We start from the raw sequence: 288358 nt of genomic DNA on the forward strand, positions 1-288358 counted from the left end.
GAAGGCACTCATCACACATAGGGAACTCATCTATCAAACCTCAGAGGAATAAAATAATCTTAGTTAAAGACATTAGGAAGTAATTTAATAATATTAGCAAATGAGCGGTGTAGAGAGAGAGCTAAGATCTGACACTTTCTGATTAGAAATGTCATGAAAGCAAAGAAATTCTCTTGAGACAATTAACCTATGAAGGAAATTCATTTTATAGTTCTTGCAATTGAGATGAATCACTCAACTACTCTGGCCTGCAGCTCTATCTATAAAAGAACAGGGTTGGGAAAGATGGCTACAGCTCTAGAATTATTTGATTTAGGTCACATTTAAAACTTGTCATTAGAATTATTGGATTTAGGTCACATTTAAAACTTGTCATTATTATTCCCCAAAAGGACAAAAGACTTCAGAAGATGAGAACATAGGTATATCATTGCAGAGTTCTTGATAATATAGACTTTCACAAAGTAGATTTCAGTAAGTCATGCGTAGAAACATGTGGGATTCTATTGCTAGAGATCCTAACAATACCCCTAGGAAAGATGGGAGACACTAAAATTTTCAAACAGTCATGGAGGGGAAGAAGAGGAAAATGATTTAAGAAACTATGTTACTGGGAAAAAGACATGAAAACAAAATTTGGAGAGCAAGAGATTTACTGGGGGGAAGGGGTGGTGATGCCCAAGAAAGATAAAAGAAGGAAGCTTATTGGGCCAAGAAAGCCTTAAGTAAGGTGATAGCACAGATCATGCCCTTGGGAGGGGCAGGATGGGGCAGGGGAGTTTGGACCAACTTGGCCAACGCAACAGGAAGTAAAATAGAAGAGTGCTGATTAGACATGTCCTGCCATAATGGCCACATCCTAGAATCCCCTCCATGTTCTGACATGGCTGGGGCCTTTCCAGAAGGTTTGTGGCCCTGGCCCAAAGCCAAGGTGGTGATCTCTCATTGTGGTTTTGATTGGCATTTCCTTGATGATTAGTGATGCTGAGCACCCTTTCATATACCCATTGACCATTTGTTTTTCTTCTTTGGAGAGGGATGGCTATTGTCAAAGAACACAAAAGACAACAAGTGTTGGTGAAGATGTGGCAAAAGAGAACATGTGTGCACTGCTGTTGGGAATGTAAATTGGTACAGCCACTATGGACAACAGTACAGAGGCTCTCCCAAAGATTAAAAGTAGAACTACCATATCTGGCAAAATCCCACTTCTGGGTATTTATCCAAGGGAATTAAAATCAGGATCTTGAAGAGACATTTTCACTCCCATGTTCATCACAGCATTAATCACAACAGCCATGAGAACAGCCTAAATGTGCATCGATGGGCTATTTTTTAATTTAATACAATTTTAGTCTTCCAATTTGCTCTAACTGTTGCACCTGGTAATGTATTGTATTATGTGTGAGGTGCTAGTACATCTTTTCTAGTATCTTATATAATAAGCACATCACTGATCTAGTCTGTGCCAATGGATTAATTCAGTTCAAATTTTTTTTTCTATGCACCAATGCAACATCATAATGTGTTTATTTGAACATCTTAAGAAAACACCACAGGTTACAATCTCTGTAAGCTTAACTGGTAAGTAAATTGAAAAGAGTGCTTTTGCAATGATAGAATTATTAACCTATTTTTCTAGTTGAGCAACATAAGAATGGAAAAAATTTATAATTTAAAATAAAGACATATCAGTAGAGATAATGAAGTATTACGACTGGAGCAGGAAAGTAAAAAGAAGGAATAAGATTTGTCACAAATACATAAAATGGAAACTGAAATTTGGGCAAAACAAAATAAAATAGCTGTTTTATAAAATTTTTAAAAATTAAGATACAACTATGCAGTGCCGATGTTTTTGTGAATGCACTTTTGGATAAGATTAACACTTAAATTGGGGTGCCTGGGTGGCAGAGTTGGTTGAGTGACCAACCTTTGGTTTCAGTTCACCCAGATCTCAAGGTGGTGAGATCGAGCCCCGAGTTGGGCTCCTCTCTCTGAGCAGTCTTGCTTAAAGATTCTCTTCTCCCTCTGCCCCTCCATCCCATACTCTCTTTTCTCTCTCTAAAATAAATGAAAAAATATTTTAAAAATTAACATTTAAATCAATGCACCTGAATAAAGCATATTACCCTTCATAATGCTGGTGGTCCTCATTCAATCGGGTAAAGGCCTGAATAAAACAAAAGACTGACCTCCCCAAGAGGGGAGGAATTTCCCAACATTTGGTTTTTGGACCCGAACCACAACACGGGCTCTCCCCTGGGCCTCTAGCTTGCCAATCCACCCTGCTGATTTTTGACTTGCTGACCGCCATTATCACATGAGCCAATTCCATAAGTAGATCTTTCTACAAGTACACATCTTATTGGTTCTGTTTCTCTGGATAGCCCTGGCTAATGCACACTGCACCTCACACCAGCACCAGTGAGACAAGCCCCTTCGCCCAACTGGCTCTATCATTCTTTCATTCCTAAAGACAGCCAGAGCAGGGAATCTGAGAACTTCCCAGAACTTCCACATTTCCTTCCTTTGGACGTCCCTTCTGAAGGCTCTGTTTCTGAGAAGGACTCATGATAGAAAGTAACATCCTCAGAGATTATGAACCTGGGTCTTCATAGAAAGGAAAGTGTAGGGTCAGCCCTTGGAAAGTACAGAGTCAAATGGGCAGAACATTTCCTGTTACTGTTCCATCTTTGATCCTCTTCCTGAATCTGTGTTGATGCTTTGAGACAAGAAAGAATGAGAGCCTAGGACTTAAGCTTTTCCTAAACATGCTCTCTTCTCTCCCTAAACATGCTGCAGACATTCATTATTCACGAATAATATGCTTTTCTGCATTGAATTAAGACCAGTTTTCCTTCCCCATTATTCATTTTTAAAGTGAATAAAACAATATGCCATTGTTTCTTCTCTGAAAAAAATCAAGTATCCAAGGTTTCCTGCATGAGGTGCTCAGCTGATATTCCCACCAGCAATTTTTTGTAAAAGGGCACAGATCCTCAGATCTTTAGAAACATCTAACTCCATGCAGTAGGACTCTGTTTCCTGAGCACAGATGGGAAAGCATCTGATCAGGGTCTTTGAGAGGCTCAGCATTGCTCTCCAAGTCAGCCCTAACACAAGGGGGAGGATTGTCCCAAAGACATGTGCAATGGAAGATAGCAGGCCAGACACAGCTATGGAACTGTCACGGAGGGCTCATTAAGGATACAGGAGGAGACAAGAGGGAAAATGTGCACCCACTATCCAGGCCACTAGATCCCCCTACCCTTTTCTAGACCTTACCATTTTCCACTCCATCCTTTCATCATGTCATATATATACACACTAGTACAACTTTCTATTTATTCTACATCTAGCCCAGATGCTGGCTGGGTCCTCCTTTTATCCTTGGAGATCTTGGCTTTGAACCTGTCAATTCTATGGCAACTTTGAAAGTCTGAAGTTTATTCTAGAATTTCTGCTAATTCCCTGGAATTTACACTCTTGAAATCTCCTCCATTCTTCATACCAGTCTCTCCACATGATCTATTTTGGCTTTGCATCCATCCAGACACATTCCTTAGCCTCCCCTCCAGGCATCCCCAAAGGAAGCCACTTTCATAAAAAAGTCTCCGTGAGCAAAACAGCCTGTACTAAAGATCCTGCATGGGTAATGATGGGTGGGTAACTCATCCCACCGCAAACAATATATATTCATCTCCTCAAAATTGTTTTCTATCCAAAGTGTTTTCTGGACCTTTATGCCCATCAGGCTCTCAGCTCTCCTCCCTGCACGTGAACAGTGTCCTGCCCTGCTGGGTCTCTCCTCTTTCCCAGGTCCCCACACCATCACCACCATAATATCAAAGTCACTCTTTTTTATATAGAGTTTGTCAGCTCTCTCAACCTCCTACAGAAACTTGGATGGACAGACTCATCCTGATTTGGAGGGTGAGGCTTTCACTTTAGCATATCTATAAGTTAATTTTTTTAAAGAGTATTTCATTTATTTAAATGAGAGACATAGAGAGAGAAATAGGCAGAGACACAAGTAGAGGGAAAAGCAGGCAGAGGGAGAAGCAGGTTCCATGCAGGGAGCCCGATGCGGAACTTGATCCTGGGTTTCCAGGATCACACCCTTGGCTGAAGGCGGCGCTAAACTGCTGAGCCACCTGGGCTGCCCATAAGTTAATTCTTTTATAAAGGTTTTCTTAATTTGTCCCATCTGCTTGCTAACTTTTCGTCTAAATCCCTATTGGTTGTTCAATACTTATTTATTTATTTATTTATTTATTTATTTTTAAAGATTTTATTTATTTATTCATGAGAGACACACAGAGAGAGAAGTAGAGACACAGGCAGAGGGAGAAGCAGGCTCCATGCAGGGAGCCTGATGTGGGACTTGATCCCAGATCCTGGGATCACGCCCTGAGCCAAAGGCAGACGCTCAACCACTGAGCTACCCAGGCATCCCTCAATACTTATTTAAAATAAGTGATGGTGGGGTGCCGGGTGGCTCAGTCTGTTAGGCAGCCGACTCTTGATTTTTGGCTCAGGTCATGATCTCAGTATCCTGAGATCTAGGCCTGTGTCAGCCTCCACATTCAGTGGGGAGTCTGCCTGGGGAGTCTCTCTCTGCCCCTCCCCCACCTCTAAAATAAATAAATATTTTTTGTAACAAGTAAGTGATGGTGGTTACTAAGGGCTGCAGGGTAGGGGCAAATGGGGAGGTGTTCAACAGGTATGATGTTTCAGTTCTGCAAAACGAGTAAGTTCTAGAGCTCTGAGGGACAGCACAGTGCCTACAGTTAATAATCACAAAGTACTCTTAAAGTTTGTTTAGGGGGTAGATCTCCAGTTGTGTTCTTACCACAAACAGCCACCATTACAACAAAAACCAAATGGGCAAGAGGCAACATTGGGAGGGGATAGATGTATTACCTTGATCATGCTGGTGATTTCACAAATATGCATATGTTCAAACCAGTCAAACTGTACACACTAAGTATATGCAGTTATTTGGATGTCAATTACACTTTCATAAAGCTGTTAAAATTAGTGGATATTGTGGTATATATATCTGTGTGTGTCAGTTTTATCTACTCACATGAGCCATCTATTTAAGAGATTTATACTACTTATAGCCTCATTCTTAAGATTTTACACGGTGGAATTGAAGCACTATATGATTTCCTTACTTTGATTTCCTCAATTCTGTTGTTAATGTTTATGAGTCATTTTACCTAGAATTCCCAAACCTCTCCTATCCATGGGATGTGGCCTCATGGGAAGTGGCATTCCTCTCTTTCAGCTTCTTTCTGCATCAGTAGCTTCTCCAGAGTTGCCTTCCCACAAAAGGCTTACATTTTCAAGCTCTGCCCTACCATTCTCTATTCTCCTTCCATAAAAAATAAATTTTGTTCAGAAAAGTCCCTCTGCACATCCTAGTGTCTCTGGCATTGTCATTTGTGGCCTCACTCTATTCCCTGATTGATCTGAAAGGCAAGGACTCCCATATCTGTAAGTACCCTTTCAAGGATGAGCAAAAGGAAGCTCTGAGAAAACTACTTCCAGGTAGAAGAATAGGCTTTAAAAATGGCCATTGGCTGCATTCTTTAAAAATGTCAGTCATAAAAAATCTGGAGAGTTGTTCCAAATGAAAGGAGACTAAAGGATCATGATAAATAACTACAGTATATGATCCTCAACTGGTTCCTGCACTGGAGGAAAAGCATGCTGTAGAGAACATGCTGGGTAAATAAATTGATGAAATTGAAATAGAGATGGTAGCTAATATAAAAATCCAGTGTTCACATGAAATTACACAAGTTGAGAATTATATTGTTAAGATGTAAGGAAAAACTCTTTTTCCTAGGAAATATACACCAAAGTATTTGGGAAGAAAGGGCCACGATATAGGCAACTACATTTCAAAAGTCTGAGACAGGGAGCCCTGGGTGGCTCAGTGGTTAAGCACCTGCCTTCAGCTCAGGGCGTGATCCTAGAATCCCGGGATCAAGTCCCACATCAGGCTTCCTGTTTGGGGGCCTGATCGCTTCTCGGCCTTTTGGCTAAGATCAAGTGCTGTTTGGGGGCCTGCTTCTTCCTCTGCCTGTGTCTCTGCCTCTGTGTGTGTGTGTCTCTCATGAATAAATAAATACGATCTTTAAATAAATAAAAGTCTGAGACAAAGAATAATGTTTATAGAGACAGATAGAGAGCAAGTAGGACAAATTACAAACACTATGTAAATCTGGGAAGCTAAATCTGGGGCATTCTTGCAACTTCTGTGTAAGTTGCAAATTGTTTCCTAATCAACAATGTTAAGAAATGGCCTGTTGATCAGTCCCACGGAGTTTTTTTTTATAAATTTTTTTTTTAATTTTTTATTTATTTATGATAGTTACAGAGAGAGAGAGGCAGAGACATAGGCAGAGGGAGAAGCAGGCTCCATGCACCGGGAGCCCGATGTGGGACTCGATCCCGGGTCTCCAGGATCGCGCCCCGGGCCAAAGGCAGGCGCCAAACCGCTGCGCCACTCAGGGATCCCCAGTCCCACTGAGTTTTAAACCCCCTGGAGATGAACAGACTCGTGTCCACTGCCATCACGATCACACTCAACTCCTGAAACTGAGGAATTTCACCTTCTAAACAGTTTTATCAAGGTTCTCTCTCAGGCAAAAACACTGGGATCATTACAAGTGTGGCTCTAAATGCTGTCAACATGGGTCTTAAAAAATTATTGGGAAAAAAGACAAATGGGATAAGAACACATACTACATATAAAGACACAAAAAGAATCACATTAATATCACAATTTCAAACCCTTGCCCTGTAACATACCAGCTGTTTGGGAAAGGCCATTTTACCTTTTCCTTTTCAGTTTCTTTCTTGGGAAAGCACAGATAAAAATCTGTGATAAATACTAGCTGTGATTAAGAATACTAACAGAATCAATAGGAGATAAGCAGACCTGCTTTATCAGGTCTTTATTCAGAGGATCCCAATTTATCTGAGTGCATCTGGCACACTCCCAGCTCAATGATCCATGGGCCACAGTCCTATAAGCCCATTGGTGGATTTTCCTTGCTAAGATGGAGTGCGCCATTCTCTACTTCTGTGAGTCAATATTGCCTTGGAATGCTGATTGTCGGGGGCCCACTCCAAGCTGAGGGCACCACATTTCAGCCTGACTTTGGGAGTCTTCCAGAGTCCTGTTACCTCAAGCTTCTCTCTTCCTTTAGGCCTACTCCCGGTGTTGGGTTAAGCAGATTTCACTTAAATTCTAATCCTCCTCAAACCTTTTCTACATTGGGATAAACCATGTTTGCTTACCATGCTTCATGTTTTGGTACTTCTTATTTCTCATTTCCTCTCTGAATATCAACTTAATGGTTGTCATTTTCTACTATCTTTTGTTGCCAGCCTCCTACACAGTCAAAACAAATATTCAGGTACAGGTGTCCAATACTCCTTTCTATGTACATCTGTGTCACTATCTAGAAAGAAATCTAGGGCAGCCCAGGTGGCTCAGCGGTTTAGCACCACCTTCAGCACAGGGTGTGATCTGGGAGACCCAGGATCGAGTCCCATGTCAGGCTCCCTGCATGGACCCTCTGCCTATCTCTCTCTCTCTCTCTCTCTCTCATGAATAAATAAATAAAATCTTTTAAAAAAAATAGAAAGAAATCTATGGCTGTAGTGAGAGTATGACCTGCTTTTGGAAATTGCAGACCACCAGATCTGGGGATGAAGTGTGTGCTTCATCAGATTCTTGATTAGGACAATGGAAACCCCCAATTTGAAAGCTTAAGACAATAAAACATGAGGTTTTCTCATGTAGCCAATGCAAAACATTAATTACTGAATGATTTGTATTAATGAGGAAAGAATACAAAAGGTTTTGGCACTTGCTTTATGTAGTTGCAAATTTATACCAAAATTCATAAATGTTTTTTAGAGATGTTTCTTTTGAAGTAAATTTTTTGGTCTCAAATACAATTTTTTCAAGGTGTTGCTTTTACCAAGTCCTATGTAGGCATAGCATTTCAGAGTTTCATATAATAAAATGATATTTGAAAAGCAAGGAAAACTTTTCAAATCATAACTAACTGGAAAATCATATGATGACCAATATTTCTGTGCTCTGCCTTCCTTCCCCAAAAGAGAAAATAGTTATTCACCTTTATTTCCAAGGAGTGAGATAAGAGATTTCAACGACGGAACATAAGGTTGTGAAAATGTAAGGATCTAAGAGGTAAATCCATTTAACTCTCTATTTCATATAATAAGAAACTGAGGCCACGGAAGTTTTGCCCAAAACCTACACAGCTACAGACAGCACATCCAGGTCTTCACTAGCCACCTTGTTCCTACTGCTGGCACATGGCAACCATTCTACGGCCTTGTCTCCAATATCGTTTTCCCTTGTCAAGGCCTCTTCTGGGCTTGCTAGACAGGCTGCTTCAGAATAACATCTTGAAGTACTTACTTCAATTCTAGTTTTCCTTCTGTAATATTAAGATTGAACTCGAATGGAAAAACCCCATTCTTATAGATTGAAGTGCGATTTGATAGCATTTGTATCAAGGAATACTTTCTTATACCTTTTCTTTTACCTCCATTTATCCAATATAATGGAAGTCCTACTGAATGAGGGGAACTATGATAGATGCTGAGGATATAAAGGAGAGTGAGACAAAGCTCCTGACAGAATTCAGAATGTTCCTTGAGTTATTTCTACTGTCATTATTTTTTTTAAGATTTTATGTTTTTATTGATGAGACACACAGAGAGAGGCAAAGACACAGGGAGAGGGAAAAACAGGCTCCCCACAGGGAGCCTGATGCAGAACTCGATCCCAGGACCCCAGGATCATGACCTGAGCCACAGGCAGACACTCAACCATTGAGCCACCCAGGTGCCCCTCTCTGTCATCACTGAGAGTATAACCCATCTGCCAGTTTGCCATTCTCTCAGTTCTCGCTTTTTTTCTGTTTGATAGGACATGGTCTGGCTAATATCAGCTGCAATTTGTCTACATGAATATCATATTGGCTTACCATCTATCTATCCATCGGTCCATTCTTCGTCGGTCCCTCCACCCCTTTACTCCATCAGCTGATGATACCATACCATTCTGTTGCCTAGGACACTGAACTGCCCAATTTATCAGTTGGCCCAACAGAGGCATGTTTCATTGTATCACCTATTTCTCATAATGAATGGTCTTTTGTCCATGGGGCAAATGGTTTTGAGTTATGTAAAATGAAAATCTGGCATGCAGTGGTTTTTATTCTTGTCCCCTTAGGGGCGATCATTTTAAGGTGCTTCCTCACATTTTTTAAAGCTACAAGATGACATTTAAAAATAGTACCCTATAGCCAAATCTCAAAATACCAGGAAAGAATCAGTAAATGTATAGAAACTCGAGTCCTTGTGTTTTTAATGGCTAGTGTCTTAATTAACGGCTTAGAGATCCCATCTGCTATCAAAATAATTGTGCCATCTTTTCACTTAATTTTATATGACCTCAAAAGACCCCCCCCCCCCAGTTTGTTTGTTTGTTTGTTTGTTTTCCGTTTTGGAGATTTACTTTACTTCCCACTTTATGTTTCTCATAAAGTGTTTCCATATACCTTCCAACTCAAGGAAAAACTGAAAAGAAGGACTGTTTTCTTTGTTAAAATACAAGAGCCTTCTTGACAGGGAGGGGCTCTGAAATAAAGGGAGCAGCCTTGTTAAAACTTTGAGCTGTGCTTGAACACATCCTAAAATGATTAAATTGTCTGTTCCGGTTATAAATTATAAGCTGGGTAGTTTAAAGCCAACTCCCATTGACTAATAAAATGGAAAATATTGGGGTAGGCCAGATACTAGTTTTCTGTGAACTACTTCTTTATGAAATGCAATGCAAAATGTTCAGTACAAGTGACAGTAAACAAAAGTTGGATTAAAAAAGTGCCTGGAGGATATGTGATTCACGAGAATTATGGAATCTGTTTCTGCCGCCAGATAAAGTCTACTAATAAATTATAAGCACATCCAATGTAGCTGCTGATACAGTAATAAATATTGATGTAAAACAAAACTGAGAATACCTTCTTTTGCAGCCTGAATCTTGCAGTCCAGTCTGGCAGCTCTACGTTATTCAGACTTAAATGAAGGGAAACTTTCTATTTTTTTAGATCCAACAACAACCATAGAAAACTGTGTTTCTATCTGATACAGAGGCATTACAGGTCACATAAGAGGAATGAATTCTGGGGGAGAATTTTGTATAATGCCAAGTCCCCCTAACGTTTAAATAATCGCTACCTCTAACGAAACTAGCATGTAACAGCAATAAAAGATGAGCTTACATGCTTGCCTTCTTGTATTTCAAGTAAAACCACAAAATTTAAGAGTCTACTTTCACTTTCCTTCAGAAAATAATAATATCTGATATTTTATTTCCGACTGATTAATTGCATTTTTGCCCTTTGCTTTCCTACCCAGAATGCTCCCATTGTGATTACTTTGATGAAAAAAGTTGACTTTTGTGATTGGCTTTGATTTCTGCTATATGCTGAAAATCTGGAAATGGTATAGAATCAAAAGATCCCCAGTTTGGAAACTGGAAAACCTGGACAGTGGTTTAATATCTGCCTTGAGTTAGCTGTGAGACCACAGGGAATTCATTTAGCATCTCTGCACCGCTGTGTTTTCATTTATGGCATGAGAATATTGGCCTGGATGACACATACAGTTCCTCTTAACTGTGGATCATGACTTAATCAGCTCTAGCTTTATACCCCCAAGTCTTATTAAGACTACCCCAAAAACGTAAAAACAAGAGAGCCATATCCAAACCCCATCCCCCGAGATTTTCTGATCTAATCAATCTGGGATGGGACCTGCCATGAGTATCTTTCAAAAGCTCCCTGAAGATTTGAATGTGCAGCCCGGGTTGATGACCACTGCTCCATAAAACCCTCTCAAGGCTTCCCATTTCTCAGTGCTTGTGCACTATCTCTGACACTCCACACCGTAGCCTGAATCATCCAATCTAGCATTTCTTTTTTTTACCGCCAGCTTCAGTTTTCCTCACCAGATTGTAAATGTCTTTTCCTGTGTTGGCCATAGAGTCTACCTCTGCTTATGGCAGGTTCTGAATAAATTTTTGATGATTGAACCATTTTCACTTATTGTATGTATCCTTGAATTGCAAAAACAGTCCCAGCCTTTGATTTTACAAACCCTGAACAAAGTTAAGTTTGCGGTTTCTGCCTGTCTTAAAACCATCCCCTTGTACTGTAGTGAGTCTGTTACCGAGATTTCTGTGCTAGGCCGTAAGCTCCATGAGAGCAGGGTCCATCAGCATTAACCACTGTTCCTACCACCTCGTATCTAGTTAAACACATAGAGAGGCATTGGAGCAATCATTGTTGAATAACTTAATGAAAAAATAAGTACGTGAACAAATACATTTAAAGCCATACCAGTGTATTGTCTTGTTCATGGAAAGTGAGCATACAGTCATCACAACTTGAAGTGGTATGTGTATGTGTGTACGTGTGCATGTGTGACTATCTGCGTGTTGGGGGGTGTGTGTTCCAATGCACAATCACTGTGAGCATCCTAAGAGGATCCAAAAGTTGCTGAGTATTCCGAAGGATCCCTCAGCACCTCTTGGTTCTGCACAGCTGGTAGCTCTGCTCTCCGGAGCTACAGTCCTGGGAAATATGGTATTAATACCGAGCGAACAGATGGTGTAGGGTGTGTTACTTAAGACAGTTTTGCCAGGAGGTAAATTTATGCTTTATAAATGTACTTCAAAACTATGCTATTTGATTTAATCACTTAATGCAAAGACAGCTGCATACTATATTTGCCTTAACTGCAGTTATATGGGTTATCTGCCAATCTGTTAATTATAGTATTTTGAAAGGCTTCGGGAAAAAAACAGTAATTATACAGATTGGGGCGGGGGGAGTGGGAGAGAGGAACATTTTTGAAGCCTAAATTCAGACATTCATTCCCGGCTAACACAAACTTATTGAAGATTTAGAAAACCTGTTAGGAAAATGGGAGTGGATGGGATGGTCTCCCTTTGCAAGGGACCTGTGTGTGTGTATTCAAAGTGGGCCTCAGTTACCATGGGTACCCGCCAGGGACTGGGGATGGGGTACTGTGTGACTGGACAGAGCTCCAGCCCACTCTCCGAGGTCTTGGAGCAATTGCTTGATTCCATAACATTTTTAAAAAGAAGGAGGACGATGAAGAGGAGGAGGTTCCACTTTAATTACAGACACCATTCTGCCCTTGCTTTTCTCATACTCTCCCAGAAGCTACTTGCTTCCTGAGCTCTCTGTACCTGCATTCTCTCTTCTAAGAAGTTGCAGTAATGATTAAGCAGATTTAATTAACACTATATCAGGGAAGAGGAATATTTTAAGCTTAGTCTGACAGTTTCCTTTTCTCTCCAAGGACTAGATGCCACACACTTGTAGAGAAGTCTGGCCCATTTTCCCCTTCCCCTGGGACTTATGTTCAATGAATTTCATTGTCATTTTGAGAACAAGATTTCCTCTCTTGGGGCAACTCTACCACAATGAGAGATTTGAATGGGACCCAGGCTATAAATCAAAGAATTCTGGGAAGGGCATTGCAGATTATCTGGTCCAACTCTCTCTTTTCACAGATAAGGAAACTGGGGACCCAAATCTTTAATTGATTTACCTTCCCATATTAGTTAAGGAAAGATGGGGACTTTGACCAGTGTCAGGGAGGGCAAATTAAAGGAAGGTCATGCATGGGAGGCTAACATTCCAAGACAGGAGAAATTGTTTTCTGGTTTATACTGAGTTGCCTACTGCACAGGGTTGTGGGAGTGTATGTGTGTGCGTGTATATAAAATAGCTTCTAAATAAATAAATATAAAATAAAATAAAATAAAATAAAATAAAATAAAATAAAATAAAATAAATAAAATAAAATAAAATAAAATAAAACAGCTTCCAGGGAAGCTCTGCCACTAGCCCAATTACCCACTTCTGTTATTCCAAAGAAGGCATTGTTCCTAGGAGGTATGTCAGCTTTGGGGAATTCCAGCTGTTTCCAGATTCACAGCCCCACATAGAAAAATCTAGGTGTCTCCTAGCATCCTCACTTAACCAGCAGTATATTGGCAATCCTTTTCTTGGATACTGTGATTTAGAGTAAAAAAAAAAAAAAAAATCTCCTACTGTCATCAAAGTTAAAATCTGTGTCTGCGTATGCCATTATTCTTGTTGCTTGGAATGATTTCTGAAACTAGGGAGCAAAACCAACTTTATTCAATCCTCTACCAAATTCAAATGAATACCCTCTCTTTATAGATCATTTATATTTTACTTATTTTGATTTCATTCTATTTTTAAAATCTAATAAGTGTTACTTTTAAAATAGAGAAAAAACATCAGATCTGCTCAAATACAGTAAACTGGTCTTTGTCCAAAAAAAGGGGGGGGGCAATTAAAAAAAAAGCATAGGTTTCCCAAAAAATGGGAATGGGACAACTGTGCATTCATATGCAAAAATATAAATCTAGACACAGACCTTATATTTCTCACACACACACACACAAAACAACTAAAAATGGATGATAATCCTGAATGTAAAATGCAGAACTATAAGACTCCCAGAAGATAACAAAGGACTTCTAGGGGACCTTTAGCTTGGCAATGAGTTTTTAGATATGACACTAAAACCATGAGAAAATACAAGAAAAAAATTGATATTTGGACTTTATTTAAATTAAAAACTTCTCTGTGGAAGACATTGTTAAAAGAATGAAAGGTAAGGTACAGACTGGGAGAAAATATTTGCAAAACACATATCTGATAAGTGACTTGTATCTAAAATAGACGAAGAACCCTAAAAACTCAACAGTAAGAAAACAAAGAACTCCATTTAAAAATGGGCAAAAGATCTAAACAGACATCTCACCAAAGAAGATATATAGATGGGAAATAAGTGTATGAAAATGTCATATGATATATGTCATGAGGGAAATTGCACTTTAGAACAAGATACCACTACATACTTAACAGAATGGCTAGAATCTAAAATATTGACCCCACCAAATGCTGATGGAGATATAAAGCAACAGGAATTCTCATTCATTGCCAGTGGGAATGCAAAATGGTATAGCCAGTCTAGAAGAAAGTTTGACAATTTCTTACAAAAATTAAACACATGATCCATTTACACCCCAAAGTATTTACTCAATTGAGTTGAAGGCTTCTGTCCACACAGAAACCTGCACATGAGTGTTAGGCAGCTTTATGCATACTTATCAAAATCTGGAAGAAAGCAAGTGCCCTTCAATGGTTGAATGGCTAAACAAACTGTGGTACATTCATATAATGGGATATTAGTCAGTGATAAAAGAACTGAGCTTTCAAGCCACCAAAACCATAGCGGAATCTTAAATCCCTATTGCTAAGTGAAAGAAACCAGTCTAAAAAGACCACGTACTATATAATTCCAACTGCCTGATATCTGGACAAGGTAAAATCATAGAAACAGTAAAAAGATCAGTGGTGGCCAGGGGGAGGAGGGTGATTTTTAGGACAATTAAACTATTCCTTATGATGCTATAGTGGTGGGAAAATAGCATTATGTATTTGTCAAAACCCATAGAACTATCCAACATAAAAAATAAACCTTAATGTAAACTATGGACTTCAGTTACAATAACGTGTCAGTACTGGCTCATTAATTAGTACAAACGTACCACACCACTCAATATAATAAAAGGGACAACTGTATAACGATGGGGCAGAGGGGCCATACACAGAAACTCTATACTATTTACTCAAATAAAAAGTATCTTTCGTGATGCCTGCATGGCTCAGTCAGTTCAGAGTCTGATTCTTGATTTTGGCTCAGGTCATGACCTCAGGTCATGAGATCAAGACCCATGTTGGGCTCTGTACTCAGCATGGAGTCTGCTTGGGATTCTCTCTCTCCTTCTGCCCCTCTTCTCACTTGTGCTCTCTTTCTCTCAAACAATAAATAAAATATTTTTTTTAATAAAAGCATTTTTAAGATATCACATTTAATTTGAGAGGCCAAAGCTTTGGGTGATAATGCTATCAAAATAAAGTCTATGGAAAATTCTTTTTCAGACTACTTTAAAAGGATGTGGTGCATTTTTTAAACATCTTCAATGCTAGCAAGCATTGTTTTTACTGTGAGTTTCTGAAATAATCTAAAGTCCTTAAAAGATAACATAGGTGAAAACTTCTGTTTATTAACCTAGGAAACACATCTGTATTTCAAAGACTAAAATTTAATGTGTTTATGGTAAAGCGTATCTGTGAAAGATGGATTTTTTAAAAGACCGCAAATAATGACCATGTTATTAGTATATTGTAGTTTCCTAAGGTGACTGTTGTGGAAGACTGCGTTCATTCAGATGCTCAAATACTGATTCTTATAAAATCCATCAGAAATATTAACCCATTTTATCATGCAGATACATAAGGAGGAGGAAAGAATGGAAAACAAGAGCAGAGGGGGTCGGGAATCAGGAACTTGACAGAAGAAGGCAGAAAGAAAAAAAATTGTGTGGGATGATGGTGCCAATAACAAAAAGGGAAATAATACCTGTTTACTTAGGAGGCATTTTACTTAGTCTTTTTACTGGTGCAATAAAGAAAAAAGGAATAGGTTAAAATTAAATCTGTATAATATGTATGCCAACATTATTTTCTTCTAGAATATAGAAGATATCCAGCTAATTATGGGAATATAAGTTACATGTAAAGATAGTTTTGGGGTGATCGTCTCTATTGCTTAGTATGGCCTGAGGGACAAGCTTACATATCCTTTGTTCACAAAACTCTTCTTTCTCATTGATTCTGCTCACAAAGAGCCACACCTTCTGTACTTCAAGTTGCCCTAGAGTGTCTCTTAAGTCTTCTTACCAAAAGACTCCAGATACGTGATTTAGAAGTGGATTAACCCAACAAAGGGTATTACCAGTGCATGCCCGTGGCTGTCTGAAGCACAAGCTAGAACAGAGAGTTCAGGATGCAGCTTCTGTCTGAGTAACACAGTCTCTGCCTAGGAACAGTAGAGAGGATACCACTGAGAAGAGCAGTCTTTTTTTGAAGAATGAGAATGGCATTTAGCCATGGTAGATTTTGGGTATCATGATTTGTATTGCTTAGTGTCCCAAGAAAGTGCCTTAATAACTGAATCCCATTTGATTCTTGTGTATCTGATGTATATTAATAATTTTGAGTTCTCTACAAACTACACAGACCAAGGTATACGGTTGACACTATCATTCATTTGGAACTACCTGTCATTTTCTTATCTGTTACTTATTTCTCCAACTATTAGTAAATTTTTTTTAATTGAGAAATACTATGTCTTATTCTTTGGCTCATAAAACCACACTGCCTTGAATACACTATATGCTGAAAAACATTTAATTTAAAACAATTTTTTTAAAGTTTCGCTTAGATTTTATTTAAATGTAAGTAGATATTCAAAAGCATATATGATGCAGGTTGTAAAATTTTTTGTGTTTCTCCTTTTCCTTCTTGAAAGCACTATTCTTTTAAATTTACTTCAAAACCATATCAAAACATAACCTCCTTTCTGTTTTTGTTTTCAGCAAAATTATTACAAATCCTGTCACATTAATGTCATATGCTTACTGTATACATTAGAAAACTGCTCAAGAAATGTGTGAAGATAGCTATTATAACATAATCATGTGGAATTTTTGGAGTTCCTATTTACTCTGTTTGAACACTTAGGTTCATTTTAAATTTCAGCATTGATTCATATATTGACATGTGTGTCAATGTTTTTAGAAATAAAATGTGAAATTTGACAAAGACATAAAACAGACTTTTTATAGGACTGTTGCATTTCTACAGTATAACTTACACATAAATTTTAAAAATTAAATCCCAATTGTAGGCTTTTAATTTATGGCCATGTTTAAATTACTTGTCTGAGACCTATCATTCTGTTATTAAAGAAAAAAACTATAAAACTTAACAAAATATGAGACAGTTATATACAGATAGTGGAAAAAATAATTGGGATCATTCCTACAGTCTCCCTAATGACCATAGCCTTTAGATTTATTTCTGGACCATAGTGCAGGACAGCAGAACTCAAGCATAGCACAGCCGACAAAAATCAAGTTTGGGGAGACTAGAATAACTGAAGTTTTCAGGCAGATTATAAGAGGTAGTAGCTGTGTGAAAAGTATCTCCAGAAGTTTGAACAAGAGTCCTTTTGAATCTTTTGCTGAATATTACATTGCACAGGCACAGGATGAAACTCCATAGGGGATCCACTGAAACCCTATAAAATAAAGTTTCCAGGGCTCACACAGAGATGAGAAACAAATTTGTAGAGCCATTGTTGAAAAACCATGGCATTCAGTACTGACCCTAAAAAAAAGTTACCTTAGTAATAGAGTTAAAGTAGCTATATATTAAAAGCTTCTCTACATGAGCCCTAACAGTGCTTAAAAGCAAATGTGTGGGAAATATCAGAAAGGGAGACAGAACATAAAGACTCCTAACTCTGGGAAACGAACTAGGGGTGGTGGAAGGGGAGGAGGGCAGGGGGTAGGGGGGAATGGGTGATGGGCACTGAGGGGGGCACTTGACGGGATGAGCACTGGGTGTTATTCTGTATGTTGGTAAATTGAACACCAATAAAAAATAAATTTATTTTTTAAAAAAAAGCAAAACTTAAAAAATGAAGCTGGTGTGTAAGTTACGTAACTACCTGTCAGAACCACATCCACCACTGTTTAAATAAGAAAATAAAACCAATTATATGCATAAACAATCTATATGAAACTTCTAGAAATAAAAACCACAATGTTGAGATGTCCAGTATACAATAAAAATTTACTAAACATACATAGAAGCCAAACAATATAGCCATTAATCAGGAAAAAAATCAGTAAATAGAAACATGCAGAAATAAAAATGGTAGTAGAATTAAGACTTTAAGTGAATTATTATAACTCTGCTCAAGATTTAAAAGAAAAATCTAACATCATAAGAAGAAAAGAGATATAAATATTATTTCCAGAACTGAAAAATATCTGAAATTTTAAAATTCACTGGACATGGTTAATGACAGACACTACAGAAGATCACTAAAATTAAAGGCATAGCAGCAGAGAAAGACAAACTGAAGCAGCAAAAGAAAAAAAATTGGGAAAATGAACTGAGACTGAGGAACCTATGGCAAATATTAAGTGTTTTAATATACATATAATTAGAGTCCCAGAAAAAGTATGGGTGACAGAACTATTTCAGTAATAATGACCTTTTTTTTCCCCAAATCTGACGAAATCCATAACTTAACACATTCCAAGCAGATAAACCCAAAGAAAACTACATCAAAACAAACCATAATCAACTTGCAGAAAAACTGTTGCAAAGAGAATTCTTAAATGAAACTAGAGAAAAAATGGACACACTACATATTGGGAAACAAAGAGGAAAACAGTATCAGAATTCATATTTCAGAAAATATGTAAGCCAGATGTTTTAGTTTATTAGAGGTGCCAGGTACCGAGTCTGTGGTACTTGAGTCCTGTGTTGGGCTCCCTGCTCAGTGGGGAGCCTGCTTCTGTCTCTCCTCATTACTTATACTATTTTGATCATTATCTCTGTCTCTGTCTTTCTCTAATAAATAAATAAAATCTTTAAAAGACAAAAGACACAGTCTATACACAGGAAGAAAAATAGAGACAATAGCAGATATTAGAAGCCATGCAAGTGAAAAAAAAAGTGAAGCAACATCTTTAATGAAAGAAAAAAAGCTTCAAACTTAGAATTCTATATCCAGTAAAAATACCTTTCAAAAATGAAAGCAAAACAAACATTTTTTAAGGTTTACAAAAGCTGAAAGAAATACCAACAAATTTTACATTATAAGAAATGCTAAAGAAAATGTTCCTTCAAACATGAAAAATGATATTAGATTGAAATATGGGTTTACAAAAATGAATAAAAGAACAATGGAAAGGATAACTACATATGCAGATATCTGATGTTTATTTTTCATTATTTAAATCTCTTCAAAAGATAATTGACTTCTTAATGATAATAACAATGCAGTGTGGAGTTTATATCTTATATAAAAGTAAAGCATATAGGAAAGTCAGCATAAATTGCAGAAAGGTAGAACTAAAAGCATACCATTGTAGATTTTTATACTAAAAGTAAGTGACAATATATAATTTGAAGATGTGTTGACTTAAAGATGAATACCATAAATCATTAAAATAGAAAAATGTATATTTTTCTATATTAAATATATAGTGTTATAGTTATAACAGGAGATAAAGTGTAATTATAAGAAATATTTAACTAGTGCAAAAGGATACATAAACAAAGAAAAATGGAACAGGGACCAGATGAGGTGAAGAAAAAAACAAGTAGCAAAATGATGGATTTAAAAGTAACCATATGATTGTCATCTTAAATATCAATGGCCTAAATATCCTAATAAAAAAAGAGAGGTTGTCAGATTGGATATAAAAGCAAGACCCAACTGTATGCTGCCTATAAAAAATGTACTTCAAATGAAAAAAAAAATTGGGTCAAAAGTAACAAAGAAAGATACAATGCTAGCACTAATGAAAAGAAATCTGAAGTAGCTATATATTAATATTAGACATAGATTTCAAAGCAAAGAATATTACAGATTAAGAGTTTCATTTAGTAATCACAAAGGGACATTCATCAAGGGAATATAGCAGGGGCATCTGGGTGGCGTGGTCGGTTGAGCATTCAACTCTTGATTTTGGCTCAGGTCATGATCTCAGGGGTTGTGGGATCCATTTTGTGTCAGGCTCTGTGCTCAGCAGAACCCACTGGTATTCTCTCCCTCTCCCATTCTCTCTGACCCTCCCCCTTGCTCATGTACTCTCTCTCTCTCTCTCTCAAATAAATACGTCTTAAAGAAAAATGTTCTTATCTTAAATGTTTTTGCAACTAATAATATGACTTCAAAATACATGAGGCAAAAGCTGATAGACTACAAAGACAAATTCACAGTTTCAGTAAGAGATTGCAATATCCCTATCTGAACATTATCAACGAATTTGACCTATTCATGGACTACTCCACCCCACAAGGGTGGAATACACATTAATTTGTAGTTGAAAGTCTTTCCACAAAGAAAACCTCAGATGGCTTTACTAATAAATTCTACCAAACATTTAAGGAAGAAATAATACCAATTCTACATAAATTCTTCCAGAAAATTGAAGAGAGTATTCCTCAATTTATTTCATGAGGACCAATGTTATAACCATGATAACAAAGTATAAAGACATGTAAGGAAACTATAGACTGATATTCCTTATTAACATATATGCAAAACTTCCAAACAAAATATAGCAAGTTGAATTGAATAATATTTTAAAAATAATACATTATAACTAAAGCTGACTTTATCCTAGGAATTCAAGATTGGCTGAACATTTGAAAATAAATAAATTAAGGTAATCTACCATATTAATAAACTTTTAAAAATTCAACTCAACAGACACAGAAAAATCCCTGGACAAAATTCAAGATACCTGATAAATACTTCCAGTAAATGAGGGAAAAAGGGAACTTCCTAAACCTAATTAAGGGCATAAAAAAAAAAAAAAAAACAACTACATTTAATTTCATGCTTAACAGTAAAAAACTAAACAGAACAAGGATATTAGCTCTCACTACTTCTATTCAATATTACATTGGACCTTCTATCTAATGTAATAAGATATGAAAATAAATTTAAATTGTCCATATTGGAAAGAAAAAAAAACTGCTTTAATTCACAGGTGATGATTTCCTATATAGAAAATGAAGTGAAATCTGCAGAGAAACTACTAGAATAAGTGATTTAGTAAGTTTGCGGAACATAGGATCGATATATAAAATTAATTGCATTGTTATATGCTGGCGAAAAACAACCAGAAACAGAAATTTAGAAAATACTGATTACAATAGCATCAAAAATAGAAAATATTTAGAAGAGATAAACCTAAGAAAAGGTGCAAGACTTATACTCTGGAAACTACAAAAGATTGCTTAGAGACTTAAATAAAAAAGAAATATACTTGTTTCACATGTCTAAAGACTCAATGTTCTGAAAGTGCTACTTCACCTCAAATTGACTCATATACTAATAGTAATCCATTCTAAATCATCAAAGGTTTATTTTGTAGAAATTGAAAATTTGATTCTAAAATTCCTATGGCAACGAAAAGTGCTCGCTATAGCCAAAAGTACTTAGAAAATTAAGAACAAAGCTGGAGGATTAATACTACGATATTTTAAGGCTTCTTTTAAAGCTAGAATAGTGAAAACAGTGTGATATTAATGTAAAGATAGTAAAATAAACAAAAAGAACAGAAATAGACTCACACATATATGAACAACTGATCTTCCCCACCAAAGATCATTCAGTGGAGAAAGGATAGTCTTTTCCATCAATAGTGCTAAAATAACTGATCGTTCATAAGTAAAAAATGAACTTGGATACATACTCACCTAATATATGAAAATTAAATCAAGATGAATCATAGACCTACATATAAAACTTAAAACCATTATACATGTACAAGAAAAGATACAAGAAAAGCATTGTGACTTTGAGGTAGACAAAGTTTTTCAGATGCATGATCCATAGAACAACAACTTAATAATTAGGCTTTGGTCAGCAAGTCTGACCATACCAAGTGTTCGTGAGGATACCAAGAAACCGAAACTCTCATCCTTGGTTGTGGGAATATAAAGTGGTCTAGCTTAGAAGTTCCCTCTAAAGTTTTATTCATACACACACACACACACACACACACACACACACACACACACCCATTCCTCATGACCCAGCAATTCTAGCCATAGGTTTCACCCAAGAAATAAAAATGTTGTATCAACACAAAAACCTTTCCATGAGTCCTCATAGCATCTTTATTTACCATAGTTGAAAACTTGAAACAAATGTCCCAATGACAGACTGTGGACATCTCAATGATGAAATACCACTCAGAAATGTACTAGTGAGACAGAGAATATAGATGGTTGCAAAAACAGTAATAGAAGCCAATATAGAGAGAATGCATACTTTATGTGATTTCATTCATATGAATTTCTAATAAAGAAAAATTCATCTGTAGTGACAGAAACAGGTCAGTGGTTGCCTGTGACTTGATGAGTTCTCTGTGGGGAAAGGAACTTGACTCAAAAGGACACAATGGAACTTTTGGGAATATTGGAAATGATTGGTCTATCAAAATGTATTAAGATCTATAGTTAAACCTGGTACATCTTGCTGAATATACATTTACAGAATGTAAATGTGATTTGGGCTCTAGATTGTCTAACTCCACAAAACATCCTGACCAGAGCACCTGTTCAATGGTGAGACCCACATCATTTTCTCTGCTTACTGTACCTCAATTTGCTCTTTATTTAAAAAAAAAAAAAAGAAGAGGAAGAAGAAGAATTAATGGGTATTAAAGGAAGAAAAAAAAAGCCTTTTAGAGATGTGCTGGCTTGCTTTCAAAACAATCATTTATATAACTGAGATTAAAATGTAACTGGCCTTTTCAGCTGAAGCCGATAAAGATCTGGGTTGCTCAAACTTGTTTTGCTGCTCTATAAAATCACTGCAGTGTTACTGGCACATCCCAGGCGGAGATGTGGGGCAAACTCCCTGTTTAAAGACTTGAGCAGAAGAGTTGCATTCCGAGCCTCACTGATGTGGTTGAGGGTGAGACAGGGGCTGGAGGTGCCCGAAGGCTTGTTGGGGGTCAATGCAACTGTTCCCATTCAGGAACCACCCTTTTGCCTGGCTTATGCTTTCAAATCTCATTTTAGTCCAGTTGATACCATTTTTTCTGCTCCAGGAATGCAGCCACAGCTATGGTTTTGGGCAAACACAAGAGTGAATATGAAGTCAAAAGATGTGGCTTTCCTTCTTACTCTGCTTCTTTTTGGACCATGTGACCTTAGAACAATTATTTACCTAGGTGATCTTGGTTTTCCTCATATGTCATATGGAATCAGTGCTCCCACCACACGAGTAGTTTTATTCAATTTTATAATGTATTTGAGTGAATCGAGTCATCCTAAGCCCTGAATAATGGTTGACCAGGAAATCAGAGTTTCGTGCAAAAAGCTGACATGTTGAGGCCACCCAGAAACAATGCAGCAGACAACAATTCCGCCCACTGAAGACAGGGAATTGACTGTTCCTCTCCAGGCAGGCTGGCCCTCACACTCAACAGAGAGAGTTTTGGCAAAGTGGTACAAAATGGAATGTTAGTTGACCTGGATTAAACATTGGGCTAAGTGAGGTTATCCTCTTTCCAGCTTCATGTTATCAAGCATATCATCTAAGCATAATCAGAACTGTGGGGAGGAAGGGGACTCCTTTGCAGACCTCTTTCCCCCACCAAGAAAACCTTCCTCAGTAAAAGTTGCCAAATAAATATCTCATTCAAATTGGGTAGCATTCATGAGATAAGACAGGAGTTCCGACAGGTTTCCAATTCCAGAAAATTCCAGACCTGTACAAATGCAGGTCTTCATACCTGAAATACCAATGCTCCCTGCCTTAAGGTCTAAGGATTTCTCCTCAGCACTAACGGTAACATATTTGAGGTTAACTTGTATTTTTTAAGAACGAAGCGTCAGAATCCACGGTGGCTGTCTCCTAAGGAATCCCTTTTTAAAATATTGTTACTGGATTGCTTTGATATAAGCACGCTGTCCCTTAAGATCATGTCCCTGTAGTTCCCTAAGAAAGGCTGATGTAAAAAGAACATGGTGTGAGTAATAACAGACTTATACACCAAGGAGAAAGTTAAACTGAGCCAGGAGGATTTGCGTCTAAAAAACTCTTCCTGCAAAGCCTTTCCAGGAAGTTACTTGTCAAGCCCTAGGCCACATCCAGAATTAAATCCTTTGCAAATCTCCAAAGTGAATTTATACAGAAGGGCAAAGAATACCAAAGCTATTTGTGGGAGTTTAAAAGCAAATTTTGGTGATAACATACAGGAAATTTGGAGAAAATTCATCACCTAAGCCAGTAATTGATGGTACTGTCTTTGAGACGCTGTAGTTTACTTTGCAGTAATCTCAACATCTGCTTAAAAGTTCTCCACTAAAATTATTGAGTTCTCTTTACCTGGAAAAATAAATGTGTTGCAAAGCACTTTTGTGTGCAGAGTGGAAACTTTAACATTAGCAAATATGCTGTTAAAATTAATTTGTCTTACACTTATCAATGTCAAGCATTTATTAATCTAGAGACTTTAGTTCTCATAAGGAAGAAATAAGAGTATCTAGCATAGTGTTTAGAATTTAGATACTTAATAATGTGCTAATTTTTGTTGAACAAATGGACTATCTGCTCTATGCCCAGCCCTGCTCTTGGGAATACATAGTTACTCAAAAGTATAGGTAAAGGTCTAACCATGTCTCATAGAGTTTTCTAATGAATCTCATATTGGTTCAAAATGTTTCTCTATAGTGTTCCATTTCTCAAATGGTAAAATTATAATTTCTGTAAGTATATTTGTAGAAAAATTCAATTCTAATTGAATTTTTTTTTTTTGGTTCTAAAACCAAAGATACTAGCTAAGTTTACTTTTTTTTTGCCTGAAGAGGAAATTTTATGTACAAAATGTTGAAGACTGCAATGACAGTCACTTAGCAATGACAGTCACTTAGTACAGAAAGCAGAAATCAGAAAAATGATTTTATTTTTATCAGTGATATATTACAACATAACCTTTAATTATGCAAAAAACAAAATAAGCACTTACAAAAATCTATCTAAATTAAGTCAAAGAAAGTTCCAAACAAATGTTTCCTTTTACTAGAAATGAAAATCTTCCTTTTGTTAGGAGAGAAAGATAAAGAAAACTGAAAACAATGATTTTATAAAGTCATTTTTCACTTTCAAATTCTAGCCATGATATGCAGGATTAGCATCAGTGAGAAGCCTGGCTTCTATGTAGCAAGTATTTCATGTGGCTTTTATTTCAATGTTCTTCATATAGACTTTCTTGTTCAGAATACAAGGAGCTTGGCTTTATCACTTATATTTTCTGACTTTAAGTTAGAGTTTCAGGAATGCAAGATTTTCTTAAGAACTGACTGAACAATCCATTGATTTAGTGCTTGATATTTTTCAATAACCACAGAAAAGCCTGAGGATATACTCTTCTTTTTGCACTAAGCATTTACTTTGAAAAAAGAGCTAATTATAATAGAAACAGAAAGAACATAAACTCTCGAATTTGGGGAAAAGGGTGTATATCACTTTCTACTCTGCTTTGTATCTTGGGTATGTTTCTGAGGAAATATAATGATCCAGTATTTTAGAAATGAGAAACAGTTCCTTTCCTGAAGAATCCATTTAGCCACTCAGAATGAGGATGGGCTGGGGACCAAGGGGGCTCAGGGTCGGGAGTGAAAGACAGAAAGCAAAGGAGTGTGGACTCTACTGCCCTCTAGTGGGGCTGGGCTCCAGAGAACATTACCCTGTTTCACTTGTTTCCTTTATTCTCTAGTGGCTTTATTTTCCCTTTGAGAATTTAAACTAAATGGAAAGGTCTTTAACCAATTGAAAACATTTCCTGGAGTATCAGGAATTGCCACGTTTTCCTGCATTAGTCATAGTTATCATCTGGTCCTTTATTTTTTTAGGTCACTGAGGAAGCATACCAAGCCCAGAACCAGCACTATAAAAACATTCCTGGAAAGTGCCCCCACCTTCTTCTCAAATTCAATAGCCTAGTTTCAGCACTGTATGCATGTTTTCTCCATGTGCCTCCATTTCTAATAAACATCTAACGTCCTTACACTTTGAAGCTTTAAGAAGAATTAAGATAACTCTGGCCCAATGGTGTCACTGTTGCACTGCTCGTACACACCTGAACTGGCATTGCTTGTTGAATGCTAAATGGCGATGCTCCTGAAGTAGGCCTTATATTTTTATGTGGGTGCAAGGTTATTTTGCCTTTTACATTTATTTATCGTGTATCTAAAAATCATAGGCTGATATTTAATTTTTTTATTCCTTAATTTTCCCTTCAAAGAGGACTTGTGCTTTTTAGAAACTTACCCTGAAGCATCTTAATAGCGTTCATTGCTAATCTATATTTATCAATTTCAAATGCATTTCCATTTATTGAATGTGCTTTATAATCACATATAATTGCAAGTGAATCTATATGCACAAATGCTTTTTAAGCTTCACAAAATATTAAATTACCATAAAATGGCTCTGTTTTGTCATCTGATATTGCCATCACTGTTACACCAACAAAGACATTTAATCAAAGTTATGTAGGGAACTTGTGCCAGTAAGAACCACAACAGTAATCAAAATATAATTTTGCCTTGTTTTGCTTTCATGTAACTGTCCCAAGACTTAGTACTGATAGGTGCATTCGCCTTATGTTGCTATGGGTAGGGCAGATGAAGTTTAAATCAACTCCAACTCACAGACACAATTTAGGAAACCAAGGACTTTTTTTCAAAATACTTGCTGAGCAAGTTGCTCATCTGCAGCTTTCTTGTCGGTCAAAGAAAGAGCTGAATTAAATTAAAAAGATCCTCCAAGTAGTTTCCTGCTAGAAATTTCTATATACTGATGACTATGAACTCTAATGGTGTAAAGTCTGAACTTTTGATAGGACAGTTCAATAAGTTAATGATGACAGTCAACTATTATTTATCCATCTTTGCCCCAACTTGAATTGTACAAGGTGAGCCAAAGATCAATTAAGCGGATATGGTAAGACAGTATTGTTATAAGTTATTTCAAGTATTGAATTCTTTTAAAAACATCATTTTGATGTACTTGTGTTAAATTAAAAGAGTTGGTCACTCATCGTCAGAAAATTTTGAGTTTTAGTCCTAGTTTTACCATAGAACTGGTAACTCTGAAGATCACTCAACCATATTAGTGGATTCTTCCCTAATTTAAATTTTTTTATCTCCTTGAAAATCAGGAATTTCCAGGCATGTTACTTAGTATCACCTGTGGAATGATGCCATGCCAGACCATAGGATATGATCAATGCTTTGTTCAAAGTTAACAAGCTAGAGAGGTGGTAGGTAATTGGAATATGAAAATATACCCAAGCATAGGCACGTACCAAATAAAAACAGCCAACTTGGAAACATATTTTACCATTAATGGACTGGCTTGTACTCGACACCACCTAACTGTCCAATATCAACTAACATGTTTCGCTGCAACTTAGTGGGTATGCCAAACACTAACCCAATATTTCCCTCTCTAGCTCCATGCTTCCTGCAGGTTGGACCATACACAGAGGGTTTCCTTTTCACCACTCACAAGTCAGCTAATTCCTCAAAAATAAAAACACAACTCCTGTCCAGTTCCTTTAGGAAAAAAAAAAATCTTTCTCAGAAAGAAAAAAAAATGTATTATAGCCTGTTAAGTTTTGTGGAGTAAAAAAAAAATAATGAGAACCCAATCCTTCTGTCTCAAAGCTCAAAATTTGTTGGGGAAGAGAAAATATAGTTAAAATAGCTTCAACAAATCAAAGTCCAGTGGGGTAGAGGTGTGCTCCCTAAACAGGTATTCATTAGAGCTTGTATCTTACTAGATATTTCTGGTCAAACAGGTTTGGAAAATGGTATTCTACACCCAGTGAAGATTTACAATATACTGCTTGCTGTATTTGACATTCTGATAAATCTGACATAGATCAAATCTTTTTAACTGGATTTAACCAATATTCCAGCAATTTATTTTTGGACCATGATTTGTGAATGCAGAAAATTTGAAAAATACTGTGCCAGAGATAAAATTTTGAGCACAAGAAGAAAGATGAATTCTAATTAATAATAGCTACTGTTTTTTGAGTTTGGATTATGTTCTAGGTATACTTTCTATGAGAAGTATACCTACTTTAACATGTACCAGCTCATTAAATAGAAAACTTTGTGAAAAATAAAGAATTTGGGCTAAGTCTTGAAGAATTAATAACCCAGGAACATATTTGAGGAAAAGGTCATTCCAGAAAAAGGAAAGTATAAATAGAAACATGAAGGCTAGCATACGCCAATCACATTTGGAAAATAATAAAGCAAGCTATAGATTTAGGCTTCATCAGAATAAAACTTGGGAATCAGAAGGGAAAATTTGAAACCAGGTTGTAGATGCCTCAAATCCTACAGAAGGTATGACTTATCTCTCTATAGTAGAAAGCCTGAGACATACCTGAGCAACAAGTGGCATGTTTGAACAACTGGTCCAAGTAATGCCAGTGATACATATAGATCATAAACAATAAAGCCACATATTTGAAAGTAAAAATCAGGGCTCATAAAGAAGCAGTACCATGTTCACTTCTAGAGCTCTTGAACATGTCCAGCAGTTTTCTTCAAATTCTCTACAAGGAAGCCTAGTTTCCCTCAAACATTAGCATCCGAAACATCCCAACACTAGTTTTTCAGGTGGTTTATCTTAAATGTTAACAGAATACTGTATTAGCAGTGTTTATTTTATTTTATTTATTTATTTATTTTTTTTTGATAAAAACTGCAAACATGGGATCCCTGGGTGGCGCAGCGGTTTAGCGCCTGCCTTTGGCCCAGGGTGCGATCCTGGAGACCCGGGATCGAATCCCACGTCGGGCTCCTGGTGCATGGAGCCTGCTTCTCCCTCTGCCTGTGTCTCTGCCTCTCTCTCTCTCTCTCTCTCTCTCTCTCTCTCTGTGACTATCATAAAACAAAACAAAACAAAACAAAAAACAAAAAAAACAAAAAACTGCAAACATTTTAACCCATTTTGTGGGTTAAATATTTGGAGGTAAAGGAACCCATTTTATAAAGCACCAGAGAGGAGTGGCCAGATAAATGGCAGGAGGACCCATTCACTCAGAAAGATGGACACTCTGGCAAGATTTAAGGCAGGTTTCGGTCAGTGGACAAACATATGGCATCATGGCAATCTGCACTCCCAATCCAGATAAAGAGATGGCAAGAAAGGAGAGACACTAAGATAAGCCAGACATGTATTTCATTCAAAGCATGGGTATGTAAAAACAAACAAACAAACAAACAAACAAACAAAAAAACGAAGCATGGGTATGTGGCAATGATGACAAATGGAAGGCAAGCCATGGTGGAAAATGTAAAGCATGTAGTAGGGGATTAGGTGAGATTCGGCAGATTTGGACAGAATTCCGTATGATCCCTGGATAGGGAACTAACAAAGGCAAGCAGATGACTAGAAAAGACAATAAAGGCCAAGGGCAAGGACAAGAACAGGTCCTAGACAAAAGAGATGTGGAACATAAAGGAAGTAGGGTTTCAAATCAAGGTAAGGCTGGTAATCAAGATAACCATGTTGATCTGCAGATTGCAGAATGACAGTAAAATCTTTCCTTTCCTGTCTCTGCTCAGGGCACCCTGTGGGGAACAGGGCTAGACCTCTGCCAGTGACCATATAACATAGCCCAGGAGAAGAGGGCAGTACTGAATTATCTTTGCAGTTCAAGGAAGGAAGATTCTTCCCTTACCAAACCAGTCTGGACATCGAGAGTCTGGCCATTGGCTACAGCATTGGTATAATATGTCCTAAGTCCATCATCAACCAGCACCTTCTTCATTCCTAAATGGCCGCAAGTAAAATTGTGAAACACTAGCCACCTGAGAGTTAGAGCTATCCTCTGTGCATGGAGACTTAAAAGTTTGCATTTTGGGAAATAGAAGTGCCATAAAGCTTGTTGCCCTGCCTCTTAGAGAACTTTCCACCTGGTAATGAAATACACTCACCTCCTTAACCAAAGGGAGGAAGAATTTTTCCCCCTCCATGTCACCAAACTCACCCAAGTCATCCAATGCCTTCTCTATCAGTTGGGGGACTTATGGTGACTAGTTGTGTCACACAGTGGGTTGTCCACAGGTAATAGGGTGGGGAAGGAGGCAGAGTCAGGAGACCACTGGTCAACTGCACGTTAACTGGCAACCAGAGATTGTCACTCAAGGACACCAGGGGACTTGGTCTCTACCTCACAGCTTTCTGTTCCCTATACTGGAAGTTTCTTCTCCACTCCTCCCTCCACTTTAGGTCTCTCATCCCCTTATTCCTTCCCCCTCACCAGCCTTATTCTGATATAACTCAGGGGAGTGAAAATATAATGCATTAGGCACCCAAACATTTTCCTCTAACATTTTTGCCAGCAGGTACTCTGAGACTCTGCTTATATTTCAGTGTGACCTGAGGAAGGGAAAAAAGGCTTTTCGACAAGGAAAGAGAGAAGGGTGGAAAAGGAGGAAGGGGGAGAGAGATACGCAACATATAGAAAACACACATAATTACAGTTCCATGTATAATCCCCTCACAGATCTGAGCATTATGCTATACATACTCACATACCCTGCCTTGCCTTCCCTCAGTCTCCCAAGCATATTTTTTATTTCTGTTTGCTATAACTTATGTATGTCCTGAGACCAGGTAATGGGATTATTTTACCAAGAAAAGTGGTCAGAATTAGAGATTAAATGTATTTCCTAGGAGCTACTCTGTGCTGCCCTCCATGAGTCAAGGAGTGCATGGAATTTGGGGGTTGTCCAGAAGTTCTAGGTCAACCTGGCAGGCCTGGCAGACACAGGTGGCCATTCCAGTTTGAAGGTGGAGGGAAGAAATGGGGTAGCACGTACTGTGAGGGAAGTGCTGGAAAGTAGGGGAGGTGATATAATTTTTTATCCTTTCTTTGAGAGAAGATGATTAGGATAAGATAAAGGTCAATCAAAAGATTTTTAAGAAGGTTTAATGAGCATAACATTTAAGATTTCATAAATGAAATAAATATGTAGACTCCTTTTAGTTTTATTTTTCAGTTCCCAGACTGTGTTTCTTGGAATATTGCTCATTTATATCCGTAATACATATAGCTTGTGGTTTACCTATTGATCATACCTTTATGATATCAGCTTTAGCTTTCAAGTCTATCATAAAATTTGTATCAGAAGTTTGGAGGGGGACCACACAAAAGCCAAAGAGACTGGGGAGCCTGGGTGGCTCACCTGCCCCATCAGCACAGAGTCTGCTTAAGAGTCTCTCTCTCCTCTCCTTCTGCCTCTTCCCCAGCCCATGTGCTTATATGCTCTCTAAAATAAATAAACCTTAAATAAAAAAAAAGAACAAGAGCCCAAGAGATTGGTAAATTGATAACAAAGGTATGGGTAGAAAAGGCTTAGTCAGCAGGGATGTCATGTTTAGCTATGGAACACCAGGGAAAAATAGGACTTCATGAAATGCCCCATTTAACTCACTTAGCTTGCATGAATTTTGTTTGTTTTACATTTGTCAAGAAGGGGTTGCAAGCACCTTTTCTAGATGAAATGTTAGTGAAATTCTGAGAACGAGCTGTGGTCTTGAGCCTTTGTAGTCAGACAACAGATTGGAAATGAAGCCCTCCCTTGACTGTTACAATCAGATTGCCCTTCCCTCTCAGCCCAGCCTTAGGCAATGAGCTCTCAGCCCACACATCTGAACCAGGCTCCTTAATGCTGTGATCCTTCTTAAGGAAAGGTCTGCCATCACTGTCACCTTCCACTTCTACTGATCCAAACCAAACACCACACACCCTTTCATTTCCAGGAATTTAGCTCCTACTGATTTCTGAGAGAGTCAAGGAATCATTCTTCCTATAGTTTTGAACAAGAGCAACAATAATCATATGGACAGAAAGCATGTCAGTATTGCAAGGGAACTGCTCTAACGGGACTTGAAGAATGCAAGAATATTCTTCACTAAAGGGAGGGTTGTTTGGTGTGGGGGGAGAAAGGGAAAGGTGAGGAAGATCCCACAGAGGATGTCTTTATAGTCACTGAGCCTCTACCAATCATCCATTTCTAGGAAACATTCACTGTCTAGAGACTTCATGCAGAATATAGGTACAAAAATATTTATTTCCTGGACCAAAGACTACTCTGGTCATCAACTCTTACCTTATTTATCTAATATACAATCCATAGCCCTATGTGTTCAGTTTGTTATTATTGCTGTAGTTTGATTATACTTCTAGCCAAATCTACTCTAGAAACTATCTGGGGGACTGGGACACTTACTTAGCAATTTAATCCAGAAAATGAATTTCATCTGAAATATCTGGATCTTGGCTTTACTTCATTTCTCCTCTCAACCCATCTGTCATGATGCTTCTCAGAGGACTTCAGGTGGTTCACAGACTAAAGGAGGGAGGAAATACCTTTTCCTTGCATGATATCAAGTACCCTTGGAATGGACTATTCTGATTATAATTAATATTACCTAAGATAAATGTCAAGGCGATTGAGAAGGCTTAAGTGCTAATTTTTATAAAGATTTATTATTTGTCCAGCAGATGGGGCACCCATTTTGATATGTTGTATAAAGTGGGTGTGATTAAATAAGATACACCTTAACACCCTTTTTTTATGATAAAGACTACTTAGTGAGCAACTCCAATCCATTAAGAAGAATTCACAGAAAGATATAAACCATACTGCCAGCTAGATACCATCCATTCCCATGGAAAGCATCCACTGGACCTAAGTTTTGGCAATGTCTACAGAAACAAGCAACAGTTACAACCTGCCTTTCATGCCCTTGAGACTGTGAGCATTTTTTTCTATTTCCTCAAAGAGTGAAAAATATCCATGACTTATCACTGTTCTCTTTTTCTTATCATTAGTCTCATTTTCCCAAAGTTAAAAAGTTTTAAAAGAAGGAAGAGACAGAAGATACAAACCAACAGTGGCCCCCATTGGCATTATTCTTGGTTTTCTTTGATCTGTCCAAATCTGTCCTAAACTGATTATATCATTTATTTATAATCACTAAACACTTATGAAGCTCTTGGTAATTATATGCAATTTGTGAGATTTTTGTAAACTCTGCTTTATGTCCTCAAATTAGAATTGACCGTGTTTCTTTTGTTTTCCATGGACTCTGAGGAAGCCCCTATTTAGCCTTTATATACAGTGGTAGAAATTTTATCAGAATATGCTTGGGGCTAATGATCTTTCCTCTAAACTAACTTTTTCCTTCTAAAAAAAAATAATTTTTTCCTTATTCCTCCCACCCTTCTGCCTCTCCCTCACCTCCGCCCCCCCCCAATTGCTGAGCAGAACTCCTGAGCTAATATTATTTTCAATATAGTAGCAGTCCATAATATAGACAAAATAAAGCAACAAAGTACAATCATTTCCTATAAAATGTGAATGTACAAGACACAGTGAAGATAAGAAGGTGGAAATATCATACTTGGGAATGGATGTGGGTTTGTTTTTAAAAATTATGTACTGCAAGGGCACCTGGGTGACTCAGTTGGTTACGTGTCCTCTACCTATGGTTTTGGCTCAGGTCATAATCTCAGGGGTTGTGAGATCAAGCCTCACATGTGGCTCCTCACTCAGCAAGGAGTCTGCTTGAGAAATTCTCTTCCTCTGCCCCTCCCCCTGTGCTTACTTGCTCACACATCCTCGGTCTCTAAAAATAAATACTCCTTTAAAAAAATTATGTACTGCAAAATATTAAAAAATTATATACCACCTCATACACTGGGAAAAATGGGATACATGTGATTTACTAATAAAGTACTTTATTAGTAAAAATGTTTCACTTCTAGGGCTATATAACAGAAAAATGACAGCATAGATAGACAGCATTGGTCAATTTGGTAACATTTTAATCAAAATATCTATAAATGTATGGTTTACACCTAGTATGTAGCAATGGTCTATGCTTTAAGACTAAAAATGTTCACATGCATTACATAGTTTGACTTTCAAAAACCTCGGTGGAAGATATTATTCTCATGAAGAAATATATTAAGAAAAACTAAGTATCTGGCCCTAGTAAACACTGGATCCTAGTATGGATCCAATTCCTTTTTTCCTCCTTTGAATTTTGGAACATTTTTCACAATCCCATTCAAATTCTTTAGTAACTAAATTTATATTCTCTCCAAGATTCAGAATCCCCATATGGAAAGTTAAGTTACTTTTTTAATATCTTTTTCTTTTTCTCATGTGGAAGGTGAAAAACAGAGAAGCTCGGGTTTTCCAATAACATTATGATAAGTATGTCACACCAAAAAAGTGATGCAGGGTCATAGAGCAAAGCTCACCAAAGCCTTGTATATTTTAGAACTTGCCATCACAACTTCACACGGGTACATCTATCTGCCAATGATCACTTCTGCACAGGTGGTTATAAACACTGTATTCTTTGGGATCTCAATTCCTTAATGTTTAAGGGTGATTCTTGGTGCTTCACAATGTTCAATAATTAGATAACTGAAAATATGGTTTCTTTTATGAGTACTCATAAACTATTTTATTAGCAAGTGGGTATTGAGAATGCTTTATAAACTTACACCATTCAATGTACAAACTTAGGAATGACTAGTCTGCTCTCTGGCTCAGAAAAACACTACTCTTCATCACATCCAAGGAAAAGTGTGCTGTAGAATCCCAAATAGAAGTTTCTATTTTCCCAACCCTCACCTAAATCTTAAATAGTATGAACTTACATATAGCTTGAAGTTTATTTTATTATCACAGGGGATCATCACTTGGGAGAAGTCCTGTCAAAAAGCAAATCTGGCTTTCTCTGACTCCTTAGAAATTTAAACACTAAAAATTTAAAAAGAATTTAACCATTTGTAGTACATACAATTTCTACTTTACATTTCCCCAAATGATTTAGTATCAGTCACTTGAGAAATAAGATCTAATATGGAATAAAGGAGTACCTGACAGACATTCTGATCTCACCAACTTCCTTCTAGAAGACTGGTCTACCAAATTAATTTTTAAAAGATTTTATTTATTTGAGAGAGAGAGAGAGAGAGAGAAACCTACAAGTGGGGGAGGAGAGGAACAAGTAAGATCCCTCACTGAATGCTGAGCCCCCTGTTGGGTACCTGATCTCATGACCCTGAGATCATGACCTGAACTGAAATCAAGAGTTGGATGCTCAACTGACTGAGCTACCCAGGTGCCTTAGTCTACCAAATTAATTTCTGCTTTGTTCTCTTCCTTCTGAAAAGGGATTGCACATAAAAAAGAGGATGAATGTAAAATTTATTTATCCCAATGAACACAGATGACTGAGGGAGATAGATTATGCGAGTGACAGATATTGTATAATTCCCCATTTACTTTTAAAACTAGATACTTGGCTTATTATGCAAGAGATATGGCTAGATTGATAAAACCTCCCGCTGTGTTTAAAACATTCCCATCCCAATATCTTATTTAAAATATTAAGGAGTGGCACATCCACATTACCAACCAATGGGACTATAGTTCAATTCTCTTGGAATTATCTTTGCTTTTGCTTCCCATTCTAGCAGAAATTATGAGACAATTACTAGAATGAGAAAGGGGCACTTTACAAGTTTATTTTTAAAGCCAGAATATATATCAATACTAGTGATAGTGCATTCCAGATGACCCCCCACAATTCCACTATGTGTACCATCACAACCCTGGAGTTCATGGACTTTCTCATTTATCCAGTGCCATCATGTGCAGACCCTTCATTTCATTTGATACTAAAAGAACGAACTGTGAAGACGATGCTATTATTCCCATTTTACAGGAAGGAGGTAGAGGCTCAAAGATGTTAGCTGCCTGCCTGTTGGAAGTCAAGCCAGGGTATGAATCCAGGGCTTGGGAGCCAGAGGCCCAGACTCTTTAATATTTTATTAAATATTTCAGAGAAATATTTCAGAGAAATCTAGGGTTCCTTCAGCATAAGACATTTATCAGCAATGACACTCATGCAAGATAAAGTGGGTGTTGAGACACTGACAACTTCATTATATAAATACCTATAACATACTGAGGTGGAAAACCTTTAGAAAAAAATCAACTACCAAACAGAAGAAATAAGAGCCAGGGACTGATAAATTAAGGTAGGTGAATGGGGTGTAAATGATCCGCATAGTTTGTTATCCAAATGGCAAAAAAACCCTACAAATATAATTTTTAAATGTACAGTTCATTTTTTATTAACTCTGAGCTGAAAAGATATAGAAATTATATGCTCCTCAGCCTAAAAAACCCTCCACTTTTTTTTCTCCCTACCCCCACCACTTAAAAGTGGAGCAGCACCTTTATCATGCAATGAATGCCTGGCACCAGATCTCCTATTTTGGTGGAAACTATGTCTAAAAAAGAATAGTTTATCCTTTTATTTTTAAAATGTGGGTAGCAAATATATATGAGAAATAATAGGTGTGTATAAAAAGTCTCATGAAGGCATTTAAAAAAATCACTCTGATGCTAAAACTAGAAGATGCTGGTTGTCCTTTTAACTGCATATTCAATGGCCACAAAATGAAATTCATGAGAACTCACATTCCTTAAATGAAGATAACTCATAGAAAGTTTTAAAAAATTCACTGACATCTCTGAAATACCTGTAGCAAAACAAACTGTCTCTATACTTCATTATACTGATATATTTGAAGTAGCTACTTCTTAAAATATTGAACAAGAACTGGTCAACCCAGTTTACACCTACAGTGAGACATCAAGTAAAGTTTGTTAGGATTCAATTAGTAAATTCATCTTTCTAATTAATGTGTAGCCAGTGAGATGTAAACTTAAATTTAAGTATTCCCTGACTGCTTTGAGAGCAATCTTTTTCTTATGGGACTGATAGGTATTTTGATATTCACAAAAAGGACAAAAGACCATGACTGCATGACTGCAGTAGTTACTCATTTTTAATATCAGGTAAATATTTAATTATTTCATTTAACTTACATAATTGCATTTTTTCCCTTAAAAAAAGAAGTATGTCAGGCTGTGTTTATGTATTGTGTTGCTGCACTCAAATTTGTCTGGAGCCAGTGAATGAACATATTTTATACTCAGTTGAGAGATTTTTATCAGTACACTTAAAGGCAGCAGGGTGCATAATTAGGTATGCCTGCCATCTGCATAGCCCTCCAGGTGCAAGAGGCATTAGCTTTATTTAATATTACCACAACATTAATTTTACTACATTAATTTATGTCATTTGTCCTTTATTTCAAACTCAGATTGCCAAAACAAAAGCACTGGAGGTGATGACCCAATTCTGGTTTTAGAGAAAGCCTTATAAACAAAATCTTAACCTCATTAGCAAGAATACTCTTAAGAACAGGAATTGACTGGCTTGCTTTCACATTTTTTAAAAAAGAAGCCTACAAACAAAACCTTCCTGACTTTAGTATAACAGAATTTTTCCGAAGACGGAGTATCTGGTGAGATCACTGTTGTAGGTGGCAATGACAGGCATTAGAAAATACTGAATCACATAATGAAAAGGTATTTTCTTTCAGTTCCTTTAAGAAAAAGAGTTACCTGCAGAGTCACCACCATTTTAACATTTGTACATTTGTTATTTCTCCCTTTCTTACAAAGTGAGCAGGCCTTCTGATCCTAGGTAGGCAAGAGTATCCTGATGGATTTAATAACTTGGGTTTTGCTTGTAGTTACCTTATACTTATGGCAAATGAGACTAGTTTTCCATTTTAAGTCCTGAGACACAATTCCTCTTTTAAATACATTTAAGTTAAAAATTGGTCTATATTTAAAGAAAAATATTTAGCAATTATATTGTTAATTACTAAATAGTATAACAAAATACAGAGATATAGAAAACATGGATTGCATGACAACTGAAATTTTGATATAAACTGATTTGCACCCACTTTAGAAGAAAAAAGACAATATTATACAAAAATGAAAAGTGAAGGTCATTAAAGAAAGCCATTGAATTTCTATTACCCTCTATCTACCAGAATAAAACATATATGCACAACTATTGCCATTCCTTGATAGATTACCTTGCATGGTATCAATGCTTTATATACATTGGATTTTCCAAAGCAAGGTAAACCTATACATCTTACTGAATGGAATAAAGTTCCTTTGGGTTAATGAAGTTCAGGGAAGTAGAACTTTGAATATCAAGCATTTCACGGTACACTCAAGTAAAAAAAATAATAATTTCTAGTACATTAATAAGAAAAGATGTGAGAGAAAAAAGTATGTTTTCCAAGGATAAGTGTGCTGTTTCTGAAAATATGTGTGAGTATGAGGAGAAGGAGGGCAGGGAGGGAAGGAGAAAGAACCACAAAGTATACCCAAATGACACCAGCCTCTGAAAAAATGCCCAGTGTTAAATGAACAAGTTGAAGCTCCTCCTCAAAGCCATCTAAAGCAGTCTTTTGATGGTAGTACTTTTAGAAACGTCAAGAAACATTTTTAGTGAAAGAATTCTGAGATCATTACCATGGATTTGCCTCCTTTTTGACAGAATTCTTTTTAAGGGCCTACTATTGAACTTTTAGTACTTCATCAGTAAGTAAAATTCTTAGATAATAGATTTTTCCCTAATTTACACTGAAATGAGCAATATGGACTACCCAGGTATATTTTGAAGGGAATAAGCAGCAGCAATATCAAGTACACAACCATCACTTTTAAAACATTTGCTCTGCCTAGTTTTCATGTTGTTTCATTTAGAAATTTTCTTGCCGCCCACAATTTTTTTTCCCACTTGAGGTAACAGAGGCCAATCCTGTCTTACAAATAACTCTCTTTCAAAAGGGCAAAGTGAAACATTAATTCCTAGTAGACCAAATGAAAGAACATCTTTGCATAAATCAAGTGCGTTCCAGAATACCTGTCACTGACATGAAACAACACACCAGGGCTGCTGGAAGCAGGTGACAATAGTTTTGGCATTCTCACACCTAGAGCAAAAAAAAGGAAGGAAGGAAAGAAAGAAGGGAGGGAGGGAGGGAAGAAAAAGGAAAGGAAAAAGGGAAGGAGAGGAGGGGAGGGGAGGGGAGGGGAGGGGAGGGGAGGGGAGGGGAGAGGGGAGGGGAGGGGAGGGGAGGGAAGGGAAGGGAAGGGAAGGGAAGGGAAGGGAAGGGAAGGGAAGGGAAGGGAAGGGAAGGGAAGGGAAGGGAAGGGAAGGGAAGGGAAGGGAAGGGAGACGCTGTTTAGTCCTGTTTCCCTGCAGGTATCCTTTCAACTGCTCTATTCACTTAGCCTGAGACACGAAGAAAGACCTTAAATCACCGCGCACCATCCTCAGACAAGAAGCTAGCTGACCAGCTCTAAGGCAACTTAGGACAGCTTACCTCAGAGCAAGGAAGAGCTTCCTTTGCTTCACCAGACCTATGAAACTCCGCTTTACCGCTATTCCCCACAACAAAACAAAAACTTGTCCTTTTCCACATTTCGTCTTCCATGAATTTAATGTTTTCATGCTTCCGACTCCCTCACCCTTCTGTTGTATGGAGCCTACTGACTTGCAACACCACATGACGACTCCCACAGCTACATACCAGTTGGTGCTGAAATTAAACACATTATTATTATTGTTATCCTTATTATCATCATCGTCCTTTGGGAGGGATCACAAAGAACACCACAAATGTGTCGTATTCACCAGTGTGGTTTAATCACACAAGCAAATATATGGCACCTATTATGGGCAATCCACTATCTTGAATTGTACATAGCATTTATTATAAGGTTCAAGTCCTCGGACTCTACTCACTTTCTTCCACAGAGAACTCTTATATTTACACAAAATTATAAAAAGGAAGTATTTGTCACGTGTCTCCAATGCTGATGAATTTATATGCTTCTCAGTCTTTCCCTTCCTTCCTGTCTCCCTCCTCCTTCATGTGCTGACTTTGTCAATTAGTAGCAATTCAGGAGGCGAACTTTTCCTCAGTGTCTTTATATCCCTACAGTGGCATGCCCATGGTTTCTTTTTTTCTGCAGTTAGCATGAAGGTTGCAGCTAACCAACTAAAGCAATATTAACACCATGAAATGAATCATGACCTATAGTTTAATCATTTGCACGCTCAACAAACATGTTTAGCACTTCTCTTGTTAGCCAGGTACAATGATAGCAGCTGTGAATATAAAACATTTGAGACACTGTGACTAGTGTCCCGGGGCCTCCATAACAAAGTACCACAAACTGGGTGGATGGTAACAACAGATACTTATTCTTCCACGGATCTGGAGACCAGAAGTCTGAAATCAAGGTGTCAATAGGGCCAGCTGTCCTCTAAAGACCCTAGGGAAAAATCCTTCCTTGCTTCTTCCAGGTTCTGGTAGCCTCCAACGTGGGCTCTGGTGTGATTGTGGTCCCTTCTTCACATGGCCTTCCTCTGCTATGTCTCTGTGTCTCTATCTGGCCTTAGGGATTTGGGGTCCACCGTAATCCAGAATGATCTCATTTTAACTAAGTATATCTGCAAAGACTCTATTTCCAAAAGAGCTCACATTCCACGGTTCCCTGTGGCTGTGAATTTTGGGGAGATGCTACTCAGGCAAGTACAGACACTTAGCTGGGCCTGTTCTTCTGTGGGGAGTACTTCCACATATTGACTCAAACTTTAATTTGGTTCTGTCCATTCTGTATAAGAACCACAGAATTCTTATATTTTAGAACTCGGAGCAAGCTTTGAGATAAGATGACCTACCACTTTACAGGTGAGTGAATCAGACGGAACACACACATTCATTGGCTAATTAGGGGCAGAACGAGCAGAACAAAATGTTCTCCAATTCCTTGCTCAGTGTTCAAATCATACTTTTCTCATCTATTATTTAATTTTTCTATCTGAACTCACTTTAGGTCTTGACTACCCCCAAGAACAATTTACAATATTACTGCATTAATATAGCATCTCAGAAAAACAAATACAGGCAGGGCACTTCAGTATTAGTAAAAATCCTGGATGTAAGAAACAGAGCTTTTCATAATGATGCTGTCCAAAGTTCCTCTGGTTGTAACTATGGACACCATATGTTCAGTTAGACATGATAAAAACCAATTTTAAATTGTAAATCTTGAACAACCTAATGAAGCCTTTTTTCCAATAAAAAGAACAAAAAAAATACGCCCGTTTATTTGTGCACCATGAAACTTGTTATTTATTCACTTCAATTCTGCGTTTACACAAAAGTGCTGTAATAAAATATCTGTACACTACTTCTGTTACAAATATAGATAATATTTAAAGTGACTTTATATATTCTAATGTAGGAGTTTCACGCTCTAAAATGGGAATGAACACATGATAATTCCTCACCAGTTGTCTCAATAAACAGCTCCATCTGTTTCCTTTAGTCTTAAACTATTGTATTATAAGATGTTAATATAAGGCAATGAAATGAAGTTATGTTAATCCCCTTAATTTTTCTATCAATTTACTAATGGCACACAACCAAAATAATTACTAACACATTGCTTTTTTCTCTGTCATTAAGATTAATAGTAATTGAAAACCAATTGCACAGCACGCTAACACATTTTTAGTGTTGCATCGGTTAAAACCAGCATTAAAGATTCTGAGAGACTTCTATGTTCTTCCATGGTTAGCATGCCTGCTTTCTAGAGAAACTATAGTCAATGGTGGGTGGCATCACCATTTTACTTACAGAAACATGAAAATATTTTATAACAGGTCAAAAATAAAAATGAACATCAAGATTCACATCAAATGTGTTCTTTACCAATTTAGGGACACTGCTTCATATAATCACTATTTACTCAGTCTTAGAAACTCATTTTTGGATGAAAATATGTATGTGTATATTAAAGGTGGGGAGATACAATTTTTCTATAATACTCAAATAATTTAGATACTGAGAGTGTTTTTAAAGATTTTCAATAGAAAAAAATGTTTTATTTTCTTTTCTAGTTAGAAATGGGGATAAAATGAAGCATTTAAAAAAAAAACTTGAGATTTTCTTCCTTATTTTCTATTTTCATTCTCACCCTAATTTACTAAAGCCATTTCTCTTAGGTTAGCTTTAGAATTATTTCTCTCGTTCTCTACTAACCAGGTCAGCACCTAATTTCTTCACATGCGACTACAAAATGTCAGACATCTTTACAAAGAAAGACTGGATTCACCTATGCACACAGTCCATCCCTTTGAGTTTAGGTTCACAAGAATCTAAGGAGAAAGGAAAAATGATGCTAGCTTGTAAGAAAATCATTTCCACATGAGAAAAACAAACTTAAATGATACTTTCCCCCTAGAGTTCTGAAGAGCCTGATGAAGATGATGCAGGGAAAGTCATCCACAAGACCAGTTCCATTCTCTTCACAGTGTGGGATGTGAGCAAGGGGTTGTTGAGTTGGCCCCACTCTGCAGTAAATTCAGGAGAGAACCATCAAAGTGACAGTTCCTTTAGTCCGCTTAAGGATGGCAACAGCTTCTTCATGGGTTACCCCTTCCAGACTCTGCCCATTGACAGCAATGATCTGATCACCCCTTTTTAGACGCCCGTCTTCGGAGGCTGCTCCCTGCAATTATAAAGTAGGCTTGTTTGCTTCTCAAAAAATGCTGCCTTGCAGCTACACAACAGAAAAAGATCTAAACAAGAATGTAAATTGCTCTGCATGTACACACACATTGCTCTGGGTGCTCCACGGGTGCTCCACAGCCATTAAGCAATGATGAACAGACACAAAGGAGGTCTTGCTCCTAAATGGTTTCGGCACTAAGATTACAATTTCAGAGAGAATTTAGCAGTCAATAGATTAGTTGGATGGTTCTTGGCTGTTCAGCACAGCAGTTGGTGAGAACTCAAATTAATAAAGAATATTTGGGAATTTGCCTAGCAGGAATGATTTCATAGAATCCAGGATTTTTTATCCTGTAAAGAAGGCCTACAGAAGAAGACAAAGGATTAGACAGGAACAAAAGCAGTTTTACAGGACAAGGGCATCAGGGCATGGAGGCAAAGGTCTGCAGAAGCATAAAGCCCACATGCACATTGACAAGTGCAGGGCAGGGCAGGATGCAAGTGGTGCTAAGTCTAACTGTAATTCTTTCTGTGGCTTTGAATAGGCTGCTTGAGCTGCTTGTTCTTTACTTCCCAAGGGTATTGGGGGGGGGGGTCTTCATATTTCTTATGGGCCTCAAATGATTAAGATTAAACACAGACATTGCTATTTGAAAAAGAATCCCATCTTAAGGCATGCTTATAGTAGGCAATTATGCAATTAAATATAAGATTAAAAATATGGAAAAGTTAATGAGGAATCCATAATGATGAAATTCTTAAAATATGTTCTAACTAGCATGCCTTAAATAAATTGTTCCAAGGCTGAGGAAAAGGACTGCATGACTCTTCTATTCACTGACAAATGCTGTTTGTATTTTTGGACATACCAATGGCTTTTAAAAAATCTCATAAATTAAGCCTTTAACTAGGTTGCTGTAGATACAGCACTTTAAGTTAGTTAAAAATAATAATTCTTTTTCAAAATAATGGAATTAAAACCTCCATAGGTAGGCACTTTAAAGGACTACAGTGCTAATCTAAAGCCCTGTATCAAACTGTTTAATAGGTCGGCCATAAGGTTTGATCCTTTGCACTGTAAAATCTTGAGATTCCAGATTTTCTCCTGTAGGAAATTATGTCCAATTTTGTGGCTCCTGAAAAGTGTCTAAAGAACATATTAATGATAATTATATGGGTTTGAATTATTTTAACAGCTTCACCAATGTTGCAATAAGTTTATTCTTATTCTAAATATCCTTAAAATAGAATACTTATTGTACCATTTCAACGAAACACAATTTTCTTCAAAATTTGAATTCCCTGATTATAAATAGCTGATTTACTGCAGGTGACAGAGCTTCTGGATATTCTGCAATTTTTTCAGTTGTAATATTTTCTATTTTATGCAATAAAATTAAACTGTAAAATAAATGCCCTATTAGTTATTTAACCTGCAGAACTATTTTATGTACTTTTCCACGTCTATTTTATATTCCACAACAGAAGAAACACAAAGAAAAAGAAATGCCAGCACTCTACAGCTTACACATTTAAAATGTCCCGTTTTCAAAAGACATTCAATCATAGGCAACCTGTTTTCCAAGGACAAAAAAATCAGCCCTTACTGTCTAACTAAAGTCCATTACTATTTTTGTTGCGTATTGTCAAGAGTTCCCATGGAATTTCAATTTGAGCCTATTTTCCTTTAAATATAACTAAACCTCAAATTGGACAAAAATATTTAATGACCTGTTCCTGAAGGGAGTTCCAAAAGAAAATGATCAACTGTTAACCATTTGGCATTACCTCAGGCCATAAACTAATAAGCCAGCTGCTGACCACTATTAATGAATGTTTCGGGGGGGAAGGGGGTGGTTAAAATGTGCAAGCTTACCTTCGCAAACACTGTTTTAACGTAAATGGGTAAGTCTCCATGAGGGCTGCCATACCCTCCTACTATACTGAAGCCTAAGCCATCTGGTCCTCGGTCTAGTGTAATAGATTTACACTGAGGAGGTCTAGAGGAAAGGGAAGAAAAAAAGAAGAGGTTTCTGATTTTTAAAGTCAAATCTGTAAATTACGGATTATCTGACATCCACCTAGAACCACTATAAATCTCAATTCTACTGACAGCGAGTATACTATGAGTATTTTGGGGAGCTTGAACTGTCGGTGCAGGCTATGCTCAGTATTTTAAATTTACTTAATCCAACAAAATCCTATTTTAACACCCTAATTCTATTACTCATTTATAGTTCCCCTAAACTAACACGTTCATGACATGTTCTCATTGAATGCTTGCATATTCTTTTTACAGTTTAAAGGAAGAAGACTACGGCACAGAGGACTACCATTAAATAAGTCATACATCAGTACTCCCAAGCTCAGAGAGAAAAATCTATTATCTAGCAATGTAAAGGCTGCCTCAAATTATTTAAAAATTCTAATATTTCCCTCTCTTCCCCTCTCTTTATATCCCAATTCTTGTGTACAACTGGGGAGCTATAAACTTTTTAATCAAAAGGATGATCTATTAAATGAGTTGGCAATGTGAAATTTAAAAAGGATAGGTTTGATCTGTTCCATGTCACACAGGGTAATGAGGTCCAGACTAAAATATTCCCCCAAAAACTCAGAGCCAAAAAACGTGGGAAGGTGAACAGCATGCTATCTAGCTATGTTCAATAAACTAAATCCATCCCATAATTACTTAACAGTTCAGAAACACTTGGTTTTCATATCTTCATACCTCATCCCGTTTTTACACCTTTTTGTTAGTGGTAGGGACACAGAAACCATAATACATGGACTCACCCTAAATCATCCTGAAATATACTGCTTGATGTCAGCGCAGTGAAAGAAAGACTAGAACTGGCAGGCTCTTGCTGATGACCTGTGACCACACTCACATCTCCTCCAGCAACCACCTGTACATGGGAGAAACAGAAAGAGAGAAACACGTTTGTGTGGCTAGAGAGACATCAGTAATTGTTCTTCAAAAATAGCTACAGGATTAAGACATGTACTTTACTGTTCACTTAATCATTTCTGTTAACCTGATATACAACCAAATAGAAATTTCACAAGGTCCAGAGGCCTCTTCCACTGACAGTAAAAATATCTGAATAATTCAGTTCTACAAAGTTTGATGTTTTTCAAACATGGTCTCATATGTAATTATTTTTTAAAGATCTTTAGAATACAGAGCCACTCACACCATTTAACCCTCTAGCAATTAATCATTTACTGCTAAGACCTTGTGGGTTTTTTTTCCTTTAGATATAAAGCATGAAACAATAAACACATCAAGATAAAATGTTTTTTACACACTTTCTTGGAACTCTCAATGTAATCATTTATGTTCAAGGGACTTACTAAATAAAATAACATCAGTAGTAATATTAAGCACTTTTACTTCCTTAATGCTAAAGCTTATGTGTCCTCAAGCTACCCATATTGGGAAGAGTGCTTGAGTGCGACTTTTACCTGCATTTCAATGGAGCCAGGGGCATTTTTCAGTAAGTTAACTGCTTGGGTGTGAGTCATGCCCTCAGTGGAAGTGCCACAGATAGTGACAATCCGATCCCCAACCTGCAAGGGAGACAAGGAATCAGGCATCTGTTAAAGCAGCCACAGAGAGTGAGACCCTGACACCTGAACGAGATTTCCTTCTCTACCTTGCACATCACATACACATTGCTCTCAGCAACTGAAATATAACCAAGGAAGCCAATAATTTCAAGAAGTAGCAATTATAAAAAGAAGCTGTACATAATGTTTGAGTTCAGTAGTCTCTGGGGGCAGGTGGAAAATCACTCTTCCCTTCTCTTCATTTCTCCTGGGTAAGACATTGCTTCCTATTGAAGAATAAAATATCTGCTACCCCTTAAGAACTAGAATGTCTTTGGACACTATAATTATACATGTTATCTGGAACTCTAGGCCAACTTTGGCCCACTGCTTATTTTTGTTGACAGAGTTTGGATGGAAGACAGCTGTCTTATTCATTGCCTTCACAGGGCAGAGCTGAGTCGATATAACAGAGACCCATTTGTCCCACAAAGACCAAAGTATTCCCTATCAATCCTGCACAGAAAAGTTTTTTGGTACATGCAACAATCAATGTTTAAGTGTCAGTCAGTCACAAGTTCAGATATAAAAAGGGACTGAACCATTTTCAGTTTAGGGATGAAACTAAGAGGTGGTTAAGTTTTGAGGCCCTTTGTGACACATGAGGCCATGCAGATTTTACTTCATAGAGACTTTAATGAAATATTCACATGATTTCAGAACTGGGCAGTTAGCAAAAATAGGGCCCTGCATTAGCATAATCCCTCAACTGTGAAGTAAGTTTTGTATATTTTTACAATGAAGGTCACATTGATATTAAACTTCTGCAAAAAATTTTTTAAAGATTTCACTTATTTATTTGAGAGAGAAAGAGAAACTGAGCATAAGCAGGGTTGGGGAGGGGGGAGAGGGAGAGAGAGAAGCAAACTCCCCACTGAGTAGCGAGGTCATCTCAGAGCTCAATCCCAGGACCCCAAGATCATGACCTGAGCTGAAGGCAGATGCTTAACCGACTGAGCCAGCCAGGTGCCCCAATTTTCTGTAAAATTGATGATCAATTGCAACAAAATGATAGTCTTCAATTCAATAAAGTTAAATTGGCATTTAAACCAGTGACACATGTAAGGAAAACATTTCATCTCATTTCAAAGTGTTGTGAAACACTTTAACTTCTCTCACTGAGTTGCACACAAGTAAAAAATACCAAGAAACGACAGATCTTCCATATCATTGACTTGTCAATTCTCCTCTCTTCATTTTCTTTACCTTTACTCAAAGCAAGCTCTGCTGTGGTGGGATTAGCAGATTTAAAAGCAGATATAGATACTCAAACCTCCCTACAACAAGGGACAAGGTTCAAAGGGTTTATGAAAACTTTTGCCAGACTTGCAAGGGCTGCCAGGGTTATTAGCAGAACTTACTCTGAGTTTTTGGGTCTGAGCTGCAACTCCATTTGGGTGCATCATTGCAATAAATATAGGAACATCACCAAGTGGGCTGCCCACTCCTCCAGCAATGCTGATTCCCAGTGAGTCAGCAGGCCCCTGCCATGCAAGAGATTAAAATATTTTGGTCAATGTGGCATTTTAAATTGATGTTTGGTTTCTTTGGCCCAATATCCTATGGCAACTCAGGTCTCTGAGGTGTGAGGAAAATGAGACTCAAGAAAACTACATTACTTCATTTGACACAGGTCCTTACTGTGACTTAGGAAAATAAGCATCTGTCCAGGAAATAAAAGAAATCAAAACACTTTAAGTGAAAATCATGCTGTGAGGTTGATGAAAAGCAGGTATGTGAATGAAGTGAAAGACCCAATTTTGGAATCAGAAAGATCTGTATTAATGCCGGGGACCCACACTTAGAAATAGTGGGACTGACCAAGTTCAGCCCTCTTCCTAGACCTTCAATGACAAAACGGAGATCAGAGCAGCCCCTACCGAAGGCTGCAGAGATTACATGAGCCAATGATAACATGAGGCAGCTACAAGAATGATCAGCAGATAGCAAAGGTGCAATACACCGTAGCTGCTTTTACGTTCTCTCATGTGTACTGCTGTCAGGGGAATGTTTCATGAGAGTAAGAAACATTCATGGAAGGCAGAGGTTTGGTTCTCTGTGTGACAAGTGAGAGGTGGGAGGTGGGACAACATTGTGTGGGGTTGGGTGGATGCCATTTTTGGCAACACAGGATATGCCAACAATGATTTTTCATACAAGGTTCTGTGACCAGGAAATTCAGTGAAGACTGTATTGTGATATTTCCACTGTATACAGTGCATAAGTTTTCTGATGATACAGTAAAATCGTAAGACAGCTAATAGGAAAATATATATGCAGATGCCTCTGAGGTCAACAGAGTTTATATGGTTTTCTCTTCCCCAAGTTACCTTTTTTATTTCAACTGTTCTTAATCCTTGTATTTCAGATGCCACTGTAAAGGGTGAAAAATATGGTTATTAAAGTATTTTCATATTCAATTAAATTTCAGTCAAAGCTGGAATGGGACTAAATGAGATACATTATTATTTTTTTTTTGAAAGAGCGTGCTCAAAGTTGCCAGTACACATGATTAAATCTGTCTCACATAGGGAATCTTTATTTTGGAAAAATGTGCACACCATCCCATTTCTTCCTTCTTATTTCAATCGTTGATTATATAACTACATAATCCACTTTGAATGAGTCAAGAGCAGAATAGGCTTTGGGTTGAAAGATACATGTGCACAGCTGAGAAAAATAGTCATGGACACATTAAAAGGAATTCATGGACTTAAGTAGCTAAATTTCTAGAATATTAGTCACAATGCAAACAGAGATTGCCATATGGTTAGTTCTTCAATTTGAATAACTTTCAACCAAAGCTTCAAGCCAAAAAACACTCTGCATCATGATTTCATGTAATTAAAACACAGGAGAATCATACTGACTTTCTCAATCAAAATTTTTGCATCTTCATGGAAAAAGAAGGCTTCACTTAATGGAATCTTCTGAATTATTGGTGTTAGAATAAACAGAAAAGGAAATAAAAATTAATTACACCAGTCTGCTTAGTAAGAAAAAATTACAGAATCCTGATTCTAATGTTTTGTATATCATGTAGAAAAAACAACAAATGAGAAATCTGCCAGACAACAAAGATGCAGCTTCGTACTGTTCAGAATTTTTGCCAACACATACCTCTGCACCCATATTAGGGTATGAAATAATTTGGGGAAAGAGAGCTCAGAGACAGAGGAAAAAAATCAGTGTTGGTTACTAAAACTCAAACCAGTAATCATGCTTAAAATATCAAACCAATCTTACATGCATTCTTCTTCAGGCTACTTTCTAGTGACTCAGATGTACTGGATCCAGAAAGTGGAAAAGTGAATGATGACAGGCTGCCTTCGCTCATCTAAAATACACAACAATTATTTTAGAACGTTTTGAAGTAATAATATCCCCTAAATACCACTTATTTCAGAATTCAGTTCTTTTAATGTATCTAGAGAGAAATATCTATTAAGTAACAGTGGCATCTGATAATTTGAAGGGCAAATTAAACAGTTTCTATTGACTTTTTTTATGGGAGAATTTGCCTAGGGACATAAATAAATTGAGGCTAAAAGAATGAATGAGATTGATTCCAAAGCACCTAAAATTTTAGTGGATTTTATTTCATTCAAGCTAATCCTAAATTTAAATGGATGTTGTACATAGACTGGGGCTTATGAAAAAACTGTAAAATTAGGGCAAGTCAACAGGAAATGAATGGCAGTGTTGAAGGGGTGAGTAAAGAGTCTTTAAACACTGGCTGATGAAAATGGGCTTCTGTCATCAGAAGACCCAACTAAAGAGAGGGGCTGGCCAGCAATCCTGAACATACATGGAGGTGAGCTTCATACATAGTGGTGAGCTTCTATAGTTCACCTTACATGGGATTTTTTTCAGTTTAAAACTGATAAGTGTTTGTTAAAAAATACTTTAAAAATATATCACCTTGGTAGGCTCTACATATATTAATCAGTTAACTTATATAATTATGGAAAAAGAAAAGAAAAATGGTTGAAATTAAGCTCCTTAGGAAGACTTACAAACTATTCAAGAGCTACACCTTGTTCACTGCCCACACTCACTTGTTGGTCTTCCCCATCCCAGACTCCACACCTCACTCTGCCCTCTGCCAGAGGGCGGGACCTGTGTACACAGTACCAGCAGGGCCATCTCGGAGTTCCTCTGGCATGTGGACTGCATCACCCTGATGAACCGCACAGCTACCCACCTGGCTGCTTTGAGAAGGCCTCCTCTCTGAATGGAATGGACCGGCTTTGATTCTTCCAACTTCCAAGGTCACTGTGCCTAGGGAACACTACGGGAGTGGTTGTTTTATGAAAATGCTTCAATAAGATGCTACAATCATCTTCGGGAGTACATACACTCCTTAAGATTAGATTGTAAAGGCATCCTCCTTTTGGGATTTCCACAGTCAAGGATACCTCCAATTCTTTGTGGAAAGAGGCCTTTCCAGGGACGCCTGGGTAGCTCAGTGGTTTGAGCGTCTGCCTTTGGCTCAGGTCATGATCCTGGGATCTGGGATCGAGTCCTGCATCGGGCTCCCTGCATGGAGCCTGCTTCTCCCTCTGCCTGTGTCTCTACCTCTCTCTCTGTGTCTCTCATGAATAAATAAATAAAATCTTAAAAAAACAGAAAGAGGCTTTTCTAAAACATAAAAAAGAATGACGGCAAGCAGCAGCAGCAGCAATACCTAGTGTCTGTTATGACCTCATGATTTACATGGAGACTGTTTCTACCAAGGAAAAGAGAAATTGGGAATTGAGCAACTATCTCATGAAACATACTGGTTTAGATAGGCCAAATGTACTAAGTAACTCAGGGCTTAAAAAACAAAAGAGAAACAGTAAGACAGCCATGACCACCACAACAGCTTAGATAACTGGGCAAACTCTCTATGGCCACACTGTACCTGAAGAGACCTAAGACACAATATTAAAATAAGCCATATTGCTAGCAACATAAAATTAGGACTGAAGACAACTTCCTTGTGACCTCTAACAAATAAATCACAGGCATGCAAAAAACACTATACAGTCTAAGGTGAAAGCACAATGAGGTATTTTGTGATTCTTGGCTCTTGGAGTTAGACATGCTGGTTTAAATCCTACTGTGTGATTTACTAGCTGTGTGACCTTAATGGATGTCTACCTTGAAAAGTCTTTTATTTGGCATAAAATATTTTATTTCACTAAAATATGGCATCGTACTTAAAAATGTGTCAAAAAAAAATGTGTCTTACTTGAGATAACAGTTTTAAATAAAGAGGATTCAGTGCTTATTTGACCATGGTAGCCCATGTAGTATCTCTTCCTTCTTCCATACTACTATACGAAGTCCTTTCTGGCACTTGATCTTTACCTTTAGCAAAGCAGCCACAGCTTCCTGGGTGGCGTTACGGACATCTTCTCCGTTCACCGTTAATATCTGGTCTCCCTGCACCAGTCTTCCATCAGCATCTGCAATCCCTCCTTTGACAATGTCTGACACAAATACTCCGGTATCATTTCTGTAAACATAGTTTTGAGTTTCAACATCACCATTTTTTCTCCACCATAAGGTAGAGTGTTTATGTATTGGAAAACTTTTTTAAAACTAACATTTTTAACTGAAAACTTGACCTCCATCTTTGTGACTTTAGAAAGTCTGTTTTCAGCAACACAGGGGCAACATTATTAGAATTATTTTCTGTGATAATAATAGCTTATGTCTTATAGAATTTCATGGAGTAAATATCTTTCACAAGCATATTTATTCTTCAACCATTATGTACTGTGAGCTGAAGTGGCTACTACTGTTTACTCACTTTATGGGTCACACAGTTACTACACAGCAAAAATGCGACTTAACCGCCAGTTTTGGGTGCTAAGTCTATTGTCCTTTCTACACCATAACAAAACCCTGAATGAATACTGACCTGAGGCTACATATATATGTTGGTATTATCATTAATGTCATTAAATGTTCTTGAAAATAAATAATACGTACCTCTCACTGAAACTATTTAAGTACCATTCCCATGATGTCTTTTATTTTATTATGGATCTAACTTGTATGCAAGATGGATTTATGAAAAATAAACAAATGGTAATCTTATTCCAATCTTCCTTTCATTCATGAAACTACAGACAACTCAGCATCTTCTTGCTGAGATACAAAGACAACTGTTAAGTAGAAGTGCATAGTGAAAATGCAATTGTGTCACTTCTTGCCAAGGTCAAGACTTCAAGGGCACCATTTCACCATCTGATCCTCTGCTTTCCCATCTTTAGAATAAAGGCGTTGGAACTTACTGGATTATATGTTTGTTAATATTACTTATTTATAAATATTTAAATAAATTAGATACTAAATTTATATATATATATTCACCAATTTACCACCTCGGCCTCTTACTTTCTGTTTTCTTCTGATGGCATGTTTATGTTTGAGCCAATCCTTCTCCCCAGAAAATCCTCTGCTCCCTGCAAATAGACCAACTATCACTAATCATTTTCAGCCTCAGCTTAGGCATCTATTACCTGAGAAGTTTCTCTAATCTCCTTTCTCAAATAGAATCACTGGTCTCCTTTTGCTCTGCTGCCTAGACTCCTCCATAATATGTTTCTGTCACTTATCAACAGAATCCTTTGTTGTAAGAACATATTTAATTCTCGTTGACCAAACCATGAGTTTTTTGAGGTCAGGAACCATGTCTTATTTAACTTTGTTCCCTAGAACTGAAGGTGCTCAAGAAATATCAAATCGTTTTTTGTCTAGTAGCCTCAAGAGCCCCCAAAATACGAACTTGAAAAGTTCAAAAGTGAGGTCTTTTGATGCTCCATTACTGAGTGAGCTAACAAGAGCCATCCACAGAACACCAGCAGCTGATAAAGATACAACAACTGTGATTTTTCTTTAAAAGAACCAAAACTCATCATTTCCTAAAGGTCATGAGGTTTGCCCTCTTCAGTCATACCTTTTCCCAACAATACTTAATCCAAGGCCTTTCCCCGGCTTCTTCTGCAGCTCAATGGTAAGGGTGTCATACACATCTTCCTCTTTGTATGGGGCCTCATCTCTGTAGAGTGTTAGGCGTACTCTTTGTGGGGTCTGTCTCAGGACATTTATTGCTTCATCATGGGTGGCCTTTCTCAAGTCAATTCCGTTCACCTGTACAGAAATGGGGCACTGTGAGGAGCCAGGGGAGTCAAAGAAAGAGCGAGCAAAGAGAGAGTGAAAGAAACAAAGAAACAGAGACCACCCTCCCCAGAGTAACCTTTTCTTTATTAGAAGTATTCTGTTACCTCTAAAATCTGATCTCCAGCCCAGAGTCTTCCATCTTTACATGCCGCTCCTTCTTCATAAACTTCATGGATAATAATGGCACCCTAAGGGCCCAGACAAAACATACTCATACTTTAGCTCATCCTCCCTAGGACTGGTGAGCAGAAATAAAGTTAAAACATACTGTACTTTTAAAGATAATGGTGGGTTATATACTCACTGGATCCATAGTGAGTCACAAAAAAATTAAAGGAAAGTGTAATGCAATTTTTGCTACAAGGCTCAAAGAAGTTTTTTTTTTTTTTTAAGGCTCAAAGAAGTTTATATATCTTTCTAACGAGAGGGAAGTTTAAAGAAAAAATTATGAAACACATAAATCATACACACACACACACAATGGATATACATCACCCTTCCTATATGCAAATGAAATCAATAGATACACATCATTTTCCTATCCACAAATGCAGCAATTAGATTTTAAAAGCCTTTTGACTTTTAGAAAATTTTGTCTATAATTTATCCAGTTTTCAGACTCCTTTCGATATGGATCAACCCCACTATATCCAGTCAGTAAAAGATAAATTAAAACATGGCAAAGACTGGTAAACAAACAGAAATGTTTTGAACCTAAAGGTCACAACCTCAAGTCTAACTATCTTATTGAGTCAATATTCACGGACTCAAAATGAAAGTCTCAGCACTCAATTTTTGGTATTTGCTCTACAGATTAAAATAACAAAGGATGGTGCATTTTTCTAAGCCTTCATGTTTCATTTAATAAAATTGATAGAAATCTCCCTGACAGATCTCTTTCAGGGCCCACTGAAGAGGCTATCTGTGTATCTGAAGCATCTGGGGGTGGTGTCCTCACCAGCAGAGTGTCAGACCCTCCAACAATGCTCAGGCCCAGCCCTGTGCGCCCTTTGGAAATTTCAATTGTTGTTTCACAGCCTGGTATAATGGGGCAGGTCGCAGGATCAGAAGCAAAGATCGCTGGTGTTGATGACCTGCTTGTACCTAAGAATAAATTTAAAATGAAATGAAATACAAATACAAATTGATTAGATGGTATAGACATCAAACTCATCCCACTGGTTGCCTGTGGAGGATGGAGCAGAAAAAGGGTCCAAGATTAGAGACAAAGAAGACTTTGGATTTACTTTAATCTTTTAGTTATATTTTTAAAATATCAAACAAAATGATTAACTAGTCATTAATTTAGGGCGGCAGGTACAAAGTTACCTTTTGCACTATGGCATCTTTTCTAAATTGCTAGAGAGAATACATATAAAGGAATAAAAGCAGAGAGTTGAAGTGAGCCTCTAGTTTCATGCTGAGATTCTACATTTCACTAGAGCCAAAAAACTTCTGATGAAATTATGATTTGTAAAACTTAGAAGTGAAATACGTGGCAGTAATCTCAAAACACATTCTGGGAAGACCACAAAACACAAAGTACATCAGTAATTCCGCTCGTGGCGCCTGCATTTCAAGGTTTTTTATGTTTTGGTTTTGGTTTCCTTTTCTTATCCTAGGGTATCTCCTCTTACGTAATCAAATCTGTGCACATGTACAACTGTATTTAATATCTGAGTTTATAAAACATGAAGTGAGACTCATGTGCAGTTTCTTTCTTTGCATGTCTCGATGTTTTATAAACTCAGATATTAAATTCTGATGCATATATGCTCAGGATTGAAGAGATAAGAATAGATTATGAGAAAACAAGGAGAATATAATTTCACACGTTGTTTTATGATAGTCTTCATATCATATGCTTTATGATATACCAAAGAGCATACAGTACATGTCATGCTTTGAAAAAGCTGAGACACTTGTTGAGTAGCTTTAGGCAAGAGGATCTCTTTTTAGAAAATCAGAGACAGACTAATAATTCTTGCTCCTGAAATGGTAAGAGCAGGTGTAAGATATTTTCTTTTCTGTTACATTTTCATTTAGCATTTCGTATTTTTATAGACAATGCTATTTTGGGAACAACATAAAATTGAAAAAGGAGACAATTTCTGTAAAACCTTTTAACATTTCAGTGAATTACCCAGTCTTTCTAAATAAAGGATTACTTTTATCAGATATGTATTACTTTAAGACTTTTTTGTCTAACTATTACATACGTTTTAAACTGCTATTTCCTTTAAAACCTGTCAAAAGAACTTAGTGTTTCCGTTTGGAGGCCGAAAGAGATATTTTTTCCTCCCATAGCAGAAAAAGTCTATGTGTTTAAGTACTTTTCTCAATGCTACGAAGCTTGAAATTTGCTGTCTTATTAAACACTAGTGTAATTTTTGTCAAAAAGTAGCTTAAAGGAATAATTAGCCTCAATTTACTGGACTGGCATTTTAATGACACACACGTCTCATTCCATGGTCCACATACAACCATTTCATCTATTTTAACAGGATCTATTTCACCTAAATGACAGACCTCAGATCAATTATGCTTATTATAGCAATGACCATTATTTTTAAGAGTTTCTTGTAATGCCAGGCACTATGGACTCTATTGGTAAAGTGGCATCACTGTATCAATTTTACAGATTAGAATACTGAGGCTTGAAAGAAGTTAAATTACTTGCTCAATATAAAAAAAGAATATTCAAAATGATGTTACTTCATTAGTCAAATGCCTGGAATCACAGGAACCTTCAACAAAAGATACTCAGAGAGTAAAGAGTACCGCTCAGAAGAAGCCGAGTCTCAGAGCCGGTGGATGGGTTGCCTAAGGCCCTCTGGGTGATTAACGTGTAGCACACAGGTGCCCTGCCTAACAGTCCAGTGATCTTTCTTCAGGAGCCCCTGTCTTTATACCATATCTTCACCAAAGTGTTCCCTGACTGGGGCCTGTCACACAGTGAGTGACATACAGGCAGCAGGCTCCCGAGGAACCTGCTGTTGGGTTTGGGTGTGCCACACAAGCAGGAATCATGGGAGACTGGCCCTTACTTGGGATGGACTCTGGTTCTGGGGAGCCAGAAGATGGGGCCATCAGAGCCAAGGAGCTGCTCTTCTGTTCTCCGCTGGCTGCACCCGCCGCTGAAGCCACAGCCTGAGGGTCGCGATTCTCAGCACGAATGCTAAGTTTCACTGTTGTCTTTGCTGTTTTCAAAAGGCTAATAAACTGGCAGGGTGTTGGTGTGGTAGGGAAACAAAATTCAGAAGCACATTAGTAAGTCACTGTTATAGCTGGAATCATTTTCCTTATCAGAACTTAAGGTTTCTCAGTTGCCTGATATTGATTAAGGCCACAGTGAATTCCTATTAGAAGTCTAGTAGTGACCATATCCTTTTTTATATAAGCATCAGGTTTTCAATTTTTGACATTTTTAATTAATCTCGCCCATTTGTCTGAATCCCCACAAACTTAGAAGATAGACGGGGTATTTTACCCATTTCTTGATTCTACTAAGAATCTGAAACAGCTTACACAGACACTTTTAATAAAATGGAAACATTTATGTTAAAAGCAGGGTAAGGAAAACTATGCAACAGAACAGTCAAGCCAAATGGAAAGTTAGAACATAGACATATGGGCTAAAGGGTCCAACCCAGACAATTATTAAAGCTGAATTTTAAAAAATGGTTTAACAAAGGGTTGCAGAAGGGGAGACAGGTGGGGGGTGGGGTAACTGAGTGATGGGCATTAGGGAGGGCACATGTTAAGATGAGCACTGGGTATTCTACTACACGTTGGCAAACTGAATTTAAATTAAAAAAGTAAAAATTAAAAAATGATTTAAGCTTCTTGCTGGTCAATGTAGAAATAAAAACATTTGCACACCAAATCTCAAGAGAAACACAGCTTTTTTTTCTAGCACTTGCTATGAAAGGCTGTAAGTGAGACTACTAGTTAAGTATTACCACTTCTGAAGAGAAGGAAACTCATAGGTAACTGTTAATCCCAATGAGAGTAAGGCATTTCATGACTGAGACTCTTTATAAAGCAATATATACAGTGGATATTTATTGGAGCAAATATTCATGAAAATTTCTTTGGTCTTAACACTAAGTTGACCTTTTATATTAGAAGTTTCAAGTTTTTCTAAGGGTAAATAGAAATGATATTTATCAAAAATGCCCACTTGACACTGGATTTACTAGGCAATAGAAAATACTCTAACATCATTTGATTAGAAAATAGAAAAAAGAAACTGAAGAACTTCTGTATACTCTCTTCTTTTCCTTAATGATCTCTGTTTTCTAGAATCTGTCTGGTATAGCTATATGGTTCCAATTCCCTATGATCACACACACAGAGACACACACACACACACACACGCCCTAGCCATGCCCATAGATGGGTTAACAGTGTTATCTGCTTCCTTTTGGAAACTTACCTTTTCAACAGGATAGCCAACAACGACTTCATCATCTACAGCCAAAATCTGATCTCCGACTTTGAGCCGTCCATCCTAAATGGAAACATTTAAGATTTGGGGTGATTTTATGGAAGTAATTCCCTTCTACACCACTTTATGAGAGCAAGAGAGCCTCACCTTGGCTGCTACCCCGTGCTCGGTTAGACTCTTTATGACAACTCCGCTGAGCGTGTCTTCCTCAGTGATAGCAATGCCCAAACCCCCTTGATCCTAGAGAAATAATAACAACTTAGAAAACCTGAAGCAGATTAAATTGATCCAAAGGAAAAGTATGTGGCCATGACTTCTGAATATTATCTTCTATCCAAGGGCTAGAAAACTGATTGAAGCCATTCTGAAAGTTCACTAATAGAAATCTCTTCATAAGCAAACTTTTAAACTTTTTAATGGAAATAAATTCTTTTCTATCAAATATTCAAATGTATTCTTTCCTCCCACATGTTTACTATTTCTAGTATATTTATCATATATATCCAGTTACACATCTCTAGTAACTTCAGCAAAACATCCAGAGAACAAAATGCGTTCAATAACTCATTGAATGTACATCATTTGCCAGTGCAGTTTTGTGTAACTGGCCGATGGAATAAGTCATTTAAAACCAAATCAAAGTATCTTGCTTCCTCTTTTTGGCCTACAGCTAAGAAATAACCACCAAAACGGGCCCCTTCATCCCACCCTTCTTCTCTTAGCAGACAGACTACAATTACTTCTGCATGCTCGTCCTTTCTGGGGCTGAATACCCAGTATTGTTTCCCCAGACACTTGTGTTTTGATTTGGTACAGAGTGAAAATCTCTCAACTCTAGGCCCAAAGACGTGTGCTGAAAGCCTGCCAAGCTTAGAGAGCGATACATATTTTGTCTATATTTTCCACATTTTCTTTTATCAAGACCAAATGTTCCAGAGTATCAGCTTTTACATTTCTGTAATGTTTACATTAATAAAATTAAAATAGGGTTTTGAATATTTTCATTCTGGTTAGAGCTAGCAACCATTTTCATTACAGTTTCTGCACAGGGAAATGTGAAGCCAAAGAGAGGAAAGGAAATTCTACCATGGTTTCTATGAAATGTGCACATGGGGTCCACACCTGCCATCAGGCATCAAGGGTCATGACAATGACATCAAGAGGAGGCCCACATCAGCATTTTAAAGATTATCAGCATTGTGGCTTTTCAGAGGTAGATTATTTGTGTTTGATGATTTTCAGACTGTCACTGTGCATCGCTCTCTACCACAGCTCTCCTATCAGTCACACGTTGGTTAAGGCAGAGAAAACTGCACTTTTAGAGTGAGCAGAGCTCAGTTCTCACTTACTTACTGTCTAGCTGTAGGAATTTGGATATGTCACATGACATGTGTAAATCTCAGTTTTCTTCTCTAAAAAGGGGGAAATAGGCTGACCCTTGAATGATGTGGGGGCTGCAGTCCCCCATGTGCAGCTGAAAATCCATGCAGAACTTCTGACTCCTCAAAAGTTGAACTACAAGGAGCCTGCTGTTGGCTGGGAGTCTTACCGATAACAAACAGGTGATTAACACATGTTGTATGTTATATGTATTATATACCATGTTCTTACAATGAAGGAAGCTACAGAAAAGAAAATGGTACTAAGAAAAATCGCAAGAAAGAGAAAATACATTTGTAGTGCTACACGGTATTTATCAAAAATCCCCACCTATAAGTGGACCTCACAGCCCAACCATGAGACTGCTGTGAGGATCAGGTATAATAAGAAAGGGACTGAAAACTTGATGCACTATATACAGTGTTATTATTACACATGCATTCCTTCTACTTATTGTCCTACAGGATAGAATTACATTAACTTTGGATACATTTTCTAAACTTGCCAGGATTTTGATACCCTGAATCCTGATCCAGTGGGGAAAGAATCAGGTTTAATGAATCCAGAGGTGAATGTGCTACCAAAAAGACAAAATCCCAATGCCAATGCCAAATACACCTGATTTAGTTAAACCCTCTATTTGGGATTTTCTATACCAATGATCTCTCCTGTTACCATAAAGAAACATTTGTTTGAATAAGAAATACTCTACATCTACAATGACTCTATGTATTCAACTCAGATTTGATTCTATTATTGCCTATCTATAGTCAGGAAAGTACATTATTAGTACAGTGGGCACTTGCTAGTTATCTATTTAATACCATTCTCATCTTATTCCTTCATACAAGCTCACAGATTTTTGTCAGAATATCCAGCCCCTTGCCCACCCCTTGCTGCTTCAAACAACATACAGGGGCATGCTCTCTTTCTTGCTCATTCTCTCTCTCTCTCTCTCTCTCTCTCTGCCTATGTTTTGGGTGGTGATTTTAAAATATGCTCACAAACCCTTTAATATTCCTCCCTTCAAGAAGGGGGTCCTGAATGTGCACTAGACTGGGTTACCTGATTGTAAAATACAGAATAAAGCAGAAGGAATGGTGTACAATTTCACAACTATGTTCAAAGGGCATCAAGACTTCTTCCTTGCTCTCTTGGATCACCTGCTCTGAGGGAAGCCTTATGAAGACAAGAAAGCAGCACCACAGAGAGGAAACAGGGTTTCCTGCCAGTAGTCATTCAAGTAAACCATCCTGGATGAGGATCTAGCCCTGCTCAAGCTTTCACATGACTGCAGGCCCAGTTGGCAGTGTGTTGGAAAACTGTACAACAGAGTCTGACCAGACCACTCAGCTGAACTGCTCCCAAATCCTTGACCCACAGAAACCGAGATAATAAATGTCTATTGTTTCAAGTTTCTAAATTCTGTGGTAATTTATGCAACAGTGGAGAAATAACTCCAAGGAATTCTATTCCATGGTCACAGTCCCTAGCTTGGGAGTAGGCACGGGCTGAACTGGCTCACCTAGCATGGATTTGAGGAATTTTACTCAGAATTATGAGACAGCCACTTTCCCTCCAGCCCCCAACTGCACGTGAAAGATGTAGCACGTGACCCCCAACTATGGTTGGCAGCCATTCTAAAACTGAGAGGAAGACCACTCTTGCAATATACCTGACCATTGATGGCTGTGCAGAGAGAGGAAAAGAACTGGCTCTTGATGACACCACTGACTGAGCCACAGATCAACTATCCTGGAATATCACTGCCCAGTAACCTGAGACCATAAACCCCCTTCTTCCACTAAGCCTGTAGGAGGACGTGTTTTTGTTATTAGCAACAGGCAGGGTCCTAAAAGGAACAATAAGCTACACATCTGCATATATAATATGCTCAATGCTATATAATGCTATAAAAATAAACACATATATACACAGCTACAGACGATCTACTGATATCAGAAGAGCAGGATGAAATACGAGTAAGGGTAAGAGGGTGTGAGTGCAGTTTCCTAGCTTACTGTTCAGCTCTCCACCTCACTGCTGCCACAGGACATATTGTCCTGAACAGAAAAGGTCTGAGAAACACTGTTCTGAGCCAGTTACTAAAACGCCATCATATAGAGAAGGTGAAACAAGTTAGGGAAACTTATTTATGGAGTAACAGTTTTATCATTACACAGCTAGAAAAAAGTGAATAAGAATTAAAAGTGGGATGAAGCTAACCCACCATGATTATCAGCAGAGCTGTTCTGAAGTTGGAAGATGCTCCAAAAATACAGAAGAAAAATTCTTAATGCTATCTGAAGACTCTGACCCTATAAAACAGTATGGACATGAAACGTATCTCTGAAAAGTTGTGTAAGGTTGCTTTTGATGACAGGTACTCTCCTAGGGTAAAATGTGCTTTAAAACAAATCTGTAATCAAAAGTATTTTGTCTGATAAATTGAATTAGCATTTTAGTCACTAAGGGTTTAGATTATACACATTATAAACTTTCTGTTTATACTTCTATTCTCACACTTTAAAAAGGGGATTAAAAAGAAAAAGAAGATAACCGGGGCTCGTGGGTGGCTCAGTCAGCTAAGAGTCTGAGTCTTGATTTCAGCTCAGGTCAGGAGATGGAGCCTTATGTCAGCTTCCGTGCTGGGCCTGGAGTCTGCTTAAGATTCTCTTTCTCCCTCTCCCTCTGCACCACTCTACCCCACCTATACCCCAGTTACACTCTTTCCTTTTTTTCCTTCCCCCAGAAAAGATAATTAACCTGTCTGGAGAGCTTCTAAGGAGTGAAAACAGAACTAGAAATGCACTTGTACTACAATTTCTATTTTGAAACAGTTATAAAAATTATCCCATACTTGGATCTTTCCCTTGTGTGCACAGCATGTCAGTGTTCATCCATTCTTCCCTCCTGCATACTTAGTATGAACCATGGCATCCCATACTATGTAAGATAATAGAAGTAGTGTAACAGTTTCTTCTTTTTCAACATGTTTGCAATATAGACATATAGAAAATTTACCCACAGGAGTGTTTTCTGCAAGAGACACGTTTGAGCCAGCCATGGTCAAATGGCAGATAAATGAAGAATTTACTAGTAAACATTATATAGGTCAGAATGTTGAAGGAATATTTCAAAATAAACAGACATGAGATCAAGCTAGATCTTGAGTTATATAGGATTTAGATAGGCTAAAAGAAAGCAGAAGGTACCCCATGTGGTATAAGCGAAGGCAAGAAGGGAAGAATTCTCAAAATAAATCACCATGGACTCTTTTAAGATTTTATTTATTTATTCATGAGAGACACAGGGAGAGAGGCAGAGACTTAGGCAGAGGGAGAAGCAGACTCCCCACAGGGAGCCCAATGTGGGACTTGATCCTGAACCCCAGGATCACACCCTGAGCTGAAGGCAGATGCTCAACCACTGAGCCACCCAGGTGCCCACCATGGACTCTTGATACGAGTCAGTCTGAATGAAGTAGAAGATTCTTATAAGAAATATATAGGTGTTTTAGAAAAGTAAATGGGCCCCAGTCTCAAGCTGAAATAAGGAATGGAAAAAATGGGACTTGGCGGTATAAGACCAGAATGTAAGTTCTAACTCTCTCATTTTAAGTTATGAGAACTATTATAAGTGGGGAAAATTTTTTTAAAAAATCAGAGTTGCTGAGAAGTAAACAACATAACACACGTGACTTTGTCATTAAATTGTTTCAAATAATCATACTTTTTAAAAATACAGAGTATTTTTAAGACTTGCAGATGAGGTATGGATATTAGAAGGCTGAATTAATTCTCCCTTCTTTGCTTTCTTGAGTTTTGTTCCTAGAGTCAGCTAATAATGGGGTTCAGAGTGGACAGGTGTCTTTTAATCTTTCATTTTTAGCATTGGCTGCCTCAAAGAATGTTTTTAAGAACATATTCTGTGAAGCATTCAGAACCTTACAGTTAAATTATTAAGGAAAATAACTTGAACTGTGCTAAGTGTAGGCTGCTTTTAGGCAAACAGGCTTGAGCAATGGAATGCAGAAAAGGCCCCACCATGACTCTCCCCACTCCCCAGCTGAATACAGACTGGCTCATCAGGCCACCTACCTCAAAACATCCACAGGCCCTAACTGACCAATGGGCTCCTTACCACTAGGCACAGTTACCAAAAAAGGAAAAATTTCATACCTCTGCATACCTCCTTACCTTCCCTCTTTTAAAATAGCCCTCACCCGCTGCCTCATGGTAAACAGCCTCTCCTCTGCTGTCCTGCCCACCGCTTCCTGTGTTTCCAATAAACTTCTATTGCCTTTGTTCTGCCTCAGGTGAATTCTTTAACCCCCTGCATCACTGGCTTCCACACAATCATTGCCCCATATCTGGGAGCCCCCATCCAGTTGGGAGAGACACCGTACTAAGTGCTTTATACAGATTCTTTCATTTAATTCTTACAAAAAGATTTCTAATATAAAGGTTTTATTATTTCCCTCTCCTACAGACAAGGAAACAGGTCCAGAAAAGCTGAGGGGCTCCTAAGGCCCACACTTTAAGCCACAGTTGACTGCTTCTAATGTCAGCTGATTTTAAAGGAACAATGGGTAGTGGAAGGGAGGTGGGCGGGGGGGGGGGGGGGGGGGGGGGGGGGGGGATGGGGGACTGGGTGACGGGCACTGAGAGGGGCACTTGATGGGATGAGCACTGGGTGATATGCTATATGTTGAAAATTGAACTCCAATAAAAAAAAAGAATAGAACTTGGGGTAAGAAAATAAATAAAAGATTCTTATTCACTTTGGCTTTCATCAATAAATACACTGTAGTTAGCCAAGCTTTAGATTTGTTTGAAATCTACATATAAATGGAAGCTTTCTGTAGGCAATAAACCTGAAGTTTCTTCAAATTCTTGATTCCCCTACAGCAACTACTTCAGAGAGGTAAGTGCACATAATAGACACCTGCCGCATAAATCAGCAGGAGGCTAAAGACAGAGACTAGCTCTTATACTGACTGCCATAATGAAGGCAGCTTGCTTATTAGCTTAAAGAATCCCAACAGTAAGCCTTGATAAGGGCAGCCCCAGTTACAGAAGAGGAGTGAGGACCAATGAGATCAAGTTTCCAAGTGATTTATCAGAGATCACTCAGAAGGGCCTCTATCCCTGCCCCTTGCCCTCCAGTGCTGAATGCCAAGCCAAGAGACTTGAATTTATCTGTTTGAGAATGAAAGTCCTTGAAAGATTCTGAATAGGGGACTAGGATGATTAAACATCTACAGAACACCTTCTTTAAGTAGCCCAAGGCAGCAGGAGACAGCATCAGAGAAAACTGTTCCCAGGAAGCAGTCAAACGTCTCTCTGCCAGCTTGTTCTTTCCTAATAATTATGACAATAAAAAGAACACAGTAGTTACACAGGTGTGCAAGGTACTGGACTCTTCACACAATATATATTTAATTCTCACTACAACTTTATGAGGTGAGTACTACTATCATCTCCACTTGGTAGAGGGGAAATTGTCCAGATTAAGAACCCTTTCCAAGGTCACAGACAGCAGCCTAGAAGAGGCAAAGGAGGGCTCTGACCTAGGAGGTTTGGCTGTAAGTCTCCATGCCCAACCACTAACTACAGTGTTCTGCTTGTACTTCACCTGTTTAACAGGGTCATTCCTCCAACATTTCCTGGGCACTCATTATATTTTAGGATGTTCTAAACTCTACATAAATAAATTAGATCAATGCAATGAAAGGATATGTGTAAAAAAAGATCTTATTTTGGGCTTTTCTAAAGATAAGCATAAACCTATATTAAAAAAAAAACCCACATTATAATGAATCCAGCACACATATTTAATGCTTCATGATTCAAAAATTGTAGGGAAATGACTACACTGTTCACTGCTAGAAATTCTGATACTTCTGGATTTTTGAGGAAAAGTAAACTCAATCTGAAAACACCAGGGGAAAAAGGAAGGTATCTTCTTTCTTAAATGAGAGCAAGGGATTCCTTCCTGGACTAAAGTGTATGAACTTCTTGGTAGAAAAAGCAAAAGGCTTTACTGACTCCTGCTCTTCTCCTTCTACCTACAACACAAACTGCAGGTAATAATGATTTCTTTTAAATGTACTGTAAGGACGACCAGGGCAATCCATTTTGCACACACTTATTAAAAAAAAGAAACCAAATCAATAGAATAACAGTCAATTTTTCACCCCTAAATGTTTAACAAAGTCTGACTATATGCCAGGTATCATGCCAATGACTTTCAGACGGCTCGTTTAATCATTACAATCAGGTCAAAAGTAATATTATCATCTCCAATTAACTGGCGAGAAAACTGAAGCAAAGGAAGATCACGTAATGGGGTCAGGTACACACACGATGAAGCAAGGACTGAACCCAGATTCTTGGGCCAAGGCTCATGAGCACCATGCTATACTGCCTCGTAGCTGGAGAGGGGCACATGGACCACTTCTCTTTGTCCTGCCTGCAGTGAACATCCCCCTGCTCCATGCCAGCCCCTGGCTGGCCTTCCTCTTCTTCCTGAGCACTTCAAGGCTTTCTCTGCGAATATTCTCCCTCGACCACCCGCAGACTACATTCCAGCATGAGCCTGCTGCACTTTTCTGTTCAGCAAACCACCTCTTTAAAGTGGTCATTTGAACCTAAGATTCAGATCTTTTCAAAAGTAAATATTTCACTGATATCAGGGAAACTTCTAGTTATTTGAGCTTTCAGTTTTATGAAGGACAAAGACTATAATTTGTTTCTTTATTCTTTTTATTTCCTCCATAGCAGATCCTTGGTAAATGAATCAAAGGAGAGACTGCTAAATGCTACACCCTTGGGATAATCATAAACGCAGGAAAAAGCTTAGTCCCTGCTAAAGTATCAATTAACACAGACACTCTCAAACATCTGTGTGCACTGGAATCACCTAGAAGGCTTATAAAAACTCAACATGTGGGTCCACCCCCAGAATTTCTCATTCAATAGGTCTGGGTGGGCCCTAACATCTGCATTTCTAACGAGAGCCCAGGTGATGCTGATGTTGCCGGTCTAGAGACCATGCTTCTGAGAACTAGTGAATTGGGTCACTGGTATAAAAGGTGCTCACATCATTTCAAACCAATTCAAAGCAGATTTACCTTGGGAAGCTCCAGATGTTGCACGTTTTTAAATGAACAGAGGTCCACAGCTGCATCGGAAGTAGTACCAGTTGGCTCGGCCTAACAGAGGGAAAGAAATGCCAAAAAAAGACAAAAATTGTCTGTTTAATAAGGGCCACTTAATCAAAATTATTTCAAGTATTATAATTCATTAACATTTCATTAGGCAGTTTATGAACATTATATTCTCTTTAAAATACTTATAAGATATGATTAGACAAAAATTATTTTAGAGCACAGGGACACAGTGGTTCTCAAGACTACCTGGATTTATTCTATAATGAAGTCGAATAGCAACCCAGTTACCCAACAGTGAAACTCACTGACACACAGGACACTAGCAGAGGCACCAATCTCTATGATTCGTGGTTTTAGTCATCAAGTAAATTTAGCAGCTTTTAAATGTTTTGCTTGAAACTTATTAAAATATTCCATTTTATTAAGGGCTCTATATGTAGTACCATTCATATGAACATAAAATTTTCTCCTTTATAATCTTTAAAAACCACTTGACTCTATTCACCATTATGAATGATTGCTCAGCTCACCAGAATGAGTGACATTCATCATGGACAGATAAGGCCAGTGTTTATATACCCCTTTAGGGGAGAGTTTCCATTTCTATACCTTCTCACATTGCAATCATCATGGCTCCTCTCATTTTAAGCTTTTCATTCTCTAGGTGTTCTTTTATCCATCCTAAACGAGTATCTGAAACTTACACATATCAAAGTCCCACCAAAACACTCTAAAGTCTATATTATCCTCTAATCACTGTCTTCTCTATCCTAATTTTTTTTATCCATCATTTGCTTTCTCAGAAAACACTAGTAATCAGCTAGGCGCCAAGAGCAATGGACTCTATTGACCTCTTCGCAGCGTTCAAGATTGTAGAATATACCCTTCTTCTTGAAATGTGTGCTCCTCCACTGCTGTGCAACATACCCGCCTGGTCCTTCCTCATTACCTCTGACCATTCTTTGTTAGGCTTCCTCCTTGTTGTTATTAAATAATTCTGACCTTGGCCCTCTTCTCTTTTCTAGGTATTCTCTGTACTTAAGAGCCTCAGATCCCACTGCTAACAAATGACCAATATTCATCTATGGGAATTCATCTCTAAACTGTAGACCAAATGTCCTAATGTAAATCTCCACCAGGCTTTTCAATAGGCACTTCTTTCTTAAGGTGCCTCAATTAGAGTGTTTTCCATTTTTACAAATTATCTGCTTTTTAATTTTTTTTCTATTTTGGTAGAAGTCAGCCATTCACCAAGTCAGTCATCTGGAAGCCTTCTACATCTTGTCTGTTCCATTCACCAGCCCATTCCCAGCCCCAAAAGCAGTACCTGATATAAGGCAGATACTCAATAAATACTTGTCATATAAATAGATTCTCAACCACTCACTGCTCCTCACTGAGTACATTTCACTATGGATAATGTACTGCTAAGTTGGATCCTAAATTTCGGAAACTTCTGACATAATCATTTCTTTCTCTCTTTGTCTCTTTCTCTCTTTCCTTTTCTTCTTTCTTTCTTTCTTTTTCTTTTTCCTTTCTTTCTTCTTTCTTTCTTTCTTTCTTTCTTTTTTCTTTCTTTCTTCTTTCTTTTCCTTCCTTCCTTCCTTCCTTCCTTCCTTCCTTCCTTCCTTCCTTCCTTCCTTCCTTTTTTCTTCTTTCTTTCTTTCTTTCTTTCTTTCTTTCTTTCTTTCTTTCTTTCTTCCTTTCTTTCTTTCTTTTCTTTCTTTTTTCTTTCTTTCCTTCCTCCCTCCCTCCCTCCCCCTCCCTCCTTCTCCTTCTCCTTCTCCTTCTTCTTCTTCTTCTTCTTTTTTTTTTTTGCATTAGTTCAGGCCATCATTATCTTTCTCCTGAATTACTCCAATGATTTTCTTACTCCCTTTATCTTGGCTTCTCTTCCTTGAAACCTCTGATTTTTCTCTACATGATTTCCAGAAAAATGCTTAAAAATATAACTCCTATTCTTTGAGTTCCCCAAGGCCTCAAAAAGAAGGCCTCCATCACAATTCCCATGATCTGACGCTATCTCCTCCTTCTCAATGACCCTTTCCCTCACCAGTTCCTCATTCCCCATCTCCCACTATTCAGTGATGCTCTGCAATTTTCATTCCCTGTATCTGCCAGAGCCACCATGCCATTCCTTAGTCCATGCCCTATGCTTGGAATATTTTTGCCCCTCACATCTTCTACTTCCAACATATACTCCATGTGTCGCCTCACCTAGGGAGTCATTGTCACTATCTCTGAAGGAGACCTGACAACTTTTTCTACCTTCATTATTCCCTATGCAGACTCTACTGATGGCCTTCATGTAAGTGGTGTGCTTATTTACATGAGTGTTTCTTATACAAGGCTATCAACTCCTTGGGGGCCATGACCATGAGTCATTTCTCTTTTAGCATTCCTGTAAGGGCTCTATAATTGTTCGCTGAATTAATACATAGTTTATCAATCATATCATCCCAGAGAAACAAACACAAGACACATACCTCCTTATTTTGAGAATTCTCTGAGGCAGAAGGCAAAGGTTCTACTGTATTTCCAGGACATACAGCCATCTGACTTACCGCATCTTTATTTCTAAAAGAAAAAGCATTGACCTATCATAGCATAATGATTCATATTATTTCCATTCTTTTACTTTGAAGACTCAGAAGGATTATTAGAGAAAATTCTGCAACTGGGACTATAACACTCATACATTTATAAATGTTTTATTTTCAATTAAGGAACTCTGAATTGAAGACCAAAAAGTACTTAGTAAACCAGGAAAAGAAAATGCTTACCTGATAAAAATTATTTTCACTTTCGAAGGAGCACATTTAATGATTGAAGAAGCATTCTGATGACTCCTTCCGTATAAAATTTGACCATTGATCTATGAGAAACAAATAGCATTAACTGAACCTGAAATCTTAATTTTGCTAATTCTTTATCTTATCTAGCTAATAAAATGGTCATTTTTTCTTCCTTTAAAATATTACATGTGTTTTCCTTCCCAGAGCATGAGCCTGATTGTGATGGTGAATGAAGACAAGCATTTTTATTTTTTTCAAAGATTTTATTTATTTATTCATGAGAGACACAGAGAGAAAGGCAGAGACGTAGGCAAAGGGAGAAGCAGACTCCATGCAGGAAGCCCGATGTGGGACTCAATCCCAGGACTCCCTCCAGGATCACGCCCTGAGCCAAAGGCAGGTGCCCAACTGCAGAGCCACCAGGTGTCCCTACAAGCCCATGTTTAAAGCCAACTTTAAAATGCAGGTTGGGCAGCCCAGGTGGCTCAGCGGTTTAGCACTGCTTTCAGCCCAGGGCATGATCCTGGAAACCTAGGATCAAGTCCTACTTCGGGCTCCCTGCATGGAGTCTGCCTCTGTCTCTGCCTCTCTCTCTTTCTCTGTGTGTCTCTCATGAATAGATAAATAAAATCTTTAAAAAAAATAAAATAAAATGACATGCAGGTGGTCTGATCCCCACAGATGACAAAGGCATCACTTGGACCCACTATAGGTAAGCAGGGAGTAAACTTCCTAAAGGCACCAGGCTTCCAGTGTGTTCTGTACAAAGCACAGGCTCTCCTGGAAGCACTAACGACCTGCACAGATTACCCTGGAAGTCCCCTGTGATCACAGTTCTGAGTTAATCTCAAAACCCAGGCTTGAGATGAGGCCATGGGGAAAAGCACTCCCAAAGGCAGATTTGGGATTTGGGAAGCAGAAAAGTGCTGAAGCAGAACGGTACCCATTGGGAAGTGCAAGGCATCTGATCATTTAGCCACTCCTGACTAAGTCGTGCCAGCCAGTGGAGAAGCAAGAGTGCAAGAAAGAATATTAAGGCAATCTGAAGACACGTGGATCCCAGCCTCCAGAAGTCAAGGACAAACACAACAAGCAAATGCAATTCGAAACACTATAAAGTATGGTCCAGAAATTTATTTTGTTTGGATGGCTGAGTTACTGTTTTCATTATTTAGCCTTAACCTTGACCCCATGGCACCCCACCCTCATCACTTCTACCATAGGAATTCAACTTCCAGAATGTCCAGTGGGTCAACCTCATTACTGAAGAGGGATTGGTCATTTGGCTTTTCAAAAGCTCCTAATAAAAATGCAGCACACAAAAAAATGTTTTTGAAGTGTGATCTTTATTACTGTCTTGGGGCAAAAACTGTTTCTGGTGCTACCCAGTCACAACCTTTTAATGGAAGTTAATGGGAACATGGACTCTACTTAGCAGAGATCTGGTTTACAGCCAAATTTGCTGCAGTGCATCTATTTTATTAGGCAAGCAATAGTTTTCTCAGTCACCAAATAGGGCCCGAGTGGATTTTCTGGAAACTGATGATTCCAGTACACCAATTCAACAAGAGTAAATTCAGCGTTTTCCACAAGAACTTACCTCTAGAAGCTCATCTGCAATCTGCAGTCGACCATCTTTCCCAGCTGCTCCATTTGGATCAATCCCCACTACAAAGACACTCATCCTGGATCGGTCCTTGTTCCCAGCAAGACTTAGACCCAAACCACTACGACCTTTCTCCAGTTCAATCATATGTAGCTCTCCTGTTAGGGTTCCATACCGCTCTCTGACATTTTCTACACACAACGACAACAACAAAATCACAGGTACTCAGTTAATTTACAGTTGATGTTTACTATGAAAGGTTATTTAGCTTCAAAAGGACATTTACTTGGACCAAAATGTAAATCCCAATTACCAAATTGTAAAAAAAAAAAAAAAAAAAAAAAAAAAAAAAAAAACTAAACTCTGGCCATGCAGGTGTGTCAAGACCAGTTTCCTGGAGTACCAAACTTTGAGGAAATTTCTTTGCATCTGAAGCACAGAGAGTGGAGGGTCTGGACAGATCAGTTCACCTAGGTGGATTCATTAACAAACTCTCAAAAGACTCTGATTAAAATGGAGTGCCACTTTGTCATTTGCAGAGAACAGAACATTTAGAGGATTTATCTTTACTGGTCAGTGGAACCTTTTCTCCCATAGGAAAAAGGGCATGCATGTCGCACCTGGTTGGGCAGCTGCTTGGTACATATATCCAGAATAAGAGGAATATATTTTCTTATTGCACACAGCCATCAGGTAAGACAATCAAGATGCTTGTCTCAGCTTTAGGACACATGTCTTAATTAGAGGAGATCATTCAACTCTCCCATCCCATGTGTTCAAGAGGTAGAATTTATTCTTGAATCTGAGAAGATAAGACTACATGCAGGTGCCCTAGGCCACATAGGCCCAGATGAACAACCACCCAGGAGCCAACACGAAGTTCCAGCCATGTGAGTGAGCCCAGCGCAGCTAAGCCCAGTCAACCTCAACACCATGACACAATAATAAACTGTTTCCTTAAAGCATTAAGTTCTGGGGTGGCTTGTGACATAACATTCTGTCTCATGTTCTCAGAGTACGTTCTGGCCACCTCAATAGATTAGCAATATATCGATTCTATTGAAAATAGACTTAGAATATTGCAAACTTTACAAATTATGTTACTATGCAGCTGATGTCTTGCATTCCATATTGATTCTTAAGTGCATCAACTTCATAAACTGTCACTTCCTGATTCCTTCTAGAATCTAGCAGCACAATTTTTATACACTGTATACTCCCCAAAAGCATATGCCATGGTTTCTTAAAGGAAATAATTCTATTTTTAAAATAAAACTTTTTAAAACACTGATACATTGATAATTTTTCACTAAATTTTTAACATTTCCTTGTAAAAAGGTTTATTTCATTTAAAAAAAGAGACACTGCAATGATCCTAATAACAGCTGCCTTAGAATGCTTCCTGTGCATCAGACATGGTGGTTAGCATTTCTCAGACATTTCAAATTTAATGTTAGCAACCTGGGTAAGGACAGTATTTTCCAAAGAAGAATGGCCACTAGGCAAAAATTTAGAAGCAGTTTTACAACTTGTCAGACATCCCAAATTTTCATCTCCACAATTATTCCACATTACCACGCTAGTACCAAAAATGCCAGAGTTCAAGGCAAAATACCAGCAGCAACCACATTTTACAGTGAGGAATCTGAGGTTGGAGAGGGACAATGACTTGTTCAAGGTCATCCCGTACTTCTGAGAGAGTGCCCTGCCCCCTTTAATTCTCACACAAATGGCAAAATGGGCTTTAGCAGGACGGGTCCTTTAACGGAAAGGAAGAACATGATCTCATGCCTGGAGAATGTGTCCTGTGTTCAGGCAAAACAAACAGTAATTTTTCCACACAAAATTGCGGTATGTGTAACTAAAGCTGAAACATACTTAACCATCCAGGGCATAAGCCTGGAGAAACTCAGCTATTTTTAACGTCTCTTATATATCACAAAAGGCAACTTACTCCAGCTGTAACCAAACTCATCCTCTTTATCCACATCTTCTGAGATTTTGCTTGCAGATGACTGTGTATGATCACTGCTCATCTCTGCAAATGCTGAAGAAGGGGGCGGAGGCACAGTGGACAAGGGAGCCTTTTCTGGCTCTGATTCCGACTGACTGGGTGCCTGTGGGAACAGGAAGAATGAAGTGGGTATGCGCAGTCTAACGAAGAAAAACCCAAAAGAAATAAAAGTATAATGTCAAAAACTGGTGCTAAAACACCTGACACATAGATCATGGGAAAAAAATACACATATGTGTGTGTGTGTGTGTATGTGTATGTATATATATATATATATATAGGCAGACAGGATTCAGGTAAGGTTTAAATATACCAAACAAAGTAGTATGTTCAGAGCATAATTCATTAAACTGCTTTTTGGTATTTTAGGCCAATGAATTATTCAATTTGAAGGCTTCAATGACAAACTCCTCCTTTTGGAAAAAAAACTCTCTTTCAAAAGTTTTCATAAATATGCAGGGGCATGGGCAAGATTCTGTGGATCTAGAAAAGTCTTCCAAGAAACTAGGACAAAGTTAACAAGTAAGTTAATTAAGCAATTAAAGAAGTTCACAGGTTGCTTGTGAGACTATATATATAAAGAATTCCTCATTGCTACCTGAATCCTCTCTCCAAGTGCCTCTCTTAACAGAACCATGAAAATGAGCAGGACACATGCAGGTTCACCTACCAGGGGAGCCAGTTTGTCAGCACAGAGCACACAGACTCAGTTTTAAGGGACAACATCATCATCTCTTTGTCAAGGTAGCTCACAAGGTAAATGAGAAAACGGAAGAGACCACCTCATACAAACCCAAAGTGTGGCATACTTGCCATCACTGAGGGCTATGGGTCCTATTTCAAAAAAGTGACTTGGTATCAGGTTCCTATATTATAGATTATCAAATAGAATACTAGAGTTCGAAAGGCCCGTAAGTCACTGAATTTGTTTTATTCACTTTGCAGATGAAAAACTTGAGGCCATAAGAAGATTTGTTCAAAATCACACTGGTACTATATTTGTTTTGCCTCAATTCTTAATCCAATGCACTTTCCATTATGCCATGCTGTCTCCTCCAATTTCCATAGTGACAGTAACTAATTCAATGGTCAAAGATACCCACTGAAGTTCTAATCGTAGTATGAAGCTGTCCCTGAGGCCCTGAACATACATTTTTCCTCTCTTTCACTGTATCCTTTATCCTTCCAAAAATCCTTCTGATATACCTCATTTTGTTTTATATGTGTGTATTTGGAAAAAGATTGCAATTTATAAAAACTTCCTATAGAACACATCTAATGATAAGCATGCACACATATTTAGGAATTATTCATTGGTGTCAAGAATCAGAATACCACAGAATATTACCTAATACTAAAACTATATAACACTGAATGTGATCTTTCTTTGTTGATTCAGATACCACTTCAGGATTCTAAGCTGCCCCAAAACGAACCCAATAAACATCAAGTACTGTTTTCCTGGCAAAGTAAAGGAGAATTGAATGATAGAAACTTATAGGCAATAGATTTTCAAGTTACAGAATCCACTGTGTTAAAATGTTTGGTTTACACACAACTGGCCACATCAGACCAAAAGTACCAGTGCAAACAATAAACAGTGCTCTGCCATAAAACTCTCAAATCAACAATGTGCAAATGAAAATGACCAAATAAAAAACCTCATTTGATCCAATCCAGGTTCATTTAATATACTAAGGTTGGGGAGGGGGAAAGTATATAATTTACATTTTCTTCTGGTTAAAATAAAAAAATTATAATAACAGAAAATGTTAGCAAGTCTAAATTAAGCCCATCTGATTTCTAAAAAGGGGAACAAAATCTGCTTTAAACTTCCCATAATTTTAATAAATTTATGGATGCAAATGTAAGAGATCTTGCTTCATAACTTTCCTCAGCTGCCATTTACAAAACAACAACAACAACAACAAAAAACAAAATCTGCCAGTCTAAAAAATTGCTCAGGACCTTACTTAGGCACAACGTTTTCATATTGTGGGTAAACTGAAATAGTGTCCTAACATTACTGATTAATCATAAAACAAATACAAGCCTGTATTTACAAAGGGGCAATTAGGTGTTCTATTTTACTACTCCTGAAACCTTCATTCTCAACAAAATCATGTAATTAGCTTGTTGTTGACACTTCTTAAGATTTTTTCGTGAAAATATAACTCTTTAACGAAGATCAGCTAGCCTTCATTGGCAAAAAAGAAAAAAAAAATGCAAAGTGCATTTGAAATCACTCCATGCCATGTATGCACACATGTATAACATACACACATAGCACACTGTAACACACCTACTGATTCACGAAAATTTCACACTGAGACAAACCTTAAATGGTGTGGGAGCAAAAGGGTTAGTTGGGGAACAACGGAAGGTAACTCTACTTGAATTCTGTAATTCCTACAGTAACAGAAAACATATTCCTTCAGATACAGAATCTTTGGTTATCCATATTACAACAACATGAAAATCCAATGAATATTCATAAAATGCTTCTGGAAATTGTTGAAAGCTTTCTTCCTTATCACGATCAAATTATAATATACAAGTTCTTGTAAGTTTCTGTTTCAATTTTGGGCTTGAAATTTCATCAAAATATGAGTCCATCCAAGTATAGGTTTACCAAGCAATGAAACAGTTACATGTTTCCTGATTCAGATATTTACATGGACATTCAATTTATGAATATTCAACACACTCCTGCATATACACAATTATTTGTAGAGAGATTAACACACAGAAGGTCTTTTTTTAGGACCACCTTGTATAAGTCTGAGAAGGACTTAAACGAATACAAGGCTTTAAATCAATCTTGTGTGAAAGTAGTTCACGTATTTGGCAATTAACAAAAATTTACATATCAGAAAATTTAACTCACAACCAAATACAGGAAAGGCACTGGACTCACGATTCTCCCTTACTGTTCAGGAAGGCCATCTAATTTCATAAAAATGAATATGCTCTGGCAAAAAAAAATGTGCTTAAGAAAGGATTTGCATGCCCACTCCAAACACACAGTTGTTTTTTTTTTTTTTCTTTCCTGCCCAAATTTAGTAAACAGTGAACTAGGACAAAGGCATAGTAACAAAGAACGAAACATTTGCAAAAAGCAATGGCAAGACAATGGCATTATCCAACCTTGTCAGCGTTGAATTGTAGAGAATCAGCAAATGGGTTAGTGCTGCTGAAGTTGTACTTAGGGTAAAGGTTGTGCGGCAAGGAAGGCAAAGGGGATTTCTAAAAGGAAACATAAGAGGCGCTGAGCGCAAAAGAAATGTATTTAACACAACTCAGTTTTAAGAACAAAGTACTGATTGAAATAACAGTGTGAAACCAGATCCTGTCAGATCTAGTAACTAATAACAACATCATATTAAACAGTCTAGAACTAAAGGTTTACCTCCAGTGACCTGGATCTACACCTGAATCTCAACCTGGCCATAAACTATGGAGGAAATGAGTTTGTGAAATTGATACCAAATTTCTTTTATTTTCACTATCACAGACATACACACATAAATTTTGCCCACTTTCTATATTAATCTATGTTCCATGCAGAACAATAAACAGTTTCAAAATTAAAACCATAAACGTTTTTTTGTTTATATTTAAAAGCAAATGATGCTTTTTTTTGGTAAAAATAAAAAGATGGTCTATCTGTTCCTGAATGCAAATTAAACATTTGTCTGCTATCACTGGTAACCTTCATGATTCTTTTATCTTGTTTCCCAGGAAAGAAAATTTTCATACTCAGGCTAGAGATTAAGGTTGCTTCAGATCAACAGTTTTTCATTTTTTAAAAAAATGAAATCAACAATTTTAAAGAAATGAACCACTGTTCAGTGGTATTCTCTATTTCTGTCCACTTTCTGTGGAGGTAGAAACACTGATTTATTTTCCTATAAAAGTTCCCATATTAGGGGGAATTATGAGGCTTTGAATATATCTGAGGGTCCTGCCTTAGATTGTTTCTCATAGATTTTGTGGCTTGCTTGAGATATGCCCTGCGCTAGGACTATTGGAGTTGAATATACATATTAAAGGCAGGATGACTGCCAGATAGAATTTAGCATTTTCATAGTTTAAAAAAAATAGGAAAGTAATTTCCTCAGCACAATAAATTCTTCTCCTTCTTTTCATACCCGCTATCTTTTTCTTTTATTGACTACATCTTTCAGGGGAAATTGCAGACATTTAAAATTCATTTTGGCTCCAATTAAATGTTTGTGTTACTTCTGTCTATAAAAAAGTCCTACTGGCAAGCATCAAGAGTAGGGAGAGGTTGTCATGTGACACCACCCTGTCTGGGAGAACACTCTGGAAAGACTCTATCCTCAGTATGCCTGCACTAAAGCTTATGCCACATTACCCTTTCAATCTGCTCTTCTTGCAATGTTTTTCCTACAGAGGGAAGATGGGAAAAAGAAATGGGCACAATGACATTTCTGCTCATCTCAACTTTCTCTCTGCTTTTCAGTTTAAATGTCAACTCCTACTTTACAAAAGAAAAGATCACAAATGCCAAGGAACAGGACCATTTATTAAGGTGGAAAAAATGACTAGGCAGAGATTAAAAACATATTTTAGGCAAAATAACTCAATGCTATGGAAGGTGGAAATTATTTCCAATCCTCATACATGGAATTTTTAGGCTTTACATTTCCTTTGTAATTCTATAGAACGATAAAGAAAATAAAAACCATAATGCCAATGGAATGAATATTGGAAATGGAATATTTAGAGAGAGCTCTAGTTTTTTTATTTTGCTTTTTTTTATTTGTTTCAATGTCCAACTCTTAGAGGATTAGAATTTGGCCCTGATAGCAAAGTATAAAAGTACAGCATGAGCACAGCAAATGAAGTGGTAGATCTATTATTATGAAGAGATTTATAGAAACAGGCCACATTTCTTATTAAAAAATCGATGAAATTCCTGTTTATAATTCGAAGGGCTGATAGGAATGGAAGTATTATTAACTAAGAAGCACAAGGAAGACAAAAACATTCTCTGGCCCACATGAATAGGGCCTACCCTTTGGTATGAAATGTGGTCCAACTGATGGAACTGTCAGGAATAAATCAGTAAGTATGGAATTTACTATTATTATTCTCAGCTCTGGGAAGTTCTGATTCTCAAATAGTTTATGTGCTAAAGGGACTGTCTTTTCAGCCTATATATAAGATTTTTTTGAAGTTTTATTGCACCTACAAATAAAACATTTCCCACTAAGAGACTCTTATGTATTTGTGAGTTTTTTCCTTTAGATTACTCAAGACATGATTCTTTCATAAGGAAGTAAATCACTGAAAATAGAGTACATATATCTCATTTGAAATGCAAAAGTAATTCTGATTTCCCAAAGCTGAATGCATATGTAGAGGAGGAAAAATATCTTTCCTCTATTCATCTTAGGTTCTCAGCTGGATCTCTGTAATAAAAAACAGATTAACATGAGAAAAGTATCTATACTGATTTAATGTTAACTTTTATGTGACACAGAGCCTTCATAAGATAATGAAGACCTGAAGAAATGGTTAAATATGACTATTTTGACACTAGGTTTGCTGAAGAGTGGAAAGACAGGGAAACTCAATAGGACAAAAGAGTATGAGCTAAGTGGGGAAATGGGCAAACTTAGCATTCATTCAGATCCTTACCCAGGCCCCTGCATCTCTGGAGGTAAGGATGTTCTTTTCCTCCAGGTACGGGGAGGGGACCTCTCACATGAGGGTTTTTATGACCTGCTCCAGGGGAGAAGGGGGGGATCTCAGAGTCCTTCCAGCACCTGTCTTTTCCTAAATTATTTCAGTTTAAAATATTCAATATGCCAGGGTGTCCTATCTGGAGGTAGCACATCTCGAATCCTGTCACATGTATCTTGACTAAACATGTCACTCTAGACAAGATTTCTCCCAGAATGATTTCTATAAACTCAAGTGTCATTATACCTCAGAAAGTAAGACAGGAATGTTTTCCAAGTCTATGAGAAAGTCTTCCCAGCTCATTAGAAAGTGACTGGCATTGAAAGAAATGTTGTAGTTTAAGTTTTTAAAAGTACTATGAAGAATCCTATTCAGCAGTTTACAGTATTGTCCTACATGATATAAAAGGTGGAAATTAAAAATAAAACAAAAGGAATAAAACCCACCCACACACACACAAAATAGTTTTAACTGAAACAGCCATTCACCAACACCATAGTGCTGTATCTGTTTGACACATAAATGGAAACAAATGTGGAAGGATTTGTAGTTATTTAAACAAACTGAATATCATTTGAAGAGAATGCAGCATGATGCAGCCCGACCATTTGGCAGATTTTCTCATCTGAATGGATAATTATTACCTAACAATAAACAACTGAATGATTAAAAACGGCAGATGTGAAGATAACTGCTTACATTAAGAACTACTAGATTCATTTCTTACAGTGAACCCAGACCAGAGCTACACCTGTCTTGATAACAAAGGAAGGACCAACAGGATAAATTTGGTCACTTTGAATTCCTTGCATAGCACACTAACAAGTTACTTTTACTGGTCTACAGAGCTGTCCTGCTACTCTCTTTCTATCATTTGAGCACAGATGTCTTATATTCTTAATTTTGAAATGATAAATTATAAAATAATTGTATATATTAAAGTTTTAGATGGTTCTGTTAACTTCCCTCACATATGTTCACATTTTCCTTTTAAAGACAACCAACCCTCAAAGCTAATGAGCAGGTACTTCAAAGACAATCAGTATAACAGCAGTTGTTTTGTTTTGTTTTGACTAAAATCCAGAAGTAGAACCTCTGTAAGTTTCAGGAAATCTAGGAAGCTCCTGAAATGATGCCCAAACTTTTCAGTAAACATGTATGTTTTGGAAAAAGTTTTCAAGAGGTATGTGGCCCAAATATGTTTATGAAGTGTTGCATGTGAAAATAATCTTTTTTTACTGAGATATAAAGAAGGAATAGTAAAAAAAAAAAAAGTTTAATCTTGGAGTAATTTTCATCTTCAGAATCATTAGAGTATATCAAATATACAAAGACTTATTTAGTGTCTTCTCCATCAACATTCCTTAAACGCATTCACTGTACTTTTAAAAATATTTTTAAAGCCATTTGACTTGTCATGACTGATGATAAAATGGGCTAGTAGGTTTCTGTCTCCACCAGGGGCTGTCTAGTGATGAAGAGCTAGACGGCGATCATGATTGGGAAGCAGCAGTTATGAAATCACGCATATTTAAACATACTGCTTAAATTTCCACTATGTACAATGTTCAGTGGGACAAATACATTGAAGATATTCACAGGTGGTCGTGCAATTGCATAAGCTGGGAATTCTATCTAGAGGATATACGTATAAAGAAAATGTAATCTCTGGCTTCTCAGGAACTCAGAGGTCACACACTAGTAAGCTAAGTGATTATATCACATTCCTCCTAACAACTTATATATATATATACAGTGAGTACTAATAATTATCTATCTAGATACCTATGGCCACCAATAAATCCTACTTCTGTGTGCTTTCAATAGACTTGAAGTGTTTATTAAACAGGTAGAAGGGACTTTCAGGACAGCTCAATTTAAAAAAATATATATAAAATTTTAACACGTCTCCTGAGATTTCAAGACTGGATACCTGTTCCTAGAGACAACTTGGCCCTCGATACATTAGATTCCAAGTTGAACATTGTTTGGATTTGCCTACCTTGCCCTTTGTGTTCGCTTACCCTTGGTCTGTTTATAATGCTCTGTACCATAAAGACTACGGGGTTGCCTGCTTTCCGAATGGCTTCCACAGCTTGCTCATGGCTTGCATCTCTGAGGTCCATTCCATCCACCTGCAATGGAAGGCCTCAGCTTAACATTTCAAGAAGCTACAAAACAACAGAACAATTTGTGGATCTGGAGTTTTGAGGATCCTGTGTGAGGCTCCCAGAAAATCTGATCAAAAATAATTGAGACTACTTGTGAGACTCCAGACCTTTCTCATCTGTCTGGCAAACTTGCCGTCTCTTATTCTGAACCCTGATTTCCATCTCCCATAGTCAACTGAAACAATAATCAGTTGAAATGAAGGCTCTGCTTCTACTTTCCTTATACTAGCAACTGTTCCTTTAATAAATCAAAATCATTAAAGAAATAATAGAGGGGAACTGCCTTGCAGCAATGACTTCATCATGAAAGTCACTGTACAAATTTTCTCCTGATTCATTATAGACTAGTCTGGGAAATGAGTGGGCGATGTTTTGTGTGTTTCTCTCTGTTTAGAGAAGCTTCAAGTTAAAAACAAAATTCTGATGTTCAGAAAAATCAGGTTATGGCAAGATTAGTTTTGCAGAAAAATCTTTGTAGTAGACACGACAGGAGCTGGAAGCCAAGAACTTGTGCTTGTTAGTAATTCTTTTATAAATAGCTTGAAAATGAATGTTATTTTGTAACTTTTTATTGACCCTGGATTGCCTGGGTGATGATCAGCTCAGCTTATGTACTATATATGAATAGGAAGGAAAACAGTTTGAAGGCCAAATGCTAATCCTGCCAGAAAACTATAGGATACTATCATCATTTATCATTTCCAATTACCAAAATATGGTATACACAACAGAATAGCAAGATTGGAAATATACACAATTCTGGAAAAGAAAATCATTATCAGATCTCTGCATAGAACATTATCACCTTTGAAAGAATTATACCCATGCAAATGAAAACCTCCCCCGGGCTGATACTTAGATAATGTAATATGCATTTCAGTGCATATTAAAAATGCCTTTCATTTTTTGTAGAATAAAAGTTAGTATTCACATCTACTATATACTCCATTTGTGGAAACATTTAATAGGACATTAAATATCTTTGCTCCAGTCCAAAGAACTGTATCCTTAGAATGGAATACCTTGTAGGTTTCTACTTGTCTAGTATAAATACACTTTCACAAACTTGGCAAAGATAGGTTTCAGAAAACCCAGGATTACAGAGGCCTAAGGCTTTCTTACTTACTCCCATACATAATAGCCTTCAATAAACCACTGCTAAACTTCACACAATACTTTACAACACACACAAAAATACTTTTTTCTTCAATTTGAAAGGAATGCTTTAACTCCCTCAATACATTTAAATAACATTTTGGTAAAAACTATGATCAATCCTTTCTAGAAAGAATTATAAATAGTTCTTACTTTTTCCTCCCTAGGCTAAAGGTATTTAACAGTTAATTATCCATAAAATAAACTGCCCTGTGATAATCTGAAATTGGGAACTTTAGATAGTAGCCGAGTGAAAAAAGAGTTCTTTAAAAAGGGGCTAAGATATCCTCTAATGAGAGACAAGGAAGCAGGAAGAGAGAACAAGCCAAGCCCATCATTCTTCCTTATAAACGGCTGGTGGAAAAAACAAGACCAAACAGACTTGGCCCTTCTGTCCTCCCAAGTCTCAATCCTCTTCCCTCTTCAGCTCTCACAGACAATCAACCATTAAGGACTAAATAAATAAATCCTAAAAATGTTCATTTTACAATTGTGGTTCAGATGTTATAACCTTCTTCTACACAATTAATGCATTTTAATGGTAAGTTATACGGATTTAGAAAATGAGAGACAATCACTTGTATAAACTAAATGTAATGGTCCTTATCGTAATAAAGTGGTTGGTTTCTACTGGGAAGCTGTCTCTTTTACTCTCCTCTATAAATCCTGACAACTTAGTAAAACTGGGTCAGGTACCCTGCCTCTACTCTCTTAACTAAAACTAAATCAAATAATTTACCACACGGTTCTAAAGTGACTTGATTACTTGTTAAGTCTGTCACACTTGACAGGCAGGCATGGTGCCTTGTTTACTGCAAAATGCCCAGAGCCTGTCATAGCATCTGGAATGCAACAGCTGCTCCAGAAATATTTGCTGAGTAAATGAGTAGTGACCCTGGGAGAACAGTCTATTTAAAATATCATACTTTGTTTTGAATTAAGAGATTAGGAACATTTTGACTAAATACTTCTCTTGCACATACCAAAGTTACACATACATGAAGGTGTAAACACACACATACATTCTCTCTCTCTCTCTCTCTCTCTCTCTCTCTCTCTCTCTCTCCTCAGTAATGAATGGGCACAGCACTCAGAAGAAGGAGGAAATACTGAACCTGGACTGTGGGGGTGGGAGCATTTACATAAGAGATAATCAAGCAAATTAGCATAAAAGATTTATCAAAAAGACTAACTTGGAAAACAATTTTATCCAATAAAGTTAATCTACAATGAAATGACAATGTTAATCTACAATGATCATGACAACAAAGAATTTCTTGAAATAAAACCTCGTTAGAGAACTTAGTTATGATATATTTTGTGTATGCATACATAATTTCAAACAGTTCATTTTTTTTCTTCAAGAAATTGGTTTTGTTCTTTCAAACAGAACTTCATTATTTTAACTCAGGGCCAATGTTGGTTATACCTCCAAATATCAGTCTCTGAATCAAGATATATAATGTCACCATGCACTGAAGAAAAAAACTATGGATGAAATGGGACATATAAGAAAGAAATGCTTTAACAACAAACACATTTTACTTTCATATTCGGTCAAGTGACCAATGTAAAGATGATTATTCCCTTATTAAAGAGGATGGAACAGGTGAAGAACTTTGGCACAGAAAGCTCACTAGAGGGTACCTCTACTATTCTATCTCCAGGTTTCAAGGTTCCATTTTTGCCAGCTGGACTATCGTCAAGAACATGTTTGATGAAAATGCCCCTCATCACTTCACCGTTGCTTAGACGACTCCCCATGCCTCTTCCACCAACAATGCTGATGCCCAAGGATTTGCTTGGTTCTCTCCAAAGTTCAACTCTATAAAGAAAAAAAAATAACTCTTATAAGAAAGCTTCTATGGGATAAGCTTAATAACACCAGGTTTTGCAATGATTTTTGGATAGGACACCAAAAACATAGGCAACAAAAGACAATTAGACTTCAACAAAATTAAAAGTTTTTGTTAATAAAAAAATACTATCAATAAAGTGAAAAGGCAACTCACAGGGATTAATATTCAGAATATAAAGATAACACCAAAAATCAATATTAAAAAATAAACAATCTGATTTTAAAATGGGCAGAGGAATTACATAGACATTTCTCCAAAACGTGGAAGCAACCCAAGTGTCCATCTAAAGATGACTGGATAAACAAAATGGCATATATATGTAATATGACTTAGCCTTAGAAAGGGAGAAAATCTGATACATGTTACAACACAGATGAACCTTGAAAATATTAAGTGAAATAAGCCAGTTACATGAAATAAAGGACAAAAACAATACAACTGAACTTAAATACCTAGAATAGTCAAATCCATAGAGACAGAAAGGAGAATGGTACAAAGTTTCTTGAGACAAATGAAAATGGAAACAACATAGTAGAACTTATGGGATGAAACAAAAGCAATTCTGAGAGGGAAATTCATAGCATATATCACAACATTTAGAGACTACAAAGATTCCAAAGAAGCAACCTAAGTCTATCCCTTAAGGAACTAAAAAAAAAAAAAAAAAAAGAAATGACTCCAATTTCAGCAGAAGGAAAGTGAGAGTAAAGATGACAGCAGAAATAAATGGAGAACAGACAAGTAAAAGAAAAGATTAACCAAATCAGGAGTTTATTCCTTGAAAAGATAAGCAAAACTGATAGACCCTTAGCTACACTAACCAAATAAAAAGGGGCCAAATCGAAAAAATTATGAATGAAAAATAAGTTATCACAATTGATATCGCAGAAGTTCAAAGGATAAGAGGCTATTATGAACAACTATACACCAACAAACAGGACAACCTAGAAGAAATGGAGTAATTCTTAGAAACATACAACTTACAGACACTGAAGAGGAAGAAATAGAAAATCTGAATTGATCAATTACTAGTAAGGAGTTGGAATCAGTAACCAACAAAGAAATCAAAGAAAAGTTCAGAACCAGATGCCTTCATTCGTAAATTTTACTAATCTCTTAAATAATAAACACCAATCTTTCTAAAATGCTTCCAAAAATCGAAGATGAAGGAACACCCAAACTCACTGTAGAAGATTATCCTCATACCAAAACCAGAAAAGGTCACTTTTAGAAAAGAAAACTATAGTAGACAATATCGTAATACCGCTGAGTGAATCTGTATGCAAAAATTCTCAATTGAATACTAGCAAATTGATTTCTACGGCTCATTAAAAGGACCACTCACCATGATTAAGCAGGATTTATCCCTGGGATGCAGGAATGGTACAACTTAGGCAAATCAAGCAATGTGATAAATCACATTACCAGAACCAAATAAAAGAATCATATCAGCATTTCAATAAAGAAAGAAAGCATTTGACAAAATCTGACATCAGTTCATGATAAAAACTCTAACAAATTAGGCATAGAAGGAACATATCTCAACATTATAAAGACCATATACCATATATAGCAAGACTACAGCTAACATCATACTCAATAGTGTGAAAGGATGAAAGCTTTTCCTCTAAGATTAAGAAGACAAAGGTGCCCACTTTCACCACACCTATTCAACATAGTACTGGAAAGGCTAGCCAGAGCAATCAGGCAAGAAAAATAAATATAAAAAGTATCAGAACTGGAAAGGAAGAAGTAAAATTGTCTCTATTTGTAGATAACATAATTTCATATATAAAAAAATCCTAAAAACTCAGCTAAAAGACTGTAAGATATAATCAATGAACTCAATAAAGTTGTGGGATAGAAAATTAACATTTAAAAATAAGTAGCATTTCTCTACATAAACGATAAAGTTTCTGGAAAAAAACTGATCTCATTTACAGTAGCATCAAAAATAATAAAATAGTAATACACTTAAGGAAGTGAAATATCTCTCCTATGAAAACAACACACAGATAAAATAAATCAGAGAAGACATAAATAAATGGAAAATATCCTGTGTTCATGGATTGGAAGAATATTGCTAAAACATGAATACTATCAAAAGCCATCTACAGATACAATGCAATTTCCAATCAAGATTCCAAAGGTATTTTTATTTTATTTTATTTTTAAGATTTTATTTATTTATTCATAAGAGACACAGAGAGAGAGCAAGGCAGAGACACAGGCAGAGGGAGAAGCAGTCTCCATGCAGGGAGCCCGATGTGGGACTCGATCCAGGGACTCCAGGATCACGCCCTGCACCGAAGGCAAACGCTAAACCGGGCTGCCCCCAAAGGTATTTTAAAGAAAAAGTATTGCCAAAATTTATACAGGAACACAAAAGATTCTTAATAGTGAAAGAAATCCCAAGGGGAAAAAAAAGAACAAAGCAGGAGTCATCAGTCTTCCTGATTTCAAGCTATTCTACAAAGTTACAGTCATCAAGACAGTATAGTACTGGCATAAAACAGACACATAGACCAATGGACAGAATCAAGAGCTCAGAAATAAACCCAAGAATATAAGTAAATAATATTTGACAAAGAAGACAAGAATACTCAATGGAGAAAAGATAGTCTCTTCAATAAACAGTTTTCAGGTAACTCAATATTTACATGGAAAGGAATGAAGGTGACCCATATTTTACACTACTTACAGAAATTAACTTGGATTAAGGACTTAAATATAAGACCTGAAACCTACTGTGATAATCTTTCTATAATATATGTAAAATCAAAGCAACATGTTATATGCTTTAAACTTTTACAGTGATGTATGTTCAATTATTTCTCAATAAAATGAAAGTAGAATGATGGTCAAAAATTATGCCTAAATTTTTAAAAACTCACTATAATAAAATGTGATAGAAGTTATTTTTTTGCCAATTTTGTCAATTTATTAAGTTTTAATCAGTAGTAAAACAAAACTATTTTAAATAGTTTCCCAATTATGTGTTTTCTAGGGTCTGATCAACACTAATGTATTCCTGAAGTGATTGGTTATGAGTAAATACTGGACTCACACTCCAGGCTAGGACGTGGACCAATATAAAAGCACCATTTTCCAGGAGCTCTATTATGGCAGACATTAAATAATCAAAAAATTCAACTACTCTTGAACATATGGTAATGTCTAAGCTTGGAAATCAAATCAAGGAAAAAACATTCCTGCACACACCATGTCAGAAACTGATCTCTACAGAAGTCTTCTTTGCCAAAGGCAGACCTGGGAACTAATAATGGTCAGGGCATGGAAAGCCGTGGCTGATGATATTCTGCATGATCTGATCCTACCACCATCTCCCTAAACTCATCTCCCATAATTCTCTGCCTTCTTTTTTCCACTCCAACTACCACAGCATCTTCTTTTTTTTTTTTTTTTTTTTTTTTAGCATCTTCTTGTTATTCCTTAAGTTCATCAGGCATGTTCTCCTGGTTTGGGGCCTTGGTGCTTGCTACTGCCTCTGCCTTGAATGCACTTCCTCTACCCAAGTAATACACACGGACACTCATATTTAATAACTTCATATAGCTCTGAAGAGCTATGAATGCATTAAGTTCACGTCTTATGAAAAGACTAGGTTATATGACTAAGGTCATTTGCAGTGAGGCGTCTGGCTGAGAGTAAAAGAGTAGAGACACTTAGCAAAGAGATCCGAGGAAATGAGACTATAATCTGCTCTGTGCTAGAAAGGGAGACAATGTTGGACATTAAACAGAAGAAGAAAGTATAGTCCAAACATGCCTCCATGTGAGGAGCTCCCAGAAGAGAGGAAAAGATTGAAGTAAGGATTACTATGGGGTGAGGGATGTTCCAGTAAGAAAAGGCCAGGGATAAAAGAGTACCAGGGGTGGAGGGAGATGAAAATCCTGGTCAGATGGAGGCACCTGAGTTCAGCATATTTTCCCTTATTAAAAATCTGTAATCCACTCTTATCTGTTTGGTTTGAAAGGATATCACCATGTTCCTGAATCTTAATAATGTTTGCGTGAATAGTCTAAACTAGTTAAAATCATATTCAACATTTTCTCCACTCTGTGAATTCTGTGAAAGACAAGAACCAAAGTCCTTCCTTGTTTCTTAAAGCAGTTCCTAAGATAACATGGCAAAGCAAAGAAGTCAGTAAATTGAGCCATTTGTAGTAAACATTTAAGAATTCAGAATACATACATGGGACTACTTAACCCTCTTAAAAAGGGGAAAAAATAAAAGAATGAAAGAAAATGTCTCCTAGGATTCTTTGCAATTAGGGTGAATTGGAAAGTGGTTCTTATAATTTCTTAAATAATAAATAATAGCAGCAAATACTCCTTAAGAGCTTATCATGTGCTCAGCATTATTCTCTAGGTGAGTTCCACAATCTTTCATTTAATTCTCACACCATTCCTAGGAGATGGATACTCTTATTAGCCCCATTTTACAAAGGGAAGAGGCACAGAGTTTAAACCACCTTTGGATAATAGCTCTGTACACCTACATAGGGTCTGGCCGAGAGCAAAGTGCTTTCAAATACAGTGTACTCTCTAGAAGAAAGGCTGTGACTCCTTAAACACAAAAACAGAGCTGCTAAAGTGACCACAGTGCTGAGGAACCAGACTCACTCACTGAACAAAACATGGTAAACATTCCATGGGCAGAAAAAGGAGACCTATAAAAGAAAAATTCTATAGAACATGTCCAAAGCTAGTTGTATGGCAAAACGGCAGCCTTTCTTGAACCCTATACACAGGCTTATAAGGAATGAAATTCATAAAAGCAAAGTAAAAGAGCTCCGAGGCCAGGCTGCTTGAGCTCTGAACGGAGTCCTTGGGTTCATGTCCTGATTTTTGCTACTTAATAATTGTGTGACCCTCTACAACTTAATTTAGTCTCTCTCTTCCGTTCCTCAGCTATGAAATGGAGCTGGTAAGTCTCTCTCTATTGGAGTTCACTGTGAGGATTAAATTAATGAATGTATGCAAAGTGCAAAATGAAGCTTTGGCATATAGTGAGCAAACAATCTCTTATTACTCTTATTATGATGACTGGGATTATTATTACTGAAGCAATGTAAGCAAGATATAAAATTCAATCCACATGAGATGTGAGAAACTGTGCACCCCACCACCTTAATCCTGCTTTGCGTATACATTGTTTATTAAGACCAGATACCATTTTCTAACTATGAGATTGACAAAAACTTGTTTCAATGATCATATGACATGGTAACAAGGATGTGGGGAAAAAGGGAACTTCCATATTTTGAGAATTGAAGTAGAAATTGGAACAGCCACCTTTAAAAGCAAGTTGACAACTTCTGATAAAGTAAATAATACATTTAAATCTGTGAGCCAACAATTCTTCTTATGGGTACATGCCCAGATAAATTCTCATACACATACATAAGAAAATAAATATATTTACTGCATAAAATCATTACAGCAGTAAGTAAATGTTAAGTACTCAAATATTGGCCTGGGAATAAATGGTGTATATTCATATATTGAAAATCACTGCAACAATTACACTGAATGAAGTATCAACATGATAGATGTTCAAAACACCTGACAGAGAGAAAAGTAACAAGCTAGAAAATGATATATACAGTATTGCTACCAATTCTGTAAATGAAAATCACAGGCAAAATAAGAATAACAGCTTATTTATGATCTTAAAATCTATGCTTTGCTAAAAAATATTCTCTATTTCCACACAAAGTAAACTTCTTTTAACAATATAAATGAGTGTCCCATCATGTTTCCCATGTTGTCAAGCACATTCATAACACTTGCTCATTTACTAACAGTCTGTTTATTTTGGTGAGCTCTTCATACATTTCTGTGAACTTTTCCCAAAGAAGTACCTTTGTTAGTGAGTGCCGGGTATCTTCTTTAAGATTTCTGGAAGTTCCAGACATATTCTCTCTATAAGGTAGTTACCACCTTTAGAGATATCTCAGGCTGATGTAAAAACTAAAATTGAGGCTAAAAGTATAAAAATCTTCCAGTTCAGAAGCTACACCTAGCTTTTTCCTAACAATAAAATTTCAAAATGATTCCTGTGTCCAACATTTTCAAAATATTTGCTTAGTTATTAGTGATGTGGTGATTATCGACCAGGCCAACCACTGACTTGAGAGCTCACTCTGCATTAAGAACCATGCTAAAAGTTTTACATGCATTATCACATTGAGTTTTCCAAATTTAAGATTCTATTATTAATCTCATTTTACAGATGAAGTAACAGACCTAGCAAAGACGAAGAAATTTATTTTAAAAAGCGTCAAAGTTAGAATTCTAATATGGCTCTTCTGGACTCCAACCATTTTGCACATTGTCTTCTAAAATCTACTTTTTCTCCAACAGCATTATTAAAACTGACAAACCTTTTTCTTTGCCTGTGATTACTGTCCTCCAACTAAATTAAACTAAATTAAAGTTTATCACTATGATCATCATCTACAAAATAATTTCATCTAACTTACTTTTTTCTTTATCTTCATATAAATAAGAAACAACATAATCTATTTTCTGCCACAGGTTCAGAATTTATATTCATTCTCAGTACAAGTGATGATGTAGAGAGACCTTGATTTAAGAAGGCTAAATAGCTTTTTAAAGAATTCCAATCAAAAAGTCATTTTATTTTTTTAAAAGATTTTATTTATTTATTCATGAGAGACAGAAAGAGAGAGAGAGAGAGGCAGAGACAGGCAGAGGGAAAAGCAGGCTCCATGCAGCGAGCCTGATGTGGGACTCAATCCCGTCTCCAGGATCACACCCTGGGTCGAAGGTAGGCGCTATAGCACTGAGCCACCCAGGGATGCCCAAAAAGTCATTTTAAATGGCTATAAATGCTTACTGTTTTTTGTGAAAGCAACATAAAATGTTTTCTATACTTTGAATAGGGCTCACCCTAAAAATGTTTAAATGTAAGCAAGGAAAATCATCAAACTCTATTACATCTCTGCAGAGTAGAAATTTTTCTCTCTTGAGTATTTTATGTATTCATTGTAGAATACATATTAAGTGTTTCCTAAGAGCAAGAAACCATTATGATGGTTACCTGTAGATCTGTTTAGAGGGGATATCCATTGATGATTAAGATTCTACACTTAATGCAAAATACCTTATATTTTTTTTAATTATTTTGTGTCTCTCTATATCTTGCCTGTACAAGTATATTATACTTCCTTGAGGGCAGGATTTAGGTCTTATACTTCTCTGTTATTCACAAAACCATCTGCATCCGTAATCAGGACTCAATAAATTCCTATTAAACTGAATTTGATTTTACTCAGCATGAACACAAAAATATGCCTTAGTTGATGCATAGTGATATATCTGAACATATTTAGGAAAGCTATCTTTTATACTATAAATGAAATTGGTTCCAGATAGAGTATGGGTTAAAATAACTGTGGGCTGTGATAACAAGCTGCTTAAACACACACACACACACACACACACACACACACACACATACACACACACGTTTTGAATATATATGCTACAAATGCTAGAGAAAATTTAAATTAACATTTGGTGGTATACCTAAGATTGAACTCTATAGAAAATATTATCCATTCCAAGTACTTATGCATAATTTTCTCTAGTTAATTTTATTTAGTCCCTCCTTTGTGCCAAATTCATATATACATGTTAGTTTAGACCTTGTATAATAACACATTGTCTTCTCCACCGCACACCTGAAGAAATGGAGGGTAGGGATATTAAAACTTAGCTTTGCCCTATGTCACAGTAGCAAGTCATAATCCAGTACATGACACCACACCTCCCTATCTTTAAACACTTACTAGGCAGAAGACAGAAATAGTCCTTACCGCCTGGGCTGGTTCCAATTACTGTATGCTGCATTTTGAAGCTCACTTTCTTCTCCCTCTCCTTCTTCTCGCTCTGGTAGTTCTGGAATGTCTCTGTCAAAAATTTACACAGTGAATACTCCAAAGTCCTAGTAAAACCATGCAAGTTTTTCATATATATATTTTATTACCGATTTGCTAAAAATGCAGAACTACTTTATATTTTCACCATACTTGGCCAATTTCACATTAAGGGGGGAAAGAAAACCTGATCAAATGAAAATAAAAACCTTACATCAGAATCAGTCTAACATAATTTAGTCTGGAGATACAGCTGAATAGTAAGGTTGTTCGGTAGTCTGTTTCCTTCCCAAGGAAACGTGGAAGAATAAGGAAAAGGAACAAGAAGGGGATAAAATGCCCGCATTTTAAGGAAAAATCTTCAACAAGTATTTCTTAAACACAATATATTAAAAGATAGAAGAACCATGTGGGTTATAATTTTGTACAGCCCTGATTGATCCCTGCCTTGAAAGAACTTATCATCAAGTGAGGCAGAAATTTAGCATCTCTGCTTCCTAAGGATGGGCCAATGTCTTCCCTTCAGGAAAGACAGAAAATGCTGAAATTCCAGCTTCAGTCCATCCAGAGGGGACACAAAGAATACTTCTTTCAGGAAGCAGTTAACAATGTCCCTGTATTCAAGGTCACTTTCCAATTTCTGTAGGAATTCAGATTTTGCCAAATGCCAGGCATGTAACAAAATGTGTCCAGTCTGTTAACTAATTGTAAAATAAACTATAAATAACCATATTGCTAAATGTCTTGTTTTTCTGAAGGTATACTCTGCATCAATGAGTGACACTGTAAGGGCAACAGAGGATGCTTAAGTCAATCCTGGTGTGTCCTTGTGCTGTTAGTTAAACTAGGTTTTCTAAAGATGTCTTTTGAAAGTAAAGAAGGCTATAAAATTATCATTTAATAAATGTTTGCAATTGATTTTTATAGGAATTGAATAATCTAAAGAAAGTATACGCTCAAGTTAGGTCCATTCTCCAGTGACAGGAATACTGAACTCTGTCAACCTTTAGAGTGAAGATGGGATGAGAAGTCACAAAATCCAACAATTCATCTGTGTTTGAATATGTTTCACAACATCTTTGGAAAGCAACAAACTGTCCAGGCTCTCTTTGAATGTGTCCTTCTTCCTTTGACCTAAATATTAGACTTTTGCTTTTCAACCATTCAGAGGAAATCTATCTGCTGAGCTATACCACCCACTATTGTATGTTTAAATTCCTCTCCAGTACAAAGTGAGGAACAAGGTTCTGAATGAGGCTGGAACCCAAGAGTTGAAGCATGACCGTGGGACAAGACTTCTGGGAATAGATCCAAAAAAGGGGTTTTATTTTATTTTATTTTTTCCAAAAAAAGGGGATTAAAAAGGATGTTAAGAAGCAGAGTGAGGACGAGATAAATTGAGGGAAGCTGTCCTCCAGAAGAGGAGGGCAGAGAGGTGAACACTAGGACAACCTTCGGGAAACACAGCTGGAGGGAACAGGACAAAAGAAGGTCTGGAATACAGACAGCAATGAGGACTTAGAGTGAGTTCCTAGAATATGCAGTGATAGTCATAGAGAAAGGGCGATTCTCATCTACCAAGTCCAAGCTGAGGGAGCTACTCAGAGAGACTCTCAGATACACTGGATCACAAGTTTCTGTCTTTGTAACTATGAGAAGACTCATATCCTGAATCCTCTGATACAAAAACCGCATTTTCTTCAAATGATTCTAGAACCCATGAATCCTCTCATCAACCCAGATAAGCTCCTGTAAATGTGTTGATCATCCCTTATCCAACTTAGAATGTGGTTTACAGGACTCAAGTGTTGTGTGTTCCAAAGAGCAAAATGGATCAGTTCTCTTCTCCTGAACTCTAACTGCCTAAGAACGAGTGAGACTTCTTTGCACCCATTTGACTGTTGACTACCAATGACATTTCTATCAACTCTAATAACTCACTCTACACATCTGCATTAATATACCAGACATTGGCACAAAGTAACACAGCGAAGTGACAGAGGTAAAATATGAATGGAGGCCTCAGCTTCCATACTATGCTGCCCCATATTTCTATACTGGGCTTGTGCATTTCTTTCTTTGAGTCCAAAGGGTAAGAACATGGAACCTGACTGCTTATATTCTCATATTAGCTCTGCCAATTATTAGCCATGGAACCTGGACAATTTACTTAACCTCTCTGGTATAGATTCCTCTTCTATAAAATGCAGATTGCTTTGTTTTGAGGACCGTTATACTAAAAGCAAATATACTTTCTCTGCAGTGAAGCAGGTGATCACTGCACTGTCCAGTCCAGGCCATTCTCCTTTCTATGCTAGGAGGGAGGCAGTGCTGAAGTAGCTGTTTCTCTAATTACTTTTGAGAGCTTTAGAACTTAATAGGAATACAATGTTACCTTGGCATAGTCTATGCTATTTGAAATATTTTAGGGGGATACTGAAATTACTGCTTTTATCAATTTGACAGGAAGCTACAATCATTTCATACCATTAAGCCTGAGACAGAAATTCCATGCTCAGAGAGGAGCATGGCTAAACTCTGTACTTGGTGAAGTGAATACTCCTTCTCCTGTATAATTCATGAGGACCCAAGGCCTGTAACATCCTTTCCCTTAAATACATAACATATCTTTCCCTTCCCCTAGCACTTTCCATATTACTGTAGTCATCAGCACTTTACAGAGGAAACAGTGATGCCATATCAAGATACCTGTGGAGTCACGGACATCAGGGTGTTCTGGGATGTTCTGACACCCCCTATGGAATGGTGGAATTCTTCTGAGAACACCCCAGGATGTTTGCAGAGCCATCTTTTCTCTAGCATGCTTAAGGAGAAATCTGGTACTCAGTTGCTAATGGAACTGAAAAAAACAGGCCCAGGGCTGAGAGCATAAAATGCTTCATTCTTCATGGAAAAGCAATTTGACAGTATTTCTCTCCTTGTGCTGAACTCTGTTAGCAGTAGCATCAAAATTTAGTTCCTGCCTTTCTTAAGGGGGTAAAAAAAACCTTTATCTGCATTAACTATTCTTAATAAATTCTGCGTCAAAAGCCTTTAAAAAGCCATGCACTGTTTCCTACCATGCATGTATACACAGATGCTCAGCTCTCCAAAAAAGAAATAACCATTAAAAATGTATCTGAATCTACATTTATGTTAATAAAAAAATAAAATTTCTGAATGTTTGAAAACATTTATGAGAGGAAAAACATGATACAGTATCATACAAACTGTAGGCCTCAGTAAATTAATGAAATAATATTGAAATCTGAGGTGAATTTTCAAAACTCAGTATGTTCAAAATACTAAACAGAGTATTACAACTTAAAATGAATTTAATTTCTTGACTTGAATTTTCATGTATCTTCCACACTATATGATAATTTCTTTAAGGTTTTTTAAAATTTATTCATGAGAGACACAGAGAGAGAGGCAGAGACTTAGGCAGAGGAAGAAGCAGGCTCTCTGTGGGGAGCCTGCTGCAGGACTCAATCCCAGAACTCCAGGGTCATGACCTGAGCCAAAGGCAGATGCTCAACCACCGAGCCAACAAGACACCCCTATATGATAATTTCTTAAGTAGTGGAGAGGTTGCAGTAAATATTTTCTTTTTTAATCTTGAAAGAGAGAAAAGGAAATCATTCTTTTTCATTTCTAGTCCTCCTTGACTTTGAATCAAAACTCTTCTTTACAGCTTGCTGCATCATTTGCTCACTGCAGCAGGTTTACTGCTTCACTTACCTGCCAGTATATGAAGACAAAACATCCAATGCCATTACTCCTCCCGGCTGTTGCCCCAAACTGATTTTGAACTCTTCCAAATGTTCTGCAGGCACATAAGTAATTCTGGAACAGAATACAATCCGTGAGGGAAAAAAAAAAAGGAAAGCAAAGTCTTGCCTCACAGGAAAAGATTCCATAGCTCACAAATAAAACTATCTTGTCTCTTCATCCCTGCTTTTTACAAAGCTCATTTAACCAGCTTATTCAGCAGAGAAAGGTTGGAAAGGTTAAAGCATCCCACAGGCAAAAATAACAGACTGAAGTTTAAATTTCTTACTTTAAATTTTAAACAATTAAACTTTAAAATGCTGATAAATTATGTGTTTATCAATAATCACATGGAGGAAAAAAGCAGCCTTATTTCAATTTCCAAATGAGAAGACTAATAGCAATTTTTAGAAAGATCTATTAATCCTGGGGCACTTGAGTGGCTCAGGCAGTAAAGCATCTACCTGGGCTCCGGTCATGGTCTCAGGGTCCTGGGATGGAGACCCCCTCGTGAAGGCTCCCTGCTCAGCAGGGGACCTGCTTCTCCTTCTCTCTCTCCCTCTGCCCCAAACCCTGCTCATGCTCTCTTCTCCCTTTCTCAAATAAATAAATAAATGAAATCTTAAGAAAAAAATATTAATCCTTAGAAAAATAACCATCGGTAATAACATTAATTTCATCCAAAGACTTTTGGGTTCCTTAGCAGGAACAAATTAGACATACAATACCAAAACACTCCCACATTACCTTACATTCTTCCATAATACATAATAAATTATGGGTACTAGCAAGTATATAACAACTATATGTCAGCTCTATCAGGCTATGAACCCAAAAGTCTGAAGTTAAACCATCATAAGTTTATGGGAAGACTCTCTTACAAATTTGTAGCAGCTCTATAATAAGTTATTTTGGTTTTAGAGAAAAGCCTGATGTTTACACTTGAGTGGTCACTTAGTAATTCAACGAGTACTGGCTGAATGCCTGTAATGTGGAAGGCACTAAGCAAGGTGGTGACTACAGCTATAATGTTTAGAAACTGATATTTGAAAGTTCAAGTTTACTGTTGTCCTATAAAAGGCTGCATAACTTGATATACTTGTTAAGTAGGCTCTCCCAAGATCTTCAATTTAAGGAAGAGTTAGGTAAGAGAAACACTGACTTACAAGTTGGTTCAGCACACTGTGCAACCAAAAAAAAAGTATGTATCAAAATTACACAATATAAAAATCATAAAGACTGTTAAACCAGTTATCCAAAACTTACCCACAGAGACAGTGACTACATAAAACCTTAGCAGTGGAGGGCACCGATAAAAGGACTGCCTTTTACGTCATAATAAGATCAGAATTATACCAGTGGCATAATTTACGGAGTGAGGAAAATAAACAATTTCAGATATATTGGTTATTCCATAAAAAACATTCACTCTATGAGGTCCCTTACATTTGGAGTCAGAAGACACAACTCTATTTGCTCATCAAGAGTATAATGGGAAGGTAAATCACCACCACCGAATCTCCATATCCTTAGTCACAAGAAGGATGTCACTTTTCATGAGGCTATTAATAGTAAGCAGAGTAGCATAAAACACACAGAAAGCAGTGCCTTACGAGGGCATCAGCTAGCCTGGTTACACCTGATCCCTCTGGCAGACTCTGTGGACCCCGGGGAGTCTCTTCATGACACTTTTACCTCAACGACCAAAAAATAAAGCAGAAAGCTCAGTTCAGAGGGTTCAGGAGTAAAATGGGAGACAGAGTCGCATTCTAATTCTGGCCCTACTTAATTTATTCATCTATAAAGACACCTTCTCTCCCCTCGCCCCCGGCCCCCACCCCCCAAAAAAAACCACCTTCTCTATGGTGTTAAAATACATTGAATAGTAAATTTGAATTTACCCCTTCCTCTCTTCCCAAAATAAGGAGTAAAAAATGTACAATACATTATGTCAGGAAGATTGATTCCATTTTATACAAAGATAAAGAAAGATAAACCTAAAAGTAAGAAGCCCACTCAAGAAAACTGGTATTGGGGTGCCTGGGGGGCTCAGTGAGTTAAAGATCTGCCTTTGGCTTAGGTCATGATCCCAGGGGTCCTGAGAAGGTGCCCAAGCCTGTTCAGTAGGGAGTCTGCTTTTCCCTCTCCCTCTGCCTCTCCCCCCTGCTTGTGCTGTCTCTCTTGCTCTCTAAAATAAATGAAAAAAATAAAATCTTTAAAAAGATAGAAAACTGGTGTTATTTCTGAAGATTCAGTAAAGGTAAAATCATATAAATTAAAGCCAGGAAGAGGTGAGGGGGAAGCTAGAGTACACAAGCAAAGAGAATAATAATCAGTCCAAAGTATTATATTTTAAAAATGTTTTTAGAAGGAGAAAATGTTTCTATCCCAAACAATACCAAAAATGAAATTTTCCTCCATATTTGCCCCAAATTTTTCCTCCATATTTGCCCCCAATTTTTCCTTTTATCAAGGGTAGGAGACAGGGAGTTTTACAAATATATTTCTGATAGTTTACATAACAGTAAGAAAGAGGAAAGAAAGAAGTTTTCACAAATATAACCCCAATATAGACAGTGAGGACACCAGAACGAGATTCCCACAATGCAACAGCATGTGCAAAGCGAGTCAAATACCCACCTGGTTATAAGGCACACAAAACCTCCGCATCACAGAAAGGACACCAAAAATGAGTTATGAACTGAATAAACACACCCAAACAGCTTATTTGAGAACTGTATTAAATATTCTAAAACGTAAACTAACCTTTGGTTACAAATGGAGTGGAAGGAAGAAAGAATTGCATTAGTGATGTTGAAATGTGATCCGGCTGTTAATCCAGAGACCGCGCCTGCATGTGCAGGCAGGATCATTCCCCACAAAGAAGCCTGAAAGCTTAGTAGTTGGAAAACATGATTTTCAAATGAGTTCACAATCATCAGCGCAATGTGAAAATGTAACAATCTCATAGTTCTGTTGGGATTTACATTCTCATATAAATGAAGAAAAGAAAGCCAAAACGTATACACTGAGTCTATATCTGGATCTTTCCCTGCAATGGGAAGTTACAAAAGCATGAAATGGTTTTCACAGACAAGTTGTAACACACAGCCATAATGAGCTTTTGAATCACCAATACTCACACATAAAAGGGGGCTCGATCATCAGCAGGTGCTGTAGAAAATCTAGAATGTGAAGCATACGCCACGGCATCTTTTTACAATGGTGTTAACAAATGTCAATGTCTTGTGCGGAATGTGAGATGCATACATATGTAGTTAAAAGTGGGTGCTCCTGGTTGTTTTTTTTCCCCTTTCCACCTCCCTCCCCATCTACACCTCCCCCAGAAAAGCATCTGCTCTTCACTAGTGTCTATAGCAGTGATTATTAACAAGCATGGAAAAATGTAACTGCAATCAATCTTTTATTCCTTGATCAGGAATTCATCCCACACTTTAGGTTAAGGCAGGTGAATTCTGATTCAGCTCAGTAATTATCTGGCAGATGTTAGAAGCAGCTGCTGCTAAGCACAAAACCCTGGCTATTATTACAGAAATATAAGAGCTCCTGGCAAGGTGGAGTGAGAAGTGAAACAGAATGCATTCTGGTGAGGCTTCACATCTGGTTTTCCATACAAAATAATGAAACCTGGAACTTAAACTGGCTGTTCTTGAACTCCTGAAACTCAAATTATCTACCCAGGCACGCATGAATTCACACACAAAGTTCCTTGCTATCTGTTGCAAACAGCAAAAAAGAAATTCAGTGCTTTGTCTTCAATAAGCATGCTTTTCTAAAACCAATCAGTTATGTAACTGAACCATTTAGTCTTTTTTTTTAAGCCCCCTTCCCCCCACCCCATACACTCCTCCACTACCATACCACAGTATGCTAGGTTCATAACAAGAGACAAAGAAGAGTTGTGGAGGGAGCCTAGATCCAGGTAAGGACTACAAAGCTTAATTGGCCAGAGGCAATGTTATGGTACCATTCAGAGTAATGGAATGACTTTCGGGAGAATTATTCACAGAGCTTTTAAGGTAATTCTAAACCTTCTGCTTCATAAAAGCTAGTGATAAGAAAAGGACAGGGTCAAAACACTTCATGCAAAATGCATGAACATACTACACAGCCCTGGTCAATCTTAATGGCTATTTGTTTTTAACACTTAACACACTTTTTCTGATAAAGTATTATATGATTTGAATTTCTTTCTACCATTTACCCTGTAAGTCAAACTATAACCATCTGGATCAGTCTTAGTAGGACACTCGAGAAGAAAACAATGTGTTTTGTATGTTTATGAATATGTGTGTTTGTATATGTGTGCCCACACACAGGTGAGAATGTGGCTGATTGGCTAACTGATTTCCAGAGGAGGGAGAGTACAGGATTTTCCTTCTTTTTTTAAATTTAAGATATTACCTTTGACTCCTGGGATCCTAAAGCAGTAATTTATGAAGTTACCACTCTGATATCCTTAACAGTCTAAATAAAGCTACTGTAAGCACGAATGGGTCCATCCTCATGCTGACTCAGAAGGTGGGAAAACAAACAAAGCAAATGACAATAGCAATAGAAAGAATAAAAGGAGATAAAGGGCTTTGGGAGCTTGAAAACGTACCTGACAACTTTCCTAGACTTGACAAGATGCCTAAATTATGCCAAATCAATGTCACAATGTTTTAGTTCGTGACCAAGTTCTAAGTGCTGCAGTACATTAGAACTGAGGGGGACGGCTAGATAACCAAGCACCGTTTCTGGTGCTCAGTGCCAAAAAGTGGGCAGGGAACCTGCATCAGTGCTCATAGCATAAGACATGCATTATCACGCAATAAATCAAATTGATCAGTTACCAGGCCATGTGCGTTTTATACTACATCTAAACTATGTAAGCTTAAAGCCTTGCAATAAAGAGTCCCCATGTGGGTCTGTATCATTCACCTTTGAAGCTAGAGGAATGGGCACTGGCCTGCAAGTGGTGAAGAAAGCTCTTAAAGTTTCTCTTTTTTCTTCGAGGCACTGAAATTTTCAATGTATCTGGACTCCCATTATTAAGTTGATTAAGGAACTGTCACAGGGTGGAATGATATATTCCATTATATAAGTCACAAGGCCATGCAAAATTATGGAATCCCATTAAAGAAATTCTGCCCCTAAATAATGCTACTTTTGTCTAAGATGGCAAAATCCATCCATACATTTTTCTGCTTTTTATTGATGGCAGAACGAAAAACGGATTGTAAATATATTTTTTCTTACCTAAGCCCTAGAAATACATACTTTGCAAAAGAATAAAACAGAATGCAGTCAGTAAAATGACATGAATACAGCAAAGCTTCCCTTAACAGTAATCATTACATCAATTTAAGGTAAATAGTTTTTTCCTGAGCTCTCATTTTACTATTTTATCCCTTAACCATTGAATCTTTGTATTTAATGCATAATGCTAGAGAAAAAAGCCGAGCTATAACATTGATGAGGTGTGACAGAGTCATGAACTGATTTTTATGTTGACTCAAGAAATGTTCAGTGAGTGACTTAAAAAACCAAGCCACATATATAACATGCTTTTTTAGCACATTATGGGATTATGGGATAGTTTAAGCACTTCCTGACAAAATATCTTACATGATCTACAGTCAGACTTTACCAATATACCGGTGAATTCTCTTGGATCATGAGGTAGTTGACCAAAGGGTAAATTATGGGTCATACCAAGGCTATTCTAAATGATCTTTTCCATAACTGGCCATTGAAGAACTAGCTTAGTCCTAGGATTCATATAAGTCAATCAGGTAGTATACAGTTCCTTATAGTGAGGCCAATCCAAGCTTCACTGTCAGATCCAGAGTGGACCCTCCTGCTTTGTGAGAGATGCCTCAGGTTTTGTAGAAGCGCTGGAGTAAAATTAAACACAGGAGGCAAATTGTTTTCAAATATTTCAACATTAAAACATATCTTATTTATTTTTTAAATTTATTCATGAGACGCACAGAGAGAGAGAGAGAGAGAGAGGCAGAGACACAGGCAGAGGGAGAAGCAGGCTCCATGCAGGGAGCCCGACGTGGAACTCGATCCTGAGTCTCCAGGATCAGGCCCTGGACTGAAGGCGGTGTTAACTGCCGGGCCACCAGAGCTGCCCATATAGTCTTTAAGAAACTGTATCTACAATTAAGAACTATTGGGGAATAGTAAATTCCTGAGTGATTTATTTTTAATAGACATGTGATAATTTTTGCATACTAAATAGAAGTAGATGTTGAAAAAAAATTCTGATTCATGTGTTGAAATTCGTGAATTTCCCAAGCCAAACTGGAGTCCAAATGCTACTTACTTTATGTCAGGCCCAATGAGAGAGTGTCTTCTCAACATCGCTCGTGCCTGGGCATTGGTTAAACTGATAGTAGATTCTTCATTAATAGATAAGATGCAGTCCCCAACGGCAATCCGGCCATCTCGACTGATGGAACCTCCATGAATAATGCTTCGAACAATCATCCCCAAGCCATCTTTATTAGCACTTACCGTCATCCCTATGGTAAAGGGAGAGGACAGATATGTATCAAATATATAACTCTCAAATTCATTTTAACTTGAATTTAATAATCGCTATGGATTCACAGAAAAAAGGAGTTAACTTTTTTATCCAATGAAAAACAATCAAAAGGAAAGAAAAAAGTTTCAAACATAAAATTAATTCTAAGTACATTGTATCCAGAAAAAGATACTTTATGTTGAATTCACTGGAGATAAAATAGGTCTACACTGTGGAGTGGATATAACTCAAGCTATGTGATGTATTGTGCCTTAAATATAAAACTCTCCCAAGGAAAATGTCGACAATAACAAATCCATTTTATACCAGTTCATCTCTTATACATATAAGAGAATAAAGAGCAAGATTACAAATGGAAAAGGAGTTGTATAAATGAAGAAACTCTGTACTATTACCTTATTTCTAGATCATTTATTCATTCAGTATATATTCACTACATGCTTAGTCTGCACCAAGTACTATGCTGATATCTTGAGAAAAGAACACCTACCACCAGAAAGCTTGTATTCATGTTTTATCCTCATTGCCTGATGTATAGCGGTCTGTTTAACTGAAGTAACCTTGGCTTGATTCTAATCTCTTCTCATTTTATCTCTAAATCTGAAGTTCTAGGAGCTCTGGATCTGGATACTTATTTGCCCTCCTGACATGTTCCCTAGATGGCTAATAGTAAATGCAACCTTAGTATATATAAAATTGAATTTCCAAGCTTCTACTCCCCTTATTTCACCAGGTTGCTTCTCCTCTTTGGAAATAGCATCATTATACTACTCTCCACTTCTCAAAGCAGAAATGCTGGAGTTGTTCTTGATTCCTACTTCTCTCGCTCACCTTTTGTATCTAAATCCATCATCACATCCTGTCATTTCTAGCTCCAAAATTTAGCTCAAATGCACTCACTTTCTCTGTTTCCCACTAACCCTACATACACCAAGCCAGCACTTCTTGCCTCACTTTTTGAAACGGCTTCCTAATTGGTCTTCCTAATTGGTCTCCTGACAACCACCATAGCATTCTTCTCACAGTAGACACAGTGACCATTCACAAAAGACAGATCACATCACTCTCTGGTTAACAATCCTTTATCAGTGTCCTGTTGTGCTAATATACGGCACATCTAACTGGCATAGTCTATAAGGCACTGATGGCCTAGCCCTCCCGACATGCAGACCTCTTGAGTACTATGCCCTTGGCTCCCTGTCTTCACCCAGGTGGACTGCTTTCAGAAATACACCCAGTCTCTCCCCACTTCAGTCTTTGCCTGACACCTTCCTCTCAAAGCTCTCACACAGCTAATTCCTTCTCACTCTTCAATACCACTTCCCCAAAAAGGGTTTCTCAACAAACACCATCTGAATTTACGTTCCTTTATCACCCTACTCTCACTCTACTTCTTCAAAAATATAAAACCTTTAGAAATTATGTTTAAAACATTATATAAAACATTATATAAAATTAATATAAGTAAATTTGCTTAAAACCAAGTGCTAAAAGTTTCTTCCCAACAGGATAATGTAATTACATCATGTAAGGAAAACTATAAAGCTATGAGGTAGTTTATAAAAACTTGCTTTGAGAGACATCATAAATTCCTTTTTAGGTTTGTATTTTTATATAAAAATAAATTCTTCTAAATACTAATTTTAATAATACCAAATTAGAAATGATATTTCAAATATCTTTTTCCTACTCTAATTTGCCCTGATGGTGCCACCCTTCCCATCAAGACCCACCAAGTAAATGTACTATGGTAAAATTAACAAGCATGCTTATAAAACAAAATTTAACTTGGTGGCCCATACCTGGACTCTAACCCATCATCTTGTTCTCACTAGCACCATGTGCTCTATAATAAAGCAAGTCACAGCACAGAAAGACAAGTCATCATGAGCTATAGTAAACATGGTATGGTATATTTAACTCATGATTCTATCAACTATCAGACATTAAGGCCACCAGGTCACATCAACTACATAAACCAAGACGTTGGTACCAATTTGCTCAGCTTATACTTCCGTTATCACCAAACGATAATTTTGTGGGTTCAACAAATTCAATGTAATAGCCACTAGTTATATTTTGGTTGTAACTTCTAAGATTCCTCAATTTTTTCCCCAGAAGAAGTAGAATAGCCCAAAGCATGTACTGTAGAACTAGAAAACTGGTTCCAAATCTGAGTTCCACCACTTCTAATCAGTATGGTCTTCAGTTGACTGAATGGCACCCTTGGCCTCATTTTACTGTGAGAAAAACATATGGAACAACTTTCAAAGTGCCTGGCACAAAGTGTTCAATAAAATACAAAAGAAAAACAAAAGAAAACTCACAAAATGTATTTTAAAGGCATCTCTATCCTAATCCATTGCTCTCTAAAGGCTAGACATAAATTTTAATTCGGCTTCCAAATGAAGCTTCTTTCAGCACTTTTTTTTAGAGATTTTATTTATTTATATTTTTTTTTGAGAGAGATAAAACACGAGTAGGGGGGAGAGGGAGAACCAGACTCCTGGCTGAGCAGGGAGCCCAATGTAGGACTCGATCCCAGGACCTGGGATCATGATCTGAGCAGAAGATAGCTGCCTAATGGACTGAGCCACCCAGGCACCCATTCCTTCAGCAATCTTGATGTAGCCTTGGGTAACTCAAGCACTGAAATGTATTGCATGATATATGAAAATCAGAGAGAGGCCACAATTTGAGTACCGGTTCCACTCTCTAATGGCTGAGTACTGACAGAAAAATTCTTGAGTTTATGTTTCTGTTCCTAATCAGTGAAAAGAGGATAATACCTTTCTTTCCTTCTTACCTTTTCTTTTTGCCTTCAAAGTCCTAATATAATTAGCAACAGACCACAAACCTATCAAAAATAAAGATTAATTTTTTAAAAAATCACTATATGCCTGTGTGTATATCTGTGTATAACATTCCTCCCTTAAGTAACAAAGTAAAAAAAAAAAAAAAAAAAAGTGACTTAGGATCAAAGCAAACAGAATGTGGCAGCTTTTATGGAAACTGGTCATTTATTAATAATTTCTCTGGTTACTGCTTGAGAAAGGAATAAATAACCCAGAAGGCTAAAACTGAAAACAACCTTACTCAATTGATTAAAGGGAGACTATGAGTTTAAGAAAAAGGTGTTCAGTGATAGACCCTTTCATAACATCCTCTCCTACCAGCACAAAGCCAGCCTTTAGTTAGGTTTTCTAAAATATAAACACGCTTTTTATTACTTTAAGTTTTAAAGACAACACCTTCTTACACTAAAAGCTGAAATGAATCCTTTAATGTTTTACAGATTTTTTAAAGTCATATTTTGTGACCCCTTTTACATTTAGTTACTCTAAGTACTATAAAATCTGAACACTGAACATCTGTCATTTGAGGTCACAGAGATACATTCTCTCTTTGCCACACTGTACGTGAATCCCATAACACAAGAGGATTCTCACTGGCTTCCAGGAAGTCTAACGTTCAGGGACAAAGTCATGTAAACATTTTGCATACAAATTATTTCAAATAATGTCAATGAATCAGAGAGATAACACTAAAAGTCACTTATACTTTTTATACTACAACTTATTTGGTAAACCAATGATGAGGTAATTTCACACTTTCAAGTAAGTGGTTTAGTCTCCCAAAGCAAATGAAAGGGCTTCCTCATGCTTTACTTTACTTGAATTTTAAGTAAAAGCTCCAAATCAGTATGGCTTTATTATATCTTTAATATTGATAAAGAAGTCTGAAAAATCATCTGGCATCTTGTTTCTATAGCTGGATGACTGAGATCTCATTCATCAGCCTGCTGAACTGTTCCTTTTTCAGAAACATAGATACCACCCCAAATTTTCTGATATCCTTGCCTTTAACTGTTGTACCTTGCTGAATCATAGTAGCTGAGATTGATTCAAGTTCACTATCTTTTCCTTCAAGAATTAACTCGTGTTTCTGGGCTTGAGATACTGAACGAGCAATAAATGGCCTCATTTGAACCCTGCAGATGTATTTTTCAACCAAGACACTTTGGATTTCGACAAGAAAACCATTCTCCTGGATACTAACGCTGATGGGGAAATAAGCATACACAGACCTCATCTTGCAATAGAAGCCCAATATAACACCCTTGGTCATGTTCTGTACAGGACAACAGACAGTACGGACAGTAGCCACTTCTTTGTTAGCTCCCCACCATTTGCCAACTCAGAGCCTCTTCTTTTGCTTTCCAAGCAAAGACAGCTCTATATTGATGGACTTATGTCCTTCGCAGGGCTCCTCAGGGGTCCTTCACAATAACAGTGTGTCCCTTCCCTACTGAGAAGTGACATTTTCTGAAATGTAGACAGTCCAAGTCCTGAAAATGGTCTTCATCCTCACAATAGATGTGGCAAGGAGCTCTTATGCTTTAACTTTAAAATCAGGGGTGTCTGGATGGCTTAGTTGTTTAAGTGTCCGACTCTTGATTTCAGTTCAGTCTGTGATCTCAGGGACGTGAGACCAAGCCCCGTGCTGGGCTCCATGCTGCCTGTGGAACCTGCTTAAGATTCTCTTCCCCTCTTCCTCTGCCCCTCCCCCCACTCATGTTCTCTCTAAATAAATAAATTTTTAAAATAAAATAAAATAACATTGAGGTTTAAATGAATTTCCTGAAATCAAGAAAGTAAAGACACTTCACCTTTCACTGACTTTTTTTCCCAAGAGCTTAATTATCTTAGTATATTTTTTATATCAAAACTTAAAAGTTGGGGGGAGGAGCAAGATGGCGGAAGAGTAGGGTCCCCAAATCACCTGTCTCCACCAAATTACCTAGAAAACCTTCCAATCATCCTGAAAATCTATGAATTCGGCCTGAGAATTAAAGAGAGAACAGCTGGAATGCTACAGTGAGAAGAGTTCACGCTTCTATCAAGGTAGGAGGACGGGGAAAAAGAAATAAAGAAACAAAAGGCCTCCAAGGGGGAGGGGCCCCGCGAGGAGCCGGGCTGAGGCCGGGGCGAGGGTCCCCAGGACAGGAGAGCCCCGTCCCGCAGACACAGGAGCTGCACCGACCTTCCCGGGGGAAAGGGGCTCGCGGGGAGTTGGAGCAGGACCCAGGAGGGCGGGGATGCCCTCGGGCTCCCGGGGACAGTAACAGCAACTGCGCGCCCAGGAGAGTGCGCCGAGCTCCCTAAGGGCTGCAGCGCGCACGGCGGGACCCGGAGCAGCTCGGGGGGCTCGGGGGCGGCTCCGCGGAGGGGGCTGCGCGGCCCCGGGAGCAGCTCGGAGGGGCTCGGGCAGAGGAAGAGGCTCCGTGCGGAGGGGGCTGCGCGGTTCCAGGAGCAGCTCGGGGGGCTCCGGCGGCAGCTCCGCGGAGGGGGCTGCGGGGCGGGAGCGCGAATCCACCAGCGCAGGCTCCGGAGCACAGGGCGCCGGGACACAGCCCAGGATCCCGCCTCCCCCCGGGACAGGCAGAGGCCGGGAGGGCCCAGGACAGCAAGGACGCTCCTGCCCCAGCTGAGCAGATCAGCGGCCCCGCCCCGGAGCCTCCAGGCCCTGCAGACGGAGAGCTCAGGAGTTCCTGCAGGGGCTGAATCCAGGTTTCCAGAGCTGGCCCCGCCACTGGGGCTGTTCCTCCTGCGGCCTCACGGGGTAAACAACCCCCACTGAGCCCTGCACCAGGCAGGGGCACAGCAGCTCCCCCAAGTGCTAACACCTGAAAATCAGCACAGCAGGCCCCTCCCCCAGAACACCAGCTAGACGGACAAGTTCCAGGAGAAGCCAAGGGACTTAAAGTACACAGAATCAGAAGATACTCCCCGGTGGTTCTTCTTCTTTTTTTTTTTTTTTTTTTTGTTGTTGTTGTTGTTGTTTGGTTTTGTTTTGTTTTGTTTTGCTTTTTGATTTGTTTCCTTCCCCCACCCCCTTTTTTTTCTCCTTTCTTTTTCTTTCTTTTTCTTCTCTTTTTTTCTTTTCATTTTTTTTTTCTTCCCTTTTTTTTCCTCTTTCTCTTTTCTTTCCTTCTTTCTCTCCTCTCTTTTTCTCTTTTTCCCAATACAACTTGCTTTTGGCCACTCTGCACTGAGCAAAATGACTAGAAGGAAAACCTCACCTCAAAAGAAAGAATCAGAAACAGTCCTCTCTCCCACAGAGTTACAAAATCTGGATTACAATTCAATGTCAGAAAGCCAATTCAGAAGCACTATTATACAGCTACTGGTGGCTCTAGAAAAAAGTATAAAGGACTCAAGAGACTTCATGACTGCAGAATTTAGAGCTAATCAGGCAGAAATTAAAAATCAATTGAATGAGATGCAATCCAAACTAGAAGTCCTAACGACGAGGGTTAACGAGGTGGAAGAACGAGTGAGTGACATAGAAGACAAGTTGATAGCAAAGAGGGAAACTGAGGAAAAAAGAGACAAACAATTAAAAGACCATGAGGATAGATTAAGGGAAATAAACGACAGCCTGAGAAAGAAAAACCTACATTTAATTGGGGTTCCCGAGGGCGCCGAAAGGGACAGAGGGCCAGAATATGTATTTGAACAAATTCTAGCTGAAAACTTTCCTAATCTGGGAAGGGAAACAGGCATTCAGATCCAGGAAATAGAGAGATCCCCCCCTAAAATCAATAAAAACCGTTCAACACCTCGACATTTAATAGTGAAGCTTGCAAATTCCAAAGATAAAGAGATGATCCTTAAAGCAGCAAGAGACAAGAAATCCCTGACTTTTATGGGGAGGAGTATTAGGGTAACAGCAGACCTCTCCACAGAGACCTGGCAGGCCAGAAAGGGCTGGCAGGATATATTCAGGGTCCTAAATGAAAAGAACATGCAACCAAGAATACTTTATCCAGCAAGGCTCTCATTCAAAATGGAAGGAGAGATAAAGAGCTTCCAAGACAGGCAGCAACTAAAAGAATATGTGACCTCCAAACCAGCTCTGCAAGAAATTTTAAGGGGGACTCTTAAAATTCCCCTTTAAGAAGAAGTTCAGTGGAACAGTCCACAAAAACAAGGACTGAATAGATAACATGATGACACTAAACTCATATCTCTCAATAGTAACTCTGAATGTGAACGGGCTTAATGACCCCATCAAAAGGCGCAGGGTTTCAGACTGGATAAAAAAGCAGGACCCATCTCTTTGCTGTCTACAAGAGACTCATTTTAGACAGAAGGACACCTACAGCCTGAAAATAAAAGGTTGGAGAACCATTTACCATTCGAATGGTCCTCAAAAGAAAGCAGGGGTAGCCATCCTTATATCAGATAAACTAAAATTTACCCCAAAGACTGTAGTGAGAGATGAAGAGGGACACTATATCATACTTAAAGGATCTATTCAACAAGAGGACTTAACAATCCTCAATATATATGCCCCGAATGTGGGAGCTGCCAAATATATAAATCAATTATTAACCAAAGTGAAGACATACTTAGATAATAATACACTTATACTTGGTGACTTCAATCTAGCTCTTTCTATACTCGATAGGTCTTCTAAGCACAACATCTCCAAAGAAACGAGAGCTTTAAATGATACACTGGACCAGATGGATTTCACAGATATCTACAGAACTTTACATCCAAAGTCAACTGAATACACATTCTTCTCAAGCGCACATGGAACTTTCTCCAGAATAGACCACAATTGGGTCACAAATTGGGTCTGAACCAATACCAAAAGATTGGGATTGTCCCCTGCATATTCTCAGACCATAATGCCTTGAAATTAGAACTAAATCACAACAAGAAGTTTGGAAGGACCTCAAACACGTGGAGGTTAAGGACCATCCCGCTAAAAGATAAAAGGGTCAACCAGGAAATTAAGGAAGAATTAAAAAGATTCATGGAAACTAATGAGAATGAAGATACAACCGTTCAAAATCTTTGGGATGCAGCAAAAGCAGTCCTAAGGGGGAAATACATCGCAATACAAGCATCCATTCAAAAACTGGAAAGAACTCAAATACAAAAGCTAACCTTACACATAAAGGAGCTAGAGAAAAAACAGCAAATAGATCCTACACCCAAGAGAAGGGAGTTAATAAAGATTCGAGCAGAACTCAACGAAATCGAGACCAGAAGAACTGTGGAACAGATCAACAAAACCAGGAGTTGGTTCTTTGAAAGAATTAACAAGATAGATAAACCATTAGCCAACCTTATTAAAAAGAAGAGAGAGAAGACTCAAATTAATAAAATCATGAATGAGAAAGGAGAGATCACTACCAACACCAAGGAAATACAAACAATTTTAAAAACATATTATGAACAGCTATACGCCAATAAATTAGGCAATCTAGAAGAAATGGACGCATTCCTGGAAAGCCACAAACTACCAAAACTGGAACAGGAAGAAATAGAAAACCTGAACAGGCCAATAACCAGGGAGGAAATTGAAGCAGTCATCAAAAACCTCCCAAGACACAAGAGTCCAGGGCCAGATGGCTTCCCAGGAGAATTTTATCAAACGTTTAAAGAAGAAATCATACCTATTCTCCTAAAGCTGTTTGGAAAGATAGAAAGAGATGGAGTACTTCCAAATTCGTTCTATGAGGCCAGCATCACCTTAATTCCAAAACCAGACAAAGACCCCACCAAAAAGGAGAATTACAGACCAATATCCCTGATGAACATGGATGCAAAAATTCTCAACAAGATACTGGCCAATAGGATCCAACAGTACATTAAAAAAATTATTCACCATGACCAAGTAGGATTTATCCCTGGGACACAAGGCTGGTTCAACACCCGTAAAACAATCAATGTGATTCATCATATCAGCAAGAGAAAAACCAAGAACCATATGATCCTCTCATTAGATGCAGAGAAAGCATTTGACAAAATACAGCATCCATTCCTGATCAAAACTCTTCAGAGTGTAGGGATAGAGGGAACATTCCTCGACATCTTAAAAGCCATCTATGAAAAGCCCACAGCAAATATCATTCTCAATGGGGAAGCACTGGGAGCCTTTCCCCTAAGATCAGGAACAAGACAGGGATGTCCACTCTCACCACTGCTGTTCAACATAGTACTGGAAGTCCTAGCCTCAGCAATCAGACAACAAAAAGACATTAAAGGCATTCAAATTGGCAAAGAAGAAGTCAAACTCTCCCTCTTCGCCGATGACATGATACTCTACATAGAAAACCCAAAAGTCTCCACCCCAAGATTGCTAGAACTCATACAGCAATTCGGTAGCGTGGCAGGATACAAAATCAATGCCCAGAAGTCAGTGGCATTTCTATACACTAACAATGAGACTGAAGAAAGAGAAATTAAGGAGTCAATCCCATTTACAATTGCACCCAAAAGCATAAGATACCTAGGAATAAACCTAACCAAGGAGGTAAAGGATCTATACCCTCAAAACTATAGAACACTTCTGAAAGAAATTGAGGAAGACACAAAGAGATGGAAAAATATTCCATGCTCATGGATTGGCAGAATTAATATTGTGAAAATGTCAATGTTACCCAGGGCAATATACACGTTTAATGCAATCCCTATCAAAATACCATGGACTTTCTTCAGAGAGTTAGAACAAATTATTTTAAGATTTGTGTGGAATCAGAAAAGACCCCGAATAGCCAGGGGAATTTTAAAAAAGAAAACCATATCTGGGGGCATCACAATGCCAGATTTCAGGTTGTACTACAAAGCTGTGGTCATCAAGACAGTGTGGTACTGGCACAAAAACAGACACATAGATCAGTGGAACAGAATAGAGAATCCAGAAGTGGACCCTGAACTTTATGGGCAACTAATATTCGATAAAGGAGGAAAGACTATCCATTGGAAGAAAGACAGTCTCTTCAATAAATGGTGCTGGGAAAATTGGACATCCACATGCAGAAGAATGAAACTAGACCACTCTCTTGCACCATACACAAAGATCAACTCAAAATGGATGAAAGATCTAAATGTGAGACAAGATTCCATCAAAATCCTAGAGAAGAACACAGGCAACACCCTTTTTGAACTCGGCCATAGTAACTTCTTGCAAGATACATCCACGAAGGCAAAAGAAACAAAAGCAAAAATGAACTATTGGGACTTCATCAAGATAAGAAGCTTTTGCACAGCAAAGGATACAGTCAACAAAACTCAAAGACAACCTACAGAATGGGAGAGGATATTTGCAAATGACCTATCAGATAAAGGGCTAGTTTCCAAGATCTATAAAGAACTTCTTAAACTCAACACCAAAGAAACAAACAATCCAATCATGAAATGGGCAAAAGACATGAACAGAAATCTCACAGAGGAAGACATAGACATGGCCAACATGCACATGAGAAAATGCTCTGCATCACTTGCCATCAGGGAAATACAAATCAAAACCACAATGAGATACCACCTCACACCAGTGAGAATGGGGAAAATTAACAAGGCAGGAAACAACAAATGTTGGAGAGGATGCAGAGAAAAGGGAACCTTCATACACTGTTGGTGGGAATGTGAACTGGTGCAGCCACTCTGGAAAACTGTGTGGAGGTTCCTCAAACAGTTAAAAATATACCTGCCCTACGACCCAGCAATTGCACTGCTGGGGATTTACCCCAAAGATACAGATGCAGTGAAACGCCGGGACACCTGCACCCCGATGTTTCTAGCAGCAATGGCCACGATAGCCAAACTGTGGAAGGAGCCTCGGTGTCCAACGAAAGATGAATGGATAAAGAAGATGTGGTTTATGTATACAATGGAATATTACTCAGCTATTAGAAATGACAAATACCCACCATTTGCTTCAACGTGGATGGAACTGGAGGGTATTATGCTGAGTGAAGTAAGCCAGTCGGAGAAGGACAAACATTATATGTTCTCATTCATTTGGGGAATATAAATAATAGTGAAAGGGAATATAAGGGAAGGGGGAAGAAATGTGTGGGAAATATCAGAAAGGGAGACAGAACGTAAAGACTGCTAACTCTGGGAAACGAACTAGGGGTGTTGGAAGGGGAGGAGGGCGGGGGGTGGGAGTGAATGGGTGACGGGCACTGGGGGTTATTCTGTATGTTAGTAAATTGAACACCAATAAAAAAATAAAAAAAAAATAAAAAAAAAAACAAAAAAAAAACTTAAAAGTTAAGGTAGAAGGAACGCAAGTGTCCAACAATAAACAAAAAGAATGTTCAGCCTTAAGGAAGGAAATTTTTTTTTTTAAATAGAAAAAGGAAGGAAATCTTGACATATGCTATGAGTGAATGAGCTGAGCCTTGAAAGCATTATGTTAAGTGAATAAAACAGTCACAAAGGGACAAATTCTGTATTAGTTCACTTACCTGAGGTACTTAGAATAGTCAAGGTTTAGAGAGAGAGAGAGGGAGTAGAATGGTACCTCAAACCATGACTCTCACATGGGTCTCCCAACTGCTTCCAAAATAATTTACCAGCCTATGCCAGAATGATCTTTAAGTCCAATCTGATCCTGCCCCTCTTTGGCCCTTAGCAACAACTGCTGATAGTAACCTATGGCAGGAGGGCGTTAAGACAGAAGTCCTGTGTCCTACACACAAACTTCTCCAGCAACTGTATCCCACCTACCATTCCTTTAGCATCAGTTCTCGCTTTGCCCACTGTCACATCTCACTTCATCCATACCACACAAATACCAGTAATTTGTTTCACATTTCTCTGCCTCAGCTCTAGCAGCTTCCGTTTTTTCCCAATTATGTGATTTAAAAAATCTCCTTCTTGAAATCTTTCTAAACTCCACACTCAAGGTAGGGATCAGCTATTCCCTCCTTTATGCCTTCAATGTTCTTTCTATGAATGTCTAGCATAGCACCTACAATATTTTAAGGTATTTAGAATATGATATGTCAATTTGCTTACTCTCTTAAAGTCATGTTCCTTGAGGAAAGTGATTATATTGTGGTGTCTTCAGGGTGACTAGAATATAGAAAACAATAAATGTTTGATAGTTGAAAAAATAAATACACTAGAATAGGGATTTTCATATGTGCTTTGCAAAATCTCTGCCTTATAACAGGTCAAAAAAATGGGTTCCATACCCAATTAAATGTAAGAAATGCTGCATTCAATAACTTCTTAGAAATCTAAAATGCACATCTGAATACCCAAGATAGGGACACCTGGATGCCTCAGAGACTGAGCCTCTGCCTTTGGCTCAGGTCGTGATCCCAGGGTCCTGGGATCAAGTCCCACATCGAGCTCCCCGCAGGGAGCCTGCTTCTCCCTCTGCATGTGTCTCTGCCTTTCTCTGTGTGTCTCTCATGAATAAATAAAAATATTTTTTAAAAAGTTATTTAAAAATAAATAAAAATGAATACCCAAGATACTTAGAAGTAATGCAACCAAAAACCTGTCCCCTTAAGTGTATCACATTCCCAACTTCTAAACTTGTAGCCCATTTATAACTCCTATTAACATCCAGTAGAACTAGAATTCAAAGTAGCATGCTTTCAGAATCACTGCATTAACAGATCAAATATTTCTAACATGTTTAGATATCTAAAATATCTGTCTCATAATCAACAAATTATAGAAAATTTTACAGCTTAAGTTCTATATTGCTCTATTAAATGTAACATGTTAAGAAATATTAAAGCTAAGTAAAAATTCTCTGCTATAATTCTCCACTTAGCTGCTGTTGGTAGTACCCAGTTGCCACCAAATGGCACAACATTTAGAAGGAGACAGAGACTAGAATTCTACTCACCAAGTAAGTACTGTTAGACTACACTGCCAAGTCTCAAATTTAACAAGGAAACAAGACTCTGCCATAAGATATCAATGCAAAGGGCACTGCTTGGTTACATGATAGAAGGAACAGGATCTCTGATATAGAACTAAACAGTGTCTTGGGCTGCAACTGGGCATCCAGAGGAACTAATTTATGATCCTATTTATCAGTACAAGCACTAGGGACAGAGCAGAGTCATTAAAGTGAAAGAATAAATGTGCTCTGCCTCCATCTAGTTTTAGCTATTGTAATTAGGATTTTGTTTCTACAGGACATCTTCTTTGCCCAAGTCAGTAGGTTTTGTGATTATTAACCAGCCTCAACCCTTTATGGGTAAAAGAAGAAAAAAAAATCCTGCCACCTGGGAAGAAATACTGAATAACTGCATTTATAGTCTGGTGGTGGCACACCTGGCTGTCTTTTTAGTCTTTATTTCAGTGAATGAGAGAAATTAAATACAAACTGACTTACACACAACTGGTAACATTCAAAAAAAACTAATAATTTACTTTTTCAAAGAATTTGAAATTCCAAATTGCTGACTTTTCATTTTCTACGAATTCCTTTTCTGATTTGCTGTTTCATATACAAACAATTCATATATCTTTTACTTGAATGTGAATGAGGCTCATGAATACTTTTAAATAATTAAGAGAGTGAGGATTTAAGCTAGTCTGAAGTCAACAAACCTGTTAACCATTTCAGGAAAAATAAAGAATACATAAAAAGAGAAACCAGAAAAACTACAGGAACACTTACAACATCTATTTTATTGCCTACAGTCAACAATGCTGCAACCACGGTCAGTATTTCATCTCTGGCAAGGGAATTGAGAGGGAGGATATATATGGAAAGGAAGAACTTACCTAGGCTAGAATTGCCTTTTGCTATAGTAATAGTCCTCTCAAACATTTCTTTGGATAGGTTTTGAAGCATGACACACTCACCAGTTGAGGTCAGAGAGCTCTGTTGAATTAAGAACTCGGAGCCCTGACAGAAAAATAAATAAATAAGTCACATGGAAAAGAAAACAAGACTTTGGAGTATGATTTCAACATCACCCATATTCTCTAACTGGTTGTGCCTTCTTCGGCAGGAAACTATAACCAAAGTAAGTTCATAGGTTGGGTTCTGAAAATCTCAGCGTCAAGAGAGTACTTGCTCCAAATGCAGGGGTCAGCCAGAGTACTCCAAGGTGCCACTGATTCCAATCTCATCACAGTACACAATACATATCTTTACAATATTACCTTTCCAGTTGAATCAGGCAGCACAGGAGAAGTAAGTTCTGCACTCGATATAATTTCATTTGGTAGATGAGATTCAGCCCATGTTCTTGTGTTTTCACATTTGTATTGCTGTTCAATAGCATTTGCAGGTGTATAATCATTTACGGTAAAGCCAGAGGCAGGAGCCATGCTCAAGTCTACTGAAGACGGACTCTCATCCTGTCTTTGTAGGAGATTCTGGGTGTACAGTTCCTCCAAGGACATGTGCAGATCAAGTACTGGATCTGAAGAATTTTCAGTGACATCCTGATGATTAAGGAACAAAAATATTTTATTTTATTTTTTAAGATTTTATCTATTTATTCATGAGAGACACAGAGAGAGACAGAGAGAGAGGCAGAGACACAGGCAGAGGGAGAAGCAGGCTCCAAGCAGGGAGCCTGACGCGGGACTCGATCTTGGGTCTCCAGGATCAGGCCCTGGGCTGAAGGTGGCGCTAAACCACTGAGCCACCCAGGCTGCCCTGGAACAAAAATATTTTAAATCACGGCCAGAGTTACATCAATGTATTTTGTAAGACCATTTCTTAATAACTAGTGAAAAACAAAACACAATATAATCATTCATTACTCAAGAAGCATTAGCAAACGTACAAATTCTTCTCTTAGATGACATTCCGTGTATCTTTATTTTTATAAATGCTTTTGAATACATTTCTTGCAGACCACGTAGGTCATGCTCAATAAGTTATGTTGTACTATATACTGCACATGAGCTTATTTATATAAAATATTCTATTCGCAAATAAAATTATAGTTTAATCCACATAGGAAAGTAACTTGTGTTTTCAAATCTTATTTAAGCGGTAGTTCATTTTTAGTCAATATAAAGTTTCTATAGAAGTTCAAGAGCAAAAGGAGAATATTGATTCTGATTTACAAGAATCTCCAAGGAAAAAATATTTTGATAGGCATTTATAGGTATTTATGGAGAAGAACAGAAAGCTATGTCATTCAAATTATTATAGGAAAAATTTTCATAAATATTCTACATGATATACAAAGGGAGTACTAAGAAGATGTGTAACAAGGTGTAGGCTCTAACCTAGGCTCTCTTATTGACAATCTACACATCACAACAGAACCTCTGTTGACCTTATATTTATTTTCTAAAATTCATGAAACTAGGGGATCCCTGGGTGGCTTAGAGGTTTAGTGCCTGCCTTCAGTCCAGGGCCTGATCCTGGAGTCCTGGGATCAAGTCCCGCATCAGGCTCCCTGAATGGAGCCTGCTTATCCAACTCTGCCTGTGTCTCTGCCTCTCTCTTTCTCTCTCTCTCTGTGTCTCTCATGAATAAATAAATAAATCTTTAAAAAGATATTCATGAAACTCTAAAATTCTATAGTTCAACACATATGTATGCATCTATTTGCAACAGATATATTGCATCACTTATGTGCTTTGAGCAAGCAGTTGCCCCATGCAGTGCTATTGAATAAACATATCAATTTTCCCTACAATTCTCTTATTAATATTTTAAAGTATAAAAGTAGTATATGAATATATTATCATTAGAAAAGACTCAAGCCATGTAGATATATATGCGTGTGCATACAGAGCACAGTATGAAAGCCCTCTCTTATGGCTCCTACTTTCATTATTTCCCTGGTAGGAATAGCTGGAATCAGCTAAATGTCTGTCAGAATTGTTTACTCATTTGCGTAATCAATGTGTACAAGTACACAAGCGCACTCACATATACAGGCATTACACATTTTTACAACTAACCCAAACCATTAATTAAGTAGAATGTTTTTACTTTCTTCGTTGAAGTATCTCTATCTCTGGACACAAGAGATTTCTATGCTAGTAAATAAATACCAGCTTCTATCTTCTTATAACCACAAAACTATTCCTAAGTATGAAAGGCACTAGAGTGCAGGTTCAAAGGTGCTCACCCCACCACTAGTTATACTGTGTCTTAGTCCCCTCATCTATTAATTGGGGAACACAAAAGGACCCATCTAGTTCAGGACTATTGGGAGGACAGAGAGAGTTAATACCACACTAATAACATGTCTGACTTAATAGAAAATGCCCAACAGTTAACCATTACTGTTATTTTTATTACATATCTTCGTGCATGTGAGAAAATTTATTTAGTATAAACTAGAACTGTGGGCCAAGTGATATGCACATTTAAAATGTTGGTACATACTGCCACATAGTCTTCCAATATTCTCTCACAAAGATATGAGACTACCTATAAACTCATCTTGCCAACCCTAAAATTAGTTTGGTAATTTGAGCTGAAAGAAACAGATTCTAAATAAATATAAAATTTAGTATTTACCATGCATGTCTCTGACGATTAATGAGAACATCCTATTTGTATATTTCCTGTCAACATTCCCTTTATATATTTTATTCTATCCAACTCCTCATCAGGAGGTTCCCACTTGTTTCTATCATTGAAATACTCTGTGGATAAAGTCTGTGACACATACCACAAGTATTTCTCCAGCCTGTTACCTCTCTCTTCAGTTTATAAATGTTATATAGATATTTATGAGAACGTAAATTCTTTATGTAATTCTTTATTAAATTATTTGTGTAATCAAACTTGTCAAAATTTTTTGTGCTACTTTCAAAAGTAGTTTTCCCCCTGTAAGATGTTCGAAAATAACTCTGTAATTTTCCAGTGCCACTTGGTACCTAAACTGAAGTCCTGTAAAAATCCACATTAATATGTGCCTCTACTTGATATATTCTTGTTCTCAGGAACAAAAACATACAGAGGAAACTAGGGAATCCCTGGGTGGCTCTCAAAGTGAGAGATGAGTTTTTTTGTTTTTTTGGTTTTTTTGCTTAAGAAATCCTTTCACACAAAGTAAGTGAAATGCTTTCTAGTATTTATTTTGTTTTATAAATGCCTTCTTTTTAGATTCATTTCTAACTTCTAGAACTGATTTCACGATGTGGTGTGAGATATGAATCTTATTCTATTTTTTCTAAAACACTAATCAATTTTTCCAACACAGTTAATTACATTCCTTTTATTAGCATACATGGATTCTTTCTGGAATCATCAAATATTCCTGGTAGAAAGAACTGAGGCAAGTGAGAATACTGTACAATCAAGTAACATCTTTAGCCTCTTCAGGAACAATGACAGGAAACCATCACCTCCTCATTGCTGGAACCTAAACAATAACCTGTTGGCCCATTCACCCAACTTTGATGATTTTGTTATAATGAAAAATAATAATGTACTTACTACAGAATTAGCTTCTGTATTACTAAATTAATTATAATATTTAGCAGGGTATCATCTTCCCCAGGCCTCAAATAAAGATAACAATTAAAACTGCTTTTCATCACAAAAAGAGGTCAAGTTGCCCTTGTTAGCTAGGGTTTACTATAAACCGTGTGACAGAAATTTCCATGCATTATTCATAAAGGAGTTAACACAGACACATAGAAAAGAAAGAGCTAATCAACACAGCAGACAACAGACGCCTACTTCAGAAACGTTTCTGGTTGCTGAACAACCAACGGAGTTTTATTTTTAAAAGTCTTATGGATCTAAAAGAAAAGCAGTTCTTCCCCTGTAAGATATTCGAAAATAACTCCATAATTTTCCAGTGCAACTTGGTACCTAAACTGAAGTCCTGTAAAAATCCACATTAATATGTGCCTCTACTTGATATATTCTTGTTCTCAGGAACAAAATGAGAGACAGGTTAAATAAAAATGTCAAATACACTTGAAAAGAGCTGTTTAAGGGTGATGAATAAGTTACGGTCATACCTGGGCACACTATTTACTCAGATAATTAATTTATATAGACTAGCTAAGTTCTGAAACATTCACTGGACACAACCTGATTTTCCTCAATTAGCAGTCTACCACAGAAATCCTTCTGTACTGTGGGAAAATATACCAAAAGCATAGCCACTCAAATTACCATCATTCTCTCACTTTAAGAAAAGGTATGGTGCTTCCTTTATTGTTTGTACACTGACACTACTGAGCAAGAAAGTGACTTCTTTTAAATACTTTGAGAGCTTGCAGTGTTGTCACTAAGACTTTCACAATCACTCTCATCATCTTGACTAGAGTGATTTAATTAGCTTTTGATATTACTCCTTCTCCAAAGAAAGAAAGACAGGAAAAACAAACACTTTAAGCATGGGTGTGAAGACAGCAATACTGATGCTATAAAATGACACTATGTGGTGATCTACAGGAATAGGTAGAATTTTTTTTTTAAGATTTTATTTATTTATTCATGAGAGACACATAGAGAGAGGCAGAGACACAGGCAGAGGGAGAAGCCGGCTCCATGCAGGGAGCCCGACATGGGACTTGATCCAAGGACCCCAGGATCACGCCCTGAGCCAAAGGCAGACACTCAACCACGGAGCCACAGAGGCATCCCTTTTTTAAAAAATCATGGGATCCATTAGCTGTGTTTTGTCTGCAAGGTGCAAAGAGGGGCTTCTAATTTGACCAACACCAAATTCAACCTGTACTGGAATCAATAACATTTCCTAGTGGGACCAATATGAGGAATAAAGGACATGAATCAAACGTATCATTTCATTCCTAGAGCAAGAATAAGTGTGCATGTACAGTGGAGGGTGGGGCATGGGAGTGTGGATAAGGAACAGAAGGGGAGATGCATACATAATTATTTAATCTTTACTGGGTATATTTGAAAATCCAAAACAGGAAAAAATTAGTGAAAGCATCTTTCTCCCCAAAACCATAGTGAGCTTCTAAACGAAAGTCTACAAGCATTTAAGTTTAGAAAACAATTTTTTCTGCATTTTGTTCTGTCCTTAAAGATGACACAGAAAAGGGGATAAAAAGAAGAAAATTTAAACCTCTTACAATGGGAAAACCCACTGGGTTTTTGTCTTTAAAATTCACACCTTAAGGGCTTGTCTCTATTAGTTCAAATGCCATAGAAGTAGCTCTACAGTATTTTTCAGATTCTTGAGTAAGAGTTATTTCCCATAAATGATGATTAATCAAATTAAGTGAACACTACTCCTTTAAAAAATCAGAATAGGCTCCAAGACAGGAGAATTTTGGACAAAGGAGTTCCAACCTATGCCTATGAACCTTTGGTATCTCAGCTGCTGTCAGGCCTCCCTCCTATGATGAGTCCCTACTCTGAGTGATCAGTTCTCACAACTTCTAGTAGCATACCTGACCAAGGTCAAAGACTTCTTGTCAGGGTAAGAAGAAAGGTAAAATTATTTGTGCATTTTTAGCCACCAAGATTTACATATCTAGCAAAGTCATAAGCCTGAGGAATCACTGGAATCTCCACACTCTATTTTACACTTCTTTCAAATCAGTACAGAGCCTTCTCTGTCTTAAATATCATACACTCTAAGATTTTATGATACCTATTAAAGGGTTCTAAAGTGAGCTCATCTTAAGAAAAAATGGCCAGAAAAAAAGAACAGAAAAATGGCCAGTTCTAAATTCCATAGCAAATTGCCATTCTGACTTTTTAAAATAAACTTAGTGCAAAGAAACAGGAAGATGAATACATCATCTAATTTACTTACATACAATTTTCTAGTAAATATCTTGATACTATTTAGAGGCCACAAAATGAAAACAAAAATAAAAAACAGTGTTGCAGAGATTTACCACGATGCAGGAACAGTCCTACTTTCTAAGAAAACTGAAAGCACACAGGAGTTTCACAATGTGTTTTAAAACATCCTCATTAATGTCTTCTTTGTTGTTTTGTAGTTTAAATATTTCAGTTGATAGGCCAGCTTGCCAAAATCTGCTCCAACAAAAGAGTAAACTGCTTACGGAAAAAAAAAAAAAAAAAAAAAAAAGGAGGCAAATAGACTTCAGTAAGCCAATATGCTGTGCTACATACAGCCAGCATTTGCCCTGTAAAATATATGCTTCTCAGTATGCAGATTGTGTAATCCCTTTAAGTAACAATTACTAAGTTAAACAATGCAATCTGTCCCACTGGCAAGAAGTGTGCTATGCTATGGATTAGGAGAGTCCATTAGGAGATGAACTCAGCTTCCAGCCCTGAGGCCAGTAAAGACTGAACACATTCCAGATAGGATGCAGGCACACAGACAGTCTCAGGTGTGGTGAGAGAGAAGCAGCTGCTCCATTCAAGATTATACCTTGCAAACCAATTCAAGGAGATTTCCCAAAATCATTTGCAAGGATAACAGGTGCACCTTGAACATAAAAGAAAATGCTTTGAAAATGTTCTGACCGAAAAATCACTTGTTAATCAGGAAAGAAGGAAAACTGTGCTAGACCTGTAAAAATTCTATTTTCCATCTTATTAAAGATACAAATATACCTCCCACTGAATTTAATTTATATGGAAAATATGTATTTCATATATTTAAGAAAGCTACTGTCCAATCTTTTTATCTTGATTTTTAATGTTCATTTATGGTATGTTTCCAACATGGAAGAATAAGGAAATTATATTCATACAGGAACACTTTGCCCAAGTATAATAGATATTAACATTTCGCCATATTTTCTTCAATCCCTTTTTCCTCTGAAGAGGGCACAATGTATTACACATACAACTGAATTCCTACACTTCCTTCTTTCACAAAGAATACCTTCTTTCCTAAAGTTGAAAAATGTCATTCCTACATATCTTTAGTTTTTTTAATACACATACACACATACTCATAAAATACACTGAACTGTTTTGTGCATTTGTATTTTCATTTCTAGAAAACATAAAAACTCCAACAAATCAATAGGAAGATGGACAACACAATATAAAAATTGTCAAAAGATATGAAGAGGCCATTGACACAAGTGAAAACCAAAGGACTGGTATGTGAAACCGTGTCCAACCCCACTAAAAAGCAGAACTCCAAATGCATTAGTAAGATACCATTTCACGCCCAAAAGATTGGATAGGCTTTAAAATATTACTTATTAAACATTATAAAGTACATCACCAAAAAAATGAAGAAAGTTGGGGCATTTGTGCCAATAACGTATTTCAAAAGTATACATGGCACAGATATGTCAAATAATAACTAAACTCTTCATTCATAACCAGTGACTTAACCATACTTTGCCATTCACTCTGATTTCTATGTATTTTTGGCATCATTTTATATAAAAACATATGGCAGTATTAAATTTAACTTTCTAGTAAATATTAAATTAATGCAAGAAATATTTTACTATCCAACTGCATGAAAATCAATTTTAAAACCATTAAGAAAATAAAGTTCTTGTGATTTCTCTAAAGTAGACACAGCTAAAAACACAATTTGAGAAAAACATTTCATCAAAATTTTTCTATTTTGTAAATCTTACTCAAAGCTTTGAACTTTTTTATCATTCTGTACAAGAGAACCTAGATTTAAATATTACCTACCAGTCTAAAAGATGCTCAATCGACACTACCTAAATGAAATTACACTTTGATCTGATAATGAATCCGTAACTGGAAAAACATAATGCCTTTACCATGCTACTCCCACCATTCCCCATAAACAATGACCTCTAGAAAAATCAAACACAAGGCTTTCCCATAAATCAAATGGCAATTCCTTTGTACCTTGGGAGGAGAAGATGGAAGGGAGGGACCATAGTTCAGGCCATCGCTACAAGCACTGCCGTGAAGAGATAAAATAGATGCTTGAGTGGAGTAGATACTGTCATTATCAGGAGAGTACTGAGACTCAAATGTAGATTCATCTGCTAAGTCAGCCTCATTTGTGTCCACCTAGGAATAAAAACAATATCAGTCGGAAATTCTGGTTACATACATGACAAGTCTCCACTTGAGACTATAAAGCATCCTATTTCTTATAGACATCAGAGATTGACTAAGGCAACAGAATGAGGGCAAACTGGTGCCCACATAGTTATTTATTCTATCAATAAATGGACTAAGGTAACAATTAACAAAGGGCCTGGATTGGTTCTAAGTTTAAGTGGATTATGAATTAAGGAAAATATTTCCTTTTCCCAGTTCACAGTGTTTTTTAATATCACTTGCCCAACTCCTAGAATTTTATAATAAAATGGATGAGGTCAACACTTCTCCTATTCAACTAAAATAAACTATCATTCAACAAGGCTGTTATTTTTTTTTTAATTTTTTTTTTTAAGTAGGCTCCACACCTGCACGGAGCCCAGTGTGGGACTTGACTCATGACCCTGAGATCAAGACGTGAGCTAAGATCAAGAGTCACACTTAATGATTGAGCCAAACAGGCACCCTTATTTTAAGTTATTTTTAACTAGATTTTAAAACCATTCAAGGTACAGATTCTGAACTTGTTGGTGATCTTGAGAAACCAAAAAGATTATCTGTGATTTCATATTGAAATAAAAGCCCTAGTTCTGGTTATGGGGAAGCTATAAAGTTGTAAACTTCTATTGTTGGAAAACTCATTCATACAAAGTAGGAAATCTCACTATATATTATCTAAAACTCCTATTTCTATCTTCTGTGGCAGAACCAAGTGAAAGAATCAACTCATGATCAGCTTAAAGTTCTATTTACAATTCACTCACAGTTATGCCCCAGAATAGATAGAACATTAATACTACCCTTCTCTGCTATTATCAGCATTTTCTATCTTGATGGCAAAATCCCATGTGTTTTTCTTTTTTTGTGGTTTCAACTAACATGTTTTGCCAGGAGAAGAATTATGACCTTATACCAGGTCATATTCTTATATAAACATGGTAAGAATACAGGTATGCCACTTTCAAGTGACTTTCTTTCTCTGATAACATATGTTAATTTTGTGTTCAAATTTACTAGTGAACTACTTTGTAGAGGTTTACCCTTCGCAAATGTTCATCATGTACAACAATCGAGATAGTAAATATTTCACATCACTATCAAGATAGATGGCATTAACTAAGCCATTGTGGATTGTTGATTATATTGTAATGTGATATTACTGTATTTATTATAACATACACCAAAACTTTCTAAAAGGCAATTTCAAGAGCTGGTTAACTGAAAAATAGTAACAAGAACTGTCTCCCAAAAATAAGGATTATCAAAATCAAAAAATAATTCATACTCTGTTCTAAAGCAAAATGTACACAGCTGGTTATAAATATATAATGGAGAATGCCATGGGTTTTAAACCACATTCTATTCTGATACACTGAAACAAATACTTAAAAAGCAGGGCATATTCCTTAAACTGGGCAACATTTGCCCAAAAGGGAAATTAGGTCAGGAACCTGGCTTTAATAGGAGTAATGGAATAGGATGTACAATTTGTTATATTTATGGTGTATAAATGCCACATGTTTATTCCTATCTGGTGTTTAGCTTTATATCTCAATTATTGCTACAGTATTGTCTCCTCTCCCAGACAGGTTCTTAGAAACAAGTTTCACAGAATTATTCATCAAAGTGGCCTCCAGTGGTCCATGAATATATTAATTCCAACAAATGGTTTCATATAGGTCAAGTAAAAATAAAAGTTTAATTTAAAATTTTGTAGTAAATCAGTGATGTTTATTACATTTTGTAATTACAGAAAACATGGGTTTTGACTACTTTGGAGGATTCTGTGTTCTTAATAACTGAATCAATTTATGTGATTTTCAGATTATTTATATCAAATGGAAAAAATATACTTTTTACCTCATTCAAAGGTAGCCAAAACGACCAATTAACTGTAAGAAGTTAAATAATGACTAGAAATGGCCCAAGTATGAAATGAGAGCAAACAAGTGCTTTAACAACTTTTGGTATAATGTAAAGATTAATTCTACTAGTTGGCAGAATGCATTGCTAACTGACTTTCTTCCCTAAATCCAACAAATAGTTTTCACATATGTTGTTTTTCTTCCTATTTTGAACTATGAGAACCATTAGAGTTGAAATGAAAATGTTTGGTTTCCCAAAACAGAATAAGCAAAGAGTACATAGTAAGATTGTAGAGTACTTTGAAAGGCAAAAAAAAAAAAAAAAAAAAAAAAAGACACATAAGATTTCTGAAAGAAGACCTGATACACTGAGGCCACTAACCAGAGCCAAGTCAGCCCTGAAGAGGGCTCTGTCAGCCGGCCCTTCCTCCTCGCAAGAGTGTCGTGGGTGGAGAAAGGAATCCTCCTTAGCAGAAACATACCCTTCTTCTGGTGACAGCTGCAGGGAGAAGGAGGCTCAGTGTTTGAGGATGAGGATGAGAGAGAACAGCAAAAAGGGAAGGAAGGAAAGGTGGGGGGGGGGGGCGGGGGGAGGATGGAAGAGGACAGGGAAGGAGAGGAGACGGAAGAAATGAGAAAGTTTTCAAATGACAACCTGTGACTTAGAATGATGTACATGAAATTTGATAAATATTAATATTTAATGTTTTTATTTAAGATATAACAAGGACATTCTTCTAATACCAATACATCATCTGTTAGATGAGAGCCCCTTCTATTTTTTCATTCTTCTTATAGAATATCATCAAAATCGATAATTTTTTATGTTATTATAATTTTCTGGTCAGTTTTATCTGCCAAATATTCTGGCTAAACAATGACTTCTTAATATAAAAACTAGTAAGGTGCCTTTTAGGTGTTAAGATATAAAAGAAGTTGCAGGAAAAAAATATTAAAAAGGAAGGATCAATTTCTGTCATCCCTTACTAGAATATTATTTTAAAGAATGTGATTTACTTGACAAGGAATGTCAGAGAACCCAACAGTGAAGTCTCTCAATAAAGCATAGCTTAAAAAACATAAAGAAAAAAATAAAAACCCTCTATATGTACAGAATCTAAATTACAGTCCTAATCTATTATATTGCAACCTTGATCGCACTGACAGAAAACCTAACATATTTATTCCAATTTCAAATTAAATCGCCTAAAATAGATTGTCTTCCCTACATCACCCTGTATTAGCAACACATGTAAAAGTTCTCTCCTTTCCTGTTTTCATAAATATATTTTCATAGGTTTCCAAAGATCTTTGTGGAATAGAAGGGCATGAAAAATTTAATTAACATTGCAAATATATTAACAAAGCTTACTATTTGAACAAATTCTTTCATAAAGTCAACAAATTGTTATTGGATGTTTATGCAAATGTACCGATGTGTCTGTGTTTTCTTAAAAAAAGGTGTATTTGCCCTTCAACTTAAAAATATATTTATACCTTGAAAAAGTCCCACAAACATTGAGAATGCCCCTAATATTTACCTGCAATTCAGTGCTATGCTGTAATCAATATACCTAAGAAACAAACTGACATTATGTAGCATGAACTGATTGTTTTAACTACTACACTAGTCAATGACAGGAAGGCTATTCTCTCCCAGGAGAAGAGCCACAAGCTGATGAACCCACTGCAAAAGGTTTATAATTTCTTGCTCTGCAGTCATTAGACAAGAAATGTGTTGAAATCAATAGAATGCAGGATCTTACACCACATTGACAGAGATTCTACTTTATTTTACTCTATTTGAAGATTCTACTGTTAGCTGTTAATGCTATTAATTTCTCTAATACCCCACTATATTTGGTATAGTAAGGCATATTTCCTTCAAAATATTCGATTCAATACTCATCATGATTTTATTATCCAATAAAAAAGATCAAAAGTGTACTACAAATCCATAATATAAAGTTAAATATTTATTTCTGAATTTTGTGTTTTCTCTCCTTTATTCTTTTAAAAAATATTACTCAAAATTACATCTTTACCCACATACAGTCAACAACCATATTGCTGAAAACTGAAGTCATGATTCACTCGTGAAAACCACTTCTGAAACTAAAAGTCAGCCTAAAAGCCTTTTTTTTTTTACAAATTTAAGATCGATAAGATCAGAATTCTTACAGGTAAAGGTTTAGCAACTCCAATTCTCACAGTTCCCGATGGCGCACCCTTCAGTGCCTGCACAGCTTCTTCGAGACTGCTGTTCTCCAGGTTAACATCATTGACAAACATCAGTCTGTCTCCAGGAAGAAGCCTACCGTCCTTTTCAGCAATGCCACCAGGCACCAAAGAACGAATTACAATCACAGTGCTTGTTGGATCAATAGGATCCTGACAGAATGAGAAAGGGGGAAAAAAAAAAAGAAGCTAGCTCCTTTTTATTGAAAATATGTTTTTATAGATTGCCACTGAATTATAATGGATGTGTTAACTGTTTCTAAGGCCTGAAAAAAGAATTTTCATGCAACACTTCTAACGAATTACCTAGATAAAGGCTGTTTCCATTTTGACGAGTTTTGGGAGAGTTTCCCTAAAGGATGGTATCCTAAAGTATGAAGTTGTTTCTGAGAAGACCACTTCAACTGTACAGATCACTATAAAATTATAATTTTAAATTGTCCAATCTTCTGTTTTCTGAGGCTAGACATCAGATACAGGAATTATTAACAGTGTTTGTTAAATAGGATGTTACCGTTGTGGAACATCAGTAGATGTGAGTGTACTAAAGGTCAGGCCTATTTTTTTTGAAATGAAAAGATATAGAAAGAGTCCATACAGCATGCGACGATGCAGTGTTTTCAGATGCACAGCAACCTTAATATTAGAACAGGGGCTCCACAATCAAGCCCTACAAAGAATACAACTCCCGGGAGTCATTGGAGATGGCTCTCTGGTTCAGTATTAATTAATGAGGAGCAACAGCTGGGCTCTTTCACAGAAGCATAAGCATTTCCTCCGTTACTCAGCATAGAACACAATGCAGGGTAAGGATGCCACACTTGACCACTTTAAGCTTCTTCATAAATTTAGTCATTTAGTCAAATGACAAGAATCCATATTCAATTAGAACTCTCATTCACTACAGACAAAAGAAATAAGTATTTGATACTTTAGTCTTACCACTGAAATATGAACTATCAATTATGAGCATGGAAATACAAATAATGTAGACATAGTACCCCCAAAAAATGTGACATACTCCCCCCAAAAAACTGTATTTCTATGATATTCCTACATGTATTTTGTATGTTCTTCAAATTTTCAAGAGCTGAAATCTAGAAGAGCTCTATGAATTCAGTGTTAAAAGAAACCTTTCATGATAAATGAATCATATAAATTATTATTTTAGAAGATTCGCTAGGAACAAGGAAATGTCTTTGATAACTCTAAAATATTAACTGCTTTTTCTCTTATCTACAATATACCTTGAGTATACATTATCTTTTTTAAAAAAAAATTGTTAAAAATAAGATATATTTACCTGGTAATCTAAAATGCTAAAACCAAGTCCTTTGTTCCCTTTCTCCAACTCGATGTGTTGAACATCAACCTCCCACATGGCCAAAGGTCCTTGAACCTCCTCCGCATTCTGACTCACATCAGTCATCGCCAGCACAGGATCCTCAGTCTCTGAGGACCCAATGAACTCGCCTAGATCTACATGAGGCTGAGGAACAGACCAGACAGCTCTTATTTCAGAGGCACTAGATTAGCAGACATATACCAACACCACAAGAAAAAGGGAGAGTCCCAGCATCTGTCCAAACAAGCCACTCACAAATAAGAATAGCAACAGCTTACCATGAAACTTTTACAAATTAAGGTAGTAATTACTGAAGGTTGTTAAAGAGACAGAAATACCTAACATGGAACAGACATTAAAAATGTATGGTTCAAAGATCTATAAAAATACACAATGGTTACATCTCAGCAGCATGACTCTGGGTAGTTTTGATGGTGTCTGAATCACCTCTGTAGTGAGAAAAAAAAATGTAAACCTACTTTGATATTAAAGAAAAAATTCTTATAAATAACAATTCAAGAGGAAATGGCTATCTGTAAAAGTTTGTACTCTCTGCAAACAAAGGTTCTAAAATGTTGTAACCCATGCACATGATTATTTCATTAATAAATTAGCATGCACATTAGCAAGATAAGATTTGAAGTCAGATTGGTCTGGGCTTAAAGACTGTGTCTGTGATTTCTTACCTGTGTTGCCTTGAAAATGGGAGGCCTGGATGTCACAGAATATTATCTGACATGCAGTATAATGAGCTCAAATTTCTCATATTTAAAAAGTATAAAAATATTCAAATAAGACCTAAAGTCACAGTAAGGATGTATGCATATATTATATTATGTTCTTCTTTAAAGAACAGAACAATCTTCTGAAGACAGGCACTGTGATGCAGATTTTACAAAGAAGAAAGTGTGATTCAGAAAGATGAAATGACTTGCCCAAGGTCACAGAACTAGTGTCAAGTCTGATTCAAACGCATGTTTGTCTGATACCAAGGTCTTTCCTACAAGCCACTAATTTTGAGGAAATCGAATGCCAAATCAAAGAAAAAAAAGCTTAGAAATTTTAGATGCCATTTAGACTTTCCATTATTTATTCTGACTATTCTCAATCTGATACCTTTTCTGTCAGTTCAATATCACATAAGTCCAGACTATCCAATCCTGACTGGCTGGTGGGTGGCACAGTTCGTCGACAGCACACCATTGTCACTTCTATTGGCAGTTCTTTTAAAATATTCACCACATCTTGATGATTTTCCCCAAGCAAAGTTATGCCATTCACCTGTGCGAAAAGATAAGTTGCCCAAGGGAGAACATTTCATAACATGAGTACTCTTCTGAAACCAATATTTGATTAAATAAATATGAATTTTACTGTGGTGATTACCATAGTTCTGCTGTGCTCAGAACTAGTTACTTACAGTCGTATCATCTAAAACAACTTCAGAATTGTGTTGGAAATGCGCCTTCTAAGGGCCCACAGAAAAATCACTATCTTTCACCCCTGTTTCAAGTGCCAGCGTAATAGTTTGGAAAGGGAGAAGTAATAAAAAAAAGTACCCAGGGATGAAAGGAAAAGGAACAGAGTATTTTACAAATTGACATTTTATATCATTAAGTAAAAAAAAAATCAAAATGGAAAATGGCACATATTATAAGCCAGTATACTTTTAAAAGTGGGAGGAAACAATGTATCCAAATTTTCTTAGTTCTTCATTAAACATATCTGGAAAACTGCACTGTACCAAATATAATAGTAGTTACCTAATGAAGGGTGATAAGAACTGGCTGGATTAGCACAAGTAAGAGATTGTTCACAGTCTCTCTCTACGTTCTCTGTGATTCTAAAACATGTGAAAGTATTACCTGGTCTAAAAATTTAGTGTTTTAAATTGTTTAAAAGAAAGTTAGTACAGCTTTCTGGACTAAAACAAACAAACAAACAAAACACCCATCATGGAATTAGGTCTGAAGAATCAATCTACAGACAGTTATGAAATTTCTACTTTAGGTAGATTTTTACTTGCATATTTCTCTCAAGTACCCTTTGGAGGGGAAATTTAAAATAAGAACTTACTTATTATGCATATTATTATTACACATTAAGCCTCCTGCAGCCTTTTCAGAATTTTATTTAAGGGTATGGAAGAATGGCATAGCTCCTTACTTCCAACAGTTCATCTCCACTGAAAAGCTTCCCACTGTGTCCAACAGGACCTTCTGGTAGAACAGATCGGATAAAATGATGTCCCACTGTTGCTTCCAGACTTATCCCCAACCCGCTGTTCTCACTGAACTTGCTCACATGGGCAACCTGAAAGGAAAAAAATCATCATGAATCTAGGATTTTTTTCATTTTTTTTCTCATGTGTATATTTTATGTTCACTCTCCAAAAAGTCAACTTTCTCAAAAAAGCTTCAAAAACCTTTTCTGATAGAGCTGCAAAGCTCTGGAGCTTTGCCTCTGAAAAAAAGACTGATGTTCTATCAGTTTCATTAACCAACACAAATCCAGAGGAAGGAGCCAGGTGCCAGCACCCCAGATACCATGCAGTGCCTATAGATGTTAATAACAAATGGAGGGTAATCTAAACTACCACAGATGAAATCAAATGCCTGAGCTTGAACAACAGTATAGAAAAGACACATACTTAGCTCCTAACTTATGCGCTAAAACTTCATTACATAGATTATCGTGTGCTTCTCATAAACAACTCCAATGTCTATCCCTTTTTCCCAAATTAGGAAAATGAAATTTAAAGAGGGTTTCTTACCCAGGGTCACAGAGCTATAAAACAACTTTGACATTAGGAATGTCTGAGCCGAGGGCTCACATTCCTAATCTTATGCTGGTATCAATGGACAACACTGGTCTTCAGCCAAAGCTTAAAACAGGAGAACGAATTTCCATTTTCTACTGCTGCATTAAATAATGAAGGATGTTAGGAAATATCCCATTTTCACAAATAATCCAAAGATTATAATATTAAAATAAGAAGGTATACTAAAGATGATCTACTTCATCCCCTGTATTTTATAGTTCAGGAATCTGAGGGATAGTGTGACTAAGAAAAACAGTGCTTAATTAAAAAAGATCTCTTTAAAATCTTGCTAATATGTGTAGTTATTATCAGAAGCTACATCATTCCATTTTGAAATCTACTGTGGATGAAATCCTCTCATTCCTTAAAACCCAATTTAAATATCACTTCACCTGAGCAGCCCTCCAAATCCTTCCCCAGTAATGTCCATCAATCCTTCTTCTACTATACCACTACTCTTAGGACCACATTTATGCTGTATAACTACATATCAAACAATTTAAAGTCAGATCTATCTTATTTTTGTTTGATGACGGCCAATAAACAGCTTAGTTCTTACTAGAGCACACTTTGCCCTTGACAGATTACTGGGAGTACCACCAAGAAACAGTGTGCACCAAAAGACAGTCAAAAGTTCATGGTCCTGGGTCTTACCTCTATGACAAAGTGATTCATTAAAAAGTGCCCTTCACTATTCAATTATCATCAAAGTAGTACAGTCTCAGGTATACATCCCAGCCATGTTAACCTTCCCCTCTTAGAAGGAATCTCTCAACTTTCTTTTCATGCTAAATTAACCATTGTGAAGCTGGACCTTATTGTATTCTTCCTCAACTTGAATAAAATGGAAATAACAGCTATACCATCCTGAGTATTTAAAAAAGATCATTGTCACAGGAAGATTAAATGCAACACTAAGAATACTGCTTTGCACAAAGTGCTCAATAAATGCTAGTTTTCATTATATGACATGTATTCTTTGATCTCTCCTAGAGTTGTTTGAATATTCTAAGCAATATGAAAAACTCTAGTTAACATAGTATTTTTCCTTTTGAAATAAATCCCTGAAATTTGCTGGTATACATCTAGATTGATCATTTGTGTCACCTTCGTTAACTCTGTTTTTAGGAGAGCAGGTCATAATTACTATATGAGATATGCAAACTGTTAATAAACATAAAATATTCACTATGGCATAAATGGTATGAATAGAGGATATAGAATTAAACTACTTAAGGAAAATAAATATATAAGGACAGAGTGGGAAAAATCTTCTTAGAATTTTATATAGGGACGTGTGAGTGAATCAGGGGTTGAGCATCTGCCTTTGATTCAGATCGTGATCCCGGGGTCCTGGGATTGAGTCTCGCATTGGGCTGCCTGCATAGAGCCTGCTTCTCTTCCCTCTGCCTGTGCCTCTGCCTCTCTCTGTGTCTCTCATGAATAAGTACATAAAATCTTTTTTAAAAAAATTTTTAAAAAGAATTTTATATAGATCATAATGATTTTTATTTTATCTTTAAGTAAATTATGTTACTCTATTCTGGTTCTTTCTATAAATTTCCGATTCAAGAATAAAAAAAACAACACTCCTTTCTTTTGTCTATATAATACACTACTACTGCTCAAAATATTAAAATATTGATGAATTGCAAGTTCTAAAATTTTCATCTCATTTATTTCAGCTGCTTTGTTACCACTCAACTTTCTCCAACCTGAATTTTTTAATCAATGCATTGAATCAACCTGAATCAATGCATTTAGGTCTTCAAAATAGTCCTGGGCATTTGCCACTTCTCTAGTACTCTTTAGGAAGATCATCTTCATTTTTGTCATAAACTTCTTGTTCAAATAGAGTTACAAATTAGGAAGTTAGGGAAGCTCAGCCAACCTACCACTATTTCATAATTAATCCCCATAATCCTTTGCCACTTTGTCAGTAGGGCAGCTTCCTGTTGTTGTGCATCTTCTATGTCTTCTATCTCTGCTGACAATAATGGATACCCTGAAATAGTCAACACAATTAAGTTAGTGACAAACTACAAAAATTTCCATAATTTTACATTCTATTTCAGAGACATTGATCAGAACCTGTCTGTTGTGGCAAGTCTGACTCTTTACCTAGTTTCTCTACACATTTTTATTGAAGTATAACAGACAAACAATATCCTGCTGATTTCAGGTATGTATCATAGTAGTTCAATATTTTCATACATTATGATCCCCACAATAACCCTAGCTACCATTTGTCACCCTATCAGGTTATTAGATTATTATTGACTATAGTCCCCAAGCTATACAATGCATACCCATGACAATAATTTTAACAACCAGAGTTTGTACCTCTTAATCCCCATCACCTATTTTGCCTGTTTCCAAACACCTCCCTACTCTGGTATCCAACAGTTGTTTCCTGTATCTATGAGTCTGTTTAATTTCTTTTGTATGTTGTCTGAGGACCAGCACTAGGGTAGACACATAACAATCATTTAGAAGTTTTTTCTTAGTTTAAGAAAGAATCGGGGACTTCTGATCCTAAGTCTAGAGCCTCTTCCCCTCCTCCTCCCAAATGCATATTCACCAAAGCAAAGACATGATCTGGGTTTTTGAAGTGATCCTCCACACCCATCCCTACTTACTACCTCAAGTTTCAAGCTCTAAAACCTTTTTATTCTTTCCCACTACTCTTAGTTTAAATAATTAGCAATGCAATGGAATTAATACATATGAATCCTACAGATCACTCCTAGGATATTACTGCAAACACAAATATTCCTTTAAAATAATAAAATAAAGGTTTTCAGCAGGGAAAAAAACATTAATAATGAAGTAGATATTTTAAAGAACCACAGAGCTTCAATGTAACTATCTAGTGAAGGGCAGTATACACATGAAGGAAGATCAGTCTTGGACTCTGCTCAATGAATTTAACTTACCAAAGCACATAAATCAATGTGACAGGTAAGGAAAGCACATAGCTCCCAGCCTAAACATGGCAGTATATTCTGACATAATTACATGTTAAAGCAATACTGCTCTAAAAAATGTTTAAATGGCTTGATGGAGCCTAGGTTCATAGTTAAGGAAATCTCAGAAAGGTTTAATAATTTCTCTATACAATTCCTTTCTAAATAAATTCCCATACTAAGATTTAGAATTTTTGAAAAATGGACAAGAAAAAGCCTCCCAAAACTGGCCAGTTTCATTCCCAAGAGCTTACAATTTAAAAAAGATTCTCAGGTTTATTTTAAAAATACTTTATAATCTTATTATTACTTGCTCAATAAGATATGGACATATTAAAAAAAAAAAGATATGGACATATTGACTGTACTGAAGTAAGCAGATTGACATAAAACCTTGTACCTAAGTGATTCCTAAAAGGTTCTGGTTTTAAAAATATGTAAGATAGAAAAACGTACAGCCAGAAAATATGCCAAGTGTAAATGAACTATTTAACTTACCAGAAAAATTAATCTCATCTATAAATAAAGACTGAAAAGTATCTCTCTTTCCTTTTTGATAGATTTCTTTTAAATAATATACTATCCATAGAGGCTTAATCACTTTTACAAAAGACATTCCTCTAAAAAACGAACAAACAATAAAGAACATAATAACCTGGCTCCAGGTGTTTACCTTCTTCTTCAATTGGTAATATGCTGGTGTTTCTACTCAAAGATGAAGAATCTTCATCTTTTTCATAATTTTCTTAAAGATAAGAATATTTTAGTAGTTACATCTATAGTATAATGAAGCACATGAAATTTTTCAAATCCCACTGTATTTATCTGACCCCCCAAGATGAGTGTTTTTGGTAGTTAAACTTTTCAATAACCACTTGTACTTAAAGGAAAGTTCTCCTATTAACATGACAAAGAATATATTTGTCGGGGCACCTGGGTGGCTCAGTCAGTTAAGTGTCTGACTCTTGATTTCCGCTTAGGTCATGATCTCAGGGGTCTTGAGACTGAGCCCCACGTGAGGCTCTGCACCAGCAGGGAGTCTGCTTGAGATTCTCCCTCTCCCTCTCCTTTCCCCCACTCATTCTGTCTCTCACTCTCTCTCTAAAGAAAAGAATAAATTTCTCATGTGATTTGCCTCCCTTTCTCTTAGTATTGTTATAAACAGTATATGGCATAAATAACCGGAATGGTCACTAGTTTAGGAAATGAAACAGCATTTTCAAACCAAAAGCCTAACTTCTACCAACAAACTCTTCACTTACATCAGTCAGCTACTAATTTTCAGAGATATTCACATACTAACAGCTTATGGATGACATTGTTAAACGTGTTATTAAAAGTAGATACCTGCAAGGAAAGGCTGGACATTTAGAAATGGGAGGCTTGCATACACAGTAAAGGCAGAACAGATTCCCCCTAAAGAGGAAACATGGAATGACACCCAAAAGTGAGGCAGTGATGGAAAGGTAAACACACGTTGCCGACTCTGAAATGGTAACTGAATAAACAGGAAAGAAAGATACCTGCTCTTTTCCGAAGCCTATTCTACAGTGAATGGACTCAGCACTAGTTCTGGTTAGTCCAGAACTAGTCATCAAATTTCCTTTTTATTTGGTTCATAATGAATAGTGAAGATTAAATGCTATTCTTTAAATAATTTTAGAATTAGAAAAATAGCTAAGTGATATAAGCATCTAACTGAAAACCAGTTTAGGCTGGCATTACCTTTGTTTCCACTGGCATTCAAAGGAGACAAAACCATGTCCTTTGTGACATCCTCCCTTGACGTGAGCTCAGCCTCCTGCTTCACTCCTCTTCTCATTAGTGTCAGGTGCACAGTTGGTCCTGTGTGTCGCAACACCTCTACTGCTTGCTGATTGGTAAAACCCTGAAGGTTTGTGCCATCCACCTGTGATAAGAGCAAGACACATTAAAAAATGAATGAATATTTGTATTATCAATTCACCAAATGCATGTTTACTGCTTGTTAGTGGGAAAAGAACAGGACTGAGTTCTCCCCTAATTGGAGAATGAACTAACACCTGTTTCAGGACCAGTAATAACTTAGACACACTAGAATTACCCAGAGAGTTTTGTTTTATTTATTACAGATCATGCTGTCTCACTTCTGGGTATTATGAGCCAACAGTTCCAAGGTGGGAATACTCTTTTATATTCCTCAGGTGATCCTGCCTGATACACAGTCAAGTTTGGAAACCAGCAATATTCAGGATATAAAAGTGTATAAGACAGTGACAAAAGTGGCCTCTAAGAGTGCTGATGTATTTCATATCATACTTATCCCAGCTTTAAAAAAAGAAAACTGACAAAACTACCTTCCTTTTTATGTCTTTGCCTCTTCAGAAAATACGTGATTTTCCCTCTTTCTAGTTCACAAAAGATAAAACATTTAAAGATGCCCCATGATCTTTCCAAACTACAGATAGGATCATATTGTCCCAAGCCTGCCTTCCACAGAACACTCTTTAGGCCACCTTTCCATACTGTGAACATAACTGTGTCAACTGTCCCCAATTCCACCACCAGTATCATCCAGCATGGTGCTGCCTATCACTATCTCCTCCAGCCCCCGAGGGCTCATTTCCATTCCCGTCCTGCAATATTCCCCCCAGCCAGGAGGCCTCTGCAGCTTCTGTTCCCCCAGTCTAGACCCTTTGGCCTCCCTCCAGCCCATGCTCTTGCTCATCTGTCCACCCAGAAAATATCTGTACTTGCTTCAGATCTCAGTGCAATAGTTACTTTCATAATTGAACTATCCTAAGGTTGACTATAGTCAAAGTCCCTTTACAATTTCTCCTTCCCAGCATTTACCAGAATTTTCATTTTACATTTTCTGTCATTATTAGTTTGTGACTGCATGCTCCAAGAAGACAGGCTCTTCTGTCACTAAAACGTAGTCCTGTCTGCTCAGTAGATATTCACCCCAAATGGGAATACAGAGCCATTGATCCATATGTAAGGATTTCTTTGTAAAGCAAATTACCTTTTGGAATAGATAAATGCAGATTATAGTATCTTATTTTTAAAAATTTCATTGAAAATTACAAAATTTCAAAACTACATTGAAAACAGTTTGGAAAAGTGGAACAATAAATTTAACATTGAAATTCAAAGTCATTGATATTTCTTTTGAATTGTGAAATGGGTATAAAATGGCTGTGTAAGAGGCATGCTTTTCTAAGTACAGCACTGGCCACATTAAGCGCTGAATTATTTACTAAATGAATGAGAATTGGGATGCCTGGGTGGCTCAACCAGTTAAGCATCTGCCTTCAGCTCAGGTCAGGATTTTGGGATCTGATCAAGCCCTGATTTGGGCTCCGTGATCAGTGGGGAGCCTGCTTCTCCCTCTGACCCTTGCCCTGCTCATGCTTTCTCTCAAATAAATAAATAAATAAGAATTACTAAATCAGAGGTCTCTAAGATAAAGTATCTTATTTCAGAGGTTTCTGAAAGAATATAATAAAACTTCTAATTAAACATATTTTAAAATTCCATTTGTTTTATATACAGATACACATAATGTATAAATGATGTATATAAAACACTATATATGTAAATAACACAATAAATATATATAGTAAATGTAAATAAACTATATATAAAATATATATCATATATAAACGTATAAAGAGGAGAGAGAAAGGAGTGGTTGATTTTTTTATTGATGGATATATTCAAAAATCTAGAGACCTCTGATTTAGATTTTTCTAAGTTTCTCTAGATAATAATCTTACACTTTATAAGGTGTTTAGTAAGTAACTCCTCATACATTCACCCTGTTGATTCCCTTTCAGAATAACTAATAAAAATGTAACAAGAGAAAACACTCCCAACAAAACTGGAAACCATGGAAAAATAAAAGTCCTTCTGCCAGTAACTTGGAGGAAATTTCTATTAGGAGTGCTCTGGACAAGATCAGATCCAAGGCAGGCCAGCTGAATCTTTCTATGTGAGAGAATAGCTTGTTTGGCCTAGAAGAAGAAATTCCAGTAAAATTCAACAAGTCTTTTATTAAAAGTCAGGGAACTCCTGGGTGGCTCAGTGATGAGCATCTGCCTTTGGCTCAGGGCATGATTCTGGAGTCCAGGGATCCAGTCCCACATCGTGCTCCCCCCGAGGAGCCTGCTTCTCCCTCTGCCTGTGTCTCTGCCTCTCTCCCTGTGTTTCTCATGAATGAATACATAAATTCTTTTAAAAAGAAAAAAAGGAGGCAGTCAGATGGTACATGTGGATAACCAGTGATTCCAAAAAATCACACCAAGTGCTAAAGCCCACACCATGCTGGGAGCATGCAGCAGCATGGAATTATGCAATGAAATCACACTATGCACACATGCATGCATGCACAACCCCAACTCCTGTTCCACAACAAACACAGAAAGCAATCTCTCAATACACAGAGGCAAAAAAATCCCCCACTGTGATGCTTCAGCACTGGTTTCGGCTTTATTAATCTACAAGCAAAACCTGAATAAATTTAAATGTTCCTTTTCCTTCTTGCTTTGTTAATTCCTAAATCATGTGGACAAAACCAACTTAATCTTCAGCAGATCTTATTTCAAATCCCATTTGTACAAGCGTAATTCTTACTATGAATGACCAAGGATAACAGGATATGAAATAAGATATCACAGTCCAAAAGACAGTGCTTGCACTGAGGCATCATTACAAACATCTTCCAATGAAATAGTTGCAGCAGTGAACAGGAGGAAAGATATCTTTTGAAATTTTCCTTCAAAGGATTCATATTTCATTGCATTTATGGAAGTACAGATTATAGTTGCAAAGAAAAAATAATATCTACCAGAAAAGAAAAGGAAAATAGTTACAATGAGGGCAGTCAACAGGATTTTAAATACTCCAAAAACAAAGCCAGGAAATGGAAGGCAGGAATATAAAATTTTCCCATATTTCAGAGGAAAAGAATAAACAGATGATAAGAGAAATAAGACTAAAGGCATATAGGCTGCCCTACGAAATTAACAGAACTGAAAAGAATTATAAGGAAAAGCGAACAAATGAGAAAAAAATAAGCAAAGACATGATTAGGAGTTTAGGGAAATTCATCTTAGTCTACAAATCAAAGAAGTACATGAAACACCAGAAAACAGATTTAAAAAACAAAACACTAACACTTAGAACCCGGTAAAATTCATGGATTTCAAAGACCAAAAGAAAAAAAAAAAAAAGAAATCTACCAACATCTAGGTAATAGAGTGAGAAGATTATCCAAAGAATTTGTGGTAAAGAAATTACGAACCAAGAGTTTTTGTTTCTTGTTTTTTAATAGGCTCTACACCCAGCACAGAGTCAAATGTAGGGCTTGAACTCATGAACCTGAGCTGAGGTCAAGAGTCGGATGCTTAACTGACTGAGCCATCCAGGCACAACTGAACCAAGAGTTTTATACTTAATAGTATACATGTAAAAATGGAAATTATAGTTGAGATGCTACGATAATTTATATCCTATACCATGGTGAGCTATGAGAGCCCACCAGGCAGAAATTTAAACCAAGTAGGAAGGAATGAAAATTTGTACACATTTAGGGTATAAAAGGACTGGATTGTCAAAGATTAGGAAAAATTTAACAGGAGTTTGTCTTATTTTCCTTTAAAGAGACAAGATTCTTGTAAGTCCTCATGCCACCCACTTAAATATTTTACCTTTGGCCTCAGGTCTTAAGAGTTCTGTGACCTGTAGTAGAGAGGATGTGGTGGGTTGTGTCTAACTCCATAAGGAGGATAAGAAGAGGCTGTTCAGTTGCTCTGACAATGGAGCAAGAGAAAATTGCTATTATATTGAGAACTGCCTAACTTTGGGCAGAGTCCTGAGGAGGACATGAGAAAGTCAGGTTCAAGTCATTTTGAAACCTACCCAAGAGTACCCCCGAGGAATAATGGTACCCCCAAAAGAATCTATAGAGTAGACCGCCTAGATCCCAGGGGCCAAAGGTAAGAAGAATCAGATGAAAAATCCACCATCTGTCTTGGGAAGTTGATACAAACATCTGAACTAGGATCTCCCAAGAATCCAAGAAGGAGCCTTAAGACACAGATTTAAACATCTGCCAGGCTCAAAACTATCTTACAGCAGAGTCAGCCAAGGACAAAATGTCTACTCATCCTCCTTTCTCTTCCTTCTCTCACCTTTTACAGTGGTAGGGCCAGAAACTATCATAAGAAGGTGAGGAGAAAAAGAATAGCAAGGTAGATAAAGATAAAGTGGATCATATACTCTCTATCCCGATGTAAGCTAGAGCTGGCTTCCCCTACACCAGGAGTATAGTTTGAAATTCGATTATTACTTAGAGTGAGAAATTTTCAATTACAAAATTGGGACCATGTTTGGTGACTGGCCATAAGACATGTTGTTCTGTTGTTCTCTGAGAATAGTGTAAGCCATGATACTTGTCTAAGATTTCTTCCAGGGGAAAGGGAAGATCCTTCTCTATTGAAAATTAAAAGGGACAACTGATGACAAAATTTTCAAAGTTGTTTAAGATTATCTTCCCCTGGGGATCCCTGAGTGGCTCAGTGGTTTAGCACCTGCCTTCGGCCCAGGGCAGTGGTCCTGGAGTTCCGGGATCGAGTCCCACATTGGGCTCCCTGCATGGAGCCTGCTTCTCCTTCTGCCTGTGTCTCTGTCTCTCTCTCTCTCTGTGTTTCTTATGAATAAATAAAATCTTTAAAAAAACAAAGCAAAAAGATTATCTCCCCTGAGTTCCACTTGTGCAGTTTCTGTTATCCCCAAATTGTCAAAGTGTGCAAAGGCAACAGAAGAGATTCTCAGACAAGATTCGGTAAGTCCACCAATACATTCTCTTCCTGTAAAATTTATTCAAAATACTCTAACTGCCTGGGAGGTTAACCAGATTTAAAATCCAAAGTAAAAAAATAGTGGCATATAAGGTCCCATGCTGAGTAACAAGAAAAATGCAAATCTAAAAAAACATAAACATTCTTAAAATTCACAGAATTTAGGTTAAGTTTTCATTTGCAATAGATTTTTATTACTCGACTTTTTAAAAATTCAGTTTCATTTTAAAAAATCAAATGCATATGATTTTGTCAACTTAGCAGCAATAAAGTTCAAATATATTTTTAAAAACTGCAGTCTTCCTTTATTTTCAAAATTTGATGGCCTAAATATAAAAACATATTCCTTACGCAAACATCAGATATGGTACCGGCAGAGAAGAAATTGATATGTTACAACTATGGACTTTTAAAACTAGATTTCAATTCAAATTTCTCAGTATCTTCATCTGTAATATGTGAATAATGGTATCTATCTTCCCAAATTTCGGCACCTAGCACTTTACACTGGGAAGAAATTCTGGAGCTGGTATTATTAACAGACTGAAGAAGTGATTGATAAACATAAATCTCAAGCCTTCTTGAGAGCAGTTTCTGTTCAATATCATTACACTTACCCATATGAGCTGAGATCGCCAAAGCCCAAATCAGCACCCTGGGCAGCTCAAGTCTGTTATCAAAGACAGAGTCAAGACATGGCTTCAGACCCAATGGTACCACAGACAAGAGTGTTCTGGGACTAGATGCAATGTCAGCGGACTGCCTATGTGCTCCCTCAAGAAAAGCTCCAATAACCTCGTAACATACAGTGCAGACACTACAATTAGCAGGAACAATTATATAGGTGAGAATTATTGGTTAAAACAAATGGCGTTCAAACCCCAGCTCCTGAGAACACTCAGTCAAGCCAGCCAGCCCTCCTTCAAAAAGGCTTACAAAAATATGTATTAAGAAAGAACTTGAGCCTATTAACAAAGTCAGAATATCAAAGGCAACATTTGACACCTTTCCTTACTTATGAAATTGTTTAATAATTTCTCTAAAAATTTTATTTATTTATTTATTTATTTATTTATTTATTTATTTATTTATTTATTTATTATTTGTTTGTTTATTTATGGGGGAGAGGGGGAAGAGAGTGTGCACGCTAGTGGGCAGAGGGAGGGCAGAAGGAGACTCCACACCCAGCATGGAAGGAGTCCGATGTGGAGCTAGATCTCATGACCCTGAGGTCATGACCTGAGATGAAATCAAGAGTCAGACATTGAATCCACTGAGCCTCAATACTTTTTTTATTCTATCATAATTCCATACTGCTTTTAGCAAGGCTCTATATACATCATTCTAAAATGAATGAGCATATGATTTCATCTGATGGTCCATCTGGTCAACTTTTTAAAATATAATAGAATCCCTTGATCAAATACTTCTTATATGAAATACCAGTGGAATAAAATGGAATCATTCATTCTATTCCCTCCCCTCCAATGTCTACAATGAAAACCAAAACCCAGAAGCATGAGGGGCCTGGGTGGCTCAATGGTGGAGTGTGCGCCTTTGGCTCAGGTCGTAGCTCAGCGGTTTAGCGCCGCCTTTGGCCCAGGGCATGATCCTGGAGTCCCAGGATCAAGTCCTGCATCAGTCTTCCCACAGGGAGCCTGCTTCACCCTCTGCCTGTGTCTCTGCCTCTCTCTCTGTGTCTTTCATGAATAAATAAATAAAATCTTAAAAAAAAAAGAAGAAGGAAAGAAAAGAAAACCCAGGGGTCAACAGAGCACAATTTGTAAAACAGGAATCTTGTAACAAAGTAAGTTTAATATTATAAAACAGTACTTCCTCAAAATAGCAAGAAATAGTTTCTTCATCTTCTCAAGGCTTGGACAGCTACAAAATAAAAACAAAGTATAGCTCTGAACAGCTGCTGACAAAACAAAATCAGAAAAAACAAAGACTGTGGTTGTGAAAATGCAACTAGTGTGAAGAACTTTACCGCTAGTATCTGAAAAGTCCACAAGATGGTGATATTTCACAAAACTTAACAAATGGCCAGATGGGAGAGCCTGAGGTACTTCTAACTTTGAAGTAAAAATATATGGCTAAAGATTAAAACTCAGAACACTGATAACAGTGAAGACAAGTGATTTTATTGACAGCAAGAAAACACTTCAGAAGAAGAGGGGGCTTCTCCTTTCTAGTCAATGATTTCCTTTATTACTGACCTTACCTAAGTAATATCCTATGTGAGGTTCAACTTACATAAGAATGAAATTAATGACAAGTTTGGAGAGAAGCTACGGAGAGACTCTTTCAAATGTGCAATTATTCCAGGCCTTCAGTAAAGATTTGCTTTGTTAATTAAACTGTATATGTGCCAAGAATTACACCAGGTATTTTTATTAAATTACTCATTTGGTCTTCCTGAAAATTATAAAGGGAAGTTTCCTTCTCCCAATTTTGTAGGTGAAAAAAGTTCACTAAATAGTTATCATAGGATCCAGCAATTCTATTCCTAAGTATATACCCAAGATAAATGAAAACATACATCCACACAAAAACTTGCACATAAATGTTCATGGCAACGTTATCCTTAACAACCAAAGAGTAGAAACAACCCAAATGTCCACTGACCGATGAATGGGTAAATAAAATGTGGTATATCCATAAAGTGAAATATTTTCAGCTATAAAAAGAAATGAAGAATTTCACATGGTACAACATGGATGAACCTTGAAAACATGCTTGGAGAAATAAACCAATTACAAAAGACCACATATTGTATAAGTCCAATTACAAGAAATGTACAGAGTAGACTATAGAGACAGAAAAAAGATTGGTGTCTGTCTGTGCTGGGAGGATGAAAGAATTAGGGACAGACTGATACTGGGTATGGGGTTTCCTTTTAAGGTAATGAAGATTTTTTAAAATTGACTGTAAAAATGGATTCACAATTGTGAATATACTAAAAGTTATCCATTAAGTGGGTGAATTATAGGTTATATGAATTATATCTCAATAAAGGTGATTTTTAAAAGGTTTTCTAATGGATTAAAATACATATCTTAGGGGAAAAAGAGTACATTGACTATGTTTTCAATTTTTAATTCAGTATTGGAAATGGATTTAAAGTCTGTATCTATGTACTCTCTTTCCACTCCTTTTCTTCAAATTTAAAAAAAAAAAACAGTAGTTAATTTTCATGGTATGACAAATGAAGATGCAGTGCTTAAAACTCATTCCCAGGTTATAACCAACTTAAGTGACAAGTGCAACATGATCTTCAAAGTAGGTTTCCTAAGGTGAACAGGTGTACTTAGCTTTATAGACCTAAGCCCAGAAAGACTCAGGAAATTGTAGAAGCAAGGGCAGAGATAAGGACACCTCTTTTTTTAATTGTGGTAGAAAACATGTAACAAGAAATTTAGCATCTTAACCATTTTTACATGTGAAGTTCAATATGCTGTATTTATTCACTGTCATACAACAGATCTCCGGAATGTTTTCTACCTGACTAAACTAAAACTCTGTACCTATTAAACAACAGCTCCCGTGTCCCCTCCACTCAGATTCTCGCAATCATCACTCTTTCTATTTCTAGGAGTTTGACTACTCTAGGTACCTCATGTAAATGGAAACATTTTGTGACTGACTTCACTTAGAATAATGTCCTTAAGGTTCAACCATGTTGTAGGGTGTGACAAAATTTCCTTCTTTATAAGAGTAAATAATACTCCATTGTCTGTATACACCACAGTTTATCCATTCATCCATCGATGAACAGTCGGTTTACTTTCTTGTCTCCGCTATTATGAGTAATGCCACTAATAAGCAAGGAATCTTATGTGAACATTCTACTTTCTTACAATAAGATTCCAAGGAAACAACAGAGACTTATCTAAACATAAACAAATACATATTAAGATAAATCAGTATCCTTCGAAGTATCTTCCAAGAATATTAATACATGTTTGAGGGAGGAAAGAACCCATGGTTACAAAAGTTAAGGAGAATCTAAAGTAAAAAAGCTGAATTTTCTCTATTGCAGAATTTCTCACTGTCTTAGATTTTTCAACATGTATTATGAATCCCTAAAAGACCTTATCACATGCAGTTTTTCCTAAACTTATCTGACCAGGAAGCCCCTGAGATAGGGTCTCTCAGACTTGTGCTTTAAGGTGTAGGTAGCGTAGCCAAGTTTACATGGAACACTGAGCTGAAGTTGTATTCTTTTGTACCCTGCCTTGAACAGGCATTTGCTCAAAATATACTAAGGTTACTAAATAGCAATAATGGACTTCATCTGATTAAGAGCGACTAGATCTGTTTCTTTAATTCCTGTATATTCTTAGAGCTAAAAGGAGCCCTGGACACAGCCAACAATAGTGTTATTCTGCTGATAATAAAAAAAAATGCACACACCCCAAATTTCAGATTCAAATACACTAAAGATTAAGATATCTGGTCTTTACTTTTAGAGTGTCTGCAACTAAAGTAGAAGTATATCAACGTAACAAATTCATTATAAGCAGAAATCAGATATATCAGAAATTATTCTATTATTTAGAATTGAGATCAGTGAAGCTTGTATCCAATGCTCTTCCACAAAATAACAAAACGGGTAATTGTAATGATAGCCTCAAATCACCAAAAAGCTTAAATTAGTATGGAGCCAACTGTAGTTCTCAAAACTAGAAGAATGCATTTCTCAACCATGAAAATTAACAAAGCTCTTATTAAATGTGTTACTTACTGCTATAATTTGGTCTCCAATTTGGATTCTTCCATCATGTTCAACAGCACTGCTCTTTGTAATGCTCTTTACAAAGATTCCTGAAGGTTCTAAGATTAGAAATAGGGTTTTGGATTTTTTTGTTACTATTTGCAAAAGCACACTCAGAAACTATCCATCCTTCATTCTCCAAATATAAAGTCCTAAATTTGAATAAAAATAAATCAACAAGCCACAGGAACAAAACCAATAGGAACTAAGGCTAAAACATAAGACAATGATTTTGTCTATCAAATACAATATCAGAGTTTCCCCTATTGAATTACCCAAGGAAGTTTCTGATCAGTCTAACCAAAAATCTGAAAATACATAACACTGTTTCAATATTTCAGAAGACAAAGATATTAGAAGCATTTTTCAAGTTAAAAAAAAGTATATAAAGCTACCTAATTTTTTATCTCCAATGTAACCAGCAATGGTAATTCCTAATCCTTGGACATTTTTAGTGAGTTCTACATCAAAAGTCTCACTTTCTTCACTTTTCTGAGTAGAAGCATCAACCTAAAATAAAATCGATATATAAACAGAACAATAAACATGTAAGCAAGCAAGGCAAATTCAAAAGGCAATAACCTATATTTAGGAAAAATATGGTATCATTAGGTGGCAAAGAACTTTGCTGGAGAACTGCAGTAGAGACTAGTCTTTCAATCTTGACAACAGGGACTGAGCATTACGTTGTCACTCAAAGGTAATATGAAGAGTAATGCTGAATACCCCCTTTTCAGAGAAATGCATGATTATCTGTGCATATAAAATTTTATGAATGAAACAGTCTTTTATTAATAAATTATATTTTCAAAGATGGCTTAGCTTCATTTCTACAATTGAAAGAACTCATGTTTTGAATTCAGGTCAACAAGTTCAAATTTACCTTTGCCACTGAATTTTTCTAAGCATTGCTCTGCTCAACTGTCTATCAGGAAAGACGAATCCAGTTAACATTTATTGAGCAGTTTCTATGTAATAGACACTTGACATGTCTTAATTAATTTACTCCTTAGAACAAGCTTATGAGGTAGGTACAATTACTATCAATTTTTCTCTGGAGAAACTGAGGAACATAAACCTTCCCAAGGACAAACAGTAAGCACCCTACAGATTTCCGAGATTAAGTTGGTTGCAGAACCCCTGCTCTTAAAAGGCTTTGGAGTGGGTAAAATCCCTAGTAGGGAGTGACAGTGTCCACCAACTTGCTATTACTACCATCTTAAGTGAATAGATGATTCTAACACCATGAATAGGAGTTAACCTATCATACAGATATTTTATTAAAACACTGACGATGACTTTGAAAACCAGTGAAATGCAACAAAGAGCTATTTAAAATTGTTACTGTATTTGTTTTGTAAACTCAGAATTTAACATAAAAGACTCTTTATAAAGAAAACATGCCTTATGCATTGATCTTTATTCCTGAAATGATAGCTAAAAGCTAGAAGTTACATGTTCTGTAACATGTAACACTGTTATTAATTATACATTGGGCTGAAGGAAAAAGTTCTCTGTATTAGTGGACCAGGGTAGGAAGTCATCAGTAAGCTACTGGCATTATGTACTTGTGTACTACCAGCAGACTCCCCAGGAAATCCTACAAAGACCATGAAAGAGTGGAAGGTTCAAATGGACATACAGGTTGGGGCTAGCAGGTTGGTTGTGTGTGTGTGTGTGTGTGTGTGTGTGTGTGTGTGTGGCTTTTTTTTTTTTTTAATTTTCTTTAAGCAAACCCTGACTGCATCTCACTGATAGTCCATCTAAGTGAGATGTAATTTTATAGTAAAGTTTGATTTATTTTTTTCATTGCATATAATTATCTGTGCAAACTTAGCAAAAGTTTAAAGTTTAGATAATTACAAGAAAATGACAGGATGAAATCTGCTTCAATTGAAACAAATGTGTTTTCTATTTTTAATAAGACTTATGCGAGTGCTATTTTAGAGGGTGGCAATTTGACTATCGAATGGTTTTAAAAGGGGCACAAGCTTCAGAAATGATGATATGCACAGAATAGATATTTTTCTAAGCTTTCAATTATATCAAGTGGTTTTCGGTATTGCATTCATTTATATATTGCTGAATAAAATGTTTTGTTTACCACAAAAGAATGTGATTTAAATACTTTCATACACAAGCTTTCTTTCTTTACTTTTTTTTCCTCTGCAAAAAATAGCAACTAACTCAATCCTAAAAACAACAGAATCATGGAAATTTCAAGTGTTCTAATAAAGTTTTTAAAGGGCTTGTGGAGGAGGTTAGGCTATTAAAAAAGAATCTGTAGCAACTAATTAGAAAAAACTAACAGAAAAATATAGATGTTTTTAGATGTATGAGAAAGGAATGTAGGCCTTCCATTTGCTATAATGCTTATGCAGAAATTGGATGCAATCCTTTTCTTAATTTTTTAAGAGATTACCGGATAAAATTATTTTGTTGGTACCCCCAGCTGCCCTCCCCCCTCAAAAAGAAGACACTAAAAAGGAAAGTTATTGAAGGAGAATGACTGGAACTCACAGCCCACCTAATGGAGAGCCTTCTAGTTAAGACAAAAATAAAATTAAACATTTCAGTTATTAGTAGCAAACAATTCTTTAAAATGTTATCATCTTTCAAAAAATTATCTTCATAAACATGAGATTTAGAGAAAAATGTAGAACACTAATCTAGAATTTAAAAAAAAACGATTTTTCATGTTATGCTTGACTCTTAATATTATTAGTGTTGAAACACATCTACCCTTGAATTTTCATTTGTTAGCACTAACATGTGACTATCATTAAGTCTAGTTTCTAAACATGACTATCATCTAAATGTTATTGTCTAAGACTTTCCTAGTCACTATTTACCTACTTACCTGCATTTCTGGTATAGAAGATGGGGATGAGGAAAGGGTGATGCCCAAAGAATTGGGTGCTGCTGGTTCTTCTATGGCACCTCTTGCGATCATCAGTTTAACTCTATTTCCACACTGCCTGAGCACCTGTGCTACTTGCTCACTGCTCATTCCTGCTAGATCCGTGTCACCTATCTTTAGAATGTGGTCTCCACTGCATAATCGCCCATGCTGAATAAAGAGATCAGTTAATCAAGCCATTAATATTTTAATTTCATCAGAGAAAAACTAAGTGAAGGAAAGAGAATAATCTAAAAACAGCAGTAATGTGAATTACCAGTCAGGGAACATTAAAAATGTGGTTGTTATTTTAACTATCTTTTGAAGAGTATCTTAACATGATTCAATGTGATACAAGTAACTGAAATTCACAAACATTCCTAATTTGATAGTTGATAAGAGCTTTTCAATTTAATTTCTCCCCATTACATACAGGAAAATATTAAGCCTTTTAGAAATTTTTTGAGGAACAGGAATAAAAGAAAATGCCACTAAGCAAAGATGAAGCATAAATCACTATGCAAATACACATGACTCAAAAAATACAGTACAGACCACAAGAAAGCAGTGAATACATTTATATCTTGCGTTTTCAATTAAAAATATCACTAAAAATAATTTGCAGATCAAATAGATGAAAATTTAGATGCATAAAGGGAATGAAAATCAGTCTTATTATCCTCCATACCTAGAGCTTTCAGCAATGACAGAAATGTTCTGCATCATCCAATATGGCATGTGGTTACGGAGCACCTGAAATATGTCTAGTCCAACTAAGGAACTGAATTTGTTATTTTTTTTTAATTTTCTCTATTTATTTTAGAGAGAGAGCTCAAGCAGGGTAAGGGGGTAGGCAGAGGGACAGGAAGAGAGATTCCTAAGTAGACTCCATGCTGAGCACAGAGCCCAATGTGGGACTCGATCTCACAATCCATGAGATCATGACCTAGGCTGAAGCCAAGAGTCCAACATGACCAAGTGCGCCATCCAGGCACCTCAGGGATTCATTTTATTTAATTTTATTTTTTTATTTTTTTTATTTTTATTTATTTATGATAGTCACACAGAGAGAGAGAGAGGCAGAGACACATGAGGAGGGAGAAGCAGGCTCCATGCACCGGGAGCCCGACGTGGGATTCGATCCCGGGTCTCCAGGATCGTGCCCTGGGCCAAAGGCAGGCGCTAAACCGCTGCGCCACCCAGGGATCCCCATTTTATTTAATTTTAATTATTTTAAATTTGAATTCTAGAAGTAGCAGGTAGCTACAAGTAGCGATAGTACTACACAATGCAGTTCTATACTGAAGATAAAGCTTAATTTATTGAAAGTCAGTCAACTAGGGGAATTTCATTAAATACTGGTAGATGCAGGCTAACTTTTAAAAGGAAGAAAATACGCTTATTATTGTGCTACTGTCAATACCTCTACTGATAAAGCTGCCATTAAACAGGCCTTTCATTTATGAACATGAGAAATATTTGATGAACTAACTTCCTAGTTTAAGTTCAAACACGCAAAACAAACAACTTTATAAACAAACAACATAACCAAAGTAAAAGTTACTTAACATTAGAACATCTCAAATTAAAATATGAATCATAACTAATAACTTTACAATTTTTCTCACATATATTCCAACAATGTCACATAACATAAATGGCAACACTTTAATGAACTATTCCCAGTGCTAAAAATAAGCTATACTTCATTTTCAAAGATAACACAAATGACCTATCACCAAAGCGACGGTTGAATCCTGTTTTTTCTCACAATAATAAAGTACTCTCCATTCCATAATACACTGTGGCTATAAAACAGCTAAGTTTATAAATATGATTTATGATTAAAAAATAAAGGGTAGCTGCCTCTATGATGACCAAAACCATTACCTGGGCTTTAGTGTGTGGCTCTACAAGACTCTTAAGATCACTGTCTAAAACTGTGACTCAAGGGGCTCCTGGGTGGCTCAGTTGGCCAAGCACCGAACTTGATTTTGGCTAAGGCAGTAATCCCAGAGATGTGGGATCAAGCTCTGCATTAGGCTCTATACTCAGCAGGGAGTCTGCTTGAGATTCTTTCCTCTCCCTGCTTCTCTGCCTGGCACATACATATTCTCTTCTCTCTCTCTCTCTCTCTAATAAATAAGTTAAAATAAATAAATAAATAAATAAATAAATAAATAAATAAATAAACAAACAAACAAACAACAAACTGTAACTTAAATTAAGATCAATGTCCTTTTCAAAGATCCTTCTCCCAGGGCTAAGAAAATACTTTAGGAAAAGCCCAGCAAAACATAAGCTTCCAACCTAGCTTCTTTGACATTACATAAGGCCAAAGTTTCTTCTTTCTAACAGATAATATAGAAGATGAAGGCATATAATTTAATAAAACACCATAAAAGATCTGTTGGAGTAGCTTACCTGGTCAGCCACTCCTCCAGGCAAAATGGTTTTTACTATCACACCAGTTGCTTTTCCTCCAACGATGCCAAATCCCAGTCCAGATCCATCATTCACCAGTTCAATAGTCTCCACATGCTGCCAGTGAATCTGAAAACAAAACTCCTATATGAGTTTGAAAAAATTTGGGAAAACTGAAACTTTACTATAGTTGAGATTTCTGTGAATATTATCTTGTGATTTGTATTAAATAATGGAGGTCATTGAAAAAAAAATAATGGAGGTCAGACATAATAATAAGCCTTAACAATGTCCCTTTTATTTAGTATACTTTACTTTCAGCAGATTGTTACTGCTATTGATAAAATCATTCTTGAAATTATCAATACATCATTATAGTGACCATATTTAACCAGTTGAAGATAGGCACTGATTTTCAAGATCCTTCGTAGAACTTCTTAAAAAAAAAAAAAAAAAAAAAAAAGAACAAGGAGAAATCATCACCTGTTAAGATTATCTTCTATAAAATCTTGCCTCAGAGGATTTCAAATCGGAGGACTCCTGAAAGTCACTGACAGCTAACTCTAACAGTTATAATTCTGTAATTCATAAAGCAAAATCAAGACTATTATCTGCTTACAGAAAGAGTCAGGTTTGTTGAAGAACTGAATTTGTTTTCCGAGGAACGTGGTCAACTAGCAGAATTACACGAAGAAAGGTAAAAGCTGATTTAGAAGGTAGAAACTTAATCCTAATTAAACAACTAATATTCCAAGCTAGGGAGAGATAAAAAAATAAAAATGGGAAAAACTCAAAAATACCAAGGACCTATAGGAAATGAAAATCTGTAGAAAACCAAAAAGAGCTAGAAAAATAATATCTATCCCTTCTACAAATCTTATGTACTCACCGGGTTAGAGTGAGCTGAAATTGTACTGGCTGCAGATGGAGAACGGGAAACTATGGGGCTGATGAGTTGAGGCAATGAGCCTCTGGCAATAACTAGCTGAACGTTATCCTTGGCTTTCTGCAGGATGCTGATAGCCTGCTGATGTGTGATTGTCTGATCAAGTGCCTGTCCATTGATAGCAAGGATCTGATCAGTTTCCTTCAATCTTCCATCTCTATCAAGAAAGAAAAAAGGAGTAAAAGGTAATCAGATAGCTCCCAAAAAAATGACAGCCTCTTTGGCATATATTTTTCAGGTTATTTTAAGCCAGTTTTCTAATGTCCGAGTTTTTAAGCTTTTCCCTGCAATTACTTTAAAAAATATGTTTGGGGGACACCTAGGTGGCTCAGCAGTTGAGCGTCTGCCTTCGGCTCAGGACATAATCCTGGAGTCCCGGTATGGAGTCCCACATCGGGCTCCCTGCATGGAGCCTGCTTCTCCCTCTGCCTATGTCTCTGCCTCTCTCCCTGTGTCTCTCATGAATAAATAAATAAATCTTTTTAAAAAAATTTTTTAATAAAAATAAAAATATGTTTGGGCTCGAGTTATCCACCCCTAATCAATCCCTCCAATTTAGAAGCCACCTTCTTTATAGCAATACACTCAACCTATGTGGTTTATATTAGATTCTGTTTCTATTTACTACAAATAAAAGCAAAGGTATAAATGTTTAGTTGTTTAGAATATATTGCTCAAGTTATCATGGGTCATTTGTATACTTTTCTAGAACAACTTTTATTTATTTATTTTTAAAGATTTTATTTATTTATTCATGAGAGACACACACAGATAGAGAAAGAGAGAGAGAGGCAAAGGCACAGGCAGGCTCTATGCACAGAGCCTGACATGGGACTTGATCCTGGGTCTCCAGGATCACACCCTGGGCCAAAGGCAACGCTAAACCGCTGAGCCACCCAGGCTGCCCTATAACAACTTTTAAATCTAATCGAAGAGCCCCTTTAAAAAGAATAATGTCCTACTCGAATTTTCCTTTCCTTCCTTCCTAAAAAATAATTATGACTGTATTTAAAAGATACTCTCCCTTCAAAGGACTTGCTTTTTATCACAGCAATGTTAAAGATCTCTAAAAACTGATTAATAACAGATATATATTAAGTTTCTGTTTTTATTCATTTATTCTAAATTCCCCCAAGGTCATCAACCCCTTCTGAATACAATATCAAATACAAAGAAGATGTACTGAGAGTCTCACCTGTGAGCCACACTGCCCTCTTGGATCTCTTGCACAAATATTCCCAGTTCTCCCCGGTTTTCACTCCTTAGTCCCACAACACTAAACCCAAGGCCTCCACATGGAGGTTTAAGGAGCTCAAAAACTTCCACATGGCGACCCTTTTTGGGAAACAAAGCAAGAAATAAAATTAAAAATTAACCACTCCATTCACAGTTATTTTATTAGTGGCATTACTTAGTTTTAAAAAATAAAGGAACTTTCTCAGATAACCTTTATCACTCATCACTTGGAATGAGGTATTTTATTATTGATCCTAAAGAAAAAAAAAAGAAAAATGATATAGAAAAATTTCTGAACCATCCAAACTCACATAAAATCTACTTTTTTTCCATTTCAATTCCTTCAGATGTTATAAATGTCTTCCTAAATATATTTAACAATATATACATCTATATATTGTAATATAAATATATATATTTTTCCAATTATTCAGGCTTGTTTATACTGTTCTATCATAACTAATAGGAATAAATGTTCTTACCTGGGCCATATTTTTGATTAGTTGATCAAATTCATCACAAGCAGGTTTCCCATTGATATGTAGAGTACCAGATCCTGTAAATGCTTCCAGATTCCCATTATTTGAGGATAAGAATAATTCATTTTGCAGGGTAGGAATTACAGCAGGGCTGGTATGTGGAATGTGGGCATATTCAACATTTGAAATCACTGATGTTGTAGTGTTTACCTAGGAGCAATATAGAGATTATAACAATTTGACATTCCATAAACTATTTCATAGAAAACATCTCAAGAGGGGTAGAAATGAAGTACATATGAAATTTCAAAATTTCCATACCCTTTAATTCAGCAACTCTATTTCAAGAAATTAATTTCATGGAGAAAAATGAGAATAATATACAAAGATGTGTGTATAAGGATGCTCAATGAAACACTGTTTATTAGGTGGAAAAAATTTTAAAACCTACCTTCAGTGTTCAACTTCAAGGTCATTAAAACACATACATTCACATTCATATACCACTCAGGTGAAAAGGCTAGTTATCAAACAAAGTGTATAGTACGACATAATGTACATTAAAAAAGATGTTCAATTTTTTTAATTTTTTAAAAAGATTTTACTTATTTATTTGACAGAGAGAGGAAGAGAGCACAAGCAGGGGGAGCAGCAGGCAAAGGGAGAGGGAGAAGCTGACTCCCCGCTGAGCAAGAAGGAGTCCAAAGCAGAACTCAATCCCAGGACCTTGGGATCATGTACTGAGCCAAAGGCAGACACTTAACCAACTGAGCCACCTAGATGCCCCCAAAAAAGATGTTTTCATTTATATTAAGCATCTGGGAGAATATATCAATATAACACTAGTTGTTCCTAAGAGACAGGAGGCCATTTAATCTATATTCTTGAAGTTTTAGAACAATGTATGTAGTAAAAAATTTGGTCTTTCCCAGAGAGAGAGAGGTCTGATCTTTACTCCCAGTTGCTAGAAGTAACCTCTATACCCTTGAATTTTACTGGATAATAGGAGTGTCTTTACTATTCATGGTGGGCTCCATGTCCACAAGATACCAGCCCAAACTGACACTAAGTTAAATCATATACGCAGTCATTCATGCCTATGAAATGATACCCTAATAAAATTTCGGAAGACCAAATTCAGGTGAGCTTCCTGGGTTGGCAATACTCCCCACATATTGTCACACATCAATTCTGAAAAGGAAACACTTTGTAAGGAAAACAGAAGCTTCATATCTGAAATCCTCTCAGGCTGTACTATGTGTCACTTCCTTTGGCTGATTTTTTACCTATATCCTTTCTTTATAATGGACCATAAGCATGAGTGTAACAGCTTCCAGTAAGTTCTATAGGTCCTTATATGAAATTATTGAACCTGAGGGTGGTGTGGGGAACATCCAGAACTTGCAGTTTACCTCAGAAGTGAGGGTGATCCTTTGTGGATTCTTGGCCCTAACTTGATAATTAGAACTTAACTCTTTGCTGTTGGTGTCAAAAGTCTAGAACAGAGTTGGAAGTCTGGAGGGTTGTGCCCTCAAAACTTGCAGTTTGGCTAAATCCAGGTACAATGACATAAGTAACCACAATTACAAAAAAGATAACTCCATTCTGGAAAAGCATTCTATAATTACTTATATGTGCCTGTTACAAAGAGCACCAAGTTAAAGCTAAATAATTTCCATTTCTGTAGGGTGTCTATAATGTAAATTTTTACCCACAATTATTTATTTGAAAGAGTACATCAATAGTGCTTCTGAATCACTCTCTGAATTCATCTCCTGCACTGTGTCCCTCACCCAGCAGGCTCCAGCTATACAGTTCCTCAAACCAAACTGCTCCTTCTATCAGCCACATGCATCCTTCCCCAACATCTATATACTTATTGCTTCATTTCATTCAGGTGTGCTCAACTTCAACCCAGAGAAGCCCTCCCTGACAGCCCTACCCAAGACAGCACCCCACCATTATTCTCCATGAGCTTACCCTGTCCTGTTTTTCTTCTTGGAACTTAATACCACCTGCCATGTACCCTGTTACCATGGAGCTTCCATCCCAATCTGTGTGGACAAACTATATAGAGTTTTCCAGTGGAGGAATTGGACTATTTTATTCTCTATTATATCCTTCATCTCTCTAAGAGTGCTTTACAGAAAGTTGACATTCAATATTCATTTACAGAATATTCATCTTTTTTTAATTTATTTATTTATGATAGTTACAGAGAGAGAGAGAGAGAGAGAGGCAGAGACATAGACAGAGGGAGAAGCAGGCTCCATGCACCAGGAGCCTGATGTGGGATCGCGCCCTGGGCCAAAGGCAGGCCCCAAACCGCTGCGCCACCCAGGGATCCCCAGAATATTCATCTTTCTAGGGACCTACTCTGATCTCATCTCCCTCATCCCTCCAACTATCACTATTTCCATTTTTCAGATGGCAAATTATACACATTCACATAACCTACATAAGTAGATTTCAACTTGGATTTTTTTCATCTCTATATTACTATTTGTACTATACACATAACAGAGTCATTTGAGATATCACTTCTGGAAATAAGACATTGGGTGAAGTTTACACTGATTGACAAAGCAATCAAAATATTTTATAACCCATCACCAATCCATGCCTAAGAGTTTGTTACCTGTCCTTAAAGTTAAAGAGAAGACTCAGTAAGTTAATTAAGTCACCAATAATCTAACTTACATTGGCTTATATTATATTGGCTATCTACAATCACAAATACAAGAGAGAGATCACTGTGTTTAAAAGAGGCTTTTGGGAATCTTTTTGGTTATTTTTAAATCTATAGCAGGCATGACCAATTATTATTTTTCAAAAGCAAACTCCTTATGCCAAACTTGATTTTTTTTTTATCCTAAGCCATGGCAACTTCAATTAAGTCTGCCAACAGAAGATACACCGCTCAGGTTGAAGCAGATGGCATAATGAAATCTGTGACAGGTTGAGGATCCCACACACCAAGACCTAATGCCTATAGTATGTCTGCATAGGAGAAAAATATTTGGACTTCTACTGTGGTAAACCAGAATGAACAAATCACATTCCAAGAATAGAGACTTTATCTCTATGAAGTTAACTGGTGAAACAGAAGCTCTGATTTTATGGAAGATTAGGTGGGAAAACACTAAAAGTAAAGTTATAGGACCAGAACAAGTACAATACTATGAGAATCACATAAAAGTATTGTTTATAAATGTTTTTTTTCCAAATTTGCCAGTCTTAGTGTCAATGACTCTTCCTATCTCCTCCTGGCCCTTGAGGTCTATGCAAATATAAGAGTAGAGGTTAAAGAGATCATATATTTAAAAACTATAATTATATCATTATACAAAATGGTTGTTTTAATGTGCACATTCACACTCACAGAAAAAGCACAAAGACACCTTTGACTCTGCTGTAACTGTTTAATAAAATGGTTTTCTGAACTATAATCTCCTTGAGAAACAGGAATGGATCTTATTTGTCTTGATAGATCTGTTCATAGCAGACATGGAATAAATGTTTAATAAAAAAAGTTTGACTCCCATCTTGGCTTATAAATGTAAAATAAACAGAAGAAAACACAACTATCTGGTGATTTTTATATACAGATAAACAATCTGTATAATTTATGGAAGTTGCTAATAACTGAACAAGAGTCACCAAATAATTATCTGTTCTCTGTTTAAGTTCTGGCTGAGTATCTCAAACTAAAAAGGCCTTTTATGTTCTTAGTAAATAAACATATAATATAATTATATTATTATGGATTTGAATTAGTGCTAATACCTAAAACAACTTAAAATGAAGGTCATATAATTATTTAATTAAAAAGTCAAATTCTTTGTAAAAAGACAGGATGAACCACCCTTCAGTATTTACAAGTATAGGTGAAGTCCTCTTATAAAATGCAGCCAGACAAAGCCCAGGTGGTTCAGCCAGCTAAGTGTGTGACCAGCTCAGGTCATCATCTCTGGGTCCAGGGATACTCAGGTTGGGCTCCCAGCTCAACGGTGAGTCTCCTTGTCCCTCTGCCTCTCCTCCTACTTGTGTTTTCTCCTCTCAAATAAATAAATAAAATCTTGAAAACAGAATAAGATGCAGTCAGAACAGGAATTGGTTCCGTTATTTCAAAAAGTCAGATAAAGCAGAAATCATAATACGGGGCAAATACATAATTTAAGTACTTTAACTTAAAGCATGAATGTATTCATTCACAAATATCTTGATACACGAGAGGTCCCCACCTCCTCTCCTGCATGAATTGTACTGTTTAACATGGCATTATTTTCAACTAGTCTCTTGAAGATGCAACCAGAATTTGGACACCTGAGAAATAATTTCATTAAGGAAACCTGGGTTTTTATGAGATCTCTCTTCAGTGTTTTATAGTGTGATTACACACAATTTGTCAACAACTGTTTTGTTAATTCATTTACGTAGTCTTTCAAAAGAAATTTAAGTTTTCATGAAAAAATCTTTTGCCATAAAATTTTATATTAGATAATAAAGTCATATAATTTTAAAAATAATTATGACTGGCAAACAGCTCTAAAAATGACTTTGATAAATGTACATTTACCTGATGACAGCTGGAGAATCACACACAAGAAAATATCTGAACGTGTTTTGTGCTGTGAGCATCAGTCGTTTGCCTTATAGGACAGCATCCTTTCACCTAGCAGGTCACTTATTTAGAGGTGTGCTAAGAGAGTTGCTTCTTTTAGGACAGCATTCCAAGAAAACAAAAAAATCCTCTTTAGTTCTATATACAATTAAGCTCACCCTGTAGAACCAGCTAGATCAGAATAACCCACTGATACCAGAAAATTTTTATAAAGATGATATCAACCAGAAAATTTATATAAAGAGCTGTTAAAAATATGTAAAAGTATCAAAAAGAAACAACCCCTCCTGCCATATTCTATTCATCAGAAGCAAATCAATAAATTCACCCTATACCCAAGAAGAGATCACACAAGAGTACCAATGCCAGAAGGCAGGGATTACCAGTGTCCATCCCAGAGGCTGACTACCACCACAGCAAAGCATAATAAAACTGCTGAAAGCCAAGACAGAAGGAAGATCTTAAAAGCCACTAGAACAAAAAGGCACCTTACCTTCAAAGAAGAATAAAACTGATGGCTAACCTTTCAAGTTAATCAATGAAAAACAGAAGACAACAGAATAAAAAAGAAAAATGAAAACAAAAAACTGTCAACTTAGCATTTTCAGAATACCTTCCCTACACACGCAAACACACAGTGTTGTTTCAGAATTGGACTACAGAAATACACAAATAAATTCTTAGAAATAAAAAAGATTCCTGAAGGAATTTCCTAATGCAGGAAAGATTGAATAGCACAAAAAAGGGGTTAAAAATTTTGAGAAAATCAGGGCACGCCTGGGTGGTGCAATCTATTAAGCATCTGACTCAGTTTTGGCTGGGGGGGGTTATGATCTTGGGGTTGTGAGATGGAGCTCTGCACAGGGCTCCAAGCTCAGCAGGGAATCTGCTTAAGGTTCCCTCTCTTCCCCCACCCCTCCCCCTGCTCACTCTTACATTCTCTTTCTAAAATAAAAAAATAATTTAAAAAACAGAGTAAATCAATGATAATTTCTTAAAACAGTAAAGACAATTGTGGAGTTTTAAATATTGGTAGAAATTAAAGTACACAATAATTACACAGAAGATATGACTAGAGTACATGAGGTTGAACTGCATGAAGTTCCTTCCATTTTCCAGAAAGTAGCAAAAGTTCCAATCAAAGTAAAATCAAAATAATTTAAGGGTAATATATATGACAAGACTCCTGTCTGGCCTAAAAGAAGAAAACTCAAATCTCAATGTTAAAAAAGATCCAATTAGAAAATGAACAAAGACATTTCACCAGAACGGATATGTGGATGGCAAGTAAGAACACAAAAGGCATTCAGTATTATTATCCATTAGAGAAATGCAAATTAAAAGCACAAAGAATATCACTATATTTAGTCATTCTGACTAAATAAAAAAACAGTGACAACACCAAATGCTGGTAAGAATGTGGAGACCATGCACTGCTGGTGCACTGCTGGCAGTAATCTAACATGGAAGAGCCCCTCTGACAAAGAGTTTGGCAATTTCTAAAAGAAACCAAACATGCATTTACCACACAACATGGAAATTACACTCTTAGGCATTTGTCATACAGAAATTAAAATTATGTACACACAAAACCACACAGCACCTTTACCTACAGAGTGAAAATCTGGAAAGAAACAAAGGGTCTCTCAGGAAGTGTGTCCATACTATGGAATAAAGCTAACCAATAAAAAGGAACAAAATAACAAAATATCAATATACACAACCACTTGGATGATTCATAAGAGCATTACATGGAATGGAAAAAAAGACAATTTCAAAAGGTCATGTATACTATGACTATGTTTTTATAAAATTCTTGAAATGATTAAATTATAAAGATGGAAAAGTTGCCAGTGGATGGGGTGGTGGCAGGGAGGGAGCAAGGTATAGGGATTAATGAGTAGCACAGAGAGGTCACTGTAGTGATGGAATAGTACCTAGACTGTGAAGTTATTACACAAATCTATGCAAGAGAAAGAATGACACAGACTGAAAAAAATTGATACATATTCAACCATTATCAGTTTCCTTGGTTTTAATAATTTTACTATAATTACCAACATGTCACCATTGGAGGTAACCTGGAGAAGTACATATAGGACCTCTCTAAATAATACCAAAAGTTACTGTGAATCTATAATTATTACAAAATAAGTTTTTTTTTATGATGACTCAAATAAGCCAAGGATACTTACTATAATCTTTAGGATAACCACTAAAAGAATATTAATTATAAGTTTTTTTTTAAGATGACTCAAATAAGCCAAGGATACTTACTATAATCTTTAGGATAACCACTAAAAGAATATTAAAATTAAGTATAAATAGCATGCTAATGGAAGAAGAGATGAAATAAAAAGTGAACTAATAAAAAAAAAGAAAATATAAGACAAAAAGAAAATAAAAATAGGAAAATAAAATTTATTATTATATTTAGTAACTACAATTTTCAGATTGTATAATACAATAAAACACAAATACATCTGTTTACAAAAGATATGAGTTAATAATTAAAAAGATAAAATTGAAAGTAGAAAGATCTACCATCTCTACAGTAACCAGAAGAAGTCTGGTCCATCTACCCTACTATCAGACAAGTGGACTCTAAGTCAAGAAGCATTACTCGAGACAAAGAGGAACAATTCACAGAGATAAAGGGTTAATTCAGTAGAAAGTCTTAGTCATCTAAAAATGTAACCTCAAAACATGGAGGACAAAAGGACTCAGAAATCAAATGAGAAACAGATAAATTCACAATCAAAAGTAGAAATTATAGCTTATCTCTTTCAGTAACTAATAGAATATGGGGGACAAGTCAATAAGGATATGAAAGATCTGAACAACATTCTAAATACAGTTGATACAGTCAATTAAAAAAGCAGCTCTATTTCCTAGGGGGAAAAAAAAACTAGAAACTAAAACATATGACCACATGATTTACCATGCCAACGTAAGGGAGAAAAGAATGATCTTTTCAGAAAAAAAAAAAAAAAAAGAATGATCTTTTCAATAAATGGTTCTGGTTCAAATGGATATTCAAATGGAAAATTAACATACATACTTCACCTCACATCACAGTGCAATTTAGAAGCTAAAACAAGCTTCTGAGATAAAGTCTCTATATCCTTGGAATAATCAATGATTTAAGTAGGACAAAAAAGGCAATACACATAGAGGAAAAGTTTTAAAAATTAGACTTTATTAAAATTTAAGAAAACCCTCTGGTCATCAAAACTTGTAACTAAGAGAGTCAAAAAGCAACACACAAAGCAGAAAAAGCTGCAATACAAATGTCAAAAAAGATGGTATGCCTGGGTGGCTCAGCAGTTGAGCGTCTGCCTTCAGCTCAGGTCCTGATCCTGGGGTCCTGGGATTGAGTTCTGTATCAGGCTCCCTGCACGGAGCCTGCTTCTCACTCCACCTGTGTCTTTGCCTCTCTCTGTGTGTGTGTCTCATCAATAAATAAATAAAATCTTTAAAACAAACAAATGTCCAAAAAGAAGTTATACTCAGAAAATATTTTTTAAAACTCTCATAAGTCAGTAAGACTGACAAACCAATAGAAAAATTGGCAAAAGACTTTTAAAACAGGAACTCCAAAAAATAAAAAAATAAAAAAATAAAGCAGGAGCTCCACCAAGGAGGATATCCAAATGACCAATAAGCGTATGAAAAGGTGCTCAGTATCATTAATCATTATATGGTACTACAACATATACCCAGAGTGGCTAGGATTGGAAAATGAGAAATTTAAAGCTGAATGTACCAAATGTAAGTAATGATGTGGAGCAATGAGAATTTTCTTATAGTGAGAGAGCACAGACCTACAACTACTTTGACAAAAAATTTGGCAGAATCTACAAATGCTGAATATGTACCTTAAGACCCAGAAATTTCACTCTTAAGTAAACATCCAAGAGAAATGCATGCTTATGAACATCAAAGGACATGTGTTAGAATGTTTATGGCAGTTTATTACAATCAGCAAAAGTAGAGATATATTCTAGTACTATTCATACAATGAAAAATTAAAAGAACTACAGCTACATCTAATAACACGGAGGAATATCACAGACACAAAGTGAAGACAAAGCCAGGAATGAAGCATGCATACTCAGATTGTGTTTATATAAGATTCAAATACTTATTTATAGGATAAAAGTCAAAACAGTGTATGATCTGACTTCTACAAGGAATCTAAAAAAGCCAAACTCATATAAACAGAAAGTAAACTGGCGGTTGCTAGGTGCTAGGGGAAATCGGGAGATGTTGATCAAAGGATACAACCTTCCAGTTATAAGTAAGTGCTGGGGATCTAGTATACAGTGTGGTCACTGCAGTTAACAATACTCTGGTTTAAATATACCATAAAGTAAACCAAGCTAAATGAGCAAAGTTAAGTGAGTAGATCTTAAATGTTTAAACCACACACAAACATAAAAACGTTATTACTGAGATGACAGATATGTTAACTAATCTCATTGTGGTAATAATTCCACAATATCAAATATGTGCATATCAAATATCACTTTGTAGATTTTAAACTTACACAGTTAAATGTCAATTTTATCTCACATAGGCTGGAAAAAAAATAGTGATTCTTTTGGGGTAATGGATAAGGACTGCCTGAGGGGATACCGAGCATTGTGGAGTGTTAGCAACTTTCTATACTTTGATTTAGGTGAATGTATACATTCCATTTATTTAAAAAAAAAAAAAAAAAAAACCTTGACCTATATAGTTTTCCTCTTTACTGTATATTAATTCTCATTTCTTTCTAAGTATGCAAGGTAAGTGATAAAATCAGAGCACAGAACGTAGGACACTCCAATGATTGATAAAACACACACAACTAACATGGAAGTGGTTTAAACAGCCTCCATATTATCAGGCTAAATTTTCTGACAGAAACTCAGAATTTAAAGCTCAATTGCCAGGCATATAGAGTGAGAATACAGAAACTGAGTATCTAAAGATAAAGCCAAGTCTATTGCTGTGAGGGCTGTAGACTTGATATGGATTCAAATGGCTAATTCCCATTAACAGAGTAAATCCTTCAATGAGTACTCTAGATGAATCCTCAGCAAGTGCGTTTTAAACCCTGTAGCACATGTAGATTTTTCTTTTTTAAAAAAGATTTTATTTATTTATTCATGAGAGATACAGATAGAGAGGCAGAGACACAGGCAGAGGGAGAAGCAGGCTCCCTACAAGGAGCCTATGGGGGACTCGATCCCAGACCCTGGGATCATGCCCCAAGCCAAAGGCAGGTGCTCAACCGCTGAGCCACCCAGGAGTTCCTCATGTAGATTTTTCTTGCTCAAAGGTTATGAACTTTTAGAACTTGTAATCATTTAATTGCACACCAACATACAAGAAGAAAAAATAATCATTATGCTATCTAATACTTTTATACTGAAGTATTTTGACCGACCCTGGTACAAGGTTGATATTATCTGCATGAGATTTCAAAATAACAAATTTTCTCAATAAAAATACCTACTTTATAAAATTCATTTCATTCCAAAATTACTCAAAAAGATCAATGTCTTAAATATTTTGATCATATAAATATGATCTATACATTTAAGTTTAACCAAATACAATTCCCTCAAATATGCAGATCTGCTTAACTAAATCTGCTAAAAATATTGAAATACTGACTTCTTATGTTTCATCTATCCCTTCTGGGTTAACTGAAAAGGAAATTAATATTATTAGTTTTACTTTAATGGCTAACATCAATCTTTCCAGAAGTACTTGTATAATTGTCTAGAAAAAAAATATTGCTTCGGATCAAACTGAATTTCCTAAAGTATTTTTATATAGGTTATCAAAACCTGTTTTCTGGTTCTTTTATTTTGACCTATTTTGAATACACAGAATAGCAATGAGAATAAAGGGCCCCAAATGCTTATATAATTTGAGGGATAGTTCTATCCTTTAAAAGCTAACGTATGGGATCCCTGGGTGGCGCAGCGGTTTGGCGCCTGCCTTTGGCCCAGGGCGCGATCCTGGAGACCCGGGATCGGATCCCACGTCGGGCTTCCGGTGCATGGAGCCTGCTTCTCTCTCTGCCTGTGTCTCTGCCCGCCCCCCGCCTCTCTCTCTCTGACTATCATGAATAAATAAATAAAAAATCTTTAAAAAAAATAAAATAAAAGCTAACGTATATATTATCTTGAATTAAGAAAGAAAAATGACCACTGTTTTTACAACCTTAGTTTTAGTAGACTTCAAACAAATTTATAAACATATATTGCTAGTTCAATTTCCCAATTTTTTGTTTGTTTGTTACTCCTTAACGTAATGAGAAATAAGAAATAAGGCACTCTCTCGGGAATTTGCCATAACAGGTGCACCTCATAGAAATGCAGACTGTTTTTTTCTTAATCTGCACCTTGTCTTTTCTTCTTGCAAAACAAGAAAAGTGCTTATTTTCTTGTGAATTTACAAAAATGCTGTAAAACACTCTCTGGAACTGATCCCAAATATGAAATTCAAAGATAGATAGGATACCAACAGTACTTAATGAAATACAGTACGTAAAATGGTAGCAATCACAGGGAAAAAAACTGTTTATACATAATAGAACTGCATTTCAAGTTTGGAAGCAAGGGAGGCCTCCTTTTCCATAAATCTTTCAGTGAAATACTGATTAGAGCACAACTCTGATGCATTATTGAACAGGCAAACTCTTGCACAGTAATTGATGGTGGCACTCTGATTTAATGATCCTTATTTTTAAAGCTAATTAAAGAAATTGAGTTGCATGTTCAAAGGGGATTAGCTTAATGTGATGAGACTATTTTGGACATAAAGTACCTCCATAGTTCCTGAACTAAACATGATACAAAATGGAGCAGCAAATTATAAGGTGGTGGGAGGGGGGCATTTTCTGATGGAATAGGCATAATTTCACATTTTCTATGTGAACTTCTTTTCATTCATTCAAATACTTACTGCACACCTCAAATGTCCAAGACATTGGGCTCTAGGGGATGGGACAGTACTTAAAGAGATAAAATGCTTTGCATAACCACTAATACGTTAGATATTCTATAAAATTGCTTCACCAGGCACCGTTCACCCACCAGGCACCGTTCACCCACCTACTAAGATAGAATACCTTTCTCTTCATAGCTGCGAATTGTTGAATAGCAGAGCAGATAGTAGATGAGAATTTGTAGATAATCTAAAAGTAGCCACTGAAGATCTTTGGCTGATAAATTTAAAATACAAGGTCACTGAATTTAGAAAATAATTCCTTAACCCAAGAACGTTTAAGCAGTCATTCTGAGTAACCAAAATATAAATTTTCTTCATCTGCCTCTGTAAAGTTTCAGTGGTATATTTGTCCTTAAATTCCCACATGCTAATTGAAAAGGATAAATGATCAACCAAGAAACTCAAGATGAAAGGCAAAGAAAAAAATGAATTAAAGAGTACCTAAGACTCTTCTGGTTTTCTCTCGTTTGATATTTAGAAAGGCATAAATAATTGATCAATCATCTTCCTAAAGCAATGAAAGTAATGCGTATTGTTACAGGCTATTAAATGACAAGATCACGACCAAAACCGTAAACTCTATACAACATAAGTGATGTTGTCAAGTTAAATAAATGGCCACATGGCAGGTTATGCTATTTTATTTAGGATGTTCTAGTCTTCAGTCAGAGCTGCCTCTATGAAAACTTTATTCTTAAAATTACATCATAATTAAAATTAATACACAATGCATTCTGCACTAAAATGTCAGTATCAGGGATCCCTGAGTGGCTCAGTGGTTTGGCACCTGCCTTCGGCCCAGGGCATGATCCCGGATCGAGTCCCATGTCCGACTCCCTGCATGGAGCCTGCTTCTCCCTCTGCCTGTGTCTCTGCCTCTCTCTCTCTGTCTCTCATGAATAAATAAATAAAATCTTTAAAAGAAAATAAAATGTCAGTATCAGACAGCATAATGCAGAGTATTCCATGAGTATTTTATAAACTAATTTTTTTAAGGTATAAATTTCACTAAGATCTTTAAAAATAGGGACGCCTGGGTGGCTCAGCAGTTTAGCGCCTGCCTTCTGCCCAGGGCATGATCCTGGAGTCCCCGGACTGAGTCCCACATTGAGCTCCCTTCATGGAGCCTGCTTCTTCCTCTGCCTATGTCTCTCTCTCTCTCTCTCTCTCTCTCTCTCTCTCTCTCCGTGTGCCTCTCATGAATAAATAAAATCTTTAAAATAAATCTTTAAAAATACTCAGTTGAAAAGATTCAAATTGCCCCCAATATCCTAAGATACATATGAATACTTTTTTTAAAAGATAGATTTATTTATTTATTTATTTATTTATTTATTTATTTATTTATTTATTTATGAGAATGAGAGAGAGCAGGAAAGAGCACATGAAGATGTGGGGCAGAGGAAGAAGCAGACTCTTCACTGAGCAGGGAGCCAGATGTGGGGCTCCATCGTGGGACTCCTGGATCATGACCTGTCAGAAGGCAGACATTTAAACAACTGAGCCACGCAAGTGCCCCTACATACAAATACTTGAGTAACGTTGCAAAATAAAACTTAACTTATACAAATAAAACTTGAAATTAACCACAGTTTTGCTTTAAACTTTTTTTTGTTATTGTTATAAAAAGTTTTAAGTTTACCATTCAAAAAAAAGTTATTTTCTATAATGAAGTATGATACTATAGAATTCTTTAACCTATACGAAGTTCCCACTGAAACTCCAATTAAAGACCACTAATTTCAAAAGCAATGGTTTCTTTCTCACACTTGTTTGGTCTTTTTTCATAGTACTTTACTTTTTATCGTTATTAGGGAAGAGGTGTCTGTGATATGTGGGGGGGGAGGGAGTCATATTCCTATCAGCTCCCCTCATGAAGAGCAATAATCTATTACCCTTCTTAAGTCACTTTAAAAAGTTCTTGATGAAGGGGGCACCTGGGGTGAGAACCTGAGATCCTGGTCCTAGTACCAAGCCATGGCTTGTCCCTCTGCCCATCCTTCCTAGGCCCCGTCCCTTCCCTGACCATGCCCCCTGCCTTAGCCACGCCCCTCCCCTGCCACCTTGTGCTCTCTCTGCTCCTGCTCTCTTGCTCTCAAATAAATATCTTTTTTTTTTAAAGTTCTTGATAAAGTACTTAAAATTATTAGTTTTATTCAATCTTTACTCTTATGTGTATATGTTTTCAATAATCTGTGATTCAAAATGGGAAGTGAACATAATGCAGTTCTGCTGTATAAAAAAATACAACTCTTGTCTACAGGAAAAGCATTATTATTTCAGTTGCAAGCTGAACTAGCTACTTTTCTCAAGAGCACCATATTACTTGAAAAAACAACTGAAAGTAAACAAAAATGATTGTACAAACCTGGTATATGGCAAACAATTTCTCAAAAATAAAGTAAGCCTGTCACTTCAAGGAAAACAACTGACAGTAATTGTTGCAATAGTAAAATGTGAGGCTTCAAGTGAAAATAAGAATTCTGGAAAACTTGTTATCTGTCACCCTGAGCTTAATAACTTTCCATAATTTAAAGACTATTGATAATACCAGAAGCAATGATAGTATAAACTTTTGATATTATATAATGAAATGTGAAACATAATTTTCCTGTTTTCAAATTTTCCAGAAAACCAATGTATTACACAATTATGCATGGTTAAAAAAATTCAAAGCACAGGATAGATTTTACTGTAAGAGTACAGAATGTTCACTGGTTTGGTTTCTGATAGCACCTTATAACTAAACTTTAAGAAACTACCAACAGGGGCACCTGGGTGGCTCAGTCAGTTAAGCATCAACTCTTGGTTTGGGCTCAGTTCACATCTCAGGGTTGGGAGACCAAGCCTGGCACTGAGCCCTTCACTGAACACCGTGATGAACCCTGCGCTCAGTGGAGAACCTGCTTGGGATTCTCTCTCTCTCTCTCTTTCTCTGCCCCATCCCTACCCTTGCTAGACCCTCACATGTGCGTGCTTTCCCTCTCAGATAAATACATATATTTTTTAAGACTTTATTTATTTATTCATGAGAGAGACACACAGAGAGGCAGAGACATAGGCAGAGGGATAAGCAGGCTCCATGCAGGGAGTCTAACTCAATCCTGGGACCCTGGGGATCACGCCCTGAGCCAAAGGCAGATGCTCAGCCATTGAGCCACCCAGGCATCCCAATAAATAAATCTTAAAAAAATAAAACAATCCCTACCAATAGTTTTGGTGTACTATCAAAGGATATTCACAAAAAGGCTATCCTCCTCCCTTTGCCAGCTAAATATATACATCAACTGAAACAACAAATCCAAACAGATCAAATGCAGAAGCAGATATGAGAATCCAGTCTTCTTCTGTTAAACATTAGAGAGATGTACAAAAATGTAAAACAATGTCACTCTTTTAATTTTTAAAGCAATAGGTTTATTACTGCTATTCTCAAATGAATTAATAAATATTTAAAATACTTCTCAATTTTAATTTCTAACCTGATAAATATTGATGCATAAAACCACATAAATTAAAGCTCTTTGAGGTCCTTAGTAATTTTTAAGGGTGTAATGGGGTCTTGAAACCACAGTATCTGAGATCCACTGCCTTAGAATATTAAATTTCAGTGAGAGAAGAAAGCACCAAGAAGAGAATCAATAGTTACTGAGTGCTTGGTAAAAACCCAGCTTATGCCTTAGAGGTTTACCTCCATGCTATATATCATTGCCATATCACAACTAATGGAGGAGAAAAAAGAGGTTCAGCGAAGAAAATACATATATGTATATATTCATTTTAAGAAATAAACTCCTGTAAGGTCATCTCCTAATATATATAAATGTCAAAATACAAATCTGGGTTGTGTCTGTCTCCAGATCCTATTAGACTGCCAGGATCCAAGATCAGATAATCATAACGATGGCCTCAAATCACCAGGAGATCCTTAAATTATGTTCACCACACGGTTTACAAGGACAGTGAAACAAAAACAACATAGCCCTATGATTAAGACCTGGGGTCTGGAGTCAGCCAGCCTGCATTTAAATGCTAGCTCCACCATTTAAACTCCCTGTGCCTCCATTTCCCCATCCATGAAATAAGGAAAATAACATTATCTATTACATCTACCTACTACTATCAACCACATTAGAATTGTTGCAGTGATGAAACAGGTACTTAAAATAGTTCCTGGCACACAGTAAGAATTTCATACACGTTCATCACTCTGACGATGATAATGGTGTGAATAGTGTATCTTTCCAATATGGTTACTAAGAAAACACTAGTTCTTCAAAGTAACTTCAGTTATTTGGCTAATATATTTATCCTAAAAATTAGTTCTCTGGCAAGGAAAGATAATTACTGATGCACAACAGTTCGAATTTTCATGAATATTTACATGTCTCTTAATTAAGCAATCATTTACTGAACTTAAATAAAATATCCTATTAGGTACAGAGTAGTCAGAGATGAATGTGGCATGGTTTTATCCCAAAACTAGTAAACGGTCTTCAAATCTGAAATGCACTTAATTCTAAAACTGCTTTTTTGCTTGGTAAGAACAAATGGCAAATGGAATGCCGCACATACACCACAGTCTAGGCATGTGTGTTGACGTGTATTTGCAGAATGTCTTTTCTTTATTTAAATCTCAACACTTCTGTGCTTTCTTAGCAAAACTTCCAAGGCAAAAAATTTAGAGAATGTAGATTGACCAAAAGTAATATTCTTATCAAAGTATGCTGAAATAGTCTGCATCAAAGGGTGAAGTTCAAATTAAGTAAATTAATATGCCTTAAATGCCAAGACAAATCGAAATTTAGAAACTGAAAACTTAGGGGTTGCTGAGTGGCTCTGTTGGTTAAGTGTCTTACTTGGGTTCAGGTCATCATGTCAGGGTCCTAGATCAGAACCCTGCATCAGGCTCCGTACTCAGCGGGGAGCCTGCTTGTCCCCTCTCCCTCTGCCCCTTCCCCTGCTCGTGCTTTCCCTCTCTCTCAAATAAATAAATAAAATCTTAAAAAAAAAAAAAAAGAAATTGGAAACTTAGATGAACAACATGTTAGAATGTTTGTAGTGTTTTTTCTACCAGTTCCACATTTCCAGAAGACAAAACTGATTCACAGTTCACAGTCTGCTTAGAGAAAAATAAAACAAAACCTCACAGACAAGCTTAAATATGTGGAAATGGGCATATGAAGACTGATGGTACTTTGTCACACTGCCTCTCCATTCTACTATTATCCTACCCAGATCACCTAATCTCTAACAAGTAGCGTAATTATTTAAGAAGCACAATGAAAGTTCTGGTTTATATTAAAAGATTCTGATTAAATCTGGGTAAGGATTTAAGGGAAATGGCAAATCTTAATGAACCTGAATTTTCTAAACATTAAGTGCATTTCTCTTTAATAATGCTAATAACTGCTTTTCCAACCTATTTATTCCTTTTTTTTTTAAGATTTATTTATTTATTTATTCAGAGAGAGCAAAAGAGAGGTAGAGACACAGGCAGAGAGAGAAGCAGGCTGCACGCAGGGAGCCCAACGTGGGACTCCATCCCGGGTCTCCAGGATCACACCCCGGGCTGCAGGCGGCGCTAAACCGCTGCACCACCGGGGCTGCCCCCAACCTATTTATTCCTTTATAGAAGAGGACTAAGAGTTTAGGAACAGTGTAAATTAAAAGTAAAAAAAGCACTGGCTTTGGGATCAGACAGGTTTACATTCTTCTTCTAAACCTACCATTGAATAATTGCGTGGTCCAGGATTAAGCTATACGACATCTCTCAGCCCCAATTTCTTCATGGATAAAATGGGGATAACATACACCTCATATAACTGATGGACTAGTCAAATGAGACAGTCCACAATACATGAGAGCTTCCTAAAGGTGAGGGTGGCTATTTTTGTTATATAGCTTCAGATGTAAATTAACCTGTTTCGTTCTTAAATTCTTAACTCATTTAGGTTATACCCAGTAAATTTCACATTTTTCCTCTCTTCTCCAAAGACCATTTAACTTTGTCACAAAAACACCATACAATTAGCACCATTTGCTGTTTTAGACACACATGCATACCCAATAGCAAGATGGTGTTGCATTTTAATCCAGCACTGTATAAAAAGCTTGAACACTGCCTTCTTGCCCAGGATAAAACAAGAATTTTAGTCCCTCAAAGGCTCTATATTTACAAACTTTTGGTTAAAGGAACAAACATTTAAAAGCTGTTATTGTACCAAAAATAAAGTATTTGAAATTCCTACAGTAAATAAACTCTATGGTAAATGTAAAAACATAAGAATCACTCCTTCTCTTTTAACTTCTCCTAGATAATGTATGTTAAAGTCTCAAGAAACAGATACTTTCCTGTTAGGCAGCTGCAATGCCCTATCATAAAAGTCAAACCATTTTGGGAGTAAGAAAAATATTTTTTTCATTTTCACAAGCAACAACTTGGAAGAATTCCGTTCCATTTTTTGATAATTCCTGTTAACAGGGTTAAGGCATGTTTTCTTTCTCTCTGTACTTCTTCCCCCCAACACCAAGTCGTAACTTAACCTAGACACTCTTGGGAGACAGCAGTTGTTATTCCTCCTTTACTGATTGCATGGCTAGAGATGAATCTTCTCCATTTCAGTTTTAAATTAGAAACCATAGAGAAAAGGGTGATTTTTTTTTTTTGCCATTTATATAAGTACTAAAGCTGAGTAAACACAGACATTGCCACTCTGTAAAACAAATCCTACAAAATCGTATCCTTCTGATTACCAAAGTCAGAACAGAGGAACAAAAATGCCCAGCTATGAAAATTTTCATCTTTCCATCAACCCAAAAAATATAACAGTCAAAAGTTAACAGTTCTGCTGATGCCACTGCTTAAAAGCAACATACCTCAACAGTTTGGCCATGAACCTGATTTAGCAGTTTTATAAATGAGTACCCACAGAATAGTAGTTACTCCTCAGGCATGCCCCTAGATAGTGGTGCTCTAGCCAACACCCCCTGCTTACATCATGTATTTGAAAGTGACCCTATGAAATATACGTTAACTACTTATTTCTCTGGGCTCTCTGAAAGTTGTTCCTGTTTTAAGACAGAGCATTGGAAAAAAATACACAGGTACAGTACACTTTAGCAGAAAAGCCATCATCACTAAATTAGTATGTGATGCTGTATTCTTAGTGTATACTCTTAGTATACCTCATTCTTAGAAAGATGAAAGAAGCATTTCTCTGAAGAATAATTCTTGTATTTTATGATTATAATTAAAAGTCTTATCTATCAGAATATCAATAATACCTTTACCATAATTTTGTTGAGGGTTTTCACTATAATTTTTTAAATGTGGAGAAACAAGATGATTGTTAAATATTGTTTTTAATAAAAGAGCTAGAAGATAAAGTTGATACAATTTTTAACTTGATAACAATAAAGTTTGATACTGAATGCAAAAGAAGAAACATGAAAAACACACCTGCAACCTCCAGCCCTCCCCAAAAAAACTCTACCTAAATAAATCCTTCACAAGTGTCCTCCCTTTCCAAGAACTCACACATAGGCTATTGCCCTGGTAACAGAGATCTACAGGTGACTCTATATCAGGGGTTCTCAATCTCAGCACAACACACATTATAAACCCAATTAATTCCTTGTTTTAGGAGGCTGGGCTAGGCATTGAGGATGCTTAGCAACATCCCTGGTGTCTACTCATTTACACATTAGTAGCATGGCCCCTACACCCCCACACAAGTTACAACCAACAAAAATGTCTCCATATATTGCTATATGCCCCCTGGAGGGAGAGAATGTAAAATCATCCTCACCTGAGAACAGGTCCTCTATACCCTTGTAAACACTGTGTCCATTACCCAAAATAAATTCTATCACTGCAGAAAAGTCCTACTCATTTCTCAAGACCCATCTTATATGTTGTCTCCAATGTAGTTTTCTTGTAGTCAAGGTTATTTGACTTTTTATTTATTTTATTTTATTTTATTTATTTATTTATTTATTTATTTATTTATTTATTTATTTATTTTATTTATGATAGTCACACACAGAGAGAGAGAGAGAGGCAGAGACATAGGCAGAGGGAGAAGCAGGCTCCATGCACCGGGAGCCCAACGTGGGATTCGATCCCGGGTCTGCAGGATTGCGCCCTGGGCCAAAGGCAGGTGCTAAACTGCTGTGCCACCCAGGGATCCCTTTTTTTTAAGATTTTATTCATTTATTCATGAGAGAGGCAGAGACACAGGCAGGCTCCTCTGTGGGGAGCCCAATACAGGTCTCGATCCCAGGACCCCAGGATCATGACCTGAGACAAAGGCAGATGTTCAACCACTGAGCCACCCAGGTGCCCCCCAATGTAGTTTTCTTGTAGTCAAAGTTAATAATTCCTTCCTCTTCTCCCAATCATTTTCTTATTTAGTTACATAAAACATGTATATTCTCTTTCCCCTCTAGATAACGAGAACCTGTCTTATTTATTCATAGTATTTTTATCAACTTTATTAATAAATGATTATAAGCCTTCTATAAAAGCACCCATGAGATAACCCTCCCATTGCCAAGGAAAATTTGGCTCACTGAATCATGTCTGACGCTGAGCAATACATAACCCTCCAATGCTCTCTTGCTCCGTGTGTGTGTGTGTGTGTGTGCATGTATAAAATTGTTGCCTTTGCTCCTGAGAAACGGAAATTAAGTGATAATACTCAATTTTAGTTACACAAGGTCCCTGGAATATCCAGTTCTCTGATATTTTTATTTGGTCTTTGTTTAGATTTACCTTTGAATCACCCACTATTTGATATGTTATGCTCTCAGAAGTTGTTCCAAACTCTTTTGGGAATGTGAACAGGTAAAATTTAAAAGCATAAAAATATAAGACAAAATTTGTATACCATGAACCCTGTATTTCAAAATAAAAAAGAAGGATCCAATTACTCTAATCAACACTGTACAATAATTTCCAACCTGATTCTACATTAAATCAACACCTCTCCAATTATTTCAAGAGGTGTCACAAAATTTCAAAAGAGAAACTTAGGAAAAATTCGGGCTTAAATTGGTGTGTGTGTGTGTGTGTGTGTATACACATTACACATTTAGATGATATGCATATAAGCCAACAGTTTTCTGGGAAAAAGGTGAATGAACAAGGAGCCTGGAAATAGCAAACAACAAGAACAGCAGCAAAATAAAAGAATACCATATTCCAAAAAGGCCAGAAATCACAGACATGGAGAAAACTCCAGAATATGCTGAGCCCTGGGGCTTGTTTCCCAAATCAGCAGCATTTGTAGCCTGAATTACACACATTATTTCTTCAATCTTAGAATTGGTCTTGGTTGCCATAGCTCTTAAAAAAAAATCTCAGGGCTGTCAATTTCTAAGTATTAGTCCTAAATTTCTACTGAAATTAATAATTTTAATTCCCAGTTTTCCTACAAATAACTCAAGGTAAAAAGACATTTCATCTCATATCTATGGTCAATTCCTAAGGCAAGGCAATTAATTAATCAGGAAAGTAGTATACACCTCTACTGGACTGAAGAAACATTACAGAATAAATATGCAAATCCAATATCCTCATGGCTGACAAGTTTCTATTATTAAACTGCTAACGTGTTTATTTCTCCCACAATAGCTGGATCTTTGTCATGAATACGCATTGAGCCCTACAGTTATTAGCTGTGATGACTAGGTGACAGTGAGGACACTACTTGAGAATTTGCATCTGACAGATCATTGACACACGGTCACAGTTCTTTTTTTTTCTTCTCATTCACTTAAGCAGGAATCATGCAATAGGAAAGGAACTAGAGCTATTAGAGATTATTCAGGTTTAATAGCACACATCCTTTTAGCTGGCGGTTAGAACAATACACAATGTGGCAGAGTTAAACAGAGGCATCAATTATGCTCTCAGACCTGTTAATATTTTTGACAATATTTAAATAGCACATCCCTTCAGGGCATGGCTTTTTTGCCCTCTCAGTTACACACCTGTCAAGTGTTTAATTTGCCAAAGGGAAACAGTTTGATTTCTAAGGGCAGTCTTAATACTGAAGACGCAAATTGGAAAAATTACACATTACTGAATAGAAGTAATGAGAAAGATCTGAGGGGGAAAAATAGTCAGCTTAATTCAACATGGCATGTCAGCATCTGTCATTAATGCAACAATATGATCACATTCTCCAATATGCTGCATATACCTCAGGCTTTTCAATTATTCACTCCTTTCACTTTCTAAAAAGGCAGGAGGGTGATGGAGGAGTAAAGCTGGAGGAGTCAAATTTTTTGGTAATACTAAAAAAGATGGAGACACTAACTTGCAGCTATTGTGCACATAAATCTACACATCTGAAAACATAACATATATTTTAAAAGATAAAAGACAATAAATAAAAGCCACTGGTCAGATTGGCATAACTAGTGGTTTAAAAGCACAAATTTCATCCCTAGGTTAATTAATTAAATTATAAATATTAACAAATTAGCAATTGGTAAACCACATAGGAAATTTAATTCTAACGTAAGTCTATAATATTCATGTCTATCCTTTAAAACAGAAAATACTAGGTTCTGACATTTCTTCCAGTCATACAAGAAAAATATGGTTTAACAAACAAATGACACTGAGTCAGTAAGAATGAAGACTAAAGCAAAGAGTCACAGAAACCGTGAGAGACATCGATGGTTTTAATCAAAACTGAACTCACAACTTCTAGAGGCCTAGTTTCTATCCTCAGAGAAAAAAAGAAAAAAGATGACATGAGATATGCTACAGAATCACAAGAGAGGAGAAAGACTGTGCCTTGGAAGCCAAGAAAACCAAGTTTCAGATCTGGCTCTGTCCTTATAATAAACAAGTCACTCAGCCTTTATAAGGAGTCCTAATAAGCAGGGTGTGGGTCAGCTGGGTTCCTTGGTCCCTTTCGGTACTTGAAGAGATGACCAACTAGCCAAAAGTCCAAAGGCATGTAAGACATGCCTACAGAATTCCCAAACCTCACAATGAACTGAGTCTTGAAATGTATCAGCATCTATCATTACCACAAGATCAGACTGGACCTGGTCGCAGACTACCTGGCTTGATAACATAATGTTCAAGGGTTTCTAAAGAGATTTTAGGTAAATCAAGTAGAACTCAAAGTTTTAGAGCCCATATCCTAGTTTGGAAATAGTAAAACAAGGTCTAGCCTCCTTTCAGGGCTAGAAGAGATTGTTTCCAGTTATCTCAATGGATCAGTGGTATTTCCTAATACACTTACTAGTACTTTTTATTTAAACTTTTCCTCTCATTGTAATCATATTTTCATAGAATATGATAAAAGGAAGGATCCCTGGGTGGCGCAGTGGTTTGGCGCCTGCCTTTGGCCCAGGGCGTGATCCTGGAGACCCGGGATCGAGTCCCACGTCGGGCTCCCGGTGCATGGAGCCTGCTTCTCCCTCTGCCTGTGTCTCTGCCTCTCTCTCTCTCTCTCTCTCTCTCTCTGTGACTATCATAAATAAATAAAAAATAAAAATTAAAAAAAAAAGAATATGATAAAAGGAGAGGATGTGTTCAACTTTTCCACTCGCTGAAAAATCGAATAATTGTCCACATCATAATTACACTTATATTCAGAACATTAATCTCTCCAAACTCTTGCCAATTCATTCTGAAAAGGAGTACCTAAAACCAATCTTTTCAATAACTTGCAAAACAAACAAACAAACAACAACAACAAAAAACAGATCTATGGGGATCCCTGGGTGGCTCAGTGGTTTAGCGCCTGCCTTCGGTCCAGGGCGTGATCCTGGAGTCCAGGGATCGAGTCCCACGTCGGGCTCCCTGCATGAAGCCTGCTTCTCCCTCTGCCTGTGTCTCTGCCTCTTTTTCTCTATGTCTCTCATCAATAAATAAATAAATAATCTTAAAAAAAAAAAACAGATCCACACATAACTGAAACAACTCTTTTTCTTAATTCATGATCACAACTTTTAAAATTATTAAGTAGGGCAGCCTGGGTGGCTCAGCGGTTTAGTGCTGCCTTCAGCCCAGGGCATGATCCTGGAGACCTAGAATCAAGTCCCACGTCAGGCTCCCTGCATGGAGCCTGCTTCTCCCTCTACCTGTGTCTCTGCCTCTCAGTCTCTCTCTCTCTCTCTCTCTCATGAATAAATAAACTTTAAAAATCATTAAGTGGAAATACACTAGAGAAAAATATTTTAAAAAATTAAAAAGTCTTCTTTATTTTTTTGCTACCAAATATCCAGATTAAGAAGTAATATGATATCAAACAAATTCCTTCTCTCTTGCTATTTGCTCTTTTTGCATTTGGCATATTGTTTTTAATTGCAGAAATTCTTTCACTGAATTATGAAACAAGTCTTCAAATTTCAGTTTTAACCTTTTAAGGCAGAATATTTGTTAGCAAGTCATCCATAGTGATTAAATTAATGTTAAATACATGAAAATGAGAACTTAGATTGAAGGCATAATGAGATTGATTTCAAATCCGTAAGGATAACAACCATTTAAAAAAAATTTTTTTTAGGGGATCCCTGGGTGGCGCAGCAGTTTAGCGCCTGCCTTTGGCCCAGGGCGCGATCCTGGAGACCCGGGATCGAATCCCACGTCGGGCTCCCGGTGCATGGAGCCTGCTTCTCCCTCTGCCTATGTCTCTGCCTCTCTCTCTCTCTCTGTGTGACTATCATAAATAAATAAAAATTAAAAAAAAGAGAGAAAAAAAATTTTTTAAACCTGAGAAATGGTGATTAAGTTCAAAGAACACCTAACTTGAGTGTTCATCCTGTCATTGTGATGTTTCAATTTTAATATAAACGCTAGGAAATTTTAATGCTCTTAATTTTTACAGAAAAAAAACAGTGTTACATTTAGAAGTTCTAATGTTTGTCACCATCTGATGCTGTCATTGGAAGCAATTGCTACTTACACTCTTTTAAGAAGTGAGAATTGCAATTCCTGTAACTGATGACAATGTAATTATTTCTTTTACTGTCAAAATAGAAGTGATTTCCCTTCCTCACACACATGATTACACATGCAAATTCAGGCTTATCTGAAATCTTATAAGCATTATGAATGTCTGAGTCCAAATGCACAAGTTCACATGAACAATGAGCCTTAGAGGGGATGGAAACCAAGTCTACAGCCATCTATCCTACACTTATTTTTATCAACCCCTTCTCCTGTAGGGACTCTGCTTCAGCATCCACACAGCTTTCAACACAGTGTCATACCATCTACAACACACAGCCACAACCATTACAAAAATAACTGGGGGTGGGGGGTGAGGGAGTCACGGTGAATCTGAATGTTTCATTTGGAGGTTTAAATGACTTCATTCAACTATTCATTAACATATAGAAAAATCAACCTTTCAGAAAAACACAAGACTTTCACAAGATCCATGTCATGCCGTGAACCCCAGCTTTGGGAGAATTGTGTCCTACCTGGTCTTTCAGCTGCTGTACGGAAGTCTGAAGGTTTAGGATCTGACTGAAGAGTGAGCTCTGCAAGACTGACTTCAGAAGATTCAGTTTGTCTTCATTTGCTACATCTCCACGTTCTCGCAGCTTGGCTTGCAAGCGTTCTGCTGCCTGCAGGGCTCGATTTTTGTCTAAACCAAAGAGCAACACTGGTCATTAACGGGACTCAAAAGACTCACATCAAATCATGCTAACAGAAGAGAAATCCTAAAACTATTCCTTCTGAGAGCATAATACTGACTCGGGGTAAAAAGGACTGTAACATGTCCCTTAACCTGGAAGTCCCTGGTAGGAGAGTCTGTTTGAAAGCAGAGAAGTGGTTATAGTGTATGCTATATGCAACTAATGCAACTTTATGCAACTAATTTTGTAAAAGTACAGAAACTAATTCAGATGGAGTACATTTGAAATCCAATGCCAGCTGTCAACTCTTTTACATAAACTATTGAAAACCAAACATTTCATGATCTGGCAAAGGCTGATATTTTCACTTTTTTAAAAATTTTATTTATAATTTCCAATTAAGAAAAATTGGAAATAGAGCTAACTCACTAATAAGTGGATGTGGATGATGTCATTGATGAGTCATAATCCAAAATATGACAATTTCATATATTAAGGAACACACATTCTACACATGAGAATTTACTTGAAAGTATATTACAATACCATATAACCCTTCAAAACACTACTTGTTAACACTTAAAATGTCTTTCCCCAAAATTAAATAGGTATTTATATATGCATCAAACCAAAATAATTGAAATATTTATTGATCACCTTATATATCAGGCATAAAGTTGCAAAAGTAAGTATTCTGAGTAAGTATATCCCTAATAATCCTAGCATCTTATATGCTTGCTTCCACAAGATGGTTAGTCTCTATAACAAATAACAGTTAAAAACATCCTCCTGTAACTATCACTCTCTCACAAGTGAACCAAAATTTGTTTTAAAGGAATGGAGACCATTCAATATATGTTCTAACAGATTCATCATGGTAACAAGTGTATCTATTAACATTCATTTGCCATATGATAGTAATCAAAGAGTGGGAATTATCACCACAGAGACTTCTATAGAACCAAATGCAGGGTTATACAGAAATGGGGAAATTAAGGCATGAATTAATGTGAACCACCCGTTCACACACACACAAAAACTTGAACAGTATCTATTCATCTGTACATTTTTTTTTTTTTTTTGAGAGAGAGAGAGCATGAGTTGGGAGGGGCAGAGGAAGAAGGAGAGAGAAAATCTTAAGCAAGCCTAGCAGGGGTCTAGATCTCACGACTCTTGAGATCATGACATGAACCAAAATCAAAGTTGGATGCTTAACCAACTGAGCTATCAAAGTGCCCCATCATAAGCACAATTTTAAAAGTAAATAAGGATATGATAATTTTATTCTGGGTCTTATTTCCCACAGTATCTCAGAATACAAATCTAGTATTAATTTCCATCTCAATTCTTGAAAGGTGCACAAATCAGTAATAATTTAAAAAATAAAATTGGAAGGTGATAGCTTCGATAACTTCTAAAACGAACACTGGATGATGACAGCACTTCACCAAAGTGCACCAGACCAACTGTCCACTTCCTTATGAGGCAGTCTGCTTTGTGGATAGTAGGAGTCCTTGTGGTACAGGACTTTACTATAAAATGAGGGATGACGGTAATACACACCCTCGCATTTTCATCAATGAAAATGAATGATTCCTGCTATCACAAAAATAGCTCCTTTTCCTTTTCCTTCCACCTACTTTCATCCTACTCCCCAAAGCATGCAAGTATCAAGGCACCAGCCACAATCATCAAGGCACTAGAGTGAAATCCAGATACCTCCCAACTGTCATACCCAAAAATTTCCCTGGAAAACATGAGACAATAGGCCACCAGGAAAGGGATGGGTATATGCAAGAAATATGCAAGAAACTCATTCTACAAACCAGCTTCTCTACAACTGAAGAGCAGTGAAAAAAAGATTAACACAGAAATTTGGGTATTTCAATCTACATTATCTCATGTAAAAATTAAACTGCCTTAAATCGTCACTAAAGTTTGTCAGCCTAAATGTTTATTATTGTTATGGCTCGTCATCAACTTAAAGGCAAAGCTCAGTAGTATTTCAACTGCCACAAGTAAAGAAGGTAATGAGCTTCTTTCAGTATTAAGAATAGTGTCAAACTTTCTGGTGCTATCCACAAACACCCATTAACCAGAAGTGGGTCCATAAATCAGAATGAGGTTTACATTAAATTTCATCAAAACTCATAATTGGTAGAACATTTCATATGCTTTTATCTTTTGCTTACAAATGATTTGTTTTTATAACACTGCAGATTAAATCATCCAAATATAGAAACACAGTTCCCTGCTATAATGCTAGTGGAAAAAACTTATAAAAACTAAGCTACCAGACAAAATCCTGCTATGTAGAAAAAACATTTCAAAGACCCCAAGGGAAAAAGTTTTGACTCTTAGTAAAATAAGAAGGAATAGGTCTTACCTATAGTTTCTAACATTTTTTTTCCCAAGGTTTAGTGCTCTTCTCCACAACGATCTTAAACAGCAACTAAAACAGAACTCTGGGGAGAAATGGAGTAAAATGGAATGGTTATATTTTATCACAACATTAAAACTATATACTCTACAAAGCATTTGATGCTACTATAACTCCTAACTCCTTTGACCATTGAAATCCTGTTAATTTAAGGTCGTTTTCTTTATAGGCCAAAAAAGTAATCATTTTAGGACTTACTCAAAATTATCTTATATTTACAGATAATACTTGCATAGTAAGGTAAAAGGTATACAATCTGTTTTATGTAAGGTGGTATAGCTATCCAAAATATTTGAGAACTTCTCAACACACACCACTCTAACCTTGAATTCACTTACAGATTTTCACCTACATGGTAAGGAGCTTACTTTTACTCTGCATGAGATAGTCTTGGGCCAGAAATCATTAAAACATAAAAAGCAGAAGATGGGATCCTGCCTTTGACTGCTTATGGTCCTAACTGGGGTGACAGCACACATATCAATTAGAAATTAACTATGACACTCATGAAGTATGTGAACCACGGGGAGCTGATAAATCATAGAGGAAAAACTGAATAAAAGGGAACACAGTGTTAAATGGAAGAAGGGTTTTCAAAGGTTTTCCAAACACTCTCCCGACTATAATATTCTTTTCTCCCTCATTCAAAGCAAACTTTCTCAATCCTTCAACTCACACATCTTTCTCTGACCAGAGAGATCTAAACTCTTTAAAGTATCAGCTACAGATTTCCAATGACAAAGTCCAAATCGCTAATCATTAATCCTTGACATCCAACAATTTATATATTCTCTGCTTGGTCAAACCTGTCCTCTGCCTTGCAGAAAAACCTCAGCCATTCCTTCAATGGAGAAAAAAAAAATCTACAGCCTGATTTCCTCACTTTTAGAAGATGAAACAGGATTTGCCTGAGAAGGAACAAGTTGCCCCTGTTGTCTCTTCAATAGAAAATGCATTTGGGACAAAAGGAAGTACATGATGCATATGACCAGATACACACACCATCCACCAATGCCTGTGATTAGCTCTATGTAATAACAGAAAACAGTTCCTTACCCCAATTCAGAATATACTATTTAAAACATCAACTCCATTTCAAATAGCCAAAAGGCTCTACTACTGGCACTTGTTTTATAAAATGCCCTGATATCCAGAAAAGAGGGCATCGGCTCTAATTTGGAATTGAAATTTAAATAACCTAGGTATTTAAAGGTATGGGCAAAGGGCCTAACACTTGAACCTTAGTTTCCTAGGAAACGTATTCACTGGGTATACTGTGATCCATGAGAAAAAGCACACAGATTTCTAGCTCGTAGTATAATTCACATGGTAAAATGTGTATTCAGGAATAATGCTGAGCCCATGCAGTTGAGCATTTCAATGTTAGGCATTGTGTGGTTTCGTGGGGGAAAAATACAGGGAGATCTTTAAAATAAACTAGTCCTGTTTTTATTCTTATTGACAAGGATACTTCATAAGATAGCACACTATTAGGTCCCCCCCTCAAAAAGTTACTAACTTCCGACAATTAACAAATAAAAGTAAAGATACCCCAATATAAGAAAGGTCTATAACTGATACATGCCCAGGAGGCAGCATACTAGCAACGAAAGAGCATCACCTAGGAATTCTGATCCCCTGAAGGAACATTTCAGCTTGACCCCCTTACCAGATGTGATGCCCCGCCAAGTCGCTGTCTCTCCTGAAATACAAAACTCTAACCACAAATGAGTGACACTCAAAGTTTTAAAAGGATAAAACTATACACATGAGTGCTTGCTAGGCACAATAAAGTCAGCTCTATCTTCTTTCCTCTTTGAAAAATTAACTCAGAAAGACAAGCAGTATTCATGACCTGGAGGGGGAAGTGGCCTATGGCTTCAGAGACCCACTGATTTATGAGGAGCCTGCAGAGAAAGTACATAGTAAGCAATTCCCCACTGAGAAAAACACTGTCATCCCAAAGTTCACCTACAAGTCGATTATGTGAAAAGAGAATTACTTTTTTTTCTCCAGAGAAACTCTTATCATAAAGGGTTTTTTTTTTGTTTTTTTTTTTTGGTTTTTTGGTTTTTTTTTTTTAAGGAAAAAAAAAAGCCCCATTCAACTGCAAATCAGACATAGCTGCCAGATGAGAGCTCCATTCCTCTGGATTTCAGATATTAAAAAAAAAAAAAAATGAGTTTCAGTTTCTCTGCTCTACTCTGATGTCCCTAAAATAAATATATGTAGTTTTTTTGAGGTTTTCCAGATTTTATAATTAGTAGCCATGACAAAGAGACAAGATGTTTAAAAAAATCGTTTCCTTTCCATGACTATACCCTATCCCAAGTATTCAGCTCTAACAATAAAGAAACTCATTTGTAACCAGACTTTTTGATCTGGAGAGATGGAGTTCACATGTATCAAATTGCATGAATTCTTCTCACCCCACCAACTTTCCCTCTTCACCCCCCCTCAACACCATGCGGATACAGGAGGGTACCTGGGTGATAACAGAGGGTCATGGCCAATGGGTAAGACGTAAAGAAGATCCAATACATGTCTGAAGAAGGTCAAGTTCTCAGGGCTGTTCTGGACAATCTGGGCTAGCAGTGAAGATGATGAGTCAGAGGCGCAGCAAAGAGAGGAAATGAGATGAGGACAAGTAGCAACACTAATGCTGGGGCAGAAGGCTGGTAACAGCAAACATCTAACAGCCACCATGTCCTGGGCACCTACTCTAAACATAGTATCCATCTAAGATCTTTAATCTTCATGCTATCCACTCACTTTACAAACAAGAAAATTGAGGCACTGAAAGAGGTGCTTACCAGTAGTCAAAACCACCAGTATATGATGGAGCCAGAGGCGAACCCAGGCAGTTTGGCTCCAGAGCCAATTAACAATTTAACTTCTACAACATGCTGCCTGTCAACAGGAGGAAGATTCACCTTACCATTCTCCTTCCTCTTTCCAAGTTCAAAAGTATGCTGACTTTGCCCTATACAAGAAGAAACCAAAGGAAGAAACAGAGACCCCAAATGCATGAAGTCTGAAATGGACTGGTGTAGACAACTTAACATAACCAACAATCCATACAAAGGTATGAACAACTCAGAACTTAATAGAAACCATACGTAGGTACATCAAAGAAAAATCAGTAATAGTCACCATTTATATAATGTTTGTATATATATTTAATAAACCACTTTTAAAATACAAGATTTTAAGAAAAATGTCCAAGAAAAAAAAAAAGCCTCTTTATATTAACATTCAAAGTATATTAAAAATAAATAAATAAATAAAAACATGGCTGGGGCAGCCCGAGTGGCTCAGCGGTTCAGCACCACCTTCAGCCCAGGGCATGATCCTGGAGACCCGGGATCAAGTCCCATGTCGGGCTCCCTGCATGGAGCCTGCTTCTCCCTCTACCTGTGTCTCTGCCTCTCTCTCTGTGTCTCTCATGAAGAAATAAATAAAATCTTAAAAAAAAAAAAAGCAAACAAACATGGCTGTTATATTTCAAGGTGCTAAATCCCTCAACACAATGAAAATACATATATTCAAATACTATCAAAAATATTGCTACTGTACACTAGCCTCTCTAGTTACTGCCCATGTAATACTCCTATAGATATATCACTACTTGGTTACAACTGAACTTGTTACAGGAGCCATGGCACTTAGAACTACAGAACATACCATAAATGGCTCAATGAATTCAGTACTTATGAAGCACTACAGTGTTGGGCAAGGGCAAGCTGCACACTTTACATCATGAGAGGGACCCTGAAGCTCTCCACATTATTCTCCACTGCCTTGCATATTATTCTATCTTCCAGAGAAGACAACAAAGGAAGGGAGAGACTCGGTCTTACTCAACGTCACATAGCTAGTAAGCAGAACGCGTAGATTTGAATCCAACTTTGCCTGAATTCAAAGCCCACACTCACTCTATCACACATCATATTTTCTATATTGTACTGCAAAAATCATATGGTGGGGATACACTGTTGAATGAAAGAAAAAAAGACTATGCAAGACAATGTATTAAGTTGCTAGTATTTGTATAAAAGAATAGGGAAATGTAGTGTAAATAAAATTAACATGTATATGTTTGTAAAAGCACAGACTATTTCTGCAAGCTTTCCCAAGACACTAAGAGTGGGATTTAAGGGGCTATGGGACATTAAGAGAAACTTATTTTGCAGTGGATTTTTTTTTTTTGGTATTTTAAATTTTATATCAATATAACATTGGCAGATTTAGCAAATAAAAATACAGGATACAGAAAAATTCAAATAAATTTGAATTTCAAATAAATGAATTAATGTTTCAGTATAAGCATATCCTATGCAATACTTGGCATATACTTATAACTAAATGTTAATTTGCTGATTATCTATTCAATTCAGGCATCCATTATTTTACATGGCAACTCTATTTATGTATATATTACCTTGGGGAAAAAATCAAATTTTAAAAATCCTTTTTAATTTAAAGACTTTATGCTTCTTGTAGAACATTAACATAATGACAGAGTTGCCAAGTCCTTTGCAAATCTCCAAAGATTTTAGCTGTGACCCAATGACTGTTCAACTAGTCGATAATGCCAGTTTCAGAAGGGGATAAAAATCAAATCAAATTTGGTTTTATTTAGAAATAGGAATTGATTAATTGACTAATCATGTACTTTTCAACAAGTTGTACTGGTAATGTGTGGGCACAGATTGTAAGTAGTATAGAATGAGTGCTTCAAACATAAAACAGATCATTCTGCCCAATGCAGATTATATGGAAACTAACAAGTGAAAATAGGTTTTCTGCTAAAAATAACCCAGAAAGAGAAACTGTCCCAAATGTATAAAATTTTCTATTTATCTTAAACAATTCTAACTGTAAAAGAGGTACAACTTTATCTTGTGTGTTTTTAAAGTTTTTATTTAAATTCCAGTTAGTTAATGTACCGTATTGTATTAGTTTCAGGTGTATAATAGAGAGATTCCACAATTCCACACATCAAGCAGTGCTCATCAAGACAAGTACACTCCTTAATTGCCATCATCTATTTTTTAAAGATTTATTTATTTATTTATTCATGAGGGAGAGGAGAGGGAGGGGAGGGGAGGGGAGGGGAGGGGAGGGGAGGGAGGGGAGAGGAGAGAGAGGAGAGAGGAGAGGGGAGAGGGGAGAGGGGAGAGGAGAGAGGGGAGAGGAGAGAGGAGAGAGGAGAGAGAGGCAGAGACACAGGCAGAGGGAGAAGCAGGGTCCATGCAAGGAGCCTGATGTGGGACTTGACCCCGGGTCTCCAGGATCACACCCTGGGCTGCAGGCGGCGCTAAACCGCTGCGCCACCCGGGCTGCCAACCATCATCTATTTAACCCATCCCTCACCCCTACCCCTTTTGTAACCATCAATTCATTCTCTATAATTAAGAGTATGTTCCTTGATTTGTCTTTCTTTCTCTTAGCTCATTTGTTGTTTCTCTAATTCCACATGAGTGAAATCATATGGTATTTGTTTTTCTCTGACTTATTTCACTTAGCATTATACTTTCTAGCTCCATCCATGTCATTGCAAATGGTAAGATTCCATTGTTTTATAGCTAATATTCCATTGTATATATATACCACATCTTCTTTACCCATTCATCAACCCATGGACACCTGAACTCCTTCGATACCTTGGTGATTATAAATAATACTGTTATAAACAGCCAAGTGCATGTATCCCTTTAGAATTAGTGTTTTTGTATTCTTTGGGTAAATACCCAGTACTGCCATTGCTGGATCATAAAGTTGTTCTATTTTTAACTTTTTGAGGAACCTCCTTCCTGTTTTCCATAGTGGCTACACCAATGTTCATTCCCACCAAACATGCGCAAGTATTCCTTTTTCTACACATCACCGCCAACGCCTGTTCTTTCTTGTGTTGTTGATTTAACCATTCTGACAGATGTGAAATATCTCACTGTACTTTTTTTTTCCTCACTGTACTTTTGATTTGCATTTCCCCAATGGTGAATGATGCTGAACATCTTCTCATGTGTCAGTTGGCTATCAGGATGTCTTCTTCAAAGAAATGTCTGTTCATGTCTTCCGTCCATTTTTAATTGGATTATTTGTTTTGGGGGTAGTGAGTCTTATAAGTTCTTTGTATATTTTGGATACTAACCCTTAATCAGATATGTCATTTGCAAGTATTTTCTCCCATTCCATAGGTTGTCTTTTAGTTTTGTTGATCATTTATTTTGTTGTACAGAAGTTTTTTATTTTCATGAAGTCCCAGTAGTTTACTTTTGCTTTTGCTTCCCTTGCCTCGAGAGAGATCTAGAAAAAAGTTTTTAAGGCCAGAAGGGGTATACCTTTGAGTTTGCTGCAATGCAAACTCAAAGAACTCAATTCTTTTATTTACTGATTCAACAATACATGGGACACCTATGTGACTAGCATGTTGTTGGGTGGCAGAATCAGAAAAATGAAGACATGGTCTAGGATTTCATGGGCCAAGTGAATAGAAGGATAAAGCATATAAGCAGACATTTAAAAATACAAATGACAAAGGCAAAGCACCAAACTCAAACTGAAGAGAAAGGGAAAGCTTCCTGGAGACAACGTTTCCTGGACCTCTGCACAGTCCTGAAAAACAGGTGGGAATCATAGCAGGAATGATGAGAGCTCCCCACATCGAGGCAAAAGCACATAACTCCTGTGCATTACAGGTAATTTATTATTCCTGAATTGAGACTGGAGAAAAGGAAAGACAGAAGTAACAGGGCTAGAGATGCAGGTACAGGCTCAATCACTGAGGGCCCTGCATACCATTCTTAAGGAGTTTAGACATTAAATTTTAAAGTTTATTTTGGTATAGTGGGTGACATGGTCAAACATTTTTTAGAAACATCACTCTGGTAATGGTGTGGAATACCTATAAAAACAAGAGAAACCAGAAACAAGAAGGACAGGTTAAGAGGTTTTTCAAAAACAGACATGAAAGTGAATAAACTCAAATGAGAAATAGATTCAAGAATGAATGAGAATGAAAAGCTATAAGCAACAAGACCTGATAATGTGCAATAGGAGCCTAGGATGCGCCCAGGTTCCCGCTTGAGTTTATGACTAGATGGGAATACCAATCACCAAGAGAACATCAGAAGAGGGCAATGGTATGACCATTCCAGAAATAAAGATGTGTCCTGGGCAAAAGTTTAAAAGGCTGAGTTCTAGTACTTTACAATGCTGCTATGGACTGAACTGTATCCCCCCCCACCCCCCCGAATTCAGATGTTGAAGCTATAACCTTCAATGTGAAGGATACAGGGCTTTTAGGATGTACTTAAGGTTAAATGAGGTCATAAGGAAAATTGTCCTAATTCAATAGGATTGATCCAAGAGGAATAGCTAGTTATCACTTCCTCACTCCCTCTCTCCCTCTTTTCACATGCAAGTACCAAAGAAAAGCCATGTAAGGACACAGTGAGAAGGTGACTATCAACAAGCCAGGAAGAGAGTTTTTATCAGAAATCAAACCCTGCCAGACCTTGATGTTGGATTTTCTAGCCTCCAGAACCATGAGGAATTAAATTTCTGTTGTTTAAGACACCTAGTCTATGGTATTTGTTATGACAGCCCAAAGTGACCAATATAGATTTCAACTTTCCCACTGCCCCTGTTGCAAGGAATATACTACTACACACGATGCTACATTCCTCTCTTCCAACCATAATCAGGAGAACAATGGTTGGGATCCTCACTCAAAGGAAGATAATCTAAGTGCTGACTGGCAATGTAGAACTAGGCTAGACTCTCTCTTGGGACCTGAAGAAGAAAAACTATTGCAAGAATAAACAAATAGCGGTGAAGATATAGTTGAAAATAGAAAAATAAGTGAAGATAAGATAGGGCACAAGCCTGAGTTATTAGAGCAACAAAAATCAGCTGATAGAGACAGAACACAGCTGACATCATGAGAGTAGCAGGTATTCCTCAGGGAGATCCAACACAGCCAATGAGAGGTAAATAGAATCACTGGTCCCTAAGATACATAGTCACTGACATCCATTCTTACGGTGAACTCCATTTTGACAGAGATCATTTGTAAGAGGCTCTGTTGATTGCATTCAAACACACCTAACTATTTGGAGTCTGTTTGAGTACAGCATCACACTATCACACCCCAAATACACCAACCCCTTCAAGCACTCTGCTTAAGAAGTGCCTTGTTCCTTTAACTACTTCACTTGGACATTCTACTTTCCATAAAGATTTGAGGGAGCTTACAGGCAAAGGTAACTTTAATAAGACCACTGAAATAATTAACAACCTCACAGGGAGGATAGCTACATCAGAAAAACAAGGCACAGGGAAGCAGCTACTATGGCAGGTGAATAAAACATCATGAAGTATTCAGTTTTAATCACAGCCTGACAAAAGCCACTAGGTTCCAACCAAACAAAACAAATCCGTTGTTGAAAAATGTATGTGAGACCTAACTGACAAGGTTTCATTCTATCAATGAAACCATAGTAACTGTGAAAAACATTAACAAATAATTAAAATACTTCTGGCTAACAAATTTCAGTCATAGGAGAATAGAAATACTTTCCTTTCAAACTTCACTAGAAAAGCAAGCCAAATATGCCCATTAAAAAATTAAAGTAACACAGACACAAAAACCAGAAATGAAATCTATAATTTATAAACCAGGAGGGAAAAAAATGTGTAACAGAGAATATTCAAGCAATCTAAAAGATGCTGGGGACAAATAGAAAAGGAGAAAAGGAAAAGACACAGTCAACAAAAAATACAAAACAAGGAGACTAAAATAAGTCCAAACATCTGTATTCACAATAAATATGAATCGGTTAGACTCAGAGTAAATTCATAATCCAGATTTCGAAAATGAAATTGAGTTGCAGAATAGTTTGATACTGTTTGCCTGCATTTTTAAAAAGACATAAAATAACAATATTTGCTTACATATAAATAAGTATATGCATACTTTCATCATATTCAACAATGAGTTAAAAGGATACATTCTATAATTGATTATAGCAGCAGTTACTTTTAGAGGTAGACAGATGAAAACGGTAGTCTCAGATCAGGGAGAGATCAAAAGGGAACTTTAATAAGCTTTCTGTATTTTTTTTTTTTGAGGAAACTATAACTTTTATTTTTTTTTTAAGATTTTATTTATTTATTCATGAGACACACAGAGAGAAAGGCAGAGACATAGACAGAGGGAGAAACAGGCTCCTTGCAGGGAGTCTAATGCAGGACTCAATCCCAGGACCCCAGGATCATGACCTGAGCTGAAGGCAGACACTCAACCACTAAGCCACCCAGGCGTCCCAGCACATTGGAATTATACTGAAGTCTCCTCTGGAGTCACAGTCTTTGGTATAACCAATTTTTTCATAGCCTATTTAAATTACCCATTTTGGGCTAAGGCTAAAGAGTAGTATCCATGGGTTTGATGAAAAGCCCAACGTCAATGGCAATAGTATAGTGTTTAAGAGCACAAGCTCTGGAGTCACACTGGTTGGGTTCTAAATCCCAGGTTGGCTACTACTCAACTATGTGACTTTCAAGAAAGTCATGAATCTGAGTCTCCATTTCTTCATCTCTAAAATGGGGTAATTACAGCACCTGCCCTATAAGATTGTTATAAATATAGATGAAGAGAGCCTTGTGCATAATACGAATGGTAGATTATAGTACTGTTTGTCTAGATTTCTTAACCCTTTTTGAAGGACCTCTCTCTGTTGAATGATTATATGTATATCTCTGTCCTTTTGAATTCAGGCATGGCTTGAATTAATGACTTGCTTAATGAGTCACATAAGGAAACTATAACTTTTAGAATGTTTTTGAATTTTGCATGTAAAAAGTAACTGGGCTGAAATATTTATGGATAAAATGATTAAATGTTTAGTATCTGCTTCGAAAAAATAAAAGGACAGAAGCAACAGGACTGGTCATGAACAAAAGGCTGTTAAAACGGATTGATACATGAGGATTCTCTGAATAATAATTTATTGTAATAGGTACATTGTAAAATGTACATTTGAAATTTTTCATAATAAACATTAGAAAAATAACAGATGGGCAATAAACATGTGAAAATGTTAATATCTAATTATGGAGAATAGAACTAGAGAAGATTGTCTCCTTCTTCATAATTTACAATATTTTTTAAATCCTATCATTCTTCCCAGGAAGAAAAAAAAAAGGTTTCACTTCAAACTATGAAATTTCTTGGGAAAAAAAAATGCCACTGGTTAATGCTGCCAGAAAAATAATTGTTTCAGGCTAGATAACTCCAAAAAAAGGAAATGAAATGCTATGAAAATATTTCTTCAAAATTAATATCTCATAAGGAATTTTTATTTACAAAATTTTTATTTTAAAAACAAAGCTTTATTCTGATTTACTGATGGTTACTGAGCTGCTAGTTTTACCAAGCCATTTTAGGTAAGAGCCTTAGAAGAGAAGCTTATGGTTCTGGATTAGCCCACTCTGTGTGTGAGAGAGAGAGCAGCAAGGCAGGAAGTGATAAATGACCACTGCTGTTCTACTTCTACAGTACAGACCAAAATCCCCACCTCTGGAAATGATGAGTGAACCCAAGAGTACACATAAATATAAATATAAATCTGTTTTGATTAAGAGAAAACTTATTTATCTTTCATGTACATTCAAGTAACAATAGAATGAACAGTGACATATCTAAGTTAATGCTATAAAACAGAGAAATGGCAAATTAATCCATAATTATGTAGACATAAATCAAGATTATTACTTTGACCAAGAATCCACAAACTCTAAACAAGTTTTGGTGAAAATAATATGAGCTCATTCCTTTATATAGTAATTTCCTAATAGGGGGAAAAAAACCCTACGGAAAAGGAAAATACATATAATTCACAAGTTGGAATATTTTATTATAGGTATACTCACACAATATATTTATACTAACATGTTCATTAAACTTATTTTTGTATTGAAAGCGACTTCCTTTTATTTTTAAGACTGTTGGCTGGAGATAAAGGGGCTCACTGTCCTTTCAAAAGAGTATGCATGTTCCATCCTTAACTGCAGATTCTCTAAACCACACAGATAGTTAACGTTATAAAGACACCACATTCATGGCCGCTTCCAGAATTACACACTTAAATTATATTTTGTGATGCCTTTGAGTTAATCTCTCCTATTTACTGCTCACACTCAAGTCAATGTTAGTGTTGAAAGGAACAAAAAACTTGTAGCTCAGAGACATGCTAACGCTCACGGAGGCATGGTTACGTAACAGATCACTGGTGTGTCTGGGATTAGAACCTTAGGCTGCTACTATTACTCAACTGATTATCTGAAAGGCTGAACTTTCTTTCCTTTTAAATATATTAGACAAATCAATTCTGTTTATAGTCTATTGTATTATATTTATTTCCTTTCTTTTCACCCTCACTTATAATTAAAAAAAAAAAAAAACACACCAAGACACATGTACACATACACATAGGAGAACTATGGACTCCACAATACCTTCTTTCCAGGCACCCTTTTTTACATATTTTCCATCCATAATGCTCTTAGTATTTCCCTATAAGCACAAGGACCCTCCCTCTAAAATTGTTACCTTACACCAAACACGGTGACCCAGGGAAAAGATTTAGATGCCTCTGAGGATGCACATGTAGCCTCTTCTGCTCTCCCACTCCCTAGTTAAACTCAGAGAAATTTAGATTGTTGGGCAATTTGCCACTGTTTGCTACGATATTTTCAGTGTTAAGGACCAAAATGCAACAGGTCAGCATATTTCTTGGACAGAACCAGGTAGGGGGATTCCTCCCAGGGCTGCCCTTGCTGGGGAACAACAGGCTGGCATCCAACTCCAGGGGCACCTGCTCATAACACACTCACTGTGGTCACATAATTTTTGAGGGAAACTGAAAACACACAGAAGGATTAACTTTGTGCCAGAATTCTCAGGAGCAATTCCTGCACAGGCAACAAATTCTCCAGAGAAATTACTTCAGGCTCCCGCCTCCTGCCCTTTTGCCTGCCTGGAATGAGGCAATTCTCCCGTGGGCCCCCAGCAAACTGTATCCTTGATGCTTAGAAGAAGCACAGGTACTCGAAGTGTCCCCGTGGGACCCTGAATCACGGCCAGGAGCTGCTGTTAGGATTTATCAACTGCAGGAGCAGGTGACAGTACAGAAGATACCTGTCATCTCTCGGCTGTCCTCTCAGAGACTGGACTTTCATTGAGTTTGTGAGATCTCAATGATGATACCAAGGCGAACCATACAGGGCTTTGTCTGTTGCGACTGAACAATTCCTCAGGGTAAAGCCCTAAAGGACAGTATAGAGACAACCTTTTCAATACAGACAAAACTGTGGAAAGGGAGGAAGGGGGCCGCACGACACACAGTATTATAACTGCTGCTTCAGCGCATCTCCCCAGCCAACTATCTCAAGTTCATGCTCCTCACCCAAGGTCCATTTTCTAGGGCATTTCTCCATTACTTTTCAAATAACTTTTACTCCTGCCATTTCACCATTATTGTTCCTAATTGTTTCTTCTGTTTGGGAAGCTTTTCTACGAAAATTATGAGTACTATCATCTATCATATCGCCTACTTGGCTGTTACAGAGTTTTAAGTACTATACATAATTAGATATTATTATTCCTCCCCATCAATCAGTGCCTCCTAAATTCAGTTTGTGGCCCTCATGAATTCCCTCTGCTGAATTTGGATAGGAATAGGGATTAAGATTACAAATTTCACTCAGAAAAGGGCAGGCTCACATTTCTGATAGGAAATCCTCTGGGAAGAGAACAGCATATTAGAGTGATATTTAATGTGCCTGATTTTCTCCCATGTCCCAGGTGTGGGGTGACCAGTAGTCCACATGCCCTATTGGTTTCATTGCCAGCTCTTTGTACAGAGAAGTACCATGCATGTACTGAAAAGGCATGGCCAAAGATCATGCCTTCTCTGTGTCCATTTTTGCAATTCTTTTCATGGAGCAATTCAGAACCCTTAAATTCAGCCTGAAGAAGAAATCAATGCATTTTTTACAACTATTAGTGCTTCATAATTTCAAATATATTATTTGAAGATGTAAAACATTCCATGCACTTTTACTCTTCCCATAACTTGGTAACAACACATTTTCATATGTGGAAGTAGAAGGCCAAAGAGATTACTAACTTTCTCAAGGTCACATAACTCAGATTTTTATTAAGCAATCATATTCCACAGCCATTATGACGTAGGGGTACTGAAAAGTCTACGTAATAAAACAGCAATAATTATCTGAAAGTATCAGCCAAAGTAATCTAATTCAGCTACAAGAGGATTTCGGGACAGAGAAGAAGGAAGAAATAATAGGCTTAAAAGCTTATTCAATCAGATTGGATGTCTGTTACTAGATTCCCTAAGTAACTGTTAAATTTTCTATGTCATTTTGCTGATTAAAAAAAAAAAGGCAACTTTATTCCTCAGATATAAACTGACCCTCAAACATCCCCTTCAAGAGGCAAAGTTTCTAAATATATATTCACTATTGATGTCTAAAATGTAAGCTTGGTGTAATCTACAAATTAAAGCAATAATTTGTTATTTGGACCTTTAAAAATGCTATTCAGTAAAAACCAATAATAAAACTGCATATAAGAATTGATTGCTATTGCATCTACTATAACAGTAATTCTTCCATGGAATTAAATAGTCTCCATCAGTGACTTTTTTAGGCAATAAACTAACATTATTTTCACTGTATGAAATCAAACTATCTATGAAATAGCTTCCCTATATCCCTGTCTTCTTAAACAGAGCATATATGCTTCACACACATGCATCTCCTTTAATCCTACCAAGAGCTTCATATTAGATACACACATTTTTAAATAAGAAAATTGAGGATCAGAACGATAAAGTGTTTTCACCCACATTCACAAAGGCTGTGAAGTAATAGAACTATTCTTTAAAGTCAACCCAAGTCTGATTGATAGCAAAACCAAGAACTTTCCACCATATAGCTCTGTGCTTTAACACTACTACTACAGGTAAGGAAATAATTATTTACCTTCAGATTATGTAGCCCCAGGCATCTATGCTTTCAGAGTTTCCAGGCTGCCTTATAAAGCTCACTTAAAAAACTCTACTATATTATTATTGTGAGATCCTGAGCTGCTGCTGTACAGTGGGCATTAACAATAACATGCAAAGTGCCTGGAAATAAATAATAAGCATACCAAAAACTATTGCTATTATTATCTTGTCTTCTCTTAGTGTCTGGACCCTAATTTCTCCATTTTGCTATTTCCAATTTGCTCTCGGATTAATCAGGCTTATTAAATCAGTAACTCCTTAACACAAATGACAATTGATATGTCTGAATTGGGACCCTGCAAAGTGCAAAAAAGAAAGTACACAGCTTTTAGGACACTTATGTTCTCATTGCTGAAAACTATACTGTTTGTGCTATTGAATATCCCTGAAATTACCCCCTACGATACTTCAAAGAAGTAGAAATGAATCCAATCGTTTCAAACTCTTAAAAGTCAGCTTTGTCAAAGAACTGACTCGTAAAGGTAAAATGTCATCTACCAGGGAAGACAGGATGAAGAAAGAACAGATTGATGTATTGCAAGACACAGATAAACAGGGCAGGAAAGGAAGAAAAAAAAAATATGAAGTGAGGAAGCTGAAATGGAAAAGAGAGAGGCAGCAAGATCTTTACAAAACTCTCAGAGAAGTACTGAGCATTCACCAGCCTCACAGGAGGTGGAACAGTCTGAGGTCACAGAAGCACAGGAAGAATGGAATCATTTCCCCCACCAAAGTGAAATCTGATCTCAAAGGAAGAAGTTCAGCTCTCTCTTCTATCACCCACCAAATAGCCAAACGTAGTAAAGATCATTAAGTCTGAGTCACTTTCCTTATGACTCAGTTGTCAAAATCCTGTAAGATAAAGTATGTGTAAGTATGTAGAAAATGGAAGTGCCGTAGGAGCATTTGGCAGCAGCATTATTATCAGCAGTATCAGCATCAGAATGGCTGATAATGTTTCCTAATTTTAAGAAAATCAACAGCAAAAAAAATCTATACAAAACACAGCATTGATTCAGCAAGATTTTTTTTTAAGATTTTATTTATTTATTCATGAGAGACACAGAGAGAGAGAGAGAGAGAGGCATAGATACAGGCAGAGGGAGAAGCAGGCTCCATGCAGGGAGCCCCATGCAGGACTCGATCCTGGAACTCCAGGATTATGCCCTGAGCCGAAGGCAGAGGCTCAACTGTTGAGCCACCCAGGTGTCCCTGCTTCAGCAAGATTAAGATAAGTACACACATATTTAGCATGATATACTCGCAAAAGATCCTTCCATTCTCATTCAAATAAATAGGGGCTTTTGCAACTACTTTTGCATTCATAATTTTATTTTTTTTATTAAAGAGGGCCATCTCAAATTCTACAAACGTTAAGCCCCGCCAAAGTCCATATCTGCCTCTATCACTGAAGCATATGGTAAAGCAAAATATAGACAGGTACCTAACTTTTGAGCTCTTTTAGTGGATTTTAGTGGAAACCAGTTAAGTAATTACACTGCAGCGTGATGTGCTAAATTCTCTGGGAGTACAGAGAAATGCAATCCTGTCAGCATGCATCAAAAAGAATTGGGAGATGTGACATGTGAGCTGTCCCACAGGACGCACAACCTAGGAGTGTGTGGGAGACAGCCAGGAGAGGAAAAAACATGTCTTGCTAAGGGAAGGACAACTGCTAGGGCAATGTAGCTGTAAAGAAACCAGAGAATTCAAACGACAAGGGTTCTATAGTACTGGGCTTCCAAACTAGACAGGAGCTAGGAAAGCAATGTTTCATAACCCCCTTGGGGCCCTTTCCCTGCAGGCAAGGCAGCACGTGGGGAATGGGTAGGAAGTGACAGGCAGTAACTGAAATTCATTTTCTGGAAAACCAGTCTTGGTAATAGGGTAAATAACTCATGAAAAAGAGAAAGAACTATGATAGTATAATCAGATATTCGGCTATTAAAGCAAGCCAATCGAAAAATAACACAAGGGAGCCTGGGTGGCTCAGCAGTTGAGCGTCTGCTTTTGACTCAGGGCATGACCCCCGGAGTCCTAGGATCCAGTCCCAGAGTCCTGGGATCCAGTCCCGAATCAGGCTCCCTTTGGGGAGCCTGCTTCTCCGTCTATGTCTCTGCCTGTCTCTGTGTCTCTCATGAATAAATAAATAAATCTTTCGGGGTGGGGCGGGGGGAAGAAAAATAACACGAGCCAAGATTAAGGCAGATACCAGAAAAACAAGGAAATATAGACACGTTCATCAGAGGGAATCGAAAAAATTCAATGACCACTAGACGTGTGCTGGGGGCTGGCAGACTGAGTAACAGCAACAGACACTGACTTTCAATGTTTCCAATTTGGATAACTAAGAAATACTGGGACACTGTTAGCTTAAACAGCAGAAAGAGATCTTCTGTTTTTAGAGGAATGAGTAGAAACGCATTATTTGTGAACATATCCAGTTTGAAATGTCTCTAGAAAACAGGAAATATTAAAATTTAAGCTCCATGGGAGTTTTTGTTGGTTTTTTTGGTTTGGTTTGATTTAGTGGTAGTGGTAGTCCCTTTTGCTCCCAGGGCTGTATCTCCAGAACCAGAAATAGTGGCTGGTTCAGATAAGGCACTCACCAAATATTTGTTGAAAGAATGTATCAACTACACATATGTATCTAAAGGAAAAAGAACTTGGAAGACCCTAAAAGTAGGCAATCATTGGGCTTTAGGTGTTGCTGGGGATAAAGAAGATTAATCAGGAAGAAGGTACAGATAAACAAGGAGGGACAACAGAAGTTGGAACCCTAGCGAGCATGAACATTTTAAATTCAATATATAAGAATTATTTTAGTGGTAAAAATCAATTAGAAATGAAGACCCTAAGCAAGGTAGTAAATGAAGGTGTTCAGAAAAAATAAAGGAAGGAAGAAAGGAGGGAGGGAGGGAGGGAAGGAAGGAAAAGACAAAACTGACCCTTCATGCTTGATCACTCTAAGTACCATATTCAGAAAGCACCCACAATGGCCAAAACACTAGGCAAAGTTATTTATGATGCTGACACTAAATATTAAAGCTTATTTCACATCACGTTGGTTCCTAAACCAATGTGAAGACAAATTATTTATGGAAGATGGCCTTAGTAACGTCCAATTAAAAACAGGAAGAGATCAAAATACTTTTTTTTTTTTAAGTATACTCCACACCCAACGTGGGGCTCAAACTCCTAACCCTAAGATCAAGAGTCACAGGCTTTGCCACTGAGTCAACCAGGCACTCCAAGATCAAAATATCTTAGATATCAAACAAAATCTGTGAAGTAAACTAAAAATCCCAGTAGAATCAAAACCAAGATGAAATAAAGCCTACTTATAAAGAGAAGAATATATCTAAATATATATATATATAATCAGCCATGTTCCTCTCTTATTCATCTCTACACTAAGCCAAAACAAATTCACCTTTGGATCTTCTGTTAATTGACTATGCATACACTCAAGAAAATAAAATTCGCTCACAATAATAAAAGCAATGTTTTACCTAACCTGTACTAAAGAACTGTTGGAGAGAACCTTGTATTCCTCTGACGGCAAAGAGATGTCATTGTCTAAATCAGCAGACAAGCTTGTCAGTCAGCGATAGTCTACATTGCTGAGAGTACACTGAGGAAAGTCAGCAAAAAAGATGACAATTTACATCTTGCTGGCAAGATTCCAAGTAGTTCAGACAAGGGGAAATTATATAAAGAATCCAAATTCATATGAACCTATCCAAACATGAACCTTAGCCATATAAGATAAATAAGCATGAACCAATTCAAATCTCTACTTACTAATTCACAGATAATTGTAATAGGCTACTCTACTTAGTCACCACATATAATTTCATAGGACTCACTGGGGCCATCTTTGAAAACTGGTATTTTCTCTCTGAAAACATTTTAAGAGACCTTACTTTCTTTCAATAAACGTGACTATTTGCTTCTTAATTAACTCATCTATAATTTTACTACATTCATTAACTGTATTTTACTATGATACTCAAAGGACTAGCTGTTAATATTAAGAATATAAACCAGCTTTTCCTTTTGTAATAATCCAGAGACCACATCTGCCTTAACTGATGTTGTTTGGGTTGTTTTTTTTGTTTTTTGCCACTTAATTTCAATTAAGTCATTAGAAAGTAGAGACAAACATACGAGTGTTAAAAAAGGCCCAAAATATCTAAATGATGCCAACAAGAACAACATGTTTTCACAAAATGATGATCATCTTCTCTCCAATTCTTGATATATTTGACGATCTTAGGTGTAACATACAGAATGGCAATTATTTGGATAATTCAGGCACCAAATTACAATTTAGTTATATTTACTATATATGATTGTCACATAAATTTGTCATAGGAAGTGACAGATAAATCTGTCAAAATCTATAAAAACTACAAAAAATATGCAAGTTAGTGAGAGAATTAGCCAAGCAGTCTTAAAGCTTTGAGCTCAATATTCACATGGTAAGATATAAAAGTCTGTGGAAAGCCTCAACACCCACGTGACCAATTTTTTGTTTGTTTTGTTTTTACATATCATGTAATATTTTTAAATATTAGGAAATTTTAAGTCTCTTTTACAATGGCTAGTTTTTTTTTAAAAAATTACACATAATTTACATATTTTGAAACCTCAAATACATTTTATAAGGGCACTTAAATTTTAAGTGTATTCACGAGGCATGAATTTAAGAAGACTGAGTAATATGTCAAATACAAAAGTCTGACACAACAAGGTTGAAACCAAGGACAAATACACGACAATGGACAAAATACAAAGGAATTCTAACTTATTTAAAAAAAACCTCTGAACGGTACATCCATTCAGTACAATGATCTAGCACTCAGCAATAAGCAGTATTAAACTATGAATAGAAGCAACATGGATGAATCCCAAAATACAGAGTAAAAGAAGCCAGATAAAATGAGAGAATGTCCTGCATGATTCCATTTATTTAAAACTCTAGAAATGCAAACTAATCTGTCCTGACAGATCAGTGGTTACTTGGAGATAGGAGATGGGTAAGTAGGGCAAGACAAGAAAGTATTACAAAGGGTCATAAGGAAACTTGTAGAGGTACTAAGTATGTTCACTACCTTGATCATGGGGATGATACACAGTGGCCAAAATTCAACAAAATGTGCACTTCCAATATGTGCAGTTTATCACGTCAATTATAAATTACACATCAATAAGAAAAATAATCCCTCTCCCCCTCTTGAGAAAAGGGTGGAGTCTGAAAGTCCTTAATTTAACACCTAAAAGATGTTCACTGAACTTCACAGAGCAGGCAAGGGAGCAATAATCCTGGCCTAGGGGCCGTTTCTTTTGTTTTCCTTCCACAGGCATAAAACATCTAAAAATACCTCATGATCGAGCCTCCAAAATTAACTATGGACTATGTAATATTTACTTTCAAGCAGAGACCGAGATTAAATAATTGATGCTCCACTGGTTTCCTATGTGCCACATCGTAGTTAGCCATATTACCATATCTCCTCAAGAGTCAATGGACATTGGTTCACACAATTGAGATCAGTTTCAATTCTATGTATGGATGTTTAATAATCTCTGATCATATTATCTTCACTGAGAAAAAGAGCAATCAGTGAAATCTACTGATCAACAAACAGTGCTATTTATTCATGTGTATTATTTGAGGGGGGCTGATATATAGGTGACAATCACAGGCAAGTTTAATTCTTTGCACTTGCCTACCTCATATATTTTTTTAAATGTGTTATTTTTATTATTAAATAAGTTACTAGGAAATAACTATCTCATGTCTTTTACTATATAGTTTTAAAACATAACTAATAAAGTAAATTGCAAAGTATCCCAAAACATTTTCAAGTTATCAACACTATATTATCAACACACCCAAATAGGTCTTTCCTATTTTTTTCGTAGTTCATGTCTGTTTTTCCTCTCTTACAAGAGTTTCCTTTTTCACTTTCCCCTCATGCATTTATTTATAGCACCTTAGATCTGAAGGTAGAGTGCTTTATAAGAAAACAACAATGAATACTGTTTTCTAAGATATAAATAAAACTAAAAGGAGAATAAAGACCAGAATTTCCGGGCAGCCTGGGTGGCTCAGCAGTTTAGCGCTGCCTTCAGCCCAGAGCATGATCCAGGATCAAGTTCCGCATCAGGTTCCCTGCATGGAGCCTGCTTCTCCCTCTGCCTTTGTCTCTGCCTCTCTCTATCTCTCTGTGTGTATCTCATGAATAAATAAATAAAATCTTAAAAAAAAAAAGACCAGAATTTCCTATACTAAACAAATGTAACCATCACAAGCAAGAAGGAAAAAAAAAAGCAAGAACTTAATTCTCAAATTCTCTTTAAACTTAATTTCAATTTACTTTTCTTTTTTTTAACTCGGCGGGCCAAATTTGGAAAAATTGCATTAACATTTCTCTAACTCAACTAATCTCAACACCTAAAAAAGTTTTTGTTATTTTATAATATACAATCTAAATTACTATTTTAACCTCAATTTTTTCCAAAAAGAAGAGGAAATTTCTGAGGGGAAAAAATGATTATGTAAACTACTTGCTCACAAAACATGCAAGTACATACAGTTTTTAGGTCAATGTAATTTAAAGAATAAGTTTTGCTGTTTTAATCAGGTTCCAGAATCATCACGAAATGTTTACAAACATTAACATTTCATCTTTGACAAATTTAATGTTTTACTGATTTTTTTAAAGGAATAGAGAAAATATTTTTTAAAATTAGCGCTTTTATGAAATACTTAAAAAGGAAACTAATGTAGCACTCTGCTCATAAAAAGCAAGAACCAGTTTCTCAGTGAAAACCAGGAAAAAAGAAAAGTGGCTTCTGGCCAAAGATAAAGTATCTCTTTCCTCAAGTAGCAGTTTCTTTCTTCCCAAACATCAAATTACCTCAATAAATGCTTAGACTAACACAAGAGCCTCCTGTATGACCTGCCTCCCTGCCCTAAACCAGTCCTTTCTTCAAGGTCTCCACGGATTTATAACCTAGGTCTTTTTTTTTTTTTTTTTTTTGTAAGATTTTACTAATTTATTCATGAGAGACACCAAGAGAGAGGCAGAGGGTAAAGCAGGTTTCCTGCCAGGAGCCCGATGTGGGACTCGATCCCAGGATCCTGGGATCACGCCCTGAGCCAGAGGCAGATGCTCAACCACTGAGCCACCCAGGAGTCCCTATAACTTGGGTCTTTTTAAGAACTTTGTTAAGGGCTGAATTGTGTCCTCCTCTCTACCTCCCCAAAATATGTATGTTTAAGTCCTAACCCCTGTACCTCAGAATGTGACTGTATTTGGAGACATAGTCTTTAAAGAGGTAGGTAGGGTTAAATGAGGTCCCTGGGGCTCCACTAATCCAATACGACTGAGAGACACAGGGAGAAGACGGCCATCTACAAATTGCCAGCAAGCAATCCTATGTTGATCTCTAATTTCTTTGAAATGGTATAACTTTTATTATGTGTAAAACCTTCTTATTCTTCCCACTGTGTGATTATTCTTTCAACCAAGTCCGTAGACTTCTAGAGCAATACTTTACGTTCCTCCCAGTGCTTAACCCAATGCAATGTACCTCCTAACCCGTCCATTATTATCTACTAAATAAACGATTACCTCAGATCTTCTCAGAAAATATTTCACAGGAAGACAACAGATTATTTAAGTAGACGTAGTTCTTCATCTCCTTATTCTTATTCACCCACACAGAACCCCACTGTAATTATTTAATCATAGTATATCAACTTTACCATACTAACCATCACTTCCCAGTGTTTATATAGATGCTGTCTTATGCATGACAATATCTCCCAAGGGAAAATAATACCTTTCTTGTTATAAATATGGGGTTGATAATGTATGTAACAATGTAACTGTATCAAGTGAATTCCTATTCAGGCCAAATGTACTTTAAAATCACGTACAACTACTTGAGAAATATAATAATAATAAAATATAGCATCATTCATATGTACCATCAAGCAGTCCTGAATTCTATGGGAAGTTTTCTGCTTTCTTACTTTGAAATATAGGATCATTCTCTGCCAGATGCATTGTTTGCTCTAGCAAGTATGGAGACATTTCCAGTCCAATATATCAACTTTTTTCAAGCTGCTTTATGAAATTCACAAAATACATATTATAAATATGTATATAAGTACATATTATAAATATACAAAATGGAGCCAACCTGCAACTCAACCTAAGAGGGTCAAGTCTATGATGTCAGACTCGGGATGTAATCTAAGAAAATAATCTGCCTTTAACTCAGGGCAGTTTGTTATCTTCCAGGCAATTCATTGTTGCATGCCAGCTTCTAAATCCCTTAATACTAACTCAAAACAATGGGTCCACTTCATTTATAAAGCAGAGCCTCCACACCCAGCACCCAAAGGCTGAAAGCCTGCATCAAGGCAAAATTACATTTCAAGGATTCCCACAAATCTGAGCACACCCACATTGCAGATATCTAGTAAACTCTGGGGACAGCCTTCACTCCTTCATGATATATGTGCATTTAAAAGGTATCTGACTGACTTAGTTCACTCAGCATAATACCCTCCAGTTCCATCCACGTCGAAGCAAATGGTGGGTATTCGATCTTTCTAATGGCTGAGTAATATTCCATTGTAAGTCAGTTGGAGAAGCACAATCACCATATGGTTTCACTCATAAGGGCAATATAATAATGAAAGGGATTATAAGGGAAAGGGGGGAAAACGAGTGGAAAAAATTAGAGAGGGTGACAAAGCATGAGAGAATCCTAACTGGAAAACGAACAAAGGGTAGTGGGTGGGGGATGGGATGACTGGGTGACAGGCACTGAGGAAGGCACTTGATGGGATGAGCACTGGGTGTTATATGTTGGCAAATCGAATTTCAATTAAAAAAATAAATAAAAAATAAAAGGTATCTGAAATGCAAAGAAGCCTTTAATGGTTAAACAGGCTCTGTGATAGGGATTTGGAGCATACTGAAAATGTCTTTGTGATAGGGATTCGGAGCATACTAAAAACAGTAACTCACATCTTGCCCTGCCTAAACCACAGGCAACAGGCTTAGGAGATAAAAGGAAGGAGTACAGAAAAAAATGAGGAAGAAAACCAGAAACGAGAGAGAAGAAATGAAATACCAATACCAATGAAATGAAAAGAATGCATATTATACGCATGTACACATATGATTGATCTCTTAGTAATATGTTGAGAATAAACATTTTTTTTTGTTTTAGCAAAGGTTTAGGGAAGAGGATTGTTGAAGAGTCAAGCTCCCTCACAAACTAGCTTTGCCTAAAGTGGTAACTTCCCTGCAAAAACGTATTCCTGACATCCTCTAACCCCAGCTGCTCTCCACCTAAATGAACAAAACTGTGATTCTCAAAACCTGCTCAGGTAGCACAGTAGCAAGAAGCCGCTAGAACTCAGCGAAGAACACCCTGAAATTGGGCTATCTATATTAGAGTAACTACACACATAATTTCTGCCAATCAGAAAACTCACTTTATCCTAGATTCTGACAAAAAAGAAAAAGAATCAAAAGGTTAAGAATCTTTCTGAGAGTGAAACTTGGAAATGTGAAAATCCAATACATTCACTTAATCTGACTACCTAGTTGGGAAAAGTCAGCCACTTCAGAGGACACCAGAAACAGTTAAAGGCAATGAAATTAAGCAATGCATCCATCACACGAGGAAGTATTTAAGCAATTCTTTTAAAGCCTGCTCTAGGTTGGCGATTTTTTCTGTAAAGAATAAGAGAAAGGCAACATACTTTCTTTCATACTTTGAAGGCTATGTATCTGTGTCTCAACTATGCAACTACTCAACTCTCCCACTGCTGCTGTGAAAGGAGCCAGAGACAGTAAGAATCCACCACACACAATACTAATGAGTGTGGCTGTGTGCCAATAAAACTCTACTTATAACAGCACACTGAGATTTGATTTTCATATGATTTTCACATGCCATGATATAATATTCTTTTGATTTTTTGAGCCATATAAAATTGCACAAACCACTTCTAACTCCTACGCTTTAGGGGAAAACAGGCTGCTGCTGGCCAACTTGGCCTATGACCCATTAACTTTAGAGACCTCCGTTTTAAAAGACCCTAACATGGTGGCACCTGGGTGGTTCATTGGTTTAGCGCCTGCCTTTGGCTCACGGCCTGATCCTGGGGTCCCGGGATGGAGTCTCACATCGGGCTCCCTGCAGGATGCTTGCTTCTCCCTCTGCCTATGTCTCTGCATCTCTGGGCGTCTCTCATGAATAAATAAATAAAATCTTTTTTTTTTTTTAAATAAAAGACCCTAATATGAACTGAGCGAGGATATAGCTCAATCTAGAAAAAAAACCACGTTTGTAAACTAGCTCATTAGCTAGCAGGAAATCTGGGCAGCCCAGACAAGATTATCCCCACCACCCTCTAAACCCTCTTAGCTCCTCCTTCAGGCAAAGGCACCAGAGCATCCATCCAGAGCTTTACGTTATATTAATAGCTCAAACCTAGGAACGGGAAGTTTTGTTTTTCTTAAATGCATTTTTTTAACCTAAATTCTATCAGGCGCTCAAGTATATACCAAATATAGATCATGTGACCCTTAAAAAAAGTTCATTGTAGTCACCCATACTAAAGTCAGCGTGTAAACACTCCCAAGCCCCAAACCATCACCTCGTTGGTTTTTCAGATCACGGGGTTTTTTGGTTTCTTGTTTTGTTTCGTTTTTGTAAAAGGCAACCTAAATGAGAAGAAATGCCTAGGGAAACACAGAGGGATGTTTACAGCACAGCTGTCCACCAAGGCTGGGTGACAGCGTCTAGTCACTTTGCTGAGTCTTCCCCTCTGGACATCCAATGAACATGGAGAGTATCGACCTACGCTGAAGTCACGGTCCTCTCGTCTGATGCTACCGAAGCAGCACTAGCTGCCACCGCACCCTCCCCGCACCACACGCAGCGCCCACGCTCGGGGTCCGGGGTCCGGGGTCCGCGCCAGCCCAGCAGGCTCCGCAAGCCCCACCCGCCCAGCTGGCGTCCCCCCGCCCCCGCCTCGCCCCCGGCCGCGGCGCAGCGCCCCCCCGCCCCCCACCCCCCGCCGTCGCGGGGCCCCTCCTACGCGAGGCAGTCCCAGCCTGCATTTCCATGTGATCTGCTGGAAAGAATAGCCCGGCCTTTGTGCCTCTGCAAAGAACGCAAGCAAAAATTTACACCATCACCACCCCCGACACACACGCACACAACTCCCAGGACACAAAGCGTCTGGGAACCGCGCTCCCCGAGGCACATCCGGCACCCCCGGCTGCGAATCGCAGACAAAGGCGGCCCGTGGGCGCGGGGCGGCCGAAGCGGGGGGCGAGAGCGCAAGCTCCCCCCGCGGGGGGCAGGGGATGAAAGGGCACGGGCGCCGCGGGGGACGGGGGCGGGCATCAATCAGCGGCGCGCTCGGGGCCGGCGGCCAGGGCCGGAGACGCCGGTCTGCGGGGGGCGGGGGGCGGGCGGGGGGCTCTCTCCGCACCCGCTACGCGCCCCGCACCGCGTCACCCCGGAGCGGGCGTCCGGCCCGGGGCGCGGCCACGCCGGCGGCGAGCAACAGGCTCCTGCGCCCGGGCCGCGGTTCCCCCTTCTGGCACCATCCCCGTGCCCCTCCAGGCGAAGAAAAAGAAAAAAAGAAAAAAAAAAAAAAACTTTAAAGCATTTAGAGTCAGCAAGGGCAAAGGCGGGGGTGCGGGGGGGCTGGGGGGCTGCCCGGACTGGGGCTGGAGCTCGGGGGCCAGCAAGTAGCAAAGGAAACTTCCAGCCCCCATCCTGCTAGAGCCGGGCCGCCCGTCCGCGCGGGGTGGGGCGCACGCACCCCGCCCGCCGAGCCCCGCGCCCCGCGCCCCGCGCCCCGCGCCCCGGACCGGCGCCCGCGCACCTCCCGGCCGGCGCGCGCAGAGCTCGGGGGCGCGCCCGGCCTCCCCGCCTCCCGGCCCGGGCCCCGGCGCCGCTTACCCGGCTGGCGGCGGCCGCCCCGGGCGGGGGCGCACAGGGGAGGAGGGCCGGAGGGCCCGGGAGCCGGGGAGCCAGGGAGCCGGGGCCTCGGCGGCCGCGCCTCTGTCCCCGCTCGCCCTCTTCTCCGCTGAGTAACGGCCCGGCGAGGAGCTTCGGGGTAGACGCGCACCGACACTCGCGCGCCGCCGGGAAACTTAATCCCGCCCGCCCGGCCGGCGGCGGCCCGACGCCAGCCTCCGCTCCGCCGCGCCCCCTCCCCCGCGCGCCGCACTTGCGCCGACCGGGCTGCCGCGGAGGAGGCGGCGGGGCCCGGGCTGCCGGGGCTGCGTGACGCCTGCGGCCGGCGGGCGGCGGGCGCGCCTCGGCCAATCAGGGGGCGCGGCCCAGCCCCGGGTCCTGGGTTTTAAACCTGCGCGGCGGGCGCTCGGCCTGGGGTGCGGGGCGCGGGCTCTGGGACCTCGCCCGGGTGGGGCTGGGGGGGGCTGGGGGGGCACGCGGGGCGCCCGGTCGACCCGACTGCCCAGGAAGCAGCGGTGATTATGTTGGCCAGACGTGGCCCCTGGGATGCTTGGGACGTACTTACACTAAAAGAAATGCTCCCTGTTTATCTGAAATTCGAATTTAACTGGGGTCTCTTATGTTCCTAAGTCTGGCAACCTGTGGGAACTGGTAACCCCTATTTCTGGTTTTGAGGACTTAAAATTTCATTATGTGGACTGCCTTGTGGATGCCGTCTGTATGGGTAGCTTATTTAAGCGGTTATGGGATGGTGATGAGAAGAAGCGCTTTAACGATGAGGCATGGGGAGTGGAACTAATGACCTCGCATTCTAAGTAACTTTTAGAACGTTACTGTGCTGCTTAGACATATCCAATTAAAAGACAGAAACAATATACATAAAAGAAGGGTTCAGAATTGCATGGTGCGAGGAAAGACATATTCATCTCTATTTTGTGCCGCTTAAGGTTGTGTTTCTGATACCTTCAATTCCTGAGCCCCAGGAATCTTTTCTGCAGAAGAAAATCCCTTCCTTTCTCAATACGGACATCTAATATTAGAATATGGGTGGCTGAGCGGTTTAGTGCCTGCCTTCGGCTCAGGGCGTTGATCCTGGGGTCCTGGGATCGAGTCCGCATCAGGCTCCCTGCGTGGAGCCTGCTTCTCCCTCTGCCTGTGTCTCTGCTTCTCTCTCTCTCTCTCTGTGTGTGTGTGTGTGTGTGTGTGTGTGTGTGTGTGTGTGTGTGTCTCATGAATAAATAAACAAAATCTGTAACAACAACAACAAAAAAAGAACATACATTAAAGGATACTCAGAAGTCTAACTTAAAATGTTTAGAAGAATTTCTTTTAATATCCCGAATTGAAAGTTCTGATTTCTTTAGCAGACTTGTAAATTTTTTTTATTTTTTGGTCTACGAAAAAAAAGTCAATTCTATTTTTCAAATATTCACCAAATATTTAAGGGGAAATACGGTTTCAAAACATACGAGGCCCCAGAGGGAAACTGAGTTGAGCTTTAAATGAATATTTTCAGAAGGCTTCAAAATAGATCAGTTGCCTGCAAATGACTGGGAGCAAAAAAGCCAAAATGCCTTGGGTGGAGAGAGTGCCCCCAGCCTGAGACCCGTTGTGCTTTCTCAGACGTAGGCATCGGTGTAGATTTGCCCGCTAGGGAAATAAAAACACTGACTAGATTTCTTTAGCATCTGTGGATATTCATCTTCTCTGGGTCCTTTGAAAATGAAGGTGAAGTTAGGATGAAGGGAAAACTCATCCCTTGTATCTTCAACACATCTGTGTCTTGGGTAACCTTTCAGTCAGCGCTCTCAACTCTCTCCATTGAGAGAGACAGAGGAAAGCAGGCAGGCAATAACATTACTCTCCAGCCCACCTCTCTCCAGTTACATTTTCTCCTCTTTTCTAAACAGTTAAATTTCTGACACCAACCACCTGCATCCTGACTTCCTGCCGCCCTCACTGCCCTGAAAGGGCTTTTGCTAGACACCAATAATCTCCCTTTACCTAAATCCAATGGGTAGGTTTCTCTCCTTATATTCTTTGTCCTTTCAAATGCATTCATAACTATTGAATACTCTCTTGAAGTGTTGCTCCCCCACCCCATTATTCCATACAATCACACTTTCAGTTTTGCTCCTTCCTCTTACTGAGTGGCCAATGTGTGGGACCTGAAGCTTACACAATTTGGGGCTCCGCTTTAAGAAAAGAAAAACAAAGGTATTTTTCTTTTGAAAACTTTACAGAAATATGTGACCATGTAAACACATCTCTAGGGCTCCTCCTAGGCAAGAGAAAGACCCAGAATCTTTCTTCTTTTTTTTTTTTTTTAAGTTTTATTTATTTAGGGACCACTCTATAGGCTCAAACTCACGACCCTGAAATCAGGAGCCCCATGCTAGCCAGGCATCCCTGACAAATACCCAGAATTTTAAGCTTCATTAGCTTCAAGGCAGATCTGCCTCCCATATCAGGCCACTCTTGGATCTCCTTTGCCAACTAACCTCTCCTCCCCTCCTCAACCTCTAAATGCTGGAGTTCCTCAAGTAATGTCCATGGTGAAGCCATTCACCGAGACACAGAACTGTGAAATATTATGGCTTCATTTTGGATGTTCTAGGTTTAAGTCAGGCAAACAAGGAAGTCAAATAAACACTCAGATATGCAAAGAAATTTAAGTTGAAGATAAAAAATGATGACTCTTTCCCCAATCCATGAATATCTGGAGGGGAAAATCAGCTTACTTAGGGAGGGCCAGCAACTAAGATTATTCCATGATTCCCACAAATTAGTGTAAAACTATTGTACTACATGTTCACTGTACGCTATACTATTGCTTCATAGTATTCATCCTACTTTGTAATTATATATTTAGTTTTATCATTATTTATGCAGTGGTTCTCTGCCCCCCTTAGGTCACAAACTCCAGGAGAGCAGAGACCAAGTCACTGTTTCATCCTCAGAGCCTAGCAAAATGTTTCGTAAGTAATTATTGTTCAAATGGAATGGGACAAATATATGACTGCAAAAATGAACGATTCATCTAGAGAGCTTTTGTGTGCTTGCCATAGACTCATCCCAAGGCATTTCATGCTGAGAGGATTTTCTTGTTGCTTAGAAATCCCGGAGGATTCCTCTTTGAATAGCAAAGTATTTCCAGTTGCCATTTTCCAAATCTGGTCATTCTCAAATGCAAAGGAATTAACTGCATGAAATGCTAGCTGCTACAAAAGTACGGAAGGAGAGCAATTCCATGACTAGCTACTACAGGTTTTCCAAGGGTCTTAAAAGGTAAAATGGCATTATTCCTTTGAACTATAGGGGGAAAGCGGTTTAGCGCTGCCTTCAGCCCGAGGTGAGGTGTGATCGAGTCCCGCGTCAGGCTCCCTGTGTGGAGCCCACTTCTCCCTCTGCCTGTGTCTCTTCCTCTCTCTCTCTCTCTTTCTCTCTCTCTCTCTCTGTCATGAATAAATAAATAAAATGTATAAATCAATCAACCAATCAATCAAAGGATTTTACCTTGTTTAAAAAGACACTATTGCTCTGGTCTCATTTAGCAAAGCAAATTCTATCTGCCCACCTTAAGCAATAGTTACACTTATCAGAAGACAAGCAGGCATCTTGCTTAGGCTAGTTCTTTGATAAAATTATCTAGCACTTGAGAATGATTTCATCTAGGAGCTTCTCCTTTTGAAGTTAACCCTTCTAGTTAATTGCTCTCTTCTCTTCTGCTTATTCTAAGCCAGAGGACCCAAGCTTTTCTAGAAGTAACCAGGCAGTATGGTGTATCCCTCAGGTTTATTTTTATTTTTTGAGATTTTATTAATTTATCAATGACAGAGACAGAGAGGCAGCAACATAGGCAGAGGGAGAAGCAGGCTCCCTGCGGGGAACCTGATGCAAGATTTGATCCCAAAACCCCAGGATCACAACCTGAGCCAAAGGCAGATACTGAACCATGGAGACATCCAGATACCCCCCTTCCTCTGGTCTAAAAACAAAATTCAAGAGGTTTAAGTAAAATCTTACAGAGAAAGCCAAAATAGAAAGATAAAATGGAGCTGATCTTCTCTATGAGGTAGGTTAAAACTGACCCCAAACCTACAGATTAATAATTTTTTTTCTATTGCGTGTTGATCACAGCCTCTGGGATCTGAAGATAAAGGAATTAGGAAAGTTGTGTGCCTCCCAGGTATAGCCTCAGTGAGGCATTTTCTTCAGCAATTTGTTTTTCTTAAATCTCAGTAATGTTCAGACTATTTTTGTAAGGAAAAATATTTGGGGGACTTCCAGAATAGGTTTAAATTATTTTAATTATAGTTTTATTTTAATTATTTTATTATAATCTAAAAGTACAAACATAAGTACATAACATTATTTTACATTTGTTGTTCCTCTGTAACTCTAAAACTGGCCAAAGGCCCAAGGTGTCTGCTCAAAATCTTTAATATCTTCTAGAAAGATAGATCGTGGAAATTCAATTTTTGATTCATGAGGATACAGAGGAAGGACTCTTTTAGTTGCCTTTCAAGCACATAGTCTCTGTTCTGTCTTCCTAACAGTGAATAGCCTAGGTATGGAAGAGGGGCAGCCCCACCCATTGGTGGGTGTTTCTAAAGGGTTCCTGGGCCAAGGAACACTTCATATGAAGCAAATCCTTTTCCATGGACTAAGTGATTCTGGGGGTATTCTGTGGGACTAAGTACTATTTCCATACTTTAAGTTGCTCAGACTCTTCTTAATGTTTCATTTAATTGCAAAGTAGGTGGCATACCTGCATCTCCCTCTGCCTAAGCGTTATCGTTATCCCCTACGTTAACAAATAACCATTTCTACGTCATTACAGTTTGCAGAGTAGTTTTTACACTATCTACTGGCTGACTGATTTCATAGTTTCAACTGGCCTCTAGTTTCTCAAATAAAACAGAATACTTTTTTTCCAGTCTTTTGAATGTTAGAAAAAAATAGACCACTTTAAACAAACTTTTGCTTGTTTTCACCATTGAAAACAGACAAGATTGAAAGAAGAGAGTAAGAAGAAGAAAGAATGTTAGGATAATGAATATATATGTGTCTAGGAGAAAGCCATTAAGAGGAAGGAATGGCTAAGAAAGAATCCCAGGCATGAGAAAAATGCAAAATTATATCTATTTTGAGGACATGTAGAATAATCTGTCTTTCTTCATGTAACAACTGTTTATAGAAGAATAGAGGCAGTGAAACCTACAATGTGTCCGACTGAGTCTCATCTCTCTAAGGAAGAAAGAAAGGGCACTGGGAGGTCATGACCATCTGACCTTGAGTTAATTTGCTTTCATAACCACAGATTTCTGGTGCAGTGAGGAAATCCTGGGCAAAAACTTTGAAACTAGGTTATTTTTTGGGTAGAATATATCCAAACATTGGTTCCAGAATCTCTGACTCAAGTTCATGCAAGCTGGAATGACATTGTGGAATCTCTCTCCTACAAAATGTGACTGTAAGTCAGTTGTCCAAATGGAGGGCAAGAAAAATAAGCAATTAATAAGTGATTAACAATGATGAAAAAATTTGTTCAAGTTGCACAGTGTCTTTTAGGTAATACCCCTCTATGTTCTATAAGAATAGGGAAAAGAAACTGAGTTTTTGAGATGACCATTGTGTCACTAGATCACATTTTACCTGAAGCCTACGCCATGTCTTGAATTTTCATTTAGATGGGCCAATAAATCACCTTCAGTTCTTAACATAATATGAATTGAGTTTTCTGTTATTTGCAACTAAAATCACTTAAGCTGTGAAATTTACATATTAAGCCATTCACAGTGAGCTAGACAGGTACTTTCAAGTGTTAAGGAACATAATGAGATTACCTCAGTTGGAGGGAGTTTGTTAAAGAATAGCTAGGATTATTGGGAAGAAAAGAGTGTCCATAGGTAAAACATCTTTCTGATTATACCACAAGCACCCAGAGAGAAATGAAAGGTCAGTTCAGAGGATGCAGATTTCATGACCAGGTTTTCTTAGAGTTTTTGTACTTCTACCATAATTATGATTCAGCACAGCCCTGTTTCTCTGTACTTTGTTTTCCTTGAACCTCTAACAATAATTGATTAATAATTGGTTCCTTGGAAATTTGGTGATCTTTCATGTTCTTTTTTATTTAGCAATGAGGCAATGAACAGCGCTATACACAGAAGGCTTATTGACTTATGTGCTTCACTTTTAAGGGAGTAGCATTATATTCAGAAGCCCCTAAATCCCAGAAAAAAAGAAATCTTTGCTCAGAACTATTTGATGTATTAGAGGATATTTTTGGGGTGTTTGAGAAATAGACTCCTAACTGCCAGGAGTTCTGTTTAGTAGCTGCCTCTGTATATGTATTTATGTGTGTGTGTGTGTGTGTGTGTGTGTGTACTTGTTTATGTGCCTGTCTATATGTGTTCATATGGTGGTGGTAATAATGGTTATATCAGTTGTTTTAATCCCCACATTTTATACCTGAAATTTTATTTCAACTCTTCCTTATACCTGATATTTCAATGTTCCCAGTTTCTCTGCAGTTTTAGTAAAGGGATTAGTCCATTCCATTGCTGTAGTATTTTAGATCCTAGGGCAGTGCCTCTCAGCCTATCTGTGAAGAGTCTAGTTTTTTTGTTTTTTGCTTTTAATTTCCAAAGTATCATTGACCGATGCACTTAAAATTAATTATTAAAGATTATATGCCTGGATGTTGGGTCAATGTTCAATTGTTATAAAGATTTTTAAAGAAACGTTTAATTTCTTTGTGGACCAGGCTGCCAACAAAGCAATTCCCCAGGGCCTTGTTACTCCAAGTACGGTCAATAAACCAGAAACATCTGCATCACTTTGGAGCTGGTTAGAAATGCAGAATCTCAGGCATCACCCCAGACTACTAAATCAGAATCTTCATTTTAGCATAAGGTCGAGGTGATTTATATACACATTAAAGATCTTAGGGAATCTCTACTCTTTCATCTGTTTTTTGTCTTCCAAGAATGTTCTGCTGTATCTTTACCTAGAAAGCTTTTTCTTCTTTTTTTTTTTTTTTAAAGAGCTTCAGATTGCTGGCATCTTTTCCTCAGTCATGTCACTGATCAAATGTCACTTATGTTGGAGAAGGTTTTTCTGGCTCTCCAATAAAATTAGCAGCCTCTTCCACATCACATTACCTTGTATTATATTCTTTATGGTATCTATTGCTATCTAAAATTAGTATTGGCCTCTTCCTGCCCCCCACACTCAGCCCAGCTAAAATGTAAGTTCAATGAGAGCAGAGATCTTAATCTGTTTCATTCTCTGTCCTTTATCCAGTGCCAGCTCAGTGTCTGCTTGGAGGTACGACTCAAGAGCTGTCTACACTCTGTTTCTACTCACTTCATGACTCTGCTTGCTCCTGGCTCCCATGACCTCATGGCCTCTGTTTATTGCTTTTTTGTGTGTGTCCTTCTGAGTTTCTAGTAGAGAGCCCAACCCAAACTGGCTTATAAAATATAAAGGATGCTGGCTTATATAATTAGAAAGGTCTAGAGTAAATGTAGTAGTAAGGCACAGTTCCCTTCAGGCTCTGGCCGTCTTTCGCTCCAATTCTTTCAGCTTGGCACATCTCCATGTGTTAGCTTCCTGTTCCTGCTGGCAGCTGCATGACCGCCACAGCCCCAGCTCTCACATTCACATGGGGTGCTATGCAGAGACCATGCACTGCAGCTGTATTCTTTCACAGTAAGAAAACTGTCCCCCAAACCTCCTGCAGCATTCCTCCAACATTCCTTGGACTGAACTGGATCACATGCCCATTCTAAATATGTATACACATAGAGAGTGGTGTATTTACAAATGATAAAATGGATAGATCTTAAGAGTTACATTTCATTAAGTTTGACAGTTACATACATCCGCATAGACACTAACCAAACCAAAATGTAGAATATCTCCATCAACCTGGAAGGCTGTTTTGTGTCCTTTCCAGTCAAGCAGATGAGTAACAGTGCCCTGCTGAGCCATATTGGAATTGGAAGCCAAAAGAATAATTAGAAATAGTTAACCTGTCTTTTTGTAAAATATTGATGTTATTCATCACGTACATTAACTTTCAAGAAAAATACTGCATTAAAAATGATTTATACTAATTACTAGTTGTTGTTTGCTATCCTCCGTCTTAAAAAAACAAGTGCCATACTCACCTTTCTTCCATCTCTGTAGTTGTTACCCTGCAGTCAAAAAACCTCTGTTTCTCTCTTTGTCTCTCTCTTTTTTTTCCAAGATTTATTTATTTATTTATTTATTTATTTATTTATTTATATTTATATTTGTTTATTTATTTATTTATATTTATTTATTTATATTTATTTATATTTGTTTGTTTGTATTTATTTATTTATTTATTTATTTATTTATTTATTTATTTATGATAGACAGAGAGAGAGGCAGAGACACAGGAGGAGGGAGAAGCAGGCTCCATGTCGGGAGCCCGAGGTGGGACTCGATCCCGGGTCTCCAGGATCGCGCCCTGGGCCAAAGGCAGGCGCCAAACCGCTGAGCCACCCAGGGATCCCTGCCTCTCTTTTTCTTAATATGATCTGTGCATGTGAGTTCTCCATATGATGGCTTCAATATAGCTGAACTTTTTACATGGTAGCTAAGGCTCCCAGAGTAAGTGCCCAACAGAAGCCAGCAAGCCGGCTATATTTCTTACCTAATTTAGCCTTGGAAGTTACCCACGGCAATTTCTGCCATATTTCATTCATCACAGCAGTCACAAAAAGAGGAGACATAGACTGTCTCTCGATAGGAGGAATGTCAAAGAATTTGCAGAAGAGGTGCCTGGGTGGCTTAGTCAGTCGAGTGGCTGGATCTTATTTCTGCTTGGGTCATGATCACAGGGTCATGACCTCAGGATTGTGGGATGGAGCCCTGCATTGAGCTCTGTGCTCAGTGGGCAGTTTGCTTGGGGATTCCCCCTCCCTACTCTCCCTTTGCCCCTCTCCAGCTTATGCTCTCTCTCTTTAAAATAAATAAATATTTTTTAAAAAGGAATTTGCAGATGTATTTTTAAACCACTAAGGAGTCCACTGCTTCTATAACCATTTTTGGATAATAGTGAATAGCCCTGATTTTTGAGTATTAAAAATTCCTATACCAATGAAATTTTTAAAAATTCATCTTCCTTTCAAGTTCAAGTGTCTTCTCTTTGCTCTTTTGTTTAGTTGGATATTGTTGCTTTCATTCACTCCCTCCTCTCCATTCACTCACTCATCCTTATTTTTGGCCCATCCAAGTTAAAAGTAAGTAGTTAGGGATAAGATGAAAAGAAACAAAAACATCTTTTTACTTGACTGAATGTTGAAAAGAGTCTTCAAGAACAGATAACCAAAGGCCAACTCCCTTTTGTAGGGGGTGATTTGGTGAGTTGTTTGGAGACCTCCACTCTGGCTCCTCAGACCTCTGTCCATTATGAAGATGATGTACAATCTTCCTGACCTTGTAACACTCTCCTTCAACTCCTGTTTCTTGATCCACACTCACACAACCTCTCCCTGCTATGATCCACTTATCTAATCAGGCAGTTCTTTGGGGAAATGTTTTCAAAATGGTACCAGTCTAGACTCACTACATCCAAGTTCTTTAAGAACTGCAGAGAAATTCAGCAATTCAGTTGCCTTGAAATCTGCAGATTGGTCTTTGCCCTGCCATCAAGGCAATTCTAGACAGCCTTTCATATCCAGACTTTTCTAGGGAAGAGCCAGACAGTGTTCTCTACGCTCCCCAAACTCCAGATAACCCAGAACAAGTTTCCTTTAAGGCATTCTTAACTATTTTCTATTTTAATAGCTGTACCAGGCAAGACCTAAGTTATATAGCTCAGCAAGCATCTAGGCTGGATGATGAAATGGCTTCTTTGTATCAGTCAAACCAGACTTGGTCAGTGATTCTCTTGAAACTCCCCTCACTTTTATGGGGAGATAATGAAGAAGCAAAATTCTACCACTGTGAGAAGTGGTAGAAAAACATAGTAATCTCTCCCAAGTGTGCAGTTTTCTCCAAAGGAAGCCTCACCCTGAAGACAATGTTTGAAATCCTACTCTCTTTTAAAGTAGCCTTAAAGGGGATCCCTGGGTGGCGCAGTGGTTTAGTGCCTGCCTTTGGCCCAGGGCGCGATCCTGGAGACCCGGGATCAAATCCCACGTCAGGCTCCGGGTGCATGGAGCCTGCTTCTCCCTCTGCCTGTGTCTCTGCCTCTCCCTCTCTCTCTCTCTCTCTCTCTCTCTCTCACTGTGTGCCTATCATAAATAAAAAAATAAATAAATAAATAAAAAATTTAAAGTAGCCTTAAAGGGTGACAGGATCCACGTTGTATTTCTTAGTAAGATGGTGGGCATGTATATCATTTCTCTGTTTAAAATATGTACAACAAATATCCCTTGGGTCCTGAGATTTAGGATTTCATCAAAGCTTCAAGACAACAAAAATGCCCCAATTTATAGCACTAACACTTCTGTTATTTTTTTTTTTACATTTATTTAAAAATCAGCTCTGCATCCAATATGGGGCTTGAACCTACTACTCTGAGATCAAGAGTCTCTACAGACTGAGCCAGCCAGTCACTCCAATACTTCTATTGCTGTATATTAAAGTCACATATAACAGTGACTGTTCCTGGATCATTTCTCATCTGTCTCATTTCTTGCATTAATATCACCTTGTTTTAATTATTATTGCCTTGTAATAATATTATTATTATACTTTGTAATAATAATTATTATTATTTTATTTAATTATTATTATTGTAATAGGTTGTAATAACTGGTGGCCTCTCACTACTATTTTTTCCTCAAAATTCTCATTGCTTTTCTTAGCTGATAGAAAAATCACTTATCTACTTCAGTCAATGGAAATTAATAATATTAGAAAATCCAAAGTCAATCTAAATAGAATTTGTAGCTTATATTTTCTTTTAATAGAATCTGAATTTATTCATATTTTTAATAGCAGCATTTTCAGATTTTATGGAATCTATAGTTTAGAGGCAAATACATAAGAACAATAACAGTGGTGGTTTTGAGATATGTTTCTTTCCGTGACATTCCCTTTAAAAATGCCTCAGTCAACCAGAGGCCACCTATCAATCTACTTCATGATAAAGTGTTAAATGTGTGATCAGGTTCACGAAAGTGTTAAGATTCAAATTATCCATAGACTAAATAATTCACCTTTGAAAGGTCTTATCTTTTTTGCAAGAGAATTACGTATTTAATGAACCTAGAGATTATATTTTCTAAAAAAAATGCGTGAAATTAACAAACACGGTGTATTCTTAGTACTCTTAGTTCAGTAACGTGATTGCAAAATTAAAAAGGGGAGGGTGAGGGGCATTAGGGTGGCTCAGTAGATTAAGTGTCTTCCTTAAGCTGGGGTCATGATCCTGTTCCTGGGATGGAGTCCCACTTTGGGCTCCCTGCTCAGAAGAGGGTTCCTGCTTCTCCCTCTGCCCCTCCACCATCTTATGCAGGTGTGTGTGCGCTTCTGCTCTCTCACTCTCTCAAATAAATAAATAAAATCTTAAAAAAAGAGAAAAGGGAAGGTGAAAATTTTGACAAGAGCACACTAACATCAGTAATATAATTTCAGGGGAATATTTGAGTTTCTATGTTGGAGGATTTTGTCATCATGCTAGTGTCTGAATTTTGGCACTTTATCTCTGTGATGCATGCCACCATCTTTATGAAATAGTTCAATCATTGAGAAGCTTGTTCTAGTTTACTCAAAAATTATGGGCCTATTTACATTTGACAGCAATTCAATTTTGAGGCTTTTTTATGTTGCAACTATATTCCATATAACGTAAATGATAATGTGAAAACTGAGCTTACATGAATAATATTGTATATTTAGCATAAGATAAAATTTATACAAACTTAGAGTTCTGAGGCAAAGAGAGGAAGCAGTAAGCCCACCACAGAAAGCTGACTACAAACATGGGGATGATATGTACATCAAAACTGCTTAAGGACCCCATTGCCGTATCTCCTAATACCTACACATGTGATTTACAAGGCCCCTCCTGGCAACACTCTCCTATACCACCAGTGTTGCAACTGACACCACAATCAGTACCAGCCACAGTCACTTCCACTACCCTGCACCACAATGATGAACCCCAGCACTGCTCCCAACAACCACAAGCATCCTGCATGACTTCCTGGTTTGGGTAGTGACTGTGTGTCTGGACACCCAATTCTGAGCCCTAGTGAAATCATTCTCTGCACAACACAGTGTGAACTGGACATGTATACTGGGATGTTTCCTCTCCCCTCAGTGAAAACAGAGAAACTAGTAAAATTGGCTAGTTTCTTTTTGCAGAGCTGCTCCAACCTGATTTATTTTTTACTTTGTTTTCTAGATATCTTCTTGCTTTTTGACACATTTTGATGTAATGTTTATCTTCTGGGTCCGACATCTCTGCAGAATCATATGTCATCATAGAAAAACCTCAACTCTGACCCACCCATCAAAATTACACTTTTTGAATTGTCCCACAGCCATTTTTATCCAACTGACTTTTGCACTAGATGGCCTGACTTGACCTAGTTCACGTCTAACAAAAATTTTAGAGGATGTCTTCTTCCTGAAGTTTTCTCTTCTCTTGGATTTCATGTAATTCTCCTCTCCTAATCATTTCAATCTTTTTCTATAAAAAATTTATTGAAAATGTTTAATTATTCTCCACTCATACTCCTTTTCTTTCTAGAGATTGGTGTCTCCAAAACCTTTAGACAAAAACAAGCTATTTCCATATCAAAATGATTGTGCTTTGAAATTTTGACTTTTCAGTAGTAGCTACCTATCAAAGTAAAATTTAAATTAATACATTTTGACATTACTTGGATTCCTGGGAAGTGTGAAGTTTTCTGGGGGAATGTTCTAGGGATCAGCAGTTAGGTGAGGGGATCATGAAAGTAGGAGGACTGGGCAAAGGGAGGTGTTGAAAGTTATGCAATGCTACAAAGCCCTTAGCACATCCTACAGGTGTTCTAGAACTAAGATGGCCCTTTAGAGTTGTCCCACCTTGAAGAAAGTCATCTGGCCTTTTATAAGTTTCTGAAACTTGCCCAACTTATTAAACATTATTGCCAAAGATTGTTTCAACAACATCATCCTTGCTTATATCTTTGTGGACTTTACTCAAACAATTTGCTTTTCCAGATATTCTTCTAACTCTAGAATTGTTTTTCATATAAAATCTAATTATGTGGAGGGAGTTTTTTTTTAAGCTTTTATTTATTAAAAAAAAAAGATTTTATTTATTTATTCATGGAGACACAGAGGGAGAGGCAGAGACACAGGCAGAGGGAGAAGCAGGCTCCATGCAAAGAGCCTGACCTGGGACCCAATCCAGGGTCTCCAGGATCACACCCTGGGCTGCAGGTGGCGCTAAACCTCTGGGCCACTGGGGCTGCCCCTATGCTGAGGGAGTTTTGCCTTCTGCTCTTTCTCTCCACATACAAGGGTGCAGTGCAAAAAAATGCAGTGCTGATTACAGCAAGATTAGGGTGCAGTCAGCACATCAAAGAATTCTCAAATGGAAGCAGACAAAGACTTGACTGACTCCAGCCTGGGAAAGCAAGTACAAAGGTCAAGTCTAAAGGCAGAAACAGGGTAACTAACAAACTGGAAAAGTAGTTGGGGATCAGGACCAGGAGAGAAACTGGAGCAGGGAAGAAACTGGAGCAGCACAAGAGTAGGTCAAAAACAAAGCAATTGCTACAAATAGCACCTGATGACCACAGGATGCCTTTGTTGGTCATTTAGTCCTGAAAATGTAGTGAATGGAGTTGTTAGTATGGCTTAAGAGGAGACAAAGAGAGAAGACATCTTAATATTTGGGTTTATTCCAAGAGAAATGAATCATGAAGAAATAGAAAGTCTGAACAGACATTACCAGTAACAAGGTTACATCAGTAATGAAAAACCTCCCAACAAACAAAAGCCCAGGACCAGATGCCTTCACTGGTGAATTCTACCAAACATTTAAAGAATTAATACCAATCCTTCTCAAACTCTTCCAAAAAAATAGAGGAGGGAACACTTCCAAATGTTTTAGGAGGCCAGCATTTACTCTGATACCAAAACCAGACAAGGACATCACAAGATAAGAAAATTATAGAGCCATATATATCCCTGATGAACACAGATATAAAAATCCTCACAAATACCAAATCAAAATTATCAAACCAAATTCAACAATACATTAAAAGGGTCACATACCTTGACCAACTGGGATTTATTCCAAGGATGCAAGGATGGTTCAACATGTGCAAACCAGTCAATGTGATATACTATATAAAAATCATATAGTCATCTCAATTAGATACAGAAAAGCATTTGACAAAATTCAACATCTATTTATCATAAAAGCTCTCAAGAAAGTGGGTATAGAAGGAACGTACCTCAGCATAATAAAGCCCATAACAAACCTAGAGCTAACATCATAATCATGGTGAAATGCTGAACTGCAATCAGAAATAAGAAAGGATGCCCACTTCTACCACTTTTATTCAACATAGTCTAGCCAAATCAATTAGGCAAGAAAAGGAAATGAAAGCCAACCAAATTAAAAAGGAAGAAGTAAAACTTTTACTATTTGCAGGTGACATGATATTATATGTAGAAGATTCTGAAGACTCCAGCAGCAAAAGAAAACAAAACTATTAGAACTAATAAGTGAATTCAGGAAAGTTGCAGGATACAAAATCCATGTATAAAAATCAGTTGTATTTTTATACATTAGTAAAGTATCAGAAAGAAAAATTAAGAAAACAATCCTATTTACAATTATATAAAAAGAATAAAATACTGGGACACCTCGGTGGCTCGGTGGTTCAGTGTCTGCCTTCGGCTCAGGTCATGATACCAGGGTCCTGGGATTGAGTCCCACATTGGGCTCCCAGTAGAGAGCCTGCCTCTCCTTCTGCCTACGTCACTGCCTCTGTGGTGTGTGTCTCATGAATGAATAAATAAAACCTTAAAAAAAAAAAAGAATAAAAGACTTAGGAATGAATTTAACCAAGAAGACAAAAGACCTGTACACTGAAAACTAAGACATTAATGAAATAGGAAAAGACAAGAATAAATGGAAAGTATTCCATGCTCATTAATTAGAAGCATTAATATTGTTAAAATGTCCATACTACCCAGAGCAATCTACATACTCAGTGCAATTTCTATCAAAATTCCAATGACATTTTTCACAGAAATAGAACACACCATCCTCAAATTTGTATGGAACCATAAAAGATGCATTTCTTCCCTATCTCCTAAAACAACATTTTTCAGGCTCCTCGGCCAGCTGGCTTCCAGCTCAATTCCACTAAGGAACAGAAAAAAGGGAGAAATCTGTTTTTGACTTCTTTTTCTTTGCTTTGGGCACCCTCTAACAATGCCATATTTCTTGGAGATTTCTGCTCCCTCTGGATTGATCCATGAGCCTCCATTTAGCCTGCTCTTGAGTTCTGGTAAGTCTCAAGTTATCCCTTTGTTCCTTATTCCCTTACTAAGGAACTATAAGCTTCCTGCTGTAGCTAATGTCTGGGAGGTCTCACCATCCCCTCTTCGGTTTTTCTATCTTTCCAATACATTTGTAGGTCATTTCTCATGCTAAGTTCCTTTTATTAAGCTAGCTGGCATAGGCTACATTTTTCTCCCCGAACCTTAATATATCCACTAGTTTTTTGTGTCCACTTACACAAAAATGTGGATTGCACTGACTTCTAAAGTCCTTTCAGCTCTTTTATTGTGGATTATGTCCCACTACGTTTTCCCTGTGATCTTGCACACTCATTCATCTATTCATTCATTCAGTTATTACTTACTGTGCAACTACCAAGTGCTAGGCATTGTTCTAAGTGCTGAGGATACATACAACAGCGAAAAAAAAATTGAAGTCTTGCTATCATAGAGCTTGCATCCTACTGTGGGATAGAAGAAGCAAATGTCTTTTTTTGATGAGGACTGAGGGGATTATCCGGACGTAGGACTTTTAGCACTAACGCTGGAAAACTATCAGGCATTTTGAGACATGGTCATCCTTGTGTGTGTTTATATATATATATATATATATATATATATATATATATATATATATATAAATCTTAGGTGGTAATAAATGCAATGAAGAAAAATAGAGCAGGAAAGGGAGAAGGAATAGTAGGGGTGATAACTTAGGGAAACAAATATTGCAGATACCTAGGTTGAGAGACCAAAGGAAAGGCCCTAAAACTGAAATATATTTGACAAGTGCATCAGTCATGGTTCCAGTAGGAAACAGATGGCTTAAGTAAATAAACAATAGGTAGTCAGGGGGATACCTTGAAGATGGAAAAACCTAAACCAATTAATGAGCCTGGGTACACGAAAAGATGCCATCCCAATTTCTCCATAATGCTCAGCTCTGTTCTGCTCATCTCAAAGATATCATCACAGCAATCCCTTCCCACAAAATAAATGGAAAATAAATGTCTAAAAAAAATTTCTTCTTATCAGAAATCAAAGACTTCATGAATCAAAGGATTTATTTACCCTAAGTATGCAAGTTTCAGTTGCAACCTAGCCAGAACGCTAGGTTATAATAAAATACCTTAGAAATATTGGGTTATTTAAAGCCTCATTAAAATAAAATTCATTGTATAAAATAGAAATCTCACAAAATACATTAAGATTATGTGACAGAGACTACTCATTTTAAAATTTTTAAAAAAGATTTTATTTATTTATGAGTGACAGAGAAAGACATAATGAGAGAATGCACTGAACACAAGGGAAAGGGAGAAGCTGAGCAGGGAGCACAAAGCGGGGTTCAGTCCCAGGACCCTGGGATCATAACCTGAGCAAAAGGCAGACACTTAACTGCATACGTCACTCGGGTGCCCCACATTGGGCTCCCAGTAGACAGCCTGCCTCTCCTTCTGCCTATGTCACTGCCTCTCTCTGTGTGTGTCTCATGAATGAATAAATAAAATCTTTAAAAAAAAAAGAATAAAAGACTTAGGAATGAATTTAACCAAGAAGACAAAAGACCTGTACACTGAAAACTCAGACATTAATGAAATAGGAAAAGATACCAGTGGTTTTAAGTGTCTCAAAAGCATACGTAATTTCTCAGAAATGTCTCATAGACCTGTCCGAAAAAAAAAAAATCAGTAGAACTGGGAGTCAGAGAGTATGTTGGGCAGGCTTCTGGGTCCCTCCTCCATAACTTTAGAGAAAACTTATTTTTAGCTCATTTGTATTATTTGGTCTTCTAGATAAGGTGTTTGGGGTTTTTTTGGAAGATTTTATTTATTTGAGAGAGAGTGAGTGAGAGCAAGACAGCATGAGTGAGGGGAGGGAGAGGGAGAAGCAGCAGACTCCCCAATGAGCAGGAAACCCAAAGCAGGACTGGATCCCAGGACCCCAATATCATGACTTGAGTCAAAGGCAGATGATTAGTCAACTGAGCCACCGAGGTGCCGCTAAATAGGAAAAGACAAGAATAAATGGAAAGTATTCCATGCTCATTAATTAGAAGAATTAATATTGTTAAAATGTCCATACTACTGGTATCTCATTTATTAGGTGTTCATAATATATAAAAATTCCTTAATAATTTTGAAAATAGGGGACCCCCAAGTACTATAACAGATGATTAGTCAACTGAGCCACCGAGGTGCCCCTAAATAAGTTTTTATTTGAAGAAAGACTCCACCTCTATAAGAAAGTTTAAAAACTACTGTGGTAGAGAAAATTTATAAAACACCATCCATGTTATTATGTGAACTTGAAATTAGAAAACTTTATCTTAAGTTTACTATTTGGAATTCATTTGATATTTTATAATTGTATTTGCAAGAATAGAAAATTAGTTTTAGTTGTGATGAAATGCGTTTTGGCAATCCTAGTGCATGGATTTCCATTTGTAAGTAATTTTAAAAGGTTATATTCTTCCCTGAGTACACATTTTCCAGTACCTATTATTACTCTTCTGTTTTATGCATTAGTATCTTGGGATGAATATGGCCCTTAATGTGGAACCAGGGATTACAATCTTATCATTTAAAATTTTTTTTGAACTACTAAGAGGACTCTGCAATTACAACACATTAAAATACTTTTACTACTGCAGAAAAATAATCTTATAACAACTGCTTCAGCTTTTACCATAGGAAACACAGCAAAACTTTGATAAAATACAACGCAGCCTAAACAAACACAAAAGATTTTTCAGATGCTAACTAAATGAAACAGAATATGAGTTGGTTTTATTTTATTTAACTTAGTCATAGGCCAATTTACTTTGAATTCAGATCTAATATGAGTAATGAGAGATGGGAAACAGTTACATAGCATCCTAGCTAGTCTTGAGTTGAAAGCACCAAGATGTCTTTTGAGTAGCAAATATTTTTCAGAATTACAATAATGTTTTTATAAGTTGATCTTATACAACCATTCAGGGACAATGATGCTATTTCCTGTCTAAGGAGCTACCAGAAAGGTTGTGTTCATGACTCATTGACAATGGCTCCATTTCCTTCCAGTAAAGGAAGATTATGTAAGATAATGATCCAGAATCAGCAACTAATTGAGACTGAATAGGAGAGTAAGCAGGGATTTATTCAAAATCTTTAACAACTAGTATGGCCAGGGCACTGGGACATAAGGACAGGAGACTCCACCTTTTTACTGGAGAAGTGTGAAAGTCACATGACATAAAGTCACGTGATACAGGAGAGATGTTTGTGACTATCTTCAGAAAGAATCAGCTATAATTTTCTTATCTCTGGTTGCCCCAGTTGGCTTACATCTGAGAGTCAGAAGGCTTTCACAAGTAGGCTAGGAGGAAGAACCAAATATGTGTTCCTTTTGTGGAAATATTGGGTACTCCTAAGTTTCTGCTTGAGCTATAGTAAGATGCTCTGGAAAGATCTAAGCACACCCCAGCCATAGTCGCTAGACTCAGAAAAATCAATGGACCACAGTGGAATCCTGTGACTGAGTTCTAGTGTCTAGGATTAGGTGTTAAAAATGGAAGCATGTAGGAAAACTTCTCATGGGACCCCTGTGGCTCATCCACCCGCCATCCCTCAGATGTCCTGTAGATTGTCCCTGAGACGGGCTTCTGTCATCCTTCTAATGAAAACACTCCAGTTACAGAACAAATTGTCATCAGTAGGATTTCTAAGTACAAGATTAATTTAATCAATTTGATCTTTTCCTTATTTGTAAACAAATATAGTTAGTAAATATTATGAAAGAAAAAATCTCATTTATAAAATCAATAGAATTTAAAAAACTAAGAATAAACTTCTTAAAACATAGGACATACATTAAAAAGACTGTATTAGTCAATGTGCACAGAAAAAGACGAATAAGTAGAGAAGAATGCTTTGTTGTTAAAGAAGACTGAGCAGCATGTTACTTCTCTTACATCAATCCAGAATTTATTTATTATTTATTATTAATTCATTATTTATTTATTTAATGTAATTCTTTTTTTTTTTTTATTTAATGTAATTCTAATAAAGATCTGCATAGACATTCTTGGGGGGAAGTGATCCAACAATTCAAATGTATATATAGAAGGACGAATACATGGACCTTCTAATTAAAGATGGTTGATAAAAACATACATATTTCCCTCTGCTGCTGAGCCCTGCTTAAATAAGAATAAATGAGTATGACCATATAAAAAAGAATCATAGATAAACAAAGGTAACACTATTGGGGGAGGAGTCTACAAATTTGTAAAGTTGGAAAGAGATGGAAAGCTGCAAAACCACTCAATTTGCATTGCAGAGTTGGAAATTGATGGTGCCAGGTACTTCTGGAAATGAGAGTAAAAGTAGTGCAAAAATAGTAGATTGGTTAAAAGTATCTTTAAACAGAACTAGGCTCCAAGATTCTCTGATTCATCCCACACAGCTGGATTGTTGCCTCTTTTCTATCATGATAAAAGACTGGGATTTATTCTTTGTGATGAGTAAAACCAAAGGTCTCTAGCCTGGAGAATATTCGGCACAGTTGAGGGCCAGTGTACTGTACTGAAAAATAAGGATGTTGAATATGAAGGATGAAAAATAATTGATAATGCCCAATAGTCTCCTCTTCAGTTCTCACAGCAATATAAACTTCATCTATACTCTTAAGCATGGCATTAGAAAACTCTTCATCAATTAATACAATCAAAGATGAAATTCCAGAAGATATTGATATTAGAAGCTTCCTAATATTTTTAAATAATGATTTTTTTTAAGTGATTATAGATTAGGTTCTCTAGGAAATAGACACTGAAATAAAGATTAGCTTACAGGAAGTTAACTGGGGAGTACTCAGTAGAATCACATCTATGAAAGGAAGAGATGGGAAGAAGCAGGATTAGAATGAGGTAGTTGAGCTATAACCACATCTCAAGCTGATCCCATGGGAAACCTGAAGCAGGGATGGTCTCTCAGGGTGCCCTGCATTGTGGGCTCTTATGCCTTCATGCCAACCAATCATTGGATGCAGGTTGCCCCTAAGAAGGAGGCATGACTTGGATGAGGACATTTTTTTCAATTGGGGGCGATTTCCAGAGAGGGCAATTTCCAGCTGATGACTGTCAGTTAGTGGCACTCCTAGCAGCCAAGAAAATTAGACCTTCGGTTCTAAAGGATCTGGGAACACCTGCTAGAATGCCTACAGTGATTCCCACATATGTCGTAAGCACATGTTTCCCATCGGCTGTTTAGTGTCTATATCAGGCAAAAGATGCTAAGTTATGCTAGAGTAACAAATGATCTCCAAATTACAATGCTTTATAACAATGCAGTGCCTTGCTCAAAGTCAACTTTGATTTGAGACATAAGGCTACTGGAGAATAACCTCTTAACTGAAATATTGCTGACTTTTTGCAGATTGAAAGGAGCATGCCAAATTGTGCACTGATTCTTAAAGCTCAGAAGTGACAGACATCACTTCTGCTAACATTTCATTGGTTAAAGCATAACACCTGGCTAAGCCTGACGTCACAGAGATATAGAATGCCCTTTACATTAATTATCTATTATCTCAGAGCTTAATGACCTAACACAATATGTACTGCTGTATTATTTTTCATGATTTTACAGGTTGGTAGGGCTCATTTGGGCAATTATTTTCTATGATATAAGCCAGATTCACTGAGGTGGCTGCATTTAACCAAGAACTTAGCAGAGGCCACAATATGGCCTCTTTCTCATGTTTGACAGTATCAGCTGTTGGTTGGAAATCATCTTGGTTTTCCTTCATTAGGTCTCTCATTACACAGTAGACTAGGCTGGGCTTATTTATATGGTGGTCAGAGCATTTCAAGGGAGTCAAAATGAAAATTGTCAGGCCACTTAAGACCTACGCCTAGAACTGGCATCTCTTCTGATGCACTCTGTGTGTCAACCCATACTTAAGGGAGAAGTAGACAAGGATGGGAGAAATTGTTGGCAGCTGTCATTGAAAGCCATTTACACTAAAAGGGAGGGAAAATAGGAATTTTGATTAAAGGTCATACCATCTAGCACTGGAGAGTCTGCTAATATAAACATCTGGAACATCAGGTGTTTAAAATTGACAGAGAGAGCATGAGTGAGGGTAGGAGTAGAGGGAGAGGGAGAGAATCCTCAGGTACACTCCCTGCTGAGCACAGTGCCTGGCCTGGGGCTTGACCTCATGACTCATGAGATCATGACCTAAACTGAAAACGAGATTCAGACGCTTAACCAACTGTGTCATCCAGGCACCTCTGGAACATCAGGTATTTAATGAAAGCCTTGAATATAAAAGAGAACCTTAAACATATAGAACAAGAAGTAATGTGGAAAAAATATACTAGAGGAAAATATAAAAAAGAAAAGAAAAGAAAAAAAGAAAAAACACTTAAAGGTAGAGGAAAAAAAGAAAAGATTTCATTAAAAAATTAACATGATTTAAAAGAAGAGAGAATTCAGGAGTATCTGAGTCATTCAGTCTATTAAGTGTCTGCTTTGGGCACAAGTCATGATCTCAGGGTTCTGGGATCGAGCCCCTCATTGGGCTCTCTGCTTGGTGGGGGTCTACTTCTTCCTCTCCCTCTGCCACTTCCCTTGTTTGTAATTTCTCTCTCTCAAATAAATGAATGGAATCCTTAAAAGAGAGAGAGAGAGAGAAAAATTAAAGTTTTGGAATTTAAAAACAGTGGTAGAAATGAAAAACTACATTAGAAATTTTGAATTATTAAGTTGAAATTTGTCAGGAGATAAAAGACAAGACAAAAGATGAAAAATAACAAAGAAAAGAGATGAAAATTAGAGGCTAGGAATTCCAAATTTACAGTCATCAGAAATGCAAAGACAAAGAACAAAAGAAACAGATGGAGGACAATCACTAAATAAATAATTCAAGAAAACTTCCCAGAACTAAAGGTCATGAGTTTTCAGACTATAAAGTCCTCTGACAGCAAAATGGATCAAAATACATTTAAACTAAGGCACTCGATTATGAAATTTCAGACATTTGGGAGAAAAGATAAGAGCCTACAAGTTCCTGAAGAGAAAAACATATTTCATATGAAAGATCAAGGAGAACAATGGCACTGAACTTAAGCAATAATGATACTGGGAACTAAGAGCCAAGGGAGATTTGTCTTAGAATTCCAAGAGAATATGATTTCCGATTTAAAATTCTAAACTCAGCTGTCTATCACAACTAAAGGTATCTAACAGTATTTTTTTAAGTGTGTGGTGTCTCAAAATACTGTCTTCCATTTACCAGAATAAAGGAATAAATCAAGAAAGAGCAAAACATATGAGCCAGAAAGCTAGAGATGGGTTAGGAGAGGCAAAAGGAGACCCTGGGATGACACGTGTCTTAGAGCCAAACGGTCCATATATATTTAAAACAACAACAACCACAACAACCTTCATTGAAGATTCAATGTATTTAAACAACCTACAACCTGAGAGATTAACACTTCTACAAGTGAATTTGTATATGAATTAAAATGGAATGTTCACATAGCTTGTGTATGATGACAGTTGCATTGCTATAGAAATATAACTCTATATTGAGGTTTATTGGAAAGTATGAGAAAAGGAACATGGCAGGGGAGGGACATAGATTGGTAAATAAACTAAATTCTCATCTTCCAAAGTGGGAAGTCAATAGAGAAGTCCTACAACCAAAATATTAAGAACTGAACTGAAACTACTCGTGTTATTGAGAAGTAGAAAATATATCCTTGTAAAGACATGTAAAAGAGTAGACCAGTGTTATGCAAATTAATAAATCCATTTTTCTTGCTTAAGTCAATTTTAGTTTCTTTTTCTTCTTTTTTAAAATTTTGTTTTTGTTTTTGTTTTACACTGACAGAGTCTTGTCCAAACATATATATATATATCCTCAGATGCCACACCAGACTTTTTGGGAAAAAGTGTTTTGAAAAACTTTCTAGGTGATTCTGATGCATAGACTGACTTGGAAATTATTGCTCTGAAGAACATTGACCTTAGCAATGAGCTGTGTTCTTTGATAAGGATTCTAATGAGCTCATCTTTCAAATTCAGATACAGATAACAGCTCTTCACTTCTTATCTTCAGTGTAGGAGGCAAGATGTTATCTCACATATGCAAGTATGAAATAGTGATGATGGTGGGAGGAAGAAACACATTGCTTACTTCATTAAAAAAAGCACAAAAAACAAAGGACTTGAAGAAATCAGGAATTTTGTTATCTGATATATACATAAATTACTTCATGTGCTTTGAACTTTTCTGCCTCCCTAAAACTCCTTCATATCCCCTGCTCTAACCCTGGAAAAAATGTTTTAGTGTTTTATGCTTTATAAATAAAGCTGAACAAGGGTAGCACCTTCATCCTTCATCCTATGAAGAATCAGTTTCTTCTGCCAGGAGATGTTTTGCTAGTTGAACAGAATCTGTAAATTCACATAACAAAACGGCCAACTGGACTTTGTTAATCCTATTTCACCTGATTAACAAATGTTTCTGCATCTCCATTCATTTTGTTGAATGCAGAATTTTCATCATCTCTACCATATTAGTGTTGCTCACAGGAAAATGGGTGTGAAATGCTTCAAGAATGAAACCACCAAACTTCCACAATCAGGGACGGAATCAATCATTGCATAACAAACTACCCCAAAAGTTACTGATTTAAACAATAACAATTTTCTAATATTTTATGATTTTGTAGGTAGGAATTCAGGCTGGTCTGGGTGATTATTCTATCCACATAGCATAAAAAGAATACCACTTGGTGGTATTCAGCCAATGATAAGTCTGGGCTGGAGGATCTCAGTAGCTTCATTTTCATATCTGTCCCCTTGGCAGAGATGACTGGAAGGCTGAGCTCAGCTGGGACAGTTGACTACAGCATTTGTAAGTGGCATCTCCAGATTGATGGACTCAGGGTAGTTAGGTTAGTTACCTGACTGGACAGTGCTTCCAGAAAAAATGTTCCAGGAGATCTAATTGAAGGTGCAAATGGTAGCCACCTTTAATCTACCATGGAAAGTACCATGATATTCATATTTCTGAGCATTGGGAAATTCTTTATGATACAGAATCAACCTAGTAGCTTCCAACTAAAAAATTCTTTATTCTTCCAACTAAAAAAAAAAAAAGAGGAATAGGCTGCTCAGATCCATAGAAAAAAAGGATGACCCAGAAGACAAGCAAGATACATGAACACTCATAATAGAACATCAATTAAAAATAAAAACTTAATTGGGAACAGGAATCTAATACAATCATTTAGCAGAGCATATCAAAAGAAGAAATATCTCTGTATCAATGTAATTGAAAAATAATTTACATTTAAAATAAGTAATTGCAGATATGAGGATTTTCTGCAAATAGTAGTAAGGTAGTATGTAAGCAGTATGTAAATCTTTACATATGAAAAAAATTTCTACTTTGGGTCATGAAAGACAAAAGCCATTGAGACACCCACAAAAGATGACCATAGGCAATGAAAAAGGAAGAGAAATATGGATAGGGCAAGAAATAAGTCAGTTTTTAAGTCACAGATGACTCATTTGAGTAGTTCTTAGCATAGGGACATTATTATAAATATCCTGTTGTCTTTATGTCTGCTATCTATAAATTATATTTGTATTAACCATCTAGTAACTGAATACATATTTCTCTTCTCCAGGCATTATTTCTAACTTGATATATATTTCTCAATTGAATAATTGAATGTATAATGAAATCACAAACAAAAGATTAGTAATAAAGAATAAATAATCAAGATCCCCAATGTTTGAATTAGTCTCAAAAACTTCATAATCTATGGTACAGCATTCTAAATTATACTAGAAAAAGCTAAAATCTATTTTTTTGCATAGCTGCTATACAAGTTTGTCTCCACTATTTAAGACAATGAACTTGGACCTGAAGTTCTCTTTCTCTCTCTCTCTCTTTTTTTTTTTTTTTTTTTTTTTTGAGAGAGAGTGAATGTGAGAGAGAGGGAGCAAGTGGATGGAGGGCCAGAGGGATAAAGAGAAAATCTTAAGCAAGCTCCACACTCAGCACAGGGCCTAGATGCTGGACTCAATCTCACGACCCTGATATGACCTGAACAGAAATTAAGAGTTGGATGCTTAATCAACTGAGTCACCCAGGCACCTCTGACCTGAAGTTCTCTTAAGTGATTACAAATTTCTTTACAATGTCTGCTTATGTTTTGTTTTTAACTTAGAGATAATTATTTTAACTATGCTGCCAGAATGTATGTAGAAGTGTACAGGAAAAAGGTAGATGATCTTTTTTCTCTTATCAAATAATAATAGTTATGCTGTTGACACTGAACCATCTGAGGATAAGAATATCAGGCAAGTTAGGAGCTTGATTCTCTTAGACTGGCAAGCATCCCATGGAGGAACTGTCTCTGAGGAATAAAACAGGGAAAATGTCAGATATCACAATATAGTTAATAGAAAGTAAAAAGCAAGTCTTGAAATGTGATATAAAGAATTCAGGAAAAGTCAGTTTTTAAAAATCTTCCCTGAGAAATGATGAATAACTTTACATAACACAAAATTAGGAAATAATGTTAATAGTTTAGCTTCCTGAAACTTATTATAAATTTGCTCTGCACTGTTAATAATATTAGCCGTATAGGCTGGGGAATGATACACACTGGAGCCAGGCCAGGCATAACCATAATGAATGTTTTTTATTTGAATGGGATTGTAATTATGCAAATTAAGCTTTAGCTATAGTTGCTCTTGCCTCCATGCTGAATAGGTTGTAAGCACAGATCTTATGGAAATTTGGAATTATATTTCCAGTGATGCATACTGCACCTGTACATCAGGAAAGAGGGTGAAGGAAAGGCTGTAGAAATGAGGAATGGCTTTGGTTAGCAGAATAGTTTCAGTCTGCATTTTTTTTTACGGGTAGCTTGGCTTCACAGAAAGACTGAAATATTTTTGGTCCAGAAAGAAGTCCTCAGAATTTCTTTCTTTATGCAGGTATGTATGTTTCTGATTATAAAATTAATATTTACATATTTAAGGAAATTTGGAGATTGTACGATAGCAAAATAAGACACCTGTAATTTTCACCACTTCAAGATAACCACCATCTTCACGTACCAGATTTTCCTTCCAAAGTGTTTTTATGTATCTATGTGTATATATTCAATACTTTGGGAGTTAGTATAGCAGTGGTTGTAAATATGTGCATTGGAGCCAAAGTACTTGGATTAAATTCTGGTTCCATCAGTTCTTATCTACATGATCTTGTATAATGCCTCAGTTTCCTCATTGGTAACATAGTGATAATAATCTATTACTGAGAGTTTCTATGGGCATTTAATGACCTAATTAGAGCACTCAAGGGAGGATTTCTACCCCCCCCCCATCCAAACCTTATTAGAAAGGGCTGATTGTGGCACATATAATGGAAGAAAACTTGCTGTGGTAGCTAGCACACTTGGAGAACTTACCAGAAATCTCCCCTCTAGAATACCAGGGAAAGCTGTTCATGGAGAAGTGTCTAATGGGAGGCTCTAATACAAATTGCCTGTTGGGGAGGGTCAGGTGCCAAGAAAAACTGCTGGCCACATTGTGTTGCATTTGCCAGCTCCTGGAGAAACCATGGAGAAGGTAAAACCCTTTCCTCCTGGGATCCCTGGGTGGCACAGTGGTTTGGCACCTGCCTTTGGCCCAGGGCACGATCCTGGAGACCCGGGATCGAATCCCACATCGGGCTCCCGGTGCATGGAACCTGCTTCTCCTCCTGCTTGTGTCTCTGCCTCTCTCTCTCTCTCTCTCTCTGTGTGACTATCATAAATAAATAAAAATTAAAAAAAAAAAAAAACCTTTCCTCCTGCCATGTCTCTCCAGCACCCCCTATGACAAAGCCTAACATTGTGCCCAATGACAAAGGAAAAATTATTAAAGGGCCTGGTTTAATTTTCACAAAGCAGGCAAAAAGGGTAAATTTGGAACTGAGAGGTAATAAACTGATAACTGGCAGACCTTGTAAAACATTTTGAACAGTGCTTGGAATATAGTAGATGCTCAAGAACTATTAGCTCTCATTTTTTCAGTCACATGTGCATACATACAGGCAAAACTGGGATCACCTCTACTAAATACATATTTTGTAAACTGAATTTTAGCTTAGCCATATATTATGGTTATTTTCATTAAAATTTCTTGGAATTCCAATTTTATGGCATGTAATTATCCAACATGTGGACACATCATAATTTATTTAGTCATAACACTATTACATATGCTGTCAATTGTTATTAATTTTTAGTCTGGTAAGTAAGGCTGGGTGAATATCTAGTTTTAAATGCATTTTGAATAATTTCTTATGGTTAAATCCCCAGCATGGAATTCAAGGGTAAACATTCTTAACATTTTTATATATGTTGCCAAATGGCTTTGTGGAAATATAGTTTCAGTCTATAATTTCTCTTGGCAACCACAATAGGTTTAATAAATATTTTTTAACTTTGACTATTTGATAAAAGAAGAATAGTGTTTTATATTGTCTCAATTTGCAGTTTGGCTATTAATGAGGTTGACATTTAGCATCTTATACCACTTGCCTCTATTCCCATTAGATTATTAGAATTATTATTTTGAAGAATTCATCCTTCCTGCATAAAGGATAATGGTCTATTTTCTACTGGATTTGTCACAAATGTTTTTCTTTTTCTAATTTTACATTTGAGATTTAATTTATGGTTAGGAAGACAAAGCTTTAAAGTTGATTCACATATATTTTGCTTCATGATTTTTCCGTTTCTTTTATGGTAAGAAACTACTTCCATTTTCTTAAGATTATTTACATATTCACATAGTTTCTTTTGGCCTGTTTATGATTTCATTTGTTAGATATTTAATTCTAGGGGCACCTGGGGACTCAGTGGTTGAACATTTGCCTTTGCTCAGGTCATGATCCCGGGGTCCGGGGATCAAGTCCTGCATCAGGCTCCCCACAAGGAGCCTGCTTCTCCCTCTGCCAATGTCTTTGCCTCTCTTTCTCTCTGTGTCTCTAATGAATAAATAAATAAAATCTTTTTAAAAATTTAAAAAAGATATTTAAATTATAATGCATTTGAAATCAAGTATAGTGATTATGTAACATTGATTTTTTTAAAAAAATAGATTAATTATCCAAAATTATTTGCTCAATAATCATTTTCTGATTGGTTTGTAACATTCCTTTGTACTTACATACTCTTCTTCATTATTCTATTTGGTAAATTCTATGCCAGTAGGGTGTGTTTTGTTTTGTTTTGTTTTGTTTTCCTCTCTCTCTCTCTCCTCTACAATAAAAGCTCCTTGAGGGTAAGGAATTTTTTTCTGTACGTTAGGTCTAAAAAATTTCTTACTCATAAGAACTACACATATTTAATGAATAAATCAATGCTCTGTTGCCCTTCTTGTTGTCAATTAACATGATGCATGGCAAAAGAGGATTTAATGATTGTTATAAGCATTTTTTTTAGTTTTATTTTAATTTCAGTTAGTTAACATACAATGTTATGTTAGCTTCAGATATAAAACATAGTAATTCAACAGTTCCATACATCACACTGTTCTCATCATGACAAGTATTCTCCTTAATTCCCATCATCTATTTAACCCATCATACCACCCCACTCCTCCGGTAACCATCAGTTTGTTCTCTATAATCAAAAATTTATTTCTTTGTTTCACCCCTCCTATTATTTTTTCCTTTGCTTGTTTGTTTTGTCTTTCTCTGATCAACTTACCTCACTTAGCATTATACTCTCTAGCTCTGTCTATGTCATTGCAAATGGCAAGATTTCATTCTTTTTTATGGCTGAATAATATTCCATTTTATAGATACACCATGTCTTTATCAATTCAGCAATCCATGGACACTTGGGCTGCTTCCATACCTTGGCAATTATAAATAATGCTGCTATAAACATAGAAGTGCATGTACCCTTTTGAATTAGTGTTCCTTTATTCCTTGGGTAACTACTCAGTAGTGTAATTGCTGGATCATAAAGTAGTTGTATTTTTAACGTTTTAAGGAAACTCATACTGTTTTCCACAGTGACTGCATCAATTTTCCTTCTCACCAACAGTGTACAAATGTTCCTTTTTCTCTACATCCTCACCAATACCTGTTGTTTCTTGTGTTGCTGATTTTAGCCATTCGGACAGTTGTAAGGTAGTATCTCTTGTAGTTTTGATTTGCATTTCCCTGATGGCAGATGATGATGAACATTTTTTCATGTATCTACTGGACATCTGGAGAAATGTCTGTTCAGTGTCTTCTGCTTATTTTTAAATTAGATTACTTGTTTTCTGGGTATTGAGTTTTCTAAGTTCTTTATATATTTTGGATACTAACCCTTTATCAGATATGTCATTTGCAAGTATTTTTTTCCCATTTTGTAAGTTGTCTTTTAGTGTTGTTGATTGTTTCCTTTGTTATGCAGAAGCTTTTTATTTTGATATTGTCCCAATAGTTTATTTTTGCTTTTGTTTCCCTTGCCTCAGGAAACATATCTAGAAACAAGTTGCTATGGCTAATGTCAAAGAGATTACTGCCTGTGCTCTCTTCTAGAATTTTTATGGTTTCAGGTCTCACATTTAAGTCTTTAATTCACTTTGAATTTATTTTTGTCTGTGGTGTAAGAAAGTGGCCCAGTTTCAATCTTTTGCATACTGCTGTCCAGTTTTCCCAACAGCATTTGTTGAAGAGACTGTCTTTTTTCCATTTGATATTCTCCTACTTGGATGAAAATTGATTGAATACATAATTGTTAGTTTATTTCTGGATTTATTGAGCTATCCCAAAATATATAAAAGGAAAGAAAACTTCCAAATTCATTCTGTGAGGTTAGCATCATTACTTGGATACCAAAAACAGATAAAAACACCACTAAAAAAGAGAACTACAGGCCAATATCTGATGAACATAGATGCAAAAATAAAATAATAAAATACTAGCAAACTGAATTCAATAATACATTTAGAAAATCATTCACTACGATCAAGTGGGAATTATTTTTGGATTGCAAGGGTGGTTCAATATACATAAATCTATCAATGTGATACATCACATCAGCAAAAGAAAGGATAAGAACCATATGATCATTTCAATATATGTAAAAAAGAATTTGACAAAATACAACATCCATTTATAATAAGAGCCCTCAACAAAACAGGCTTATAGGGAACATACCTGATCATGATAAAGGCCATTTATGAAAAAATCCACAGTTAACATCATCCTTAATGGGGAAAAATGGAGAGATTTCACCTAAGGTCAAGAACAAGACAAGGATGTCCACCCTCACTACTTTGTTCAGCATAGTACTGGAAGTCCTAGCTTCAGCAATCAGATTTAAAAGGTCCAAATTGGTAAGGAAGAAGTAAAGCTTTCACTACTTGTAGATGACATGACATTATATACAGGAAACACGAAAGACTCCACCAAAAACTGGCTAGAACTGATATATGAATTCATTAAAGTCACAGGATACAAAATCAGTGTACAGAAATCTGTTGCATATCTATACACCAATAATGAAGCAGCAGAAACAGAAATTAAGAAAACAATTCTATTTACAATTGCACCCAGACTAATACAATACTTAAGAATAAATGTAATCAAAGAAATGGAATACCTATACTCTGAAAACTATAAAACACTGATGAAAGAAATTGAAGATGACACAAAGAAATGGAAAGACATTCTATGCTCATAGATTGGAAGAACAAATATTTTAAAAATATTTCTACTTCCCATTGCAATCTACACATTTAATGCTATCCCTATCAAAATACCAAGACCATTTTCACGAACTAGAGCAAGGAATCCTAAAATTTATGTGGAACCACTAAAGAACCCAAATAGCCAAAGCACTCTTGTAAAAGAAAAGCAAAGCTGGAGGCATCACGATTCCAGAATTCAAGTTCTATTTTGAAGCTATAGTAGTCAAAAGAGTAAGGTGCTGGTACAAAATAGACACATAGATCAATAGAACAAAATAGTAGCATTTTAAAAAAATAGTAACATGTGTTTTTAAATGTAAGCCTTGTGAAAATATGTTTTCATTATTATACCCGTGATCACATATAAGGAGCATGGTATTGCTTATTACAAAAATCCCAAGAATTGCAGAGAAGTATAGTTCTACATTTTTAAAAGTCTGTTTGGTAAAATAATTCTGCTCTGCTATTATCAAGGTAAGAGTTAAAAGAAAGAACTGACCTAACTTAGAAAAACACTGAAGTTTTATCATCTGCACAATTTTCCTTCCTTTAATAGAAGTTTTTTTCTTCACTTTAAGATCTTCTTTAATTTCTGATTCTGTAAAAATATATGTATTGGATATCAGCAGTGTACAGTCACACTGTGCTTTAGTCCTGAATGAGTTTTAATTTTAGCAATTTAATTTAATCCTTAAAAATTAAATATTTTCTAAATCTTGCACACGTACATGCACACACACCTCCTTCTGATTATGTGGTAATTCACGGACACAGAAAATCTGTGGAATACAGGGACACATAGAAAAGAAAATCTAACATCATTCAAAACTAACCACTAGGGAAAATCATATGTTAACATTTTAGTGAATCTCCTCCCACTTTCAGGGTTTCCCTGTGCACACTTAGAAAATTGACAATTTTTGGAAACAAATCATATAGAGTTTTGTATATAGATATTTCTTATAAATAATTAAATATAATTATTATATTATTATATAACAATAATTTTATTAAATAATAACATATTACTGAAATACTCCCTATATAAATATATAAACATACTCCATATGTAACTTTTTATTTTGTTCTAGTATTCTAGTACTTTTACTTATTCAATTTTTTTTCATTTTTACCTCTACTCTATTCAGTATTTTTTTAAAAAAATCCCTTTAGAGTCTATGTGCCACTTTAATACATGCTTTTCCATAATTTAATGAATTTTATATAGTTGAACATTTATGATGTTTACTTTATAGAACTATTATAATGCTACCAATAATTGTCTAGCTAGATCACTGTGCAGTCTAATTACCTTCTAAGTATAAATTACTAAAAATTGAATTACTAGGCCAAAGGATCTGAACATATTTACGATTTCTGTCCACATTACCAAATTGCAACTCATGAAGTTTGAACCAATTTATACTCCCACAAGCTGTGAGAATGATCTTTTCACCACATCTACCCTGTACTGGATATTTCAACCCAGAGGGTAGGAAAACCCTGCTAATTTAATTGGTAAAAAAGTATATTTTATAGCTGAAATATTATTATATGTTATTAAGTTTTCCCTTTGATTGGGCAAGTATCCTCTTCAATATTCTCTAGGAAAAAATCTTAGCTTGTCTTGCTAGGTTTTTTGTTTTTGTTTGTTTGTTTGTTTGTTTTTTTTCCAAAGCAGCTCTAAATGAAATTCCAATTTAAAAAAAGTACTGTGAAGAAAGGTTAAATCTAAAAATTGATATGGGGGATGCCTGGGTGGCTCAGCAGTTGAGCATCTGCCTTTGGCTCAGGGCATGATCCTGGAGTCCCAGGACCGAGTTCCACATCCGGGTTCCTGCAGGGAGCCTGTTTCTCCCTCTCTGTGTCTCTGCCTCTCTCTCTCTCTCTCTCTCTCTATCTCTCTCTGAATAAATAAATAAAATCTTTAAAAAAATTGATTTGGAAAGAAATGACATCTTCACAGTATTCCAGTGAAGGAGCATTTTTCCCCTGCCATTTACTCAAGTAATATTTTATATTCCCTAACTTAATGTTTTCTTTATATATTATTCTCTATACATTTGTAAGATTTATTCCTTTTTTTAAAATTTTATTCTGGTCTTTTTTTTTATAAATTTATTTTTTATTGGTGTTCAATTTGCCAACATATAGAATAACACCCAGTGCTCATCCCATCAAGTGCTCCCCTCAGTGCCCATCACCCAGTCGCCCCCACCCCCCACCCACTTCCCCTTCCACCACCCCTTGTTCGTTTCCCAGAGTTAGGAGTCTCTCATGTTCTGTCTCCCTTTCTGATATTTCCCACTCATTTTTTCTTCTTTCCCCTTTATTCCCTTTCACTATTTTTTTATGTAAGATTTATTCCTATATATTTAAATGACTTTGATGTTTTATGTATTTTAGGCATTTTAGGATTTTTGCTGCCACTGGGATTGGAATCCTTTTTCCCTTTTGATCTTCTAAAAGGTGATTTTGAGATTAGGAAAAGCAGAAAATGTGGTAATTAAAAGCTCAGGTCCTATATCTCAATGTTTCATCTGTATCTGGATTCATATCTTAATGTGTGATTTGGGCCACGTTGGTGTGTTGAATATCTCTTTCTGCGCTCCTGGGTTTTTCTCTGTGCCCTGCTTTGTGCCCACAGACACAGACCTGGAAGCCTCCCTCACTAGTACTCCCTTGCCTTTTGGGTTTCAGGTTAGATTCAGCCAAGGAGGACATTGGCAGGAACTCAGAGTGGGAAGTGAGGGGGAAGGTCTCTATTTCCACACCCCCTCCCTGTTTCATGGTGGCTGGGGCTGTGTCCTGCCCAAAGGCTGCAGCCCTGTCAGGCATCCTGTGCACATAGCCACCCTCTCCAGGTTCTGTTTATGGGTGCTTTGCTTTGCCCCTTGAGCCTTGCAAGAAGTCTAATTTCCCTGCCTTTGCTAATTTAGGATGCTACCGGATCATTTGGTGTTTTTTTAACCCTGCTACTCAGCTTGAATGCATCATCTGTTTCCCGCCAGGACCTTGACTGTAAGCAGGCAGCACACAGGAATGCACATACGTTGGCCATTTTTCTCATATGATTGACACCACTTCTTGGCTTTCATCGTAATTATGATTTTGGCAATCGGTGTGAGATAGATGTTCGACATTATGTTCCAGAAGTATCCTTCTTTTTGTGATTTTCTGAGTTTTATCAGTAAGGGTTGCTGAATTTTAACCTCTGCATTTTGATATAAATTGAGATTATTTTTAAGTGGAACTCAGTGATACCGTCTTTCATCTTCTGAAGTTTTCTATCAATAAAGCATTCTTTCATCCCTACTTGCTTTGATAATGTTTTATTTTCAGGTTTTAAAAATTTCTCTCACTTGGCTACTTTGAGCCATCTATAACAGTAGACTTAGATGGGAATTCCTATTTTGCTTAAGTATGAATCACCTTGAATAACTGGAAATCTTAGTAGCCCTTTCACCCAAAGTCCTTTTTGTTGTTGTTTATCGCATAGTTTGGAGTTCAGAAGCAAGTGGCTTACTTAACCTTTCAAAGTACCATGTTTGGTCAGGCAAGAGTAGGGGTTGTGGCAGGGGGTAAAAGTAAGGAGAGAGGGATATAGTAGACAGTGTGTCCAGCAATTATGTCTGACCCAGAGTGAAAAAGAGTATAAAATGATTGGAGTATCCTTCTGCCTTTTTCATTTCTTGAAAAAATTACTTTGTTCCTTCAATTCTTTTTTTTTATTAAAGATTTTATTTATTTATTCATGAGAGACACAGGGAGAGAGAGAGGCAGAGACACAGGCAGACGAAGAAGCAGGCTCCATGCAGGGAGCCCGATGTGGGACTTGATCTGGGGACTCCAGGATCACGCCCTGGGCCGAAGGCAGGTGCTAAACCACTGAGCCACCCAGGGATCCCCAATGTTCCTTCAATTCTTATTTCTTCTAACTCTATCAATCTTGGATTTTGAATCTGGCAATAGCTTGAAATAGAAATTTTATCTAGGTGATTACAATGTATATTAGGTGAAAACCTAAAACAATCAAGTTGTAGCAATTGGTATAATTCCAAAATTTTATACCTGTTCTATCAAGCTATATCATATTATATCAACCATGGATTTTCATTTTGGTTCCCATAAATCAATTCCATCACAGTACGATTCTGAGCACAATATCCCCTAGGGAAAAGAATAATTTTATTTACTATTTTTATGAATTGTTATATTTTTGGTGCCAAGCACTTGAAATATTAGAATCATAACCAATGTAGTTGCTGAGTCATTGACGTAAGAGAACAAACACTGTTTATTCTAACCCTGAAGAGTCTGGCATTGAGAAAAGAAGACCACAAAGATTGTTTCTGAACTTTTAAATGAAATTCAATTTGATTTGATCTGATTTAATCTAAGAACAGAATCTGCAAATATTAAGCTTTACATTTTTATTTAAAATTTTGTCAGGCAAATTTCTAGTAAAGACAAATGTGATTTACGATCAAAGGTAGTTACAAATATCAAAGAAGATTTAGCATTTGTTTGAGAAGAGGCAAGTTGCTAAATTCCATAGTGAAGAGTTTACTTTCTGAAGTGTTTTCTTATTTATCATCCCTTCCTCACTTCTCACTCCCCCTAGCACGTGAAAATTCCATTCCCACATTAAACTGGCTTCAGTCTTGTGGTTTAAAGCTAGAAACCGAGCGTGAGAACGTACAGTATCTAGTAAAAGCCCACATTACTGAATGAACTCATTAAAGCCAAGTGGGAATTACAACTCCAAAAATTAAAACATCTGAACATCTGTTAAAACTCAATCTGTGTTTCTTTGAGAAAAATAATACATCTGATCGCCTCTCAGTGTAGCATCTCAAAAGAATAAACAAAGGAGCCAGATAAGTAAAATTAATTTGGCAGATGGTTCAATAAGTTAGAATCTGGGACAATTCTTGGAAAGTTTCCCTAATTTCTTTTGAAAAGCAAATATAAATCAAGAAAATTCCCAAGCAACAGTAGAGTAGAACTGGAGAATTGCATTTACCAATTCTCTAGAAGAGATAGAGAATGACTAAGAAAAACTCCATTACTTGTAAAGAGAAGAAAGAAATGTCAACGGTATGTACTCTATCAGCAAATACTTTAAGCGTTCAGGAAAGCTAAAATTTTGTGGTTTTTTTAAAAACTTGATTTAAAGTTGTTTATTTGTTTAAGCTTAATTTTTAACAAAGTGTTTCCTCCCACCCCCCAACTAAGAACAGGCCTTATTAAGTTGCTTTTCATTCTTTCTTCTCTCTCTGTCTGTCTCTTTTTGTATTTGCAATCGGCATTTTCTCACAATGGAAAAATGAAATGTTTGTAGGATTTGTCGAAAAGTCAGGTTTCCGCAGCATACATATCACACTCATGCAGAAAGCACAGCATATTCCAGTGTCGCTGTCAACAGCACATTTAACTCTTATTGTCTAGGAACAGCTAAACTAACTCTCCTGTTTATTATTTATCATTGTTCTTTCTATAGCTTCCGAATTAAGGTGTGACTTCTTTGTGCTCTGCTCAAGAAATTCTTAATTTTTTAAAAATGTGGTGACAAATTTAAAAACAGTAAGAAAAGAGTCATGATCAGTTTGGTGCACTGAAGCCACATTTCCCTAAGCCATGCCAGCATAGGTGTCAGTGGCATCAGGTCCCCCTGCATGGCTGGCCCCCATGGTCTGGGGTCTGGAAACATCCGCCCCACATACTCTCCACCCCATCACTGTTCTTTCTCTTTAAGTGGAACACTCAAGGAAGAAAGAGATGCTCATAGAATCTCCATGACCTTGGTTTTTCCTCCATGATCTCAGATGCTGCAAATAAGGCTCTTTGGTGTCCAGTTTTAGGCCATCTGGTTTCTGAGCTCCCAGCTATAGATTTATCAAGTATGTCTGGTATTTTTGTCAAAACCATCTGGAAACATACATGCTAAGACCTGCTTCAAGGTGGGAGAGTTAGCTCTCTATGAGGACACTATGATTTCACTCACTTTCCCCAGATTCTGCTTCCATGTCTGCTGTTCCTCCAGCTGCAAGTTTTAATGTTGTGATCTGTCTTGCCATTTGGGGAGCATCAAGATTCTGGGCGGGGCTTGAGATTGGATTCTGGGAGATTTCTTCACTCCCCCCTCCCCCCATTCTTATCTTCTCCTGCATAGGCAGAACGCTGTTCCCTTTTGCTCCTCCCTTCCCTGTCCTTCCAGTTCCTTCTCTCAAGCTCCTTCAAGACAAACTCAATTCCTTGCCACGGTTTTTCCTTACCTCCAGAAAGGACATAGAAGAGTAAAACTGGCTTTAGATAAAAAATATTTCCATGTAGCATTTTTAACAGGTGATACTAAGTATAATTGCTTTTATGGTGGTTTGGGTGGATTGTTTTTTGTTTTGTTTGTTTTTAATTTGTTATGTTTTCACAAAGTTAATTCATGCACATAGTACAAATTGAAAGAGGTAGAAAGGGTAGAATTAAAAATGCCTTTTCCTCCTACTCTTGATTCCTATTCATGTGGTTCATCACCTAAGAGGAAACTCAGTTGTTAGTTTCTGATGTATATTTCTAGAGATAGAGAAAAGAAATGCATATCTAAGCATGCATATATAATTGTTTTTGCAGAAATGCTAACATGCTGTGTATTCCTTTTTTCATCTTTCTTTTTTAAGTTAGTGAAATATAATAGGGATAATTCCATGTCAATGTCACAGGCTGGTCTTCGGTTGTTATTTGTGTTTCCCCTTGCAGGCATTTTTTTTTTTTAAGATTTTATTTTATTCATGAAAGACGCGCACGCGCACACACATACACACACACACACACACAGAGTCAGAGACACAGGCAGAGGGAGAAGCAGGCTCCATGCAAGGAGCCTGATGTGGGACTTGATCCTGGGACTCCAGGATCATGCCCTGGGCCAAAGGCAGGCACCAAACCACTGAGCCACCCAGGGATCCCACTTTGCTGGCATTTTAAATGGATACAGAGTATTTCACTCTATGAATGTATCATATCTTAAAAACAATCCTTCACTGATGATCATTGATGTTGGTTCCAGTCTTTTTCCATGAGTCTCTATGTGTCTATAATAAAAGCAGAAAAATTAGAAGGAAAGTCATGGAGTCAAAAGCTATGTAAATTTTAATTTTTAATAGAGACTGTTGAATTTGCCACTCATACTGATGAATTTTGCACTTGTAGGGAATTTGTTCCCTTCTTTCAACCTCACCAACACGGTATATTTCCAAAGGACATATTTGGATCTTTGTGAATCTAATAAATGCAACATTTTTTATTGTTATTTCCCACTTGTAGGGAATTTGTTCCCTACAAGTACTTCCCTTCTTTCAACCTCACCAACATGGTGTATTTCCAAAGGACATATTTGGATCTTTGTGAATCTTATAAATGCAACATTTTTTATTATGTACGAAGAGAGCAAATGGATAAACTATGATCTTCCTAACAGTGCCTAAGCATAGTTATTGAGTCCTCATCCCTCCTGATTCCAATCTTCACTATCTCTATGCCTATAGGCTAGTTATTTTACCTTTCTAAGCCTTATTTTTCAAATCAATAATATTAGCTTACTATGTAAAAGTAATATTGCATACATCAACCTTCACAACAAATCTATAGGCTAGCTATTAATATCTTTATTTCACAGATGTGAAAAATAGTTTCTTCATCTTTTAGACTGACACAAAACTGCCTTTTTATAGGGTATTATGAGAATTGAATGATAAACTGCATGTAAAGCAATTAACACATTTGGTCATGACTCAGTACTTTGTTTTACTTAAAAGGAAGCAGGAAAAAGCTTTATCACTATAGGTGTAAATGAATAGATCTCCAAAATATGTTTAAAATATTTCACTTTGTTATTGTGTCAAACTTAACAAATGATGATAGTTTTGGCATTTTTGCTGTAGTTAGTCTGTATGCCTAAGTGATTCAAACATACAAAGATGAAATCCTTTGTTCTTCCATCTAGGAAGAAAAATTCCTGTACCACCACAAAGGCAAACCCTATCATTAACTCAGGATATATTTAGGCTCTGTTTTCATGTATTCATGTATATTTTATTCTGTACTTGTTTCCCATCAACACCCTTTTTTTTTTAGATCTATGTAGAATTGTTTATTCCTTTTAATTGAGATTAAATTTATTTATCCTAACTTGTAATAGTGGAGATTTGAGTAGTTTCCAAAGCTTACTTTTAAACACAGTGCTATAATAAACATTCTTGGACAAGTTTCTTTGTTTCTGGAGCGTAGTTTTCTGGAAACCAAATTATTAGGTCAGAGGGAGTTTGTTTCTTACCTTACTAGACATAGAAAACTTCATTTTTCAAATTTAAAATCAATTAAGTAACATATAGTATATTATTAGTTTCAAAGGTAGAATTTAATGATTCATCTGTTGCATATTACACCCAGTGCTCATGACATCAAGTGTCCTCCTTAATGCCCATCACCCAGTTACCCCACTCTACGCCACCCCCTCCAGCATCTTTCAGTCTGTTTCCTGTAGTTAAGAGTCTCTATGGTTTGTCTTCCTCTCTGATTTTGTATTATTTTATTTTTCCTTCCCTTCCTCTACGTTTGTCTGTTTTGTTTTAGTTCTATATATGAATGAAATAATATATTTGTCTTTCTATGACTGACTTATTCGACTTAGCCTAATACCCTCTAGTTCTATCCATGTCATTGCAAATGGTAAGATTTCATTATTTTGATGGCTGAGTAATATCCCACTGTGTGTGTGTATATATATACACACACACATACATATATATATTACACACACATATACATATATATATTACATCTTCTTTTTTTCACATTTATAAATTCATTACCTTTATTGTATATTTAATAAGTGCCAAACACTAAGCACAAATAATAACTTATTTAAAACTCAGCCACAGTCCAATTTAAGTAAGGGACCTGAGTGGGGCAAGACCATGGTATACTCATTCAAAGTCTTGTGGGGAAAAAGTGTGTTTGGGGGATATCTCTCCCCTGCCCCTTCTAAATCGTTTGACATCTTCTTTATCCATTCATCTGTTGATGGACATCTGGGCTTTTTCCATATTTTGGCTATCTTGGACATTGCTGCTATAAACATTAGGATGCATGTGCCCCTTAGAATCACTATGTTTGTATCCTTTGGATAGATACCTAGTAGTGCAATTACTGGGTCATAGGATAGCTCTATGAAAATAGAACTACCCTACTTTTTGAGGAACTTTCATAAAACTGGCTGCACTGGTTTGCACTCCCACCAGCAGTGTAGGAGGGTTCCCATTTCTCCACATCCTCATCAACATCTATTGTTTCCTGACTGGTTAATTTTAGCCATTCTGGCTGCTGTGAGATGGTATCTCATTGTGGTTTTGATTTGTATTTCCCTGATGATGAGTAATATTGAGCATTTGTTCATGTGTCTGTTGGCCATTTGTATGTCTTCTTTGCAGAAATGTCTGTTCATAGACATGATAACTTTGAATGGTTGAATCATTTATGCCTCTACTGAAATATATGGCCATTCCCATTTTCCACATCTTTGCCAACACTAACTAGTGTTGACTTTGAATTTCTTCTCAGTGATGAATATGAAATGTATCATATTTAAATTTGTATTTCTCTGGTTACTAGAGAAGATGATTATTTCTTTATATATTTACAGGTTCTTGAATTTTCTTTTTCTCTGAATTGACCATTTTTCTTCTTTTCTTCCTTCCTTCCTTCTTTCCTTCCTTCCTTCCTTCCTTCCTTCCTTCCTTCCTTCCTTCCTTCCTTCGTTTCTTTTTCTTTCTTTCTCTCTCTCTTTCTTTCTTTCTTTCTTTCTTTCTTTCTTTCTTTCTTTCTTTCTTCTTTCTTTCTTTCTTCTTTCTCTCTCTCTCCCTTCCTTCCATCCTTCCTTCCCTTCCTTCCTTCCTTCCTTCCTTCCTTCCTTCCTTCCTTCCTTCCTTCCTTCCTTCCTTCCTTCTTTTTATTGTAATCCTTATGTGTTCTAGACACTAATCCTTTGAATGTTGATTATAGTGCAGTGTGTTTCATCTGTCACTTATTTTGGTTTACCATTGTGTGCTGGGTGGTTTCTGTAGAGCTATTTAATTTTTTTATATATAAAAATCTTTCCTTTATAGTTTTATCTTTTTGTATCTTGTTTAATAAATAGTTTCTTAATCCCAAATTCCCAAGATATTTTACTCCTACAGTTTTAAAGTTGTGTATATGTGTTTACATGTAGTTATTTTTCCATTTCAAAATTTTTTGTGGTGAAGAGCTACCTTTATTTTTTGATTTATATGGTAAGCCAATAGTTTTGATACCATATATTGATGTATGTTGTATTCTCTGTGCTGATTTATAATGATATTTCTATATATATTAAGTTTCCTTTGTAATTCTAAGCTCTTGAACCTGTTTTATTTCCTACTGTCTATCACTGTACAGGTATTACTGTATCTTAATTACTGTAGACTTACATGTTGCGATGTTATTGTTCTGTTTTGTCAGAGGGGTATTTGCTACTCTTGGTCTTTGCTTCCATAAGAATTTTGGTAAACATATTTCAAGTACCAAGATAAATCCTGTGACAATTTTTATTAGAATTTGTATGTATTTGTCCTGTTGATATACCAAGTATTTCTGTCCATCATTTCTTGCCATTAAATTCAATTTTTTATTATTCCTCAATAATATTTTGTAATTCCCACCCTACAGGTCATGTATACCTTTTGTTATATTCATTCCTATCATATTATGTATTTTGTTGCTATTATAAATGACATATTTTTCTATTAAATTCTTTTTTGCTATTCATTGTGATTAGAAACATTACTGATTTTGTATGATGATCTTGTGTTCAACAATTTTACCAAACTTGCAAATTCTAATAATTTCTAAAGATTTCATGGCTTGTTTAGTCAGACATTTATGTTGTTTGCAAATCATGAATTGTCTCATTATCTTTCTATTTCTTATCTTCTTTTCTCTTATTTTGCTGCATTGGTTAAAAATTCCAGTATACTATTGAATAGAAGCAGAGTCATCTTCGATTGACTGCTCCATCATAAAATGTGATGTTTACTAGAGATATTTGGTAATATCTTCTACTAGGTGGAATAAATTTATTGTTGGTTTTCTAATAATTTTTACTGTGAATGGGTGTAATATTTTATCAAGTGAATTTTTTGCATCAATAGAGATAATTACATGAGATTTTTCTCCATTTCTACATGAATATGGTTATATAGTAAGTCACATTTCTTGATTTTCTAATGTTAAGCCATCTCTGCATTGATAAAATAAATCCTACTTAATTCTGATACATTATTATTTTTTTTAATACACTGTTGGATCCTGTTTACTATTTAATTATCATTCTTATATCTATATTCACAAGTGAGGTTAACTTTTAATCTTATCTTCTTTTACAAAAGTCTGCTTTTTAAACTAGTTTCATAAAATGAATTAGATAGCTTTTCCTCTCTCTTTCTCTCTCCCTCTTACACTTTTCCTCCTTTCTTTTGATCTTTTTAAAAGTTCTGAAATCGTTTTCATAAAATAGTGACTGTTTTGCCTGGGTAAAGGTTGGGATTGGGGGGGATTTGACTATTAATTTTTTTGGTTATTGATTATTCAATCTTGCCAGATTTCTTCTTTAGGTCAACATTAATGATTAAAGAAAACTTTAATTTCTTTTAAATTTACAGGTATAATATCACGAAATTTCCCATTGTACTGTATCTGTGTATTTCTTTTAACTACTAAAATTTTTTATTTGTGCAAACTTTTTTCATTGATTAATGTACTGAACATTTTTTTATTGCATTAGCTTTCAAAATAAATTTCTCTAATATTTGCTTGTTTATATTTGACTCTTTATGAGTTAATTACTGTCTGTTTATGGTAGTGCCTTGCTTTTTTATCTCCTATAGGTTTCCTTTCAAATTTTTAAAAATTTCACTTTTACTATTTATTCTACATATTTTATCATTTCTGCTTTGGTGTATCAGTTATTTGTGGATATGAATTATAGCTCCCAAACAATATGTTGTAACTTAAAAAAATTGTATTCCTAATTGAATTGCAGTAATGACCAAGTGCTTTCATTGTGGTCCTGTCTCCACCCAGCTTCTCTATTAATTTTGCCCACGTTGTATTTTACTGCCTCCCTCCATGGTATTCTTATTTTATAGTCAACCATTATTTTTCCATGCTTTTTCCCCTATCATTTTAGAACTTTGTGATTTAAAAAATCTGTTTCAAAATTCAAAATATACAAAAGGATCTCTGGTGAATTTATTTATTGTTTTATTTCCTTCTCCTCTGAGGGTCCCAATCTTATCAACTTCTTAAGTAGATGGAAATAGTTAAACAAGGAAACATGTTCCCATAAAATCCCCAAATATGTATCATTATGGGTAGAGAAAAGGCCCTAAGTGCAATAAATAATGCCCAATTTGAGGGTATATAATTAACTGAGACATTGTATACATATACTAAGGCACTTAAAATGATAATTGGGACACAATAAATGCCAAACTAATGGAAAAGATCCACATAGTGTTAAGTATTATTAATAAAAATGTATTATTACCATTGTGTTCTTAGCTGGATAGTTGCTAAGAATACAGGCTTATTGTCAGACACTCCTGACTTAGAATTAGTATTTAAAGATTTTTTTGTTTGTTTTAGAGAGCAAGTGTGCACAACTATGATGGGTAAAGGCAGCGGGAGAGAGAGCACAGAGCCCCACACAGGGCTAGATCTCACAACAATGAGATCATGAGCTGAGCCAAAACCAAGACCTGGATGCTCAACCAACTGTGCCACCTAGGTACCACAGCCATTCTTTATCTAGATGTCCTGTTTTGACACTCTTTAATAGGGTGATCTTGAAGAAGTAACTTTAATCTCTTGAATTTTCCGACTTGCCGCCTGTGAAATGGGCATCATAGTAATACTTACCTGTTAAAATTTTGAGAATTAAGTGAAATAATGGATGTTAAGTGTGTGTACATCTAAATCATGGTAGTGCCTAAAAGATAGCAAACACTTAATATTATAATTATTGTTACTTTATTTGTGGTAATTAATGATAATTATAATTTTAAAATCATAATGTCTATCTGGCAGACTAGTTAGTTGATCCAGTTTGAGACTGGAAAGATAGATTGGATGTGGATCAGGAAATTTAAAGATTGAGAGGAGTGTGGTTCTCCCAACCTTATGCCATAGGAATGATATTCAGTTTCTTTCTTATTAAAATTTTAAATATAAAATATAAATATAACATAGATTTTTGTCCATTTTCCAGAAAATGAAAATAGAGCTACCTAAATGAGAGATGGTCCACCTGTGGATTGAGATCATGGGAATCACAGCCATGTTAACACATACTCCCTTATTTGACTTTCTGTTTCTCCTCAACACCAGCTCCAGGCAAGACTACAGCTTTAAGTTATGCATATAGTGGGTGGGAGAAGACTGATCTGGGTAGGAGGTAGGCTGATTGCCATATTCCCCAGGGTGATAAAGAAAGCTTTTTATTATAATTTAATAGAAAGTGTTATGCCAAAAATGTTTCCATAAATAAATGCAAATGTTGGTTCTTGTTGAAAAATGCAAATCAGATGGTTTCAATGTTTTAAAGCTTACTTGAAATACTTTAAATAACAAGCACAAACATTTATGTGTGTACATATATACATTCACATGTACACCAAATTAGGTACATAGAAAATGTTTTATAAAATAGCATAATAGGACCCCACCAACATTCTGACATCAGGCTGAAATTCAAACCAAATAATACAACCCTGAAAACACTTGGAACTTTCATCACCACAGCAAGTATTCATTAGACCTTTCTGTAGGTTATATTTAAACAATCACAGCCCCAAACAGACAGAAATAAACATCTGGTCTGTCTGGCTGCATCATTCTTCTTCCAAAATATTAATCTTCTACTTAGAGGGCATCAAAACAAATTGGGTAGATTAAAAATGCCAGTGTCTGATCCAAACTCTGACTCCTCTATATCAAGTAGAGCTGACTTGATCTTTCTGTTCCACTACTGAGGCAGAAATGACAAAACTCTCTGAGAATTAGGATGCTGGCATAAATTATGGAGACCTGATGGTTAAGCTAAACTTAAAGATTGTGCATTCCTTATGAGAACCATCTGTAGAACATAATAGTGTTCTTTAGGTATTAGGTGATTGGAATAGATGATAAATATATACAATTTGCTTTATTAAAGCTTTCCTGATGTAATCAAAATATTTGCTGAGCTATGCTGGCCAACTCACTTCTAAATAATGTATGCCTGGGAATGAAAGACTGTTTTTAAGACTTGGCTGATCTAGCAAATTGCAAACTTTTCCAAATAAAATGTGGATTGATGACAGATTTCATATTTGAATTGTAGGCTAAATCATCATTAAAAAAAATTTTATGGAGAAGTAAAGATAATGTCAATAGTAAATAATAATAATAATAATAATAACAACAACAACAACCATGACTGTCATTATTGATAAGTGCCCTGTAGCTGGAACATAAATCTTATTACAACAAATACATAATAATAAACCCTACAAAGTAGTGACATTAAATAACTTTTCTTATTGGGGAGTAATTTATCATTTATTCTCAAATCAAATGAAGTACTTAATAAAATGACATATAATGGCCCTCATATGCATCCTTTGGTTGCCTAGAATGAGATACTAATGCCACCAAATAGTTTATATAACTAAATAATTTATGTACCTATCTCACGATTTGACCTTAGTCAAAAGAGCGTTCAAATGAAGACTTTTAATAACTTAGTAGAAACCCTCATTGCCACAAAAATAGCCCAAGTTCCTATTTTAACGATGACAGTAGATAAGGTCAATTTTCTAAATATATTTCAGAACTTCAGGAAGGAAAGTGAAAGGCTAATTTATTTATTTACAATATTTAAATATCTAGTTAGGTTTATCAGGCACTGTGCTGTGTCATAGAAATTAAATAAGGTATGTCTTCTGCCCTCAATGAGCTGGCAATCCAGCAAAATGGAGTAGAAATGAATATGTTCACCCACGCCCAGGAGCTCAGTGTATATATGGAGAATGCAGTTAGAGGGCACATGATGCCTTTAGTACTGGGGTCCATGAACATTTTCATGAAAGCTAAAGCTGTAAACATTAACCAGGTTAACAGTAGATCAAACAGCATACCCAGGGCTCCCATGGACAGGGAAGAAACACTGGAAGAAATTCTTGATCTCTTGAATACATGTGGATACAGACTTGAAAAATAATGGTAAGATAGGAAACAGGAGCTGTAGGCATTCAGGGCTGAATCTGGGGCCGGAAATCAATCCTGCAGTGGAGCAGTTGACTATTCTAATCCAATTCTTAGTTGGCGCCCACACACAAAAGTCAGATGTCAGGGGTCTGGGGCAAAGATGCAGAAGCAATATGGGTGGTTATATGCTATGTAAGCTACACATCTGGTTACTTGCCAGGACATGGACTTATTGTCACATATAATAATTACATATTATAACAATATAACGCATAGTATAGTTGTCACTATAATTCAAAGGAGACTGAAGCTGAGGTCCCAATGGAGATGACTCCAGAGTGTTGGTGTGTGAGGGCCAGTAGCACTTCAGATTCACAGGAGAGAGCATAGCAGTTTTCAACCCTGGCTGTACGTTAGAGTCATCTGGGCAACTTTAGCTAGGTACTAATACCAAGGTCTGATCCCCAGAAATTCTGAGTTAATTGCCTGGCGTGGGGTCAGGTACTGGCTATTTTCTTTCCTAATTAATAAAAAGTATTTTTTTGGAGTAGTTTTAGGTTCTCAACAAAACTGAGCAGGAAGTACAGACTTCTCATATACCCTCACCCGACCTCCAGAGGCTCAACCCCTCTGCCCCAACATCCCACACTGCACAGGTACGTTTGTTAGAATCAATGAACACACCCCGACACATCCTTATCACTCAAAGTCCAGAGGATACATTAGGGCTCACTCTTGGTGTGGTGCGTTCTATGGGTTTTGACAAACATGTGACAACATGTATCTGTCACTGTAGCATCATACAGTTGGCCAGGGTTTTGTTTTTTTAAAATGTCTCTTGGTAGGCCACTGCTTTAGCAATAAGGAGCCACAAGACAGACCTGATATCCAAAAACTGCCATATGATACTGCCAACAAAATCACAACAGGTCCATCACTCCCCAGGATCATTAACCTTTAAGCAAAAGCAGAATACTTCTGACTAGCTGAAGGAGTGATCACTTGTTGAACAATTGTCATTGTTGGTACAGAAAGATGGGGACAACCTTATAGCTGCCAGAGGATGAAATGCTGCCAAAAGCCCCTAAGGCTGGTTTTGGGACAGAAAGAGTTTTCAGACAACAAACTTATCTATTGCAATGGGAGAAGATGTTTGGAACTCAAGACAGATTTGGTTTGGAAACCTAATTTTGTCGAGATGTGTTGCATTGAACAAAGTGACTCCTCTGAGTGTCAGTTTCTTTGTCTGAGAAATGGAGATGATAGTACCTAACCTGAAGGATTCCTGTGGAGACAATCTATACATGGGCTCTATTATAATTATTATTGGTGATGCTTAAGAATAAGCATGTAATTTCTTAGTGATGTGTGTAGACCAGAGAATAATGAGAGTTCAAAACCAGGGAAAGGACAGCTAGAAGAGTGGTCAGGAAAGCTTTTGGTGATTTTAAAATTTAGATAGCTTTGTATAGAGGAGGGAGGGAGGGAAGGGTATGGCTGACTGGTGTGATGGAAGACATTGTCGAATGTCACTTGTTTGTGTGAAATGTGGGTCAGAAGAGAGGGGTGTTGTAGCATTCGGGATACCTCACAGAGTTGAGGATGAACAAGAAGAGTTTACAGCTGTCAGGTGAACAAGACCTCGGAGAAAAGACCACACTGTCAACATGGAATATATAGGTTATATCCAGGGGACTTCAAAGATGATGGTAGTGAGACCATCCTATAAATCTGCAATCCATGCAAAAACCTTTCTCCTTCATTTTCTCCTCCATTTGTCAGAAATACTGTCTCTCGTGGGCATCCTAGCTAAGAAGAGACATCTGGTTTTGCATAAGCATAAATGAAATGATTTGTGACAATCTGTTACCAACAAAAAGGACATTTCTTCATCATATTCAACAAAGATAACAAACTACCGCATGCCAAATCCTTACTCTGTAAAAGAAAATGTTTTCTGTTTATATTTTATGTTATCCAAAAGCTACTGAAATGAGTTAGCTGAAGAAAAGAAAGAATTTTCTTTGGATGGCGATTTGGGGACCCAAGAATGGAAAACATGACCCTATCACATTATTACTTTCCGTATCTTTTAAGAATTAGGTGTACCTCAAGACCAGTAGGTGTCACTGCAACCATTAAACACAGTCTTTGTTTCTAGACAACGTTGTCCCATAAATGCTGGTGTAATTTAATTGGTAGAACATAGTTATGATAGGCATAAAGGATATTTATTCTGAAAAGCAATATATTTTATCATGGTCATGAACTTGTAAAAACATTGGCTTAAGGAAGCTAAAGTGTATACTTTAAATGGGCTTACTTAATACAATATACTGAAAAAGTAATAGAATCTTATGAGTTTTTAAATATATACAGTGGATTTTCCTGGATAAGATAAGGTCTGCTTTTCAGAGTTATTCTATGCAGTCTGATTTATAGAACTACTTTAATGAGAATTCATAGGCCCAAATACTACCTTCTAAATCTTTGTGCAATTGGCATTTTTTTTTCTTTGTAATGTTCCTATAAGTTTTGTTAGAGAAGGAAAGGAAATTAAGAATTTTAATTTGAATTACATTCGTTACCCTCTTTTGGGTTTCTTTGGCTCTTTAAACATAGAGTATCTCATATTAGGAAGCTAAATTCACTAAGCTCTTTTAGAGAAGCACACTTTAGTGGCTTCCAGGCATCTTCCAGAGAAATATTGGCCATAACAAAACACTGATCTCTTTCTATTTCTACTGTGGTTTTAGAGTTGATTCATTAGTGCAATCCTGCTGGCATTGCTGAGTTGAACTTTTGAACAGAGTATTCTCAATAGAAATCCTTGCACTTTGAAATTAATTTGCCTGCTGAAGGTGGTGGTGGTTCTTATTTATGCATAATTTAAGGGCTAGGTGTGTGAATGTGCCCCAAGCGACAATTTCATTGGCTCCATTTTACAAATTGAAACTGATGGTGGTGGTTGTGGCGCTTTTCAAGTGTGACTTGGGGGCAATCTAATTTACCTAAGCTGTTCAAAGGTGAACTCAATCTTTTCAATCATAAATTAAAAATCTATTCCAGTTTTCAAATCAAAAACTGCACAAATTACATATCTGCAGGCCATAAAGATTCTCTTGCCCTGGCCTCCCTCTGTTGATTTCATCAGGATAGACAAGACATTCCCAGACACCATGTGTTTTAACATGTCCCTGTAACATCTAAAGTATTTTTGGAAGATCACATTGCCTTTTCTTCCTGTATAGACTAACAGGAGCTTTGTGATCCTCTTGCCTTTGCCTATCCAAGTAAACCCTTCTCTGATAATATTTTTGACCTGTTAGGTTACTGAACTGCCATAATACTAACAGGGTTTCTCTGAAAGACATATTATTATTATAGACTAAAAATCCAGACCTTTAGAAAATACTTAGTAATGCCAACTATGTATATATTCTTAACACATAACAATATGCCCGTGGTAACTATAAGATGTAGACACTGCTCTCAACGAAGCCTACATTCTAAGCCTACACCATAGATCTTAAAATGGAGACACAACAAGTAGACAAAAATGTATTCAGTCAACTGCATGACACACAAATCACTGTATTTGTAGCGTTTGCAGTAAGTAGCACTCCTATGTGAAGTCTGGTGCAGAGCCATTGTCAAAGACCAATCTTCCAGATATTCTAAAACTTATGTTAAATTGGACTTCGGAGATCAATAAGCTTCAATCACATCATTGTGACACTTAGCGTCATTCTTTTTACTTTAATTTATTCTGTTGGGATGCCTTTGGCTTTTACTGAGGGCCAGCACAGGAAAGAGTTTTTTTGGGGAACTTGTGTTAAGAGTGAGGATGTGTTGAGAATGCTGATTCTTGTTTCATGGAGTTCCAAGTTTCAGTCTTTGTATCAGTAATGGCTTGCTTCTTCCAAGCTCTTTGTAGTTCTTTTTACTTAGAGTAGATTGTTTCGTAACCAGATTCCTTTCTCTTTCCACTAACTTCAGCTTAAAAGAAATCACAGCAAGTGTGATGGTCTCTACAGTTTACATTTTTTACAATAACTTCATTCCTAAGTGCTCTTGATTTTTTAAATCCTTTTTACTCTCTTATACTCTCTTTTTGCTGTATGTTATATATCCTTATAGGCTCTGGGACTTTGGGGACAAAGTGAGGAGGGTTATAAATAAAATATAAGAAAAATAAATAGAACAAGTTTCCAGAATAGACCTATGTTATACTTAAAATTCACATAGAAAACCACAGCCTAACCCCTGGAGTTTACAATAAAAGCATAAAAAGATAACACCCACAGTTAAAAGGAAAAATAAACAACACTAAGATCCTTCTACAATACTTACATTTTTATGCTGTATAACCCTGTACTAAGAATTGAGTTTGTAGGTCTGTAAGAGGGGTGAAACTCATGCAGTAATTATTTTTCCAAGTAGTTTGAAAGGCATAGTGTTCGGGCTTCCTCCATTCAAAGCAAGAGCATTTGTTACACTAGGAAGGGAGCTCTTGAGATTTGAAATAGTAATCCATTGTTGGAGTTAAAGATATAGGCATAGATATCTTAAATTATCACGCAATCAATGAACAGAAATAATGAGCGTACGCCTGAAATTTGTGGTATCTTTGAATTATAAAAGCAAATAACTTTATTGAGCCAGAAAGGAGTTATCTTTCTAGGCTCAGAGTATGGCTTGTTGGAGGATTGGGAGAACCAACTGAGTGGGGGAATGAAGCCTGTTTTGGGTGGAGGAGAATGACTAGACATTGGGCTGGGACAGGGAAAGTGACTCATTGAGATCCCTTTCAGCATTATGGTTTTGTTATTTGATTTCGGACTCTGAGTATTTTGGCAAAATTTATGAAAGCTGAGACAGGAAATTAGTCTTCATTTATAAAACATTAAATGGTCTTAGAAATAGGAAAGATATTGTCAAAATAGAAGTAAAAAATTTATTTCATTTTAGTAATAGAATGAATAGTGAGAATGATGGGTAGATAAGTGCTATTAAAAATGGAATCCCTTTTAAATATTTATTGTTCCATTGGCATGTGGGATAATTGATTGGTAGAAGCCTTGATCCCAGGAAAGGATATCTATGTTTAAAGATCTTTTCCCTAAATATTAATAATCTAATATGATCACTTTTTATTCTTCTTGTCTTTATTTTATTTTTTAAAGATTTTATTTATTTATTCATAAATAAATTCAGTCTCTCCACAGAGAGGAGAGAGAGGCAGAGACACAGGCAGAGGGAGAAGCAGGCTCCATGCAGGGAGCGAGACATGGGACTCGATCCCTGATCTCCAGGATCACGTACTGGGCTGAAGGCAGCGCTAAACCGCTGAGCCACCGGGCTGCCCTCTTGTCTTAAGAAATTTCCTGAAGTTTTTCAACCCAGCCGATAGAAATTTCTTTATAATTGAAAGTGTAAGACAGCTTTAAAAAATAGCTCTTTAAAAGCATTTAAATAAAATTCTAAGACAGTAAAAAAAAAATCACATATGAAGATTTAAGAATGTCTTCTGAAATAATGTCTCTGCTTCTCTAACTTTGTAGAGGTAACATGGTTGAAAATGGGCAAAATGCACATATTCATTATTTAGGCTTACATATCATCGAATGGACACTGGAGAAATATACTACTTTGAATTTGGGTTTTGGCTTGAATTATGTTTCTCCCTTTGGCATAAGGATAGGGTTAGTCATTACAATTTGTCATCTCAGAAGAGAGGAAAGCAATCATTTGATTTGGAAGCCATGCATTTTCCAAATGACCAACCTAAATTTTCTGTTTAGCTGCTTTTATAAATGAGAAAGAGGAGGCCACTCTATTTAAGTGACTGAGACACAATTATTCACTGAATCAATGGCAAAGTTAAACTTGTATTCATCTCATCTCTTTTTGTCCCACAATCTTATTTCAACTACGGGATAATTATATTTTTAAGTACTCATGTGTCTACGACATGATACATGAAAATTTACTATGAGTTAGCTGTAATGGAATACTGGATCTGGAATTAGACAGATCTGGATTTGAATTTTTACCCTCCATTTACTAGGCATGTAATTTTGGGAAAATTACTTTATATTTCTGGATCTCAGTAATCTCTTCATAAGGCTATTATGAGAACCAAATGAGAAGATTTATGGGAAATGCCTGGCAATTTTAAATGCTAAACAAATGGTAATTCCTTTCCTGTTCTTTCCCAACTATAATTGCCACAGTGAACCTTACCATTTTTAATTGAGACTCATCATTTAGGTAAGATTACCCTGATTCGAGTAGAACTGTCAAGAGTCTACCCTGAGCAGCTATGTTTCATTCCCATACTGTGAGTAAATCATGTACATCCAGCTCTGTATGTTGAAAGAGATAACACATACACTTGGAATCTAGAAATTTGCCAACATGATTTTAATTTACTTCAAAATCTAAATTTTTTTAAGTTCAAAATGTCCAATTTAGAACTTCACTATTGGGCTTTTTATTACTGTCTGTCATTTTTATCAGAACCTAGTTACTCTCTCGAGACTGTAAAGTCAGATAAAGAGAAAAGAAAATGCTTCAAAAAGAAGTCTGCATTCTTAGACTTGCAGCTTTATCCTCAAGAAATACCTGCAGGCTGATGGTATGAAAACTCCATTTAGGCTCTTAATATTGAAAGAATGACACTGAAGCTGATAGTATTTTTAGCAAAATAGACTCAAATTCCCTAGATTATCTGATTAAATTTTGGAATTTTAAGGAATACCCATATATATAACTTCCGTATACTGGGCATTACTATTCCTAAGAGTATTCACATGAACAGGATTAGGTATCATTTGATTTGGGTGGCACAGGGAAAAAAGAAACATTCCTTAGCTTTTGTTGTCTTCACGGTCTCAAGAAATCACAAAAATCACTTGAAGGGGTGACACACAGTAGATTCATAGCAATATTTTGTACCTTAAAAATATGAAGGGGCCGTAAAGATCATGCCAAGGGAAAGCAATGATATTTCTAGTCTCATTAATCTTAAAGCTCTCCTATTAATTTCAGGTCCAAAGAACTTAGCTAATACATTTTCCATCGATAGGCACTCTAAATCGTTTTCATATGTATACCAAGGGAAGGAACGTTTGTCCTTGGAAAGTAGAAGAGCTTTAGTGGTAAATGAAAAAGGTCTTTATTTCTTCCCTTTTGAGGCAAACTGAGGACCCTAGGAGGTTAGGTCTGTGTCTTTTTGGTTTTTGCCGCACTTCCCAAACCATGCTGCTCAATTACTAAAAATTAAGAACATCATTAATCTACTTAATGACAAACATGACTAAAATTAATAAAATTCAATAAAAAATTGCTGTAACTCTTGGGGCCCTAATCACTGCCCACCTTCCCCCCTCAACTCTATCTTTCCACTACTAGACAGTGATATTCTCACTGTGCTGTGAATTCTAAAATGTAGCAACTAGATGATCTCCAGTTCTCAGATTCTCGGTGCGTTAGTTCACCTACGAATAATTTTCCAAACATTTCAAGAAAAGCTGGTCAAATCAATGTGAAATGAATATGCAGATGTTTGGCGCCATATGGTCAAACATCTGGCTATTTGACTCAATTTTTCAGTTTTTAAAGGTGTTCAATCTTTTGAAGATACTTGTCTGCTGCTGAACTATCGATTCAATTCCAGAAAGGTGGAGTGATGGTGTTAACTGCTCTAGAAGGAAAACAGTTTACCTGAGCCACACAAAATTAGCAAATCAGGCAACATTTCAGCCACTCTTTGTTCTTTTAATAGCACCCATCGATCACTAGCACCCATTGTCCGGTGTTGCATTTCTGCACATCTGCTCATTCCACACCTTACTCATCGTTGCAGTGCCGTAACTATAGAAATGGGAGTCTGGCTTTTGTTAGCAAAATGAGAGAAACCTGTGCAGTAATAAGAAGGTAGCCCACCTCATGCTTAACAGTAGTTGTAAGGCTCAAATACCTTCAAGGCTTTTTCCTTTATGTTGAAGTTCTCTCTCTGGTACACACAAACACGCCTGCATACCAAAAACATCTAGTCATCGACTATATTCACTAGATGAGAATTGGGCCTACAGCCATACCACCAACAGACTACAAACTTGCCAAGGCTCACAGGGAAGAGTCAGGCCAGCTTCTCTCTGGATAAGTTAACTATGAAATATCAGGTTGGGAAAGTAACAGCCTGTCAGAATGAATAGATTCCGGAGAGCTGAAGTCTCTAAAATATAATCATATTCTAAGGTCCCAGTCTGAAGGGATGCCTTGGTCTTTGCTGAGCTAATTTTTTTTTTTTTTCAGACTAAATCTAATTCATATAACCTCTTTCAGCAGGGACATCTTTAATCTGGGTTTTGTTATTCCACATGCAGAATGCTTTTAAGAGTAATCTTGAAGTGTAGTAATCTTTCCTTAGATCTTAGAAATCGGTCACTGTGTTTCAAGTCATCTACCAACACTTCATCTTCTCTTCCTTCCAAATTTACCCCCCTACCCTATACCACACTTCTTGCTCCCAAAGCTCTCCTGATACTCCTTCCAGGAAAACCTTGACATAGATTCATCTTCTAGCTAGAAAGCTCTACCTGAAGCTCTGTTTCTTACCTGTATGTGGGTGGAACTCATTTCTTCAGTCATTTGGCATAGGATCCCCAAATTAAAGTTATCCAGGAGCTATAAATATGGTACTTAGGAGAAAAGATCCCAGATGATTTCCTTATAAAAATGACATTAAAAAATTACACTCAGAGGTGATTTGTCAATTCTAGTGCCCCAGAGATGGTTATCACCATGATGCTGAGTGTTGATCTACATCAAACCTAAGTGAAAGAACCATGCAGCTCTGTTAACATCTCAGTCATCCCATTCTTGTCGTATTCCACTGCCATTATCCCATGTCCAAACCTCTTCCCCCAAAGAAGGCAATAATCTTTAAATTGTCTGTCTACCTGTACCATCTCCTTTCCAGGTCTCTCTGCCTTTTGCCTCCAGATAATCCATTAGATGGTGCAAATACAGTTATTGTCACTAACTGTCAGTGACTCTCAATTGCTTTCTGATGCTGGACCAGCCCTTAATAACCTGATATTCAGTCCCTCTTCCCATCTCTCCCAAAGACTCTTCCACTGCTGTACTGTGGTTGAACTGAATGATTTAATGTTTCCTAAATATACTCTGTGCTCTCATATCTCTTAGATCACACTGGCTCCTCTGCTTGCAATGCCCTCTCTGAAATATTTACCTGAAATTTGAACCTAGGTCTTCAAATTCCTACCCAGTACCCTTTCAACAATTATATTGTCTTTATGCAAAGACAGTTTGTGTCTTATGCACATAAATTAAGATATTGCGAGGAATCCTGGTGTGGTCGACAGAATGCCTCCCCCATGGCTCCCATGGTGCCACGGTGTCCATGTCCTAATTCCTGAAATCTGTAAATACATTACCTTACATGGAAAAAGAGACTTTTGAGGATGTGATTAAGGCCTATGAGATGGAACGATTATGCTGGATTATCTGGGTGGGCCTAATCTAATTACATGGGTTCTTAAAAGTGAAAAATCTCTCCCAGCTGCAGAGAGAGGTGATGGCAAAAGAAGGGTCAGAGGCATGAGACATCGCTGCTTTGAAGACAGAGGAAGGCTTCGTGAGGAATGTGACCTCTAAAAAAGTGGAAATGGATTCTCACCAGAGCCTCTAGAAAGAAACAAAGAAAGACCTGCTGTAACCTTGATTTTAGCCCAGTGAGATCTCTGTCAGATTTCTGATCTCCACAACTCTAAGAAAATAACCTTGTGTGGCCACTCGGTTTTTGGAAAATCATTGCAGTAGCAATAGAAAAAGAATACATCCGGGTTCAAATTCCAAAGTTTGCTAAACTGACTATAAATTGAGGAAATTGGAACAAAGGGTTTCTTAAGCTCTCTTTCGGTGGCAAAAGTCCTGTCCTAGGCTAAGTTCTCTTGATCCTTCAGAGACCAAGATGCTACTTAGTTAATATAAGGAACAAATATACAGTAATGTGCTAATCAGTTCTATTCGCATAAACTAAAAACATTTTCAAGTAATGAGAAAAATAAAACTCTTGAAGGAAACTAAACTCCACCATTGAACTAAAGCCAGTTAAATCAATATGGAGACATAATGTCAATGACTAGGTACCTTGTACATCTGAGTTGTCAAATGAAGATTTTTTGGTTAACCCCTCATTTAACGTATTAAGGAAATAAAGCTCATGGATATTAATCCACTTAGCAACAGTCACTGAGTTAAGTGACTCACTCATGTATTCATTTGCTCAGTAGCTATTAAGAACCTATTATCAACCAGCCTATTCATGGAAAATCCAGAACTCTAAACTATGTCTGGTGCTGAAGAAAGGTAGACTTACCTAAGGAAACAGAATTATCATCCTTGGACAGCATGAAGTTTTGAGGAAGTCGGACAGACCACACTAAAGGGAGGTTTTTGGAACAGAACATTTTTATAAAAGAGAAACCATAGAATGAAAATGAAGGATCCACTGGAGATAGCTCTGCATACTTAATCGTTTTTATTTAGGGTTGGCTTTCAAAGATTCAAATAATATCATTAGAAGTAGATAAAATAAAAATAAAAATAGAAGTATTTATTTAACAAAAACTGTGAATATGAAGTGAAATATTAAATTCCAGGCATGTGTGATGAATTCAGGATAGATTATGTCCCTTATAGTCCTGGCTTTTCTGAACCTCACAGTTGTACTGCCTGTCGAGAAATACAGACATTAAGAAATAATTGTAAATTACATGAGTGCTAAAAAGACAAGTATACAAATAGGGCCCTAATTAAATATTACTGATTTTTGGAAGAAGTGGTATTATGCTGAGACCCAAAGGATGAGGCAAAGATGGTAAGGTTCTTCTTCTAGGAGAATATATCCCTTAAGATAGTTTTTTCCTCTCCGAGGGCTTGTTTCCTCAATGAATTAACATGGCAGTTGCATCACTTAAGAGGTTTTAATGGCAAGTAACAGAAGAGCCCTTATTCTCTCAAGAAGTTTAGAAGTAAATCCCAGGCTGATGATTTTAAAGTTTAACAAAGTTGTCAAGAATCTAGACCTTTGTTAACCTTCTCCTCAACCATCCTCAGGAGGTTGGCCTTTCTTCTCAGGTCTGTACACTCCTAAGATGGCTGCTCTACCTCCAGGAATCATGTTCTGCCTCAAAGGCAGGACGGAGACGAAGAGTAAAGTTTGTTTGTTTAACACATTTCTCTCTTTTTATTATGAAAAAAATCATTCCCAGAAGCAAGTCATTCTGTACCCACCCCTAAGAATATTGCCCCTTCTGTATAAGGCTGTGGCCAGGTCTACTATAGGCCACACAATGCAGTTAAGAATAGAACCTGGAGGTATGAAACTATGACGCTGCAGGGAGCTGCCTTATAAAGTAGTAGGTAGATCCTCTATAATCAGTGGAGCCTCTCTCCTGGTCTAAACACATAAAGGACTTGAGAGTGCAGTTTCTTGGCTCCCAGGAGCTGGTGGTTGTCATTCTGTGTGAGTTTCACTGGGCACCACTCCTCAGACAGGCTCCAGGAAATGGCAGGCACCCTTTCTTGTATACTTATCTGGTGCATGTGATTTGTACCACTTGTTTGCTAGTTCAGTTGTAAACCAAAGTGATAGACAGCAACCTTGAACCAAGTCCAAATCCTTCTTCTCATAATTTTAACCTGGACCAATCTTTTGTTGTCTGACCTAGCTTATTACTCAGAAAAGCATTTGGTTTCCCCTAGCTGCAAAGAAGATTGGGAAAGAAGTATCCGGAATTTTCGGACTCTACTGCATGTTTGTACAGAATGGATGAGGAGAAACTGACTGTTGGTTAGGGAACCAACATTGTCTGGGGCCCCATATGCGTTTTTAGAAACCAATAAGAAACATTGTATCTTCAAAAGGAAAAACCACCATAATGATAAGATGGGAAAAGAAAACCTTAATGTTCCTCAAGAAAGTTTTTTAAGATGAGAGTTCTTTTTAAGTTCTAGAAGTGTAAACTCTCTATACTATTTCATGTTTCTCAGGCAAATTCTAGAGAGCCCAAATTCTTTCTGCTGTTGGCCAAGGCTGCCACAGATAACTCAGGTTTGGAGGAATTTTTATTGTTCTTTTATATCAAGGACCATGATTCTCAGTTTAAGACAATCAAAGTGAAGCTCGTATTCAAATATCAACGGAAGAATTAGATAGCTGTGGCAGACCCTAAGCCAAATCATTTGCATTCTGTGTGGTAGGTGTTCAAATTGCCCACAGAGCATCTTGTATGGTTCTGAGATTATTGTATGCTCAATATTAATGAAGCGAAAAACATGGTCACATTCCCAATTATGGATTAATTCCACTGTCCCAGAGTAAGAAATGAGAATAGTCTTGTATATAGTCATATCTGACTTACACCAGAATTATCAGTGAGCATATTTTAGCTTGTTTTCTAGACTGTTCCTTCAGGACAGGAATGCTGTCACATAAAGGAATGCTGTATCTCCAAAAGGCCTGGATTCATATCCTTGCTCCGTTATTTGGGACTAGTGTGACCTGGGGCAATTACTTCATTTCAATTTTCTCATTGGTCCCAGAAGGCTTATCCGCTCATGCATGTGTGTGTGCATGTGTGTTCATGCATGTGTGTTGTCTGAGTTTGCAAATAAAATGTAGAAATTCATTAAAGAATTTAGAGCCATGTCACTGAGAGAAAGTGTCCAATAAATGTTAGTTATTAAGAAGCAAATTTACTTCTTAATTGGAAATTAAGGCCTGCTTTTACCACTAGCTAGCTGTGTGTTTTTGGCTATGACACCCGACTTTCTGGGCCTCATTTACCACATCTGCTGAAGGAGGGAGCTGTGCTAGAATCTGCAGGCTCACTTGCAGCTTTAAAGATCAGTGATTTCTGACATTGTTTGTCGCTAATCCTCGAGCATGCTGCAGGGGCTTGAGAGAAGAAAAAAATAAGTCTAACACCCACCAAAGACACCTAGCACAGTTAGGAAATGTGGAAACTTCATGATGTAGTTTCATAGCGAAGCTGTCTACTAGTCATTACTCACCAATCTGTTACCATGAGACAAAGTGCTGATAGTAGCGAGTAGAATGTCCAATAAGTAGAAGGACCTTTTTAAGAAAGAGAACCTTCTCTCCCTCCTGTCACGTGGAGAAAAGGATCCTTCCATGGTGTTTTGTAAATGAGCTCTTGGCTATTGCCGGGCAGTAAGTTCCCAAGTTTAAGTTTTACCCTTTATTGGCATCCAACAGAGAAGCAGAGTACTTTTATTTGGAAATACATTTGGAAAGGATTCCAGAGAGCCCAGGCAGCATTAATTGTACTCTAGTTTGGGAGATTTTCACCTTTTCTGTGCTCTGTAACTAGCTGGCATTCTTCCAACTGTAATTTAGACTTACCATGAACTGTAGGGCTTTTTTAATGTGTGCAGTGATTTCTAAAAACCAATAACTTCTTTTACTCGATCTAAATTTTAATTTTGCATCTGCCTTCATTTTCAAGAGCTCTCTAGCCCCTCAATGTTTATTCTCAAAAAAAAAAAAAAAAAAAGATACCAATCAGTGGATTCTAGTCACATTTAAATACTTTGGATAGTTGGTGAATTTGGGTTCACTCAGGAAACTTTTACTAATCCCTTTCTAAGCTCTCATCAGTAAAGTCTACTACCCCAAGACTGCTTTATTTAAATTACAATAGGAAATGCCTCTGAACCTTTAAGCATCCCAATTTATGCTCTTTTAATCAAACAACTGCAGGCCAGGGTGACTCTCCTAGTGAACTCATTAAAGGAACCAGGTTTCATTTAAGCCCAACTTTTTATTTCTTAGAAGATTAAAAAGGTAGCAAAATTTAACATGCAGCCTCATCTTATAGCTGTTTACAAGTTAGGACCAAATAATCCATGTTGTAATCAACCAGATATTAGCATGAACGGTATTTGCACAAACAAGTGAATAGCCAGATGCACTTTGGGGGTCTCGGGATTCAATTCATTAAGATGGACAATTATTGTGTTTCTGTTGTGAGAAGCTCATTCTCTGGGAACAAAGAGGAATAAGATTGATATTTACCTGGAGAATCAGATCAGTATTCAAATTCTTATTTTGTTTACATGTGCCAGTGACAGTGATGATTAATGTCAGGTTACATATTTTTCCTAAAATCTAAATAAAGACTCTACTACCTTGGAAGAGTGGAAGAAAAAAATGTAGAAGGTCATCAAACACAAACAAAGCTAAAAGAAAGACTGTTTTGGTGGGTATGAGGATGATAGACATGCCCCCAAATGTAGACTGAACAAAAGATTGAGTCAAGAACAGGCATTATTTTTAAGATTTTATTTACTGATTTGAACAGAGAAAGAGAGAGAGCGAGCATGAGCATGAGAAGCAGAGGGAGCAGACTGTCTCCTGAGCCGGGACCCTATGTGGGGCTCAATCCCAGGACTTGGATCATGACCTGAGCCAAAGGCAGACACTTAACTGACTGAGCCCCCCAGGTGCCCCAAGAATAGGCATTTTTAATATGCTTTCTGCCTTGTTCAAGATTGGCCAGGAACTAGGAAGTCTGCAAGGGAAGTGAGAGACTTCAGAGCTTACGATATCTGCCATCAGAGTTCTCTGGCTCATTGGCATAGTGGGTGATGAGGGTGGGAGAGTCAAGAGGAGTATCTCTTCCCTTGTCACAAGTCTTCAAGAGGCTGCTATGCTTTATTCCTATACCATACTTCTTCATGAATTCTCCATTGCTTTTTCCTTAAATTTGGTGATATATCTTTTCACAGTGAAACCTACGATTTATTAGAGATTTACACTTGGTGTAAGTTGCCCTGTATGGGTCCAGCTTATGTTTTTCAGGTGACTGACAAACTAGTTGCCTCAATACCATTTTTACAATAACATATATTTTCTCAATTGGATTAAGATGCCCCCCTCCACTTTTATATTCTAAATTCCTTTTTTGTATTTAAATTTATTTCTGGATTCTCTGTTGTATGTCATTGATCTGTCTGTCGAGTCATGCACCAGTACCATACTGTTTTAGTCACTGTGAATTTAAGTTAACTAACAACAAACCCAGTATTGATAGTACCTGGCTCATGTCCACATTCCACCCTCTTAAAAGACAAGTTCTTTATTATTTTTCATCTTTTTGCCCAGGGCCAACCAGATGATATGATAGCCTGACGATTGGATCTTCATCATCTCTTCACCCACATAAGCATTTATCTACAACATATTTACTGTAAAAATTGAGAATTTCTGTAGTGTGCTTCACCAAGTGACAGATATAGCAAGAGGCAGATCTATTTTTTTTAATTTATTTATTTATTCATGAGAGACACAGAGAGAAAGAGAGAGAGAGAGAGAGAGAGAGGCAGAGACACAGGCAGAGGGAGAAGCAGGCTCCATGCAGGGAGCCCGATGTGGGACTCGATCCCGGGTCTCTAGGATCAGGCCCTGGGCTGAAGGTGGCGCTAAACCACTGAGCCACTCAGGCTGCCCAAGAGGCAGATCTATTGTGGAGGAAAAAGAAACAAAACTATTCTGGCATATGAGAGAAGTATTTCCAGAAATATAAGCTATGGACTGCAGAAAGTTCTTTCTGTCAGAAGTGCCACATCATTCTTCAGTACTAATGCCAGGAAGAGAAACAACTTTCATGCTTCGGAATGTATTATTAATTAAGTTTAAATATGAAATATTTGAAGCTATTTCTTAAAGCAAACTATTCTGCCTCTACAGAATATAAAATAGTTTTCATTCATTCATCTTTCCTATGTAGTTCTTTGCATGGTAGAATAAGTTTATCTGCAAACCAGTGTATGTAAAACATTTTTTTCATAGCTTCCAATTTTTAACACAATAGTTGCATTTTTTAAAAAGGGTGTTTTTAATTTTAAAAATCCTTAATTGAAAATTTTATCTATTTTTTATTTTTATTTTTTTGAAAAATTTAAAACATCAGGGGAACTTACTATTTAAAATAAAAAATTTAGTAAATCTCTGTTGAATGAACTACTGCTCTTTTACGTTGGATAAGTCTATATTTTTATTTTGCTAAAGGTAAGGTACCGTTATACAGCTGTAACCTGCAGTAAATGCTATTTTCTATCTCTTGCAGACTTTTTTTGGCACGTCTGGAAAGAAGAGAAGCAAATGGATCAGGCAATAATGCAGGAGAGATCAAAGCAATTCCTTCTGTCAACAGTAGCAATTCAAGCAAATCTCTAAATACTGAAGGCTTTCCTTAGCTAAAGAGAAGTCTGGGAGAGAGGATCATTGTGGAAATCACATCACAGAGACTGGTATCAGCTTCTGAATTTTATGTCATAAGTAAATTCTGGTTAAGGACAACCAACCTTGGCATAGGAAGAGGGGAGGAAGGGAAGTGGAATCAGGATTTATTGAACACTAACTATGGTATTTCACCTGCATGATGGCCAAGACTTCTACAGCGTGCTCCTCTATGGCAGAGTGGTAATTAGTGTGCTCTTGAGCTAAGTTGTCTTGCACCTATACTCTGTCTCGGCCACGCACTTTGGTGCAGGTTATTTAAGCTTCTTTTGCTAGCACTTTCATCATCATGAATAGTAAAATCAGATTATTGTAAGTATAAAATAAGTGAATTGACATCATGTATTTACAACAGTACCTGACATATGGTATCAATGAAATATTATCGCTCCACTTTGCTGGTGGGAAGACAGAGGACACTAATCTCAATTCATTTGCTTATTAAGTGGTGGAGCTTAGTTTCTAAGTAGTGGTGTGACACCCTGCTTAAGGATTGTTCTACATGTTTGCTTCTCAACATGTGGTCTCTGAATCAGTAGGACGAGCCTCACCTGGGAGCTAGTGAGCAATGTAGACACTTGGGCCTGCTCAAGAGGTAGAGTCTGCAGTGAAGCAAGATCTTCTGGCGATTCCTATGTACTTTAAAGTTGAGAAGGGCTACAGAACACACCACTGCCCAGTCAGACCTCTGCTAAGTGGAAGGACAGCAGAGATTTATTTGCATAGAATCTACTGCTTTAGAGACCCGAAGTATCCCAGAGCAGGGCTGGTCTTCAACACTTTAGGTTCTATCTTTCTTGTCAGGTGTACTGCCTAGAGGCTAACTCTCAGGGCTGACTCTTGCTTTCTCTAGAATGAACGAATCCCTGTGGTTCCTCATTTCTCTCTCTCTCTCTCTCTCTCTCCATCTCTCTTTCCACCTCTCTCCCCCCTCCACCTCTCCCATTCACCCTATTTTTCCCCTAGGTTTGGGGGCTGCCCAAGGGTAGTTGTGCCCTGTGGTTCTGAACAAAATCCCACCGCAGCATCCCTTGATAAAGGCAGTGTTTATGGAAACAGGGCAGATTATGGAATTGGGTGACACTGAGTCCAAATATTAATTCTTTCACTTTCAGTTTTCTCCAAACAATTTCTTTAATCTCCCTGAAACTTGGGTTCCTTGTCTTTAAAAATAGTGATATTAATAGCTGTATCCCAAGGTTGAGAAGATCAAATAAAATCAAGGTATGATAAAGCATCTCGAGCATAATAGGTGCTCAGTAAATTTAAAACAAATAACTAAACACTGACCTATGTATGACAGGAGGTTTTCTGTCAGAATTAAGGGGACTCATTACATTTAAAGGGGTGGGAGATGCTGACTGCCCGTCATGGGATGCATGAATTCCAACTGTGTTTAAAGGAATATCTTCTGTATGTAAAGACTAAGGCAATTGCTTTTATGTGGAACCAGCCCCAGGAGGGCTCTGTTTCTTAGAGAGAATCATCAGTTTCATTTTAGTCTGTACAGATGTTTTTTTTAGGAGATTTACCATTAGTGATTTGCAAGAAATCTTGTCCCTTTCATCATGTGATTAAAAAAAAATTGCTCCAATCTTAAGAGGAATTTTTATCAGAGCTAAAATTCTTTATGTAAGAATATGGGATGAATTTTATTAATCACAAATTGAGGGCAATGAGCCGAAATTTGCTTTCTGGTCCTATTCAGAGTGTATGCTCTTTCCATAAAGGAAGGTGCACCCGGATAGCATAAAGGCACGGAGCAGGGCAGGGTAAGCTCCCTGAGTTCCGGTTCTCAGGACCACAGCGAGCAACTCACAATGGAAATGCCTTTCAAATTGTTGCAGCTGCTCTCTGCGGAGCACCCACTGAGTTAAAGGACAGACACTCCACGTACATGTGAAATCCTCAGGCTTCAAAGCCTAATTAATGTCCTGAAATCTATCCAAAATGGTCCAAAATCATGCATCTAAAGTATGGACATATTCTAGAATAGAAAACAGTTTAAAAATAAATTGAAAACAAAAAATAAATTGCACACAACTTTATTCTGTCCCTCTGTGTTTACACACTCCTTAAAGATTGAACTTAAAACAACCTAAACCTTTTCACCTCACAGTTTGGCTTCAGTTATTTGACATTTTTGGGTAGCCTGGCACACTTGAAATTGGATTTCTTTGTAATTTGCGGTTATGTGCAAATCATGTAGGCACACCACTCCTGCACATTTTCTCCTGATTCCCTTTTCTCCTTTTTAAAAAGCAAGAACAATGCTCATTGAGATTAAAAAATAAAAAGCAAAGAATCCAGCACAGTTTGGGGGCAACTTTTTTATTTCCCATTGAAATCATTTTAAAAAGATTTACAGACAACATAAATATGAGATTACATGACACTTCTTTAGTCTTTCTCCTCAATTGAAGGATCCAGGTATGAAAATGTCTGGGCATGAACAGAACCTCTCGAATATCCATAACATTTAGAAAAGAAAAAATTCCGGTACACCTTGGGGAGAAAATGCCCTTAGAATTTCCTTCCCTTGGGAAACCACATTTATCACTGGGAGTTCAGAAGGGTCTAGTCAAGGACGATGAGGCTGATTGCTTCCTGTCTCATTCTGTAGAAAAACAGGGCTAATCCATCCCCAACATGCTAGCTGTATGCAAGCAGGTTCACAGATATTTGCATTGTTCCTCTAAAATGCATTCAGATAAACTCAATTTGCTTCCTCTCTCATTGCTTGTTCACCTTCCTGTTTCCATTACTGATTTTTTTTTTTTCTTACTGTTTTCACTCTAGTCCTTGAACATTGGGACTAACTATCCTGCTTTAACCCTGGAACCCTTTGGAACATGGCTTCTGGAATTTGTTTTCTATCTCCCTGTCCCAGTAGTTTACTCATGTGTCATAATGTGGCTCAATGAAATAAAATGGGTTTAGTGGGGCACCTGGGTGGCTCAGTTAAGCATCTGACTGTTGATTTCAGCTCAGGTCGTGATCTCAGGGTCATGGGATCCAGCCCCACGTGAGGTCCCGCAATTGGTGTGGAGTCTGCTTGAGACTCTCCTGTCCCTCTCCCCCTCTCCCCACCCATTTTATCTCTCAAATAAAATAAATGAGTAAACAAACAGATAAATAAAATTGTTTTAAAAAGATGGGGTTGGTGGAGACGGGCAATGTGGGGCATTCACTGGCCTTGGAGGGATAAGCATTCCACATTGTATCACAATACAAGAGCCTGTGGGTAATGGATTTTTTAAGACTTCAGCCATTCTTTGCCCCCAGATACCCCATTACGATACAATTTGTTTAAATGAGCATTAGAATTCTTTCTTGAACCGTCTCTGTGCAAAACTGGCAAGGAACATTCAAATAGCTAACTTGCAAGCTGTGAGTATTTCCTTTGCTTTGGAGTTTGCATTGACAGGTGGGGAGAAGGTAGGTAGCTGAGATCCCTTGAATTTCTGGGGTACAGAATTAGGGATCTATTCCATTGTATAATTCCAAAGCATCCAGAGTGATGGAGGTGCTCCATTATATCTCTTAAAGTCATTACCTTCCCAGATTTTCTCTGAAGCATAATATGTGGTCTTCTTTGAATGTCCTGAGATGACATGGCTACATTTCATCATGGAAACTACCATATTTTATCAATTTTAAGTCATCCGAATTTTGTCAGTTTAACTTCTCTGAAACTAGAAAGTGTCATAAAATTGATGATGCATCATTGCTTGATTGCCAGTATTTTTTTGTACTTAGTGGTACAGAAAATCAATGCTCCATTTTGCAATCAAGTCGTCTGAAATTTAAGAGTTAGGATACACCTTTTCAAGTGTATCTTCAAAGAGGCCCTACCTGTCAAATCTGGAATTGCAGTAAGAATAGCAACCTTAGCCATCTCTGTATTCTGTTCCGCATAGCAAGAACATTTGCATGTGAAATTTAAAATAAAAGAAATTAATGAAAAGCCAAACTAGAATGTTAGAAAACTTTTAACATTTGAATGTATTGTCATTTACTATGAGCTATTGGACTGAGAGCTCTTTTCCTTTTACACCCACTTCAACTGTCCATAATAAATGAGTTCTCCATTTGCAAATGGTAAGCCATTGTAGTCAAATAACTGCTGATGTATCATTAATCTTCATTTCCAACAGAAAAACACATCCTGAATTGGATCGATGTGTTCGATCCGATCAATTACTGCAATACTGAAAGTGTCTGAAACTCTGAATTAACTGTGTCATGACTGATTAGTTATACTTGAGTCATGATATTATTAAACCTTAAAGTCATTGCTCCAAAGATAGCTTATATATTAGGTTTTCTTCAAATATGCAAGATGTTAGTATAGTTCTCTAGTGACTTCCGAGGTTCTCTCAGTTATTTAATCTGTGTTAAGATTTGTGATTGGTGTTGAATAAAGTTAGAAGAGAAGGATATGAGACTTGAGACCTTTATTGAGCAAAACCACCCTGAATCCTTCATGGCTATTGACCAAGCAGTAATGGAAAACGGGAACCAAGAAATAAAAATCTCATCAGCACAGTGAAATCTGTTCTTCTCTCTGTATATATAAACCTCATGTGTTGGCTTTGGCAGCAGTTTGAACTTTGTCATTCCAATAAAGTTCCTGAAATTCACTAGATATCACTTCTCTTTACAGGAAAACATCTGCAAGTGTATTTATCTGGTTATAAACAAAAATACATTTTACTTTTTCAAGTGATGTAATAGAAATATTTACTTGTACTTGCAATATACATTAGCCCATCGAAGAAATCTGTGAACGCACACACATTATTAAAACATCATTCATAAGTTTAAAAATATACTAACTAGAGAAGCATACATAGTTCTCTACTTCAGAACATTTTCATTGTACTGTTGAAAGAATTTTACTTGGTTGAACGGAGAATGCTTTTAAACTTTCTTTAGGGAAATTTAGTTCAAACTTTCCACTCTTAAACTTGATGCAATCTGCAGTTTAACTCTTTGAACACACACACACACACACACACACACACACTGTATTTTATATAGCTAAGATTAAACTTTTTTCACATTCCTCCCGTTACTCAAATGTGATGCATCTTATAATTGATGGCAAGGCAGAGTTCAAATGCCAGTTTTTTTTCTTTCTTTACTGCAAAAAAGAATGTGTTACCTAAGATAAAAAGTAAGCCTCGAGAATTTGAGTAGAACTTGCCCATGCCACTGCGTGAAAAAGCTTGATGTTTTTAAGAGGGGCACAATGAACCAGCTTCAAATGTAGCACTTGTGTTCATTTTTGTCCCAAAGCCGACATTTGGAAAGTATTGTCATTCTGCATGCATTCTCACTACAATAATAAAATCATGGCATTATTAGGTGGTGAAACTCATCTACTTTTTTGTAATGTGTCAGCCTATTCAGGTAGGATAGCTTGTCTTCCTTCAATTTATATTTTCTATGGACCTTTTTGGGGGTCAGGCACACAGAGATGAGTAAATATTGGAGGCATGTCATGAGGAAGGGGAGTCAGCTGAAATGAAGCTGAAGAGCCAGCCCTGAAATGAAACTGGATCTGGGTTCTGTTGCAGAGACCTGGTGTACTGACTTGCTGAGTTGTGAAATACGAATCCTTCCCGATAAGCTGGTTTCTGCACCAAAATCTCTTCTACGTCTCATGATTGTGAGGATAAAATGAGATTCAAGCCCCACAATAGAAGGTTTGTGTGTGTGAGAAAGTGGGATTATTCTCTGAGAATCACAAATGAAACATTTCTTAGCCCTGAATTGTCATTTCCTTGGTATTAGTTAAATAGTATTGCTTCTATATATAGACACAAATTTCAGTTCTCTCTCTCTCTCTCTCTCTCTCTCTCTCTCTCAGTGGATAATACTCAGTTTTGGAGGTCTACAGAGTGAGTTTGAGCCTTGGCCTCACCACTTAACTGTGCCACCATGAGCCTGTTCTGTGACCACTCTGAATCTCAATTTCCATATTTAAAAATGGGAATAGCACCTTCCATTCAAGGATTTTTTTGAGACTGAATAACATAAAGCACCTACAATTGGGCCTAACACATAGTAAAGATTAAATAAACATTGGGTACTTATTATTGTCCAAATAGGTTGCAACCAACCATCAGTATTTTAATCTTACTATAAATTCCATATGAACACAGCAAATCTGACATAGAAAATGTTCTAGTCACCATTGATGATACAGAAATAACTAAATACTGTCTATGTTCTTGAAAAATCACATGTGGTTTAATTTCTGCCAAATCAATTATTTTGTCCATTTATTTAATCTAATTTGATGTATTACAGAAAGCAAGGAACTAGCATTTTTTTTTTTTAAAGGCTGTCATTATGTAGTCTGTAAGAACCAACTTGCTCAAAATAATTGTTCTGGACTAACCCAAACATTATTATTCCTTTTTTCCAGTTGAGTCCCATCAGTAATTTGTCCTTAGAACACTGGTTGAAAGCTCAATTTCCTTTATTCTATATATGAAGTCAGCTCTCTTTCTTTCTTTCTTTCTTTCTTTCTTTCTTTCTTTCTTTCTTTCTTTCTTTCTTTCTTTCTTTCTTTCTTTCTTTCTTTCTTTCTTTCTTTCTTTCTTTCTTTCTTTCTTTCTTCTTTCTTTCTTCTTCTTTTTCTTTTAAAGAAAGAGGAGGGAGGAGGGGCAGAGGGAGAAGGAGAGAGAGAATCCTAAACAGGCTCTATGCCTAGCGCAGAACCCCATGCAGAACTTGATCTCATGATCCTGACTGAGATCATGACTTGAACCAAAAGTCAGACACTTAACTGGCTGAGCCACCCAGGGCATCTGAAGGCAGCTATTTCTGAGCCCTATGAAATCTTCTCCACTTTATGCATCTGTTATGTCCTTCCTTCCAGGTGGCTTTGTCACACTAAATTCCCTTATCTGCTGTATTATTGACCATCTTGGACATCTCTCTAAATTTTTCTTGAAAATTTATCCCAGACTTACCCGAAATTGTCTTCTAAATTTATTCTAAATTAACTTCTTTATATTTTTGCCCACATTCTGTACCTGTACCTGTACTGTCTTCATCATTGGGAGGCATTTAAAATAAAAAAAACTCTAGAGCCTGACCTGCTAAATTCAAATCCTAATTTGAATTCAGCTCTAGGATCTTAGTGAGCTAGTTCTTTTTGCTTCAGTTTTCTCATCTGTAAAACAGGATTCTTAATGACAGTACATAGTGTAGAGGGTCATTGGGATAATATGTCATTAATATGTGTAAAATCATGCTTAGAATCATGCTTATAAATGTATATAAATGTTTGCCATTATATTATTAATGCTTATTTATGATAACTCACCCTGAGTTGTTGGTGCTGTCAGATGTGTTCATAATTTTACCACTCCAAGAAATTAGATGATGTGAAGGAAGAACCAAGCAGCAGGGGATACAAATAGAGAACATATATCCAGAGAAAAACAATAAAGCTACAATAAGATGGGAAAGTTATGGAAGGTTAGACAGAACAATATTCCTAGAGATGGAAATGAAAAGTCTCAGAAATCTGAGAACAGGTAGCAAGAAAGATGGACTGGAAAAGAGACCTGGGGAAGTACCAGTGATCATCATGGTGATGGCAATTTTCATAGTGTGATGCACTGGAAGGGAGACTTCGACATACCAAGGACTAGAGAAATGTAGGGTGAAAAGCAGGCTGTAGGAATTTGGAACAAAAAGAACAGGGAGTGACAGCTTTTTAAGGATATTAAAGATGAGTACAAATTTGGAAGAGAAAAGGAAAGAGCCCATAGAGGCAATCTGATCAATGGTGAAGAAGTGAAAGACAATTTAAGCCACATTCCTTGGGGATTACTAATAAGGAAGACAGCTTTCCTGTTGCTTGTCAAAAACCAGGTGGGGGCAAGGAATGAGAGAAGAGAAACAGAGATAGGAGCATGAGGTCATGGAGAGGCTACTGGACAGGAAGTTGAGACATCTTCATTCCTAGATCCCCCCAGAACAAGGGGCACGAGCTTTGTCCAGTTTCTTAGTATTACTGGGCTAGATAAATGTAAAGTCCTAAACATCCTTTTCACCTCTAAATCCTAATGAGCTTCCAGGCTGAGAAGAGGGGTGGTTGGGAAAAGGTATATATATGTCACATCAGGTTTGATCTTAGAAAATAGAAGTCAAGGTCATATTCACGAACCAATATCACAGACAGGCACATGGATGACTCTCACATGGTGGAGTGAAAGAAGCTGATCACAAAAGCTTTATACTATATGATTAGGGTTATGCAAGATTCAAAAATAGACAAAAATAGATCTGTTTTTGAGGTCACAAGAATGGTTGGTTGCCTTTTGGAGATGGTATTGATTTGCAGGGAGGAGCAGCATTAGGGGATGCTGAAATGTCCTCTCTGTTAATCTAGGTGGGAATTACACGGGTGTGTCTATAGATAAAAGTAATGGAGCATTGTATAGTTAAGATTTGTGCACCTTACTGTTGCAAGTTACACCACAACTACAAAAAATAAAAATAAATGAAGATTCTAATTAAACAAAAAACAAAAAACGAGAAAAAATGTCTGCTCAAAGTGAAAACCAAGGGCCTTGGATATATTAACTGCTTTACATAGTGAATAGTTACTATTAGTAAACTATCTGTCATTGGTACTAATTTTACAAATATATTTCATACACATTCATAACATACAGCATATATAGATTAGAATAATAATTTTCAAAGTGCTTTCCTAACTTCCAATGCCTCGTGGAGGATGCTCAGGGTCACTGTGTGGGGTGAAGGGAGGGTGACCCAGCAGCCTGAGCTCCTTGATCTTCTGTGTCCCTGTATTGGCCAGTGTGGTTCTAATTTAATCCGTTTTATGAATTGTGGCTTAACCACAAGAATTAATATATAAACAGTAGTGTCTGAAGATATTGTAGGAAGTTATACTTAAAATATACATAGGTTATGTGTGATCTAAAACTTCATTTAAAAAAAATGGGGTCATCGGGACTTTTTATTGATGCCCTACTAGTAACTCTCAGAATCAACAGAATTCGAAGTATATTTACTTTCCTCCTCCAACTAACTATCCTGTGCTTGCAGTGGGGTGTTGGAAACATGGAATGTGAAGTCTCCAACGTTAAAGAGTTTAAAAGCCTTGACAATAAGCCCTTAGATCTAGCCATGATATTTCTGGTCTTCCAATATCAAAGATTTAGGATGAAAGAAGTAAGTGTGCTTTTTCTGTTTTGTCTGGCAGTCCTGACTTCTCGCTTCCGATAAAGGAAAAGTCTCACTTTAACTCTCCTCTCTGCCAGGGAAACTGCTGGCTCTTTGTTAAGTTTCCAGAGCCTGGGTGCTTGTAAGGAGAGCTAGAGGGACAACGTGATTTTATAGTGTATTATGGAGTGTTTGACATACTCTAGTTCCTTATTTATACAATTGGGGGGTGGGCAGAGGAGGAAGGAGGTGTCTGTGATGATCACTGTTATTATTATAATTCTCACTACGCACCCACCAACTAGAGTTTCCTGTTTTCACCACCTTTGACAGCCACCTCTGCCTCCCCACCCTGAAGGTTCATTTTTCTCTCCATCTGCTCAATTGACAGTTATGACACTCATCAGGCTTTTGTTTTCATACTCTTCAGATTCATCTATTTTTCATTGTTTTTGTACTTACTCAGAACCCATGTCCATCAGCAGCACAGAAGCGGCATGTAACATGTTAGACTTTATCCTTAGTAAGGCTTCCTATTCCTGGGACCTAGAGGATTTTTTAAAGCTCTTAATCATAAATGTTGGCAAAATCTTTTGGGGGGTGTGTGTGTGTGTGTGTGAGTGAGAGAGAGAGAGAGAGAGAGAGAAGGTGGGAGAGATAGTCAAATTGCCTTCTAAAATACCTATTTTTAAAAAGATTTTATTTATTTGTTTATGAGAGACACACAGAGAGAAGCACAAACATAGGGAGTGGGAGAAACAGGCTCCTGCAGGGAGCGTGATGCAGGCCTCAATCCCAGGACCCTGAGATCACAACCTGAGCCAAAGGCTGATGCTCAACCACTGAGCCATCCAAGCGTCCCCTAAATTATCTACCTAACTTGATTAACAAAGTTATCTACCTTTTATTTATTTATTTGAGAAGGAGAGAGAGCACAAGTGGTGGGGCGGGGAGCAAAGGGACAAGCAGACTCCCTGCTGAGCACAGAGTCAGGATGTGGGGCTCCATCCCAGGGCCCTAGGATCATGACCTGAGCCGACGGCAGACGTTAGGCCTACTGAGCCACCCATGCGCCTTGAAGAATCCACCCTTTAGATTTCTTCCTTCTCTATGGACCCAAACTACCTCAATTAAAATAAATATGTTTAAAAGAGAGATCCTAAAATTCTCCAACAGTTTCAGTCACAGCATTTCATTTGCCATTAAAAAAATCCATTGTGAAAAAAAAAAATCCATTGTGGGCTCTGTATGCAGAGATAACCCCTCTTTGTCTGTCTTGTTATTTTAAGCATCTCTGTATTTTGTATTTAATCTTTTGCTCGTAGATTTGATGCTGGCTAACCCAAATCAGGGGGAAAAAAAAGTCTACTTCGTACTTTCATACCATGAATTATTTTTCAAAAGGTGAACATGTTTTTAATCTGTGATAGTATAATTTATGTTCCTACAAGCATGGAGTTTTAGAGGATCAGATTAGTGGAGCATTGAGCAGTTGGAACAGCACACCACATTCCTGAACTTCCCACACAAATGTTTCCATGCTATTCAGTCCGTTCCAAAACCTCAGATTTCCTATAACCTCACGAGGAGCCTCCTGCTGGTATTCTTTCCTGATAAGGTCCAGATATATTTATTTTACTGTCTCACCTTCTCCATAAAATGGAATTAGAAGGAAATAAGGGGCTCTTGGCTTTTACAATTTATTATCCTTCAGAGGATTAATGTTTGTACTTTTTAGCCACAGAAACCTTTGTTCAAATAAAACATTACACTAAAAGCCAAGTGTGGAAAACAGATAAATGTTCAGTTGCTCCAGGTGAATTAGGGTGGGGGCCCGAAGCCCTGGACACTGGGCTTATTCCTACGTGACAGCGGCCCAAGAAGAGCTCTTTAAAGCAGGGTTGGATCTGTTGATTTGAAGCAGTGGTTCTCATTCTGATTGTCCATTAGAATGACTGGAGGAACTTCTCAAAACTCCCCTTGCTTGGAACCCACCCTGGATATAATGATCTAGCTGATAGAGGTTAGGGCCCAGACAGTTGTTTTATTCAGAGCTCCAGATGTTCTAGCAGGCAGCCATGGGTAAGAACTACTGCTTCAGTGTGGTGCTTCTCAATTTTGAGCGTGCATCAGAATCCCCTGTGAGCTTATTAACACACAGCTGGCTGGACCCCACCCGAGCTTCTGACTCTGTAGGTTTGGAGTGGGGCCTAAGCATTTGCATTTCTAATAAGACCCCAGATGATGCTGATGCTCTTGAGAGATCCAGGGAATATATGTTGGAATCACTGCTTGGGAGAAATGGTGAAATTGGCCAAGATTATATCACTTCTGCTAAGAGCTGAGAAAAAGAATGAGCTTCCACAGGTTTGTTTTTCTCTACTCTTTTTTGAGTTGAAAATATATAATTCCTATGCCCAGACATGTTAGAGTCTACAAAGAATGCATCTTATAAGTCCATGTATTGTGCTGGGAAATCAGGGTAGAGGAAAACCTGCATCTGCCTTCGGGTAGATTAACTAAAGCATCACTCAGCTTCCTGGTTGCCTTTATTTCTCTCCATGTACTTCTCCAGCTTTCCACACACAAGATCTGGGAAGGAGGGCAGCAAAATATTTACTTAATGACAATCATTTGGGGGCAAGAAGATATAGAAAAAGGAGTTAATAAAGATGAAAGGTTAGACAAAGTTTGGGGACTTAGGTAGACTTTTTGTCAGAATCGCTGCCATGGGATGGAGGGGGCACCTGGGTGGCTCAGTGGTTGAGCGTCTGCCTTTGGCTCAGGTCATGATCCTGAGGTCCTGGAATCAAGTCCTGCATCAGCCTCTCTGCAAGGGAACCTGCTTTTCCCTCTGCCTGTGTTTCTGCCTCTCTCTGTGTCTCTCACGAATAAATTAATAAAATCTTAAAAAAAAAAAAAAAGGAATAGCTGCCGGGGGACATGACAGGCTCAGTCACTGACAATCACAAGGCTGGGGAGCTCAAGCTAGGTGCACATAAGGTGCCCCCTTGAATTGAGAGGACTGGGAGTCACAGAGCCTAGGTACTGAATTCTAGGTACTAAATAAATATAAGTGTGATAACATGGTGGTCATCCCATGCACTCCTGCAGAAGCAAGAGCTTGGACAGGGGCTGATTGGCAGGAGAATTGTTAATACTGACTGTTGCGGGTTGATCTGTCTTCCCCAAATTGAAATGTTGATGTCCTGACTCCCAGTATTTTATTTGGAATGCAACTTCATTTGGAAATAGGGTTGTTGCAGGTGTAATTAGTTAAGATGAGGTCACTAGGGTGGGCCCTAATCCAATATGACTAGTGTTCTTATAAAAGGGGAAATTTGAACACTGAAACACATCCACACAGGAAGAATGTTATATGGACAATGAAGACAAAGATCATCAGGGTGATGCAACCACAAACACAGGAATCAACCTTGCTGAGACTTTGATCTCAGACGTATAGCTTCTGGAAAAGTTCCTGCTGGTTAAGCCACCCAGCCTGCAATACTTTGTTATGGCAGCCCTGGAAGACCAATACACTGCCCAGAACACCATGTCAGATAACTGTGCTGTGAGAGAAGACTCATGTGACTCCACTCAGAACTCAAACCAGCATCTCAGAGGGAGCTGACGTTGCATGCAGTACAGGATGCCAGTCATGACCACGCAGAGAAGCAACAGCCAACAGGGACAGATCAATGGAAGCAGCTGGTAAAGAAATGAGACAGTAATAAACACCTGCCTCGTTCAGAATTGCTGTGTCCTGAAGGGCACGCAGGCAAGAGTCAGGGCCATACCACCTGCCCTCACTCTATGAAGTCAGATCCCCAGTTCAAGGCTGCTGGGGGAGAGGACAGTTGGGGAGGTAAGTAAGAGGATGAGAAAAGGTGGTCAGGAACTGAGATAGAAGTATTAAATAGCATTGCATTTTAAGAATCTGAAGGGCCAAGATAGGTATAGCCTTCACCCAAGAGATTGCTAAGAGACCAAGAAGAGAGGTGAAAAGTTGTGACCAGAGAAAAATGAAAGTCTTTCCTGATTATATTTTACTGAGACACTTATTGGAACTTGTTGAAAACTGGTGGTAATAATAATAACAATAAGAGTACACAACTAATATTTATTTTTCCTTTAAAATTATAGTCTGGAAAAAAAAAATAAATAAAATTATAGTCTGGGCCAAGTGACATGCATTCTATCATTTAATTTCCATAGAATCCCAGTAAAGTGGGAGGTAAAATACTATATATTAAGAAACTGAAGTCCAGGGGTGCCTGGGTGGCTCAGTCGGCTAGGGGTCTACCTTAGGCTCAGGTCATGATTCGAGGGTCCTGAAATTGAGCCCCATCTAGGGGCTCCCTGCTCAGTAGGGAGTCTGCTTTTCCCTCTCCCTCAGCCCCTTCTACTGCTCATGCTCTCTCTCTCTCTCAAATACATAAATAAAATCTTAAAAAAAAAAAAGAAGCAGCACAAGTTCCATAAAGGAAAACATGTGTACGGCCACCTAACCAGCAAGGTGTAAGAGCCTGGGTTTGAACCTGAGCTCCCCATGGCACAGTAGTACCCCAGCTGCTTTGTTTCTGAGCCTCATTGTGTCTGCCTCCCACTCAAAAATGAGCTCTTCTTGGGGCCTGCTATGTGGTACTTGCTCAAGTATATTGTGGCAAGTGCCTCTGACATGCAACTAAGAGATACGGCTACTACAAATGAAAACCATCTTCAAATATTAAGGGGGTTCTTAGTCTCCCTCCGAGTTTCTGAAAGCAAGCACTCAATGTTACTATTTAATCTGAAAATAAAGTCAGAATTCTAATTCTGTGAACTAAATCATTAATCCACCCTGATTCTGGTTAATATGACCTGAGTCATGACTCAACACTTCATAAAACAATGCTAGGTTGATGTGAAAGATATAATTGCCACCCACACGAAGAAAAATAAGCCAAAAATAATGGCATGCATCTACCATGGTTCCAATCAAGCCGAACAGAAAGAAACCAAAACGTTGACAATGATTATTTCTAGCTGGTCATATAATGTGCAATTCATAGTTTCTTTTTTATTCTTTTGAAGATTCCAGTTTCCTTACAACGAGCATGTATTTCTTTTTTAACCAGAAAAATATATTGCTGCAGGAGCAGCAGGCTCTGCCAAATGCTCCAGCATAACAAAACAGTTATCTCCCTGAGTTTCAGTGGCTAGATAGGAAAACATTTCCTGGTCTCATCAATATTATTGTAACACATTTTACCCTTAACAATTACATTTCTGCCCTTTACCATCATTTCCAAAACACCGTATCTCCTTTGCTCCTGTTTTTATTAATGTGGTCATACGGTCCACCCTGACTGGAAGTGCTAAAGGAGAGTTTGTGGCTTTCAGTTCATTTTTGGTGAACCAGCAAAAACAACATTGATGATTTTTCCTTACACATTAAAGTATCTTTCACGTATGATTGGTTATGAAATATTCTCAAGTTCCACTGCAAACTCTACCCTGTATGCCGAAATTTATGAGAGGAAATTATCTGAGAGCTTGGAGCAGAATAAAATTACTGAGCAAAAAGATTTGCTGACCATCTAGTCCAGACTTTATTATTTTACAGTTGGGAGGGTAAATGCCAGAATGCCTTGTCCACTCTTATTCACCCAGTAATGCCAATGCCCAAGGCCACAGGTGCACTCGCTTGTGTATAAATGGGTGAGTGGGCCCTCTGGACACTTTAGCAAATAATAGGTAATTGGGTGAAAACTTACTTGATTGGCTGGCACCAAGGGCATTCTTAAAAAAGAAATTGTTTGCCTTAAGAAAGTGCCTTGATGACCTGCCTGGGGCTTAGGCTGAAGCTTTGAGGTGACAGTGGGGAGGGGGCAGACGGAGAGCTCTTCCTGCCTGGTGTAGAAAATGAACGTGGTTTGAGCACGGGAGCTGGAGCCATATTGGCTGGAATGGCTAAAGGGACTTAAGGAACAGACATGTCTAAAATTCGAGTTTATGCTTTTCCAACCATGGAACAACTATAAGCTATAGAGTGGACAAAACAAGTTTACTGGGAGCAGGAAATCACAGAGCAGAATATCAAGCACTGGTTATTTTTGAAAATATTGGGAAGGACAATGGGTTATTAGCAGGACAGATAATGGAGTTTTGATACAGTTGTCCCTACATTTTGGGGTACAAGTTATCCTCTGTTGACACATGGGATGTACGATATAATAGCTCTCAGCTATTGGACAGCCTTTCATGTGCCAGGCACCACCAGTTCAACTTTTCATCTATTATTTGTAACTTTTAGAGCATTTCTACAAAGTAGTTATTATTACCCTTTATTTATAGATGAGGACCCACAGGCTTAGAGAAGTAAAGAATTAGATCCGCTTACTAGCATGGTGATCTTGAGCGAGTCATTTAAACTCTGAGTATCCTCTTTTTTCATCTGTGAATGGGGATAATAACCACATTCAGATTTAACATGTAGATGAACTGCTATGCAAATCACCTAGCATAGTGTCTTAAATGTAGAGTATACTTAATAAGTGGATTAATTATTAGAAATTAGGATGAAAGAAGCATAAATTTGGAAATATTTCTTAAAAGTTGAATGAGACATATCGATGTGATAGTGAATTAAAATGCAATATGTTCTCTATTTGTACTGTTCAGTCTAGACACATGAGTGATGAAGAATGAAACTGAAAACATCACGACTTCACCCCATTGTCTTCTATTCCTAAAATTTAATTTGCAAAAGATTGGGATTACAAAAAGTTTGATTATATGTAATACTTTTTACTTTCCTCTGTTATTCCCTTTACTTTCATTCTGTTCACTCTTTTTCCTTTAAAAATTCTGATATTAAACTGTTTTTATATATTTATTTTTTAAAGACTTTATTTATTTGAGATAGAGAAAGCAAGTACGAACTGGGTAGGGGGGAATAGAGGGAGAGGGAGAAGCAATCTCCCCACAGAGCAGGGAACCCCATGCGGGACTTGATCCCAGGACTCCAGGATCATGACCTGGGCCAAAGGCAGATGCTTAACTGACTAAGCCACCTAGGCACCCTTAGACTCTGTTTTTAAATAAAATAAATATTGTATCAAAACTCAAAGCACTTGCGGAAGGATGTGAGGTTTAGATTCTTTACAGCTAGAATGTAAGCCCTCTGAAGGTAGGGATTTTTGTTTTGTTCACTAATGCCTCTCAAAGTCCTAGGACAGTACTGCATATATGTAGGAGACGTTCAAAGAGCATTCGTGGAATAAGGAAAAGTTTTCTGAAGAATTCAATTGATCAATTCTTCTTGCATTACTATGCCTTAGATTTGTATGTAATACAAGTGGCTGGTTATAATGGTGGCTCTAAAAGAATTTTTTGCTGGTGGGGCTCAAGCATGGTGTATAGTAGGGTGCCTATGGATGATGGGAGGTAGGAATCTCCTCTGTAGGACTGAGGATAGGGAGGAGACCCTGTCTGCTCAAGCTCTGGTCCCAAAGACAGGCAGTGGGCACTACAGTCTCTAAAGTCTTAGTGGCCAATTGTAGTTCTATTTCCTGAATGAGACAACTGAGATGAATCAAAGAGGTTCTGAAACTCAAGGTTGAAGCTTCTGTGCCATTACTGTTTTCTACCTATTTGATGGCTAGGCCTCCTTATTTAATTACTTCAAACAATTGCTTGAACTGCCAGGCATACTGCATGGATGCTTTGTGCATGGGAAAGAGCAAAGTCCTTTGTGTCCTTCCCTCCTTCCTTACCCTACTCTCCATCAAAGATTTTATTTTCACTGAACTAGTGCTTCTTCCCAGACAGTAATTTAACTTCATAGCTTTCCAAATTAGAAGGGTTTGCTAAGGAATGTCTCTAAAGTCTCTGCATAGGCTAGCTGTAGCACTTTGCCAACAGGAATTTGAATTTGGTGTAATTCACTGGGCATGTTTAAGAACTTGGCATTCCCAGCATCTCTGTTGTCTGCTGCCTTAGAATTTAAAGGGACCTCAGTGCTCTTTTGAGTCCCCCTATGCTAGACACATAGACCTTGACCTCTGACTTTTGC

The 288358-nt window shown here is 37.2% G+C and overlaps 1 protein-coding gene across 15 annotated transcripts; it reads right to left on the reverse strand.

The window, feature by feature from the left end:
- Positions 1–40986: 40986 nt before the first annotated feature.
- Positions 40987–208318, reverse strand: MPDZ (multiple PDZ domain crumbs cell polarity complex component). 15 transcript variants are annotated; one of them, XM_025433141.3, is made up of 49 exons: positions 208126–208317; positions 181952–182030; positions 179407–179573; positions 154323–154529; positions 153800–153939; positions 152548–152761; positions 151659–151787; positions 149196–149405; positions 146731–146845; positions 146306–146394; positions 136442–136625; positions 136064–136132; positions 135390–135461; positions 133646–133755; positions 131096–131242; positions 130046–130210; positions 128888–129073; positions 127528–127737; positions 125729–125845; positions 123281–123448; positions 115705–115989; positions 115321–115444; positions 101537–101735; positions 95170–95274; positions 91369–91461; positions 83290–83467; positions 80341–80451; positions 75752–75850; positions 74942–75013; positions 72545–72707; positions 70585–70781; positions 68973–69064; positions 68676–68766; positions 66151–66231; positions 57783–57875; positions 57624–57698; positions 56233–56407; positions 54144–54289; positions 53290–53373; positions 52962–53155; positions 51365–51512; positions 50214–50300; positions 49256–49346; positions 48340–48383; positions 47371–47493; positions 45866–45970; positions 45194–45306; positions 44274–44397; positions 40987–42395 (listed from the first exon to the last, which is right to left on the reverse strand). In XM_025433141.3, the coding sequence occupies exons 2-49, from the start codon at positions 181965–181967 to the stop codon at positions 42249–42251; spliced, it is 6354 nt and encodes a 2117-aa protein (XP_025288926.1). In that variant the 5' UTR covers positions 181968–182030; positions 208126–208317; the 3' UTR covers positions 40987–42248. The 15 variants fall into 15 exon arrangements, with proteins under 15 accessions (XP_025288926.1, XP_025288925.1, XP_025288930.1 ...); XM_025433140.3 differs by having other exon boundaries at positions 135372–135461; XM_025433145.3 differs by lacking the exon at positions 95170–95274 and having other exon boundaries at positions 135372–135461; positions 208126–208318.
- Positions 208319–288358: the final 80040 nt, after the last annotated feature.

Source organism: Canis lupus, chromosome 11 (assembly GCF_003254725.2).
Source record: "Canis lupus dingo isolate Sandy chromosome 11, ASM325472v2, whole genome shotgun sequence".
Classification (NCBI taxonomy): domain Eukaryota; kingdom Metazoa; phylum Chordata; class Mammalia; order Carnivora; family Canidae; genus Canis; species Canis lupus.

Coding starts and splice junctions, on each gene's coding strand:
- MPDZ (XM_025433140.3), bottom strand. Junction 69,065..70,584: donor TTGCAGATGAGCTTCTAGAG/GTAAGTTCTTGT, acceptor TGTTTCTCATAG/ATCAATGGTCAAATTTTATA. Junction 53,156..53,289: donor CTGGAGATCAGATTTTAGAG/GTAACAGAATAC, acceptor ATTTCTGTACAG/GTGAACGGAATTGACTTGAG.